The following is a 288358-nucleotide window of genomic DNA, read 5'->3' on the forward strand; positions in this document are numbered from 1 at the left end:
CCTCAAAATGCAGCACTGCTTCTGTCACTGAAAAATGGGGCCCTGTGTGGGACGGAGGGAGGGTCCATGAGTCCCTGGCCCACCTGACTGAGTATTTCCATGGTCTTAGCAAAGACATACTTACAACTTGAGAATGACAGTTAGCTGTGTTCATGGTGGCATGGCCACTTTTAATGGCCTTGAACTGTCTGAACATAACTGAAGAGGCTCAGGCTGATGCAAATCAGCTATTGAATGATAGTGTTGAAAAATTGGAAAGACAGGTGGCAGTTTTGATGGGAAAAAACCTAATTCAATCATTCTCCTATGGAAGATCAGTAACAACTGTCTGGAGGACCATGGGGGCCCTGTACAAGGGAATCTGTATAAAATGGACTCTGTAAATGAAGGCACTAAAAGGTCAGATTTTGAGGTTCCATTTGGACTAGATCTATTTGAGATCTGACTGATTGTAACCCAAAAATGAAAAAAAAAAAAAAAAAAAAAAATGCAGGATAGGCTGGTGGGAGTGCCCTGACCAGTGTCCACCCCCCAAACCCTGCTGCCCATAATACAGCAGCTGAACTGATGGATATAGTACAGTGGTTTAGACAGAAACCAAGAGAGCATGCCAGCATAGCTGCTCTGGTTATGGGACATGGAGGCAGAAAGTGCTATGGTGAATGGACTGGAAATTTCAAAACTGACATCCATTACTACTAACCCTGCCCTCAGGCAAAGACTTTATGCTCTTGTCTGGAGGGCTTATCGCAATAAAGATTGGCGGATTTGCTGCGTAGACCGGTCAGAACTCAGATCTGCGTTGTGCTTCCTGCGGCACCAAACGCCCAACAGTGGCAGTTCCGCTTATTGGCCAGCAGGTGGCAGCAGAGACCACGGAAAGAACGTCTGCGGGACAGACCCTGGGGATCCGTTCTTTTGATTATAGGGGAAGAACACAAAGATGGAAGAGGAGGGAAGGGGGAAAAAAAAAAGAAAAAAAAAAAATCAAACCACAGCAAACAAATAAAAACTTCTCCAAACGTAGCAAACGTGAATGTCTGTCAATAAATTAATGAGTAATTAAATTGATATCCCTTTCCCGCCCCCCCCCCCCCCCCAACTTCTGAGATGAAAAAAAAACACTTCTTTTAGAAGAAAACAGAGTAGTAACAACTTCTGTACCTACATTCACCACTCTGAGATCCTGTCTGGGTCTCCCAAGGCTTGTAAATAACCACTTGGTCGGTTCTGATGTCGCGTGATTTGTTGTCAGTTCTCTCATGGTTCTCCGGTCAGTTCTCCGGTGCCAGGATCTGCCACAGGGCATTCTGACCACGGGCATCATGTTTCTACGCTGCCGCCTGCATTTAACAGGCAATGGGACTGCCCAGCATGTGCAAGGCAGCACCTCTTTCACACCACCAGAATGTTTAAGGCTGTTGGGATTGTTGTTAGCGTCCCATTAACACTGAGGCTAGAGATACCCTTAGGATTGACATTACTATTAGCATTACTTTGATGGTGCCCTATCTGGGTCATTTCCAGGGGATGTCAGGAGTAAGGCACAGTGTCAGGAGAAAAAGAACAGACTCTGTTACTTTATAAACGTGATAATAGAGAGAGTTCATTGGAAAAAATACAACTCTTAAATAATGCAAAGCGTGCTTCTGATTGGATGCAGGCATCATCTGGGCTCTGATTAATATTACTCTTAAGGTAAAGATTATTGTTACCATAATGATTTTTTTTTTGGATTATGATCAGGGTTAAGGTTCCTTTTGCTACAAACTTCTAGCATCATTTTTGTTGTTGCATTTGGAGTTAGGGACGATTTTAGAATCAGGGTAAGGGTTAGGATTAGAGTTACATTGCTGGTTAATGCTGTTATCTTTACAGCTCCTGTGAGGGTTGGGGTCTGGGTCAGGTGTTTAAAAATGAAATGAAAAAAGAATTAAAAAAATATATTGAAAGCTTCAGATTTCCTTAATCTTTGTGGGAATCATATAATGTGCAACTCAGATCTACCTCTTCGTGCAGTGACTGCCTGTAAATTTGCTGGAGCCTAATATAATATGGCCTTGTGCTTTCCACTAACTCACCTTCATTTCATTTTCATTACATTTGCTTGGTAGTCAGATTTTGGTGTGTGGATATTTTAAAACAATCTAACTGACATTAGCAAAAAATTAAAAATAAAATTAAAAAAAATGCACAACAGCATCGTATCAATTTTTATAGATAAGATAAAGAAGAGCAGTTTCCCTTAGTTTTCTGTGCCTCTTTACTTTCTTACCCTCTCCCCTTGTGTGAGAAACTCTCAAAGTCAAAGATTTCTAGTTAGGCAAAGATGGCAGCGATAGCAGCAGTGCTTATTCATTATTGCAATACTGCGCGCACATCCCCTATTGGCAAGGGAGAAACTGCACACCAGTCAGTGAAATCAATTCTGTTCTGTGCCCTAAACCCACTGCAGGTGATGCTCTCATGGCTCTCATTGGTTGAGCATCTCAGGCTCACAGACTCCTCGAGACTGTGGCTAGGATTCATTTCCATAGAAGGTCAATTACCAACCTCTTGTTTTTAGGTCTGCCTTGTACTTTTCTGCGGACAGAGAAGGGCAATGTTTCCAAAAGTCAGTACATTCATTCTGTCCTGTGCTGGGCTCTACCCACCCTGTATTTATCTTGTGCTTGTCTCAATTCTCCCCATGTCAGAATGCCCCCAGTCTGAACTTAATTCTGTTCAGCAACTTTCTTGGTGGAAAAACTACTTATACAGCTGTTTTACAAGAGGGTTATACATTCAGTTAGGGCCTACACTATGTACTGAAAATACTGGAAACTTCCACTGCAAAAACACAATCTACCTCTCCCATCTGTGCAGCCTTGCAGACCCAGAGCATGCCAGGTTATTTCTGCTTTCATAGCATTTGCATGCTGTAGGGTGAGCACAAGGTTCTGCTGCTTGATTCTTCTGCAAGAGCTGCCTACCGGCAAATGGTTGCAGGGATGGAGGATGTGACAGAAAGCATTTGTCTCCACAAGAGCAGAGTTACATTCAGTGCAGAGTGTGAGAGTCAGGTTGGTGTGGAAAAGCACTGACACGCTGGGGATGATGCAGTGCTCACATGTCTAACACTCACAGACATTACTGTCAGAAGGATGGTGCTGTGTTGTGCTTCTACCTTTGGCAGCCCCTGGAGAAATGCTATGGCACACAGAACACCTTTGTATTGCACTGACTGCTGCCATGCAGCATGGATTTAACACACCAAATCCAGAGGAGCATGACTGCATCTAACTGCCCTGAGAAAAACTACTGTAGCTGAAGAGATGAGGAGGCAGCTGCTCATCTGCAGAACAAGCAGTACTGCCAGACATTGGGCCAGGTGAGCACCTCCTGCTGCAGCGTGATGATGACAGGGCTGGAGATGATCTGCAAAGCCAGCTTAAAAGTGGGAGACGTGAGTCAACATGGCAGGAGGACAGAGGTGTTAGGGAGCAGCCAAGGCATCAAAGAGTATCAGAAGGCTTTGAAAAGTATCACAAAGTGACAGCCAGGAAGACTGGGATATATCATGAGCAGCAACCTGGATGCTAGAGATTATTTGCTCCCATACAAAATGGTAGAGATCTTGCTGCAGACATCCCAAAGCCAGGCAAAATGGGAACCCAGAGCACTGCCTGCACGAACCCCACAGCCATAGCATTGCAAGCTGAGCTGCCTTGCTGTTTGTTGCATTCATCCCAATCCCTGTGATTGAAGACTCAGAATGCAGTCGAGGCGATGACTGAGCATGAGAGTGACTTTATTCAATAAAAGACAGGAGGGCTTGAGAGGTCAAGGGTGAAGATGGGATTCCTCTTGTCAAGATGAGAGTGGCTCAGAGCTGGTGCTGCTGCCTGGTGCCTGGGACTGGCAGCCTGACTCTAAGTCCCCATCTAAGATGCTCAGCTTCACCTCACTGATGCTGCCCTGCTCCTGCATGGTGGTGCTGCTGCTGGGACACTCGGGCTGTGCTTGGGATGGGCAGCACTGCAAAGGCGCTGGGTCACAATCCAGGCAGGTGACTGCTGTGTCTGGCAGGCTCAGGTCAGGAGCTTCAGCAGAGCCAGGAGATATGAGAGCATGAACGTGGATGAGCCCCTTGTGTCCATCACTGTTACCATGTGGAAGGCTGTCATCCGAATTGCAGCGATTCATGCTTAATAAGAACTCTCCATTGATGGAAAGACACTGCTTGGTTTGGATCTTTGGGGTTGACAAGGGCTCGAATCACCTAGGAAGGCATAGAAACACAAGGGTTAGTTTCAAACATTTGCAAGTTGAATCGTGAAAGGTTGTTGATACTTGGTAATAGAGTGGCGGCAGGAAGAAGCAAGTAGGCTTGAAGCAGCATAGCCACTGTCTTGAAAGTGATCCTCATTCAGGTCCAGCTCGTGTGTTGTTTCACTGTAATCTGCTTCTTTGGGTCTACCTAGTGGGCAGCAACACTCGAGCTGTTACTGATATCATTGAAAAGAACTGGAGACAATTGTTCTATTCCTAAGAGCTTCAAGGTGCCTAGAAGCACAAATAGAAACCAGCAGTATTTCATCACTTCACCAAAGGAAGGTCAAACACCTGAGCTGTGAAGAGCAGTTACAGAACCTATGCATAAGATCACACCAGACATACTTTGTTCTAACAACAGTTATGGCACATAGTCCATTTCCTTCAATATTCCCAAAATGAAATGATGTGGAGCATTACAGGGAAAGAAACACTGCACACAGACACTATGACCCTGATTAGACTCAAGCAGCAGACTTAAAACAAGTCAGAGTTTTTGATTCCAGGATATTTCAGGACCTATCGTGTGAAATTCAGTTACACAACAGTGCCTAGGGGCCTGCGTTTCAAGCAACTTTCAGATCACAGCCATGTAAAATAAAAACAAATTCAGTGCAGAAATAGCAAGCCTGTACCTTAATACTCATGAGATTATCCATTTTTTACAGCACTCTGACTAAGTTCTAAAACTTGCTCATCCCAGTTCACTTCAGCAAGTTCCACCAATTCAAGCAACGCAGTTCTGAGATCCTGTGTATGTTGTGCAGATAGAATTGAACAGTGCAGAAATAGTCTCTGACAGCTTTAAGAGCTCTGTTCTGCTTACAAACTCTCAGTCCAAAACTATTCTCAGTTTTAAGGAAATGAACACCTGAAGCATTTGGATCATCTGCCGCATTCTGCTTCTTGGCATCATGATTAGCACAAAGGGTTTTCTGCTGTCCTGCAGAGATGGAAAAAGTCCTGCTTACAAATGGACCAGGTTTCAGTGTACAGCAGAGTTTGTACCAGACTAACAAGCCACGTCATTCAATTCATGTGCTCAGGTTGTTATGCACTCCGAAAGGAAACAGAACTAACTGTTGGATTCTGAAGGCAATCTGTGGGGTCCTACATTACCTCCTGATTCTGGAAGAGGAAATTCTAATAGCAAATGCAGAACTTTGATCTTTGTAGACATGAGAAGAGCTGGCATTTAGGAACATTCATTTCAGGGAAATCAAATGATGTGTCTATATTTTTACTACAGATAGTATAGGGAGCAGCCAGTTGAAGAACCAGATACAGAAAAATCCAGCCCATTGGCAGGAAAATACTTCTCCTTAAATTCGGTATGCTATCATGGTACAGAATTAGGCTACAGTGCCACATAGGCCAACCAAGCGTAGAACCAAATCCACAAAATACTGGTAGACAAAGCAGCAAAAACAGGGACAATATTCAGCAGACTGTGCTGTGGCCTTTCTACTCACAGCTCAGCATGTTCTGCCATCCGAAAAGCAAGGCCTCTTGTCAAGCTCAGCTATTTCCCTTCTCAGTGTATTCTAGCACCACTGATACCCACTGGTATCCTCCTGTAGAGTGCCATCATATTGTCATCATCCAAAGGAAAAACCCACACAGCAGAGCATACAGCACTACACCCATGCTCCAAATATCCGCCTGAAAAACAAAAAGACAAGCTTACAAACCTGAAGCACCTCAAATGGCTTCCTGACAGACTGGATTGTCTGCCCTTGCCAAAGCCCACATATAGCCCATGAAAAGCTGGCTCTTTCCCTCAGGAAATAAAACCTTATCGTCCCAGAGAAAGCATATAACCCTCATTCAATTGCCCTTCCACTCAGCTTAGAGCACTACTAAAACCAGCATCTTCACCTTAGCTCATCACACTGCTGCAGTTCCTTTTACAAGGATTTCACTGGCAAAAATGAAATCAAAGCCGTCACAAGGGATTTAGCACAGTTACATGTTACTGGCTACGAGAGCTGTCAGCACAGTCACCTGTCAGGCTTTGCTGCTGTTCTGTTTATGTAGAGGCACAACAAGGTTCAGACACCTCACAGTGCAGTTCTCACTTTGACTGTAAAGAAAAAGGAGGCTTGAAAAGCAGCGTGTGGAAAACAAAGAAACAAGAATTAGAACAACAGTGGGGCCATGGCACTTGTAGGAATTGCTCCGCCTTTAACAGCGATTCAAGAAGGATGAGGGCATTCCAATCCAGACCAGTTTGGACAGATTAACAACTGCAAGTAGTGGGTTCCAAAATTCCAGACATGAAATCAAAGCTGGAAAAACTCTTCACATTTTCATCTCTCAATTTTTAGTACATTGTGCATTACAACGGAAACAATTCTTCACATACAACTTGGAAGCTAAAGACAAGTCTGACAAAACAGACTGCACAGAAATGATGGATAATTAACAGAGCAAATTGCTCTTTCAAACACTTAGTAATAGAAAGAGATCTCTGAAGTTGCTGTTCTGTAGAGCCCCAAAGCAGTCGCTTGAGGCAGTTCAGGATTAGCCTGAGACAAACCAGCCAGCTGTGAACTGAGACCAATTGCACTTCTTCTATTTTACTTTCATTCTATGTGACCTCACTAAGCAAATATTGTCTAAGACCATGAGTATCACATAAATGTGCAGATCTCAAGCTGCTCACTTATCTAGTACCCTTGGCATGATGCTTTATTTTCCTCAGCTATTCATCTAGATTGTGTCTGTTGATTGTGCAACAACAGCCTGTTGGTCTCGATTACCTGTGAGAGGCTCTAACTTTGGCCAGGAAAAATCATTTGAGGATAAGTAATTATCTGGGACTCAGTAAGGCAGTCTTCCCATGCTTTCATAACAGCAGAGATACACACACACACAAACTCATGGAACCCCACTGCTTTGCACAATCCTGTGCACACTCACATGTGTCATGCACTGATTTCCCAGCCAGTCCTCATGGGGTCTATTACTTAGGACAGGAGTGCAGGGGAGCAGCCAGAAGCTGTTTGCATTCCCTGCTGTCTGCTGGGCAGCTTTGCTGGAGATGCTTGGGTTGCTTTGCTTTTCCTTGGGAGGTGGGAAGGAGCTTTGGGTTGGAGGCACATCCCGTGCCAGAGCATCTCGATGGCACGTGTGTGGCACTGATCTGCAGCAGATGAAGGGGAGGAGGTCCCAGCACAGCCCTGCACCATGCTCTGCCACACTGGGCAGCTTGTTCCTGGCTCAGCAGCGCCATCAGACAAGGAGCAGGGAAGGAAATCAAGGATGGGGGGTACCATCAAACGCAGTTAGTGCATGCCTGTGCAAGACAAACAGACCCAGAGCTTGCGGGTTATTCCTGCTTTTGTAGCATTTGTGTGCTGTAGCTGAGCAAAAGGTTCTGCTGCTTGAATCTTCTTCTGCAAGAGCCACCTACCGGTAAATGTCTGCAGGGATGGAGGATGTGACAGAAGCATTTGTCTCCATGACAGCGTAGTTACACTTGGTCTAGAGAGTGAGAGAGGCAGGCAGCACTGCCTGATGTTGGTCAGGGCGAGTTCCTCCTGCCGCAGCACGATGATGGCAGGGCTGGAGATGATCTGCAGGGACAGCTCACAGGTGAGAGCCAGGAATGGACACGGCGGGAGGACAGAGGTGTTAGGGAGCAGCCACGGCATCAAAGAGCATCAAAAGGCCCTGAAAAGCATCACAGCCACAGCCAGGAAGCTTGGGGTTTTCATGAGCAGCATCCAGGATGCTAGAGACTATTTGCTGCCATACACAACGGCAGCAGAGCTCTCGCTGCAGGCATCCCAAAGTCAGGCAAAATGGGAACACACCCAGAGCTCGGCCGCACAAACCCCACAGCCAGAGTGTTGTAAGCTGAGCTGCCTTGCAGTTTCTTGCACTCATCCCAATCTCTGCGAATGAAAACTCGGAATTCAGTCAAGGCGTTGATTGAGCACGAGCGTGCCTTTATTCAATAGGAGAAAGGAGGGGGTGTGAGGTCTGGAGGAAAGATGGGACTCATCCTCTCTTGTAATCATGAGAGCTGCTCAGAGACCGTGCTGTTGCCCGGAGCCTGGGACTCGTGTCCTGATTCTGTGCCCCCCTGCGAGATGCTCAGCTTCTCCTCGGTGATGCTGACCTGAGCCTGCATGGTGGTGCTGCTGTCGGGGCACTCGGGCTGTGCTTGGGCTGGGCTGCACTGCAGAGACATTGAGTCCAGGCTGGTGCCTGAGGTGTCTGGTGGGCTCAGGTCAGCAGCTTCAGTAGGGATGGGATGAATGAAGGCTTCAACGATGATGACCTTCTTCTCTTGATAGCTGATGTTATACGGAAGGCTTTCATCTGAACTGCAGCATTCTGTGCTTAGTAACAACTCTTCATTGATGGAAGATGCGTCATCATAACATGCCCTGCGTCTTGGGGATATACAAGGGCTCGGGTCACCTAGGAAGGAGCAGATGTACAGCAGTTAGTGTCGAACGTTCACAAGATGAACCATGGAGATTCTTGACATTTGGCTATGTAGTGGTGGTGGGCAGAAGCAAATAGGCTTCTAGCAACAGTGTCACTGTCTTGAAAGTGATCCACGTGCAGGTCCAGCTCTTGTGTTGACAAGAGACTCATTTGGGAAAGACAGGGATCAAGACGGGCTTGAACGCCAGAAGGAGGTACAAGCCCACTGAAAGCATGAATTCTACCTGTGTTGCTGACAAGCAGTGTTTTGTAAGCTGGACTTGCACCCTTACCTGCCAGGACCAAGACTTCTGCTTCAGAGGGCTCCCTGGCACTGCTCTGCAGTTGGTGTTTGGCCACAGGGGATGGTTTGCCCAGGCAGAAGCAGGAACACCAACTGCCAGCTGCTGACTCTGCCCTCTTCCTGGGAGAACTCATTCTGCAGAGAAAACAGAGCATGCTGTCAGACGTGGTGCAGGGTGATGGAAGAGCTGCACCGAGCCCTGGCCAAAAGTTGCCTGTTCTGGGCACTGCCTGCTTTCTGCTGAAACACAGCTTAGAAACGCCCTCTGTTTCAAACAGCAGAGGATGCTTCCATTCCTACAGCTCAGCCCTCAAGTCCTGAAGGCTAAATACCTCTCAACGATGTCAAGCAAGGACATGGATCCGGAGAATGTCGGAGGCTCAGGCTGCTTTGCTCTCCCAGGGCTGACCTTCACCAGGGAACAAAGGCCGTTGATGAGCTTGCCCCATTTCTTTGGCTCTGCGCAACAAAACAAAGAAACCAGTTCATTTCAGGCCTGGCTCGGTTGGACGAAGCTGAGCGCAATGCATTCGACAGAGCATGTAACAACGGGAAGAACATTCCCAACAAGGACACGCAAGAATGGATTTTCCCCATCCCTGGAGGTGCCCAAGGAGATTACTGTAGTTCTCTTTCTAAGCTTGCTGAACTTGGGCATAAACAAACCCCCTGAAAGTAACGTTCTGACCCTATTTGACTAACTCGCATTGTCAAATGTAAATTACGCACCTGGCTTTGGCAATGAATTGAGGAGGGAATCGGGAACTTTTCCGCTGATGAGTTCCATGCACTCACCAGGGAAAAGCCCAACCTGTAATTAGAACAAAAAGACAGGTGAGCATTAGCCCGAGCCCAGAGCCAAAGGGAAGGTCCACTGACAGTGACACAGGGCAACTGTTTGCATCCAGCAGCCATCCGTTGCAGGCAGAGCAGCTCCAAGCTGAGATTCCCAACTCTACTGAAGTTGTGCTCTCTAGTCAAAAACGTGTGCCTACCTCAAAGCCACGCTTGCCTCTCCACCAGGGGCTCAGCCTGTTGATATGTCCTCATATCAACAATGCTCACCAGATCTCTGACCTGAAAGAGATTGAAACATCAATCCCAGATTCAGCAAATCTGGTAGGAAAACAAAGCAGAAAGGACTGCCCTCTTCTATGCACGACAACACGGAATGCCTGGAACTGCTTACCTCCAGAGAGAGCTCATCTGGCCCCTGGGTGACGTGGCTCTTAATAACATGGGCTGCCGCAAATGCTGGTACGTTTAAAGATGACATAGCACGCACCAGCTGCGGCTTCTGCATGTTATCAGCCTGCAAAACAGAGAACAGGCCGTGGTCAGGAGCTGAGGACAAACCAGGAGGATTTCAAGGTGAGGAGCACATCTGCAGAGAAAGCTGCAGCAAATGCGCTCCGTCCTTCTCAGGAGCACTTCAGAAGGAGCTGCACGTCTCATAGCTCTGGAGCAGCACTTCTTCCCCACCCTTCACTACTCCAAGCAGCTCCAACAAACTTCTCAGAAGAAATCCAGGCCAGCACAGACCTGGCAGACCAGAACCAAGTGCAGCTTGTGTGACGGCAGTGCCCACTCCTTGCTTCCACCCTGCTCCAGCAGGTTAAGGAGTCTGAGCATCACTGGCCTTTGACAACTCAAGACTTTCAGCACCTCATGCCAACATTTCTCACTAAGATACACCTAAGGCATTGAATTCTCTTCTCACTACCTCCTCTCAGTCCTCCCCTAGGAACAGAAACCATTTAGATTCTACAGCAAACTACAGCATCTACCCTGCAAGAGCACACTGAACCACCTGCAACAATGAAACATGGTTTTGGAGAGTGGGTCTGAAAACACACCTTTAGACAGCTGTCTCCCTGTAGCCAAAAGGAAACCAAGTAGCAAAAGAAGAGTCCAGCCTGAAACATGCCCATGCTACTAGCCCAAGTTTCTCACAGTGAATGCAGAATCCATCCTGTTCTTGAGGTAACAAATGACCAGTGGGTCTCCTCTTGCTCCACCCCTTCTCCTTCAAAGCCAGAAAAAGAAAAACAGGTAAAAGAAAACCCAGACGTACCTTTCCACACAAAGAGCAGAAAGTGGAACAGCAGTTGTCTCCTTCCTGAGACATGGTGGGGAGCATCCCAGAGGAAGCCCAAGTTCTTTGCTTCTCTCCACAGGGACTTCAAGCATTCTTGGCAAGAGCTGCTTTTGTTCTTTCTTCAATTGCTTCCATCACCAGAATCTCCTTTGGAAAAGGAACCCGAATGAAAGAATCAGCAAATGAAAAAGAATGAGCAATAGCCACTTTACCAGCTTTCTCCTAACATGCAATTTAGACCCCCAATTCGGGCAAGGTCTTAAAATCAGCTGGTTACAAGAACTGTCCCAAAATATATCCAGCTTCTGTACAGCTGCTGTTATTTCTGACAGCGAGTGTAATCACAGAATCATAGAATGGCCCGGGTTGGAAGGGACCTCAAGGATCATGAAGATCAATCACCTCCCTGTCCCTGCTGGCCATCCCCTCTTCTGATGGAGCCCAGGGGACCATTTGCTCTCTGAGCTGCAAGAGCACGCTGATGGCTCACGTTCTGTTTTTCATCCACCAGGACCCCCAGGTCCTTCTCTGCGGGGCTTCTCTTAAGGACTGCTCCTCCCAGTCTGTAGAAATGCCTGGGATTCCTCCAGCCCAAGTGCAAAACCTTGCACTTTGCTGTGTTCAACCTCATTAGATTCACGTAGGCCAACCTCTCGGTTGAGCTCCCTCTGAATGGCATCCCTTCCTTCCACTGCGTCAGCCGCACCACTCAGCAAACAGCAGAGGGTGCACTCCATTGCATCATTGGTGTCTCTGATAACCATGTAAAAAAGCACTGGTCCCAAGACAGACTCCTGGATGACACCACTTGTTATCGGCCTCCACCTGGACATCAAACCATGAATCACCACCCTCTGTCCTCTACAAAACCTCTTTGTCTTCTACTCCTGCTGCAGCTGCAATGGCTGCACCAGCATGACTCACGTTTGACAATCCTCCAGCTCTGGCCTAGCCATGCACAGCAGCAGTCCGTCTCCCTCCCAGCTCACTCACCAGTGTGCTGCTGTGCCCCAAATTCAGTGCAGTAGCACTGAGAGCAGGAAGCACCCATCACCCTCCTCTAACTCTCTCTGCCAGCTGCGATGAGGACTGACATAGCACGCCCACCCCAGCCCAGCTTTTCTGCTGAGACACCTCCCAGCAACCACCCAGCACCAATCCCAGTTGCTGCAAGCTGTCTGAGAGCCTGCTGGAGTGCACTGACAATAACTTTGTGGGTCAAGTATTAAGCACACCAAGCAGAAGGGAAGCATTACTGGACATGGTGCACAGCAGGGGTTAAGACTGGAGGTGGTCAGGGCTGTAGTGACCATGCCCTCCTAGAGTTCCTCATCTCAAGGAATGCAGGCCTGGCAAAAAGCAAAGTCAGGATCCTGAGCTTCAGGAGAGTCAACTGCAGGCTGTTCAAAGAATTCTTGCATGAGAGACACTGGAAAACTGTTTTTAGGGGTAAAGGAATGGAAAAGAGATGGTAACTTTCTCAGAAAACCTTTCTCAGAGCTGGAGCTCTGAGCTCCATCCCGACCACACGAAACACAGCAGAGGAGGCAGGAAAGCAGCATGGCTGAACCTGCTGGTTACAGGGAGCAACAAGAAGGAAATGGAGAAACAGCGGAAACGGAGACATGCAGCCTGGTCGCTTTGGTGGCCTTCTACAGTGGAGTGACAGCATCAGTAGGGAAAGGAAAAGCAACTGACATCACTCAGCCAGACTTTTGCAAGGCCTTCGATGTTGAGCAAGTTTCCTGTTAGAACTCAGTGTGAACAAATCTACCACTGAGCAACACCCTGAGCCCCCACTCACCTCAGCAGAGGTCAGCCTGCACCCCAGCCTTCCGCCTATTCTGCTCCATTGATGGAAGCACACCGGGCATCATTGCTACTCACCCGACCAATGATGATAGGGGCAGAAAAGGGAATTCCTCTTTACCTTTCAGATGAAAAATTGATGACTGTGTGGAATCTTCCCAGTACAGCTGTGGGGCCTTCCTTTACTTGTATCCTGCTGCTCCGTGTCACAGTGGGAGAGCTGCTCTGGCCTCTCCTCTCAGCCTGTGCCTCCTGCAGTGTGAGCAGCTTTGTGGATAGAGGAGACACCCACACAGACTTGGGCCTGGATAGAGAACTGTGCCCTACAACATAGGTACATTTACATCACACTCTTTTCCTTGTGTGTGAGCAATCCTTGCTCTTTTCAGATGGTACTATGAGCGTGTGACACCCCAAACACATATTTAGCATCTGTCCATATCATTAAGGCTCTCGTCAAGGCAGTTATTTCAGCCTTCTGAGGGGTAGTCCCCATGGCTGATGGTTGTGCTTCCATTCCCTGCTCAGTAGCAGTTACTGCATGTCCTGCCTTAAAGCCTCCTTGTCTCACAAAACTGCAGCTGCTGGTAAATCAGGCGTCTTCTGCATCTTCTAAGGGTTCGTCCTTCAGCTCTGACCGACTGGATGTAATGTGCAGCATCAGTTGTTTCAAAGCAGTGATGTCATCCTGGTTCTCCACCAGGGGAGTTCCGCTAAGGAAAGATACTGGGTTGGCAATAGTAGTTACAATTATTTCTATATCACCCTGCTCTACCAGGATGGCCTGGTATTTCGGGAATCTTTGGGGTGAACAGATGCCATTCAGAGGGACCTTGACAGGCTGGAAAGCTGGGCTCGGGTGAACCTAATGAGGTTCAACACAGCAAAGTGCAAGGTTTTGCACTTGGGCCGGAAGAACCCCAGGCACCTGTACAGGCTGGGAGGAGTTGTCCTTGAGAGCAGCTCGGCTGAAAAAGACCTAGGGGTCCTGATAAATGAGAAACTTAACATGAGCCAGCAGTGCGCTCTGGCAGCCCGGAAAGCAAATGGGATCCTGGGCTCCATCAGGAGAGGGGTGGTCAGCAGGGATAGGGAGGTGATCGTCCCTCTCTACTCTGCTCTTGTGAGGCCCCATCTGGAGTACTGTGTCCAGGTGCGGAGCCCTCAGTACAAAAAAGATATGGAGATTTTGGAAAGGGTCCAGAGGAGGGACAGGAAGATGATCAGGGGGCTGGAGCACCTCCCCTATGAGGACAGGCTGAGGGAGTTGGGTTTGTTCAGCCTGGAGAAGAGAAGGTTGCGGGGTGACCTCATTGCAGCCTTTCAGTACCTGAAGGGAACTTACTCCCAGGAGGGGAGTAAACTCTTCGAAAGGGCTGATAATAGCAGGACTAGGGGAAATGGTTTTAAGTTGAAGGAGGGAAGATTTAGGTTGGATGTTAGGGGAAAGTTCTTTACTAGAAGGGTGGTTAGGTCCTGGAACAGGCTGCCCAGTGAGGTTGTGGATGCCCCGTCCTTGGAGGTGTTCAAGACCAGGTTGGACGGGGCCCTGGGCAACCTGATCTAGTAAAGGCGTATGTTTGGTGGCCCTGCTAGGCAGGGGGGTTGGAACTACATGATCCTTGAGGTCCCTTCCAACCCGGGTAATTCTGTGATTCTGTGATTCTGTGGGGTGAAAGCCAATGTCCCCCTTTTGCCTCCAATACAGTAAACACTGCATGAGATATTAAAACTGGTATCCTTTGGCCCAGTGTAGATTGATGGGCTTCTTGAATATTGAGCACCAGTGCACCCTGGATATCCCTTACTCACTTCAAGCTGTTTCAAGTTTACCATCAGTCCGTAGCTGTGTATCCATGGTCGGCACCCTCCTGTCATTCCTGGCAACGTATGGAGTTCCTTGGCAGTTTGCAGCTCAGGGGTTGAGCAGATGGCTTCTTTCTTGGCAGTCCTTAAGGTTCAAAGTCCAGCTGTCATCTCCTATCCCAAATACGTCACTTGCTGCTGAGTTAGTTGTGCTTTCTGTAAACCAAGAAACTCAGCAAACTCTCAGTCTATTGTACACAGTCCTTTTGTTGCTGTGGCACCCACGTGCTCCAGTAAAGTTCCACCTTTTAGGGAGAACAGATACACGCAAGTACTCGTATGCTATCATGAGGAATTCAGTAGGTTACATTTAATTTAGAAGCATGATGCAATCAAAAGCTCGCTTAAATAAAAGCATACCCTTTTCTTTCACTCAAAATAATAGCCCAGAAAAAAATAAAAACAAAACAAAACTCTCATCATAATTGTTAAAGAAATTATCTACTAAATCTCGATGGAGAGTGGAGACACATGCTAGTTTTAGGAACACAGCACTTATCTCATTATCTGAATGCATCTCAAGGCATGCTCCTTGTGAAACTGTGAGAACTTCTATCATTAACAGACGTGTACCATGCCCTGATATATGGTTAAACCGCTTGCAGTGCACTGTCAGATGTACAGGATGGCAGCTGTATGTGCTGTGACCAAATAAACCCCACACTGAAACCTTTCAGAATTTTAGGACCTACAAGTACTGCATTCATATTAAAAGTAAAAAATTCCTAAGCTACACATGTTCTAGGTTTCCATTTGTTAGATACAACATACCTTTGGAAGTAGGCGCCTAAAAAGATATGCCTTCTACTTGCTTCTCTGTCTGGCTCTTCGAAAAGAAGGCCTTTGGAGCAGGAAATGCAAAAGGCAGCTCATTTCTTAACACTGACTCTGCATCAACATTCTCTGTGTTTGCACGCTTCTTAGATGCCACTTTTCTTGTCACTGGAGTTGACAGTGTGAATTCCATATCACCCAGTTGAGTATCATGCCTCGAATGGTGCCAGAGACGGAACAAAAGGTTTTCTGATCACAGCCGGAGAAGTTACTGTCAAAGAAATTCTAACAGCTGAGAAGGTCAGACACAATGCTTATAAAAATATCATACATTATTTGGCTATTGAACAAAACAGTTGAAAACTCTGATTCTCTCCTAGAATAAGTTCGTTTCTTATAGACTGTCAAACACCATTTTTTTATTTGTTCATCTCAATTCTCCATTGAGGATTAACCCTCACCAGCTTATCTAAACATAAATATGAATTATCACTTGGTTTAGTTAAAAATTTGAATAATATCACAGTGGATTTTGTTGTCCAACACAGTAAGATTGAATTTCTTTCGGTACCTTTCAACCTCTGCCTACCTCCAGCCTAACTCCAGAATCTTATTAACTGTGCCTTATCGCTTCCCATTGTGTTTTAAAATCCTCACTGACTCCTTTACTTGTTCCCTTGCTTGCTGTTTCTGTGCAAACCAAACACTGGAGTTAGGGATCACGTCAAACCAACCATGGCCTACAGGTAGAAGGCAACAAAATTTATGCTTAACATACTTCTTTGCTCTATCTTTATCTTCCTTTGGTCAAGGTCCACTAGATACTTAGATATGGAGTAAGCACTAGATACAATGAGAAGCAGATTTCTAGATTAGGAGCTGTATTTTTTCTGTAAGAAACTAGCTGTACATCTTCACACACCTGCTTTGTTTTCTGAGTATTTAGATCGAGTGGAGATTCTTCAAACACTGAAGCTACATCAGAAAATTCCATGGATCCAAACGCATCTGGCACATGGCTGCAGTCTGGCACATCTTCATATGCCAGAGCCTTTTCAGACAGAAATGTTCCACCGAGATTCTTTTGCAGAATTAGAAGGAAGATTTCATCAGAAGATTTCACCACTAAAGTCTAAATAAGATTGGTTTGCAAGTTCCAAACTATGGCTAACAGCTAATGGAAGTCCACAGGCCAGCAGCAACAACTTTTATATTATGTTCTTAATATTCTAATTGTTGATATGACGTTCATATAAAGAGCAGAAGGGAAATTACTCTTAGAGCTCAAGTCATCTTTCACAGCCTGCGTCAACAAGAGCAGCACCTCATAGCCTTTGGTTTCAAGACCTGGACCACAAGCTAGCTAATGATTTTACACAGAATTCCAGAGTTCAAGTCACTGTTTACATTAGGGCTGAAATTGTACTGAAAGCCTTCAAGTTCATCACACTTAATTATCACTGGCACCACACATAACTCCACGTTACATATGTGATCACACGCAACCTGGCAACTTCAGACAATTCCCAAAGCACTCCACTTGCACTTGGCTACTAAAGTACAGAAAAAGGAATTAACATCAGAAATAGCTGCAGTCAAAACCATCTAAGAATCCAAGTCTCCAGGAAACAAGGAAAGCAAATCCTCTCCAGGACTGTGTTCTAAAAGGAAACAGATCAGAAAGGTGAGTTCTTCCCCCCTTTGACCACCCACTCATGTAACGTCCATGTCATTTCTAAGTATGCTGCCCAGACCAAGACTGAGGATGCTTCAGAAGAAGACCTTCCCTGCTAAGCCAAACAGAACAAGTAAGGTACCAAAATATGTAGAGCCAAACGAGGAAAGGTGCTCTAAGAAGGTAAGCATCACAAGAGACCAACAGGAATACTTACACAATCCAAACAATGCACAGTTTCTGTTCCACAAGCTGCCAAGAGGAATGTGTGCAGTACTCACAGAGCACCATGTACACTGCTTACTGCAGTCATACTGCTTCGTAGGACCAGCCCAACTTACTAAAACACTTTAATGAGCAATCCGAACTGTCTGGATCAGCACGGTTCACTTGGAAGGGACCTTCACAGATAAACCTGAAGAGGTGAGGCGACTGCACTATCTAAACCTTAAAGCATATAGGACCTTAAAGCATAAGCTTAAAGCACAGAAGCATGACCAGCAGGTCGAGGGAGGTGGTGCTGCCCCTCCACACTCCTCTCACTGAAACCCCATCTGGAGCACTGCACGCAGTTCTGGAGCCCTCAACACAAGAAGGACTTGGAGATGTTCAGGCAGGTCCAGAGGAGGGCCATGAAGGTGATCAGAGAGGGCTGAAAGCACCTCTACTATGTGCACAGGCTGAGAGAGATGGGGCTCTTCAGCCTGGAGAAGACTCCAAGGAGACCTTAGAGTGGCCTTCCAGTATCTGAAGAGGGCCTACAGGGAAGGCTGGGGAGGGACTTTTCATAAGGGCAGGTAGCAACAGAATGAGGGGAAATGGCTTTACATGGGAAGAAGGTAGATTAGGATTGGATATTAGGAAGAAATGCTTTACTGTGGGTGTGGTGAGACACTGGAGCAGGTTGCCCAGCAAGGCTCCAATATGATTGCTTTGCAAGTTCCAAACTATGGCTAACAGCTAATGGAAGTCCTCAGTCCAGCAGCACAAAATTTTATATTATCTTCTTAATATTCTAATTGTGGATTTGACGTTCATATAAAGAGCAGAAGGGAAATTACTCTTAGAGCTCAAGTCATCTTTCACAGCCTGCGTCAACAAGAGCAGCACCTCACAGCCTTTGGTTTGAAGACCCGGACCACAAGCTAGCTAATGATTTTACACAGAATTCCAGAGTTCAAGTCATTGTTTATGTTAGGGCTGCAATTCTACTGAAAGCCTTCCAGTTCATCACACTTCATTGTCAATGGCACCACAGATACCTCACAAAGAAGCATTATGACACCACAAAGGGGCATTATGACGTCAGAAAGGGCATTATGACATCACAAAGGGCATTATGAATCACAAAGGAGCATTATGACATCACAAAGGAGCATTATGACGTCTCAAAGGGCATTATGACGTCACAAAGGGCGTTATGACACCACAAAGAAGCATTATGACATCACAAAGGGGAATCATGACGTCAAAAAGGGTCATTATGACGTCTGAAAGGGGCATTATGATGTCACAAAGGGGTGTTATGACATCACAAAGGGGCATTGTGACATCACAAAAGAGCATTAAGACATCACAAAGGGGAATTAAGACGTCACAAAGGGCATTATGACATCACAAAGAGGCATTATCACGTCACAAAGAGGCATTATGAAAACAAAGGAGCCTTATGACGTCTCAAATGGCATTATGACATCACAAAGGGCATTATGACGTCACAAAGGGGCATTAAGACATCACAATGGGTCATTATGACGTCAGAAAGGGGCATTATGGCATCAGAAAGGTGCGTTATGATGTCACAAAGGGTGTTATGATGTCACAAAGGGGCATTATGATGTCACAAAGGGGCGCTGGGAAAAGATCTCTGTGTGGAGATTGCTTCTACTAGAGGTAGTTCTATAAGACTGTTATATAGAGCTGTGCAGGGGCTGTAAATCTGTCTGCAGAGGGTGATGATCAGTTCCAAGTGTCTGCAGTCAATGCTCATGGACAGAGCCCATCCAACCTGGCCTTGAATGCCTGCAGGCCTTGAATGGGGCATCCACAGCCTCCTTGGGCAACCTGTTCCAGTGTGTCACCACCCTCTGAGCAAAAAACATCTACCTAAGATCCAACCTATACCTCCCCAGTCTCAGTTTTAAACCATTCCCCCTTGTCCTATCATTATCCACCCTCATAAACAGCCATTCCCCCTCCTGTTTATACGCTCCCTTCAAGTACTCAAAGGCCACAATGAGGTCTCCCCACAGCCTTCCATTCTCCAGGCTAAACAAGCCCAGATCCCTCCACCTTTCCTCATAGGAGAGCTGCTCCAGCCCTCTGATCATCACAGTGGCCCTCCTCTGGACCCCCCCCAACAGCTCCACATCCTTCCCAGGCCTGGACACAGTGCTGCAAATATGGCCTCACAAGAGCTGAGCAGGAGTGGACAATCACCTCCCTCTCCTGCTGGCCACCCCTTTTTCAGTGCAGCCCAGAACACACATGGATCTATCTTTTCCATACGGATATTCCCATCTGTGTACATATATATACCACACCTACACCCCCACAATCTGCTACAACTCCATAGAATTTTCAAGGTTGGAAAAGACCTGGATGATCTTATGATCTTATGATCTCAGATCTTATGATCTGGATGATCTTATGATCATCCAGTCCAACCATCACCAATACTTCCCAGTTAAATCACATCCCTCAACACAACACCCAAACTTTTTGTGAACTTCCCAGGGTTGGTGACTCTACATGAGAGAAAAGGGCACTCAGATAAGGGATTCTGCATTTGCTATTAGCAGAGGTGGGATGAGACCGAGCACTGCCCCAGCTCCTGGGATAATGCAGAAGGGCTGAGACCTTCCAGCTGCTTCCACCCAGGGTCACACAGCAAAGCCGACCCTGCAGGAGTCTGCATCATTCTTTGCATGGCATTGCTAAGAGGAAGATCCCCCCCCTACCCTTGGCTCTACACTCCAGCTGCTGTCTGCCATCTGTAAAGCCACCACAGCTCTCCTACTGGAGTTCCCATCTGCACAGTGACAGCTTGGTTTCTTCTTACTGTCAAAGCAGCCACAGCCTCAGTGCTTCTCAAATCTCCCCTTTTCAGCTGATTTCCTCTTTCTTGTGGCTGGGCAATTCCTCCCTCTCACAGTCACCCCTCTGCCCCACTCTGTGCCCACAGACCCAGAGAGGGCACACAGAGCCAGCCCTGTCCCAGCTGCTGCTGCTTCACATCTGACAGTCTCAGGAGCTGAGATCCAGGCCGAGACAGCAATGCCCAGACATGGTTTGTAGGACGTTTGTGAGAGGAAATAGGGAGGCTTGTGATTAAACCTGCCCCCTAAGGAGGAAGGCAATGCTGCCTGCAGCCCCAGCAGGCATTACAAAACATCCCCATTTACAGGAGGGTTTTAAATAGCACAATTCAGGAACTACAACTGCACAAATTCCCGCATGCCCTGGAATAAGTTTGGGAATGGACATGGTTCTACCACCTGTGCAATGCCATAGAAATAACAACCATCCACCTGTAAACCTCCATCCTCTCCCCTGCTGCACAAAGGGAAGCTCAACAGCAGTGCACAAATGTCCCAGCAATGTCTGAGCACTGCTCTGTGCATCCCAACCTGCTCATCCCATCCACTCCTGGCTGGGCAGCAGGATTGGGGTGGCACATTGCAATGGGCACAGAGGAACATGGAAGCCCCACACATGTGAGGAAGGGGCTGGCTGTGCTCCACACTCACGTTATCAGACGTGATTTGCCCTTCTGTGGGGAGCCTCTGCTCTTTCCCAGCTCATCCTCCAGCGTCTGGGACTCCAGGATCTCATTCAGGCTGTTGTTGGCTGCGGGGCAGCTCCATGAAGAGCCTCCCCTCCACCGACCGGCACACAACAGCCGCTCCCGCGCACTGCGGCTCAGCCAATCGGAGCCGGCGGAGCTGCCGCTGCCCGATGGGACCCCCCCCCCACATATTGACCCCCCAGACGAGGAAGAGGAGGAGGAGAGCGACGAGGAGCTGCCGCAGGAGCTGACGTTGGGGCGGGGGGGCAACGCGGGGGGGGGGTCGGCAGTGGGGGGTAGGGAAGGGGGTGGGGCAGCATTACCCCCGGACCCCGTGGACCCCCCCCCCCAGCCAAAGTGCTGCTCTCCGACCCCCGCGGGCTCTTTGTGCAGCCGCTGCCCTCCAGTTATAGGACCCCCCCCCCCATATTGTGCTTTGTTCACCCCCACTTCCGGAACCCCCCCCCCACTCACCACATCGCCCCCTCCCCCCCCGGGTGGGGTTATGGGGGGTGGGGTGGGGTCGACGATGTGCCGTAAGCCGCGCCGGGGTCGTGTGACAAACCCCCCCCCCCCATCAAGATGAATGGGGCGCTGTCGGGGGGGGGCTCAGCCGTAAGGATAAAGCGGGGGGGTTAGTGACGGGGGGGGCAGTGCTATAGGGAACGCAACTAATCTAAGCCCCCCCCCCCCACATTAACACCCCATTGTGTGTGGGGGTGGTGGGGGTGGGGCACACAATAACCCCCCCAAAGGCCAAACAGCCCCAACACCCCCCCTCAAAGCCGCTGACTTACGCTGTGCCCCCCCTGCATGAAGGGCCCCCCCCCATCGATTGAGCCCCCCCCAATCCCATCTATAGTTGAGAGCTATGCTTTTTGTAACCCCCCCCTTTTAAAGCCCCCCCCCCCCCACAATGTTGTGCACGATGTGCTGCCCCCCATGAGCCCCTGACCCCCCCCCTTAAAAGATGGGGTGGGGGGGGTGGTCTCGGACCCCCCCTCCTTTAAACGATGGGGTGGGGGGGCGGATTGTCACTGCCCCCCAACACCAAAATGGACACCCCCCTTTTAAAGGATGGGGTGGGGATGGGGGGGTGGGGGGTGAAGGTGATCTCGCCCCCCCCCCCATTAAAACGGACCCCCCACCCCTTTAAAGGATGGGTGGGGGTCGGTTACGGGCCCCCCCGGCGCTGTGTGTGTATGTGCCCCCCCCCGTTTTGCTCCCCCCGTGGCGCAGTGTGCTGGGAAAGGATCTCTGTGTGGAGATTGCTTCTACTAGAGGTAGTTCTATAAGACTGTTATATAGAGCTGTGCAGGGCCTGTAAAGAGAGTTGAGGGGGACTCTAGTGGGCATATGGGGCTGTGGTGGGCAATAGGAGGACTAGGGGCTCTAGGGGGCTCTGAGGGTGTGTAGGGGTTGTGGATCAGGTTGGATCTTAGGAAGATGTTTTTCACTCAGAGGGTGGTGACGCACTGGAACAGGTTGCCCAAGGAGGCTGTGGATGCCCCATCCCTGCAGGCATTCAAGGCCAGGCTGGATGTGGCTCTGGGCAGCCTGGTCTGGTGGATGGCGTCCCTGCACATAGCAGGGGGTTGGAACTGGATGATTTTTGGGATCCTTTTCAACCCAGGCCATTCTATGACTGTACAGTTCCATAGTGGAACAAATATAATATGCTAACTATGTAAAACATGGAGTCAGACCTGTGTGATTTGTCCACACCAGGAGGTGATTAGAAAACAATTTGTAAGCTACAAAGCTGCTTGCTGGAAAGGAAAAGAAAATAAAACTACAAGAAAAAGGGAAATCATTTCTTCCTGAAAATAGGAAGAATTATAGATCTGACATGAAATTTGAGTGAAGCTCCTGATTTTATGAAGCTATTCCCATTATTTTCTTGGTGCTGTGTTTCCCAAATGAGTGGTTTCTGGCTCTGCTGCAGCACCAGTCTGCATGTGAACATCAACTCTGTTCACCATCTGGGAAGATTAGGACTTCCCTTCTCCTACCAGCACCACTGAATTACAGTTACTCAGTGGTTAAACAAAGGAATCCTTAAAGAAGGGTTTACAGCTGTCCTGTTGTCTGAAGTGCTTGGGGCATTCTGATGCTATTAAGCTCTATGTATTAACAAGTTCAAAAAGAAAAGGTAGGCATCTGATTGTTGTGACAGTTTCTAAGTTATTTGGAAAGCTGTACCACCCAACCACTCCTTCTATTTGATGGAGGTGACAAAGCTCAGTTTAATTTCTGACTGCTGTTTAAATCCTGAAGCTGGAGCTGGTTCCTGGAGCAGAAAAAGCTCGGAAGCTGTCCCTCCTACAAGCAGGCACCTCTGAGCAAAATATGACATCTCAGTTTCTGATGGTAAGGTCAGGAGATCTGATTCCAGCATCTAGCTTTTGGCTTAATACTGTGTTAGTGGGACCTTTGGCATCTAGCACTTAATGATCTTGAAGGTTTCTTCCAACCCAAGCCCTCCCATGATCCTATGATTCTGTGATTTCATTCAGGTTTATTGAGATGAGTTCTCCTGAATGTGCTGTTCTCCATATGATTATAATTGGAGTCCAGATGGGTGACTGAAACCAGACACCAAACTTTCTGATGGCCAAAATTAAATGAAATCAATCCTTTACTGTGTCAGTAGTCTGTAACTAGAGCCCATCAGGTAATTCCCAGCCTCCTGCCTGTATCAGTGGCTGCACACAGTGAAAAAGTCTGATGGGATTTTAACCTCTAAAATGTTCCAAAGCAACCAGAGGGTGAATATATTCACTATGTAAATACCTGCAGGAATAAGCTTGTCATGTATGTCCTCAGGTACCACAGTAGTTAATGGTGGGACTCAGTAGGTCATGCTGAAAGTTGAGTCTGCTGATTTTGAAGGTCTTTTGAAGGTCTTTTCCAGCCTACATGACCTTATGCTAATATTTCTGAAATTTATTTCTGTTCAGCTCCCAGAAAACCTCCCACCCAGCCCCCAACTGACCCCGTGGTGAAAAATAAAACAGAAACCTCAGTGACGCTGGCATGGTCCCCTCCGAAGATGCACCGCCCCATTCCAGTCGATGGCTACATTGTGGAATGCAAGAAACTAACTGGCTTCACCTGGGTGAGGTGCCATGAGTCTCATGTCCCCGTCCCAGAGTTCACGGTGAGCAATCTGTCTGAAGAGGCTGATGATCAGTTCCGAGTGTCTGCAGTCAATGCGCATGGACAGAGCCCGTCTCTGGAATTCCCAGGGAGCGTGCACCTTGGTAAGCACAAAAACCCCAATGGAAATGGGTCAGTGTGTGCTGAGCAGCTGTGTTGGTTCCCTAAAGATGCTTCCTTTGACTTTAAGGTTAGCAGTGCATTAACACACCAAAGGCTTTCCTTTATTCCTAGTTCTCCTATCTCCTATCAACCTCCAGCTACCACTAAAGTGATACGAGTTGTTTCTGTGACAGAGACATGAATATCCTTATCTTTTGATATCTCACATGTGCAAGAGGCAGAACTTTCTGTAACAGATCTTAAGCACAGAAGTGCTTCTTCTAGCACTCATGCAAAGGGAGAAGTAGAAATGTACCTATGATTTAATCTTCCATCTCTAAATGAGATACCAGACTTGCATCTAAAGAGCATTAAGACATACATGTTCTTCCTCAGACCCAGTCCTGGCTGTGAAATCCCCCCTAACAACTGGTGAAGCTGTACCTGGAGGGGATGCCATGTTTACTATTGACCTTACAACAACGTGCAAGCATGCCAGCTGATGAATGTCTGCAGTTCACAGCTATTGGCCAGTGCATTCAGTCACCAGGTTTACCACTGCATGACCATAGAGCAGTACTTTCAGCTGCAGGTTCAGACAGCCTTTCTGATTGCACTGGAATAGTTTAGAAGTAGGGGAGCAATCATTCCAATAATATCTCTATCAATCAGCTTTGCATGACAAAGTAGAACAAATAAACATTCATGATGGGAGGACCTGTTTGTCATTGGGTGGAAACCTCTGCAGAAGCATGTTTAGAGCATTATTAATCAGTAGAAGGAGATGTTTGGTTGATTTTTACTTAGTAAATCCAGCAAGAAGACCAAATGAAATATCGTGAATTGCTCAGCACTGACACAATGATGAGTGCAGGAACAGAAGGTGATACTTTTTCAGAGATGTTGCAGCAAACATTGACCACGTTAGCCTGATATAAATTGAAATAACGAGGCCTTTGCTCCTGACAGGTGCTGCAGTGAGATTTACCAAGAAGAGCAAAGATGTAGAAAAGATCTGCGCTTGGCTGCGTGAGGAAGCCAAACTGCAGGCTGAGCTTTCAGACACAGGCGCTACTGTGGAGTGGATGAAGGATGGGAAGGAGCTCAAGGCCAGTGAAAATTATGAACTGCAAATTGTGGGGAAGAAACACACCCTGAAAATTCACAACAACTCAATGGATGATGCTGCAAGTTATCAGTGCATCTGTGAGGGGGATAAAATGCTCTATCAGCTTTCAGTGAAAGGTATGTGACAGTCTGGGCTGTCCTCTTCCTGCCCAGGGCCAGCAGACTGCATTCACCTGACTCCCCGACAGTCCAGCTGTTGTCAGACAGCATCTGGGGTGTTTTCAGTGGCTGTTTTGACTTGAACTGGCCAATCTGCTTTGTAGAGCCATTTGATTTCTGTGTTCTGTCCTGTGATTCGTCCCTAAGATATAGAGGAAATCAAGGGAAAGACAGGAAAAAGAGCATCCCAGCCTTCCTGCTCTTCTGTCAGGGTGGCCACAAGAGATGATGTCAACATCTCTTTTTGTAGCAGTGATCCCAAATGTAGAAAACACCTGTGAAGAGTCACAGGGACTAAATTGATGGAGAGCAGAACTTCCTGCCAAGGCTTGTCAGCTAGTCTTAATTTTGCTTTTCTTCTCTCTCTTTGTCATGTTAGCATAATATTTCATACTGGCAGGTCTGCCCATAGAATTAACTGGCACAGGCTGCCCAGGTAGGTGGTGGGATCCCTGGAGGTGTTCAGGAGCTGTCGAGATGAGGCCCTGATGGATGTTATCAGGGGGCATGGTGGGGTGGGTTGGGGTTGGAATCAAAGGAGGACCCCCATGTATTTCATCGGGAAGCACTACTGGTAATAAGACCTTTGGAGCAAATCCTGGTAGGGCCACGCTCAGCTGGTCCAGTCTGGAGGCTGTTTCTCCTTACTGCAGTATCTGCAGTGAAAACCAGCAGCTGCTTTTGTGTGGTTGGGCTCACATCCAGCAGTGGTGATGGGACTACAATGATAAGAGACAGTTCCTGAAAAAATGAATGAAATTTGACTGTATGATAGGATGGAGTTAAATGTATTGACAGGATCTCAGTCATCCCAGTGTCCATCAGCTGGCTCTCGAGCTCCTAAATACAGGCATTCTGTAGAACGTTGTTGAATTTGTATTATACATGCGTGTTCTTGGAACTGCAGAACAAATGCATGCATAATCCAGACTTTGATTTTAGCAGCTCTGACTGCGCTGTCTCAACAGACCCAACTCAGTTGTGTGCGCTGTTTTAAAATGATATGTTAACAAGAAGTTGGAAAACAAGCTCAATTACCCTCAGTAAAATAGGACCATGGCCTTAGGCTTAAACTTTTGGCTAAGACAGTGGTGAGATTTTGAATCTTTGAAGTCAATTATTCCACTGTGTGTTAATAGGGGCCAGTTTTATCATCTAACTTTTGCACTCCAATTAATTTCCATAAAGGAATTCTGTTTTTCTTTTCAGTCCTAAGTGATATCTCTATCTTTTAGGCTCGATTTGTTTGCCAGGGGGTTACAGTGCAGTAATAGATACCCCCTCCATTGATTTCCTTCTAGTTTGCTTGTTCCAATTCTTTCCTCAGTTTTCCTATTTTAGACATTTTCTTGAAGCCTTGGGCTTCTTCCTTTGGCTCTGTCCCCTGTCCAGTGTATGTCCTTCAACTTGTGGAGATAAGGTAATCTGGCACGTGGTTTATAAAAGCTGCCAATTTGCCAGCTTCTGAATTAGAATCTAGCAATTAGAACTAGGACTAAACGTGCACGTTTGATCTTATGATAAATGAATGCCTCATGGTCACCAATGTCCCTGCAGTTCTTTACCATCATATGTATTTTGTGTCTTCATATTTTGTTTCAGCACTGGCAAACTTCGTAATCAAAGAGACAAGTGGAGGAGTAATCAGGGCCGTTGCTGGAAAACAAGCTGAATTTGTTTCTGAGACCTCTGAAGCCAATGTCATGGTGAAGTGGTACAAAAATGGCAAAGAAATCAAGACCAGTAAGAAATTCACAATGGAAGATAAAGGGAAACTGCATAAGCTTGTGGCTTCAGCTGTAACGAAAGAAGACGAGGGAACATACATCTACACAATTGGAGATGACACTCTGATTTTTGATTGGAAAGTCTCAGGTAAGTTTGTGAGGCAAACATAGGATCACAATCCATGTAAAGCACTTCAGACTTAATTCATTTTATTTGTCCAACGCTGTGGGTTTCCAGTATTTAGGACAAAGATTGCATAGCTCTATTGAAGCAATTCTGACCTTCCTGTTGTCCCTATGCAAATCCACAGTATGAGCAAATAATGTAACTGTGTTGTGATGAATTCAAGACAGCCTTAGCTCCAGCTGGGGCTGGAGTCACGACTTGAGCCCTGACATCTGGGCTTCATTCATCTAGTTCATGTATTGCCTCAGCACTTACATCATCTTTAAACCTATGACTGAAATGGTCCTAAGTTATTAGCATGGGAATCCTGTCTCCTCTTTGGACAAATTAAACTCCACATTTGGAGAGTTGAGTGTCTCCTGCTGTACCCGAAGGACATTGTGATCTCTGAGGTGTCTCCCTGAGGTGCTGTAAGCACAGCCATTAGCTCATAGTGCAAGTAAAGCACTGTTAGGTCAAGCCTGGAGGAGTAATGCTTGTCACTGACATGTTCCTGTTCAGGGTGGAGCTGGAGGGTAAAATAACACAAGAAATTGTCATTGAAATTCAATATCTGTGAAATTCAGCTGGTTGCATTCACAGAACCTGGCGTTAAGATCTGTTTTCTGTTTTATATCTTGAGCCTATTTTCCATAACCCAGTCCTCATTTATGAACTGAAGCTCTACTGAAAGCCTTTCGCTGTGTATGCTCATGCTGCAGTGCAGCGCTTGTGACCTTTAACAGCACATTCACGTTCCTCTGATCACAGGATCCTTACAGTTGATTAAGACCCTCTAGTCTGACTGCTCACCCATCACCACCGTGATGCTCACCATCAGCTTAGCTAAAAACTCAGCAGAGATGATAGATCAAGCACAACACTGGATTTGGGGTGGCTAGAGATTCCTAAGATATTGAAGGATTGCTTGCAGGTGGTGTTGGTTCAGGTATTCACCCTGCATCCCACCTGCTGTTCTGTTTGGTTGAGAATCATGCATTCTGCAATTTCACTTTGTAATTCAAAGACCCTGGCTTTATCTGTTGAAAAACTGATCTAAAACAAGCCAAGAAGACTCCGTTGGAACTGGTTGATGCAGAACAAAGGCATCCCCAAAGGACAAGTTGCACTGTTTGATGAACATTATTGGATGAGAGCTAAGCTAAGATTTAAAAAGTTCTGGGGCTGTCTCTGAGCATCAAATACAGAGGAAGCCTGCATGATTCCCTGAGAATGGATACCTCCTACTTTGGTGTAGGGTTAAGGGAACACTAGCAGTAACTCCTATCACAAAATGTCGCATGGCTCAGACAAAATGCCATCAAGAGGGCTTAATTAGGAGCACCAAATGGTTGCAAGATGGTCTTAGGGCAGGGAAGTAATCTATCTATGTGATATTGATTGATGCTATTAGTTCTTAACAGCTTGACTCTAGAAGGACTGTTGTTCTTTGGTCACCTAGTTATAAAAGAATAAATGGCTCCTGTCTATTACAATTTTTAACGCATTTTTTGTTCACTGATGCCATAAATGTTCCTGGCATAGTAATTGGCCTTGGTATATTCAGTGACTGAAAGCAACAGTTGTTGCTCTAAGAAATGCAGTACAAAGCTAGGTCTGCCTGTAGCTGACAGCCATCAGCTTGCTCCTCAGGCAGGTTCTGTCTGTGTATGGGAGATCACAATGTGAACCACTGATTGATCAGCTGAGGCAAGTGTGGGGTCAGCTGTGGGAGCACAGGTGAAAGTTATGTAGCTGTGCTCCCTGGAGGGGTGGAGTTCGACTCCACCTCCTCTGAGACCTCATTTAAGGGCTGACCCTCACTGAGGCAGCATCTCTTGGAGATTGCTCACCAGGGAGGATCACCTCAGCTCTGGTGAGTTCCCTTTTCCTTATATCTTCTGTATTTCTACCATTTTACTTGTAATTGCTATCCTTGTTAATACCAGCATAGTTATTGCCAATACATTTGGCAAGCCAGGCAGGAGCCACTGACTTGGCATCTAGAAATATAAGGAAAAAAAAAAAATGTCCTTTGTGTGGAAAATCTTTAATTGGTACAAGGGGGAGAAGACCACCCCCTTAGGGACATGCCTTCCTGGACAAATTCCAGGTTTTGAGGCGTCCCCATATTACCAATTAGCAACAATTATTGAACAATGGGGCCCTTTAAGAGTACCAAATAACATGGACGCCTATTGTCTAACTGATTACTTTCTAGGACTACAAAAAGATATCTTAATTACAAAAGAAAAGCGAATGGCTGCTTCTATGGCAGCCTGGCCATTATTAAATGCTTTAAATCGGGCAGAGATAAAATCAAACAACATTGCACATGAAAATGAATTGTTAAAGGCCCGTATTGAAAAATTGGAGGGTGAGATCAATCTATTGACAGGAAAAAAACCGTCATTTTCTTCCTCCAACCCTCAAATTAGATACATTTCATTTAATGACGATCAAGATCCTGAAGAAATGAATCAAAATAAGATCACTAAATCTGATTTAGAAAAACCATCTGAGACGGACTCACTAGAAGTCCGTCCAGTAATAACTCAAAAAACAAAGAAAATTCAAGATCGACCAGCAGGAGTGCCTCCTGATCAATGGCCCCCTGCCGAATCTGTTTTACATGTAACAGCCCGTCCATATACGCCTACTGAACTCATGGACCTAGTGCAACGATTTAGGCAAAGGCCAAGGGAAAGTGTTCCGGCTTGGTTATTACGGTTATGGGATTCAGGGGCAGATAGCGTACTGGTTAGTGGCCCCGAAGTATCTAAGTTGGCCACAATAACAGTACATCCTGCCCTTCGGCAGAGACTGTATGCTGGGACTCAGTTCCCTGAAGAAAACCATTCAATTGTAGAATGGATAATGGCTGCTTGCCGCATGGTGTGGACAAATAAAACTGACATGCCAGTAAACACAGGGATGTGGTCTTCTATGGAAGACCTTCAAAATTATATACGCGAATTAGGTATATAATCTAATATAATAGAGAGAGGCTATCTACGAAGACACATTCGATAGCCCTGATATGGTTAAATTTTCTGCGGGAATGAGGGACCTAATTTTACAGTAAGCACCCTCTCATATGTATGGAACCTTGGTTTCCATACTTAATCCAGTAGTATCCGCAGAGGCAGTAGTCCAACAAGCCGCCCAATTGGTAGCAGACCTCGGAGAAACTGAGCGTTTACGAGCTAAGCGCAATATCAGGGTGATTGAGGATGCCGAGGCTTTTCCAATAGTGCGAGCCAGAAGATCGGCCCCGCGAACTTCTCGGGCAGGACCTGTTAGGGTATCCCGGAAACAAATGTTTAATGATCTGCTCCGGGCAGGCGTTCAGTTTTCAAAAATTGATGGGCAGCCCAATCAGGTTCTCCTTCAGTTGTGGAAGCAACTGAAGGATGAACAAAAATTTCAGAATAAACCCAAAAGGCCAGGGATAAGATTTATAGAGCGGCGACCAACAACAACATGGAATTTAGAAGATTTTATAGTTCCAAATAGGAAAAAGAAGCCACCTCAGGTGCCTCGGGTTATGACACCGGAGGTATCGGAGGTAAAAGACTTGAATCTGGCTCAGTTCATGGCTTGACGAGGGATGTCAGTCCTCCTAGGGCCTCTAGACGGGACCGGAGGCCCTATGTGGAACTGACGATATACTGGTCCCGAAAGAATATACAGAAGGTTATGGCCCTAGTTGATACCGGGGCAGAGACATCTATAATATATGGAGACCCAACTAAATTTAAAGGTAATAGAGTGATGATTGGAGGTTTTGGGGGACAAACCATTCCGGTCACCCAAACCTGGGTAAAACTGGGGGTCGGGCGTCTTCCACCACGGGAGTACAAGGTATCCATTGCCCCAATTCTAGAGTATATATTAGGAATTGATATCCTGTGGGGTCTGGCTCTCCATACAACAGTGGGAGAGTTCCGATTGCGGCAGAGATGCATTAGTATCCGGGCAATCCAGACAATATTGAGAGGCCATGCAAAACATGAGCCTATTTGTTTGCCGAAGCCACGCCGGATTACTAATGTGAAACAGTACAGACTCCCGGGTGGGCAGGATGAAATAACAAAGACGGTGCAGGAATTAGAAAGAGTGGGTATTATAAGGCCTGCACATAGCCCATATAACTCCCCAATATGGCCAGTGCGAAAACCGGATGGAACATGGAGGATGACAGTAGACTATAGGGAATTAAATAAGGTCACGCCACCTGTTCATGCGGCTGTACCCAATATTGCCTCCCTAATGGACACACTAAGCAGGGAAATCAAAACATATCACTGTGTCTTGGATTTGGCGAATGCATTCTTCAGTATTCCAATCAGTGAAGAATCGCAAGATCAGTTTGCATTTACATGGGAAGGGAGGCAATGGACTTTCCAGGTCCTACCCCAAGGGTACGTACATTCGCCCACTTTTTGTCATAATTTAGTGGCACGTGATCTGGCTAAGTGGGAAAAGCCAAATAATGTCAATTTATATCATTATATTGATGACCTCCTGTTAACATCCGATTTGTTAGAGGCGGTGAGACAAGCAGCAGATTTGTTGATAGCTTACCTGCAGAAAAGAGGGTGGGCTATAAACCCACAGAAGGTGCAAGGTCCGGGGCTATCTGTAAAATTCCTGGGAGTAATTTGGTCCGGGAAAACCAAAGTACTACCCAGTGCGGTAGTAGATAAAGTCCAAGCGTTTCCAGTCCCTACAACATCAAAACAATTGCAAGAATGTTTGGGTATATTGGGGTATTGGCGCTCCTTTATACCTCATTTAGCTCAGCTATTAAGGCCATTATACAAGCTTACAAAGAAGGGTCAATCATGGAATTGGGGAAAGATAGAACAGGATGCTTTCCAACAGGCAAAACTGGCAGTTAAACAAGCTCAGGCGTTGGGTATATTTGATCCGACCCTCCCAGCTGAACTAGATGTTCATGTTACTCAAGATGGTTTTGGCTGGGGCCTGTGGCAACGCCAGAGTTCTGTTCGAACCCCCATTGGATTCTGGTCTCAGGTTTGGCACGGAGCAGAAGAACGATATAGCATGATTGAGAAACAGTTATTGGCTGCCTATTCGGCATTACAAGCAGTAGAGCCGATAACGCAAACAGCAGAGGTCATAGTTAAGACTTCATTACCAATCCAGGGGTGGGTGAGAGATTTGACTCACCTTCCTAAGACGGGGGTGGCCCAAGCACAAACGGTGGCACGATGGGTCGCCTATCTAAGCCAAAGAAGCAGTCTGTCTTCATCTCCACTTAAAGAAGAACTACAGAAGATCCTAGGCCCAGTGACGTATCACAGTGATACATCAAAAGAACCGATGGTTGCTCCACCAGAGAAGAGTCCCGTTCAGGAAGGAAGATATCCTATTCCTGAAGATGCCTGGTATACGGATGGGTCCAGCAGAGGCAACCCGAGCAAGTGGCGAGCAATAGCATACCATCCCTCTACTGAGACCATCTGGTTTGATGAGGGGGATGGTCAAAGCAGCCAATGGGCAGAATTGCGAGCCGTGTGGATGGTTATAACTAAAGAACCTGGTGACGGCGTCCTGAACATCTGTACAGATAGTTGGGCTGTGTACCGGGGGCTCACTCTGTGGATTACGCAATGGGCTACCCAGGAATGGACTATCCACGCCCGACCGATTTGGGGTAAAGACATGTGGGTAGACATTTGGAATACGGTCAAACACAGGACAGTATGTGTCTACCATGTCTCTGGTCATCAACCCTTGCAGTCACCAGGAAATGATGAAGCTGACACACTGGCCCGAATCCGATGGATTGAGAATTCACAATCTGAAAATATTGCCCGTTGGTTACATCAGAAGCTACGGCATGCTGGACAGAAGATAATGTGGGCAGCTGCTAAAGCATGGGGGCTGCCTGTACAACTATCTGATATCGTTCAAGCATGTCAGGATTGCGATGCTTGCTCAAAGATGAGACCGAGACCGTTGCCTGAAACAACATCCCACATTGCTAGAGGATATAGTCCTCTTCAGAGATGGCAGGTCGACTACATTGGGCCCCTCCCTCGGTCTGAGGGGGCGAGATATGCCCTGACCTGCGTTGACACTGTAAGTGGACTGCTGCAAGCCTATCCTGTACCAAAGGCAAATCAAGCATACACAATTAAGGCACTTACTAAACTGATGTCTGCATACGGGACACCTCAAGTTATCGAGAGTGACCAAGGGACTCACTTCACTGGAGTGATGATACAGCGCTGGGCAGAAGAAAACAACATTGAATGGCGATTCCACCTGCCATATAACCCAACAGGGGCAGGCCTTATTGAACGTTATAATGGTATCCTTAAGGCTGCCCTGAAAACAGACTCTCAGTCCCTGCAGGGGTGGACAAAAAGATTATATGAAACCGTGCGGGACCTGAATGAAAGACCTCGGGATGGCAGACCCAGTGCCCTGAAAATGTTACAAACTATATGGGCCTCCCCTCTTAGGATCCAAATTACAGGCACCGATAATAAGGTAAAACCGCAGGTTGGTACTGAAAATAATCTTCTGCTCCCTGCCCCTGAGAATTTAGAACCGGGAATCCATAAGATAAATTGGCCTTGGAAGGTGCAGGTAGGACCCAAATGGTGTGGCCTACTTGCACCTTGGGGGAGATTATTGGAGGTGGGAGGTTCAGTCACCCCCTCGGTGATAGGTACATGGCCTACTGACATCGTGGTCAATACTCCGGCCTTTATTGCTAAAGGAACACCTATTATGTCCCTATGGCAGATCAAGACTCCTCCTCTGGTGCCAGATATAGTTATACAGCCACAGATATCTGGCCAGAGGGTATGGTATCGGAGGCCGGGACATAATCCAGTACAAGCAGAAGTATTGCCCCAAGATAAGAATACGGCCTGTATCTTGCCCTGGAGGGCGGATCTTCCCCTCCTAGTACCCTTGAAACATCTATATTACTCCCCTTAAGATTGATTCTAAGCCTCTAGGACCATTGATGGTCCTAGACTGATCCAGGACTGATGAAACGCAGACGGACCTGCACTTCAAGATGATTTGTCTCCGGTAACATCTATCAAGCACTGGCCCATGGAAGATCATAAACACCCATCCAATCATCATCATTTGAATAATATCAACATCTAATGCGACGGGAGATTGTATCAGCGTCGTGATTGGGTCTCTGTAATAAGGGGAACTCACCTAATCATTGGTTCACGTTGTGAAGGGGTGGAGTGTATGGGAGATCACAATGTGAACCACTGATTGATCAGCTGAGGCAAGTGTGGGGTCAGCTGTGGGAGCACAGGTGAAAGTTATGTAGCTGTGCTCCCTGGAGGGGTGGAGTTCGACTCCACCTCCTCTGAGACCTCATTTAAGGGCTGACCCTCACTGAGGCAGCATCTCTTGGAGATCGCTCACCAGGGAGGATCGCCTCAGCTCTGGTGAGTTCCCTTTTCCTTATATCTTCTGTATTTCTACCATTTTGCTTGTAATTGCTATCCTTGTTAATACCAGCATAGTTATTGCCAATACAGTCTGGATGGAATGAAGGGCATGAAATACTGATGTGCTCATCAAACGCTGCTTGTTAGCTTAGAGACAAGGTGTTGAATTGGTTTGTTCATGTATTGCAAACAGGTTACTTAGCTGCCTTCATTTTAGCTTCAGAAGAACATGTGCAGAATACAGAATTGATTAAAAGAAATAAGAACTGTCTGCATAGAACTTACTCTTTCCTTACACAGGAGAATCAAGCACACGTTTGTATGTGAGTACCTCCAGAGGTGAAACTTGATCCCCCAGATGTAATGAGCAGAGACATTACAATCAGTTCTAACTGTATCTTAATGCTGTGCTGAATAAGCCTGAGTCAGGATGTAAACCACTTTCTCTTTTTTTCTTCAGATGAAGCCATTAATTTTGTCAGCAAGTCCAAAACGACTCCAGAAATATCAGTCAGTCCTTCTGAAGACCTGGAGCTGGTGTGTGAGGTGTCAGCTGCAAGCGGAGCTGTCGTATAGAAGAAAGATCAAATAGAGGTGAAGCAGGACCAGAGGACAACCATCATCTCCCAGGGGACGCACCGCAAGCTCATGGTCAAAAATGTGACCCTGAAAGACCAAGGGAGCTACAGCTGTGAAACAAAAGATGACAAAGCAACATTCCAAGTGAAAGTCAGAGGTGAGAAAATGCTTGGAATCCCAGAGATAAAGGAACACTTCATTTTGTGTGTCTTGCATTTGGAGGATCAACTTACAGCCTCTCTGGTGCAAAACATTTTGGCTATAGGACTTTCTTTGTCATCTAGTGTCATAGCAACACTTTTCTACATGTGCTTTTCCATCCAGGAATGAATTACTGCAACAAACCATAGGCAAGGAGGGTAACTTGTGCAGCTCTTGTAGTCAGCTGGTGTCTGCAGGGTTACAGTGCAAGAGCACACCACGCATGCAAGGAGTGAGAAAAGGGGAGGTGTTTGATGAGATCTGGTTACAAAATTTGAATGACACAATGAGGTGGAAAATGCCACTAATCAGACTCATAAATGGCCTGGGTTGCAAAGGCCCACAGTGCTCATCCAGTTCCAACCCCCTTCTTCCTATGTGCAGGGTTGCCAACCAGCAGCCCAGGCTGCCCAGAACCACATCCAGCCTGGCCTTGAATGCCTGCAGGGATGGAGCATCCACAGTCTCCTTGGGCAACCTGTTCTAGAGGGCCATTCCCTTCTGATTTACTGGAAATGTAGAGAGACATCAGAAGAAACAAAGAGAAGGGAGGAGGTTCAGCAGTGCATGCAGGTGTTCTAAATCTCATGTCCAAATCTGCTATCAGACTGCGAAATGTTTAGATTTATGATATGATATGAAATGATATGCCTATTCATTTCCCAAGGCAAAATAGAGGGGAAAGTATTTTCCTGTCTTAATGAGGCATCATGATGGTCCCTGTGAAGGGCAAGTATAATGAAAATGGGGAACTGGAGTAAGCTCTGCAGCAGACTACAGCAAAATGGTGTGACTGTTGTGATGTCCCTGCAGAGAAAGAAGACGTGTTTACAAACAAGGACAAGGTAGAAAAGGAGGTGAAGGCTGCACTGACTCAAAATGCCACGCTGAGCTGCGAGGTGGCCCAGGAGAAGATGGAGGTGAAGTGGTACAAGGAGGGGAAACTGATCACCTCGAGCAAGAAGTTCAAGGTGGAGTCAGAGGGCAAACAGTCTGGCTCTCTACCTGGCAAACTCTACCTGGCTGGTGGTGATCCAGGTAGAGAAGAAAGATGCAGGGGAGTACAGCTGCGAGGCTGCTGGCCAGAAACTCACCTTCAAGATTCATGTCACAGGTGAGAGAGAACACATTTTGGCCTTTCATTCTAGAATGTTTTAGAAAACGGTCATTAGTTTGTAAGTTTTCCCTGCTATGCTTAAAATTTTTGGAGCTGAACTTTGGGGTGGTTAATTTCTGATGAGGAAATTGAACAAATTATTCTAAATACAGTTGTGAGGCAGCTCCATCTTTTAAAATCTTCAGGAATTTCCTTTTGCTGTGGGAATGAGGCCATAGACAAGAAAGTTCTGATTGCACTTCTCCATTCCCACGTGCCTGTACCACTAGAACAACTCTGCAATGCAGCTGCGTCTCAGGAAGTTTCAGAACAGGGGCTTTGTGTCAAGCACTAGGGGGTGTGCTCTATGTAACATGTTTTTGTCTTGGAAGGGCTCATTTAGCATGGGAGAGAATACTACAGGAATGTTTTGTATAAGTTGATGTTTTGAAGACATAAGTAAATGGCAGCTAGGAGACGAAAGAGTCATGAGAGTCATACAAGAAGCATCACAGAATGCCTTTTGTTGGAAGGGACCTGGAGGATCATCCAGTTCCAATCTCTGTCCTGGAAAGGAACACATTCTTTGAGACTAGGTTGCTCTAATACCCATCCAGCCTAGACTTGAATGTTTTCAGGGATGGGGCATCCATAAATTGCACAACTTCTCTCCACATCATTCTCTTGGGGCATCAGACTGGGAGAACTGATTCATTTTTCTGACTCCTTCCCCAAAACCTGCTCTTCTTTCAAGAGGCCAAACTAATGTATCTCTCTCTTTTCAGAGCCAGAATTTGTATTTACAAACAAGGAGAAGGTACAGAAGGTGGTGAAGGCTGCAACAACAGAAAATGCCACGCTGAGCTGCGAGGTGGCCCAGGAGAAGATGGAGGTTGTCATCAATTTATAAGCAATGAGCCAATAATGTTCCAATTATAAACTTTTATAATTGTAGCGGGTAAAACTAAAAGGCAATTCAGTGCTGGGCGACAGGGGGATTATTGTTCCTCCAACTGCCGCGCCGTCCCGTCCCTTGCAACTTCTTTTGTATTGTCCATCCCGAGCGTATTGTCCTTTAATTGGTCGGTTGTGATCGTGCGACTTGGTGTGTCGTTCCTTGGTTGGTCCTTCCGTGGAACTTTGTATCCATCGGGGCGCGCTTTGCCTGTAACTACGCAGAGTACACAATCTACCCATAAAATTAGAGTGTTCTGCAACCTTTGTGGCCTCCATATTCCACCATTATATCCCGGTCCTAATGAACAAGCACTCCACCACAATGCTACCACATCCCGGTCTTAATGAGCAAACATTTTATCACAGAGGTCAAGTGATAAAAGGAGGGGAAACTGATCACCTCGAGCAAGAAGTTCAAGGCAGAGTCAGAGGGCAAACAGCGTCGGCTGGTGGTGAGCCAGGTGGAGAAGAAAGATGCAGGGGAGTACAGCTGCGAGGCTGCTGGCCAGAAACTCACCTTCAAGATTCATGTCACAGGTAAGACAGGTGTTGTATGAAATACAGCAGAGAACAGTAAAGTAAAATCTAGTTTCTATTATACTGCACCTGGATCACTGTAGTCTGTGCTGAGGTTTTTTCCCTAGACTTGATTGCCTGGGTTTGTAGAAAGTATTTGGTTTCAGTATGACACAAAGACCTGTTTCAGTCTGTCTGTAGAGCAATAATTAGTAATATATGTACAGTGGAAGCAATATTCAAGATATTATTCAAATCTCTCCTGTGCCTGAGATCCCAAACTGTAATTCTTGTTCACCTAAACATTTGACTAAGATAAGTATGTGCAGTGAGGCTGGAGTGCATGTTCTACGTGCAGCCTTTCATGGCAGGAGAAGCAGGAACTTCTCCTAGTAGTACACTGCCTTTTTACTATGCCTTTATGTTGGAGGCTGCATCTGGATAGGTGAGTCTGCTACTCACAGTAAGAGACCTGGTAGAGCTGACTATTGCCAGAGCTCAAAGTAAGATAGATATCTGCAAATCACACACAAAGAACAAAGGACTGCGTTGGTGAGCATATTTCCTTTGTGCCTTTGACAGTCACAGTTGTGGCAATGGTAGAGGCCATGAGGAGTCTGTTCAGGAAGCCAGGAGTACTGTTCTGGGTCATGAAAAGGCAGCCAGTGGTTTGACTATCACATGTTTATGTGTTTTGATGTTTCACAGTGGGTCTTAAGTAAAAGGAACTCAGGTTTTGGTTGCCTGCAGGACAGATGTTCTTTTGGGTTCAATATGTTTGCATAGTGACTTGCAACCATGGGACTGGTGTTCAAGGACCCTCTTGGTTCCTTCAGTTCCTAGGTTCTTTCTTGCCTAGATTTGACACTTTGTTTCAACAGAAGAGCTGATATTCTCTAGTGAAGGCTATTAGTTTGGGCACAAGTGGTAACCTAAACCTGTTCCAACCTGTACATACAAACCTGCAAGTTGGTCTCATTTCGGTCCCTCAGTCAATACTTTTTCTTTTCTTCCCTCAGAGCCAAAACCTGTGTTTATAAACCAGGAGCAGGTGCAGAAAGAGGTGAGTGCTGCCCTGGCAGCAAGTGCCTCCCTCAGCTGTGAAGTAGCACAGGATCCAACCGAAGTAAAATGGTACAAGGATGGAAGACTGCTTGCCTCCTCCAGAAAGTTCAGAATGGAATCTGTGGGCAAAACACGGCGTCTGGTTGTGGAGCAGCTGGAGAAGAAAGATGCTGGAGAATACATCTGCGAGGCTGCTGGCCAGAAGATGACCTTCAAGTTGGAAACAACTGGTGAGCATTCGCTTTGGGAGCACTAAGCAGCTTTTTATGTGGCTTAGAGGAAGACTGGCTGTCTTCTACCCTGTGGGCATGGAACAGCCACAATTCCCCCCGGAACAACATCAATGACCCACACCACAAGTTGGATTCTCCTTTTTAATGTAGTGGTAGCGAGGTGAAAATCTGGCTGTGGAATATTTTTGACTAAGGAACTTCGTCTTGCGTGCAACACAAAAAGGGGTAAAATCTAGGAGGCCACCTGAAATGTTTTTTCCATCTGGAAGGATCCATTTAACAGCACCCATGGACCTGGTTATGAACAAAACTAAGTTCCCAACTAAATCCACATTCTTCTTTCTCCTTCTCAGAATTGCCTGTGAAAATCAGCAAACCATTGGCAGACAGTAGCGTCATTGAGAAGGACAAGGTCACATTTGAGTGTGAGCTGTCCAGGCCCAACATGGACGTCAAGTGGTTCAAGGTATGGCATGTAATGGTATTTTCCTTTCTGACTTCTCTGGAAATGAATGAGAGCCTTTAATTTCACTTCCAAGGGATGCGAGTCTGAGCTTTTCCTTGATAGCTTTTTCACTGCTCTCTTTTCTTTATGCTCTTTTATTTGCCCAGATCAGCACTCTTTGTTATTATGTCCTGAGTTCATTTATCAAGTTGAAATTGAAGTTTGTTTTGGTTTTATTGTGAACTTTTTAGGTCATGCTGCACAAAATATTGTTGGTTGAACTACAGTACAGTCTTGAGCTTCAAGTCTAACACAGAAATTCTCAGCCGGGATTTTGTAGCCTTGTTGTGAACTGGGTTTTTGGGGTGAAATCTCAGTTTTCTTTGCACCTGACAGTGTGAGAATTTGCTCTGGCACTTTGTGTACCTCCCCGGTGCTCAGCTGTTCCTTCCCTTACTTGGGGATAACGTCATTTATTCAAGGTGATGTCCAAACAGGCTTGTTAACAGTCCTCCGCAGTGCTTTAAGCTGTCATAGGTCAGCCAGAATTTATGCATGTTCTATAGCCATTCCTTCATGTTGAAAACACTGCACTGTGCTTAAGCTTCAGCATATGTTCCAGTAAGCACAGTTCCATTAATTCTAGGGGAGTGGGTGAATTAAGCATAGATCTGAAGGCTCCCTTTGCTGAGTGCAGAGATGGAAGGACTAATGGAGATCTGACTTGATATTTTCCCTTCTAGGATGGGAAGGAGCTCTGTCAAAGTAAAAAAGTGGGCATTACTTCCCAGGGAAATAAGAGAAGTCTCATTATTCACAAGTGTGAATATGAAGATCAGGGAACATCCACATGCTGAGCAGCCTAAGACAAGACATCAGCTACCCTAAAGGTTCATTTTATGTTTAACTGAAAGAGCAAATAAATCCTCTTGTGGTATTTTGCACCACGGGAAGAAATGCTTCATGGGCAGTTTGGGCATTTCTTGGTTAGTCCTTTTGGATACCTTTCTCTTTCTTCTTTATGCTCAAGACAGATTTTCCCTCCATGTGTTGCATTGGTTAAACCCCAGTTTGTAGCTCATCATTGGGCTCTGAAGCATCAGACTTGTTACTGAACACACGGGTCTGCTGTGCCCTGGTAGATGCCACCTTCCCAAGGGACATATGAAAGGATGCTTTTTTCTGATTTCCTACTAGATGCTGTCCTCATGTGGCCACTTGGGTTCAGTGTTAGCATGAACATGAACATGTGTCCTGTCCCATGACTTTGGTGAACTCTCATTTTCTCTCTCATTCTGCAACCAGGTTGGGTTGCTGTTTCAGTACTAGCTGTTTTATGTAGCCATTCCATTTGTTCTGGTTTACGTTCTTTTTTATTTTCTTTTTTTCAGGCATCATTTCTATACAGTAGACAAAGCCAGCCTATTACATTTGATTTACAGTTTTTAGCTTTTGCTGGTAAGCATTTCAGCTCTCAGGCAGTTTTACCAACAGCTTTGAAGAGCTGAAATGAACCAGCCTGGACACGATGGTCTGTTTTTGTTGGTGTAATGAATTTATGAAGTTAAACTGATTGACCCCATAAGGTTTTACAGTGTATGACTCACGTCTGGCAGAGTTATCACAGCAATGAGTTTATATACTTAGCATTTCAGGAGGCAAATGGTTGGGGATACTCTTTCATTTGCTTGCGTCTCAGAGTGAATCACTAGTATGTGAACCATCCTTCATCTCCTTTGTATTGCTTTTGTGTGTGTCTGTGTGTGGTTTCCCCTGTGAATTTCATTCTTTCCAGTTATATGGAAGTTCTCTTTTGAGCAGTGAAATTAGATGTTCCATCATCAGTCATAATGGTAAAGCTGAGTTGCCACGTTATCTGTGTCCTTTCTGTCTGGCGTCTCAATAACTGCTGCCCCACCACAATATCTGCCTAATACTTCAGCTCCATGGATGCCTCCTTGTGCAAACTGAGAGCCTGTATTTGGTGTGCATAGATCTGGGCTTACATCTGTGCTGGTAAATGCACTAGTGCATGGGCTAAGCAGTCCTGCCTCCTGTGCTGTGGGCATTGAGATGGGGCTCCTACAAGCTGCCCATTGCAAGATATTTAGAAACTAATTGCTGCGGAGGTTTCCATCCTCTTTTCAGACTAACTAAAATTTGGTTAGTGGGATCAAAACAGAAGGGGCAGGGAGGGAGAGCTGACCAAGGACTACTGATGGAACAACTATGAATCCTTGGTTCCTCAGGATTCCCTGCATCAGCAGTTGGCAACAGGAGTAAGGGGGCTCAGGAGGACACTGTGGAGTAGTGTGAAAAATGAGCGAAGAGAGTTACTAATTGATGCCTCTTGGAAAGTAGTCCAAGAGTAGTCCTCTTCATAAACTCTCCTCTTGTGTGTGGTTTTATCTTTATGAGGTGTTCATAACAAGTGATGTGTAGATCTCCCTTATCTCATAATGTCTTTTCCTGCCTGCAGTGAATATGCAGGATACTGGATCATATACCAGCTTCTTTGAATTACTGCTCATGTCAGGAGATAAAATCTGCCTATTCTTTGAACTAACACTGGCGAGGGTTAGTTATTCTGGCTACCGAGAGAATGACACAGCAGATTAAACTCTTTCATTTCCTTCTTTGTCAAATGCCTTTTCATCTAACTGTGTGTCCCATAGAAATTCAGAGCAGTGTTGGCTGAGGGAAGTGGAAATATTTATCTCCTGTGTGTATCTGCCACCCTATTTAGACATGCTGGCAGAGCGCAGAGATTGGAGGAGTTGGATTAGGCAGTAGTTTCCCTATTGCTCACAGAACCACTTTTTCTGTGGTCTCCCAGCTACCCTGTGCCCAGTGGCCTATGCAAGATGGAGCGGAAAAGGCTCATTTTATGAACAAACAGGAACCTTTCTGGTCAGATTAATACCTGTGCTCTTTTAGAGAGATTTAGATACTAGAGATTTTTTAGGTACTGGAATAGGCTCCCCAGAAAGGTGGTTGAATCACCATCCCTGGTTGTGTTTAAGAGCCTTTTGGATGTGGTACTCAGGGATATGATTTAGTGTAGGGTTTTTAGAGTTAGGGTACTGGTTAGGCTGCGGTTGGACTTGATGATCTTCAATGTCTTTTCCAACCTGGGTAAATCTATGATTCTATGCAGGAACTCTTCTCCTGAGGTTAATCCAAGTTGTATCCAGGCCCTTCAGAAGGAAAGGGATATAGCAGCACAGAAATATGGCCTGATTCTGACATAACTAAATGCAGACCTGGAGAGTTAAAAGGGATTGTGTGATGTTCAAAGGATTTTGAAGCAAAGATGTCCCCTAGGTAAGATTTGTGGCTGACATTCCCCATACATTGTTTGTAGGCACACAAGCTAAGGAGAGACTAGTGATGAGCATGCAGAGAAGCCAATGGTTCAGACAGGTTTGTAGTGACACAACACTGTAGAGTTCTGTCTAGTTCTCCTTGGCATAGTTTGGAAAATAAAGATGAGGTAATTGGTGGTAACCAATATGGCTTCATCAAGGTCAAGCCATGTCTGACAAACTTGGTGGCCTTTCATGATGGAGTAACAGCATCAGTGGATAATGGGAGAGCAACTGACATCATCTACTTGGACTTGTGCAGAGCATTTGATCCCGTCCTGCATGACATCCTGGTCACCAAACTGGAGAAAAATGGTTTTGATGGATGGACCAGTTGCAGGATAGGGAACTGTCTGGATGGTCACACTCAGAGAGCTGCAGTCAATAGCTCAGTGTCCAGGTGGAGGGTGGTGTTGGGACCAGTGTTATTTAACATTTTTGTAGGCAACATGGAGAGTGGAATCAAATGCAGCCTCAGCAAGTTTGCAGATGACACCAAGCTGAGCAGTGCTGTTGATGTGCTAGAGGGAAGGGATGCTACTCAGAGGGACCTGGACAGGCTGGAGAGGTGGGCCCTTGGCAGCCTCATGAACTTGAGTGTGGCCAAGTACAAGGCCCTGCACCTGGGTCAGGGCAATCCCAAGCACAGGCACAGGCTTAGAGGAGAATGATTTGAGAGAAGCCTTGACCCTGAGGAGAAGAGTTGGTGTGGAGGGAGGTGTCCCTGCCTATAGCAGGGGGACTGGAACTAAATGACCTTAAAGATTCAGTCAGTTCTATTGTTTTTCTACCCTTAATTTTGCTTGAAAGGTTTTAGAATAAATGAGATTCTGGTTTCCATGAAAACTGTTTGCAGGGAGCTCCATTGTAGCTAGTAGGTCTGTCTTTAAGTTCAAGGGCAATAATGCATTGACTGTGTTGAAGAGAGAAATGACTCAGGAATGGATGATGGTTTAGAATAAAACATAATCCTACTTATTTTCTATGCAAATATGTGTAAGGAAAAGATGCTGCACTCAGTTCTGGAAATACCCTGACAAATATATCTCTACTGTTTCACAGCTGGAGATATCAAGATTGTTAAAGCACTGGAAGATGTGGAAGTGAATGAATATGGGAGTGCATCTTTTGTCTGTGAGATTTCACACGATGAGGTTCAGACCCAGTGGTACAAAGAGGACAACAAGCTGAAGGCTGATGACAACATCAGAATGCAACAAGATGGTAGGGTGTAAGCGGGGGGTCTTTCTCCTGAGTGGGGGGTGGGTTGGAAATCAAGCATATAAGACATCTGAAATGAAGTGAAGAGGGTTCAGAAGCGAGTTCCCCTTTTGTTTTGGGACTGAGGTTTAGGTGGAACAAGTGACATGGTGGGATGCTTAGTGTGGGAAGTGTGATGCTATCCCACCATCCCACACTGCTGGGAGCAGGTAGGAAATGAGTGCAGTTATTTCCAAAGTGGGGGTGAACAGGGCAGTCAGTTCACCTCTCCAAAGAGGTTTTGTCTGACAGTGAGTGTGATCCTTCTGTATCAGATACTTTGAATTTGACGGTGGCCGCATTTGATCAGTCCTTGTAGAAGCCATGTTTAGATTCTGCTTTGGTCTGCTCCATTTCCAGTTCAAAGTCGTTGGACACTAAATGAGACAGCTGCATCTCAGTAAAAGATGTGTTTGAATAGCTGTGATGTGCTTACTATTCAGATTTACAGAGCTGAGGTTTTGTCCTTGGCTATAGCAAAGAAGTCAAATCAGGTGAAATTAATTGTATTTCTGAACTAGACAAGTTTAAGTTTGGTAGCACCTAAATTTGGTGCGGTTTGTCATTGATTTCATCTGAAAGAAACTTGCAGGCTTTTTATCTGCTGTTGTCCCCAGCGTAAGATTATCCATTCACATCCTAAAGTACTTGTTATATTTTCAACTCACTCTTATTTGAATAAAAGCCTCAACAATTGGGAGCAATTTAATAAGCACAGAACAAGAGCTGGACCTTGCATTTGGTAGATACTGTACAGTATTACTTCATAGAAATGTAGTCAATGGCATTCCCTATAGACAATCGTTTGTTTTATCTTTAGAGTCGTTCAAAGAACCATTGTGAACTTGACATTAATTGGAATGGAATACACGCAAGAGACTTTCCTCTTCTTCCAATTGTCCTCATCCTTTCTTCTCTTCCACCCCTGCTTTGCAGATTACCATATAGAAATCACCAGGAAGTTGGAGGACAAGACAGCTTTGGAACGTCATTCTGTCATCCTGTCCTGTGACTTCAGGCCTTCTCCAAAGGTTGTGAAATGGTTCAAGGGCCGCACACCCATCGAGCCCTCTGAGAAGTACAAGATCAAGAGGGATAAGCATTCAGTAGAGCTCAGAATTCTGAAGCTGAAGCCCGATGATGCTGGTGTGTACAAGTGCAAGGCAGGAATTGCAGAGACTGAGGCCACGCTGACAGCTGAAGGTATGAGCAGGGAGGGTGGCCTCTTCCATGTCCTATTTCACCTCAGATTTCTCTTCTTGAGGTTGACTTCTGCCGTTCTCTCCTGCTAACTTTATACATGTATTATCTTCACATAGATGATTACACAAAGATCATCTAGTCCAACCATTCTACCACATCCCAGTATGATTTATAGTAACAGTGGTAACAGTTCACCTTGTTTCCCCACAGCCCGCAATGTAGAAGTAACGAAGCACCTGCAGGATGTAGAAATTGAAGAAGAGAGCTCTGCTGTCTTCTCCTGCGAGCTGTCCCATAATGACGAGGACGTGGAATGGTTCCTGAATGGCAACCTCCTTTACACCAACAATTACAATGACATCAAGAACGTTGGCAATTGCTGCACACTGACAATGAAGCAGGTTAAGCCTGAGGATGCTGGCACAGTGACAGTGAAGTCAGACAAGGTGTCAGAAAGCGCACCTGAAGGTGATAGGTGGGTCTGATCACACCCCTCCTGGATGTAAGAGATGCTAAGGAGCTCCAGTTCATTCTATTGTGCAGCAGTCCTGCTTCTAAAGCTGACCTCTCTGGGGTGACAAGTCATCAGAGGCTTTCTTCCAGTGGAAGGTTCCATTGCAGCAGATATCAAGGAAGGAGGATGGTTTTGGTGTCCTGCCAAAGCATTCCATTGCTTTTTATCATCATTTTACTTAACACAAGGAGAGTTACAGGAGCAATTTCTTTTACAGCTTCAGTAACATGCAGTGTCAATGCTGTTGTCTCCAAGGATTTATGACTGAAGGAGAGATCATTCAGTGTGTGTTTTGCCTCTGGGATGACTAATGACCAGGCTGTGAGCAACCTGATCTAGCTGTGAATGTCCCTTTTTATTGCAGGGGAGCTGGGCTAGATGGCCTTTAAGGGTCTCTTCCAATTCTAAGGAACTTGTGCCTGAAGTGCAGAAGTGGATGAATTATACCACTTCTTCATATCCTCCCCATGATTACAGAGGAAATACAACAAAACAACATGCATGGTCTTACTGTTGTCATTTGCTTGAATACGAAGACGTCTCTTTTTTATGGTTGAGATTTTTGTTGATATGGGTCAGGAGGAACTCACACTTTTTAGCTTTCTCAATAGGCAAAAAGTTCCAGTTGCTGCAAGCCTCCGAGGTAACCAATAGAGGGGCCCTGATCCCCCTTGTGCCATCGGGATGCTCTGGCACGGGATGTGCCTCAAATTCAAAGCTCCTTCCCACCTCCCAAGGAAAAGCAAAGCAACTCAAGCATCTCCAGCAAAGCTGCCCAGCAGACAGCAGGGAATGCAAACAGCTTCTGGCTGCTCCCCTGCACTCCTGTCCTAAGTAAGTGACCCCTCGAGGACTGGATGGGAAATCAGTGCATGACACACGTGAGTGTGCACAGCATTGTGCAAAGCAGTGGGGATCCATGTGTGTGTGTGTATTTGTGCATGGATGGTGTTGTACACACATTTGTGTCCATGAGTGTACAAACCAGTGGTGTTGCTCAGGTGTGTGTAGGTCTGTGGGTATGTGTGCAAGGACGAGCATGCACATATATGTAAGTGCACAGGGGTGTGCAGAGTGTTGGAGCTGCACAAGGACATTGTGGTACCGGTGTGTGCGTGCACTTTGGGAGTGAAAGGAAGGGGTTACACATGTGTGAGTGTGTGTGCGCACAGGGCTGCACTAAGGGATGTGGTTGTGTGAGTGTGTGTGAGCACATAGTGCGTGGATGCGGTGGCACAAATGTGTGCTTGCACAGGGCTGTGCTGAGGAGTTGGGCTGCACACAGGTGCACACAAAGGGATGTTTGAACCCTTTGCCCCTAAGAACAGTTTTCCAGTGTCTCTCGTCCAAGAATTCTTTGAACAGCCTGCAGCTGACTCTCCTGAAGCTCAGGGTCCTGACTTTGCTTTTTGCCAGGCCCGCATTCCTTGAGATGAGGAACTCTAGGAGGGCATGGTCACTACAGCCCTGACCACCTCCAGTCTTAACCCCTGCTGTGCAGCATGTCCAGTAATGCTTCCCTTCACAGAATCACAGAATTACCCGGGTTGGAAGGGACCTCAAGGATCATGTAGTTCCAACCCCCCTGCCTAGCAGGGCCACCAAACATACACATTTACTAGATCAGGTTGCCCAGGGCCCTGTCCAACCTGGTCTTGAACACCTCCAAGGACGGGGCATCCACAACCTCACTGGGCAGCCTGTTCCAGGACCTAACCACCCTTCTAGTAAAGAACTTTCCCCTAACATCCAACCTAAATCTTCCCTCCTTCAACTTAAAACCATTTCCCCTAGTCCTGCTATTATCAGCCCTTTCAAAGAGTTTACTCCCCTCCTGGGAGTAAGTTCCCTTCAGGTATTGAAAGGCTGCAATGAGGTCACCTCGCAACCTTCTCTTCTCCAGGCTGAACAAACCCAACTCCCTCAGCCTGTCCTCATAGGGGAGGTGCTCCAGCCCCCTGATCATCTTTGTGGCCCTCCTCTGGACCCTTTCCAAAATTTCCATATCTTTTTTTGTACTGAGGGCTCCACACCTGGACACAGTACTCCAGATGGGGCCTCACAAGAGCAGAGTAGAGAGGGACGATCACCTCCCTATCCCTGCTGACCACCCCTCTCCTGATGGAGCCCAGGATCCCATTTGCTTTCCGGGCTGCCAGAGCGCACTGCTGGCTCATGTTAAGTTTCTCATCTATCAGGACCCCTAGGTCTTTTTCAGCCGAGCTGCTCTCAAGGACAACTCCTCCCAGCCTGTACAGGTGCCTGGGGTTCTTCCGGCCCAAGTGCAAAACCTTGCACTTTGCCATGTTGAACCTCATTAGGTTCACCCGAGCCCAGCTTTCCAGCCTGTCAAGGTCCCTCTGAATGGCATCTGTTCCCTCCACCGTATCGACTGCACCACTCAGCTTGGTGTCATCAGCAAACTTGCTGAGGGTGCACTCCATTCCCTCATCGATGTCATTAATAAAGATGTTAAAGAGCACCGGTCCCAAGACAGACCCTTGAGGGACGCCGCTCGTTACCGGCCTCCACCTGGACATAGAGCCATTGACCACCACCCTCTGTCTGCGGCCTTTCAACCAATTGCTTATCCATCTAGTTGTCCACCCATCAAATCCACCTCCCTCCAATTTGGAGATGAGGATGTGATGGGGGACCATGTCAAAGGCCTTGCTCAGGTCCAGGTAAATGACATCGGTCGCCTTCCCTTCATCCACCAACGCCGTCACTCCGTCATAGAAGGCCACAAGATTAGTTAAGCATGACCTTCCCCTGGTGAAGCCATGCTGGCTGTCTCGGATCACATGCTTGTTCTTTATGCGATCAAGCATGTTGTCCAGGAGGATCTGTTCCATAATCTTCCCAGGCACAGAGGTGAGACTCACCGGCCTGTAGTTACCCGGGTCGTCCCTGCTCCCCTTCTTGTAAATGGGAGTGACGTGACCCTTCCTCCAATCATCCGGGACCTCACCTGACAGCCACGACTTCTCAAATATGATGGAGAGCGGCTCAGCAACCACCTCAGCCAGCTCCTTCAGGACCCTGGGATGCACGCCATCTGGCCCCATAGACTTATACTCATTCAGTCTAAGGAGGCACTCTCGGACTTGCTCTACCCTTACAGTGGGGAGGGATTTACCTCCTTGGTCCCCACATGGAGGTATGGGGGTGCAAGACTTAGGGACGTGAAAAAGACTAGAATCCTGGCCACCAGTGAAGACCGAGGTGAAGAACTCATTCAGCACCTCAGCTTTCTCTTCATCTGTTGAAGCCATTTCTCCTTTTAAATTTACCAGAGTAGGCACGCCCATTTTGGCCTGTCTCTTCTGGCCAATGTACCTGTAGAAGGTTTTCTTGTTGTTTTTCACATCCCTCGCCAAGTTCAGTTCTGCCTGAGCCTTGGCTTTCCTGATCCCACATCTGCAAGTTCGGACGGCATCCCTGTATTCTTCCCGGGTGACACAGCCTTGTTTCCAGAGCTTGTACACCCCTTTCTTCACCCTCAGTTCTCTTAGCAGGTCCTTGCTGAGCCATGCCGGTTTTCTACCTCTCCTGCCCACTTTCTTAATCAGGGGAATGGAGACCTCTTGTGCTGCCAGGAGGGCATCCTTGAACAGTAGCCAGCTCTCCTCAACGTCCTTATCTTTGAGGGCAGCGCGCCAGGGGATCTTGGCCAGCATTCCATTGAGTAGCTTGAAGTCTGCTCTTCTAAAGTTGAGCATCCTGGTCCTGCTCTTTGCCAGGCCCACATCGCTTGAGATCACAAACTCAACCAGGGCATGATCGCTGGAGCCCAGGCAGCCTCCAACCTTGACGCCTTTGATGATCTCCTCAGCGTTGGTGAGCAGCAGGTCCAGCAACGCTTGACCTCTGGTCGGTCTGTCCAATACCTTCCCTTCTGCTTGGTGTGCTTAATGCTTGGCCCACAAAGTTATTCCCAGTGCAGTCCAGCAGTCTCTCAGACAGCTTGCAGCCAGCCATGCTGATTTCCCAGCCTGACTGGAATCCCCATCAAGTTGAGAGTCAGTGAGCGCGGTGCTTCTGGTAGCTGCAGTAAGCAGGGCCCATCAACAGGCTCCCTTGACCAGGCGGCCTGGAGCAGACCCTCACCTCCAGAAGCCCATTATTGGTTCAGTCCCGAATTTTACCCGCAAGTTCTCAACGTGATCGTGGCTGTTCTTAGTCCCAGCAGCAGCACCACCATGCAGGAGCAGGGCAGCATCAGTGAGGTGAAGCTGAGCATCTTAGATGGGGACTTAGAGTCAGGCTGCCAGTCCCAGGCACCAGGCAGCAGCACCAGCTCTGAGCCACTCTCATCTTGACAAGAGGAGTCCCATCTTCACCCTTGACCTCTCAAGCCCTCCTGTCTTTTATTGAATAAAGTCACTCTCATGCTCAGTCATCGCCTCGACTGCATTCTGAGTCTTCAATCACAGGGATTGGGATGAATGCAACAAACAGCAAGGCAGCTCAGCTTGCAATGCTATGGCTGTGGGGTTCGTGCAGGCAGAGCTCTGGGTTCCCATTTTGCCTGGCTTTGGGATGTCTGCAGCAAGATCTCTACCATTTTGTATGGGAGCAAATAATCTCTAGCATCCAGGTTGCTGCTCATGATATATCCCAGTCTTCCTGGCTGTCACTTTGTGATACTTTTCAAAGCCTTCTGATACTCTTTGATGCCTTGGCTGCTCCCTAACACCTCTGTCCTCCTGCCATGTTGACTCACGTCTCCCACTTTTAAGCTGGCTTTGCAGATCATCTCCAGCCCTGTCATCATCACGCTGCAGCAGGAGGTGCTCACCTGGCCCAATGTCTGGCAGTACTGCTTGTTCTGCAGATGAGCAGCTGCCTCCTCATCTCTTCAGCTACAGTAGTTTTTCTCAGGGCAGTTAGATGCAGTCATGCTCCTCTGGATTTGGTGTGTTAAATCCATGCTGCATGGCAGCAGTCAGTGCAATACAAAGGTGTTCTGTGTGCCATAGCATTTCTCCAGGGGCTGCCAAAGGTAGAAGCACAACACAGCACCATCCTTCTGACAGTAATGTCTGTGAGTGTTAGACATGTGAGCACTGCATCATCCCCAGCGTGTCAGTGCTTTTCCACACCAACCTGACTCTCACACTCTGCACTGAATGTAACTCTGCTCTTGTGGAGACAAATGCTTTCTGTCACATCCTCCATCCCTGCAACCATTTGCCAGTAGGCAGCTCTTGCAGAAGAATCAAGCAGCAGAACCTTGTGCTCACCCTACAGCATGCAAATGCTATGAAAGCAGAAATAACCTGGCATGCTCTGGGTCTGCAAGGCTGCACAGATGGGAGAGGTAGATTGTGTTTTTGCAGTGGAAGTTTCCAGTATTTTCAGTACATAGTGTAGGCCCTAACTGAATGTATAACCCTCTTGTAAAACAGCTGTATAAGTAGTTTTTCCACCAAGAAAGTTGCTGAACAGAATTAAGTTCAGTCTGGGGGCATTCTGACATGGGGAGAATTGAGACAAGCACAAGATAAATACAGGGTGGGTAGAGCCCAGCACAGGACAGAATGAATGTACTGACTTTTGGAAACATTGCCCTTCTCTGTCCGCAGAAAAGTACAAGGCAGACCTAAAAACAAGAGGTTGGTAATTGACCTTCTATGGAAATGAATCCTAGCCACAGTCTCGAGGAGTCTGTGAGCCTGAGATGCTCAACCAATGAGAGCCATGAGAGCATCACCTGCAGTGGGTTTAGGGCACAGAACAGAATTGATTTCACTGACTGGTGTGCAGTTTCTCCCTTGCCAATAGGGGATGTGCGCGCAGTATTGCAATAATGAATAAGCACTGCTGCTATCGCTGCCATCTTTGCCTAACTAGAAATCTTTGACTTTGAGAGTTTCTCACACAAGGGGAGAGGGTAAGAAAGTAAAGAGGCACAGAAAACTAAGGGAAACTGCTCTTCTTTATCTTATCTATAAAAATTGATACGATGCTGTTGTGCATTTTTTTTAATTTTATTTTTAATTTTTTGCTAATGTCAGTTAGATTGTTTTAAAATATCCACACACCAAAATCTGACTACCAAGCAAATGTAATGAAAATGAAATGAAGGTGAGTTAGTGGAAAGCACAAGGCCATATTATATTAGGCTCCAGCAAATTTACAGGCAGTCACTGCACGAAGAGGTAGATCTGAGTTGCACATTATATGATTCCCACAAAGATTAAGGAAATCTGAAGCTTTCAATATATTTTTTAAATTCTTTTTTCATTTCATTTTTAAACACCTGACCCAGACCCCAACCCTCACAGGAGCTGTAAAGATAACAGCATTAACCAGCAATGTAACTCTAATCCTAACCCTTACCCTGATTCTAAAATCGTCCCTAACTCCAAATGCAACAACAAAAATGATGCTAGAAGTTTGTAGCAAAAGGAACCTTAACCCTGATCATAATCCAAAAAAAAAATCATTATGGTAACAATAATCTTTACCTTAAGAGTAATATTAATCAGAGCCCAGATGATGCCTGCATCCAATCAGAAGCATGCTTTGCATTATTTAAGAGTTGTATTTTTTCCAATGAACTCTCTCTATTATCACGTTTATAAAGTAACAGAGTCTGTTCTTTTTCTCCTGACACTGTGCCTTACTCCTGACATCCCCTGGAAATGACCCAGATAGGGCACCATCAAAGTAATGCTAATAGTAATGTCAATCCTAAGGGTATCTCTAGCCTCAGTGTTAATGGGACGCTAACAACAATCCCAACAGCCTTAAACATTCTGGTGGTGTGAAAGAGGTGCTGCCTTGCACATGCTGGGCAGTCCCATTGCCTGTTCAATGCAGGCGGCAGCGTAGAAACATGATGCCCGTGGTCAGAATGCCCTGTGGCAGATCCTGGCACCGGAGAACTGACCGGAGAACCATGAGAGAACTGACAACAAATCACGCGACATCAGAACCGACCCAGTGGTTATTTACAAGCCTTGGGAGACCCAGACAGGATCTCAGAGTGGTGAATGTAGGTACAGAAGTTGTTACTACTCTGTTTTCTTCTAAAAGAAGTGTTTTTTTTTCATCTCAGAAGTTGGGGGGGGGGGGCGGGAAAGGGATATCAATTTAATTACTCATTAATTTATTGACAGACATTCACGTTTGCTACGTTTGGAGAAGTTTTTATTTGTTTGCTGTGGTTTGATTTTTTTTTTTTCTTTTTTTTTTCCCCCTTCCCTCCTCTTCCATCTTTGTGTTCTTCCCCTATAATCAAAAGAACGGATCCCCAGGGTCTGTCCCGCAGACGTTCTTTCCGTGGTCTCTGCTGCCACCTGCTGGCCAATAAGCGGAACTGCCACTGTTGGGCGTTTGGTGCCGCAGGAAGCACAACGCAGATCTGAGTTCTGACCGGTCTACGCAGCAAATCCGCCAATCTTTATTGCGATAAGCCCTCCAGACAAGAGCATAAAGTCTTTGCCTGAGGGCAGGGTTAGTAGTAATGGATGTCAGTTTTGAAATTTCCAGTCCATTCACCATAGCACTTTCTGCCTCCATGTCCCATAACCAGAGCAGCTATGCTGGCATGCTCTCTTGGTTTCTGTCTAAACCACTGTACTATATCCATCAGTTCAGCTGCTGTATTATGGGCAGCAGGGTTTGGGGGGTGGACACTGGTCAGGGCACTCCCACCAGCCTATCCTGCATTTTTTTTTTTTTTTTTTTTCATTTTTGGGTTACAATCAGTCAGATCTCAAATAGATCTAGTCCAAATGGAACCTCAAAATCTGACCTTTTAGTGCCTTCATTTACAGAGTCCATTTTATACAGATTCCCTTGTACAGGGCCCCCATGGTCCTCCAGACAGTTGTTACTGATCTTCCATAGGAGAATGATTGAATTAGGTTTTTTCCCATCAAAACTGCCACCTGTCTTTCCAATTTTTCAACACTATCATTCAATAGCTGATTTGCATCAGCCTGAGCCTCTTCAGTTATGTTCAGACAGTTCAAGGCCATTAAAAGTGGCCATGCCACCATGAACACAGCTAACTGTCATTCTCAAGTTGTAAGTATGTCTTTGCTAAGACCATGGAAATACTCAGTCAGGTGGGCCAGGGACTCATGGACCCTCCCTCCGTCCCACACAGGGCCCCATTTTTCAGTGACAGAAGCAGTGCTGCATTTTGAGGATCCTAGGAATCCCAGGACATGCCCTGACAAAAGGTCATTCAAAGGGGTAGTCTTTCCCCATCCAAACAACTCCATGATATTCACAGAATCACAGAATTGTAGGGGTTGGAAGGGACCTCCAGAGACCACTGAGTCCAGTCCCCCTGCCAAAGCAGGTTCCCTACACCACAAAAGAGGTACGAAGAGGTAGATCTGAGTTGCACATTATGTGATTCCCACAAAGATTAAGGAAATCTGAAGCTTTCAATATATTTTTTTAATTCTTTTTTCATTTCATTTTTTAAACACCTGACCCAGACCCCAACCCTCACAGGAGCTGTAAAGATAACAGCATTAACCTGCAATGTAACTCTAATCCTAACCCTTACCCTGATTCTACAGGGGACTGTCTGAAACGGACATCAATTCAATTACTCATTTATTTATTGACAGACATTCAAGTTTGCTACGTTTGGAGAAGTTTTTATTTGTTTGCTGTGGTTTGATTTTTTTTTTCTTTTTTTTTTCCCCCTTCCCTCCTCTTCCATCTTTGTGTTCTTCCCCTATAATCAAAAGAGAACGGATCCCCAGGGTCTGTCCCGCAGACGTTCTTTCCGTGGTCTCTGCTGCCACCTGCTGGCCAATACACGGAACTGCCACTGTTGGGCGTTTGGTGCCACAGGAAGCACAACGCAGATCTGAGTTCTGACCGGTCTACGCAGCAAATCCGCCAATCTTTATTGTGATAAGCCCTCCACATGGCATTGCGCATGCACTCGAACACGCAACAGGCATAGATTTCTCTTAACTCCTTGAGGAGCAGGCAAGCAGAACAACTGAGCGCACCACTGCTTGTGATTGGGCCACCCCCATCATAGAGATGTGTGTTAGATCTTTTACCCACCCCTGGACTGGCCTTGTTGTTTAACGATAACCTCTGAAATCTGAGCTACTGGTTCTACCACCTGTAGTGTAGAATAGGTAGCCAATAAATGCTTTTCAACTGTGATGTATCTTTATTCTGCTCCATGCCAAACCTGTGGCCAAAACCTCATAGGGGTTCACAAAGAACTCTGGCTCTGCCAGAGCCCCCATCCAGACCCTTCTTGAGTTACATTCACATCTAGTTTGGCTGAAAAGGTTGGACTATAAATACTCAGTGCTTGGGCCTGTTTAACAGATATTTTTTCCTGATTATGCTGTCCATCGATCTTTTTAAACTGAACTCCTGCTCTAATCTGGTCTTTAAACATTTGTTGTCTCAAGACCCTAATGGGTCCAGACTGGATTACCTTAGGGGCTGGACGCCTAAGTCATGGCAGCAGATGGTTCTCTGCCTTTCTCAGACCTTTCCACCACCATTCAGAGCCTGCATCTGGCCGTAGGCACTCTTGTCTCCCCATCAATTGGGCAGCCTGTTGTATTACAGCACCTGAGGGCCACTGGGGGGTTCAGTATGGATAACATAGACCCATACTGATGTAAAGGTGATGGCTGTAGGATGAGATCCCTCGTTCCTGATGAAAAATTTATTGACTGGGCTCTCAAAATCATCTTCATAGATTGCCTCTTTCATGCCTAATTCTCTAATATAATTTTGTTAGTCCTCCATAGAGGACCACAGGCTGATATTTAATGGTATGTCATTCTTATTTGGCCATGTTATATGACACACAGCCATAAATCATTCACTGATCAAATGGCTATCCTCATTATGTTGGACAGAGCATACAGTCTTTGCCTGAGGGCAGGGTGAGTAGTAATGGATGTCAGTTTTGAAATTTCCAGTCCATTCACCACAGCGCTTTCTGCCTCCATGTCCCATAACCAGAGCAGCTATGCTGGCATGCTCTCTTGGTTTCTGTCTAAACCACTGTACTATATCCATCAGTTCAGCTGCTGTATTATGGGCAGCAGGGTTTGGGGGGTTGGATACTGGTCAGGGCACTCCCACCAGCCTATCCTGCATTTTTTTTTTTTTTTTTTTTCATTTTTGGGTTACAATCAGTCAGATCTCAAATAGATCTAGTCCAAATGGAACCTCAAAATCTGACCTTTTAGTGCCTTCATTTACAGAGTCCATTTTATACAGATTCCCTTGTACAGGGTCCCCATGGTCTTCCAGAGAGATGTTCCTGATCTTCCATAGGAGAATGATTGAATTAGGTTTTTTCCCCATCAAAACTGCCACCTGTCTTTCCAGTTTTTCAACACTATCATTCAATAGCTGATTTGCATCAGCCTGAGCCTCTTCAGTTATGTTCAGACAGTTCAAGGCCATTAAAAGTGGCCATGCCACCATGAACACAGCTAACTGTCATTCTCAAGTTGTAAGTATGTCTTTGCTAAGACCATGGAAATACTCAGTCAGGTGGGCCAGGGACTCATGGACCCTCCCTCCGTCCCACACAGGGCCCCATTTTTCAGTGACAGAAGCAGTGCTGCATTTTGAGGATCCTAGGAATCCCAGGACATGCCCTGACAAAAGGTCATTCAAAGGGGTAGTCTTTCCCCATCCAAACAACTCCATGATATTCACAGAATCACAGAATTGTAGGGGTTGGAAGGGACCTCCAGAGACCACTGAGTCCAGTCCCCCTGCCAAAGCAGGTTCCCTACACCACGTTGCACAGCTCAGCATCCAGGCAGGTCTTGAATATCTCCAGAGAAGGAGATTCCACAACCACCCTAGGCAGCCTGTTCCAGTGCTCTGTCACTCTCACCGTAAAGAAGTTATTGCACACATTAGTGCAGAACTTCCTATGGTGCAGTTTCTGTCTGTTTCCCCTTGTCCCGTCTCCACACACTGCTGAAAAGAGTCTGGCCTGAACACTTTGCCCCCCACACCTCAAATATTTATAGAACCTGGATCCTGTCCCCTCTCAGCCTTCTTTTCTCAAGGCTAAACAGACCCAGTTCCCTCAGTCTCTCCTCATTGGGGAGATGCTCCAGGCCCTTCACCATCTTAGTGGCCCTCTGCTGGACTCTTTCTAAGAGATCCCTGTCTTTTTTTTACTGGGGAGCCCAGAACTGGACACAATATTCCAGATGAGGCCTCACCAGGGCAGAGTAGAGGGGGAGGATCACCTCCTTCGACCTGCTGGACACGCTCTTTTTAATGCACCCCAGGATGCCATTGGCTTTTTTGGCTACAAGGGCACACTGCTGGCTCATGGTTAATCTGTCGTCCACCAGGACGCCCAGGTCCCTCTCAGCAGAGCTCCTCCCCAGCAGCTCTTCCCCCAGCCTGTACCGGTGCATGCAATTATTTCTCCCTAGGTGCAAGACTCTACACTTGCTTTTGTTAAACCTCATCCGGTTTCTTACTGCCCGGCTCTCCAGCCTGTCCAGGTCTCGCTGAATGGCAGCACAGCCTTCAGGCGTGTCAGCCAATCCTCCCAACTTCGTGTCATCAGCAAACTTGCTGAGGGTGGTCATTGATGAAGATGTTGAACAAGACCGGACTGAGCACAGACCCCTGGGGGATGCCGCTCGTTACAGGCCCTCAGCCAGACACTGCACTGCCAATGACAACACTCTGCACTCTGCCAGTCAGCCAATTCTCGACCCACTTCACTGTCCAATCACCTATCCCATACTTCCTCAGCTTTGGTATAAGGATGTCATGGGAGACTGTATCAGTTATAGAGGTTATAGAGTTCAATTCCTGTAGTCAATTTGGCGGCCCAGGTGGGACCAGCTCTGTTCGCTGCAGGACCAGCTGAGAGGGAGACACTTTTGGCGCACCCTGAGATTTCTCTGAAGGACTCCCTCACCTGATCACTGCAGGGACAGACAAGGACCACCCATAGGTGGACCAGGTATGTGTATGGTAAGTGGAGCCCATATGTCTTGAGGAGACATCCTACACAGTTTACAGCCATACGTGCTGCTCCCAGGGAGGTGAGCTCATGGCTTTGGTTGCCAGCTGGGTAGGAAGACTCCTTGGGTGAGTTCCTATGAAAGGGAACTGTATGTCATATGAATGGAAACAAGAACAAGTACTCTCTCCCAGGTGGGTGACAATAGGAGGGACCTAGGTTGGTCTCTCCTACGGGTATGGGATATAGTGGATAGCCTGTCAAATGGTAGCCTGGGTTCTCCAAGTTGTAATCACGGGGGTTATAGGTTGTATGTTCAATATTATCATCTGCTTTAAGTGTTTGGTACCGTGTGTCAAGCCGACTCTGGGAAAAACATTAACGTTTGCAACTGGTCGACCAGAGTATGAGTGTTATTAAGATTCCAGCTAGAAAATGTTGTCAGCATTGTGTAGTATGAATAAACCATGGTTTTTGATCTAAATGTCAGAGTGAGTGTGGTGTGAGTGAGACACAGAACAGCTGCAGGGTGAGTGCCGAGTCCCGATCCATGTTTCCTTCCTCCTGTGAGGGAAATGGCCAGACACGGACAAAGTGAAAGACTGTGTTGTCTGTCCACTCATAAGTACTTTCTGCTTGTATGTAAGAAGACAGGAGTTTGTACTCTGTAGATTAGTAAGATTGTCCTGAGGAGAGGTGTACATTCCACCCGACCAATGAGTGTCAACCCATTTATGTAATACTATGTACTGCTTGCGAGGAAGTGTGTGAGGGAGGTGGTTCAATCAGTGCTGGTTCTGTGGCACAGTGTTTATAACTGAAGAATACAGACTGTATTAAGGGAGTTTATGTGAAATGAAGAACTGTACGTTTTGACAAACTGTTTTGATGGTATAAGAAAGTGTAATTGTTAATGATATATGAAAGTGTAGTTGAGGGAATGTGGAAGTGTATCTGAGCATAGAAATAGAGGAAGCATTTACAGAGGAAAAAGGATTAAAGTGAGTTTACCTGCATTGACATGAGAGCAACACCCTGCCAGACCGCTGCCCTGTGAGCTGAGCAGAGCAGAGCAGAGACACAGTCCCCATGTATCAGGTAGTGTTATTCTGCTTACCAAAAGAATGAGTTCACTACAGAAGAGGCAAATCTTCCCCTCTGCTCCATCTGTGGCATACTCTGGAGTTCAAGGCATTGCAAGGCTATGGCACATCTACTTTCAATGATGAAAACTTAGTGTGCTCTGGGCTCTCATTTCAATTGCATCTAAAGAAGTCTAGGGTCATGCCAGCTGACAGGAAGCTGGCAAATGTTGTCTCATTGTAAGGAAGAGCAAGAAAGATGACATGGGCAATTATGGACCTGTCAGTCCAGAGCCTGGTAAAATTATGGAGAAAATGATGGTGGGAGTTATGGAAAAACAGCTGAAGGACAATTCTGTCATTGGTCGCAGCCAACACAAGTTTGTGAGGCAAAGGTCCTGTTTAATTTAAGCTCATTTTGTGACACAGTTATCCGTTTAGTTGACCAAGGGAAGCCAGTTGATGTAATCCTTGAGGATTTCAGTGGAGATTTTGATACTGTTTCTCACAACAACCTTCTGGACAGAATGTTCTGCATATGGCTAGACAGAAACACAATGTGGTGGGTGAGCAGTTGGCCAGTAGGTCAGTCCCAAAGGATTATAGTCAGTTTTTTCCATCAGGCTGGTAGATGGTCACTGTCGGGGTCCCCAGGGTTCCATTTTGGGGCCACTTTCCTTTCATGTTTATGCAGATGACTTGAATGCAGGACTAGAAGACGTTCTGAGCAAGTTTGCTGATGAGACCAGATGAGGAGGTGCTGTTGCCTCCACTGAGGGTGGAGAGGACTTGCAGAGAGATGTGGACAAATCAGAGAAGTGGGTACCAGTTGGTACTAAGCACCAAGTGCATAAAGTATAACAAGAACAAGTGCCTGATTGTGCACCTGGGTAGGGGCAATGCTGGACATACACACTGACTGGATATGGGACACTGGAGAGGATTCTGACTGGAAAGGGTTGGGGTGCTGGTCAGCATCACACTGAATGTTAGTCAGCAATGTGCCAAGGCAGCCAGGAAAGACAACAGTCCCCTGGAGTGAATGAAGCAACTTATTGCCAGCTGGGTGAGGGAAAGGGTTGTCCCTCTGCTCTGCATTGCTACTGCCTCACTATGTTCTGGGCACCACAGAACATAAAGGACTTCAAACTCTGGGAGAATGTGCAAAGGAGGGCACTGAAACCGAGAGATCTGAAGTTCAGAGTTTCACAGGGATTGGCTGCTTGTTCAGACTGGGCCCTTCTCACATCCCTGCTCACATCCTGCAATGAAACATAGGTCTCATATGGGACATGAACCTCACAGCGTCCTTGCACCACATGTAGAGCCTGGGATCTTCTGTCCCCATGTCTTTCATTTAACATCATACAAAATTCCAACACATTGCCCCAGGAAATGCCCAGAGCCAACATGACATACAGGACCTCTCTACCACTGGTCTTGCAATCAGGGCTTGACCTGTCTGCTTTGTAAGGCAAAGGAGAGGTTTCTTAGCATGCCAGTGCCTTTGCCTGCCTGTAGTCATGGCTTCCAGTTATCTTCTCTAACAAGTCCCTTGGGAAGCTTACTTGGTAATGTTCCTCAGCGGGCCCATTAATACTCCAAGAAACTTCACTGTTACTTCTGACTTTGTCTTGTTGAGCACTTTGTGCAAACTTCTCTCTGCACTAGAGGCTGATGAACTCAGCATCAAATGCACCCTGGGGCCCATTATAACCTAAAGAATCTCCTGTGCCTTATGCCATCTTGTTATCTTCTTCAGGTTATCAGAACTTGTTCAGCAAAAAGGAGGGATATCTGGAGAGAGCTTAAAGAATCCAGTATAAATTTATTGTCTATTTATTTATAGTTGGGTTTAAAGAAGACATTAAAGCAGCACTGTGCAACTGATACCAATCCAGGATGTCCCAATGAGTTCTGTACTGTTACTGTGTTGACAAAGGTCCTTCTCAACCTCCCCACCCAATTTCTGCTCACAATGGACCTATGGGACTTGCATCACTTTTCTTCACATCACTCTTCTCCTCTGCATTCATCCGCTCAGTGTTAAAACTGCTTTGCACCAACTCCCACTGGCTTTCCTCAGAGAACCAGCTACACATGGAAAAGGAAAGATTTCTCTTTTTTATCTGGCCAGCAAATGGAAAGAAAGGTGATGCAATTGAATGAACAGTAAAACACAGTGATCAACTGCATGCCATGTTCAAGCTGCATCTATTGAAGCTTGTCTTTCATATGGAATACTTTTAAAAGAAATGATTTATTCTGAGGTAGGATAGGATAGATTGAATCACAGTGAAGTAGTTGACAACAGAGGCCATCAGACTCTGGTAGATAGAGCAAATTCCAGTAATCTCCCTGGGATAGATCAGCCAGGTAGTTGAGAGGTATCAACTTAAAATTGATCAGGACTTGTGAGTATTTCACACATTGAGACGGGTTAACACATTCTCACTGATTCTCAGACTTTGGGGAGATGGAACAAATTCCAGTAATCCCCCTGAAAGTCAGAAATCAGACAGATAATTGGGAGGTATCTGACTGAACAAAGAGCAAGGGATGGAGAAATCTGGAGGGCAGTGGGAGTAGTTTGTGCCCAAATGGCCTGCTGAAAACATGCCCTTAACCATGGCCATTTATTTAGGAGAGCTGAAAAAACTTGGAGGATGAGACACATCAAATAGGCAGCAGGGAAGAGTAGTGCTGGGCACCGGGCTATAGTCACAGGGCATTGGCACTGGCACCACTGTCTGTGTCTCTGAATCTGAAGACATTTGTGTCCAGCGAACACAGTTCTGGAAAACATTGTAGTTTCAGTAAAAGAAAAAAAAAGACATCAAATCACCTCAAAGATTCATATTTACAACTTAAAATGGAACAAGACTCATGAGAATTTTTCATGTTGAGAAGGGTTAACACAATTTCAATGATTTCCATCTTTGTCTTCAATTATTTGTTTCAGTTTTATTGACATTTATGATCAACTATTAAGCTTACAGCCTCAAAATAAATAAAAAGAGATACATTTGCATCTTGCACGTGGCCTGATGCCCCTTTCACCTTCGCAGTTCCCACAAGTCCTTCCATGCCGGAGAGTATGAGATCCAGCAGAGCACCTCTCCTCTTTGGTTCCTCCACTGCTTGGTCAAGAAGCTGCCATCTGTGCTCTCCATGGATCTGCTGGATGCCACATGCCCTGCTGTGCTGTCCCTGCTGCAGATAATGGAGTGACAAAGGCCACCAAATGGGACAAGGGACAGACAACATCAGATTCCCATCTGTCTGCAGAGGGCACCTTCCATTTACTCTCCCTGATCAGGAAGACAGGAAAAGACACTGATGGTCTCCTCTGTTTGCCATTTCCATTAGCTCTGACCTGTCTGCTCTTCCATCCCCAGGCAGAGCTCAGTGCACTCTCACAGAGGGCATTCACCCTTCTTTACCTCCTCGCCCATCCATCCTAAAGACTCGGTATCCCCCTTGTGCTACAGTGCAGTTGTGGAAGCCATTAAACTGTGTCCCCATGGTCCAAACAGGAGCTCAGGCCTGCAGCACTATCAAGATTTCTAGCTTCTTGTGTGTTGGTGTTTGCATTAGTGCAAAACCACAGAAGTAAACATCCTAATTGGAAAGCATCACTGGACATAGCCTGACTGGATAGCTAATCTATGGTATCAGTGTGCAGAAGGTGGCACACAAACATTAGACTGATCGTGGGCCTTGGAGTTGACACAGCAACATGGTCACACCATGGGCATGGCTTTCCTGAAGGCCCTGTGCTGCTCTTGCAGCTGTGAGTGAATTCACCAGACAGCCAGTGCTATCCCCTCTCTGGCCCTCGGCTGATGCCCAGGAAGGAGCTGTCTATCTCAGGGATTTCCCACACGGTTTACAAGCACTTGCAAACATCAGGAGCAGCCCAGGCACCTTGGGCATCACCCAGTGTCTGTGTGTGAGCAGCTGCCTCCCAGCTGAAGGTCCGAGGACTCAGAGCAGGAGCTCACATGCAGGCAACTCCTTGTGCTCTTCTGAACTGAACCAGAGGAATCCCAGCTCCTGTGGGTGTGTAGGGAGCTGAATCCCATTTCAGCTCCAGGATTTCTGTCAAGGGATGAGACTCCTGCACTGCCTCAGCTGGATCACTGCCCTGCACAGGGAAAGTCCAAACCTCGCCTTCCTTGTCTGGTTGCCCTTATTGTTTCATCAAACGATCTCTGGGAGCACTCCCCATATGTCTCCAATCAGTCACTGACCACTGGACATGTGGTGGTTAATTGAGCGAATTTCAAAGCACAGTCATGATGCTGTTGTCTTTCAGGAGCTGTTGGCCATGAGGACCCAGGGACATGTCAGGGGAGACAAGTCGGAAAGATAAAAATGACATAATCTGCTGCTTGCCTGTCCAGGCTCCTGGGACACAGGGAGCTCATAAAAGTGTGCAGGGCTGCAGAGAGACAGCTGTGCCCAGGAGCAGCTCTTGTGCACAGCACAGCCTGCAGGTGACAGAAGGAGAGGAGAGAAACTGAAGAGAGCTTGCAGGATGTGTGTGGTGTGAGCGGGCTGTGAGCTCACTGCAGGAGCATTGCTCACAGACCATGACAGGGTAAGTCTCACTGCAGACCATGAGCTGCTTTTCATAGAGGGTCAACTTAATTTGGGACATCCCATAGGAGATCTGGATGCAGGCACTGCATGTTTCTTTACTGTGGAAAAAGCCTTCTGCTCCAGCTGAGGGCTTCCATACTGCAGTATGAAATCACAGCCCTGAGGGCTGCATGTCCCAGCACGGCTGCAGGCTGTGCAGCCGGGGCTGCAGGCGGGTGCCCAGGGCTGTCCTGCAGAGCAGGGTCCCTGCTGTGCCCCAGGGGCTGTGTGCCGGGTATGGGACTCTGCCGCCTGCCAGGCTCAGCACTCAGCCTGCCCAGGGAGCTGCCCAGGGCGCTGCGGGGAGACGTGTGGGGGGAAGGAGCCCCCAGCAGGGCTTGTGCTGCCACAGCTGCTGCCTGGGGCAGGGGATCACAACTCCACTGCACAACGGAATGTTTCTGAGGGCACTTTGCAAGAGGAGAGCCAAGGCAGGGGGTTTCCATTTCCTGTTCTGAGGCAAAGAGGTTTGGAGTCAGAAATCTAAAAGGGGCAATAAGAGTTCTGAGAATTTTTCATCAATCAATTGCTTGTTTTGTGAACACTCACACATGATGTGCTTTCAGTCTCCCCTTTCTCGAAGGATGGAATTATCATCATTTTCTGTAGGCATGAATAATTCACTTATCCTACAAACAGGCAGCATTTTCTAACTGAAACTGAATGCCACAGAAGCTCGGGTAGGGGGCTCTAAGAGCACTTGGGGTAAAGATATGAGACATGAAACAGATGAAAATATCCAGGGAGTAGGCATAAGAAAATAAAAGGAAGGTTAGAGCTCCATATGCTGCTTCTGCTTAAGGAATGCTGAAATACATGAAATTAAATGCAAGTAATGGTGCTAAATGTACACTGTTGTAAGAGAATAAAAACATTTCATATTATAGCAGGAGGAGTGCCTCTGAGAATGGTCTGGACTTGTCATTATCTTCTGCACTCTGAGCAGGACTCCAAGCCCAACAACAGCAGATGTCCAACAGCAGCTCCATCAGCGAGTTCCTCCTGCTGCCGTTGGCAGACACGCGGCAGCTGCAGCTCCTGCACTTCTGGCTCTTCCTGGGCATCTACCTGGCTGCCCTCCTGGGCAACGGCCTCATCAGCACAGCCGTAGCCTGCGACCGCCGCCTGCACACCCCCATGTACTTCTTCCTCCTCAACCTGGCCCTCCTCGACCTGGGCAGCATCTCCACCACTCTCCCCAAAGCCATGCCCAACGCCCTCTGGGACAACAGGGCCATCTCCTACACAGGATGTGCTGCACAGCTCTTTTTCTTTACCTTCTTCATGTCAGCAGAGTATTCCCTTCTCACCATCATGTCCTATGACCGCTACGTTGCCATCTGCAAGCCCCTGCACTACGGGACCTTGATGGACAGCAGAGCTTGTGCCACCATGGCAGCAGCTGCCTGGGGCACTGGGGTTCTCAATTCCCTGCTGCACACTGCCAGTACGTTTTCACTGCCTCTCTGCCAAGGCAATGTTGTCAACCAGTTTTTCTGTGAAATCCCCAGATCCTCAAGCTCTCCTGCTCTGGCTCCTACCTCATGGAATTTGTATTTCTCTTTTTTGGTGTCAGTTTAGGCTTTGGTTGCTTTGTTTTCATAGTTGTGTCCTATGTGCACATCTTCATGGCTGTGCTGAGGATGCCCTCTGAGCAGGGACGGCATGTGCCTCCCTCACCTGGCTGTGGTCTCCCTGTTTCTCAGCACTGGTGCTTTTGCCTACCTGAAGCCCCCGTCCATTTCCTCCCCACTCCTGGATCTGACAGTGGCACTTCTGTATGCAGTGGTTCCTCCAACACTAAACCCTATTATCTACAGCATGAGGAACAGGGAGATCAAGCACGCTTTCAGGAAGGTGTTGCAATAAGCACTATTCCAGCTACAATAAAATGCACAACTTCCTCAATAGGATTCCCAGTGGTGGTTCTTTATGTTTTATGCATCTTTGTCTGTTTGATTATGTGAGATATAGGAATGTGCAAAAAAAAAATGTTATTGAACTTATAAATAAAAATGTATTTAAATTCTTTCCTACCTAATTTCCATTTTCTCACTCCAAGAACTCATGTAAACATGGAACCAGATTCCCTGAATATGTTATAAGATACCTAAAAAGCTTTCAAAATAGACTTACTTAGATTTTCTTTCTTCCTACTTTGCCTGGATTTGGGGAGGTACAGCCACAGACAGCAGCTCAACGTGCTCTTTTCATTCATGTGCTCTTACCAGTGCTGCAGTGCTCTTGAGTCCTCTCATTTGTGCAGTCCTGAAGGTCTTGTGTGTCTCACAACAGTCCTGTTGCCTCTACAGCAGCAATCCAGGGCTGCAGTCAGTAGCCGGCAATATGAACAGGTCTGTCAGAGCTGGTCTCCTTGCTGGCACTGCCATAACAAGAGGGCCCCTTTAGAGCAGGACCAGAGAACTGGAGGGAGGCCTCTTCCAAAGCTGGTGTAAGGAATATACCTCAGGAGCTGCTCCCTGAGAAAACCTTGAGATCTTCAGGTGCTCTTCACTGTGTGACCAGATCAGATTGAATAGTCCCAAGGAGATCCGTAAGCATCTCAAGGCAGTGCTGTGGTTTAAGGTTTATGGGTTGAGACAAAGAGAAAAAGAAAAGGATAATAATTATGACAAATGTATTTATACATATATAATATATTTAGTGTATTTTCACACATATACAACATATGCAGTTGCAAACATATATGAACTAATCCCTATGCGCATCTGTCTGCAAGTCCAGGATTAGTTGCAGGGGTTTTAACAGCCACAGGGTTCACTGTAGGAGCTGAAGTGGCTGTTGGGCTGTTGCAGGAGTTGAAGTGACCTCAGAGTTCATTGCCAGAGCTGGAACCACCACAGGACCTGTGACTATGTTGGAGCAGCCACTGGGCTCATTGGAGGGGTTGGAGCCACTGCAGGGCTGTACTTCCTCCCTTGGGAGGAATTTGTACCATTTTCTTATTACCATACTTGGAACAGCTACAGGACCCGTAGCAGGAGTAACTGCAGAGCTCATTATGAGGGGTGGAGTGACAGAGGGATCTGCCCAGAGCTTGGAGCAACTGCAGGACGTGTAGCAAAACCTTGGAGCTGCTGCATGGTCTGTGCCAGGAGTTGCAGAGGCTGCAGCACTGTCAGCAGATCCAGCTCTCTGGATCTGGCACACTGCAGTCATTTGTGCCTCTTGGGGGTTACCAGTGCCACAGCAGACCTGCCCCCAATATTCTACCCGTTTATCAGGATCCTGCAGTTGCTCGGAGATGAAGTTCCAAAGCCCTGGGGGTGCCCACCACTCCAGGCAGCTGCCCAGACCGTCCCACACCCTCTGCCATGCAGAGCCTTCTCACCTTGGGGCAGATCTCTCACTGATATTCCTGAATAATTGTTTAACCTCAATCATAGATTCATAGAATCACCAAGGTTGGAAAAGGCCTAAAAGATCATCCAGTCCAACCGTTCACCTATTACCTATAGCTCCCACTAAACCATGTCCCTCAACACAATATCCAGTACACCCCCGGACTCACAGAGGCGACAATGTAAATTGTGTAATTCCTAATCATATGGACAATATTACTTCCAAAACCCAAAGATGACCGCAGAGCTGAATGTGCACAAAACTTCACTTTGTCAGCTGCCAATTTTATCGTGGTACAAACTGAGGTCAAACAGCATAGCAAAATAAATACCCTAATGCAGCATCCAAGCACCAAGTAAGGAGCTGTGCAGTGAAGCTTCATGAGAAGACTCAACAAGCTCCACACATAGGGAGCACATCCACACATATCAGCACCATGGCCTGCACTTCTCCAGCTCCCACAAAGCCCTGTCCGCTCTGGACAGATGTGCTGCTATCTCAACCCTTGGAGCCTCACATCAGGCACCAAAATGACAGTGGTTGTTGAACCCAACATGTGGCTCAGCAGCACACAGTGCTTTGTGCACTGCCCAATTCCCAGTGGGATGGGGATGAGAACTGGGAAAAAGAGTACAACTTCTGGGATGTAACAAAGCAGTTTACTAAGAGAGATAAAAGAAGTGGAGTAATAGTTATCACTATATATCCGTTGATATGGAATTGTATGTAACAACTGATGCACAAGCACTTGCTCAGCACCACCAGACTGATGCTCAGCTGGACCCTGGGCAGTGAAGAGACTGAGATGAACTCCCACCCCTTTCAATACAATTTCTGCTTGCTGTCAGCTGATAGAGAACGTCCCTTTGGCCACTATCAGTCAGCTGTCCTCACTCTGTTCCCTCCCAGCTCCATGTGCCCTCCACTGACCATGGCCTTGGCTCTGTACAACACTGCTTAGCAGCAGCTGTAAACATCAGAGTGTTATCAATGGTTTTCTCCTAGAACCAAAACACTGCACCACAGCAGACAGTCTGAAGAAAACAATTCCATCCCAGCTGTAACTCAGATTCCTGCCTGTCCCCTCTTCTTGTTCTTCCTGATCAGGAAGCAAGGAACAGAATCTGCCGCTCTCCTCTCTGAGCCCTTTCCATCAGTTCTCAGCTGGCTCCTCTGCCATCCCCAGGCAGAGCTCAGTGCCCTCTCATGGATGGCAGCAGCCTTTTCTCTTCTTCCTTGCCCATCCGTCATGCAGAATCTGTACCCCATTTGCTACAGTACAGAGCTGAGAATCAACCCACCATGTCTCTGTGAACCAAACAAGACCCTAGGCCTGCAAAGGCACAGAGATTTGGAGTTCGCTGAGTGAATGTTTGTGGTCCTCTCATTAGTGTAACGACTCTTCAGAAAGGATCCCCTTCCAGAAGCATGTTTTGATTTTGCCTGGCTGGGCCTTGCATCTACACCGTGCTACTGGTGTTCAGAAGATGGCACACAGGTACGAGACCCATTGTGGGGCTCACAGTTGTCCAGTGAACATTGTCACTACCCAGGGCATGTCTTTCCTAAAGGTCCTCAGTGGCATTTGCCAGCTGGCTGGGGGTGTGCTGGAGACCCCAGGGAACTGCCATTCTGTTGTAATACAAGAAGAATTTTACAGAGCAGCAGCCATGGATCAAGATAAGCACTTTACAGAGCAGCAGCTGCAGAGCAGGATAAACAGCATGAGAACCAAGGACACCTCTAGCAAAAGAGTGAAAGGCTCGTGGCTTTGAAGCGGGGTTTTAGGGTTCTTATTGCAGAAGCTTTCTTCCAATTAGTGCGTGTGATTTTTGAACACCCTTGTTTGTTTGCTATAAAAGTACGGCTCTTCAGGCAATAGATGGACACAGCTATATTTAACTATATTGGTGTGTGGTTGTTTGTCCTAGAACGCTGACTTTTGCCTTCAGGTTCGCCAACACATGGGGGCCCGCACTGTCATGGGATTTAACTCTTGAACACCTGTGGGATCCCGAGAAACTAAGCCAGTATTTGAGTCAGGGATGGCGCAGCCTAGATAGATCTAAGGGGGTATGACTTATTTGGGGCTTGGCTTGTGCTTACCGTGCTCTATATAACACTGTTCCGAAAAGAGAGAATTTCCGAGCTGAGGTTCTAGCCAAAAAGGGAAATCCCCAAGTCAATTTTGATCAGTCACAGGAGGCACCAGTAACAATATCAGTTGCCCTTGTGGAAGGCAAGAAATGGAAATGGGTGTCCTCACGTCTAGAACGGAAAAAAGAAGTGGAGGAGGAGGCAACAGAAGATCCAGGTGACAGGTCTGGATAAGTACCGAGAAAGGAAAAAGGAAAAGTGTCATGAAGAAGAGAGTGATGAGGAGGAAATCTCTGTTACTGTTTGTCGATCCCTGAAGATGACTGAAATCGAAGGCGTAAGAAAGGAGTTCACACGGCACCAGAATGAATCTCTTGTTACCTGGTTGCTTCGCTGTTGGGACAGCTGGGACGGTAGCTTGTTGGGATGTGACAGGCCCTTCCCCATATTCTGGAAGAATCTTAGTGTAATACAGTGGGTGTAGACAAAAAGGCGTAGGTTATATAAGGATGTGTCTGTTTCAATAAATCGCCATTTTGCCACTTCATCTCCTTGGTGTCACTTGGTAATTGGCCTAGCTGCTGCTTCAGTTGAAGGCGAGAGATCGTAAAGAAATTAACGACCATAAAGCCTTCATGTGTATCATTAAAATTCTCAGCTATTAGACACAAGCGCTTTCCAGATTGAGCAAGGAACAACAGTAAATTGCACTGTGTGTTTCCTTGTGGTGTTACCTACGTGACCACAGAGAAGACACGAGGAAGTGGCATGACCAGCCTACTCCTGTACTATGAGCACGGGTGAGGGAACTACAAAACAGTCCAACCACCAGTACGGCTGCTCCAGTTATCACAGGTAACCAATAGAGGGGCCCTGCCCTCATTCAAGGGAGTGGAAGGGATAATAGAGTTTATTGGACTGTGTGGATTTGATGGCCTAGCACATCAGAACCACAGAAATATAAGGCACTGGTGGATACTGGTGCACAGTGCACCCTAATGCCCTCCAGTCATGAAGGGACAGAATCAATCCATATTTCTGGATATCTCTCAAGAATTGACTGTGTTGGAGGCTGAAATAAGCCTCACTGGTAAAGACTGGAAAAAACATCCTATGTGAGTGGTCCAGGGTTTCCGTTCATACTTGGTATTGAGGATACCTCAGAAGAGGGCATTTCAAGGATACTAAGGGGTATCACTGGGCCTTTGGAATCGCTGCTGTAGATATGGACAACATTAAGCAGCTGTCTGTTTTGCCTGGCCTGTCAGAGGACCCGTCTGTTGTGAGGCTGCTACGAGTAAAAATAAAAGAGCAGCAGGTACCGATTGCTACAAAGACAGTGCACAGACGGCAGTATCGCACCAACAGGGATTCCTTGCTCCCCATTCATGATTTGATTCGCCAGTTGGAGAATCAGGGAGTGATCAGTAAAACTCACTCACCTTTTAACAGCTCCATATGGCCAGTGCGTAAAGCCAGTGGAGAATGGAGGCTGACAGTAGACTACCGTGGCCTGAATGAGGTCACACCCCCACTGAGTGCTGCTGTGCTGGAGAGCAAATAATTCAAATTCTTCTATGAGCCAGTTTTGCTATTAAGTGAAGCAAAGTAAAAGGGCCTGCCCAGGAAATTCAGTTCTTAGGTATAAAGTGGCAGGATGGATGTCATCACATCCCAACAGTGATTGACAAAATCACTGCCATGTCTCCACCAACTAGCAAGAAAGAGACACAATCTTTCCTGGGTGCAGTGGGCTTTTGGAGGATGCACATTCCAAACTACAGCCTCATTGTAAGCCCCCTTTATCAGGTGATGCAGAAGAAGAATGATTTTGCATAGGGCCCAGAGCAGCAGCAGGCTTTTGAACAGATTAAACAGGAGATAGCCTGTGCCATGGACCTGGGGCCAGTACGGACTGGACAGGATGTAAAGAACATCCTCTATACTGCTGCTGGAGAGAAAGGTCCCACTTGGAGTTTGTGGCAAAGAGCCTCAGGAGGGACCCAAGGCCGACCCCTGGGATTCTGGAGCTGAGCGTACAAGGGGTCTGAAGAGTGCTACACTCCAACTGAGAAGGAGATCTTAGCCGCGTATGAGGGGGCTCGGGCTGCTTCCGAAGTAGCTGGTACTGAAATGCAGCTCTTTCTGGCACCTCGACTGTCAATGATGAACCGGATGTTGAAAGGGGAGGTTCTCTCCACCCATCATGCTACCGATGCCACCTGGAGCAAGTGGATTGCACTGATTAGACAACAAGCGCGGATGGGGAACCTCAATCGTCCAGGAATTTTAGAAGTGATCATGAACTGGACTGAAGATAAAAAGTTTGGAACATCACCAGGAGAAGAGGTGTCATGTGCTAAAGCGGCCCCACCATACATCGAACTACCAGAAAATGAAAAGAAATATGCTCTTTTCACTGATGGATCATTTCATATTGTAGGGAAGCATCGGAGATGGAAAGCTGCTGTTTGGAGCCCCACACGACAGGTCGCAGAGGCCACTGAAGGTAAAGGAGAATCAAGTCAGTTTGCAGAGGTAAAAGCTGTCCAGCTGACCTTAGATGTGGCTGAACGCGAGAGGTGGCCAATGCTTTATCTTTATACTGACTCATGGATGGTGGCAAATGCCTTATGGGGGTTGTTACAGCAGTGGGAACAAAATAACTGGCAACGGAGGTGTAAACCTATTTGGGCTGCTGAACTGTAGAAAAACATAACTGCTCAAAAAAAAAGATATGATTGTAAAGGTGTGTCACGTGGATGCACACTTGCCCAAGAGTCGGGCTATTGCAGAACAACAAAACAACCATCAGGTAGGTCGAGCTGCCAGAATTGAGGTGGCTCAAATAGACTTGGACTGGCAGAACAAGAGTGAATTATTTCAAGCTTGATGGTTCCATGAGACCTCAGGCCATCAAGGAATGGACATAACATATAATTGGGCTAGAGACTGAGGGGTGGACTTAACTATGGATGCTATTGCACTGGTTATTCATGACTGTGAATCATGTGCCATAATTAAACAAGCCAAGAATATGAAGCCTCTCTGGGGGGAAGGCCAAGGCAAAAGTATAAATATGGGGAGGAGTGACAGGTGAATGATGTCACCTTGCCAGGATCTCATAATGATAAGCGTTTTGTGCTTACCATGGTGGAAGCAACCACTGGGTGGCTTGAAACATACGCAGTACCCCATGCTACTGCCAGAAACACAATATTGGGTTGTTAGAAACAAGTCCTATAGAGACATGACACCTCAGAAAGAACTGAGTCTCATAATGGGACACATTTCAAAAATTCCCTTAATAAATACTTGGGCCAAAGTTCATGGCATTGAGTGGATTTATCATATCCCCTACCATGCACCAGCTTCTGGTAAAATTAAAAGATACAATGGGGTGTTGAAAACTATGTTGAAAGCAATGGGTGGTGGAACACTGAAGCACTGGGAAAAGCATTTGCATGTGGTGCAAGGATGCTGTTAAAGTTCATATCCCACATGTGCCCTGTGTCTCATCACAGGATGTGGGGTGTGAGAAGGGCCCAGTCTGAACAAGCAGTCAATCCCAGTGAAACTCTGAACTTCAGATCTCTCAGTTCCAGTGCCCTCCTGTGCACACTCTCCCATAGTTTGATGTTCTTTATGTTCTGCATTGCCCAGAAGTGCACCCAGTGCTCCAGGTGAGGCAGTAGCAATGCAGAGCAAAGAGGGACAAACCTTTCTCCCACCTAGCTGGCAATAAATTGCTTGATGCACTTTAGGGGACTGTTGGCCTTCTTGGCTGGCTGGGCACACTGCTGACTCACTTAAAATTTTATGTTGAGCAGGACCCCCAATCCTTTTCAGTCAGACGTCTCTCATGTGTCCAATATACAGACAGTGTTTATGTCCAGGGTTGCCCATACCCAGGTGCACAATCAGGCACTTGTTCTTGTTATACTTTATGCACTTGGTGCTTAGTACCAACTGGTACCCACTTCTCTGACTTGTCCACATCTCTCTGCAAGTCCTCTCCACCCTAAGTGGAGGCAACAACACCTCCTCATCTGGTCTCATCAGCAAACTTGCTCAGAACATCTTCTAGTCCTGCATGCAAGTCATCTGCATAAACATGAAAGGAAAGTGGCCCTGAAATGGAACCCTGGGGAGCTCTGACAGTGACCATCTACCAGCCCAATGGAACCCACTGACTATAATCCTTTGGGACAGAACTACTGGCCAACTGCTCACCCACCACTGCTGGTGAACCTGAAAGGCAAAATGTCAGCGTGCTGGGTCAAACAGAGAAACACCAATATAGTTACATATAGCTGCATCAATTTATTGCCCGAAAGCCAGACTTTTATAGGAGACAGACAAGGGTGTCCAAAAATCACACACGCTAATTGGAGGAAAGCTACTGCAATAACAACCCTATAACCCCCCTTCAAAGCCACGAGCCATTCATTCTTTTCCTAGAGATGTCCTTTGTTCTCATGCTGTTTATCCTGCTCCGCAGCTGCTGCTCTGTGAACTCCTTATCTCAATCCATGGCTGCTGCTCTGTAAAATTCTTCTTGTATTACAACACACCACGTTCTGTTTCTGTCTAGCTGTATGCAGGAATTTCTGTCCAGAAGGGTGCTGGAGAAATAGTATCAAAAGCTCTACTGAAATCCTCAAGGATTACATCAACTGCCTTCCCTTGTTCAGCTCAATGGATAAAGGTGTCATAAAAAGACCTGAAATTAAATAGGACCTTCCCCTCTGTATCTTGTGTTGTCTGTGACCTGTCCTTCAGTTGTTTTTCCATAACTCCCACCATCATTTTCTCCATAATTTTACCAAGCACTGTAGTGAGACTGACAGGTCCATAGTTGCCCGTGTCATCTTTCTTGCTCTTCCTTACAATGAGACAACATTTGCCAGCTTCCTGTCAACAGGTATGACCCTAGATTTATTAGATGCCATTGAAATGCGAGCCCAGAGCATGCTAAAGTGTCATCAGTGCAAGAACGTAGATGTGCCATAGCTTTGCAATGCCTTGAAATCCAGACTATGCCACAGATGGAGCAGAGAGGAAGATCTGCCTCTTCTGTTCTGAGCTCATCCTTTTGATAAGCTGAATATCACTACATACTCCATGGGGTCAGGTGCAAAAGACACAATGGGTGCCCTAAGCACGTGGCTGAGGTGGTATTTAGGATGGCCAAGAATACCTCCCTTCTGGCCCTCAGCTGATGCTCCAGAAGGAGGTGTCTATCTCATAGATTTTCCGTCACAGTTTACAAGCACTAGCACAAAACTAGGATCACCCAAGGCATCTTGGGCATCACTGAGAGACTGTGTATGAGTAGTGCAGTCCCTGTGGAATAAAAACCAAGGATTCAGATGAGGGACTCACACACAGACACCTCACTGTGCACATCTGAACTCAGCTAGGTGAACTTGTAGCTCCTGTGGTTCTTTGAAAAACTGATCCCAATTCAGCCCCAGGGTTTCCATCTGAGGATGAGATGCCTAACGCTAGAATAAGGATGGGATGGTCTGTTGATAACAGGACAAATGGAAACGGATTTAAATTAAAAAGGGGAGACATAGGTTAGATGTGAGGAACCTATATTTTTACACAGCAACACTGGAAAAAGTTGCCCTCAGAGGCTGTGCATGCCCAATGGATGGGATCCTGGGTTTACTCTGGGTTTACCCTCACGTCAGTCCATGTTTCTACTCATACTTTTGTCTAGGTGAACTCTCACTTTACTCAAGGTTTTACTCACAGTTTACCATCAGGGAGTGTGATCGGGAGATGGGCTGGTGGAGTGACTTGCTGGCATCCCCGAGGGAAGGCTGCCAGGCAGATACCCCCAGAAAAGTGGTTGACTCCCTGCCCTGTCACAGTCAGACAGACCTGACTGATGAGAAGGGTTGGAAGAGAGTCCCAACTCAACATCACAGGAGCCCCCCCATGCCTGCCTAGCCCTCGACCCCTGATCCATCTAAGCAACAGGTTTGACACTCTGAAATCTGAAGGAGATAAGAATGGGGAGGCAATGGAGGATCTGCCTAGGAGGAAACCTAATGCAAGGCAGTCACTACCAAGCCTTGTGACTTCCTCTGCCATGAAAGAAAGAAGGGTGGCCGTGGTGGGTGACTCCCTTCTCAGAGGAATAGAGGGCCCCATTTGCAGACTGGACCCCAGTTGTCAGTAAGTCTGCTGCCTTCTTGGTTTCAGGTCAGGGACATAATGAGGAAACTCCCAATGCTGGTTAGGTCCACTGATTATTTTCCACTACTCATAGTTTAGGTGGGCAGTGATGAAATTTCTTAGATAAGACTACAAACTATAAAAAGAGATTTCAGGAATTTAGGCCATTTAGTTCACAAAGTGGGAGATCAAGTGATTTTTTGTTCTATACCTTCAGTGGCAGTGAGGGACACAGAGCAGGCTTGGAAAGCAAAGCAATGAACAATTGTCTCAGAGGTTGGTACTGAGCCAGAAACTTTGAGTTCTTTGATCACAGGACAGTTTACTTGGCCCATGGTCTGTTATCCATGAATGGAACCCAACTGTCTCAAAGGGGGAAGTGAATCCTAGCATAGACGGTAGCGGGGCTTATCGAAAGAGCTTTAAACTAGCTACGATGGGGGAGGGGACAAAACAGGGCTTACCAGAGATAAGCCTAGGGAAATGCTGTTTGAGCTGGGAGAGAGGCAGATGCCTCAGCTGAAGTGCGTCTACACCAACGCACGCAGCTTGGTCAACAAGCAAGAGGAGCTGGAAGCAACTGTGCATCTGACAAACCATGACCTAGTTGCTATTACCGACCCATGGTGGGACCACTGCCATGACTGGAGTGCTGTGATGGATGGTTACAAGCTCTTCAGAAGGGATAGAGGAGGAAGGAAGGGTGGTGGTGTGGCCCTTTATATTAAAGAGAGTTTTGATGTTGAAGAGCTTGGGCTTCAGAATGAAGTGCATGTTTGTAAGGATCGGGGGAAAGGCCTGTAAGTGTGACATCTTGCTAAAGGTTTCTTATAGACCGCCTAATTGATGGGTGAGGCATTCTATGAGCAGCTTACTGAAGTCGCAAGATTGCCAGCACTCATTTTCTTGGGAGACTACAACTTCTCTGATATATGCTGGGAATATAATAAATAGCAGAGGAATCAGTCCAAGAGGTTTATAGATTGCATGCAAGACAGCTTCCTTACACAGCTGGTATGAAGTCCTACCAGGGGTGGTTCCTTGCTAGACCTGCTCTTCACTAACAGTGAAGGACTGGTAGGAGTTGAGAAGGTTGGGGACTGTCTTGGGCAGAGTGGCCATGAAATGGTAGAATTCTCTATTCTTGGAGATGTCAGAAGGGTGACTAGCAAAACTACTATCCTGAACTTCTAGAGGGCGGACTTTGACCTGTTCAGGACACTTGTAGCACAGGTCCCTTGGGAGTCGCTCCTTATGGGTAAAGGGGTCCAGGAAGCCTGGACACTCCTCAAGATGGAAATCTTAAAGGCACGAGATCAGGCTGTCCCTGAATGCCATAAGGTGAGCCATAGGGGAAGAAGACCAGTGCAGATGAACTGGGGAAAACTATTGAGACTCAGGAAGAAAAAGAGAATCTCCGTCCTCTGGAAGAAGGGGCTGGGTACTTGGGGAGATTACAAGGAAGTTGCTAAGGCATGCAGGGAGGAAGTTAGGAAGGCACATTAATTCCCTGTCCCTTAATCCATGCCCAGAGCTTCTCAGCCATGTCACTGCCAACTGTAAGCTCCATGCAGAGTTCAAGTGGGACACAGAGGGCACAGCCTTCTGCTGGGTGGATGCAAGTGTTGGTGGAACCAGATGGGACAAAGCCCTCCCACCATGCCCTCCTGGGAAAATGGCCACCCCAAGAATGGCAGTCTGCCTCCTCCATGACCCCATCTGAAATGCTCCTGCACTGATTGATTATAGGGCTTTAAACCAGGTCCAAATGGGGAAGGGTGGGGAATTGGATGTGACAGAGAAGGGCTGAGGGATATTGTTGCTGTTGGAGATTGAATGGAAAGCCTCTGAGTTGTTCTATAGGATTGTGTGAGGATTCCTCAGAGAAAGTCTTGTTGCCAATACCCCGTCCTAAATCTTACTGTGTACCCTCTGGGGGTAACCCTAACCTACTGCTGCCCTAAACTGCCTGTAGACCAGTGCGGGTAGCATGGGAAATAAACGGGACAAATCAAGAGAAAACCACAGAGCTTTTCCTTTCATGCAGGCTGCTGATTCTGAGCAAGGCCCTGAACATCAGTACCACAGTGTAGATGCAAGACCCAGACAGGCTAAATCAAAGCATGCTTCTGGAAGGGGATGCTTTCTGAAGAATCCTTACACTAATGAGAGGACCACAAACATTCACTCAGCGAACTCCAAATCTCTGTGCCTTTGCAGGCCTAGGGTCTTGTTTGGTTCACAGAGACACGGTGGGTTGATTCTCAGCTCTGTACTGTAGCAAATGGGGTACAGATTCTGCATGACGGATGGGCAAGGAAGAAGAGAAAAGGCTGCTGCCATCCATGAGAGGGCACTGAGCTCTGCCTGGGGATGGCAGAGGAGCCAGCTGAGAACTGATGGAAAGGGCTCAGAGAGGAGAGCGGCAGATTCTGTTCCTTGCTTCCTGATCAGGAAGAACAAGAAGAGGGGACAGGCAGGAATCTGAGTTACAGCTGGGATGGAATTGTTTTCTTCAGACTGTCTGCTGTGGTGCAGTGTTTTGGTTCTAGGAGAAAACCATTGATAACACTCTGATGTTTACAGCTGCTGCTAAGCAGTGTTGTACAGAGCCAAGGCCATGGTCAGTGGAGGGCACATGGAGCTGGGAGGGAACAGAGTGAGGACAGCTGACTGATAGTGGCCAAAGGGACGTTCTCTATCAGCTGACAGCAAGCAGAAATTGTATTGAAAGGGGTGGGAGTTCATCTCAGTCTCTTCACTGCTCAGGGCCCAGCTGAGCATCAGTCTGGTGGTGCTGAGCAAGTGCTTGTGCATCAGTTGTTACATACGGTTCTATATCAACGGATATATAGTGATTACTATTACTCCTCTCCTTTTATCTCTCTTAGTAAACTGCTTTGTTACAACCCAGAAGTTGTACTCTTTTTCCCAGTTCTCATCCCCATCCCACTGGGAATGGGGCAGTGCACAAAGCACTGTGAGCTGCTGAGCCACATGTTGGGTTCAACAACCACAGTCATTTTGGTGCCTGATGTGAGGCTCCAAGGGTTGTGGTAACAGCACATCTGTCCAGAGTGGACAGGGCTTTGTGGGAGTTGGAGATGTGCAGGCCATGGTGCTGATAGTTTCCCTATTTGTGAAGCTTGCTGAGTCTTCTCATGAAGCTGCATTTCACAGCTCCTTGCTTGCTGCTTGTTTTCCCTGCTGCATCATTTGTCAACTCTGGATGCTGGATTAGGGTATTTATTTTGCTATGCTGTTTGACCTTGGTTTGTACCACGATAAAATTGGCAAAGTGAAGTTTTGTGCACATTCAGCTCTTTGGACATCTTTGGGTTTTGGAAGTAATATTGTTGGTATGATTAGGAATTACACATTTTACACGGTTGTCTCTGGGAGACCAGGGGTATTCAAGGAGAGACTGGATATTGTGTTGAGGGACATGGTTAAGTGGGAGCTATTGGTAATAGGTGAACGGTTGGATTGGATGATCTTTCAGGCCTTTTCCAGCCTTGGTGATTCTATGATTCTAGGATTGAGGTTAAACAATTATTCAGGAATATCAGTGAGAGATCTGCCCCAAGGTGAGAAGGCTCTGCATGGCAGGGGGTGTGGGACAGTCTTGGCAGCTGCCTGGAGTGGTGGGCACCCCCAGGGCTTTGGAACTTCATCTCCGAGCAACTGCAGGATCCTGAGAAACTGGTAGAATATTGGAGACAGGTCTGCTGTGGCACTGGTAATCCTAAAAAGGCCCAAATGACTGCAGTGTGCCAGGGCCTGGCCCACACCTACTGAGCTGTGTTCAACACTATTCAGCATCTTCAAGGGGAAGAGAGCTGGATCTGCTGACATTGCTGCAGCCTCTGCAACTCCTGGCACAGTCCCTGCAATAGCTCCAAGTTTTTGCTACACATCCTGCAGTTGCTCCAAGCTCTGGACAGATCCCACTGTCACTCCACCCCTCATAAGGAGCTCTGCGGTCACTTATGCTACAGGTCCTGTAGCTGTTCCAAGTATTGAGATAAGAAAATTAAGCAAACCACTGAGTGCTGCTGTAGAGACGACGGGACTGCTGTGAGACACACAAGACCTTCAGGCCTGTAGAAATGAGAGGACTCGAATCCTCTGTGCACTGTATCAGTGTAAAGAGAGGAGGAATGAAAAGAACTAGTTGTGCTTCTATCTGTGGCTGTACCTTCCCCAAATCCAGACAAAGTTGGATAAGATAAGAGCTAAGGAAAAGCGTATTTTGAATGCTATTTATTTATCTCTTAACCTATTCGGGGAATCTGGTTCCATGTTTACATGAGCTCTTGGAGTGAGAAAATGGATAGTAGGTGTGAAAGAAGTGAAACAAATTTTTATTTATAAGTTCAATAACATTTTTTTGCACGTTGCTATATCTCACATAATCAATTAATCAAAGATGCATAAAAGATGAAGAACCATCACTGGGAATCATGCGATGAAGATGTGCACTTTATTGAAGCGGGAATAGTGAGTATTGCAACACCTTCCTGAGAGCGTGCTTGATCTCCCTGTTCCTCATGCTGTAGATAATAGGGTTCAGTGTTGGAGGAACCACTGAGTACAGAAGTGCCACTGTCAGATCCAGGAGTGGGGAGGAAATGGAGGGGGGCTTCAGGTAGGCAAAAGCACCAGTGCTGAGAAACAGGGAGACCACGGCCAGGTGAGGGAGGCACGTGGAGAAGGCTTTGCGCCGTCCCTGCTCAGAGGGCATCCTCAGCACAGCCACGAAGATCTGCACATGGGACACAACTATGAAAACATAGCAGCCTACGTCTAAACTGATAGTAAAAATGAGAAACACAACTTCCCTGAGATTTGATTCTGAGCAGGAGAGCTTGAGGATCTGGGGAATTTCACAGAAAAACTGGTTGACAACATTGCCTTGGCAGAGAGGCAGTGAAAACGTACTGGCAGTGTGCAGTAGGGAATTGAGAACCCCAGTGCCCCAGGCAGCTGCTGCCATGGTGGCACAAGCTCTGCTGTCCATCAAGGTCCCGTAGTGCAGGGGCTTGCAGATGGCAACATAGCGGTCATAGGACATGATGGTGAGAAGGGAATACTCTGCTGACATGAAGAAGGTAAAGAAAAAGAGCTGTGCAGCACATCCTGTGTAGGAGATGGCCCTGTTGTCCCAGAGGGCGTTGGGCATGGCTTTGGGGAGAGTGGTGGAGATGCTGCCCAGGTCGAGGAGGGCCAGGTTGAGGAGGAAGAAGTACATGGGGGTGTGCAGGCGGCGGTCGCAGGCTACGGCTGTGCTGATGAGGCCGTTGCCCAGGAGGGCAGCCAGGTAGATGCCCAGGAAGAGCCAGAAGTGCAGGAGCTGCAGCTGCCGCGTGTCTGCCAACGGCAGCAGGAGGAACTCACTGATGGAGCTGCTGTTGGGCATCTGCTGTTGTTGGGCTTGGAGTCCTGCTCAGAGTGCAGAAGATAATGACAAGTCCAGACCATTCTCAGAGGCACTACTCCTGCTATACTATGAAATGTTTTAATTCTCCTACAACAGTGTACATTTAGCACCATTACTTGCATTTAATTTCATGTAGATCAGCATTCCTTAAGCAGAAGCAGCATATGGAGCTCTAACCTTCCTCTTATTTTCTTATCCCTTCTCCCTGGATATTTTCATCTGTTTCATGTCTCATATCTTTACCCCAAGTGCTCTTAGAGCCCCCTACCCGAGCTTCTGTGGCATTCAGTTTCAGTTAGAAAATGCTGCCTGTTTGTAAAATAAGTGAATTATTCATGCCTACAGAAAATGAAGATAATTCCATCCTTCGAGAAAGGGGAGACTGAAAGCACATCATGTGTGAGTGTTCACAAAACAAGCAATTGATTGATGAAAAATTCTCAGAACTCTTATTGCCCCTTTTAGATTTCTGACTCCAAACCTCTTTGCCTCAGAACAGGAAATGGAAACCCCCTGCCTTGGCTCTCCTCTTGCAAAGTGCCCTCAGAAACATTCAGTTGTGCAGTGGAGCTGTGATCCCCTGCCCCAGGCAGCAGCTGTGGCAGCACAAACCCTGCCGGGGGCTCCTTACCCCACACGTCTCCCCGCAGCGCCCTGGGCAGCTCCCCGGGCAGGCTGAGTGCTGAGCCTGGCAGGCGGCAGAGTCCCATACCCGGCACACAGCCCCTGGGGCACAGCAGGGACCCTGCTCTGCAGGACAGCCCTGGGCACCCGTCTCACCTGGAGCAGAAAGCTTTTTCCACAGTAAAGAAACATGCAGTGCCTGCAGTCAGATCTCCTATGGGATGTCCCAGTTATAGTTACCCCTTAATAAAAAGCAGCTCATGGTCAGCTGTGAGACTTACCTTGTCATGGTCTGTGAGCAATGCTCCTGCAGTGAGTTCACAGCCCGCTCACACCACACACATCCTGCAAGCTCTCTCCAATTTCTCTCCTCTCCTTCTGTCACCTGCAGGCTGTGCTGTGCACGAGATCTGCTCCTGGGCACAGCTGTCTCTCTGCAGCTCTGCCCACTTTTATGAGCTCCCTGTGTCCCAGGAACCTGGACAAGCAAGCAGCAGATTATGTCATTTTTATCCTTCCCACTCATTTCCCCTGACATGTCCCTGGGTCCTCATGGCCAACAGCTCCTGAAAGACAACAGCATCATGACTGTGCTTTGAAATCCACTCAATTAACCACCACATGTCCAGTGGTCAGTGACTGATTGGAGACATATGGGGAGTGCTCCCAGAGATCGTTTGATGAAACAATAAGGGCAACCAGACAAGGAAGGCGAGGTTTGGACTTTCCCTGTGCAGGGCAGTGATCCAGCTGAGGCAGCGCAGGAGTCTCATCTGTTGACAGAAATCCTGGAGCTGAAATGGGATTCGGCTCCCCACAGAACCACAGGAGCTGGGATTTCTCTGGTTCAGTTCAGAAGTGCACAAGGAGTTGCCTGCATGTGAGCTCCTGCTCTGAGTCCTCGGTCCTTCAGCTGGGAGGCAGCAGCTCACACACAGACACTGGGTGATGCCCAAGGTGCCTGGGCTGCTCCTGATGTTTGCAAGTGCTGGTAAACCGTGTGGGAAATCCCTGAGATAGACAGCTCCTTCCTGGGCATCAGCCGAGGGCCAGAGAGGGGATAGCACCGGCTGTCCGGTGAATTCACTCACAGCTACAAGAGCAGAACAGGGCCTTCAGGAAAGCCATGCCCATGGTGTGTCCGTGCTGCTACGTCACCTCCAAGACCCACGATCGGTCTAATGTTTGTGTGCCACCTTCTGCACACTGATTCTATAGATGAGCTATCCAGTCAGGCAATGTCCAGTGATGCTTTTCAATTAGGATATTTACTTCTGTGCTTTTGCACTAATGCAAACACCAACACACAAGAAGCTAGAAATCTTGGTAGAGCTGCAGGCCTGAGCTCCTGTTTGGACCATGGGGACACAGTTTAATGGTTTCCACAACTGCACTGTAGCACAAGGGGGATACCGAGTCTTTAGGATGGATGGGCGAGGAGACAAAGAAGGGCGACTGCCCTCTGTGAGAGTGCACTGAGCTCTGCCTGGGGATGGAAGAGCAGACAGGTCAGAGCTAATGGAAATGGCAAACAGAGGAGACCATCAGTGTCTTTTCCTGTCTTCCTGATCAGGGAGAGTAAATGGAAGGTGCCCTCTGCAGACAGATGGGAATCTGATGTTGTCTGTCCCTTGTCCCATTTGGTGGCCTTTGTCACTCCATTATCTGCAGCAGGGACAGCACAGCAGGGCATGTGGCATCCAGCAGATCCCTGGAGAGCACAGATGGCAGCTTCTTGACCAAGCAGTGGAGGAACCAAAGAGGAGAGGTGCTCTGCTGGATCTCATACTCTCCGGCATGGAAGGACTTGTGGGAACTGTGAAGGTGAAAGGGGCATCAGGCCATGTGCAAGATGCAAATGTATCTCTTTTAATTTATTTATTTATTTTGAGGCTGTAAGCTTAATAGTTGATCATAAATGTCAATAAAACTGAAACAAATAATTGAAGACAAAGATGGAAATCAATGAAAATGTGTTAACCCTTCTCAACATGAAAAATTCTCATGAGTCTTGTTCCATTTTAAGTTGTAAATATGAATCTTTGAGGTGATTTGATGTCTTTTTTTTTCTTTTACTGAAACTACAATGTTTTCCAGAACTGTGTTCGCTGGACACAAATGCCTTCAGGTTCAGAGACACAGACAGCGGTGCCAGTGCCAATGCCCTGTGACTGTAGCCTGGTGCCCAGCACTACTCTTCCCTGCTGCCTATTTGATGTGCCTCATCCTCCAAGTTTTTTCAGCTCTCCTAAAGAAATGGCCATGGTTAAGGGCATGTTTTCAGCAGGCCATTTGGGCACACACTACTCCCACTGCCCTCCAGATTTCTCCATCCCTTGCTCTTTGTTCAGTCAGATACCTCCCAATTATCTGTCTGATTTCTGACTTTCAGGGGGATTACTGGAATTTGCTCCATCTCCCCAAAGTCTGATGGAATGTGTTGTCAACTCCTTCACTGTGATTTGATCTATCCCTTCCTATCTATTCTTTTTCTTTTTCTTCTTATACTTTTTCTTTTTCTCAATCACTGTCTCTTTTTTATTAAGGCACGAAGTCTGAAAGATGTTCATTAATGTCAGTAAAAGTGAAAAACAGAGTTGGAGACAAAGATATAAATCAATGAGAATGTGTTAACCCGTCTCAATGTGTGAAATACTCACAAGTCCTGATCAGTTTTAAGTTGATACCTCTCAACTACCTGGCTGATCTATCCCAGGAAGATTACTGGAATTTGCTCTATCTACCAGAGTCTGATGGCCTCTGTTGTCAACTACTTCACTGTGATTCAATCTATCCTATCCTACCTCAGAATAAATCATTTCTTTTAAAAGTATTCCATATGAAAGACAAGCTTCAATAGATGCAGCTTGAACATGGCATGCAGTTGATCACTGTGTTTTACTGTTCATTCAATTGCATCACCTTTCTTTCCATTTGCTGGCCAGATAAAAAAGAGAAATCTTTCCTTTTCCATGTGTAGCTGGTTCTCTGAGGAAAGCCAGTGGGAGTTGGTGCAAAGCAGTTTTAACACTGAGCGGATGAATGCAGAGGAGAAGAGTGATGTGAAGAAAAGTGATGCAAGTCCCATAGGTCCATTGTGAGCAGAAATTGGGTGGGGAGGTTGAGAAGGACCTTTGTCAACACAGTAACAGTACAGAACTCATTGGGACATCCTGGATTGGTATCAGTTGCACAGTGCTGCTTTAATGTCTTCTTTAAACCCAACTATAAATAAATAGACAATAAATTTATACTGGATTCTTTAAGCTCTCTCCAGATATCCCTCCTTTTTGCTGAACAAGTTCTGATAACCTGAAGAAGATAACAAGATGGCATAAGGCACAGGAGATTCTTTAGGTTATAATGGTCCCAGGGTGCATTTGATGCTGAGTTCATCAGCCTCTAGTGCAGAGAGAAGTTTGCACAAAGTGCTCAACAAGACAAAGTCAGAAGTAACAGTGAAGTTTCTTGGAGTATTAATGGGCCCGCTGAGGAACATTACCAAGTAAGCTTCCCAAGGGACTTGTTAGAGAAGATAACTGGAAGCCATGACTACAGGCAGGCAAAGGCACTGGCATGCTAAGAAACCTCTCCTTTGCCTTACGAAGCAGACAGGTCAAGCCCTGATTGCAAGACCAGTGGTAGAGAGATCCTGTCTCTCATGTTGGCTCCTGGCATTTCCTGGGGCAATGGGTTGGAGGTCCGTATGATGTTAAATGAAAGACATGGGGACAGAAGATCCCAGGCTCTACATGTGGTGCAAGGACGCTGTGAGGTTCATGTCCCATATGAGACCTATGTTTCATTGCAGGATGTGAGCAGGGATGTGAGAAGGGCCCAGTCTGAACAAGCAGCCAATCCCTGTGAAACTCTGAACTTCAGATCTCTCGGTTTCAGTGCCCTCCTTTGCACATTCTCCCAGAGTTTGAAGTCCTTTATGTTCTGTGGTGCCCAGAACATAGTGAGGCAGTAGCAATGCAGAGCAGAGGGACAACCCTTTCCCTCACCCAGCTGGCAATAAGTTGCTTCATGCACTCCAGGGGACTGTTGTCTTTCCTGGCTGCCTTGGCACACTGCTGACTCACATTCAGTGTGATGCTGACCAGCACCCCAACCCTTTCCAGTCAGAATCCTCTCCAGTGTCCCATATCCAGTCAGTGTGTATGTCCAGCATTGCCCCTACCCAGGTGCACAATCAGGCACTTGTTCTTGTTATACTTTATGCACTTGGTGCTTAGTACCAACTGGTACCCACTTCTCTGACTTGTCCACATCTCTCTGCAAGTCCTCTCCACCCTCAGTGGAGGGAACAGCACCTCCTCATCTGGTCTCATCAGCAAACTTGCTCAGAACGTCTTCTAGTCCTGCATTCAAGTCATCTGCATAAACATGAAAGGAAAGTGGCCCCAAAATGGAACCCTGGGGACCCCGACAGTGACCATCTACCAGCCTGATGGAAAAAACTGACTATAATCCTTTGGGACTGACCTACTGGCCAACTGCTCACCCACCACATTGTGTTTCTGTCTAGCCATATGCAGAACATTCTGTCCAGAAGGTTGTTGTGAGAAACAGTATCAAAATCTCCACTGAAATCCTCAAGGATTACATCAACTGGCTTCCCTTGGTCAACTAAACGGATAACTGTGTCACAGAATGAGCTTAAATTAAACAGGACCTTTGCCTCACAAACTTGTGTTGGCTGCGACCAATGACAGAATTGTCCTTCAGCTGTTTTTCCATAACTCCCACCATCATTTTCTCCATAATTTTACCAGGCTCTGGACTGACAGGTCCATAATTGCCCATGTCATCTTTCTTGCTCTTCCTTACAATGAGACAACATTTGCCAGCTTCCTGTCAGCTGGCATGACCCTAGACTTCTTTAGATGCAATTGAAATGAGAGCCCAGAGCACACTAAGGCGTCATCATTGAAAGAAAGTAGATGTGCCATAGCTTTGCAATGCCTTGAACTCCAGAGTATGCCACAGATGGAGCAGAGGGGAAGATTTGCCTCTTCTGTAGTGAACTCATTCTTTTGGTAAGCAGAATAACACTACCTGATACATGGGGACTGTGTCTCTGCTCTGCTCTGCTCAGCTCACAGGGCAGCGGTCTGGCAGGGTGTTGCTCTCATGTCAATGCAGGTAAACTCACTTTAATCCTTTTTCCTCTGTAAATGCTTCCTCTATTTCTATGCTCAGATACACTTCCACATTCCCTCAACTACACTTTCATATATCATTAACAATTACACTTTCTTATACCATCAAAACAGTTTGTCAAAACGTACAGTTCTTCAGTTCACATAAACTCCCTTAATACAGTCTGTATTCTTCAGTTATAAACACTGTGCCACAGAACCAGCACTGATTGAACCACCTCCCTCACACACTTCCTCCCAAGCAGTACATAGTATTACATAAATGGGTTGACACTCATTGGTCGGGTGGAATGTACACCTCTCCTCAGGACAATCTTACTAATCTACAGAGTACAAACTCCTGTCTTCTTACATACAAGCAGAAAGTACTTATGAGTGGACACACAACACAGTCTTTCACTTTGTCCGTGTCTGGCCATTTCCCTCACAGGAGGAAGGAAACATGGATCGGGACTCGGCACTCACCCTGCAGCTGTTCTGTGTCTCACTCACACCACACTCACTCTGACATTTAGATCAAAAACCATGGTTTATTCATACTACACAATGCTGACAACGTTTTCTAGCTGGAATCTTAATAACACTCATACTCTGGTCGACCAGTTGCAAACGTTAATGTTTTTCCCAGAGTCGGCTTGACACACGGTACCAAACACTTAAAGCAGATGATAATATTGAACATACAACCTATAACCCCCGTGATTACAACTTGGAGAACCCAGGCTACCATTTGACAGGCTATCCACTATATCCCATACCCGTAGGAGAGACCAACCTAGGTCCCTCCTATTGTCACCCACCTGGGAGAGAGTACTTGTTCTTGTTTCCATTCATATGACATACAGTTCCCTTTCATAGGAACTCACCCAAGGAGTCTTCCTACCCCAGCTGGCAACCAAAGCCATGAGCTCACCTCCCTGGGAGCAGCACGTATGGCTGTAAACTGTGTAGGATGTCTCCTCAAGACATATGGGCTCCACTTACCATACACATACCTGGTCCACCTATGGGTGGTCCTTGTCTGTCCCTGCAGTGATCAGGTGAGGAAGGGAGTCCTTCAGAGAAATCTCAGGGTGCGCCAAAAGTGTCTCCCTCTCAGCTGGTCCTGCAGCGAACAGAGCTGGTCCCACCTGGGCCGCCAAATTGACTACAGGAATTGAACTCTATAACCTCTATAACTGATACAGTCTCCCATGACATCCTTATAACAAAGCTGAGGAAGTATGGGATAGGTGATTGGACAGTGAAGTGGGTCGAGAATTGGCTGACTGGCAGAGTGCAGAGTGTTGTCGTTGGCGGTGCAGTGTCTGGCTGAGGGCCTGTAACGAGCGGCGTCCCCCAGGGGTCTGTGCTCAGTCCGGTCTTGTTCAACATCTTCATCAATGACCACCCTCAGCAAGTTTGCTGATGACACGAAGTTGGGAGGATTGGCTGACATGCCTGAAGGCTGTGCTGCCATTCAGCGAGACCTGGACAGGCTGGAGAGCCGGGCAGTAAGAAACCGGATGAGGTTTAACAAAAGCAAGTGTAGAGTCTTGCACCTGGGTAGAAATAATTGCATGCACCAGTACAGGCTGGGGGAAGAGCTGCTGGGGAGGAGCTCTGCTGAGAGGGACCTGGGCGTCCTGGTGGACGACAGATTGACCATGAGCCAGCAGTGTGCCCTTGTAGCCAAAAAAGCCAATGGCATCCTGGGGTGCATTAAAAAGAGCGTGTCCAGCAGGTCGAAGGAGGTGATCCTCCCCCTCTACTCTGCCCTGGTGAGGCCTCATCTGGAATATTGTGTCCAGTTCTGGGCTCCCCAGTACAAAAAAGACAGGGATCTCTTGGAAAGAGTCCAGTGGAGGACCACAAAGATGGTGAAGGGCCTGGAGCATCTCCCCAATGAGGAGAGACTGAGGGAACTGGGTCTGTTTAGCCTTGAGAAAAGAAGGCTGAGAGGGGACAGGATCCAGGTCTATAAATATTTGAGGTGTGGGGGGCAAAGTGTTGAGGCCAGACTCTTTTCAGCAGTGTGTGGAGACGGGACAAGGGGAAACAGACAGAAACTGCACCATAGGAAGTTCTGCACTAATGTGTGCAATAACTTCTTTACGGTGAGAGTGACAGAGCACTGGAACAGGCTGCCTAGGGTGGTTGTGGAATCTCCTTCTCTGGAGATATTCAAGACCTGCCTGGATGCTGAGCTGTGCAACGTGGTGTAGGGAACCTGCTTTGGCAGGGGGCTGGACTCAGTGGTCTCTGGAGGTCCCTTCCAACCCCTACAATTCTGTGATTCTGTGAATATCATGGAGTTGTTTGGATGAGGAAAGACGACCCCTTTGAATGACCTTTTGTCAGGGCATGTCCTGGGATTCCTAGGATCCTCAAAATGCAGCACTGCTTCTGTCACTGAAAAATGGGGCCCTATGTGGGACGGAGGGAGGGTCCATGAGTCCCTGGCCCACCTGACTGAGTATTTCCATGGTCTTAGCAAAGACATACTTACAACTTGAGAATGACAGTTAGCTGTGTTCATGGTGGCATGGCCACTTTTAATGGCCTTGAACTGTCTGAACATAACTGAAGAGGCTCAGGCTGATGCAAATCAGCTATTGAATGATAGTGTTGAAAAACTGGAAAGACAGGTGGCAGTTTTGATGGGGAAAAAACCTAATTCAATCATTCTCCTATGGAAGATCAGGAACATCTCTCTGGAAGACCATGGGGACCCTGTACAAGGGAATCTGTATAAAATGGACTCTGTAAATGAAGGCACTAAAAGGTCAGATTTTGAGGTTCCATTTGGACTAGATCTATTTGAGATCTGACTGATTGTAACCCTAAAATGAAAAAAAAAAAAAAAAAAATGCAGGATAGGCTGGTGGGAGTGCCCTGACCAGTATCCAACCCCCCAAACCCTGCTGCCCATAATACAGCAGCTGAACTGATGGATATAGTACAGTGGTTTAGACAGAAACCAAGAGAGCATGCCAGCATAGCTGCTCTGGTTATGGGACATGGAGGCAGAAAGCGCTGTGGTGAACGGACTGGAAATTTCAAAACTGACATCCATTACTACTCACCCTGCCCTCAGGCAAAGACTGTATGCTCTGTCCAACATAATGAGGATAGCCATTTGATCAGTGAATGATTTTTGGCTGTGTGTCATATAACATGGCCAAATAAGAATGACATACCATTAAATATCAGCCTGTGGTCCTCTATGGAGGACTAACAAAATTATATTAGAGAATTAGGCATGAAAGAGGCAATCTATGAAGATGATTTTGAGAGCCCAGTCAATAAATTTTTCATCAGGAACGAGGGATCTCATCCTACAGCCATCACCTTTACATCAGTATGGGTCTATGTTATCCATACTGAACCCCCCAGTGGCCCTCAGATGCTGTAATACAACAGGCTGCCCAATTGATGGGGAGACAAGAGTGCCTATGGCCAGATGCAGGCTCTGAATGGTGGTGGAAAGGTCAGAGAACCATCTGCTGCCATGACTTAGGCGTCCAGCCCCTAAGGTAATCCAGTCTGGACCCATTAGGGTCTTGAGACAACCAATGTTTAAAGACCAGATTAGAGCAGGAGTTCAGTTTAAAAAGATCGATGGACAGCATAATCAGGAAAAAATATCTGTTAAACAGGCCCAAGCACTGAGTATTTATAGTCCAACCTTTTCAGCCAAACTAGGTATGAATGTAACTCAAGAAGGGTCTGGATGGGGGCTCTGGCAGAGCCAGAGTTCTTTGTGAACCCCTATGAGGTTTTGGTCACAGGTTTGGCATGGAGCAGAATAAAGATACATCACAGTTGAAAAGCATTTATTGGCTACCTATTCTACACTACAGGTGGTAGAACCAGTAACTCAGATTTCAGAGGTTATCATTAAACAACAAGGCCAGTCCAGGGGTGGGTAAAAGATCTAACACACATCTCTATGATGGGGGTGGCCCAATCACAAGCAGTGGTGCGCTCAGTTGTTCTGCTTGCCTGCTCCTCACGGAGTTTGGAGAAATCTATGCCTGTTGCGTGTTCGAGTGCATGCGCAATGCCATGTGGAGGGCTTATTGCAATAAAGATTGGCGAATTTGCTGCGTAGACCGGTCAGAACTCAGATCTGCGTTGTGCTTCCTCCGGCACCAAACACCCAACGGTGGCAGTTCCGCGTATTGGCCAGCAGGTGGCAGCAGAGACCACGGAAAGAACGTCTGCGGGACAGACCCTGGGGATCCGTTCTCTTTTGATTATAGGGGAAGAACACAAAGATGGAAGAGGAGGGAAGGGGGAAAAAAAAAAGAAAAAAAGAAAAAAGCAAACCACAGCAAACAAATAAAAACTTCTCCAAACGTAGCAAACGTGAATGTCTGTCAATAAATAAATGAGTAATTGAATTGATTTCTGTTTCCACTCTCCCCCGCCCCCCTCAACTTCCGAGATGAAGAAACACCTGGTATCAATTGGACAGATGCACACAGTGAAGCCAGGGATGGTCTGAAACGCAAAGCAGCTGAGCAGCTTTTAGAAGAAAACAGAGTAGTAACAACTTCTGTACCTACATTCACCACTCTGAGATCCTGTCTGGGTCACCCAAGGCTTGTAAATAACCACTGGGTCGGTTCTGAAGTCGAGTGATTTGTTGTCAGTTCTCTCATGGTTCTCCGGTCAGTTCTCCGGTGCCAGGATCTGCCACAGGGCATTCTGACCACGGGCATCATGTTTCTACGCTGCCGCCTGCATTTAACAGGCAATGGGACTGCCCAGCATGTGCAAGGCAGCACCTCGGTCACACCACCAGAATGTTTAAGGCTGTTGGGATTGTTGTTAGCGTCCCATTAACGCTGAGGCTAGAGATACCCTTAGGATTGACATTACTATTAGCATTACTTTGATGGTGCCCTATCTGGGTCATTTCCAGGGGATGTCAGGAGTAAGGCACAGTGTCAGGAGAAAAAGAACAGACTCTGTTACTTTATAAAAGTGATAATAGAGAGAGTTCATTGGAAAAAATACAACTCTTAAATAATGCAAAGCATGCTTCTGATTGGATGCAGGCATCATCTGGGCTCTGATTAATATTACTTTTAAGGTAAAGATTATTGTTACCTTAATGATTGTTTTTTGGATTATGATCAGGTTAAAGGTTCCTTTTGCTACAAACTTCTAGCATCATTTTTGTTGTTACATTTGGAGTTAGAGACGATTTTAGAATCAGGGTAAGGGTTAGGATTAGAGTTACATTGCGGGTTATTGCTGTTATCTTTACAGCTCCTGTGAGGGTTGGGGTCTGGGTCAGGTGTTTAAAAAATGAAATGAGAAAAGAATAAAAAAAATATATTGAAAGCTTCAGATTTCCTTAATCTTTGTGGGAATCATATAATGTGCAACTCAGATCTACCTCTTTGTGCAGTGAGTGCCTGTAAATTTGCTAGAGCCTAATATAATATGGCCTTGTGCTTTCCGCTAACTCACCTTCATTTCATTTTCATTACATTTGCTTGGTAGTCAGATTTTGGTGTGTGGATATTTTAAAACAATCTAACTGACATTGGCAAAAAATTAAAAATAAATTAAAAAATGCACGACAGCATCGTATCAATTTTTATAGATAAGATACAGAAGAGCTGTTTCCCTTAGTTTTCTGTGCCTCTTTACTTTCTTACCCCCTCCCCTTGTGTGAGAAACTCTCAAAGTCAAAGATTTCTAGTTAGGCAAAGATGGCAGCGATAGCAGCAGTGCTTATTCATTATTGCAATACTGCGCGCACATCCCCTGTTGGCAAGGGAGAAACTGCACACCAGTCAGTGAAATCAATTCTGTTCTATGCCCTAAACCCAATACAGGTGATGCTCTCATGGCTCTCATTGGTTGAGCATCTCAGGCTCACAGACTCCTCCAGACTGTTGCTAGGATTCATTTCCATATAAGGTCAATTACCAACCTCTTGTTTTTAGGTCTGCCTTGTACTTTTCTGCGGACAGAGAAGGGCAATGTTTCCAAAAGTCAGTACATTCATTCTGTCCTGTGCTGGGCTCTACCCACCCTGTGTATTTATCTTGTGCTTGTCTCAGTTCTCCCCATGTCAGAATGCCCCCAGTCTGAACTTAACTCTGTTCAGCAACTTTCTTGGTGGAAAAACTACTTATACAGCTGTTTTACAAGAGGGTTATACATTCAGTTAGGGCCTACACTATGTACTGAAAATACTGGAAACTTCCACTGCAAAAACACAATCTACCTCTCCCATCTGTGCAGCCTTGCAGACCCAGAGCACGCCAGGTTATTTCTGCTTTCATAGCATTTGCATGCTGTAGGGTGAGCACAAGGTTCTGCTGCTTGATTCTTCTGCAAAAGCTGCCTACCGGCAAATGGTTGCAGGGATGGAGGATGTGACAGAAAGCATTTGTCTCCACAAGAGCAGAGTTACATTCAGTGCAGAGTGTGAGAGTCAGGTTGGTGTGGAAAAGCACTGACACGCTGGGGATGATGCAGTGCTCACATGTCTAACACTCACAGACATTACTGTCAGAAGGATGGTGCTGTGTTGTGCTTCTACCTTTGGCAGCCCCTGGAGAAATGCTGTGGCACACAGAACACCTTTGTATTGCACTGACTGCTGCCATGCAGCATGGATTTAACACACCAAATCCAGAGGAGCATGACTGCATCTAACTGCCCTGAGAAAAACTACTGTAGCTGAAGAGATGAGGAGGCAGCTGCTCATCTGCAGAACAAGCAGCACTGCCAGACACTGGGCCAGGTGGGCACCTCCTGCTGCAGCGTGATGATGACAGGGCTGGAGATGATCTGCAAAGCCAGCTTAAAAGTGGGAGACATGAGTCAACATGGCAGGAGGACAGAGGTGTTAGGGAGCAGCCAAGGCATCAAAGAGTATCAAAAGGCTTTGAAAGGTATCACAAAGTGACAGCCAGGAAGACTGGGATTATCATGAGCAGCAACCTGGATGCTAGAGATTATTTGCTCCCATACAAAATGGTAGAGATCTTGCTGCAGACATCCCAAAGCCAGGCAAAATGGGAACCCAGAGCTCTGCCTGCATGAACCCCACAGCCAGAGTGTTGCAAGCTGAGCTGCCTTGCTGTTTGTTGCATTCATCGCAATCACTGTGAATGAATACTCAGAATGCAGTCAAGGCGATAATTGAGCATGAGTGACTTTATTCAATAAAAGACAGGAGGGCTTGAGAGGTCAGGGGTGAAGATGGGACCCCTCTTGTCAAGATGAGAGTGGCTCAGAGCTGGTGCTGCTGCCTGGTGCCTGGGACTGGCAGCCTGACTCTAAGTCCCCATCTAAGATGCTCAGCTTCATCTCACTGATGCTGACCTGCTCCTGCATGGTGGTGCTGCTGCTGGGGCACTCGGGCTGTGCTTGGGATGGGCAGCACTGCAAAGGCGCTGGGTCACAATCCAGGCAGGTGACTGCTGTGTCTGGCAGGCTCAGGTCAGCATCTTCAGCAGAGCCAGGAGATATGAGAGCATGAACGTGGATGAGCCCCTTGTGTCCATCACTGTTACCATGTGGAAGGCTGTCATCCGAATTGCAGCGATTCGTGCTTAAGAAGAACTCTCCATTGATGGAAACACACTGCACATCACTACTTGGTTTGGATCTTTGGGGTTGACAAGGGCTCGAATCACCTAGGAAGGCATAGAAACACAAGGGTTAGTGTCAAACGTTTGCAAGTTGAATCATGAAAGGTTGTTGATACTTGGTAATAGAGTGGCGGCAGGAAGAAGCAAATAGGCTTCAAGCAACAGAGCCACTGTCTTGAAAGTGATCCTCGTGCAGGTCCAGCTCGTGTGTTGTTTCACTGTAATCTGCTTCTTTGGGTCTACCTAGTGGGCAGCAACACTCGAGCTGTTACTGATATCATTGAAAAGAACTGGAGACAATTGTTCTATTCCTAAGAGCTTCAAGGTGCCTAGAAGCACAAATAGAAACCAGCAGTATTTCATCACTTCACCAAAAGGAAGGTCAAACACCTGAGCTGTGAAGAGCAGTTACAGAACCTATGCATAAGATCACACCAGACATACTTTGTTCTAACAACAGTTATGGCACATAGTCCATTTCCTTCAATATTCCCAAAATGAAATGATGTGGAGCATTACAGGGAAAGAAACACTGCACACAGACACTATGACCCTGATTATACTCAAGCAGCAGACTTAAAACAAGTCAGAGTTTTAGATTCCAGGATATTTCAGGACCTATCATGTGTGAAATTCAGTTACACAACAGTGCCTAGGTGCCTGCGTTTCAAGCAACTTTCAGATCACAGCCATGTAAAATAAAAACAAATTCAGTGCAGAAATAGCAATCCTGTACCTTAATACTCATGAGATTATCCATTTTTTATAGCACTCTGACTAAGTTCTAAAACTTGCTCATCCCAGTTCACTTCAACAATTTCCACCAATTCAAGCAATGCAGTACTGAGATCCTGTGTATGTCAGGCAGATAGAATTGAACAGTGCAGGAATAATCTCTGACAGCTTTAAGAGCTCCGTTCTGCTTACAAACTCTCAGTCCAAAACTATTCACAGTTTTAAGGCAATGAACACCTGAAGCAGTTGGATCATCTGCCATTTGCCGCATTCTGCTTCTTGGCATCATGATTAGCACAAAGGGTTTTCTGCTGTCCTGCAGAGATGGACAAAGTCCTGCTTACAAATGGACCAAGTTTCAGTGTACAGCAGAGTTTGTACCAGACTAAAAAGCCACGTCATTCAATTCATGTGCTCAGGTTGTTATGCACTCAGAAAGGAAACAGAACTGACTGTTGAATTCTGAAGTCAATCTGTGGGGTCCTACATTACCTCCTGATTCTGGAAGAGGAAATTCTAATAGCAAATGCAGAACTTTGACCTTTGTAGACATGAGGAGAGCTGGCATTTAGGAACATTCGTTTCAGGGAAATCAAATGATGTGTCTATATTTTTACTACAGATAGTATAGGGAGCAGCCAGTTGAAGAACCAGATACAAAAAAATCCAGCCCATTGGCAAGAAAATACTTCTCCTTAAATTCTGTATGCTATCATGGTACAGAATTAGGCTACAGTGCCACATAGGCCAACCAAGTGTAGAACCAAATCCACAAAATACTGGTAGACAAAGCAGCAAAAACAGGGACAATATTCAGCAGACAGGCCTTTCTACCCACAGCTCAGCATGTTCTGCCATCCGAAAAGCAAGGCCTCTTGTCAAGCTCAGCTATTTCCCTTCTCAGTGTATTCTAGCACAACTGATACCCACTGGTATCCTCCTGTAGAGTGCCATCATATTGTCATCATCCAAAGGGAAAACCCACACAGCAGAGCATACAGCAGTACACCCATGCTCCAAATATCTGCCTGAAAAACAAAAAGACAAGCTTACAAACCTGAAGCACCTCAAATGGCTTCCTGACAGACTGGATTGTCTGTCCTTGCCAAAGCCCACATATAGCCCATGAAAAGCTGGCTCTTTCCCTCAGGAAAAAAAAACCTTATCGTCCCAGAGAAAGCATATAACCCTCATTCAATTGCCCTTCCACTCAGCTTAGAGCACTACTAAAACCAGCACCTTCACCTTAGCTCATCACACTGCTGCAGTTCCTTTTACAAGGATCTCACTGGCAAAAATGAAATCAAAGCAGTCACAAGGGATTTAGCACAGTTACGTGTTACTGGCTACGAGAGCTGTCAGCACAGTCACCTGTCAGGCTTTGCTGCTGTTCTCTTTATGTAGAGGCACAACAAGGTTCAGACACCTCACAGTGCAATTCTCACTTTGACTGTAAAGAAAAAGGAGGCTTGAAAAGCAGTGTGTGGAAAACAAAGAAATAAGAATTAGAACAACAGTGGGGCCATGGCACTTGTAGGAATTGCTCCGCCTTTAACAGCAGAGCGATTCAAGAAGGATGAGGGCATCCCAAACCAGACCAGTTTGGACAGATTAACAACTGCAAGTAGTGGGTTCCAAAATTCCAGACATGAAATCAAAGCTGGAAAAACTCTTCACATTTTCATCTCTCAATTTTTAGTACATTGTGCATTACAACGGAAACAATTCTTCACATACAACTTGGAAGCTAAAGACAAGTCTGACAAAACAGACTGCACAGAAATGATGGATAATTAACAGAGCAAATTGCTCTTTCAAACACTTAGTAATAGAAAGAGATCTCTGAAGTTGCTGTTCTGTAGAGCCCCAAAGCAGTCGCTTGAGGCAGTTCAGGATTAGCCTGAGACAAACCAGCCAGCTGTGTGAACTGAGACCAATTGCACTTCTTCTATTTTACTTTCATTCTATGTGACCTCACTAAGCAAATATTGTCTAAGACCATGAGTATCACATAAATGTGCAGATCTCAAGCTGCTCACTTATCTAGTACCCTTGGCATGATGCTTTATTTTCCTCAGCTATTCATCTAGATTGTGCCTGTTGATTGTGCAACAACAGCCTGTTGGTCTCGATTACCTGTAAGAGGCTTTAAATTTGGCCAGGAAAAATCATTTGAGGATAAGTAATTATCTGGGACTCAGTAAGGCAGTCTTCCCATGCTTTCATAACAGCCGAGATACACACACACACAAACTCATGGAACCCCACTGCTTTGCACAATCCTGTGCACACTCACGTGTGTCATGCACTGATTTCCCAGCCAGTCCTCATGGGGTCTATTACTTAGGACAGGAGTGCAGGGGAGCAGCCAGAAGCTGTTTGCATTCCCTGCTGTCTGCTGGGCAGCTTTGCTGGAGATGCTTGGGTTGCTTTGTTTTTCCTTGGGAGGTGGGAAGGAGCTTTGGGTTGGAGGCACATCCCGTGCCAGAGCATCCCAATGGCACGTGTGGGGCACTGATCTGCAGCAGATGAAGGGGAGGAGGTCCCAGCACAGCCCTGCACCATGCTCTGCCACACTGGGCAGCTTGTTCCTGGCTCAGCAGCGCCATCAGACAAGGAGCAGGGAAGGAAATCAAGGATGGGGGGTACCATCAAACGCAGTTAGTGCATGCCTGTGCAAGACAAACAGACCCAGAGCTTGCGGGTTGTTCCTGCTTTTGTAGCATTTGTGTGCTGTAGCTGAGCAAAAGGTTCTGCTGCTTGAATCTTCTTCTGCAAGAGCCACCTACCGGTAAATGTCTGCGGGGATGGAGGATGTGACAGAAAGCATTTGTCTCCATGACAGCGTAGTTACACTTAGTCTAGAGAGTGAGAGAGGCAGGCAGCACTGCCTGATGTTGGTCAGGGCGAGCTCGTCCTGCCGCATCACGATGATGGCAGGGCTGGAGATGATCTGCAGGGACAGCTCACAGGTGAGAGCCAGGAATGGACACGGCGGGAGGACAGAGGTGTTAGGGAGCAGCCACGGCAACAAAGAGCATCAAAAGTCCCTGAAAAGCATCACAGAGCTACAGCCGGGAAGCTTGGGGTTTTCATGAGCAGCATCCAGGATGCTAGAGACTATTTGCTGCCATACACAACGGCAGCAGAGCTCTCGCTGCAGGCATCCCAAAGTCAGGCAAAATGGGAACACACCCAGAGCTCGGCCGCACAAACCCCACAGCCAGAGTGTTGTAAGCTGAGCTGCCTTGATGTTTCTTGCACTCATCCCAATCTCTGCGAATGAAAACTCGGAATTCAGTCAAGGCGTTGATTGAGCACGAGTGTGCCTTTATTCAATAGGAGAAAGGAGGGGGTGTGAGGTCTGGAGGAAAGATGGGACTCATCCTCTCTTGTAATCATGAGAGCTGCTCAGAGCCTGTGCTGTTGCCCGGAGCCTGGGACTCGTGTCCTGATTCTGTGCCCCCCTGCGAGATGCTCAGCTTCTCCTCGGTGATGCTGACCTGAGCCTGCATGGTGGTGCTGCTGTCGGGGCACTCGGGCTGTGCTTGGGCTGGGCTGCACTGCAGAGACATTGAGTCCAGGCTGGTGCCTGAGGTGTCTGGTGGGCTCAGGTCAGCAGCTTCAGTAGGGATGGGATGAATGAAGGCTTCAACCTGGAATTTATCTCCAATCTACTTTTAATACCTTCATTCGATCAAAATCTACTGTCAATACCTTCAAAGGAAAATGATGCTTTGGGAAACAGAACTTGCAGGCTGAGAGATAAAGCCAAGGTCTTTAGATAAAAATGAGAAAAGATTTTGCTTGTCATTTCGTAACTGTGATGAAATTCGTAATTTTTGTTTGAGCTACATTTTGATAGAATAATGTGGTCGTAATGTGCTTGACTACAAGCATGATTTCCACGTAAAGCTGACTCTTAGCAGGAACTCTGTTTCCTTTAGAAGCAGTGAACCCTGGTAGCGAACAGCTTTTCTTACTTCTAAAGACCCTGTCAACCCAGCACAGGACATGCAGTTTGCTAGCATTAAAGAACAAGTTTGTATTTTCCTTGTAAGCAATGTCAGAAGAGAAAGACAACACACATTTCAGAACCATTTTGGCCCCAGTAAAAGTGATGCCACGGAAGAGCTCCATCAAAACTTATGCAAAAACATAAGTTCAAGTGGGCAAGGCCTTATGAAAATCTTCCACACAACTCAATGGAGATTGGGGTGGGTGGGTTTATGAATAAGAATCCTTAAGAATTTTCTTCTAAGAGACTTAAGAACTGTCAATATATATATATAAAGAATATAAACACTAATTCTGTTACTACAAATAAATATATCCAAAGGGTTAGGAGACCAACCCGATCATATCACAAGCTCTTTGATGACTGTAAACGCAGTCATCAATACGCAGAAAAAGATTTAAATAGATTAATATGAATGAGTACAAATGTACAGAAAGAACAACTAGGAATAAAGGTGGAGAAATGAAGGCACAAAGTGAGACGAGTCTGGCAAAAATATCACACAGAAAAGGATGCAATTCTTTCAATTTATTAGTAGCAAAAAGCTGCATAATAAGTCCTAGTTTGCTCCTCATCAGAGAAGCAAATCCTATTGATAAGGTTGTGAGGAGAGATTTTGCATCAGTTTTCATAAAAAGGTCAACTGTGATGAATTAAGGTTGTTAAGAACTAACAAAGAAGTAAAAAAAAAAAAAAAGGCCTAGAATACAAAAGTAATAGGGTAGAGAAGATACATAGCTTAGATCTCTCCGAATGAGCTGAATCTGCTATATTCCTACTGCATTTCTAAGGGACTGACTCAATCAATCTCAAAGCTGTTAACGATTATGTTTTTAGAACTTAGGAAAGCCTGGTGATGAACCAGATAACTGATACAATGTACAGACTTCTTTTGAAGAGAGGAAAAAAAAAAGGGGGGGAGATGATGAAAAATGATAGACCTGTCAGCTTAACTCCAGGTCCTCAGAAGAAAGAAACAGTTTAGAACAACTTAGAAGAGATAGGTATCATTCAACACACCTTTGTCAGGAACAAATTACTATTAATGATTCTAATTTACCCCTGTGAGAAGGTGTCAGAGCAACACAGAGTGGACGAGATGCCAAGAGAGTTTCCAAAACTTTACTAAATTCTCAGGCCAGATAAGCAGCATGGTTTAGATGAGCTATAGAAGGATGAACATCTGTAGGTTGCTCCAAAAATAATGCCTCCTATTTATTTCCACGGACATCACAGTAGATACAAAGAGCACAATAACACTGCTTGATAGAGTAAATTCTCAGCTACTAAACACTATTTCTCAACTCAGATGCTAGCATTAGCTATGCATTTTCACCAGCAGTGAACAAGAGCCTGCAGGTCGCACTTAAAAAATCTGCATGGCCATCTGGAACACAGCTTGTCTTTCACATCACTGTCACCAGTGCTGAAATGTACCATTCACTGCCTCACTGTACTCACATCCACTGATTGGTCACTGTACATGTCCAGCAAACGTCAATGGATGCCATTTTTTCTGCACAGAGAAATTCAGTTCCATTCCTTTGCTTCATGTGCACTTCCATGACAGACGCTATTTTGCCTCTGCTGCCACTTATCACACAGCAACAAAACAGAAGGGGATCCTGGTGGGAAGGTTCAAACTCTACTGCCATACCACCAACATCTGCCTCTGACATCCTCAACCAACATAATAAAATAGGAGGCTTTACTTTCAGAGCAGCTCTTATAAAAATTGCTTAGAAAAAGTACTCTGAAAGTAGCTCTCAGTCTCGCTGTCAAAATGCATAGCTGTTCTAAATGATCTTCTGCAGGACCTGGTCACAGAATTGGTACAATCCAATATTTTTATTAAAGATTTAGATGAAATAGAAAGTATGTTAATTTGATTTGTGGATGAAACCAATGTAAGACAAGTTTGCATTGGAATTCAAAATCATTTTGACAAACTGGAAAAGCAGCCTGAAGTAAACAACTGCAATTCAATAGGGTCAACTACAAGCTACTACAGTCAGGCAGGAATAATCAATGCTACAGACACATGAACGAGGAGCAATGACAAGGTAGCATTTCTACTGGAAAACGACAACATTCTGCACTGCTGAAGACTGCAAGCTGCATGTGAGCCAGCCACTCATGTACCAAAGTGCAGATACAATTCTGGCTGGGTATTAAAAAAAACCTGTACGCAGGCAGGACACACAAATTAATCTGTTCTCTCTGCACTGTTAATCTCTCTGTTAGAATTCTGTTTCCAGACTCAGGAAGCAATTCACAGGGAGACTTGGCACAACTGAAAAAGGTCCAGAGGACATCACTGAAAAGCAAATAAGCTTCTTCCTATGGCTAGTCTAGGTAAGACAAAGAATATATATGGCAAGGACTTCCTATGGCAAGATAGGACTTAAGACAGACAGACAGTTCTAAACATGAGAGTTGTATGAGCTGGAACAGATTACTTACAGAGTCTGGTAATCCCAATATTAGAGATCTCTACAGAAAACTTAGACTAACCTATCAGAAATGATGCAGCTAAGTTGAAGAAAAAAGATGGCTGGTGGAGGTCACCGCCAGCCATTAGCTTCATTAATTTTATGCAACCACAACTAATATGTAGGAACAATAATTCCAACATTAACTGGCAGAGAAAAGGCAAAGGAGTAACAGGACATTTAGAGGACACTTCTGCTAGAACAGCACAGGACAACTTTGATTGGGAATGAGATGTGTTGGTAAGATACCCAAGACTGGAAAATCAATCGCTATTGGACACAGCAGTATTTAAAACCAAATCACTGTAAGGTCAGAAAACAAAAAGATGAGAAAGTATAATCCTGTATCAATATGCACCAATGGAATCAGGCAGTATAAAATGAAAGCTTGAATAAAACTTGCCTATGGTACTGTTAAACCTAGGAGGATTACAGGTCACTCCTTGCAACCTCACTCCTCCTCACAGAAACTCCAGAGAAGATCAAAATGAACAGAATTAGAATGAGCTTTCATTGATGAGCCGTTAGGAACAAATAGATTACTGAAAGCTGTGTACATTTTATCAGCAGCAACCAGGTTTGGCAGGGCTGTTATCGCTGGGTCTTAGTTTATAGAGGTATAGATGAAGGGGAGAGGCCATCTGGGCAGAGCTGCCAAGTGAATCATAACAGATCAGGAGCACAGGGCTTCCCTTCAGAAGGCTGAGCTGGGAACATCGTATTGGGAATTCTTTCTCTTACCAATTTCATCTGATCTCTTCTCTCTAAATCCCTTTTCTATTCCAGGCTTTGTTTCTCTGGGGCCACTTATAACACTCCTTTGTTGTGACTGAAGGAAGGAAACAAAGGAAGCAGGAAAGCATTTTGCTGTATTAAAAGCACAAAGATGGAATGTTTTGTTGACTGAATGTGCACTCTGCATTCTTAACTGTTCTGATCCAAAGCACAGTAAAGTCTTCAGTTGCCTTGGGTCACATTCACAGTACAAGTCAATATTTCATCAGTCTGGTATGGATTACAGAGGACTGAATTATCTCAGCATAAATTCTGGATTGCATTTTATATAGTCCATGGACCTGATATCTCCTTTCACTTTCCTACCTGCATTTTAGCAAAGGCTGCAGGTAGGTGTCATTCAGTAGGGTTTCAATAGACACGTTTCCAGGTCTCATACTGATAGGAAGGTTAGACTCTACAATACAAAGAACAGATTACAGCCATAAACTATGCCTTCTCTTCCACCCTCATCTCCACTCCCCAGTATGATACCTTATTTAACTTATAATTGCAGTACGATTTTTCTTTTGGGGTTGGGATTCTTATCAACTCCACCATTAAGCAAGTGGAATAAACTATATCAGGGCAAACTACAGGCAGGTAAAAATAACGTCTGCAATCTCTTTTCTAGAAATGAATTAGCTCTGGTGCTATAAAATCTCTAACAAGTTGGATTAAAAGACAGACTCCTCTTACATCTTTATTCCCAACAGAAATAGCACTGCTACTGCTGGGAGATTTATTCATGTCACAACCAAAGCACTTCACATTCCCAAGAAGACCAAGTCCTTTGGCTTATACCTCTTGTGACATCCTCAATACATTACCCTTTCCATCCACAGACCAGGGTATATTAGAGATTAATACAGCTCAGCAACTCAAAACACACAGATTGTCAGTCTCAGTAATCAGCCTGAAGAATTTAGAGGACAGTTGTTATTTACTGAAAGTGATAAGAGACCCAGCAGAACACTTAACTCTAAATAAACAATGTGGAAACTTCACTACCCAGAAAGTCCTAAGTGGCAAATACACAGCTCAGATGTTCCTGAATATGGTTTGATTGCATCCATGCTGTGAGGCAGCAAAAGCAAAGGGAGGGAAAGCTTAAGTCAGAAGGCAGGGGGCCCTTCTCACATGGATCTGCTCTCGGTGTTTAGCACTGGTTTGTTAGTTCATTAAGAGTATGTTAGAAATCAGTCTCTCCATGCTTCTCACCAGCTCCATCGTGCAACAGTGTGGCATTTATTACAATGCACTACTCAGTAATGGGGCCTTCTGGCATGTGAGCAGCAAGGGGTCATACAGAGCCTGAAGGGAGCTGGCAGGGGCTTTGTGCAGCACAGAAGTAACTGCAGAGACAGTTCTTTGCTTCTCTCATAAGTTTCCCTGTAGAGAAGTGTCCCATTAGAACAGTAAGAAGACGGCAACCAAACCCCATCTCCTTAGAAACATGCAATGATTTACCTATTCTACCCTACCACAATGAAGTGCTTTAGCACTTTACCTATCTTAAGCTTGTATTGGTTTCTGCTCACCCTAACGCTGGAAATAAACCCATTCTCCAACAAGCTGTTGCTGCTCACACAAGGACTTGTGATGGAGCTCTAAAAATAGCCAAGTGGCACAACAGAGAGAGCTCCTGCATTCACGCCAACACCAGGATCCAGAGCCCAGGGAGCTGAAAGGGCTGATAATAGCCTCCATCGCTGGGCACTAAGTGGTTAGGCTTTGCCAGCTGCTGAATTCCTGCCAGCCATATGTCTGATATCCTATAATAACCAGCCAGATGTTGGGCTAAGGTAAAGCCTGACAGAGTTCAGAAGGAAAACGGTGTGCCTGCCTCTCATGATCAGCCCTTGCTGATCTTTGAACTCGGCTGTTATCTTGAAGGAAAGCCTCTTCTGAACTTCGGCATGAATCTAATTAATGAGTTAATTCCCTGCTAATCTATTCTCCTCTTTGTGTCCGTTTCATGATTAATTTAGTTCCAGTGAATTTCCTTTACTAACTGCAGAGTAGAAACACACTTCCTACCCTATTAATCTCCACTTCTGACCCATCAGTAGGGGACTAAACAAGGGTAAATGGCTCCATGCTTTTATTTTCTGAGCCAAGTGATTTCTAGCAACGTAAGGTGGAAGGAAGTAGGGAAATTCTGCAGGCACATCATGCCACTACTGTAAGAAAAGGTGGAATAAAGGCTGTCGATTAATTGAAAATTCTGCCCAGTTACATCAACCACACATCTAACAGAGAGGAAAGAACAGCAAGGCTACACACTGCATAGGAATGTCATTCGGATGTAAAGGATCAGATAAATAGCCAAGCCCAAACACCAAGAAGATAAAATCTGTTGAGGGAAACATAGCAGGGATCTGGGTTTTGTTATTCCTGAAGTTCCAAGGCTCCCTCATATATTTCCAAAGATATTTTACTGGTGTGGAAGAGAAGATCTTAACTGGAGAATGCACAGACTTCTCTGTCTACCTCTGCCTCCAGCACTCTTGGGAAATAGAAGGAAATTTGGCCTGTTTACCTGTCTGCTGAGGTAACAGTTACTCTTTCAGCATCTAAGTCTTAGAATGAAGTCCTCTTTGCTGAAAAACGAACATAATCTGCTGTTTAAACTAATAAAAGAACAACAAACCAAAATCAACCTGCATTACTGTTAGCAGCGTACAGACATGACAGAAAGCAGCAGTAAGGCTGACATTTTCTTAGTTAAGCTAAACGACTAATAACTACCTGGAATAACACGGGGAGTGAGCACAAGGCTGCAGCTTTATACCTCTGGATCCCATTCAGGGCCAGGCTGTTTATTTCCTTTAATGCTTTACATCTGTTAGCATTAAACCACACTATCAGCTCTGATGGATTTACATGTATCTTGCTGTTGCATGCATCTCTTGAGAGGCTGAGGGATGGGAAAGGTTACCTTCCCGCAATTGCGTTCCTACCCCCATAGCTCTCATGCAGCCTTCAGGGAAGCATTAAAAAAAGAAAAAGAAAAGTAAAGAGAAGCAAAACCCAAAGAGCTTCCTTCTCCCATGAATTAAACAAAATGTTCTGAGGCTGTATAACATCCATAGGAGAAGAAACGCTGCCGGTGATCAGCATCGCAAACCTTCCTTCTGATGGCACAACGTGTCAAGGACATTTTTAATGAGGGATCAAGGACACTGCTTCTTGAGAGTCATCTTGTTTAAGCTGTGCTAACTGTGGCTTTCTTAGCATGTGTCACGGTTTGAACTAAAAATCCACCTGCGCCCGTGACAGGGGGCCGTGGGCCCCGGAGGGGCCCTAGGCCGAAAGGAAAAAGTTAATTAGGAAAAGAAAACAGCGGCAACGATCTAAGGAGGCACACTTATTTACTAAATACTATATCGAAATACAGGATAACACAATATAATAAAATATAATTGAAAATTGAGCTAACGAATCAAGCAAAATAGGAGAGAGAATGAGTCCCGTAACCGAGAGGCCTACTGTAAATCTAGGCGAATGGCTGAAGGCTCCCACACACTGCCCTGAACGCCAGAACTCGAAAGACGTCAGTCTGTTCTGCGACAGAGTTAATATAGAGTCCAGGTCCCGTGACCTATCGTGTTGTTCCCTGGGAGATGTAGTCTTCTTCTGTAAGTTGCAGATTCAGTAAAATTATTCATGCTTTATATGATGTTATGATGTGGAATACTGATAGCAAAAAATACAAAATTATTAAACCATGACATTCCACCCCTTATTCTACATCATTACATTATGTTTATACATACATACACACTCATATGTATAATTGTGAATAATCAGCAACCTTATTTTTCTCAACAATTTATATTTATTCCATACAAATCCCTAAGTTGAGAACAAAACTCTATAACCTAACCTACTATTTATTAATTTTGAGAAAATGGCAAAACTGCCAGAAAAAGGAAAACATGTCAGCGGTAGAGGGGAAAGGCAGTGCTAGTAGGGCGTCCCCCACATCAAGGTGCACTCATCCTTTCCCAGCCACCACAGCAGATTTCCTTTTGACTTATACTTCTTTCCATGTGTGCTCTACACATGCATGGCCAGTGCAGGATATAGAGTCCAGATGGAAAACTTGCTTACAGAATGCCTAATTAAGGTATATAGAGAAAAAGTGTTTCCTTAACATTAATCCACTCTATCTTAAGTCCTATACCTAATTGAACTATTCTGTACCTAATTGAAATATTTTCTGAGACTCTACCTATATATTTACAGGAAAATCATTGGCTGCACTCCCCCAACATCAAATTCCCTTGTGGTACACATTGAACATTCCCATTTTTGTCCATCACCCACCATGTGCACCCAGGTCCCTGGGCAAAGACAGTACCCCGGAGAGGTTTGCCCTTTCCAGATGCTGGAAGGACCCAAACTGTTTTTCCCAACACACTCTTTATGTGTACTACAGGAACCTTATCTCCCTCCACGGTACGTAGGGAGCTGGATTGGTTAGGACCATTACGATTACTAGATCCTCGAGTGTTGACCAACCAGGTGGCTTCTGCTAAATGGTTCTCCCAGTTTTTATACGTTCCACCACCCATTGCTTTCAACATAGTTTTCAACAACCCATTGAATCGTTCAATCTTACCAGAAGCTGGTGCATGATAGGGAATATGGTAAATCCACTCAATGCCATGATTTTTAGCCCAAGTGGTTACAAGGGAATTTTTAAAATGGGTCCCATTATCTGATTCAATTCTTTCTGGAGTGCCATGCCGCCACAGGATTTGCTTTTCCAACCCTAATATGGTGTTTCGGGCGGTAGCATGGGGTACTGCGTATGTTTCGAGCCACCCAGTGGTTGCCTCCACCATGGTGAGTACATACCGCTTACCATTGCGAGATCGTGGCAAGGTGATATAATCAACCTGCCATGCCTCTCCATATTTATACTTTTGCCATCGCCCTTCCCCCCAAAGAGGTTTCATCCTCTTGGCTTGTTTAATTATGGCGCATGTTTCACAATCATGAATAACTTGAGCAATAGCGTCCATAGTTAAGTCCACCCCTCGGTCTCTGGCCCACTTATATGTTGCATCCCTTCCTTGATGACCTGAAGTCTCATGGGCCCACCGAGCTAGGAATAATTCACCCTTGTTCTGCCAGTCCAAGTCTATTTGAGCCACCTCAATTTTGGCAGCTCGATCAACCTGATGGTTATTTTTATGTTCTTCTGTAGCCTTACTTTTAGGCACATGAGCATCTACATGGCGCACCTTTACAACAATGTTCCTTATTCGGGCAGCAATGTCTTTCCACAGTTCAGCAGCCCAAACAGGTTTACCCTTTCGTTGCCAATTATCATCCTCCCACTGTTGCAACCACCCCCATAAGGCATTTGCCACCATCCATGAATCAGTATAAAGATGAAGCATTGGCCACCTCTCCCGTTCAGCCACATCTAAAGCCAGCTGAACAGCCTTTACCTCTGCAAATTGACTTGATTCTCCTTTACCTTCAGTGGCCTCTGCAACTTGTCGTGTGGGGCTCCATACAGCAGCTTTCCATCTGCGATGCTTCCCTACAATACGACATGATCCGTCTGTGAATAGGGCAAATTTCTTTTCGTTTTCTGGTAGCTCATTGTATGGTGGTGCCTCTTTAGCACGTGATACCTCTTCTGTAGGTGGTATTTCAATTTTTTTACTCTCAGGCCAGTCCATGATCACTTCTAGAATTCCAGGACGGCTGAGTTTTCCCATTCGAGCTCGTTGAGTAATTAATGAAATCCACTTACTCCAAGTGGCATCAGTAGCATGATGGGTGGAGGGAACCTGTCCTTTAAACATCCAGTTTATTACTGGCAAGCGAGGTGCTAGAAGAAGCTGAACCTCTGTCCCAACTACTTCAGAAGCAGCCCGAACCCCCTCATACACGGCTAAGATCTCCTTCTCAGTCGGAGTGTAGCGCTCCTCAGACCCTTTATATGCTCGACTCCAAAATCCTAGGGGTCGGCCTCGGGTCTCTCCTGAGGCTCTTTGCCACAAACTCCAGGTGGGACCTTTCTCTCCAGCAGCAGTGTAGAGGATGTTCTTCACATCCTGTCCCGTCCGTACTGGCCCCAAGGCCACGGCACGGGCTATTTCTTGTTTTATCTGCTCAAAAGCCTGCTGCTGCTCAGGACCCCATGAGAAATTATTCTTCTTCCGTGTTACCTGATAGAGGGGGCTCACTATGTGGCTGTAGTTTGGGACATGCATTCTCCAAAAGCCCACTACTCCCAGAAAAGATTGGGTCTCTGTTTTATTTGTGGGCGGAGACATAGCAGTGATTTTGTCAATCACATCTGCTGGGATGTGACGACGTCCATCTTGCCATTTTATGCCTAAGAACTGGATTTCCTGGGCAGGCCCCTTCACCTTGCTGCGCTTAATGGCAAAACCAGCTTGCAAAAGAATTTGGATTATCTGTTTCCCTTTCTTGGAAACCTCTGCTGCTGTATGGCCCCACACCACAATGTCATCAATATACTGCAAGTGCTCAGGAGCATTACCCTGTTCCAAAACAGCTTGGATCAATCCATGGCAAATTGTTGGGCTGTGCTTCCACCCCTGAGGTAAACGGTTCCAGGTATACTGAATACCTCTCCAGGTAAAAGCAAACTGTGGCCTACATTTTGCAGCCAATGGGATGGAAAAGAAGGCATTAGCAATATCAATGGTGGCATACCACCTAGCTTCTTTTGACTCCAGTTCATACTGGAGTTCTAGCATGTCTGGTACAGCAGCACTTAATGGAGGTGTGACTTCATTCAGGCCACGGTAATCTACCGTCAGCCTCCATTCCCCACTGGTTTTACGCACTGGCCATATGGGGCTGTTAAAAGGCGAGTGCGTTTTGCTAATCACTCCCTGATTTTCTAATTGGCGAATTAGCTTTTGAATGGGGAGCAATGAGTCCCTATTGGTGCGGTACTGCCGTCTGTGAACCACTTTGGTGGCAATTGGTACCTCTTGGTCTTTTACCTGGAGCAACCCCACAGCAGAAGGATCATCTGACAGACCAGGTAAAGTTGACAGCTGCTTAACACCATTTGTGTTTACAGCAGCTATCCCAAAGGCCCATCGATACCCCTTGGGATCCTTGAAATATCCCATCCTAAGGTAATCGATTCCCAGTATACATGGAGCCTCTGGACCAGTCACAATAGGGTGCCTTCGCCAGTTTTTACCAGTGAGGCTTATTTCGGCCTCCAACATAGTCAATTCTTGGGAACCCCCAGTCACTCCATGGATATATATTGGTTGTGTCCCTTGGTGACTTGAGGGCATTAGGGTGCATTGTGCACCAGTGTCCACCAAGGCTTTATATTTCTGTGGTTGAGATGTGCCAGGCCACTTAATCCACACAGTCCAGTATACTCTGTTGTCCCTTTCCCCCCCCTGGCTGGGGGCAGGGCCCCTCTATTGTTTACCTCGTTGACTTGCAGCAACTGGAACTCTCCCCTTCTTGGAAGAGTTCACCTTGGTAGTTGTTTCACCTTGTAATTCTTTCACTCGTGCCTGAAGTGCAGAAGTGGATGAATTACACCACTTCTTCATGTCCTCCCCATGACTACAGAGGAAAAGCAACAAGGCAAGACGTGTAGTCTCATTGTTGATTCGAGGTGACTTATCATCGTCATTTGCTTGAATACGAGGACGTCTCTTTTTAATGGTTGAGATTTTCGATGATACAGGTCGAGAGGAACTCATGTTGTTTAGCTTCCTCAATAGGCGATTGTGGAAATCCTGGTTTCCATCATCTTGTACCACCGTGGATTCATCTACATCAGGCACATTAGCCAATTTGTCAATAATATCATTTTGTGTTCCCTCCACTTCGTTTAACCTTTCCACAATTTTGACAATGGCTGAAGTATACAGATTAACTTCTGTGGCGCTTATAAATAATTCAAGTTCCTGAAGTCTGCCAATTAGTTCATTCACAAAGGGTTTCCTGTCCCCTTTGCCATATACTAATGCAAGTGCACTGGCATGCTTTTCTGGAGCTGCTTTTGTAAAGTCACGCCACATTTGTCGTGGAACGCGGACTGCTTCGGGATCATGTAATTGGTCTGGATCATTACGATTGAACTCGCGGCTGTATAGCATTTCCACCAGAGCATTTTCTCTCAAAAACTGGATACCTTTCTCAATATCAGTCCATTTCTTTCTCTCAGGCTCCAAGTCCCTTTTAAAGGGGAATCTATCTCTTACTGCTATCAACATCCGCTTCCAGAGGGTGTAGGACCGATTTTGGCATGTGCCAATACCTCTGTCCACACGTGGGTCCCTGGAAATGCTACCCAGTTGGCGAGCTTCACTGCCATCGAGCCATGCACTGTTGGCACCATTGTCCCAGCAGCGAAGTAACCAAGTGACCATATTTTCTTTTGGCTGACGTGTGTAATCCTTTCTTAGATCTCGAATTTCACTCAGTTTAAAAGATCGATCAATAATGGTCGTAATACTTTGCTCACCTTTTGCTCTATCAAGAGTCCCAGGTGTTGATGGTGGCAACTGTGTTGATGAGGCTGCCCCATCTACGAGTTTGGACTTGAGAAATTCTCGTAAAGAAAAAGGAGCTTTTGGCTCCTCTTCTGACTCTGACCCTGACCCTGATGCTTGTGTTATTTCCTCCAGGTAACCCTCCTTCTTTTTCCTCTCTCCTAACTTTCTCTGCTCCTCTAACTTCTTCTGCTCCTCTATCATCTTCTGCTCCTCTATCATCTTCTTATACCCCTCTAACATCCTCTGCTCCTCCAACTTCTTCTGGTCTTCTGACTCCCCCTGCTCCCCTGAGTCTCCTGAGTCCTGCTCTCCTAACTCCCTCCGCTCTTCTAACTCCTTCTGCATTTTCTCTAACTGAGTTGAAACTTGTTTTGTCTTTCGCCCTCTTACAGGGGCAACCAACATTGTATCTGGTGTCCCAGATGGTTGGTCCAATTGGACTACCTGTGCCCCCGGTGGCTGGTCAGATTGGACTACATATGCCCCCAATGGCTGGCCAAATTGGACTACATGTGCCCCTGGTAGTTGGTTAAATACATTCAACTCACCCTGGAGGGCACATAGCTGGTCTCGGAGAGTGTTCCGCTCAAACTGGACAGCACCAAGCTCAGTCTGGAGGCTGTTGTAGTTGGACTGGAGAGTGTTGTACCCGAGCCGGAGGACGTTATGCTCAGCCTGGAGGGCAGTGTGCTCAGTCTGAAGAGTGTTGAGCTTGGTCTGGAGGGCATTGTGCTCGGTCTGAAGAGCGTTATGCTCGGACTGGAGGGCATTATGCTCGGACTGAAGAGTGTTGTGCTCGGTCCGGAGGGCATTGTGCTCAGTCTGAAGAGCGTTATGCTCGGACAGGAGGGCATTATGCACAGACTGAAGAGTGTTGTGCTCGGACTGGAGGGTGTCGCAGTTGGATTGGAAGGCATCATGCTTGGCCTGGAGGGTGCCGCACTCAGACTGGACGGCGTCATACTTGGACTGGAGAGTGTTGTGCTCGGTCTGGAGGGCATTGTGCTCGGTCCGGAGGGCATCGCGCTCAGTCTGGAGAGTGTTGTACTCGGACCGGAGGGCGCTGTGCTCGGACTGGAGAGTGTCGTGCTCGGACCGGAGGGCGCTGTGCTCGGACTGGAGAGTGTCGTGCTCGGACCGGAGGGCATCGCGCTCAGTCTGGAGAGTGTCATGCTCGGACTGGAGGGCGCCGTGCTCGGACTGGAGAGTGTCGTGCTCGGACTGGAGGGCGCCGTGCTCGGACTGGAGAGTGTTGTGCTCGGACCGGAGGGCGCTGTGCTCGGACTGGAGAGTGTTGAGTTGGGATTGCAGGGAGCTTTTCTCATCCCAAAGTTTTTCTGCGTCAGCTCTAAGATTCTCTTTCTCGTACCAGATTGAGTCTCGTTGGTACAGGAGATCTTTTCTCTCAGCTTCAAAAACTTTTTCTCTCTCTACCTTCTCATCCCAAAGTTTTTCTGCGTCAGCTCTAAGACTCTCTTTCTCGTACCAGATTGAGTCTCGTTGGTACAGGAGATCTTTTCTCTCAGCTTCAAAAGCTTTTTCTCTCTCTACCTTCTCAGTCCAAAGTTTTTCTGCCTCAGCTCTAAGACTCTCCTTCTCGGCCCTGAGACTCTCTCTCTCAACTTCAAAAACTTCCCTCTCAGGAATGGTATTGACTAAGGCCCGATAAGCATTAGCTAGGCCCAAAATCATTTGTGCCTCCTGAGATCTGCCTGAGCCACAACATTCCTGCCTCAAATATGCAATCAAACTCTCAGGATTCTTCAAGTGTTCAGGAGTGAAGCTCCATGACACTGAAGATGTCTGTCCTTTGAGAATCTCTTCAATTCCCTGCCACTCAGTATTCTCTGGTTCTAGGGAAGACTTCCTCCGGATGTTATAAATCCAGATACTGAGTGAGATTATTACAATAATCAACAGTAAGATCAGGGAGATTAAGAGTGTGGCCCACTGATCATTCAAAAACTGCATAAAGGATTCATAGAAAGAAAGAGGAGCACGCTTAAAAATCACCATTTCTGTATAATTAGTTGCATTAGTTGCTCCCTCTGGAGCTGTATACAGATACGAAGTGAGCATTGCTAACCATGCTTTCAATCCATTATACAATTGTATAGCTCCATAAGAAAAAGTGGCTAGCTTAAACATGGCCCAATATGTTCGGAGCGTCTCAAAAAAGGAACCAATGGCACACAGTCCCTGGTAAAACAAATTTAGTAGAGAAAACATTTTTTTTTTTTTTTTTCCTCTAATAGAGAGAAAAAAGTAAAAGAAAACAAAGCTCAGCAGTGTTTATAAAATATACCGGAGTATTGGCAGTCCGCCTGGACTTTCAAGGTCAAGCTCGCAGGTGCAGAATCGCAAACACGAGATAGCTCCTTAACAGGGAAAAAAACTCGTAGCTCTGTTAAAAGCTAAAAGAGCAACAGAAGAAAACACAGAAAAAACAGCAACTCAATTTGCCCGCATTCTCCACCAAAATCTGTCACGGTTTGAACTAAAAATCCACCTGCGCCGGTGACAGGGGGCCGTGGGCCCCGGAGGGGCCCTAGGCCGAAAGGAAAAAGTTAATTAGGAAAAGAAAACAGCGGCAACGATCTAAGGAGGCACACTTATTTACTAAATACTATATCGAAATACAGGATAACACAATATAATAAAATATAATTGAAAATTGAGCTAACGAATCAAGCAAAATAGGAGAGAGAATGAGTCCCGTAACCGAGAGGCCTACTGTAAATCTAGGCGAACGGCTGAAGGCTCCCACACACTCCCCTGAACGCCAGAACTCGAAAGACGTCAGTCTGTTCTGCGACAGAGTTAATATAGAGTCCAGGTCCCGTGACCCATCGTGTTGTTCCCTGGGAGATGTAGTCTTCTTCTGTAAGTTGCAGATTCAGTAAAATTATTCATGCTTTATATGATGTTATGATGTGGAATACTGATAGCAAAAAATACAAAATTATTAAACCATGACAGCATGCAAACCCAGCACCTCACAAGAGAGGCAGGAAAGCACCACAAGGCAAAGAAGTATCCTGCTTGCAAGGCTGTTCCTGTCATACCTGCAGGGGAAATAATCTCAGATGTTGCAGAGAGCATCTTTCTATTGATCCTTCCCCAACAGCCGTTAACTTAGAGCCACTCAGTAAGGAGATGGAAATGCCAGAAATGAGGAAAAATACACCAAAATAAGCAGAGACCTGTAGTGAGCCTATCCATTATCCACTTTCTGATAAACCCCAGTCCATATGACAGAAACTACACTTCTGAGAAGCCTAAGGAATCAGTGGATGCTGCATTACAGAAGAGTCTTTCAGATATCTGACACTGCTGGGAATAAACTCCTGATGGACCACGACCAAAAGAAGGACATGAGCTAGCAAAGAGAACAAAGATCAGAAGTTATGCAGGGATGCTGAGTACACTGCTCCCAGTTTCTCTCTATCTCCAGGTGCTGGGTCATGCATGACTAGATTTCCCAAGCAGTACCTGGTGTATGGCCAGCAGCAGCAGTATTAGAGGCTTGGCTTTCAGGCCTTGCTCTCCAGGGACTTCCTCCACTTGGAGCAGAGGCTTTGATCCTGAGTAGTACATTTGCACAAAAAGAACCTGGGTATGATTTTAAAGAGAGAGAGAGAGAAAAGTGAACACAAGCTTTGCTTCTGCATCTTATGTCTCCAATCTGCTCCTTGAAAATGGCAAAGACATCTCAGACATATTGTCAAAGGACCCAACTAATTTTTCAGCCTAATCCATTCTTTGTATCTCCATGAAAAAATAATATATATATATATGTATATACAGAAAATTCTTGAAATTAAGGCAGTTTTTCACTTCCATGAAAGCAGGGAGGGATCTTAGGTCCCAGCTTCTTATGGGGACCCTCTATCTTATTCACTGCTCCTGTGCTGCCCACAAGCTGCCAGCATGACATCCTCATCCACTCAACTCTCTCTTTTCCATTTCATCCTTTCTGGACTAATTAGGTGAGAACCGTCTTCAAGTCAGACATAATGCTGAAATCTAAAAGATCTAAATATAAAAAGTGACATCATTTCTTACGGGCATGCATTCCCACCTGAGAGACTCTGGTTTCCTTCACAACCCCTCTTTGTGGCCAGCAATCTTCCAAGATTATTACTTAAAGATAAAATGGTTTCTCCAACACATTCATCAAATCAGGTGATGATAAGGCTGATTAATCCAGGAACCTCCATCCTTCCTGAAAACAATAAACTGCAAGGCCTACAGACAACAGGATGGAAAATATTACAAAACTTATTTTAAGAAATGCTCTGCTTTCTCTATCGAAGCCATCCTGAATTCCTGTCTTCCTACATGTTAAAGGATAACACATAGAATCACAGAACAACCCAATTTGGAAGAGACCCATAGAGATTACTGAGTCCATACTGGACCACCCAAAAATCAGATTGTATGTCTGAGTAGATAAATAAGGACGGTTCCAGAGAAGGTGATTAAAGTCATTAGAGCAATAGGAAGGCTAAAAAATATGAGTGTCTTTCGTGACCAGATGCACAAGAGAGACAATCATTGTTTACAAAATAACTGGCAATTTGGGCACTCCCAATTATTCTCTCTTACAGCAGAGGACAAAAATGCATTTGCAAAGGTGAAAGCGCAGCTGAAGAGAGGAAACATTTTCTGAGCAACACACAGCTGATCTATGAAACTCAACTGATAGACTCAAAAAGCATTAACCACTCGTACAGAAAATAAGAACATTGGAACATTTCATTAGAAAGGATTATTGTTATTATAATTACTTGGAAAGGCTATAATTTCTCACATTTCCAAGTATAAATAAATAACTGTCTGAAGATAGAAAGGCATTCCCCCATATGGTGGGAATAGTTTGTAATTGTCCACGATGGCAATTTCTTGCATCTCTCTGAAATCTCTAATGCTGGGCACTGTCAGGAAGGACTCCTGACTGGCTGAACATCGTACAATGGATCCTGTCTCATGATTCACATCTTCACAGATGAAAATACAGGTTGTGTGTTACAATGAAAAATAAGTATTAATGCGATGGAAAGCCTGACAAGACAAATCCAGGTAGCAATACCCAAATTCTTGGCTGCCCCCTGCAGTTCAAAGGAGATCAAACACTGTTTTGTTGTTTGATACTGGGAGTTTGCTTGCTATTTGAATACCTTGGACTTTTATCTTTTAATGAGATGCTGATGCTTTATGGAAGATACTGTAGAATGGCATCTTCAGAAACAATTCTGAAGTACACAGTGTAATGTAAAAACTTGTTGAGCAGCCCAGACAGAACAAACAGATTACACAGGAATAGACAGAATAGACAGGAATAGATGCTTTCTATTCCTCCCTTTATTCCTTATTTCTAATGATACTGCCCTGATAGCTCTTCTTGAATTTAGTTTCTTCCATTGCTTACTCTCCCTCCAAGCTCCAATTCCTCTAACTCTTTTTTGAAAGAGGGATTTAAGGTAGTAACTAATTGTTAATGCTTAATAGGAAGCCATTATAGTTTAACAGGTAATAAGATACCATAAATAACACTGCTGGTAATGCACTTTTAAATGGTTAAGGATGTACTTGAAAGCGTAACCACACAAAGCCTGCTTCTGTTACTTTAAAAATGAAACTCATCCTTCCAGAAATTAGCTTCACATCCATCCGAAAAACACAAGTTTTACCAAGAAGAAATGGATGCAGGATTGAGAGACATATTCAGCAAGGGACTCCGACTGCATCAGGGGAGAAACATGGAAAGAACACGCTCTAATAGCTGGAAACAGCTGTTTTTTCTTCTATCCTCTTACAGTGTACAGACCCTGCTTCTCCTTCCTGCTCTGGTGGTGGCCAGTGCTTGGCATGTTGTCTTTGCTCAGCCTGAACTACTGTTATCTACAGACTGGCCGTGGCCAAAATGGCACAGGTCTTCATCTTGTGAGTGAACTCCCCCAGTATTCATGGGAATTGGATTTGAGATTTTAGGCTTTATTTTTGTGTGTGTGTGTTCTTCAGATGTTAAGTATTCACAGAACCATACTCAGGTTGAAAGGGACCTCAAGGATCATCAAGTTCCAACCCTCTGTGAAGATCCGTATGAAGTATTAACATCACATGATCTTATCATCACATCTTTGCAGGCCCAGCTCCAGCCAAATTCTCACAAATTCTTCCTGCTAATATCTCATTTAGCTTATACATCTTAATAAACCCCCACTGTTTCTGAGACGATATAATGAATCGCCACAGGCTACAGCAGCTGGCTTACATGTTTATGCCTCTATGCATATATGTCCATGTACATGTGTGTGCTGGGTCTAAAAACACCAACCTGCACGTATTTACCTCAGTCTCACACAATACTCCTGCCATGTCTGTCTCTCTAATATCTCATATGGCAGCAAGCAGCAGGGGCTGCGCATGAGTCACAGCCACAATACACTGCACAGCCAGAGCCTCTGACAGAATATACAATAGAGCTGAGATGTCAGTGGAGGTGGCTTTGGAGTACTTTAAAAATGCTGTTCAAGTGCCAACTTTCACCTCCAAATACGACACTTTGTTCGCCCACCCACTTTCGTTCCAAGTTAAATGTTCCTTTTACTGCAACTCGACAGCTTTAATTATGAATTTATCTGTCTTTTTCTATCCCTATAACTGTTCAGTCTCTCATTTGTCTTGCTAAGATTTTTGATATGCTCCTAGATAGCAGCTGTATACTGTCACCACAGTACAAGTGGCCTGGTCAGACTCTCATTTGCAGGCTGGGCATCAGACCAAAACCTGCAATAAGCTGTTTGCCTCGAAAGCACAAATCTCATGTGTTCCCTCTGCAGAGAAAGAACAGAGAGATGGGGACACAGTGTGCTGATGAGCATCACTGTATCAGAACCACAATGCTTTCCTTTGCTCTTATTGCCTGAGAAACTTAAATACATATAAAATTCTCACCTGAGGAAAACGTGGATCCCACTGATGGTTTCACTGAGGATGCAGCTCCTTCTATCATATTTTGCCCACGACAGAAGACATCCATTTTAAACACTAATGTTTTAAACAGTAGCAGCACACGTAACCCTGCCGCCATCAATGCTGTGCAGGACTGATGTGTGGTAAAGCCTTCACCACCTAGCTCTGCAATAATGTTATATGGAGTGTCCTAACACTGCCTCTTAAACACCTGATCCATGGTCAACCCAAAATTGTCGCATCTGGCTGCATTCAAAATGACTGTAAGTCTAAACATATCAATCCTCTCATTATCCTTTGTGACTTCTAGGAAAGACTCTATCCCGTTCCAGTGTCAGCACTATCCTGGTCTATAAAGATCACCTCAGACGGAAGTGCATATCCCTCATAATCCAGTCTTTTGGGAGATATTTCATAACTTCATAAATTAATGTTGATTGCTTTAGAAGTAAATTTTTATCCCAGCATGTGAAGGGACCCAATGACTTCCACATTTCAAGTACGATTTTAAGGGAAAAGGACTGTACCACAGAAATACAGATGCTCCTAATCAATACGAAAATGTCTAATACCAGGCAGTAGCAATGTGCCTCACAGAAAGGGCAATGCAGAGCCCATTTGTTCTGCTGGATATATACAAGTTCATTATCGGTACTCCAGTCAGATCTGTACGTGTACAGTAATTTGAATAACCTTCGATATGATAGCATGCAGTCCTTCTGTGATTCCTTTTTCTGCCATTTGCTCTTTTCATCTCATCCCTTCCTACTGCTGTTTAAATTGCTATTATTAGCTATTAAATGATAAATGAATTACCTCTGAAGTAAGCATGAATAATTGTTCCCAGCCTGAGATAGGCTTGGACTGGTATTTGGTAACAGTCAACAAGATCTGTGTGGCTCCCAAGGTTATTTCATAATAATAATAAAAATCAATAGGAAGAAAACAGGGACAGCTCCAGAAAGTGTTAATGAAAAGTTGCTGAATTACAGTGGCTCACCTGTGCACAGCTACATAAAAGCCTTCTGAATACCAAATACATTAATTATAGACTGCATTGCTCGGCTGAACCTCCACAGAATTCATTGGGCTTGTATTCTCACACTAACAAAGGAGAGACGCTGAAGAGTGCTGGATGAGAAGGATGAAGGGAGGGAGGGATGGAAGAAAGTTCATGTTCTTATTTACAAAACACAATTATCAATATATATGTACTGAGAGTAAAATCTGAATCCAGTAATAGATCTAAATCCAAAGTTGGAGGTGTTTCCTCTCATGAGCAGGCACATCAAGGTTTTACGTCAGACCCTGGACAGAAAGAAGATACTCCCCTTTTGCAGCATCTGTATGAAAGAGCACTGTAGAGTATATATGTATTTAAGCAATACCTCCTGGTAGTCATAAACTGATTCTGACTCCTTACAGTAATGTGAGTCTACCCCAGAACTCTGCAGCTGCTCTCATAGCTGACACACTCCTTTACTGTTAAAAGTTAGGCGGTGCCCTTGAAGAGTTATATGAAATACATTAGCAGCTCCTTTTGCTCCATGTTCTACACCACTAACATGACACAGTATGGCAAACACGAAACTTGGATTTACCTAATAAGCTATCACCATCACCATGCCCTTTTTGCTCAGGCATCCAAACACAGGAATATCACATTCATAGATGTTCACAAAGCAGTAGAAACTTCAAATTCCTCTAACAGCTACATAACCTGTGACCAAGCTAAAAAATGGAATCAATAAATAACCTCTCCTTCTGAAAGCTGCCCCAAGATATTTAATGTCTACAGATGATCAAGGTTAAAAATGTTCCAAATCTTTACTTAAAGAAAAATGAACGTTCAATCAAACAGAAATCTGAATCAAAACTACCAGATGATTCCTGCTGATGTTTTCCAGGGAATTAGATTCACAAAATGATGAAAGAGCCCTTTCATCTCCATGCATGTGTCAGAGGACTCCCCAGAGTCCAACCGTACAGACTGCCCCAGTGGATCAGGTACTCAGCCTGTTGGAACCATGAGGAGATGGGGCATTTGGGAGGGTGAAGCACTGTCTTGCACTCAAACACTTCAGCCAAAATTAGTTCCAGTTCATATAATTTAAACGAACAAACAAAAAACTGTAACAACAAATGAAACCCACATTCACCTGTAAGCAGAGGAAGACACAAACCAGGAAGCAAGGGAGCCATTTGCCATCACTGCACAGAACTATCATGTCGTAATTCTGCTGTTTAAATATGTGTTAAAGATGCATGAATTGAAACCAACACGCCTCGTTCCTTCTTTGTTCTTTTGCTCTTTGAACTTCCCACCTTTGGGTCTGCTTCACTCTATTTTGATCTGAATGGCATTTTGGCCACATAGCTTAAAAGATGAGCAGAATTGCTTGCACAGCCATAATCAGGCGAGGATGCATTACAGAGAAGAGATGGGAAATCCAACAGTTCAATACTATCTAGGATTGTGATGGTGCATCAATGAAGTATAGGAGAAGAGCAAGCACAGTTCCAAATGATCTACAAATCCTTCTTGTATATTATTGGATTTGCCATCCACTCACTGACCATTTTAACTGCTCACTGTATGGAAGATGAATAGATTGCACCTGGACAAAGGGCCATGGTAGTGATTAAACATTCTGCTTCTGATTAATATCACAGTAAGGTATATTTACCATCTGGGGAGGAGAGAAATTTATCTCTGTTCAAGAAACATAAGAAATGATAAAGAAACACAAGAGATGAATAATATCTGAGTCAGCAGAAAACACTTAATGACTTTGCAAGGGTCTGCCTCAGTATGTAAGAAACACCTCCCAAACAAAGGGCTACAACTGCTGCAGTGTTTGCAAAACACTCAAAGGCACAAATGCAAAAAGAGAATGAACAGAAGTGCCATCCGTTCAAAACATGAGGAAAAAGGGGAAAACACCCTTAACAAGGTAATGCTTTCTGAAACCTGCTCTTAGTGAGCAGTCACTTCTCATCCTCTTTGTGGTCATGAAAAATGTGAAGTTACCTGGGCAGCACTGACTTAAAACCCAATTGTTTCATAGCAAATGAGGCATGAAACTTATTATCAAAAAACATGATGTCTGAAGTACATGCTGTCATTTTGTTTTCCCAGAAGACAGCTTCCGAATGCCTGAACTGACTGCAAGACATGGCTGGAAATACAAGAATTAGTGGCTCTTCTTGAGCAAAAGCAGAGTTGTGAGGCCAACATCTACAGCACTGTATCTTTGTGAGATAAGAGAGTAAAATGCCTCTACAATCAACTGATACATTACCTTGTTTTTCAGAAGATGGCTGCAAAATGCAGTTAACCCTCCACATATTTGACATTTGACTTGGCAGAATGGTCCTTAAAACTGGCCTGCTGGTAGAGGAATAGCCTTTTGATGCAGAAAAACACCTATAAAAAGTTTCTGAAAAGAAAAACCCACAAACTACTAAGTTCTTTAGTAGGTCTTGTGCAATATGAGGGTGACGGCACCTAAACAAGTGTGAGAGTTAAGGAGAAATGCCCCAGGGGCACAGGATGCTAACTAAAAGCTGGCTGATACCTTGAACAATTTAACCACTAGACAGGCAGTTATGAGAATTGTATTAGGATGATCAAGAGTTTGTTCCATCCCCAGATGCATCTATGCTTCTGAAGTTTGCAGGATGTTCTCTGGATGATATTCTTTTTGGAAACATTTAAAGAATCACTTGTTTTTGTCTTCAACTAATAATCATGGGAAGCAATATATTAGGTACCAACAACCTTTGGAGTACTGGTTCCAGGACTCTGCTAGCACATCATTTACATACCATTTAAACAGAGCTAAAACAAAAGTCCCCTTACTAGACTTTCCCCAGTTTTAGAAAGGTACAGCATTGAGTAGAGCATTGAGTAGGAAGTAAATAGGAGGTTTTTGTGGAGAGAGAATATCTGAGTAAGGAACTTGCAGTGTACTGTAGAGATTTCAGAGTTAAACTATTTCCACACAGTCAAGCACTTTCAGGTAATCCAGAATCCTATGATCTCACTGCATCTCATGGCAATAATCTCAGTAGTTACCTGTTGGTCTTTAAGACAGCTGCCCTTAGAGAACCAGAGATGAAGAGTTGTTATGTGAATTTCATGTTCTCCAAGGATTTCCAGGTTCTGGGGGAAATACTCTACTGTTCTATTAGTAATGTAGCCCCAGAGACAAAAATTCAACTCCCTTTTTGCTTATTTTCAGATATAGCTACTTTGTTACCCTGCCTCTGCTGGGAACTTACTACACAGTTAATGCTCCTGAATGACTTCATATACTGTATGTGCTAGACTGAGGTCAAGAAGGAATTCTTGCCTGTGTTCCAAAATACATTTTGTTAGGACCACTAAAGGTTTAGCACACCTTTCTTCGGCTCACTGGAGACTGTACACTGAACACTATGAAATCAGGTGGGAGAAATCCCCCATTCACACAAGATGCCTCCATTAGACCAGTCATTTCCCCAGTAGCTATTACCTTGCTTCGATCTACCGCTCACTGACTCTGACAGAGCAAATAGTTTATTCTAGAGAAGTAGCCAGTGTCCAGCCTGCTCCTTCATCCTCCTCACAGCAGTAGCGGAAAAGTAAGGCTGCAAAATGCCCTGAGCAGAGAGAGCTCTAAGAGGAAAATTAAAAGACACATCCAGTTATAAACGTTGACAGGTGAAAATGTTCGCTGTTGGAGGGAGATGCTGAGATGCCAAGTCAATGCCACGCACACCAGACACCATGACAAAAAAAAAGACACAAACGCAGAACATGAACCGTAGGAGTTTCATAACATAAAAGACCTCTGGCTTGTGATCTATGTACCTTTGCCATGAGACATATCACCTGGAAGTCAGATCTGTCCAGTACTGGATTAACTTCTCTTTCCATGGCTTGACCTGTCACCCGGAGTACTATAGAGACGGGCACTCAGAAATGCACATTTAGAAAATTAGATAGATGTATTGAACATAAGCACTGTGCAATTAATCTCACTGATCACAGCTGGAGTGGTCAGAGCAATTTCAGCATGTTTTCTGCAAAATAGAACCTTATCAACTAAATAAAGATCGTATTTTCATCAAGGTCGAGTGACAGTCATCGTTTTCTTCTGACACTGTTAATCCTGCTCTGATAGGAAACATCCATATGTGTATCTTTCTCTAGGTGAGAAAGTCAGTCAAGACAGTCTTCTGCAACACGCTCTACCAAAAACAAACTTAAGCTGCAGTCAGACCCATTGGCTCCCACTTAAACACCCACTATTCATTACACAGTACAGAGGTCTGGAAAAGGGATTGCCTGCAAGGTGTTTAAACCACCTCTGCTCACAGTGTAAAGCACACAAGAAAGACATCCCACAGTGTAACCATTTAGGTCGCTCCTGTGTAGCACCTGCAGGCCCCGAGTTCAACTCTGCTTTGGCAAAGGTACAAAAATAATTTGGGTTATTTCCATCCTCACAAGAGGAAAGCATAGAAAGTGTTCAAGTGTTTTTTGTGGTAACTACAGAAGACAACAGCACTGGTTCTAAGCTATAAACACTTCCTGCTCCTTAAACCATGAAAGACAGCTCTAGTCTTGGCAAAAGTAGACTATAATTACCATTGATGTAGTGACACACCACCAGTAAGCAGAAAGACTCTGCTGAGCTCCCTGTGCTACCTAAATGGAGAAAGACTGGATTTCATCTTTACAGAGTAAGATTAGACCGAGTGGAACCCCACACTGCAACCTCCAGTTCTGATGGATAATCAGTTTTTTATTTCATAGTCTATGCATTATTTTATTTCAAAGTCTGAGCTGGGGGAGAGGCCTGGATACAGCTGCTCTCCTGCCCATAGCAGTGTGCTCTCTTTATTCTGCATTCTTCCTTTGGTTGCTTTAGGCCTCTTATTCCCTCTAAAATCAAATTATGCAGTTCTCTTGGCGAGACTCAAAGAAACCCAGAAGCAAAATATTAATTTTCTGAATCAGAATCAATAAGCTGCACAATCCTTTTCAATGAATTATTTATCATAAAATAGAATACACTTACAAGCCAAGCCCCTTGGTCCCCACATCTCCCTTTTCCTGATCTTTTGCAAAAAGCTCCTGTAATATGGCAAATCTTTAGACAGGAGCAAACAATGTAATGTTTACTTGTACTACAAATGCCAACTAATTGCACCTAACCCATCAGAACTCCATAAATCTGCAATTCCACCCACTGGAGTGAAAATGAACAAGTAACCATCACACTGCCTTCAGCAGTGACATCCCATCCCCAGATGACACAGAACCTTGAAGGGACAGAGCGCTTTGCTTTTGACCACCACAAACAGATATGGAATGGCATGGGAGCTGTACAAGGTAAGGGATTTTTCTTTAATTCTTAACTTCTTTAAAAGTATTTGTCATTAGAGAGCTGCTATATTGGTAAAGGTTCATCGCCCACACAACATCAGGAAAAATGAAATGAATGCTCACTAACATGAAACCAACCAAAGAAAAAGGTAATGGAAAACCACACAAATGAGAGAAAGTGCTCATGGAGTTGGTATGACCAGATGGCTTATTTTCAGTGTCTGGGACAAGTCAGAGTTCAATATTTTCCTTCCCTGAAGTTACTTTCATGCAAAAACTCCTCCAGCTCTAATTCAGAATTGGAAAATCTGATTTATATCTCAAATTCATCCACCTGGCCAGGCTTCAGTAGCTCTCTCTAATGAGACACCAACGATTTCTCGGATGGCTGTCCCCAGTACTGAAACCATTTAGGATACATGTTAATTGCTTCATTTATGTGTTCATATGTACAAGTGAGCACAGCTATACAAAAGGAATGTCTCTATATTTTAGTTCTCTTTTTTTCATTGTTCCCCATAAACATTAAAAACCACGAACAAGCTTGTAAGAATGGTTTCAGGCATGAGGAACAGGTGGTGCGAATGTCAGTTAAGTATTCCTGCAGGGGGAAGACTGGAAGTTTGCTGTAAATTATGGGGGCATTTCTGCAACAGAAAAAATTGGCTTTTCATTGATGAAGCTGGAAGCACTCTTTGATAACAAACCCACTGGGAACTTCAAATCATATCACATCACTCAGTTATTTTTTCCTCCATTTGTCTTGGAAAAACAATATTGCAAGAGTAAGTGCTTGCATGTAGAACTAGGAATAGCATGGTTTAGAAAGAGCACATACATTTCTGCTTCATCACAGCTGAAGCATCCCATATTCTGACCTTTACCCAGGCCAAATTCCCCACATATGAGGCAACCTCACTTGCATACATCCCATTGAACACAGGAAGCTAAGAAATGAATTTTGCAATTAGGAAAAAACACCTCCCATATGGTTGTTTGGATAATGACTTCATCACACGCACCAAAAATCACAAACCTATGCTTCATATGTCTGTAGGATACAATGCTGTGAGGAAAAGAGGAATGACTGTGCGAATCCTTGCAGAATCAGGCATACTGTTTCTAAATCATACCATCAAAGTCCTTCACCTAGAGAACATCTTCCCTGTAGGAGATTGACTCCACAGAGGAGATCTGAGGTGGACAGAGTATCACCTGAAACTTCAGTTTCCTGTTGATGAATTCACTGAGACAGTGCCATCCATATGCTCAAGTAATATTTTGAGAGGAAAATGAAATTTGTAAGGAAACTGTCACTGACCTTTGTGCCCGGTCTGTTATTGTTATCTCTTCCTCCAGATCTAGGAGTAGCGCTGCCTGAGCCATCACCTTCTTGCTGCAGGGCAAGGATTTGAGGTGCAGAATGAGCAGAGCAAGGCAAAACTTGCTTCCCATCTCCTCCAGCTCTTGAGTTCCCAGCTGCAGGCCCTGGTGGAAAAAAGGAGGAAGTTTCATTGCTGAGTGTACAAAGCGCAGGTGTTGGGAGACTGTTTTTCAGAAGGACAGCTCTTAGTATTACAGTATCACCTCATTCAGGTTCCCATACAGTCAATCATGAATTCAATGATAGCATTTGTTCTACAGGATCTATTCTAAAATAGCTTCTATTTTACAGAGGCAACAGAGGCAAGTAGTGTAACTGCTCTGGTTACTTACACTGAAGTTGTCACTGTACAAATTAGACTCATACCCCAAGAGGATCTGACTAAATACACTCTTACAAATCATTAGGTCTCATCTTTTTTCTCTCTCTAGAAGCGTCATCTCCCTAAGCAATGGGAAACAAATAGGTTTTATGACTGTAAATACTGGACAGTGGCAGAGATTAGAGAAAAAACAGTGAAGAGGGGAAGGAGGGAACATCTTTAACAAGTTATGAATTGCTTTTTAAGAAAATCAATTACAAAGTAATTGCGAAATAACAAATAACTCTGAGGAATTTCTCAGTGTATTAAAAGCCTATGTCTCTAGTAGGGATGTGCAGGCAAAGAAATGCAAAAACAGGACTGGGATTATCAACATCACCTTTCCAAGAGGACTCCTTCAAGCTGTGGATCCTCACATGGAAGAGCCCTGACTTTGAATTGTCTGTGCATGCTTTTTCACTACTTAAAAAAATAAAGACCCAACAAAAAAGTAACACATCAAGGGCCTACATAGGAGTAATCCGGTGTAATTACTGGTAGTTTCTCACAAGCAGTGAGATGGCAAGAGACCAAAAAAAACCTCCAAAACCACAAAAGAGTCACCGAAAATAACCCAAAGAAACTGCAAAATCCCTCATCTTTGGCATTTAATGATCACATCATGTGTTACTCCTTAATGCTATCACACCAGGGGTTGAATCAATTGCTGAACAATTGCAGCCTTTGTCAGTATCAGCCCCATGTGCTTTTGAAGCACAAACCATTTCTGCAGCCAACCTTCTGACAAGAACTCCAATCCCATTTCCAAGACTGTTTCCTTAGCAACTGCCATAAGTCCGTGCTCACAGCCCTGGCACCAGCCACAAGCACAGTGTGTGCTCCACACCAGCATGGCCTGCTCTTGACCCTTCACTCGGTGTTTGTTACTGCACATCTTACAGGTAACAGAGCCCATATATTATATATATTATATATTATATATATATAATATACCAGTAACTGATAACAGGGGGCTGAGCTCCAGTCTCCTGTTTCTTAGTAGTTAGTTTTGTTTTGCCTTCTTTAATTTGTTTATGTTTCCTATGTAAGGTTGCACTTATAATTTCTCTAGGATCTTCTGCACAGCTGAGAGAAATTGGGAGCCAACAGCATGGAGGTGGATGGAAAAAAGAGGCTTCCCAAGTGACCATCTACAGCTCCCTTGTAATGCTTTTTTTTGGTTCATGTTTGTTAGAGGCCACAAAATGTCTTACAAGGCGAATGCCTTCACTTCAACTCCAGCAAGTCCAGCATGTACAAATAAAATCTAACATTAAAGCAGCCCTATCTGATAACAAACACATTTTCCTATAGTAACCACATTGAAATTCTGCTTGTTTTCTCAAACTATATGAATAAATATGAATAGGTAATTATAATAATGAATAATGAACAAATAATGCATTATTTTGAGCTTGTACATATACTGAGTGGTTGGACAGCTAGATAAGCAGAGGACGTGCCTAGAAGAGCACACAAACAATATGAGAAAACAGAGCCTCCCTGCCAGGCGTAGACAAAGGACTCTGGAGATCTGACTTCTGCTCTCAGAAAGTCTCTTAAATATCTTTAAAGCAGTCAGCAAATCTCTAACACCATTTCTTCTCCCATCCTAATCACTGCAAGCTTTGCTAAGTAAGAGCCAGGTGCAATGAACTATAGTAATTATTAATAATGGGAAGAAAATAGATGAAGAGGCTTAGAGGAACCAATGGTCATTAATACAAAACAACGAGGGCCTAGCAGCTCTACATAGATTCCTCACTTCCATTATTTTACTTCAGAAGACATTTTAGTGTGGCAGTTACAATTGGCAGGTGGAAATGCTGACATTTCTGAGCAAAAATAAGTCACTTCCACAGCAAAGGAATTATTCTCTCAGGGGTAAAAAATACAAGGAACATCTTGGGGCTTTCCCTGGGGTGTATCTTAGGGTCCTGTTTCCAGGATCCAGGCAGCACACTAAATACCTATCAATCCAGGAGATGCGAATAGTGACAGTGCTAAAACTCAGCCTGTGGGCTTACAATTCCCCAGGGTTTTATTCAGGATATGAAGAGGCCTTAGGAAACTATGAACAGAGAAATAATAATAATAAAAGTATAATACACCTGAGAAGCCTCAGACAGTAAGTGCTCATGCTCTGAAGTTAGCTGCTTTATGATGGACCCATATTGCTTCGAGAACAGACAGCTCGGGAATAACAGCTGGAAACCTCAGCTAGAACATTACAAGTTAACACATTTAATTCACTTCAAACACAGGCAGTCTTTTATTTTCCAACTCAGACAATGCTCTCCCTCTTCTTCCTCAGCTCTCAGCAGAGGCAGGAGCTGGAGCTGCATTGGTGACTACCATTAAAGTGAAGATGCTGACAGAACTGATGCATCAAACTAACAGCATTAATGATATCTGCCAGCAGTGCCAAGAGCTGGTGCTCTGGGTAGAAACCAGCCCCTCCTGCCTTGCTTGAAATTCTTGAAATTCTACAAGAGATAAAGAAAGAGAAGTGGTGAACTTTTGATTTTGGTTAAGAAGCTCCACAGCAGTCAAGCTGGATTGTTTCTACTCACAGTGACAATATATAACCCGTTTGCCACTACCATGCAGGAGGAAGCTGTTCTACCTGCCATCAGGTCCTCTGCAATGTCCTGAACTCTCAGAGACCCTATCTTTCCCCATCACAATCCTACATGGCTCCATCCTCCTCTGGAGGCATCTGTATGAGAAGCGGAGTGCAGTGCAGTCTTCCAAGCCAGCAAAATCTAAGCAAAGTCTGAATCAGAAAACTGTACCAGAAAGCTGCAGACAAGATCATCAGTCTTAATTAGTTTAGCCTCATGGATATGCTAACAAAGGTATTCTTCTTTGATGATCAGCTCATATCTTTGCATAGTTTCTGCTCTTCATAACATGAAAGTGCCAGTCTGGATCAGCATTGGCTCAATACACACATTGCTGCGCAATACAAATATGCCCACTGGTCCCCTGGGCCCCCTCATGCATGTCTTTTGAAGACATAATGTTAAAGGATAACAGGTTTATAGTTTCCTGGCTGTTATAAAGAATAATGGAACTAGACATTATTTGCTAATCTCTTCTCATTTTTTCATACCACAGCAGACAGTATGGTAAGAGACATCACCATGCTCTAATATCTGGATGTATCTGTATATATGATTTGGTGGGAAGAAACATTCCAGAGGAACTCAACATGGCTAATCAGATGAATTAAATGAACACAACCTATTAGCTCTTGGTCTAGTTAAACCAGTACATTTGTTCTCTGCCCAAACTGTTTTTATCATAACAGGGCAGTGAGGTGTTCATCTGCATCTCCTAAATGACACTGTGTCACAGTAATAGGAAACACGGAAGGAGGGGGAAAAATAAGAAAGCTATTCCGTGATTTATCATTTGGCCAAGATAATGGCAATAAAAATTCTCCTAATGAAAGTTGATGAAATTATACCGGAAAAAGAGTTCATTCGCATTCAGCACTGATGCATCAACTATATATTCACAACTAAATGCTTCCAACGTCTCTCAATTTACCTAAAAACACATCACAGGCTAAGAGACAATGTAATGGGAAAACTTCGTTATTCATTACTCATATGCTTTAAACAACCCCACAAGCCAAAGGCAGCGATAGTTTCATAACACAGATATTGTTGAAGGTGGAAGGACTCCAGAAGTTAAATTAGAATTTTCTCTCTCCACCAGGGTAACAAGAGCTGCAGTTAAACTGGAGTTGAAAGATATTAATAAACACAAGTAGACAACAGATTTCAGAGCCATCATTTTTCTCTTGCGTTCAGAGAAAAGGGATCTTTGGCACACAGTACGGTCACTTTTGGGCACTGTTCAATCCTTGAGGCAATATTTTTCCCTGCAAACTTACTTCCAGTCAACACATACACACACACATGCAGAGTATACTCTGCATCTCAACAGCTTTACACATGCACAATGGTTATGCCCTAAGGCTGGGTATAAATAAATTGGCAGTCTGGTTTCCCACTAATTCCATCAGTGAGCTCTCCATTGGAATACTAATAGAAACTACTTCGAGGCTGCACAGGACAAACCACACAGCTGAATGAAACATTTGGTGCCTGCAGATGAAATTTTAGCCTGGGCCAGCCCCAAAAGATAGTGTCCTTTAAACCCCTGTGAAAGAAAACATGCTGATGCACAATGGGGAACCAGCTATTGAGATGAGGACAGTAGGGAACAAGCCAGTTTTTCTCATGGCCCAGAGATCCCTAAGCAGTAGGTATGACATTCTAAACAGACAAAGTTTAGGGGATAGAAATTTGGGCCAAAAGATTTCAAAGGGATTAAGCAAGCAGAAAAGGCTGAAGATGGAGAAAAAAAATTGGGTAGCTTGAATTTCTAGAAAGATGAGAGGGGTTGAGTTAAAGACAGAAGATAAAAGGACTGGAGAGATAAAAGGATGAGAAAGAGGGAGGGGTGGTTGAGGTCAGTGGATGCTGATGTGGAGGAATGATAACAAGAGGAAAACTAATGGAAACCTCAATCCCCATCTCACTGTTGGAGAGGTGTGCTTCGTTATGAATGCCCATCCTCGCTTTCCTCAGTACTTTGGCTACTAGGTGAGGAAACAAGGCCCAGCTTGCTGTCAACCCTCCCTGAAAATCTGCTGAATTTAGCTGATGCTCTGATTCAGCTGGGACTGAGCAAACTTCTTTGTTTCGTCACAAGATGGGTTATTGATTTGTCATTCAAACGGACTCTTTCCCTGGCTAAAGATGCTACAGGCTAGATTGTTCAAGGGATGGAGGAAAGCAGATCAGAGAGCAGAAAGAGGCCTGAAAGGCCTGTTTGTAAGAGAACTGAGGATTTAGCAAATGGTAAAACTGGTTGTCAAGTTCTACTTATTCAGATAGCATAGATAGTCAACCAAAGTAAGCATAAAGATGGGGATATATTCTCATCACCCTCCCCCAGAGACTGCACACTCACACAGAGCAGTAGTGGTTGGGTATGGAATGCTTCCATACTTGCTGGATGCTGGTGCACCTCTTTCGCATTGCTTCCTGAGATGGAAGGTAGTACATGGTACCAGAAGGTCCAGTTTTGCCAGATCACTTCTTGGGTATCACTGGGACCAATGCATACATTTATGTGGGGCATAACTGTGAAAAGTGGCTGAATCAGGAATAAAAGATGGACAAAAATAGAAAGCAAAACCAACGTAGATGAGCCATAAAGAAGGTCCAGAGGGCAAAGAACAAAAGTAGTGGGAATTGTCAGTATGTTTTTGTTGTTGTCATTGTTTGTTTGTCAGGAAAAACAACAACAACAAAACAGAAAATAAATAGAAAAAATAAGTGCTAATTCTTGAAAGAAAACAAATAGTGCTCCAGATAATTAACTCTCCTACTTGGCAGACAAGAAGAAGAAATGGGGAAACTGTTCAAGGTCATACAGTGATTCTGGGGCAGTGTAAGAAAAGAAAACTACTTTACACTGGTGACAACCAAGTGCTTTGTTCAAGAACATTTCTGTCTTTAATGCAGGTTCCAGTACTGGCAACAGGTTAACTGCTGTTACCCCATCTGACTGTGCCTTCAACATTCATCTGTAGTCTACCCACGGCTTTCTCTCACTCGTACACCTTCTGCTGTGTGAACTCTATGGAACCTGGAACAAGTCACAGCCAGGTTATAGCCTGAGGTGCCTGAAGATTAAATGTGAGGTGGAGCTCTAAGTACATCTGAGAGTCTGTGTCAAATGAATTAGCTCATAAAAGCAGTCTGGGAAAGCAAGAAGTTGAATTTTTGCAAGTCCTAAATTGGCAGTTTAATCCCTGGATCACTTTTCCTCCCTCTCTACTTCCACTTCTCTGCTTGTATGAATAACTTCAGCATACAGAAAAGTGAGCAGACTCCAGGCCCACCCAAGCATTTTCAGCTATGAGTTTAACTCATTTGGCCATATTTCACCGTGGGAGTTAAATAACTTCCTAATCCTGGCTGGTGATCACCACATGCTTGGCAACAAAAGGATTTATGATGTTTATTCTGGCTAACGTAAATACAGATGCTATTCAGAAAGCGTCTAACCTGTTTTGAACATTCTTAGTACAGTATTTGTCTCCATAATGTCATTCACTATCAGGTTCTCCTGGTTAATTATGTGTTATATAAAGAACCAATTGTATCTTTTCATGAAATGCCCTCCATATTGTTCTATGTTACACAACACCTTGTTATTTTTCTGTGTGGCTTTAAAGCAGAGCAAGTATTTATAGTTACTGGGAAATTACAAAGTAGATTTTATTTTGAAATTCACTATACTATAATCTGCAATATAGAAAGCTTTGAAGCCTTTCCCTCTTACTCTGATAAAACATATGCCATTCTGCCCATCCCAGAGGTGATGAAAATATGTATTGACCAAAATGACACAGCAACACTAGTACGCTTTTCTTCCCCATACAAAATAAGACCCCATGATGGATCATGGTATCACTTTTGCACCAACATAATGATTTAGGCACTAGAGTGCATTTAGAAAGAAGCCAGCACAGCATGACCCAGACATCACAGCATGCTCCAGCCTGATAGCTGTCTGCCCCACAGGATCTCTGGTGCTCTGTTCCCATGCTAGCACATTACAGACACAAGCAGACCGGCAAAGCTGCATGTTGGCCTGATAGCAACGTTACATGGAGTGGAATTTAATGGGGTGGCGAGTTTGCTTCCTGCTATGCTGCCACCAAATATCCACATCACTGTGAAGCCTCTCCCCAGCACAGTGCTGAGTGTTACTGCTGAGCTCTCTGCACTCTTTCCCTTTCTCTCTCAATAGCTCAAGTATCACTAATACTCTCCCATATCGAATCTGCCTTCCAGGCCACTGTGTGCTTCCTCTAGCCCCCCCTTTCATTATCTCTTTTGCCTTACAAAGAAAATAACTCATAACAGACAAAGCAGTCCAAAGGAGGTACTACCATTCACGTCTATAGGGATATTATAGCATCTTCCAAGCCTACATTTTCTCACATACACAAGCATCTTACTCACTTTCTTCTTTATTGTTGCTGCTGCACATGGCACAGATATCTTTATTGAGCTGTCTTTCTAATCGCTACTTATGTTTTCCTGAACAGTCAGAGCTAATTCAGAACCCAACCATGTGTTTGAATGCTTTAAACTATTCCTTCAAACATGCTTTACCCCGCCACCGTCTGTATTTTATCTTCCATTCCCGTAACCACAGTCTTGCTGTCCTCCTTCCTACTGTATAATTCATATCAGCTGCAAACAGTAAATCTTAGCATTTTACTGTTCTCCTCATTTCTCAGTCATTAAAGAAATACAGACCAAAACAGAGTGGTAGCTGGAGTCACCTTACTATCCATTTCTTCCCACCCCAGTGATGATTAATACATCCCACCTATTTTTCCAGACTTTTAAGTAGATTTTCACTATACAAATGACCCTTTTGTGCCTCACCCCAAAACTCCAATCCCTTTGGGATTTCTTTTGGGTGAGGGAAACTCTCTTCTCCTTAGTTCTGACTTAACTAGGATGTCCACCAATGCTGCTCACTTAAATATGAGTCTTAACAAATGACAAACTTTGTATACTGCATCTCCCTTCACTCATGCCATCAAGGCAATTAACTCAGTCACTGTGCTTCCCTGCCCTTGTGTTTCTCGTAGGTTTTTTCTTTTTTTTGTGGTTCTCAACCTCTGGAGTAAATTTTAAAACATAAGGAATCAGAATGAGCACATTGTTTAGCATGTTTGAGATGTCTGCTATCTACCCCACTGGCCATTATTAATGATTTTACCAGTTTGAATCTTCAGTTCCTTTGTTCCCTTATAACTCTTACAGCAATAATACCTGAGGTTTACCTGATTCTGTGTGTTGTAGCCTTGGTTGAATATAAAATAACACCGACAGATAACGTGCAGACATTGTCTTCCTGCATAAAACAGCCAGAGTGGTCCCACAGCATTCTGCTCTGTGCCTGTCCTGGCTGCCTACCAGCTCTGCCAACATGCCTGTGGCCCCAGGACAGCATAAATAGCTCCAGCATGCATCCAAATCTCAGCCTTCACAATTCCTTATTATTCCAGTCCTGAGGGTCCACTGTTTCCTTCCAGAGCCTTTTGATTATGCCTTGGAGCATGCTTCTTTTTTCCAGATCTAAGTCTGTTCTATACTAAATCCCTCATTTCCTCTGACTCCTGCTTCCATTGGCACCAGAGCAAAACTTCTACCCGATGGCAGTCCCCTTGCCTGGGCCACGCCACACGCCAGCTCCTGCAGTTAAATTGCCATGCACATATTCACAGATCAGCCCAAGACCTTCTCTTTGTTGGTCTCCTTAAACATTTACTTTAAACACGTCTTCATAAAGAGACTCATGAGTGAGAGGTAAGGGCACAGAGCCATCTGCAGCTCTGAGCCTTCCTTTCTCGTTTCTCAAATTTCACATATATTGTATGGCTGTCCCCTTACACTGCGCCTTTTCCCCTATATTATGAAGGATTCCTCATGTCAATTTTCTATCTTTTTTCATTTCACAAGTTCTCTTTGGTTATCTTCAGCCAGCTGCCAAAGCTGGTTTCCCCACCTAACACACTTCCAAGTGATCAGTGACAGTAAGCAACTACAATTCCAGAATTCATTGTATTAGCACTTCTAAAGCAACAAAGGAACCATTGATTTCCCAAGCCAAGGATACACAGGAAAGCACAAAAGGCATACGTGCCCAGTTCAGATCAGAGAGGAAAGAGACACACTGTTTGGTGAGGAATCCAGCCTGGTAACTGCTCCCTTTGAAGGTGAAGGATGGGAGTACAAAGAAGGGGCTTGTTGGCTGTGTTCTAATGGGTGTTAGCATAATTATTCTGATACAGGATGCTTCTTGCAGCTTGAATATGTCAGAAAGTTACCTTAACAGACGTATTTTACCAAAAGGCCCAGGGAGAAAGAATGATCTTTTTACAAGAAGGTTGGGTTAGGAGGGGCATCCTGTGAAGGGTCTTGGGAATACAGACCACACAACCAGATGCCAGACATCAAGATAAGTTCCTCCAGGTGAAACAGTTGCCACCAGCTGCTAACCAGGATTTATAGGTCTGCGGAGTCCAAAGGCTCACTTTATTGCCAACCCAGATGTCCGCTGGTACAAGTAGTCTGATGGCTGATGGGGTTTTTTTAAACCACTCTTTTGGCTGAGAATACGATTAGTATCAAAAGAAAGGAACCAGCAAACAAAAACAACAGAGATCAAAACTGAATATTCTACATTATTACAGCAGATATGAGCCCCTGTTGCTTGCCCACAAGGAACCTACCAGCAGCATGAGCTCAGACGTTTGGACTTGTTTACCAAGGATGAGTGTCAATTAGACACAAACTTCTTCAAACCACCTATAAGCCTTTACTGCTCTTATAATCCCACCAGCAAAGGCTTACTTTAACTTCTCCACTTACTGTGCTTTTGGAAAGAAAGAGAAAAAGAAATCAGGTGTTTGAAGGCTGTAAGGAACAGACTGAAGAAAGGGAAACAAGATCAGAGAGACAGAAGTAGGGTGAGGGGGAGGCAACTATCTCTATCAAGTGGGATAACTGATGTGACTCACACAAAAGCAGCTTATATTTCCTCTTGTTCTGCAATGAATATTTCCACTTTGTCTTTTTCAGAGGAGACCAGCCAGAAGCAAATGCACAGCAGCTGAGTAATGCCTCAACCTCCAGAGCATCATGCAAAAAGAGAAAGACATGTAGGCCTCAGAAGAATAAACTAAGTTTCTCTGAGTCTTTGGAGACCTACTGACCGTTCACAGTGTGACGCAGGCAAACCTGTATTAACAGAGAAGATGCTGACTCCAGATTATAGGCTTTCAAGACTTCTTATCTTGCAGCTGTACTACCTGAGAAAATTTGCATAAGAACAAGCTGCCTCTTTCTTAGAAGTCTTTTTCAACCTGTTTTTATGATTTCCACTTAAAACGATAATCCTCTGTTTGTGACACTGCAATCATTTCTACTACAATCAAGTGTTCCATCCAGAAGGAGGATTACTGTCTCGGTTTGGGGAAGTAATATGGACCTCAGAAAGAACAAAGCAGCCAGTTTACAAGCAAATGACCTTGATAATAAAGAAAAAAAGAAAACAAGAGCGTGTATGATCAGATCTGTCTCTTCCAAGAGACATCTGATGCACTTCAGGCTCACAAGAACTGGTATTTCCTCAATATGTTCATACAATGGAGCTGGAAAAATTGGCAATGCCTACCTTCACTGTGCCAACCCAACATACACTCAGATTTTTCCTTAGACAACCTACCAACGTTTTAAATGTGAACACTGGAGACACGTATACAATAAACCTAGCACAGTACACAACGCCATGCATTTAGCACCATGTCTTTTGAGGAGGAGCATCGCCTCACATGGTGCCGAGTGTCAAACAACTGTTCTAAATCATTGCCACTGGCAGCTGCTCTGAAATCCAAAGAACAAACGGTTAAAATAAATGAAAGCAAAAGCCTTTTTCTTTCTCCCCCCAAGAAGATAATTTAGCATGACTTTCCACAGAACAATTTGCATGGGATTACCCACAATACACTGCATTATGGTAATACTCGACAATCTCTGATGCATATTAGACTGGCAGTGTTAAAAATCTGTCAAAGGAAAAATAAACGATACGGGAAAATGATGATGTAAGACAGGACAGTAAACACTCTGCACTTGTGTAATCTGCCAAAATTCACTCCAAAATTGGCCTGGGAAAGAGAATGAGAGAGTATTGCGCACTCGGAACAGCTTTAGGGAACATTCCCAACTCAAGCAGAAAACAATACCTGACTGAGACACGGACGTAATCACAGAGGAGTGGAAAATACAACAGATCCGAATGAGGAGCTGAATAGGAAACACGGAGTGATTTTCTTCATTTCTTTGATTTCCCACTGGGCAGTAACCTGGAGGGAATCTTCCCTCTTGTTCATCCAAAGCAGGTTCGGTTCACTACCCTTCACTACACACGTTCACTCAGTCTGCCTTCTGCTCCTCTCCAAGCCCCTCTGTATCTTCTTCTGATGCTGCTGGTGATCCTTAATGGACTCTGCACAGTCTCTGTGTTCAAAAGTGTTTGTCCCAAAACAATGAGCCCCAGAGCTGTATTAGTCGCAGAATCCAAACTACCAGCACCTCCTGCCCTCAGCCATGGTTGGCTGCTCAGCCCTTCAATACACTTCACCCAGAGAACAGGGACGCTAAGGATTTCTTGCACCGACCTCGTACTTTCCTACATAAAAAAAGCTGCAGGAAAATAGTATCAAATGAACTGATTTTGCCAGTTCCATGCATCATGTTCCTAGTAATTCAAGTAATTGTCTATCACTCCTCAAATCCCTAAGAATCGTGGAATTATAGATTCTTAGCTTAGGTTGGAAGGGTCCTTAAAGATCACAGAGTTCCAACTGTCTGCCATGGGCTGGTTGCCCCCACCAGCTAAGGCTGCCCAGGACACTAAGACACATTCCCCCAGGACACTAAGGGGGAATGAGGCATAGGTTTGGCCAAGAGGTGGGAAAGAGAGAAGTAGCATTTTCCATGTGGGTTTATTCAGTAATTCTCTCACCACTAAGTTGCAGAAAATGGAAGGAAAAAAAACCACAACAACCAACAAACAAGCAAGGGATGAGGCCAAATTATATTGCTGAAGAGGAGTTATAGAGATTAGTGTAGTAATTAATCAAGACAACCATGTCAGCAAGGGTCTGACCTTTATTCCTGCCCTAGTAACAGCTTTGTCCCCGATGACTTTTGGCTTGCATGCTAAAGCGATTTAGATACATCCCTCAATTAATCGCAGGATATCCTCTGGGAGATAGGAGAGCAGTACTGCAAGCTGCCAACAGGGATGCTGAATCAGAGGAGGAGTGACCTAGTGAAGGGCACCTAGTGAAGGACATCAGCAGAGATGGGGAGGTAACCCACAGTTCTCTTTACCTCCTACACTTCACCCCTCACTGCTGGAAGCAAAATTGTTTGAAGCATCTAATTCGAGATCCTGCCATATTTTAAAAGATTAAGATTTCCAAAAAATAAGAAAAATAATAAGAGTGTCTTAAAATAACTTGCGTCTTTTTCTGTAAAGAAGCAACAGCACCACATCAAACTCACTCAGGCAGGATGACAGGCAGCTGCAGAGATCACGGCAGCAGTTGCTTCCCTCTTCTCTCTTTTCTTGTGAGATAAAGACCTTCTATCAGGCAGATGTGCTGCCAATCCCACACTCGTAGAGAGTGTGGAGTCCCTTGCTCAGTGTTTTGGGTCACCTGCAGCTTCTAGAGTAACTAGCAAGCACTACTCTCTGACAAAGAACCTCAAAGCTCTGCAGATGCAGTTGTGCCCCTGAACATATGGGAGGGGAGTACCTTCTATCCTGCCCACTAGGGACAGACAAGTGGAATCTGAGCTCTCTCAGAAAGGCAGTGTACAACTACAGACCTTCAGTAAATAGAAGGACTAAAAAGCTACACATTCAGGAGAGTGGTGAAGCTCAAGATTGGCAAGAGATAGAAACAACACTAGGAGACGTCTGCTTCTATTAGAATAGCTATTATCACAGCAACTGAATACCTGAATCAGTTTTTGTCTCCTAAGAAAAATAACAAACGCATTTGCCCATCAAGTTTGTCCATTATGGCAGTTAGAAGCAGAGACTGTCAGAGCTTTATGCCTGTGAATTAAAGTCCCTGTCAGGATCTTAGCTAGTCAGAGTGAACAGAAGCCTTAAATTAATAGCTTAAGTTACAAAACTCAGAACAGCTAACACACATGTTGAGTACACCCAGCTGGTTGTGAGGTTTTCAGATACTTGTCTGAATGAACCCCAGATCTCCTGCTCAACACAGACAGGGTCTCGTATAAAGTCTGGAATAGATTTTCTAAGGTTTATTTTTAGCAGCTGTTCCACAGTTCTGATACAGAACAGAGACAACCCAGACATGATACTCTGATGGTGAAATGAATCATTCTTTCAGAGCTCTGAAAGCACTAACAGGCCATAAAGGTCCTCAGCCAGACCCGCCTGGGGCCTTTACCCATACCCTCTACCTATTCTAAGAGCCCCACTTCAGCTTAGGGCTCTGCTGTAAAACTGCAGGTCTGTAGCTCCTGTAGCAACGCTTACATGCTTTTACCTGAGCACACCCTATGGTGTGTATATGGTGTACCCTATGGTGAGACTCTGACTCACAGAACTGACTTCCCAGCATCACCTTGTCACTGTGGACCTGCCAAGTGGTTTCTGAGCTGTTTGATCCCACAAACATCACCCTGAATTACTAACGTGTGTTTTCACTTTGGATCTGCTACACTACCATGGACTTGCCTAATAATGTGGACTCGTGGCTGAATCCAAGTACTCTTCAGAAGCCTGGTCTGCTTACCTTGCTTGGAGACAGTGAGACTTGGCCTTGGCTGCCAAACAGAGACTATCTGGTATTATCTCAATTTCTCCTACTGCTAGCACTGACCCTAATTCTTTTCTCAGAAGAGGCACACATACTATTTTTCTCCCATATACCTCAATACAGAGATTACAACATCCTAAACCACAATTAGATTAGGCCACCAGAACTATCTCACACTACAATCCAGATACAAAAATAGATTCCCTTTCCTTAGCTATTGTTGGCAAACACGGGTTCTAGTGAGAGAAGTTATTTCTGGACTTTTACTGGCAAGCCTTCTTTTCAGAGACTAAAAGGAAGAGCTGGTGCTGGTGGAAAAATTGTTAGACATGACTTTGAAGAAATGGCAGTTTCTGCCAAGCTCTTATGTGTGTTTCTCTGTGGGGGGAAAAAGGCTTTATTAGCTTTTCTTTCCAGAGGTCACATCTGTGAGGGTAAGTGAAAGAAAAAGGCACGTATGGAAAGTCCTCCGTCTCAGATTGACAATCAGCTGCACAGTCAGTGCCACAAAAGCCCTTTTGCACTTGTGCCTCTTCTTTCATGAAGGAAAATCCCCATTTTCTTAGAACAAAATGATGGCTGAATGTGAATGCACTGGAGTTTCCCGCTGATTTTGGTACACTGTGTTATCTCCTACTTGGAAACCCTGAGCACTTCTCATCAGGCATTTATATAGATCTGTGCATACACACACATTTACATGATCACAGATGTACAGGGACACATTTCTAAGACTCTAGCATTACAACAAACAACAACCATCCATAAAGACACAATTAAAGTTACACGTTCATCAGACACACTGGTGCACACTTGAACATGCATTGGACTGTCTTCCACACCCACGTGTATCCACATTCATGTTTATATTGTAGTCTTCCACAGTCTGTAGTTTGCACCCACGAATACTAACTGCACAAACCCAGCCCAGTGGAACAAACACTCATTTAATGTGTAATTCAAAAACCATAGGCATGTACTCTCCATGCACTCTGCTGCTGGCTTTCCCCTCTAAACAGGATGCAAATCCTACACAGTCCTATAGGCTGAGTTCTCTCTATACAACAAGTAGCTGAGCTGTGGCACACAAAAGTGCCAACGTGCCATTGCAAGAATTAAAGGTTTTATGAGTCTTTTCTCCACTTCCACAGTCTCCCCCTTCCAGTTAATGTCAAGCGTGTATATATAAATGAGATGTATTTGGGGCTTGTGCCAAGTCTCTGTAACACGGACACAGAAATAATATGGGTAAAACATGATTTGTATTGGGACTGCTCTGGTTGTCTTAAAAAGAAGGTCTTCAGTGACTGATTTGGCCTTTCTGGAAGCTTCTTACTGTTTAAATTGTAGAGTTATGAGACCTCACATTCAGTTCAGCTTATCACAGCTGTACATCCTCATGTGAAATCAGGGGAACTGACTGAGAAGAGTAGGGTACTTGATGAAGCACCTTGGGGATTGAAATGTGTGTTATTAAATGTACATGAAATAAACAAAATTTCACTCCCATTTATTCCAACCAGTCAGAATCTCAAGCAAAGGCAACCTGGCCTTAAGTGGACTGCATTTATATATCTGGAGTGAGCCCAGAAGTGTCAGGTGCTACTCATTCTTATGATGCATGTCAGCATGTAACACACCAGATCTTATCAGTATGAAACCAACACCTCTTTGGGCTGTCCCTCATCTCTGAATGTTTTCACACAGACTCAGAAATCTAAGGTTTTCTCTTCCAGAGAGCATCACTAAAGATTATTCCAAAAAGACACAGAAAATTCTGCTAATATTCCTCCTCCTCTCTACCAATGAATTCACAGAAGACATCATTCATGCTACACCAACTAAGGGCAGACACTAAAACGTTACCTGAATACCCTGAGATCAAATGTCTGTCCAGAAGCAGTGAGTATCAAAAACATGACAAACAATTCACCATTTACACACTGTATCTCTGAATCAAGAGGTTGAAGGTATTTAAATGGAAGCTGACTTGACTTCTGTCTGTTATCTTTTCTGCTTTCTGTCAGCAGCTTCTCTAACACCCACTGCTGTGGCAAACCTTGCTTATCCTGTCTTCCTATGCCACAAAACGTAACCAGATTGGTTTAATTTCTGCAACACCTACGCTGAGAAAGATATTACTAAAAAGCTGTAGAAGAGTCAAGGAACATGTGCTGCGTTCCTTCCAACACCTTGATGAACACTGGATGAACAGAAGTGAAAATACTTTACAAGGAATAAGGCACTTCCCCTCACTTTACGATGCAGTAGGTCACACCAGCTTAGACAGCCTGTACTGACAGCAATTGCCTGCTTTGTTTTGCTTTCCACCACCTTAGCACCCTTTGTGTCAATACATATAAGAACTGAGCTGCGCAGTGTGAGGAGCCCACCTTACCCTTCTGCTCCAATCTCAGCTAGAAGAGGAGATGCGAAACAGCCTTAGAAGACATCCATCTCCTCTGCACGTGGAAGCCCACAGGACAGCAAGGCACACATCCATAGACCCCAGCACTGCGAGTGTGCTGCCTGACATCAGGCTTCATTGCAATCCTATACACCACACTCCACACCTTTAATTAGTTACAAATGCAAAGGAACTGAAGGACAGATTTCCCACCTAGCTTTGCATTTATTAAAAGGTCACCAAGGAAACATGATTTTTTTCCTGTGAACAGACATCAAAAGCTAATGAAACCTGAACTTCATCATTGCTGTGTACCTTTTCTTTTCAGTTTTCATTTAGAAATGAACTTCCTTTCCCTTTCACGAGATAATCCAGGCTCCCACAAGTGCTTTGCAAGAATGGTTTGGCCAAAAGGGTGAGTTATGCATCCCTTCCTTTTTCTCTTTCCACTGACAGCCATGAAACAGTGTCATACGACAGAGGAATGACACACAGCACAACATAATTCTAGCTGTACGTAGAAAATATAGACCTTAAGGTAGCCACATGTGCTATGCATAGATGCACAAAATACAGACATGTATTTAAAGCAATAAATATGCATGTCAGTTGCACACCTTTTGTGTTCTGCCTAAAACCAGAAATAAATGCATGCATACAAACATCTTTGGGCACAACTTCTTCCAAGTGCAGCACACAAACACATCCTCTAGTGTGCATACAGATGTTCCCCTAGCTACTGCATTGAAAAGAACAATTATGCACATCCCATAACTCAGTGGCAGTAACATGCCATTGCCACTTGTGTGCTCGTGTCTGTATTCTAACACATACCCTACCTCTATGCATGCGAGAAGGCTGGGAATCAATAACCACTTACAGCCCTTCAATCCAACACTGTCAACTTTGTTCCCCTCTGTTTATAGTGACAGACAAGAAGAGTGAAGACAGGGGACACATCAGTATGCAGCGTAGGAGAAGTGGACACTATCAGCATAAGCAACAGACAGGAGCTACTGAATTCAGTAGTGGCTGCTCTTGCCTCCTGCAACAAGCAGAGCTGCCGCTGTCCCAGAAATCTGGTTTATTCCCAGGAAATTGATGCAACCAGATAGAAGAAACCAGAGCAATAACCGAGGGCCATTTTCCTAAAACAACATAATTGTACAAAAAAAAAGATTCGGAAAAAAAATTCAATTCTTATTTGTTTCCTAGGTCTGAGCAATGATCTTGTCTACATAACGATGCACAACATGCTCGGTATAACACCAGAACAACTCGATATCATATCCTGCAGAGAAGACAGCATGAAACTAAATATACTTCAGACACAGCAGGCTACCTTTAAAAATTGTCAAGTTGCTTCGTTGACCTTTTAAAGGGAATGAACATACAAATGCATTACATTTAAGAGCAAGTCAATACCTCAATGAATTTCAACCAATCCTGCAGCATGTGGAATAACCAAAAAGCTGTTGGTCTGACACGAGCTCTAATCATGTACCTCCATCAAAGCTCACAGCCTCACCCACCCAAAATGCTGTCCAAGCATCTCAGAGCTACTCGGTCTCAGCCTACAACATGGCCTTGGTTTTACAGTCCTGAGTTTCTCACTGTATCTATATTCAGAGATCTTCTGCATTATGAACACGTCCCATTACGCCAGGCCTGAATCTCTCCTGGGCAGAGATTGGCATTAATATAAATATAATTATGGTCATTTAATAAATGTATGATGCATGTCACTCTATCTCATTAAATTAACAACAGGAGTGAATTTCGTATTAGTCGTGACAAGGCCCATTTTCAAAGCTGACATTTAATATCACTCCCCAGCATAATCATACATCAGGCTTCACAAATTAAAGGATTTGATGTGAGCGAGGGATGATCAAATACATGAAACCACAGAACCAGTGCTGTAGCTTGCTGCAGATATTCAGCCTATGTAATACATTTACCTACAACTGATGAACCAGCAGAAATTCCAGCCATTTCAGTGCACACGGGGGCTCATGAAAGCATTCCTGATTTAGAAAAACTTCAGCACTTTGACCTCTGGAAGCCCTTCCAATCACCAAAGACAATGGCTTGATCAGAAAAGCGACCTTTCGGTCACTATTTCAGAGCCAGTCTGAGCTGTTTTCAGACTCCATTTACTTCATTCTCCCTCACTAGAAAAGACAAGAGGGCTGCTCGCAAAAGGTCACTGGGAAAATGGTGTCCAGCTGCCTGCTGCAAACTTCCTATGCGCCATCAGACTGCAGGGAACATAAAGCCCATCACATAGCTCATCCAGTGCTTTCATCTTTGGTGGAAAGCAGTAGTATTGGCCACGGTGTTGACTTTAGGTGCCTGTTCACCCAGGTGCAGGACATCTGAAGGTTGTGAGCAAGGTATTGTGTTGCTCAAGCGTGTTTATGCTGCGTTACAGAGCTGTCTCCCTTTTTCCCATCACTGCCAATTGGCGATGCATGCATGCATGCCCTGGGCCATCACAACATGGCTGTACAGCCCATTCTCCCCAACCCAGATGACAAGTCAGATCCAACTCTATTACTTCTCAATGCTGGGAAAAAGAACACAAGACAGACAATAATACAATGGAATTGAAGGCATAATATAACAGAAAAAGAAAGCGGCAGAGGAAATATCTTAACAAGTGCTGGTCCTCCATTGTTTTCACACAGAATTAGCATTTCAAATCAAATAAACTACTTAATTCAATTCTCAGCTCCCTCACAAGCTAACAGCATTTTATATTTATCTCCAAGTCAGAACAAGTCTTTCCACTTGTAGCCTGCTGGCCATCAGCTTTTAAAGGAATACTTCCCACTGAGATGCTAACCGTCCTTCTGATCATGTGGCAAAAACATACACATACTTAAAACCCTACTTAGTAAAAGAAGTCATCTCTACCAGGAATAAGCTACTGCAAAATGGACAGTGTTTCAGGGCTTTTTATTCCCATTGTATGTAGCTGTACTCCTCTCACAGACTCATTTGCAATATCGTTTTCAAACTCATTGAAAATCGCCTTTCTCATTTTGTTTCTGAGTGAATCTCTGATTCAATATTCTTGTGTAAGTTCACCTGCTACTTCCAGCACCACCAAAGGAAACTTTTCGCAATAGCCAAGAAGAGGTGGCACGCAGTAAGAGATTTGGTTAGGAATACTTTGGGAAAAACTTATTTAATCCAAGGCAGAACTTAATTGTGAAGTACACCAGGCTTCAGGCGGCTCTTCTCAGAAAGAACTCCTTGGGTTTTAGGTTACATTTCTGATCAGACGTCATAAGAAGAATAGCTTTTTCTTTTCCAGTCATTGCATTGAATTCTTTTTTACTGTCTTTAGTAGCAATTGCCATGAATTTTCAGTTACTTTCTTAGCTTCCCACATCTAATTCCTACATTACTTTGGCTGATACCCTTTTTCCCCTTTTTCTTTTGTTCACAGAGAATTAACCTATGCATTTTTCACCTCAGAATATCTTGATCATGATTAGGTAAATGGCCTCTACCACTGTTTACTCGTATCTGTCAGAATCTCTAGTAAACAATTAGTACTGGCAAAAAGGAAACAGACTAAAAGAAGTGAAATTCACCTCTTGACAATCCATCTATTACATAGATTCTTCATCAGTGTTATGATTCACTGTCCTCTATGCTCTAATTATCACCTTCTCTTTACTATTATACCAAGATGGGTTTTAACTAAATGTGTTCTCAATTCTTGATTAAGCTTTTTTTGGGATATGTAACAGAATCTATTTTAAAAACATTGGTTTTAAAATTTATAATACCTCCGTAATCTTTTTTTTCTTCCTCTTGTGGTCTGCTTTATTTATAATACATCCTCAGTCCTGGACTATTATCCCATATTAAGGGAAAAACATACATGAACACATGTTAATAGAAATGATGCGCTCTGCCCTTATTAAACGTAATTGGGTCATGATCACTGGTGTCTAGGTAACCACCAACTCTCACACCGAAGATTATTTCACCCTTTCCTATCATAGTGTGTTCCAGAATAGAGCTATATTGGATACAACATCTTTTGTACTAGAAAATAATCATCTGTAATGTTCGGAATCTGTAATAGAATTTACTGCTGCCTACACAAAATCTCAGGTACATAACACCTAGACAGAAGTCTCTATGACCACTCTCCTCTATGACCACTGGAAAGCAGTTCGGTTTATCCATCATTTACACAACCATTACCTTTCCATCTTTTCTTCCTTCTCTCAATTTCAGCTCTAAAAAGTTGTTAGATAATAACAATAATACATCTTTCCTTTTCACCAAGAACCGTACGTATCCCATGACACACAACTGCACTCATTTCCACATGCATCATCTAAGCTCCTCTTGGTATCATATTTGTTTGCTTTAAGAAGAAAGTGTGACGCCAAATCACACTTACACTTGTTTATTCCTTTGTCCATTTTTCTAAGTGGAACTCGCTTATGATAATTACTTGGTTGAAAATATTTTAACGATTCCTTGTCTCACTTCAGCAGCTATTCATCAAAGATTAATATTCTATACTCCAGAAGCTGCCTGTCTTGAGTGTCTGAGAGTAAAAGAAATACTGCAAAACATCAGCACTTGGATGTCTCCAAATTCTCCTTCTCTCACAACTATGAGTAGCCAACAACTTCTTTGATCTCTACTGTCTTCAGCTCGTTCACCTCTCATCTGTCCCCACTTATAGTATGTATGTGAATCACTTTTTAATTGTCCCTAATGTCTGCATTTCCATAGGCTGTGTGCTGTAATTTCTCTTTTCTGACCATGCATCTTCACTTGCAGATAGCCACCATCTGGCATCACATGCATCAAAAATTTCTTCCTTGGACAAAAATTAGAATATAGCAGGTTTCTCTTTGTCATCCATATGTGGTATACAACAGAGCCTCTTACCTAAAGATAAGCCATGAAGCTCCAGAAATATCATGTCTAAACATATTGCCTTCTCTGCCTCATAGATTACCCAGCACAAGCAACCTCTTTCATCTGTAAGTTTATCACATTCAGAAACACATATTTCTCCTCCGTTATTCAGAATTAAAGTGTTTGCAATTCAGTTTGGTTTAATTTACTTTGGAAATGAGTTAAGCCAAATTTAATTAAGGCCACCTTAATTCTGCTTCAGAGTGTTGACATGTGGCTTAATGTGGTTTAGCACAGGACTTTCCACTTGCTCCTTTAGCTAATTCAGAGGTACTTACCTGCACATTCTCATACAAACTATTATAGAATTCAGCCTGTTTTAATTAATTATCAAAACAGAAAGGTAACTTGGTTGCATTGCAAGTATTTTTAAGAGAAGAACCTGCAAGTTACTAAATCTCTCTTTAAACCAACAGAGAAAAAAACTAGAGAACATCTGAAAATAGCAGGCAGACGAATTCAAATTCGTACAAGGAAATAATATTTAGCACTTTCTGATCCCTGGAACAAAATATCAGGGGACCAGATGGATTTCCAATCATGTGATGCTCTCAAATCCAGTCTGAATTCTTTCTTCTATGAAAAATCTTACACAAACACGAGGGTTTGGTACAAAGCTGCCTATGTAGTATAGGAGGTCAAAACCAGAAGAGCTGATGGTTCTTTCTGGGACCATAAGCTGAAATAAGTGTTGTGGAAGAAGGGAAAGAGGAAAGACAATGCTATCAGTACAGGAGCTTAGCACATATGAAAAAAAAATATAAATCTCAATTGGGAACATAAAAAAGGAAAGACCAAAGAGACAAGAACTGGATGAGAAAAAAAAAGAAGAAGAAAGGATGCACCTACAGATTTCAAAGTTGGCAAGAATGAATAGAGTTAGTTTGATTTCTTTTTGACAAGACCAAGGGACCTACGATTGGATCATCCATGAATAAAGACAACAGTGGATGTGGCAGAGAACAGCAGATTAAAGAACCTGGGAGCTACAGCAGCTGTGAGAAGTACAGTGCAGAAATCAGTGGAGGGACAGAATGGAGGAGGAAGTGAGATTAAATTTCAATATATAGTTTACATTCAATATTGGACAGCATATCCAATACCACTAATATCACTAGTATGAACTAGTGGAGTTCACTGCTGCAGGAAATCCCGTGTGGGAAAATATTACGAAAGGGGACAGAAAAGTGCCATAATTATCAACAGAGAAAGTTGCTCATTATCATTACCACACCCTCGAAATAATCAGGCCTCATGCTGCAGCATATGAAGCAGAAAGGAGGCAGGTCAGGTGGGCCGGTAGGATTATTTCTTCTTTTCCATGTCTTAGTGTAATTGAATCAGTTGCACTACAGCCTGGTTTTGTTCTCTTAGGAGCCACGAGGAACCAAACACTGTATGAGACAGGATACCTGATCATATGGACCAATGGTCTGATCCAGCATGGCAAATGTTATGATGCTAAGAGGGGTAAAAATCAATCTTCGCAGAAAATCCTGTGTATAAAAGACTTTGAAATTTAGATGCTTCTAAAATCCATGCAGAGTAAAAGACAAACGTGGCTCCTCTAGCCTGTGCTTTTGCAACCTCCCATTCTTATTTGCCATGCCTGAGGAGTTCATGATTAGACTATGAGCTTCATCAAAGGGCAATTTTCAGCTGCCAAATAGATTTGTACAATAAATCCACATGGGACCAGATTAACAAGCAAGAGAGACATCAGAAATCAAAAACCTAGCCGCTGTAATTCCACTGAAAACTTGAAAGGATGATGTGCAATGATATTTAGACTTTTAAAGAGACACTGCCAGAATACTACAGCTAGTTTTCATTAGGAATTTTGCTTTTCTGTCTCACATCCTTCCCAAGAGTTCTTTTCATTAGCAGACTTAAATCCCACTTATATTCAAGGCTGCACCGTTCAGAACTGTTCAGTGGGCTTCAGAAAGAGTAACATTTCATCCAAAGTGCAGCATCTTTTCCATGCAACCATAAATTAATTAATTGCAAATGAATTTTTTGATTCTAACATCTAAGTTGTCTGGGTTTGCAATGTCAGCACCTGGGAATCTTCGATCTAATCCCATCCACAACTCCCAGAAAATGGGTATGACTGAATACTTGCATTTCTGATTCCATGTAGTCTGGCTTTTTATTTCCTAGGGAAATAAAAAAAAAAGCTTCTAGGGAAGCAGCTCGATAACTCTTTCCAATCTGTACCTACTACCACCTTTCTTCCCAAGAGTATGGGAAGACTGGGCTGCAACCAAGCATCTAGAAAGGTTTAGAAGTAGTTGAGGGAGAAAACAAACAAACAAAACAGGTATCAGCTGTTTATGGTATATTGGAAGGGGAAAAAAGAGAAATATCAGCATTCAGAAATGTACAGAATCAAGGTAACATCTGTTTTCCTTTCCTGGGTCCCACAGAATCTGCTGTGTTCCTTGGTTTAACAAATAAACCAGCTGCTAACTAGGAGATGCTCACATCATTTGCAAGTAAAAGGAAAGAAACGCAGGGATTTGTTGGAACAAGCCCTTTAAGACTAAGCCCCAAACAGAAGTGGTAAACATCAGAGCTACAGCAACTGATCGATTATATACAGTAGTGGAAAAGAGTTGAGAGAAAGAGGGGAGCACATGATGGCTCTGCTTTGCTGTTCCAAATACATCCATGTCTAGTGTACCTCCACAGAACTAGATGCTTCCAACTCTGCAAAGTCAGATCTACAATGACCTCATCCCATCATTACTTTCTGTTGTGCTGAAGAAAAAAAAAAAAAAAACAAAACCTAAAAAACACCACTAACAACAAAACACAAAGCAATTACAAACCACAACAAGGGAGGGAACCTGTTCTCCAGTTACACTGACAGACAGCCCTCGATAATCTATCAACAACAGAGACAAAGGAACTGATTTAAGATGCTATTACTTCCAAAGGGCTCAGATTGTGCTACTCTGTTTATTTAGGAGTTGGAGAAGTCGAGATCCTATTTGATCAGCTTTGAAATTGGTTCCAAAAGGCTGAGAAGTCAGCTGATTTTTCATTTCTCTGTAGTTCAAGGCCATATACATTTCTCCTTTTGTTTATATCAACAAAATCCGAGTTAGGATATAACACTCATTTTTTCTGCCAAGTCCGTGGAGAGTTCTCATCCAAGACTTTGCTCATCTGACTCAATCCAGCCTAAGAGGACCAGAAAATACAGGTTTGTGGCTGCAAGCCACAAGCCCTGGTGCTGTGCTTGCAGACTAATCATTATGTTGCTCTGGCCATCCAAGGAAGATGAATGCTCACCGTCTCCTGGTTGGTTTGCTCTTTCCCATGTGCCTTTGCTCATTTCCTAAATGCCATTAACCTTTATATCGTTGCATTAAGTGAAATCGTCAAGACTAAAAGGTACCATTAGAATATCTTGAAAACTGAATCACAATTTACTGAAAAGGATTGGTGGGCACAAAAGGAGCATGAAAATACGGAAAACAGGATGCAAACGTTTGCAATGGGCAACAACTAAAGAAAACACAATGAGCAGAAAACCTTAATTTAATCCTTCACTCCTTAGATTACTACAAGATAACTATTTGTTTTTCTCTTATACTTCTCTTACAATTACAGCTGCTTCCAATTTGAATCACTTTGGACCAGAACTGGAAGCAGAACTATTTAGAAAAAAAAAAACAAAAAAACATTCTTCTATATTTCTTAGCATCTGCTTTTGAATGACGTGCCCAGGCCTCAGAGGGTTCACTAGATGCACGTTTTAGAGATGATTTTTTGGATAGAAACTTCTGGATGCTTGTGAAACTTACTCATACTTAGGAAAAGTGTAAAACGTGGGAGACAATGGAAACCAGAAATAGGAAAAGCCTCAGATTTCAAAGATGATGTAAACAATTTACTGGAATGCTCATCAGAAAGCCCAGAATAAACTCCATCTCTTTTCATTTCCCTTCTGCAAGTACTTATCAAATACGCTCTGTGGCAAGAACATTGCTGCAACCATTTCTGTTGGTGCCTGAATACTGGCATGAGTCCAAATTAAAATTATTTGCAAGTTTGTGCACTAGGCATCCAATTACAAGAATGATATACAAGAATATCATTGCTTCTGTATGCCAGTAAGACAACGTTATGCGACTGCAAACTCCCTCAAAACAACCCAATTTCTGACTATCGACTGTAATAAACTGCTTATGAATAAGGCATACATAAAAATTCCACAGAAATATAATATGTGATACGCAATAATAAGGAAGATAAAGAAAATCTTTCATTGCCTATAGATAACTATAAAGAAACAGAACTGCAATTTCAGGGACAAATGATGTATTAGTAACAATTTGGTTATTTTGGACAGAAATGGGTCAAACCAGAGCAGTCCACCTCTGAAAGAGTAGCAAGAGGAAAGGCTTTCATCTTGGCATACTGCTTTATTTCTGCCACACTTTCACGGCAATTCACTGGTTCATTACTTGTATAAAATAATTCAGTAAATGCTAGCCAGGTTACAGGGGATGGATAATGGCAGCTCTTCCCATTTATTAGACTCTCATCTCTGCAGTTACTGTATAAGGGGCCAGGATGCAGAGCTTTTCATCCAGTTCTGCTACCCGTTTATCAGCAGCTCCGTCCTTTTATCCCTCAGCATTTAAGTACTTCCATCTCCGAAATACAAACTATTGGCTCTTATCTAACAAGAAAGTTATCTTGGTTTTATGCCAGTATAGCATAGGAAAAACAAAAAGATGCAATTTATTAACCTTCTAAACAGAACGAGACAGACTTCAGCAAGATGGCACATGATTTGTGGAACACACGTTACATGACTAATGTCACATCCTCGCTCACACGAAGATGGCTCACAGAACCTTCAGGGACATTCACTCTCACAATTTATCTGGGGTGAGTTTTGTAGAGATGGGGGCTTCTAATTGTTAGACAGGCCATGACTTTTGACAGTTACTCTGGCCAGGCTCCACCTGCCAATTGCTGCCGTTACATCAGGCACAATTTTACCTCTAATTTCTCCTACTGTAAATGACTGGAGAGAATGCAAGCAAAATCAAATCAAACCAACCAACCAACCAACAAAACAACATCAGTTTTTCCTCACCTCTAGCTTGCTTTACCAGTTCAGTGAATTGAGTAGTTGGACTCAAAAGAAGAAAAACTTTTCCAACATGAAGATGGGTTCTATGGAAGAGCGTTCCTGAAATTCCCCAAATCCTCCTTTCAAAGGTGTTTTGAACAACTATCAACAATTTCTTATGAACGTATGGCCACTCTGCTCGGTGCTGCTCTCCCTGATTCCATCATCTCTGCAAATGGATGGCTTTTCCCTCTCATCAAGTCGGATAATAAAAGTTGGGGCATTCAATTCCCCTCATTCAGAAGCATTAGACTGGACAGAATTAATTTTTTCTCTTGACTCTCCCAAAGACTTTCTTCAAAAAGGGATCCACGTCACCAGTAAAATCTCCTTCAAAGGGTACTGTCAAAATATCTGGAATAATTTAAAAACTCATTTGTTACTCCTTGTTGCGTGTATCCCTTTGAAGCAAGAAGCTGAAGTCTATTTACATCAGTACTTCATCTCCTCTACCAGGCACAACATGTCAAGGAAAATGCCTTTCCAACACCACATGTACTGAGAGAGCACGGAGCTGAGTTTTGAGATTTGCCATGTTCCTACTATATCTGTTTTGGAACGCAAATGTATACATGGCTCAAAATACATCAAACTCGTAGGATGGTGAATACAGTTAGTAATCTGAACATCCCAGTGCAGTACGTTACTACAGGCGTCTTAACTAGTCAGCCAAGAATCAAGAAGAATAAAGTGTAGTACAATAGGATATGGTAAAACAAAGAGCTATGCCAGTTTAAAAATGAATCACACTGAAGAAACTTAGGAGAATATCCATATGCGTCAGTGCAGATTTGATTCTTTTGGGCCAATATTTGCTCCCGATTGTACTGAATAGAGCTTTCTATGGCACAGCCTTATATTCAGTATTCTGCAAACCAAATAAGACAAGATGGCTCAACAAAATCCTGCAAAAGGAGGACAGTAATACAAACCTGGAGGGCAATAGGTCCAGTGAGGGAGTTAATACAGACTGCATTCACACTGGGAGAGAAATGATAGGCAGTTTCTGATTACTTTTTGATTGTGAGATTGTAAACTGGTAGAAGTAGGAAGGAGAATTCCTTGTTGAAATGGACTGCTTTGTTTTAGGCAGCTTTCAAATGGAGACACTGCTGTTCTAAGACTCAATTGGACAATCCAGACAAAATCAAAGAGAGTCTGGATTTTTTTTCCCCTTCTTTTCTTCTTCTTTATGTTGAATAAAACCTTAGATAAGATCAATAGTTTCTTTAGTTTTATGTTTCTCTTCCTTAAGGGTAGATGGCTTATTGCATTTCCATTGATCACACAGACAGGGAGATTCAACAGAGACAAGTCATCTTTTCTTTTGCTCTCATTTCTGCCCTCCCCCCATACCCATTTGAAATCAAATGACTTTTAATCGAGGCTGGGGTCACAACTGTTTCTCATTTACATATCACTAGTAACAAATTCATGCCTTATTTTTCACTCACTAAACTGCTTTAGAATTGAAAGTCACATTTCTATACATGATATGCCACACACCGTGCAATCGAAAAACTTTAGGAACTTCTTTTCTGGGCCTCTCTATCAGACAGGTTACCTCAGCCCTCCTACAACATTGCTCTGTGGTGAGAGGGGGCTTACCTGACAGCCCTGTGTATTTAATATTTAAGCTTCTTACAGTCTCTACAAAGCCTTCCTCTGTTTTTTCCTAAATCCTTTGCAAACTCCCTATCAGATATGTGCAACTTCAAGCACAAGAAGTTTGTATCTCAGTTTACAGTCAGCAAAGCAGCTACATTCACCATTATTTTCACCATTTTCAAGAAGGAAGAAAGTCAAAGATCAGGATCCAGAACTGCTACCAACACCATTAGAAGCCTGACCACCAGCTTACTGAGTGGTGGTGCACTTGGGAGAACGTTGCATAAAACATTTTAGATCTGCTGGCACAACTTATGCAAACTTGGGTTGAAAATACTGAAGGAAGTAGAGAACAAATCATTAGACACTGATATAACCTGATGTCCAACTGCTTTTAGATGTTACTCAGATTATCTAGGAAATGAGTTAAATTCTCCATGGAGATCACTAGGAGTTTTGCCACTGACATTAGTCAAGGTAGAATTTCTCCCCACTGTCTGAAGGAAATTTAAAACCCCACCACAACCTGTGGTACCTATTGCACCCCATCAGCACTTCTCAGAGTAGGGAGCACTAGGTGTAATGCTCAGGGCAGTTATATTCTCTTTCTTTAAACCATCTTCAGATATTTCTTCTGCCTTTTCTATCTAAGAAATGATGTGAGTATAGTAGAGCACTGTTAAAACAGTAGCTGAGTACTTGCTGGCCACATTCTATGGAATGTAAAAGGATTAACATAGAACTTGCAAAGAATAATTTGAACGTCTTATTAATTGTTATTTGTAACAATGGCTTTTTCCTTAAGGGTCTTTTCGGATCCTTAACCACATATTAATGCTGTATAGATAAGGATTGCTCCCTAGTGGGAGAAATAAGGTGGAGCACAGAATCCCTTCCATGGAAAGCAACAGGTTTGGGAAAGGAACAAAAAGAATTCACCAACTGAGCAAGTGGAGAATTATGTACAGCTAAATACAATTACCAGAGCTCAAACCATGTACTTAAAAAGTGCCAAGAGGCTCCTGTCTCTGATGCACTCAGCACAAGTACAGCCCTTCCCACAGTATCTGGAACATCATTTGGTAAGAAATTTAGCTCCATTTAGTTCACAGTTAAAGCTGTGGCTTCAGCTCATAGATGAGCTACCTTTGGCTGTCAGTAACAAACTCCAAGTGCAGAATTCTCAGTGCAGGCTCTTAAGTTTAGCCAAGCAAATGCCCAGATAGACTGCAACAGGAAGTGTACGACTCCTAATATTCATGTTAATTACCTCAGATCTACTGTGAATACCATTATAAAGACACAGTCTGTATCATCTCAAAAACACTCCTTCATTCAGCTCAATATTTTTGGCATTAGACTGGAATTTCTTTTTATTTCACTGTCAAATGAAACCTCGTAGCAAGGAACCTACTTCCCTGGCATGGAAGATTAAAAGTGAAGGATCGTGGAAGGATTTAACTGAGAAGAAACTCAGTAGAATGGCTACACTTATATTATAGAAGGAAGCTGGCAATACCAAACAGCATAAAAACAGCACTCTCTATTCTCCCAAGCTCATTAGACACACATTAGAAGGAGTGTGCCATGTAGTTCTTTGGAAGAGGTACTTACTTTGTAGAGACCATGGCTGCAGCCGCAGTACGTGCTCTCCATGGTGTAGCTCCTCAGCACACCCATTTCTTGCCATACCACCACCCGGGCTGTTGACTCGCGGGACTTTTCTACAAGGAAGCTGCAGCTGTTCATGACAAATGCAGGGGCCACTTTGTCCAGGATTTTAGGAAGAGTCTCTAAGAAATTATCAGCAATGAGAAAATGAATCAAACAGATGTACATGCATTTATATCACAAATACATCTACAAGAGGCCTATGCTGTTTAAAGCGCGTATCACCAAAGCTACCTGTAGAAACTGTCACTGTGATAGTTCCAGTTAGTGCCAAACTGGACTCATCTTCATCCCAAGTGAAATCTTCATATTCTAATGTTTTGTTGTGTTTGTTTGTTTTTTTGTCCCCAGTCACAGACAAAAATGCTGTAAGTACATTTGGTACATCCCATCCAAAATGATGTCTTTGCACATCCTATAGTTTTGGACTGCTGAAGTCACTTATGAAGCTTTATTTTTTAAGCTGCTTCAACATTAACTACATTTTCCTGTTCTGCCTAGAGGGCTGCAGTCATAGCTCAGCACACAATGTTTCCATTCTTTCCTTTCCAGCTCCTCCTCACAATTTGACAAGGGATTCAGCTATAGGAGGAATTTTGTTTGAACACAGCACACAGCAAAGAAGGGGAATGCATAATCCCACTGAAGGTCACAGATAATTATAGGAAAATAGAGCTTAGCATTTAACTATCTTGCATTGTGAAATAAACCAAACTATTCTCATCTGGGATCAAATGGTACATTGAATGCACTCTGTATAGAAAGCGGCAATAAAGAGTAAATATGAAAATTCAGTAAAATTACCTCTTAGCTCTGAGTGATTTTCTTATTCTAGAAATCATTTTTCTCAACAGCAGCCTATAAACACTGCTAATACACAGCGCTATCAAATATTTCTATCAGTGTGGATGCAACACTTCTTCATGCTAACTGTAAAAGTATATACTAGATACCTTAACACTAGGTGTACTCGGTGTAGAAATTGGGCATTTACATACAAAAGCACATATGTGCATATAAACCTTTGTGCTTGCATCCCAGTACATGCCCAAAGACCATCCAGTGAAGAGCTTGTAAAATAAGAACGTTCATTATTTCTTTGATGACAGCTTTCTTAAACTTCTGAATGGAATGGAATCATACAGAAGGAGTTTCTGCTCATTGCTAATGGCATTGACCCTCAAATTTCATTCAGTTTGGGCAGTGAAAGCCAACCAGCTAATTTCACTTTCCAATAACAATCAGTGAAACTGATTGATTCTAAGCAATTCTAGTTCCACTCTGTTGAGCTTTACATCACAGTTCTGTACAGGACTGCTTGGTTTCATCAAAATTGAGAAAATAACATTTAATAGCTGGTCTTCTCTTAAAGGATGACTGACGCAGAAGATAAAATCTTTGGCCTAAACTGTTCTGCAATATCCACTGCAAACATCATAATCATACATACCTCTGTAATAAGAAAGTAAATGTTATTTTCAGCATATCCAATCTATAGCTATGAATGGACCCTACCAGTTCTGTAAGGTACAGACATAAAGATCTATAAGGTCCATTCATCAGCAGAAAAAAACCTTGTGAACAGATAACTGGAACAAAGTGAGAGATTACATTTCAAACCTGAGACCAGCATGAGCCTAACTCTTAAGTCAAGATCTACAGTGTGCTATTAAGAACTACAGCATTCCTTTTCCTGGGAGAATACCGAACAGAGGAATCTTTAAAATTGATTACTTGCTCTGAACTAAACATCCACTGCTTCTGAATTGCCCTCAAAGTACAATTTGCTGCAAAATATTATGATTCCGAGCAACACATCCAGGTTTTCCTGGAGCTGGGTTAAAAATAAAGCACAGTCACCCAAACAATTATAATCCTGAACACAATCATGAGATCCAGCTAAACTGCGTGTGAAGGTTCAGATAGTTTTCATTCTGTCCTTATCTGAAACAGCACACAGATTTTTGTAAATATATGCTATGAAGTACCATAATCAGATCTCTAATCCAGTTTAGTTTTTAAAACAATTGAAATTATATGCATAATCAGTCTTCTATATTTGATTAAATAAAAACGCTGGCAGGTAACAGTAATGTTTCTGTAGTCAGGACTCATTTAGAAGCATTATCAAATCTGAATTTAATATTCCTTTCATTTTACCAGCTTTCACTGGATTTCACACTAATAGTTCTTTCCCCTCTGCTTTTCTCATTAATTACCTTTCAATTGTATTTCTGGGAGGGTGAAAACGCATCTTTTCAAAGGATTCTTTTATGACAACACATTACTTTAACCATGCTCCCTGTCTCTCATACAGCTGGATTTAGCATGCACAAAAACGGGGGTGCTGCCCATGTCCATAAACCTCCATTCCCATTTGGTCAGAATGGAATTAGGATTCTTTACTGAGGTCCCTTCAGAGATTACTGTCAAAGGGGCCTGGAATGGTGATTAAAAGGAGAAATCCTGAAGTTGGGTTTTCCAATGTCAATGCTACGCATGTCATCTGAGGCCAAGTATTAGGAAGTAACAATGCCTCTTTCTCCCACGAATCAAGGGCTACAGCAAAGGCTGTTCAAAAATCACAATTTTCTTGAGGTATTTTGCTCATGTTTTTGGGAAGTAAATACATGGAGAGCAGGATCGTCCCCAATTACTCATGGGAGGAAGGAGAGAAACTTCCCATATTTTGCAATCACAAAGCCTTTCATCTAGGCCACTGCAGATTCTTGGACACCCTTGGAGGCTTGCTCTTGGTTTCTTCATTGCAGATTCAAGACAGGCACCAGATGCTGAAAGCAGCATTTGAATTCTGTTTGTGTAACAGTGAACTATCCTCAGCCTTTTCAAGCCCACTGATTTCAAATACAACAAGCGATGTTCTGACTGTAAGCACCCTTCCTGCTTTTCCTTGTGAAACAAGTGTTTCCACGGGGACTTCTCGTGAGTTGAGGGTGAGAGAAGCACATGTATACTTGGAACTTATAAAACACAAAAATACAACATTTCTATTAGTCAGCGGCAGTGACAACAAAACAGCATCTTAATGAAATGAATTAGAGATCCACCTATTGACAATCTTCTCGCAGATATCTGGTGCATGAAGATAGTAGGAATCATTTAAACTTTTCTGGATCTCTACTCCTCTGCTGCAAGACAAGTTTGCACCTACCAACAGAACTTGTGATCTGACCTCATCTTAAAGAGGGATGTAGGTGCACATATATGCCAACAACTGTAGAAAGGAACAAAGCAGACCTACCCTGTAGCCAACATCTTCTGTGATAACTGCTGTGTCGACCACGCAACCTGCTTGCCACAAGGTCTCTTTGATACTGCAACCATAGAGGAACACATTCTTTTTCTGGGAGTGTCCATGGTAGTCACAGAACACCTAGGGAGGAAAGAAAGGCAAAATCTGTAATACTGAAGTAAGCTTTGTGGTTCTTCACAACAGACACTATAAATACTAGAGGATTGTATGTGAGGAATTACACCTTTGTCAGTGCTCTTCAGACAAACTCAGAGCAGAGCTCTGGGCCAAGCCTATAATCAGTGTCAAACTTTGTTAGTCAGCCGTACCTCGTTTTACCTATTGGAACTGACATGATCTCATGAATCCAGTGTCAACACCGGTGCATTTCTGTCCACAGCAGAAATAAACATGACATCTGTGCAAGATTCCATGCCAACCGAGGAACCTGAGAGTTCATGGTAACTTATGATACAACGGAGCAATTTGTTGGGCTCCTCTGACTTCTCAACTCTAGCATTAGCCTCAGGAGATTTTAAAACTGCACCTTTTGCCAGCAATTAATCACCTTGGCTTCTTTAAACACAAAAACTGTGCTACACAATGTTTAGGAAAATGTAATTGTGCAGTTGTGTAAAAATGTATTGTATGTGGTCAGATACTTACATGAATTCCTGGACATAAAGCACGGGACATTATCTTTGTCAGACAAATAATCTGATTCCACACAACGCAATGTATCTATTTAATCCATCTCTCATGTCAGCTATCATATAAACTAGGTACAAGGTACATTCCAGGTTTTAATGGAAGTTTTGATTGCCTTCATAGGCACATATCAACTTTGATAAAAATGAAAATCACGATTTAATGACCCAAGAGGAAAATATTGACCCAAGTGTTAAATAATAATCAATCTCATTGCCCTCCGGAATATGAAGTCAATATAGACACTGCTGTTACATATATTCTCCATGTCTTTATCAGAAACATTCAGAAATCCAGCAGTGAAAAGACAAGGATTTCTAAAGAGAAGAAATTGGTTTGTTTTAAGGCAATATTCATTGCCGATTAGAAAGGAACATCGTGATATCATTTAAATAGTTTTCTGAGGCATCTATCAGAGACAAAGGGACAGGTGTCATAAGGTAGGGAAGCACTGTGGATCAATTAAAAAGATGAGGAAGAAAGATACATATTCTTATATAAACATAGACAGGAGGAGAGAAACAGATGGAATAGATCAACTTCTTCCACCAACTGTTAAGGCAAGTTTTACCCTAGTATGCTTGTTTAGTAGTTATACAGTAACTCAGTTTAGCTGCAGCCAGTCAGGAAGTTTAATTACCTAAGGAACTGAGCATTTAAATTCCTCCAGCTGCTCTGACAAGCTGCGCGTTGATTGGAGATGCTAAGACACTCACACGCAGATTCATCCCACAAGTCCTAGTTAACAGGACTGCTATAGCCACAGAACATCCTGAGTTGGACAGGACCTGTAAAAGGATCACCCAGTCCAACACATGGGGCTTATGCAGTCCTACACTTCAAGCAACTGCCTGAAAAACAGGGAATTATCCCATAAAGCCCCCTTCTAAACAGCTGCATTTATTGGTTCTTTTAATGACAGGCATTTTTCCAGTTAGCGTTCCATCTATGCTTCCAGCAATACAGTCATAGATTAGTTTAACCACAGGTACCAACTAGAATTTACTCCTATGAATATCAAAGAAGGTTTTATAGCTGTGGTTCTATTTTGAGGCAGAGATCCCAGCTCAACCAGGTATCAATTACCTGCCAATTTACAGAATTACTAACATGCAAGATGCATATATTATTACCTAAAAGATTACTTATCAGAAACCACACAGGGATGATCAGCTGCTCAGATAGCTGTGCTGCCTGATAAGCAGGAGGTCCATAATTCTGCATCTCAAGAGTGAATCCTTAAGTGACAAGTCTGGAACAAGCCTTCCATATTAGTAAAGCATTGTAAAAGCCAGGCTCTGTAACACCACTATTTCATGCCATGGGATGAATCCATGACTGCCACCCACCTCCACAGCAGAGAAGTCAACACTACTGGAAATGTTTCCATTCCATTTGTGTATCATATATACCTACATTTTAATTAATTTTACTGAGCACTGCAGTTATTCTCAATGTTTATGACAAATCGTTTTGTTTTTGTTTTTACAATGCATTCTTCTGCTCTATTTTTATTCTACAGAGTAGCTCAAGCCTCACCACTCAGCCAAGACAAAACTGTATTTTATAGTTGCAGCACCCAATGAAGAACTTTCCTTGGGTTAAGCCTGGGCAACCACAAGGTAAACTTGAGACCTACCCACCCCTTTTTTCTCTCTATCCTTCTTGTACAGCTGTGACACCAACACACAGTCAAATTCCAAGTCTGGTGTTCACTGGGCTATGACTCAAGACACACATGCAAATTTTTATCTATTTAAAGTAATGTGCCAGCACTGAGCACCACAAAGGTAAGGACTGCTTTCAAACTCAAAAACAATCCCCCTCATGACTCACAGAATCAGGAAGCTTTTAAAACAAAGGAAAAGCAAGACAGAAAATGGATGCAAATACTCTTTTTTTTCCTTAGTAGCTTCGTGAGAGGACCCAATCTCAGACTGCTGAGGTAGACACGTTTAGGATGCTTTGCTCACAAAAAGCTATGTACTTGCAGTCAGATTCTGTTTCCAACCTTGATAGAATATCTCAAAAAGCAAACACCGCTTTGTGTCTCCTGGTCCCTAACAGCATCTTCCTGTCCCCTCCAAAAGTAACTTGCTCTTTGCTGCAGCTTGATCCCTCTGTAAGAGCTACACTTTTCCTGTTGCATCCTGCAAGTGCACTGTCAACTGTAATTCACAAACTGCACATTTCCTCACCACGAATGCTCAAGGGGAAAAAGCAACATCTCTTTCCCCTTCAGTCCTAGCTGCTCCCAAGCTTAGCTCTCTGATACTCCCGCTGCTCTCAGTTGAAAAGAAACCACCCTCAGTGGAGAGTTGCAATACTACAGCGTATCCAGCCCCTTCTTTTACTAGGGTTTCCAAAACCAACAAGAGAAGCAAAAATAAATAAACAAATAAAGCACTTAGATGGCTGTTTTCTATGGCTGAAGTTACCAATTAAAATGGGTTTGGTTTGAAAGGCCGCTAACTTTAAAGTTATTTCCTTTTCACTTTCAAGAAGCTTTCCTTTCCTTTGAAGAAACTGCTTGCGCATCCCCAAGATAAATTAAACTAATTCACTCCACAGAAATCATTTGGCTATCAGTGAAATTGCCTTCATGGCATCTTGGCAGTGAATGCAGGGCAGAAGAAATCCAGCTTCTTCTGGAGTTGGGAAAAGACATTTGCGAGCATGTATAAACCAAAATCAATGTACTCTTCAAAGGCAAAGAAAAAATCAGTTTACCACGTCTGACATACTGCCTGTGAGTGAGAGACATGATACGATCAATAGTCTTACTTCACTCAGCAAGATGAAAACTTCCACTGGGCGCATGTTCAACTTCATGCATCTGGATGTGACAGGGATGGTTATGATAAATTTAAATTAAAAAGGCCCAATACGATTAGCACAATAAAACAAAACTGATCAGATGTAGCTCAAAACCCAAAGAAAATGTAGGTGGAATAAACTCTCAGATACAAGCTGAACTTCCAGTAGATTCCTTGGAGTGCAGAGCTCGATGTCAGGGCTGTCATTTAGGCCAAAAATAGCATATTTCCACAAATATTCACTTAAAGAAACTCACAGACATTTTCACCTTGTCTGAGGATTTTCTCATCAAGACCAGAGTGAACAGGGCATCTTAGGACATTTCCTGCCTAACTGGGGCTATAAGAAGCCAACTTGCTGTTCCATCCACTTCCATTCTGTTCATCAACATTTGAAACCATCAGTGTTTTTTTTTTATCCTGAGGTCTCAGAACTATTCATTCTGTTGGGCATCAAGACCGAACAGATGGGGACAGATCCCAGACATATGCCAGTAGTATCACCCCTCATGAACTTCCGGTAGTTCCCCCAAAAAGTCATTTTCTTCTCACTGAAGCAGCAGAAAAGTTCAACCATTTTGAAAGCTAACTTGTGTTTCTCTGATTGCACAGATTGCTCCAGTTTGGGCTTTTGCATGATCCATTCAGACTATGTCTTCACAGAATTTCTCCTGTCATTGCCAGAAAGATAACAATAACTTACTAACAATATCTAGTTTAGCTGAAGTACTTTGAGGATACTAAGGAGCTGTAAGGAATTTGTATTCACTCTGCAGGTGCACGAAGACTCTGAAGTTTGGAGTTGGTTAGAAGATTCAGTAGATAACCCAAGACTTTCAAAAACACCCCACAATGATGAAAGTATAGCGGTATAGTATGCTTTCCACATCTCTAACCATAAAACAGGGCTGTTGACACAACTGCAATAATCCATCTGCGTGCAATAACCCATAGAAGATACAGGGAGTTACTCACCACAGGGGCCCGGTTGATGCTGCGCAGATAATACAGAAGACCTTTGGTGTGGTAAATTGTTGGATGGAGCTGAGAACTGGGAGTCAGCCACTGCCTGTTCAGATCATCTCCACTCAAGGAACAACGGTGGCTGAAATCACAAAGCAACACATCACAAACAAAAGTTGATTCCAAAGAGTTCCTGATTCTGGCAAGACCTGGCACAAAGATGGGGAATGCCAATTAAAACACAGATCAAAGACTTTTAACACTGGGTTGGAATGAATCAACAGTCGGTACATTTCAGAGGTGCGTACCACCATGCAGATTTTATCATCCCCTTTCCTTCCAGAATTCAGACAGTTACAGCCCTGAAAATAAATGCAGATTTTCCTTTACTTAAGTACATACACAATCAGGACCACTTACAAACAAAATTACCTTCGGAAACGCTCTAAATTCTGCGCTATCTACAAAATTCACCCAGCTTACGTGCACAGCAAAGGCTTCTCAAAACCTCCACAGCAAATAAGTACATCCAACTCCTACTCATTCTAATTGAAGACAGGTGCTTGAATCTCTTCGACCAGCCTGAAATATGTATGCACTTAAATGAGATGAGCTGGATATCTCATTTAAGCTCCTCCGCTCATGAGAAATGTAGCTATCTGAAGCACATCAAGAAGATCTTGATGCATGCTACATCATTATGTGGAACAATTACCTAGATTCACTGCAAAGACTGGATAAAAAGCTAAACAAGGATCCTAGATTTGCACTGAGAAAGTGTTTTCATTAGTTGGATTGAAAATATTCTGCTCCTGACTCAGTGATCAGTGAAAAAATCTGCAGAATATTTGATTGTAAGGAGCAGCACATCATTGTACAATTTTGCAGAATCTGACTAATTTCCCTCATTAGTGATTGTGTGCACTGCAGAGCCTAATTATTGTAAGTACTGGACAAATTTCTAGCTACAGAGTTACATCCAGCTTTGCTGTTCCAGCCTCCTAGTCACAGAATAAGTACAGATGTATTCCTGGGGACACAATCTGGCGGTCTGAAGATAGAATCTCGCATTGCAACTGGGGTGCATTGCATCCAGCGTTATCAGTGAGCCTTGCAAATAATGCTTGCAGAAAAAAGGTCTTAAGGCTGGAATACTTCAAAAAATACTAGATACAATGGAGAACTGGTTAAGAAAGGAAAACAAAGAAACAATAAAATCCACTAAAAATGTCATACGTTTCTAATGGAGAAAAACAAGGTCTCTGATGCCATCTTGGGGTTTCTGGCAACATCACAAGACTCATTCTGACTTTACTCTAGTTTCAGTGTTACCTGAATTCCCTTTTTTCCTCATAACCCACAGCTGCTACATTGCTCATTCTGAAAGCTGAAAAATATTGCCAGTAACAAAAGCATGAGAAGTCACTGAATGCTTCTACCAAATATTCTATGTAAAAACATGACCGTTTCTGTTATGTTTCTTAATAGCCCTTCAGGCAAAGTTACCTGCAGGCTCACCTTTCCTGACCTGCAAGAGAACAGATGCTCAGCTGAGATTTACAAGTGCATTTCTGCCAAGAACTTGTGTGCATACACAGTTTCCTTCCAGCAGGCGTAACTCCATTCTAAAAGTCACTAAACAAAAAGCCAGTTTGTAAATATATATATAAATTATTCTTCTTTCTGAACACAAGAAGAAATTAGATGTTCTCTTAGAAAAGGAGGCAAGAAAAACTAATCGATCCTGTTGCATTGCAGTGTTTCTCATTGCAGCATTAGATTCTGCTATGGACTGTGGTCTGGAATGTAGGGCTGGTTCACAAGCACATCTTGTACACAGCATGCTGACATGTTCATAGGTCACAGTACCCTCACTCTTCAGTCTTTACTCTGCCCATGTTGCAATTTACCAATTCCATCATTCTGATACAAAAGGAGGTTCTTCCTAGAGGAGACTCTATGACAGTTCAATTGCCCCATGACATTCACAGGCTAATTTATAATGGAAGGAAGGTAAAATCTCACCAAGAAGGCAAGAACTGGGAGGCAGAGTTCAGTTTTGTCCTCCAGTGATTAGTATCTTCGCTCATTCGAATGACCTTTAGATATTAGCCCTCTGCCTGGCAGCCTGTAGCCATAGCTCTGAAGGAGATGCAGAACTTTAATTAAATTATGAGACACTGATTTTTCCAACCTCGCTCACTCCCTCTGACCATACTGTTATAGGCTGTTTATTTTTGGAGATCCCCACCAGCTCTGTTCCCTTGCTCCTTTCCTCCTTCTCTTCCTCTCCTAATAGCGATGACATTCGCAGATAATGGTTTTGTCCGTTATGCTCTGCATCCAAGGGTGAAGGTAAAATATTAAGCTGATCTCAAGTGCTGATAGCAAATAAAGAGACTGGAAAGCTGAGACTGGCTTTCTACATTTGGCAAGATTTAATGAAATTCACTTCTCAAACCAAAGGCATTTCTCACAACGTAGTTCCAAGCTACTGTATTTGCTTTAAGTGCTTTATGTCTTCTCTCCTTTGCAGCATTAGTGAGACTACGTGACAGCCTGGATGGGACTCCCAGCAGCTCAAACCAAGTGATGAAAATGTTTGCCACAAGGAATTCCAATAGAGTAAAGGAAACCCCACCTCTACCTCTAAACAGATTACCCGTAATTAAATTGTATTTCTCTTGCTCACAAGTCTGATGCTTTGGATTGAACTTCTGTTATAGCTCTACCTCCTTTTCTACCTTTAAACAGTTCTTTGACGGGGGTCAGCATGTGGGACAGCTGTTAGCTGCCTCCCGGGGTACTGCTTGACTACCAGAGCACAGAAAAAAGGAAACTATTTGCTCCTTTGTTCTACATAAGAACTGAAGTGGCTCCATTAAACGTTCGGCCACAACCTTTGAGATACACGATCCATTAGTGCTACTGTAGAAAGGATCAGTTCCACAATTTGAAGTAGTTTGTGCAAATATCACACATCTCTCCCACCAATCAAGACCAAACACTTTTGACCTTCTCCTCCAAGCAGACTCTGGGGCTGTAACGTTTCTGTAAGTAGTTCTAGAATAACTCAGGAAAAGCCACAGAGCTGGTAGAAGATGGGACCCTCAAAGCATAACTAAGGTGTTCTAAAAACGTACGTAGCCAGAAAACACTGCCACAGTGATCCACAGCAAAGCACCCAGCACTCACAACTGTCTGAGGAAAGAAACGCTTGGGTTGTCTGCCTTTCAGATATACTAGTGCCATGCAGCCCTGGAAAATGAACAGAAAGTAGTCAAGCCCACACCCTGAAGCAAAGATTTGATGGAACACGCTCAGCTCTCCTGTGACTGGCTGTGAGCAAAGAAAACTCAACCACAGGTGAATTTGTTGATGACTGTTGGTTTCAAATATCAGTACACATCATCAGTAATACTCCTGCACCTCTGCAAGCCGCACCTCTAAAGATGTATAAAGGCAGGTAGTCATTCTGAACTGCAAATGGGAGAACTACTCTAAAAAAGCCAGATCCTTAACATCTCAAATTGATACACCACAGTCATAAAGATGAGGTTGAGTTTTCTCTTCTGAATACACAGGCAGTAAATGCACTTCTAAGAGAAGCATTAGACCTTGCTCTGAAGGCAGGGACACCTCACAGAGAGTTAATGAGAAAGAGGTTAAGTTGCTAAAGCACGGACCTATTCAGTTAAAAACAGAATGATATTTTAAGTCTGTTTGCAATTTTAAGACCTTGCTTTTAATCTTGTACCTCGAAGTCTGACATCAAGTTTTAATGAAGATTCATCCTCCTTTTTTCTCTCACCCTTAGGTCTGCTTGGTTTAAGAGCAAAGCAAAAGATCCCTGAGCGCCTCAGCTTCCAACTGTACTGAATTCTGAAATGTCTTTGGACTGGGAGACATGAACTAGTCCTAACCCAAGGCTGATACTGTCAACAGAACCCTTCAGTTGGCTGCTGTAAGACTGGTTCGATGCCCTGCATGGAAAGAAAAATGAGAGGGGAAAAAGAGAGAAGGGAACACATGGGGAGGAGAGGGGAAAAAAGAAAACAAACACCAAAAAACAAAACAAACCAAAACAAAAAAAAAACACTAAAACAAAAGGGAAAAGGAAATATGAAATAAAGACATGGGGGGGATAAATGTAATGCACAAGATATTAGACCAGGAAGAAAGCGAGAAGTGGAAAGAGAGGAAAGTCACTTTTTAAAGAAAAGATGTTGCTGTGCTTGGAAGATAAAATGATTCAAAATCTCCTGTCCATTACAGATAAATGGAAAGACAGGGCCCATCATATCAAATGAATGATGTCAGGACTGATAATAACAGCACCTGGGGCACAGTGAACTATGAAATCTAAAGGGATGCATTGTGTTTGATATGTAGAGAGCAACATCACCATTCACTGTGCATCTTAAAAGCAGACAGCAGTACCAGCACAGGATAAGAATATCTATAAAGGAAAGTAGGCACAAGTAAACATCAGGATGCCGTTGAACAGTGTGTGGCAGCCTCAGACAGACACAGCATGCTGGACTTATAAATAACTACTGCTTACCCAGGATGGAAGCAAGAGGAATATTTGCATTAAGGTGTTTTGGTCTTGCAATTAAGAAAGCTCAGATCAACCTGAGATGTGAGTACATGTGGAGAGGGCAGGTGGAATCATGAATTTTCTTGATTGTTAACCTTTTCAGAGAACAAGGCAGTGATGTTGGAAAGCAGCAGAACCAGTAAAGCCCTCCCTCATAATTAAAAGGAAGATGTGACAGAAATAGAATTATTTTTTTACAGCCTGAAGTCCATGCGCTGGAACTGACTACATTCACCATACATTTATTCCATGGAGATGCTCATCCAATGCCATCTAGTCGTTGCATTACAGCATTGCCCTGCGATGTCTATGGTCATTCTAGAAACAGGAAGCCCCCACAACAACAGCAATATTGGAGGCTTTAAACTGTGTGCAATCCAATGAAACACCAGCTTATGGCAACTAACAGTCTTCCATTTTCTGAAATATCTGCCTTAATTGCATTAGAGAAATGTTGAAGTACTGAGTACTGCTTCGTAGAGCTCTTCATATAATCCATTTCATTTTATAGCAGATAAATATACAGATAAGCACTACAGGACTCTACAGCTGGAATCAAAGATGGGGAAAAAGAGGGCAAGGTGTTTTCCTACTGTGCTCTGGGCTGCATCATTAATTTCATAGTGAAACTTCTTTCCCATCATTTAAGTGAGCTGCTTAAAGTTCCCTCTGGGATACCTCACTTGGGCATCTTGGCAAGCCACGGGGTTTCACTGAAGAAATGTGATCCCTTCCCCATTTACTTCAAGAAACAAAGGGGGCAATGTTCTTTCTTTGTTCAGGGATTGAAGTTACCAGATTTTCATTTGTTCACAGTGAAATATAGGTGAATATCTGCAAGGCATATATACAGGCACCAATGACCAAAGCAGTTTCCATCCACATTACTGCAGCTAACAATTCACTACTGATCATAGCTTATCTCTTAGATGACACTCGTACTATCTGGCTGCCAACCAACTGAACAAGGCCACTGGAAAGATCCTGACCACTTTAGACCACTGCTGCTCAAAGACTTTTCCATTTCAGCACAGATTAATGAATCCATGATGCGTTGTACTTCCTCTTGAGCAAATGGTGTTCTAAAGCACCACTCCATCAGCTTCTTCTTGCCTACCCACATCAGAGCATTGATGCTAATTAGCATAACGAGCCTTCAGAGTTTCACCTTCTACATCTGACTGATTTTTTTTACAGTGGACAATTCTTCCTTCCCAAGATAAATGATTTAGTCTGTGCTTTCTCCTTTTGGTCCGTGTAACTGTGTCTCTGTCCTTGTTCTGATAGGAGAGTTCCTTTTCTCTCAGCGGACACATTTCATTAAGCCGCACTTTGTCACAAACCAGTTAGACACAGAATGAGATCTGCATCATTCCCAGCTAACACTGTCAATGTCATAATCAAATGAGACAAGAAGTTCACATGACCTACTGAAAAGGTGAGTTAACAGCCTTATCACAGCTAAACTACCTCCTCAGTTCCACATGAAAGGACGCTCATCAGATTTCTACTATTTTAGCTGCAACAACAGTAACTATCAAATATGAGAACAAATTCACCTGCAGTTGGTGACACTTTGCACTGTCATTTATGAGGAAAATGCAAGTTATGATGATCTGTACTGTTTTGTGGAGGAGTAAATAAGGATTCAGGAAGCACCTAAAAACTGAAAGTTTCTTGACACCTACCATGAGATTGAGTCATCTTTAGACCCTTTTTGCAACAACTTCAAATACTTTCTCACTGGTAAGAAAGCCCAAAACAGAATTTTTAGTCACTAGTTCTGACTGGAAAAAGTAATTTTCAACTCAAGATTTTTCTTTTAACAAGTACCTGCTTCCTGCTGGAAATCATAGCTTTTCCTCAGCTCATTCTCTTCAAAACTTGGAGTTTTCCATCAAAACTTCAAATTGGCCAGTTCAGAATGTTAAACTGTTTAAGAGATGCCCTCAGCATATGGCAGAATATGTGCACTTAAGGATTCTAAGGTACTCATTCTTCTCTGCCAAAGCGCCTCTTTGTCTGGGCCACGTGTCCTACAACACAACTTAAAGCGCTGACAACACTAATTCAGTAAGATGCACAAATTAAGATGCAGCAGGGGAGGCAGGTGAAGCCAGGACAACGGGACAGCCAAGCAACTCCCAGATGGCACTGCAATGACATTTCCAAATGGAAATGATGTTTTTAAATGGGAAGATTTGGCTCCAATTTTGACTATTACTCATTGAAAAGCTTAAGTTTACCATGGGGAGAAAACAGTTCTTTAAGACAGCCTCATCCTCCTACAAACTCTTTCAGCAGATCCTAATTTTGCAGGCACAAATATTGAAAAGTGAAGACACTCATGCAACAAGGTAGCAAATCAGTGAAAAATTAAGACCAGAACCAGAGGTTTCAAGACAAAGGACTGTATAACTAACATTTTACTTTTGAAGTAATGTCCTTCAGCCTGCTTCTAAGTCTTGCATTGTTCACTTTCTTAATTTAAATATGGTTTACATTCATATACCTGAAGAAAGGTTCTTAACTGACTTAAGCTAATTGCTCACATATGGATTGCATTAATTGAGTTGATTTAAATATCGGGTAGTTATATCAGTGCAATCTCCATATACAAATGAACACTAAGAAATACATTTTCCAGATGACTGTTCTAAAATTTAAACCCAACTAAGTGACACATAAGAGCAAAGTGTGGCATCATAGATCAATAATAAGAACTACAAGCAGAGCCTTGCGTAGAGGCCAAGAATAAAAAATAAATAGAATGTGCAGAGATACCTTCAGATCTGTTCAATTTTCCTAGGATCCTTATGCAGCCCCATAGTCCAGTAGGTAGCACTCATTCCTACAGGCAAGAGCGAACTGAAGATGTTAATTAGAATGGGAGGAAAAGACCTCAGAACAGATGCTACGAATCAGAAATATTCTGCTAATAAGTTATAGAATAATTGGAGTAATCCAAAAACATTGTCAGTGAGTGCTGAAGAACCGTTGCACTTTTGTTTTAGTAATGAGAGTAATGAAACAAACACTGCACAAGGACTGTGGTCCAAGATATTATGATACAGTTCCCTTCTGGACCATCACTAACATCATCCTGGTCTAATCATGTTCAGCATCATCTAAAAGGTTTTGTCCAGCTTGTAACATCCCGCTTCCTGCTAGTCATTGATCAGGACATTGTGCGCCTACCTCAGAAGACAAACCAATTTTGGAAACCTAGAGTCCCTTTTCAGTTTGGGGCCTGCAAAGATCTGTGTATCAGACTTGTTTCAGCAAACTGACAGCAGCACGAGCAGAGATCTCAGTACATGAGACTGTGATGTGATTTATGCTGGAACTGACTGCAGGTTGACATATATGAAGACATACTATACTTCCTCCGTCAGTAAATTAGAGTACTGACAAAGCACCATTACCAGAAATATGCTGAGCGGTAGCTTATGAAATAACACAAACCCAAGAACACAGTTTGTCAACCACCCTCTCCATGGCAGGCACAGTTAAAGAAAGTAACACTAGACTTTGCTAATCACTCACATTGGAGGAGCTTTCCCTTCTTTCTTCCTACTTTTCTCCCTTTCTTTTTACAGTCACGCCTTAAAACCAATATGATTGTGATCATATTGCTACTGATGCCTACAGCTCCACTGGAAATGCCCGCTATAACAGGATATATACACTGTTGTGTGACGATGCCTACTAACTTCACAGGCTACTTGCATGACAAATACAATCTCCCCGCAATGAAGTAATAATTCCTCACAGGTTACTCAGCAATCATATACATGAATGCAAGCTTTTCCCCTTTCTGAACACAGAATTTCCAGCTCTGCCTGCCTAGTCCACTGAACAGTCACGAATTCCTATGAAACAATTTGATTTCTTTGCAATAAGTGTTCCTTTCTGTAGAGATAAGCAATAGTTACAGATCAGGTCTGTTTGCAATACAGTTTCCATGTCAAAATAGGAAAAAAAGCCAGAGCAAAACACTGAAAAAACAACAAAAGACTTATTTTCAAGTTATGCATTCCACCTGACTCTGAAGGGAAATGCATGTCTTCTATTGAACTAGACACGCATTCCATGCATCCTCAGAGATCAGGCAACCGCTGCTCTACCATCACTAGAAAAGCATCTGAGGGACTGATCTGTCACTGAGCAGAGTGAGCAGGCACAGATAAGTAAATCAGTTTGGGGTTATATCTGCAGATGCACTAAGTTGTTTTATTTACTTTCCCCCTATGCTTATGCACTACATGACTTCAAAGCTCAACTGAATGCTAATTCTGATACGAAAAGATGCACTAAAACAAATTGCACTTACGTAACTGCTCATCCAAGCACAGTGTCTCTGGGCACTGCACAATAGTAAAGTTAAACGAAGCATTCAATACCCACTTATTAAAATAAAGTATTCACTGGAGAAACCTGATGGGCTTGTAAATGTCTGCAAAACATTCAGGAAAAAAAAAAAAAAAATTAAAATATCCATATAAAATGCAGTAACTGATAAAATCGCTATAAAACAAAACAAAACAGACCCAATTCTCCAGGGAAACTCACATAATGGTGAGATTGGGCCAAGTGTTTAAGAGATGCCACGCAAGTGGTAAGTAAAGCTGGCACAGAAAAGTGAGGGCGCATAGAGAAAAATGAAGACTCCTAAGAAAAAGGATTTGAATTTGAGGGGAGATCTGCCTTAGAAACCAGGGCAAACACATTAAGTGCAGCAGTTTTGCTGGAAGATTCTAGTGGAAAAAAACAAAAGTCAAAGAAAAACTAGGACAGTAGATAGGAACAAATGTAAGCGGTTCTTATATACTTATGTGAGCAGAAATCTAAGCTGTTGTTTTTTTTTCCATAGCAATTGGCAAATTTTAATTGGGGGCTCGTACGATCAAAAAAAAAATCCCTCTTGAAACAGATTTGTAAAGTGAAGTTACTTGAATTCTGAAATAAATGACCTGATTTTTCAAAATATGGAGCTACTCATCACTGCCTATTGAAGTTCAATAGAATTGCAAGCACTCAGCATCTTCCAAAGTCAGGAAATTCTTAACTAGCTTCCTAAAACATATTGGATCAGGGCAACTAATTTATGGTCCTTACTATTCGTTTTTATCTCTGTTCTTCAATTGAATCAGGAAGCTTTACGTATCAGAATATATCAGCAATATTCTAGAATGGAGGACACAGAACTTTTCCAAGTATTTTGGTGAGTTTCTGCATAGCTCTTCCTTCCCTTCCCTTGTTTTTAATGTATTGAAGTAGAGGAAAAATCTCTTGAAGGGTAATGAATTAAGGATATTTGGGCATCAATGGGTTTGAAGACACTTATGAAGAAAATCAATGATCGGCATCCAATTCTGGTAATAAAGCACTTAAAAAACTTTCAGATTAGAAGCACTGTCCTGCGTCAGTGAGTCAAAACCTCAGGTTCTGATCAAAAGCTGAAATAACTCACGACATAGCAAAGGGCAGCACAGTAAGCTCTCTCATTTAGACATGGAGAAAAGGGTACAAGATAAGAACACTAATAGGACCACTGGATCATTATAGCTCTTCTACTTCAAAGGTCCATGTTTAAAAGCTGATACAGTGCCACTAAACAACATGTGTCTGCTGGCTGCTCTACATGCTCAGTCACTAAACAAGGAGTAGGACCATACTGTCTACCTTTACTTAAGTTAACGACCGAGCACTACAGTTTTCTTCTCTCTAATACGAGAAACAGTTTTCATCACCTCATGGGTAAAGCAGGGTTTGCCCATGATTCTATGTTTTAATTCTTGATGGACCTTCCAGACCTAACAGGTGAATAACAGTACTGATTTATTGCTAAGTGCATCATACAGGGCAATACTACTTATGCCACGAAGGAGAAATTGTGCTAAGCACCAACTTTAAACCAAAAGAGCTTCAAAACTGCCTTCTAAAGACCAATATTTCATCACTGCAAAGAAACAACCTTAGACGCAACTTCCAACCATATTTTTCAGTGGAGGGCATCCATAGCATTTCTATCCACAGAATGACATGGAAGGGAAGTACAGGGGAATAAAATTCTCTGTTTGAAGATGGATTTGAAACAGAAACACGCCATGTTCTTAGAATCATAAATAGAGGCAGGAAGGCTAACGAGGCTCTGGAATATTTCTGATGTTATCTGATAGTGTTTTTCTTTTCTGAATTTCTCCAGGACTCCTTGTACTTTGAGCTATCCCGCCCCTCTCAGACCCAGGAGAGATTAAAGACTCAGCTGCATAACATTTAATCAATACCGATAAGCTCATAGAAATATCCTCTACAAAAATCAATGTGCAAATTCAAGTAGGCCATTCTGATCAACTGGAATAAATGTTGCAAATTATTTTGACCGTGGCTGTAAAAACACTGAGGAATAAACACCAACAAAGGAAAGACCTTAAGATCTAAGTTATCTTTCTCCTATATATATAAACAACGTAGTTCAGCTGTTACTGTTTGAATTTAGGTAAATTAGTGCTTTCTCAGCTTCTTATCTTTATAGTGTATTTGTAAGCAAAGTCATTGATTGCCTGAAGCAGAAGACCTAGAAAAAAACTTCAGCCTTCCACCTTTCTTGAACAACTTAATTCCAAATATATATAATTAATAGTGCTATATAGTGCTGTGAAATGCTAAATATCTTTAATTCTTCTTAAGGTGTAACACTTTTTTAACCTCCTCACAGTCTGAGCAGCAGTTCCTTAGTGGTGGATAGCGTGATAGACGCTTATCTCTAGCCCTGAGTGCTGCAAAATACCAGGAACAGAAAGCTAACAGAGATAGCAACAAGGTAAAAAGAAAGAGGAAGAACTAGGCCTTATAGAGCTCGTTTCTCACACAGCAAATCTGTTGGCCCCAAAATTATGCTCATTGAATGGCAGCACTGAATGTATTTCTCATGGTATGACTCCACAGCTGCAAAATCCCAGCTGCAATTAAGGAACTGCGGGGCTGGATGTTCCATCATTTTTATATGTGCAGGCACTCCAGCGGTGGCTGTGGCAGGCTGCAGCTGCCTGCTCTCAGCCCCCAGCTGCTGCCTCGCAAAAAAGGCAGTAACTGCAAACGTTAGGAAAACACAAATTTTGTGGGTGTTGGAATGGTTCAAAATTGCTGAGCATTATTTCATTCTAGCGCTTCCCAGCTCAGTCAGGTGAATAGGACTTGCTTGGAAGATATCACAAGAACGTGGTTTTACGCCACTGGAAGAGGTGATGAGGTGACCTCCTAAGCATAATGGTTTCAAACAGAAAGATAATAGCTGAATTTCAGAGTAGACACATCTCAGAGGAAATCCTCATGACTCCAACTTTGAGCAAGTTTCCAATGATTACAGAACAAGCAGGTGCCTTTTTCTCTTGTTTATCTGTTAGGGTTTTCCTGTCTATGTGGCATTGAGTACTGATTGCTGTCTAAAAGAGTAGCTGTGTGGATGGTTCACAGATACTAGGGACAAATTAACAGCCTGACAGTTACATGCAAAAGTACAGACTTATGTCTTCTTCCTCAATATTATGTCATACTTGATGAGAAATACTTCTGAATATACCCTTTAGGGTGCATGCACCTCCTTCATCTAGCTTACGTCTAAGATAATTCCATCTGAAGATGCTGGCAAAGGTGGAAGAAGCTAAGATACTTTTGCATGATCACATATTCAATAGCTTTGCTTCACTGTGGCATCTGGCTGAGCCCTTCCCAACTCTCCCATACTTTCCCTTCACTAAGTCCATCGGTGGTTCAGATGCATTGCCATTTTGAGTTCAGGGAAATGATTTAGCAGAGGGTTGTTAGAAGAACTGAAGCACTGCCATTGCTTCAAATAACATTCCTGCTGAGGTCATAGATGTGACTGAAAGTTGGCAAAGGGAAGAGCAAGGAGAAGAACCCTTGAGGCACTCGAAGCAATGATACCACTGACAAGCTCTCTGAAGAGAGAGCTTTGCTGCAGCAGTAATATGGGAGATGCCATTTGAACAAAGGAATAATAGAAATCAGTACAGTCAAATCATGTGTCTTTTAAGTTGTAGTTTAGTCAACTACGTTTTCAAAGTATTATTTACACGCACATCCCAGGATTTCATCAAATGCAAAGTATATCCACTGATTGAATGGCCACAATCCCTTAATGGCAATCAAAGAAGAGAGATGTTTGAATTTTAGTTTCTTACTGATTTATTATTATTATCTAGCTCTCTGCTTGCAACTGCAAATATCCCTTTGCTGCTCCATTAACCTGATCACTTATCTATGTTTCAAACTACACTCAGAATGTCCACACAGAAAATATCCACACTACATTTGGAGAAGATGTGCCTTGCATTTATGCATGAGATCATGGGCTACATTTTAATGGATACTTAACCTGGGCTAAAAATCAGCTAGCACTGTAAGGAAGGACTCTGGTCACATCCCACCAAGTACTGAATACCAGTAGATGACTCATGCACAACCAAAACCATAGTGCCATAGAGTGGAAGGGTCAGTTCATCTGCCATTTACCCTGAGTCAAAAAAGCATCAGCACAAACAAAAAATGGAGCAGGGAAACTCACCCCAGGCTTGGGCTAAGCCAGATTATCAGAGAAGGTTTCCTGAACAGCAAATATATATCCTCTAATATCCTCTAACAGAGCACACTTGTGTACACATCAGGTCCTAGCAAAAGTTGGAATGGCAAGAAAGCATCGGTACATCCCTCATTTCTGTTGTTCCCAAAGGAAATGGTCCCTTATCATCACTATCCTCACATACACAACATTTGCTACTTGTTTTTAGCAGTGATGAAGTTTTTGTTTTATCTGCTAGCAGTTGTTTCAGCCAGATGTTTCACTGAGAGATTCTGACTGGTTGACAAATAAAGTTTACAGTTTCTTAAGGAAGATAAAAAAGGAAATGGGGGAATTTACACACCACAATTGGGTTACACTACCAGTAACGCTACCAGCCTGCAAACTAATTTCACTTACTACAGCAGAGCAATGGTAGATCTACAGCAGAATGCAGGGGAAGCAGAATGCAACCATAAGCCACTGCCCCTTTATTGACCAATTTCCCCATCATGCTGATGGCACTAGAGATGCTTCACAGAATGCGACTCAAAAGGCCATCAGTTGGTTTTCCTTAATCATTTCCTGTAACAACGCAAACAAGAAAGTTCACCAACTCAGTATCTTCCTATTTTGTCTGATTTTCCAGCAGAACACGCATTTCCAGTACATTTGTAGGCTCAGAATCTGCCAAAGATATCACTGTTGTCATTCAATGCATTATGGTGCATGTTAAAAGAAGTGATTTCTATTAATAAGAGGAGCAAATGAAAATAAATTACTTAGAGCCAAGTCGTAGAGATTCTTATTCCTTCAGTTTCTGGATATAAGATGATCTCAGTAAACAGATCAAAAATGTCATTCTCCCTTACCACTCATAGCCATTATAACGACTGCCCAGAGCTCCATATTGACACTCAGTGTCGCCTATTGAATATGACTGTAGCAAATGTCAACTTTTGTCCTGTTAGAGTACAACTGTCATGTGATAGATAGAGCTGCCTGTCAATTCCTCACTGTGCTTTTCTACCTTCCTTTCAACTTCCATTACATTGTACGTTTTTAAAGAAAAGATGCCTTCTTTCCAACAACAATAACCATCTTCAGTACACTTCAAAGCCACAGTGAAGAAACGCTTATGGACTGTGAAAAGTATTGCTCAAAGAGAAGCCTCACATTTAGGGGGTTGATCCATCAATGACCTTCAAACACCTGGATGTACCACAGATAGGACACACATCATTCTACATAAACACAATCATCTCTTTCTTAAATGTGCCCCATTAAGAAATATAACCGAAAAATATATGGAAACAATTCATCTTCCCTACCAGACGTTTATCTTTTTAACCACCAGATAGGACTGTATATGAAAAGCAACTTCCTTCTCAAATCCCTACTGGAAGCAATAGGAACACTGCGTTACAATCAGCTCCACACAGGCAAATGTTTTATTCATATCGCACGACTGGAAGAAAAAATAGAAAGAAAGAGGGGAAAAAAAAAAGGCATATACTGGTTAATTTTATCTAAATAAACCCCACAGTGTGGCTTTTAAATGATATCAAGATCTTTTCCTACCCCACTGAGGTACGTTTTACCTATTTGGGATGAGTGGCATCAAATGCAGTTGCCAAGAGTGAAACCCCACAGCTCTTTACAGTAAGTCATGGAATCCAGAGGCCTTTCCACACATCCCGCAGATAAATGGATTATTTAACGTGATTTTTCAAACAAGCGATCAAACCCAATCCCACTTCACTTAACCAAATGAGTTTCAAGGAGGAGAAACAAAGAAATCTACTGCCGTTTTCAAGACTGACAGTTTCTCTTCTCTTCTAGTTCTTCCTCCCACCACCACCTGTTTTGCACAACATGTTACTAATATCGTAATCACTGAATTATTAGACAGAGAATTTACAAGCACCACTTGTTTTTTCCTTGCTGATGAAGGGAAACTGCCACAGCAATGAAAACTACAGATTATATCTTCTAAACTCGGGTCTGAGGAGAGCATAAGCTACACTAACGATTTCTGAACACTAATAACAAAACCACTTAACGCTCTCTATTATTTAATATAAAACAGTCCTACATAAGTAATAGGGAAAATATTGTAACAGAATAGGCCAATGGGGAACAAAGCTACTCAAGAAATACAATACAGTCCATTGCATTGAATAGGAATGAAGATGAATTATTTTCCAAATATTAAAGAACTACTAGGACAGAGATTCTATAGTTGACAGCATGGATGGATTCCATAGAGATAAAACTGTGACCATAGGCCAATATCGAGCTATATTTGGCAAAGAACAAAGTAAAGGGTTGGAAAGAGTTCTGGACAGTACCTACCAGTAACGACATGTGATGCTTCAATAATCTCAGTGGATTAGCAAAACAAAAAATGAGTAAAAAAGGAAGAGCAGGAAAGCAGCACACAAAGGGCAGAAGCTGAAGTGCAAACAGAAAGAAAGACTTCTGCTAAGAAATAAAAGACAAAAATAAAAGAGACTCTGAACTGCAAAGAAATTGGGATTTCACTCCCTTTGGGGGCACCTCAAGGAAAGAAAATGTATGCTGAGATAGTGAAGAAAACAATCAAAGATAGGGTAAATATTTACGTTTCTATTCACATAACTGAGAAGGTATAAATCATAAGAAAAACCAACAGCTTGGACCTTGGGGGATTTCTCAGTGCTGTTTTGTTTACACATAGAGAGCCAGCACTTTGCTTAGAGCTTCTTCCATCAGCTTCACTGCAGGGTTACAAACAAGGAATCGGGTCTTTCAGTGGAAAAGATATTCACACTGCACTCCTATGGCTGTGAAGTTTCTGCAGCATGGTGGTTCTGGCTTAAAGTTCATGCTGTAAATCCAAGTAGTGCCACATGCTTATCCGAGTACAATCCAAGAGAAAATGCCAGACAAACTCTCGTTCACCTCAAAGCCCCAGAAAGATAAGAAAAACAGCACACACTTGTCCTTTGACAATACTTCTTTCTCTGTCTTCTGCAAAGTGACACAAATATTGAAAAGAATCTCATTTTCAGTATGCTCCTTGCTACCAAGTATTCTAACACAATTTATGGACTATAATTATAACTCAGGCAGTGAAACATCCAACTACTGAAGACAACAGCTGGTCTCAAATTCATGGCTAACAATACAACCTTATCAGCCCAAAAAAAGCAATTACAGACTACAGGACCTTTAAACCAGAAAAAAAAAAATGAAAATCAAAGACCATGGCAGATAAAGGCAGTGTCAGTTTCCAGCCTGGGCTGCCAGCCAATCATTTCTGATTGTAAACCATTGACAACCTGCTCTGCCAGGTTATAACATACTGGGATCACTCGCCTATTACTGAAGTGCAGTTAAAACATTCAAACGTGACAACAGTAACAGCTCTACATCATGGTGAAAAGGAACTGAGTTTCAAATGATTGAACCAATGCTAATACTGCAAGGAAGGGAACAGCAGCAATGCCTGATACATTATCAAGCATCACTGCCCTTTCTAACAAGGTTTACCTGGTTACAGGTAATAACCGTAAACAGTGATTGCCAGTAGTAGCACGGACCGTAAGTTCTGAAACAGAAGATGCTAAGTGACAGTCCTGCCATCTCCTCTTCTGTGAACCCAATGCATTGGGGCTCAGAACTCTGTGCATCTGAGATGTCAAAGAATTCAATGCCTGGGTCAGAAGAGCACAGTATGTGTTTCACCTGGACTAAGCCCTCTCAGATCCGCTCTGGATTTCATTTTTTTAACCTGCTTTATCTTAAATATATAAACTGAAAATCTAATACAACGCTTGCGTGCTGCTGACACCTCAGTGAGTATGAAAGCTAAAGGAACATGGATGGACAGGTGCATGGAGGGTGATGCTCTGCCTCACTCCACGAACTGATTGCCATGGCTGTACATTCTATATGAAACTGAATTTAACATTTCTCCCTGCTTTGCTTGTTCATCTTTTCTCCCAGCTTGATTTTTCTTACTCTTAGGATTTCTTACCCCTTGCTCTACCGTTCCAAGCACTTCTTTTCACTGTACTCAGCCAGGTCTTCCTCACTGTGACTTCAGCTGTATGCATTAGCAAAATCGGCTGCTTTGATTAGAAACACAGGAGTGGAAGGTAGATAATAGCCCGGTTCTCTACACCTGATCTCCCAGTGAGGGGTCACTGATAGGGGTCAACAGCTGAAATAAGCGTCTCATCACATGAAGAGTTGGTGAAGAAAAAGCTGTACTGTCAAATAAAACAGAGCACAGCAGTGCTAGGAGTTGGAGGGGGTGAAGTTATCTATATATTTAGGCTGGTTTGTGTTTTGCAGATTTTGTTCTGAAGAAGCAGAGCTTTCAGCTCAACAGCAACAGAGCCTGAAGTCCTGTATTTAACTACAGGGCAGAGTCAACTGAGGAAGTTGCAACTCCATCCTCTCAGGAAACAGGCTTGTTAGAGGAGCTATGGAAGGAGCCACTCTGCTACCAAGCCTGCTCCCAAGGAAGCACCGCTCTCATCTTCTAAACAATACGGCTGTGACAATAATCCTGAAGGATTGTTTTTTAAGGCCAGTTCACTGATGGGCTCTGATTAAATTATCTCCAGAGTGATCCATCTGTTGATTGACACTTTTAAAATACCGACCGTCCCAGATCATTTGACACTGGCTACTGATGAATCATCAAGTTAAAGCCTTTACTTTAAATACTACTGTTACGAATGAAATGTCAAATAGTGACATTTGATATTCTGCACCAATTACTACCGCTCATGTGGGCACATAAACACCACTTAAGCGGAGTCAAAATCAGGCTATTAGGGTGCAGGGATCAAAAGAGACAGGCTACTTGTCTTGTCTGGGTTTATAGACTACATAGCTATTGAGGGTCCATTAATCAAGCAGGGAAAAAAACAGCTATTATGGGTACTGCAAAAAGAGATGGTGTCATGGTTTAATAATTTTGTAATTTTTGCTATCAGTATTCCACATCATAACATCATTTAAAGCATGAATAATTTTACTGAATCTGCAACTTACAGAAGAAGACTACATCTCCCAGGGAACAACACGATGGGTCACGGGACCTGGACTCTATATTAACTCTGTCGCAGAACAGACTGTTCTCTTTCGAGTTCTGGCGTTCAGGGGAGTGTGTGGGAGCCTTCACCGTCTCGCCTAAATTTCACAGTAGGCCTCTCGGTTACGGGACTCATTCTCTCTCTTATTTTGTCTGATTCGTTAGCTCAATTTTCAATTATATTATATTATATTTTATTATCCTGTATTTCGATATAGTATTTAGTAAATAAGTGTGCCTCCTTAGATCGTTGCCGCTGTTTTCTTTTCCTAATTAACTTTTTCCTTTCGGCCCAGGGCCCCTCCGGGGCCCACGGCCCCCTGTCACGGACGCAGGTGGATTTTTAGTTTAAACCGTGACAGATTTCCTGAGTCCCCCTGCTCTCCTGAGTCCTGCTCTCCTAACTCCCTCCGCTCTTCTAACTCCTTCTGCATTTTCTCTAACTGAGTTGAAAATTGTTTTACTTTTCGCCCTCTTACAGGGGCAACCAACATTGTATCTGGTGCCCCTGGTAGTTGGTCAAGGTGTGGTACATACGGTTCAGACTTGGGGATGTTCCCCTTGGACTGGAGGGTGCATAGCTTGGATCGGAGGAGATCGCGCTCGAACTCCAGGGTGTCGAACTCAGCCCTGAGGGCGTTGTACTTGGACTGAATTGTGTCGAACCCGGACTCGAGCGCGTCGTGTTTGAACTGGAGAGTGTTGCGCTCAGATTGGACGGCATCGTACATGGTCTGGAGGTTGTTACGATCGATCTTGATAGCATCGAACTGAACCTTGAGGTCGCTGTACATGGACCGGAGGACATCTCGCTCAGATCGGAGGGTGTTACATTCGGACTGAAGGATGTTGTGCTCAGACTGGAGGGTGTTGTAATCAGTCTGGAGGGTGTCACGCTCCGACGGGAGAATGTCGCGCTCAGACTGGGGGCAGCTATTCTCAGTCTGGAGGGCGTTGTGCTCGGACTGGAGAGTGCCGTGCTCGGACTGGAGAGCATTGTGCTCGGACCGGAGAGCGTTGTGCTCGGACTGGAGAGCATTGTGCTCGGACTGGAGAGCGTTGTGCTTGGACCGGAGAGCGTTGTGCTCGGACCGGAGAGCGTTGTGCTCGGACTGGAGAGCGTTGTGCTTGGACCGGAGAGCGTTGTGCTCGGACTGGAGAGCGTTGTGCTCGGACTGGAGAGTGTCGTGCTTGGACCGGAGAGCGTTGTGCTCGGACTGGAGAGTGTCGTGCTCGGACCGGAGAGCGTTGTGCTCGGACTGGAGAGCATTGTGCTCGGACTGGAGAGCGTTGTGCTCGGACTGGAGAGTGTCGTGCTCGGACCGGAGAGCATTGTGCTCGGACTGGAGGGTGCCGTGCCCGGACTGGAGAGCGTTGTGCTCGGACTGAAGAGTGTTGAGTTTGGATTGCAGGGATTCTTTCTCATACCAATATGTGTCTCGTTGATGTAGGAGGTCTTCTCTCTCAGCTCTGAGACTCTCTTTCTCATACCAGAATGAGTCTCGTTGTTGTAGGAAGTTATTTCTCTCATCAAGGAGACTCTCATTCTCAGCCCTGAGACTCCCTCTCTCAGCATCAAAAACTTCCCTCTCAGAAATGGTATTAAATAAGGCCCGATAAGCATTAGCTAGGCCCCAAGTCATTTGTGCCTCCTGAGATCTGCCTGAGCCACAACATTCCTGTCTCAAATATGCGGTCAAACTCTTGGGATTCTTTAAGTGTTCAGGAGTAAAGCTCCATGACACTAAAGATGTCTGTCTTCTAAAAGTCTCTCCAAAGTCTCTCCACACTCCCTGCCACTCAGTATTCTCTAATTCTAGGGAAGACTTCCTCCTGAGGTTATAAATCCAGATACTGAGTGAGATCACTACAATAACCAACAGTAAATTCAGGGAGATTAATAAGATTGACAGTGTGGTCCACTGGGACAACTGGTCAGTCGAAGACTGCTTAAAGGATGCAAAGAAAAAAGGAAGAGCACGCTCAAAAACCACCATTTCCGTACTATTAGTTGCATTAGTTGCATTAGTTGCATTAGTTGCATTAGTTGCTCCCTCTGGAGCTGCATGCAGATACCAAGTAAGCGTTGATAACCATGCTTTCAAATCATTATACATGTTTACAATTCCATAGGAAAAAGTGGCTAGCTTAAACATGCTCCAATATGTTTGGAGCATCACAAAAGAGGAACTAATGAAATGCAGTCCCTGGTAGAACAAACTTACTAGAGGGAACATTTTTTTTCTTTTTTTTTTTTTTTTTTTTTTCTTCAATAGAGAGAAAAAAACTAAAAGAAAACAAAGCTCAGCAGTGTTTATAAAATATACCGGAGTATTGGCAGTCCGCCTGGACTTTCAAGGTCAAGCTCGCAGGCGCAGAATCGCAAACCTAAGATAGCTCCTTAACAAAGAAAAACAACTTTGTAGCCCTGTTAAAAGCAACAGAAGAAAACACAGAAAAACAGCAACTCAAATTGCCAGCATTCTCCACCAAAATCTGTCACGGTTTAAACTAAAAATCCACCTGCGTCCGTGACAAGGGGCCGTGGGCCCCGGAGGGGCCCTGGGCCGAAAGGAAAAAGTTAATTAGGAAAAGAAAACAGCGGCAACGATCTAAGGAGGCACACTTATTTACTAAATACTATATCGAAATACAGGATAATAAAATATAATATAATATAATTGAAAATTGAGCTAACGAATCAGACAAAATAAGAGAGAGAATGAGTCCCGTAACCGAGAGGCCTACTGTGAAATTTAGGCGAGACGGTGAAGGCTCCCACACACTCCCCTGAACGCCAGAACTCGAAAGAGAACAGTCTGTTCTGCGACAGAGTTAATATAGAGTCCAGGTCCCGTGACCCATCGTGTTGTTCCCTGGGAGATGTAGTCTTCTTCTGTAAGTTGCAGATTCAGTAAAATTATTCATGCTTTAAATGATGTTATGATGTGGAATACTGATAGCAAAAATTACAAAATTATTAAACCATGACAGATGGTCTAAAGGAGGTTGAAAAGGATGAGTGCCTGTGCCGTGCCATACATTCCTCGCTTCTCTTGAACAGCCCCCAGTTCGTGCGTCATTCTGACATAGATTATACAAACAAGGAGGCACTGTTGGGTTAAGGGTGATGAGAGAGAGGAAAATGTTGACAGACTCTCCACCAGTGTGAGGCACAGAGCTGTGAAAGCCTGCTCTGATTCTTAACTTGTATGGTCAAGAAGGGTGGAAGGCGCCTTACAGAGGATATTTCTGTATCAGGTCACGAGAGACAAAGTCTTGTTCCGTCAGCAGTACTTTTTATCCCTTGTATTTATAAGGGCAACAGTACTTACATGTCTCCTGCATATAGGAAAGCGCAGATCACAACTTTTACTCCACTGCATTTCAGAGTCAAAGCAGTCAACAGAGGTTAAAAAAACGCAATAAGAGAACTCTGGGGATTTATTAGCAGCCAGAATCATGCCATCAGTCCAGAACTTGATAATAAATAGCTTTCTTTTTTTTTCCTAAGAAAGCTTAGCTTCTCAACACTGAAAACTTGGTGGGTTTTTGAAGCCTTCTGAATACGTGAGCGAGCTTTGAGAAAGCTTCTTTTGAAGGTAGGGCTCATCCTTGACACAAATGTACAGTGGGGATACCTCAGATATTTGAATTAAATTTGACTTGAAAATTCTGAACTCAAAGCTCCAGAGTCATCAATTCCCACGCAAACATGTACTTGCCAGCTTTCTTATTTTCTCTGGAGCATACCACTGACCCTATTACAGCATCCCCCAGTTGTACGTGCAGCTACTTCTCTTTTCAATGAGACCGTGTTCAGAGGAAGCCAGCATGATGGATAATAGAAGTCCTTTGACATACTGTGTCATTTATCACATAACAGCCTCAATCCTCCTAACAGGGCCTTCTCCATATGTCACTGTCAGCTCTTGTGCCACCCCAATGCATCAAAAAGAAAAGTTTGAATATGAAGCATTGTAATTCCTAAGTCACAGCTCATTGCAGCTTTCCAGACATGAAGAACCATTCTATCTATCTGCCAGCTTGTTTGTTTAATTTTCACTCTGTCTCACACATGTGAGAAATTAAGCCTTCAGTGTAGAAGAAAACCAGAAAAATGTCAGGTCTGGCAGAAAAGAGGAAGATAAAAATCTCCAGTTCCATCAGGAATCCAATGTGACATTTTAAAGTGTAAAAAGAGCAGCCTATGAGCATCAGGTATTAGAAAAATACTGGCAGATCTAAAGAATTCCTTCTCCTTTCCAACCCAGGAAAGAGGTTCTCTAATGGGCTGATGCGAAACTAGAAAGCTTAAAGCAATGCAGATAAGCTCCTGAACTCGGCTGCTTAATGGAGGCATATCTCAGCTCTTCAAGGGCAAGGAATGGAGTTAAAACACCCAGGAAAGCCTCTAGAGATTACCCAGTAGGCCCTGTTTTGGGCTACCTACAGTAATCAGAAATCACTCTATAATGAAAAATTTCACTGAGTCAGTTCCCAGGTGATTTGTGAAAACATAAGAGGAGACTGGAGCCACTGCTGGGGCCTCAGCTCTGCTCTCTGTAACACTCACATACATTCATCACTCTTTGCGCTCCCTCTCAAGTGTTAAGAGATGACAATCAGACCATGATCCATCCAGGCTCTTTTGCCATTAGTCTGTAGGAATGCAGCCCCATCTCGGTACTGGCTGCATTCACTGACAGTATCATGTTTGTGCTACCCAAGCACAGACTCTCCATAGCATTCATTCAAGAAGATGAGGGCTTCCTTTCAGATCTTCTCTATTTCATTTTCTTTCAGCAACACACAGAACTGGTCCAAGCTTGCATGAACCATTTCACAGACTCATTTTGTACTCGTTAGCATTTCCTGGGTTAGAAAAAGCTCCATCTTACTTTCAGTGATTCAGAACCTCTCAGTGTGAATGGTCTTCAATTCCAAGAATTAAGATGCCATTTGGAATCGCAAGTGATTTTAAAATATGATTTGCCACTTCATTAGGTTATTGTTGTGCAGTCTATGTAAATTTCCATTTCATTAAAAAATTTTCAAAAGAATCACAGGCAAATTACAGCTCGAAAATTAGTCAGTAAAACTTCATTAAGCCAACCCTTAATAGGATTATTAATGTGAAAGAACCAAAGATTAATTTCTTCCTCAATGAACATTAACTGACAAAATTCATACCCTTTGTGGCACTCACAATGCTGCTCTCATGTCTTGATGCCTACTCTAACAGTAGAATCATGGAAGGTATATTAAACAACAGTGTATATTATTATGCTACAATGGATCATAAGTCAGCTGACTCAAAGGTTCCAAATTTCATTGCAAATTTCAGTATCCTCAAGGTTTTGGGGCAGCAACTTAGCATCAGCTCGAACTGTTCTTTTCATCAACTGATCTGATCTTTTCATCCCCCTTATTAAGTATTCACAGTAGATAACTTTATGTGGAGACATTAAAGTTGTGATACAGCAGAGTCTAGCAAGCCCCCAGGAAGCCCATAGGCCAAGTCACTAATAAGCCCTTCAAAGGCCTTCATCCCCCTGTAAGCAGTTTTTTCTCTGAAGCTTCCAGGATGGAGCTCTGAACCAACAATATCAATTCTGTATTCCCATGTATTTCATAGTTCGGTACACAGACAGACTTTTTTTGTGTGGGTATGAAGGGAAAGAAGATAAAAGAAGGATAAATCAGCTAGGGGCAAGTCTTGGTCACTACTCAACCACAAGGCAAAGCAGGGATGAATTCCAACTCACCATGAGAGTATCCTAAATAAGAGTTAGATGGAAATACGAGCTTATGCTACAGGAACAATTAAAGGAGTCAGTCACTAGGAAAAGGAAAACACTGCTGTACTGCTGCTTTGTAGCCACCAGCTCACATTCTTCAGATTACAGCAGAAATATCAAGAGAGGGAAAAAAAAACCTGATAAATCAATACGAGTTTATTACCAAATACAGCAAAATGCTGACAGTACAGCACACAAAACGTATGCTTATTTTCATGCCTAATTTGCACAAGCTCATTCCCAAAGGATGAGCATAATATTCAAAAGTGAGAGCACAAATGGCCATTTAAATGCCTAAACCCCAACTTAACTAATTGCATATAAAAACGTATACGTAACCTCCAAGCAAAACTGCAGCCTTTCAATCCTGATAGCCTGTGTCAAAATGGTCTCCATTACTCTATGGCTGCATACACATTTACACACAAAGAACGCTTCTTGGCAAACCTCAAAGCAAACTCCTTATTTAAGCTCACATCAGGCTTAAGCAAGAAACCATGCCCTGCAGGTAGTTTGTGGAGACATAGTGCTTGGTAGACACATGCTGTTTAGGGACCAGCCATTCCACTTGAGATCATGCAAGTACAATTGTGGTTTCAGAGCTGCCAGGTGTTTCTCAAAGATGGATAAAATGCTGGGGGAAAACAAAAACAGAATACGGACACTGTCTGATTGCATCTAAGGGATTTCTTTCAGTCACTCTGTAGCTCACAATAACTGCTGCACACCCAGTTGCTGTGACTTTTGCCCGATGGCTTAAATCCAGCAACGTCCTGTATTCATAGGCAACAGGTTCAGAGGTTATAAAGAACTACTCTGTAGCAGCCCAAAGGTAGCACACTAAGCAATGCCTGACATTAAAGTACATACAGTTTTGTTATGGCTCTTTGACACCCTTTGGGACAAAAGATATAAGAAATAAATTGCTGTCATAGCAGTACACACAGTCAGAATTGACACATGGCAACAAAAAAAAGGGAAAGGCACGAACACTGGCCAAACCAGTTCATTATAAGTAACAGCCCCGAGCTGGGCTTTTGTTTCTGTAAGAAACCACATAATGGAAAGATAGACTTGATTCTGATTATTTCTGCTTACAGCAACAGAGACTTTTTCTTAACATTCTCCTTTTTATTTAGATTCCCAGTTGTATTAGTATTATGAGTTGGGAGGCTCAAAGCCACTGCCTCTGAACAGACTACATGCTTGATGAGATCCTGTGCTGCTCGAATCAGTCTAAAGATAGACAGAGAACTAGAACAGTTCAAGGGTGCCCTCACCTGCACATCACAGAAAGAGACAAATTACAGCTAATTCAGTTAGTGCAGTTCTTTGGTGCTCTTCACTTGAAAACTAGCACACACACAAAAACATGCAATGCATCACCCAGGCATGGAGGTCTTCCAAAGCAAGCTTTCTTCCCTGACATGTTTTGGAGGGGGTGGGGAACAGTCACCCCTCTGCTGCCTTCAGCAGTGAGCTTTCTACACTGAATGTTAATATATGTTTATAGTGAGACACTAAACAGGTCAACTAGAAAGAGGTTTGGGTATTCCTTGCAAATGGTTTAACCCACAGAGTATGGCCTGTCTTTCCAGCCTTGACTCCCCAGATATCTCAGCCTAAATCCAAGGAGCTTACCTTGAATCACCTAAAAAAGTTCAAATAAAATGTAACAGCCATAATCTCCTATAACTCTTGACTTCACTTTCAGGCTCTGCTTTACAGCTCTGCTACCACAAATATAATCCAGAACTGCTTTGCTTAACATTACATCCACTGGAGCATAGAATTCACCGTGAGCTCAAATGTGGTACTAGAGATTTCTGTGACAGAATAACATCTATAAGGGACTTGGATGAAAGACCACCACGTTTTTTTCCACGTCACTGGAGCAAGGATTTAAAACCCCAGTCATGCTCTGTAGAAGTGACAGACGAGTGCAATAAACTTCATTAATACCCAAACCTCTTTTCCTGCTTCTTCTCATTTTTAAGTGGTATTAAAATAGTTTATGATTGTTCAGCTGCTCTGCACTTTACATCCTCTTATGTGTCATAACCATTTGGGGGATGACAGAAAAATAGACACTTTTTTTTAAATCTTTTTTTTTTTTTTTAATATAATTTAAAATTTTAATGTATATTTTAAATTACATTAAAAAAAAATACAAAAGCCTTTAAACTACCAGACAATGAATATGCAAAATGTTCCTCAAAGTTTACATTACTGTTATCATTGTTATCTACTGGTAGAAACGTCACAGACCAGAGATAGACCTGGGAAGCAAGTTTTGCTTTAGATGGTGCTCAGTGGGACCAGGTGCCCCTTAAATGGAGGATAGATTTTTTTTAATCAAAAGCTGAGCTTCTGAACATGTAGGGGAGAAAAATTAGAGATATGGGAGATAAAGAAACATTACCATCTGAGATGCCATGTGATATACATAGAAAGAACCCCTGTACTCACCCAGAACGTTGTCACTGCATAATAACTTCACAGGAGTAGGAGTAATAGGACTTCTTCAACTATAATAACTATACCTTAAGTACTTATCATTTTTGGAGACAAATCAAAGCGACCCAAAAGGTGGTTTAGGATCTAGACTGTATTGTCCACTACCACTTCCTCACTGTGCTCTACTTCCTCAAGCAAACAACGCAGAAGAGGCTCTATCGAATGTAATGGAATATTTAAGCACCTCGTACAGGGACACATCCACCTGTGGAATTTACAAGCCAGTTCTAACAGTACAAGGAAGAGTGGCTGAGCTCTGAACACAGCAAGATCTCTACAGCAACTTAATGCCAAAATAATCACTATTCCCATGCAATGAAGTATCACCGTGCTAATCTGAAGGTTCCTAACAGGATCACAACATCACCGAGCTGGGGTGTGTTCAAATACCAACTTCGTAGTTCTACAGTGCATACAGACACAAGGTCATCATTACTGAAGCCCCCTTTGCTGCCCATCTCACCCTCTTCTTTTTGTTTCATATTGTTTCCTCCAGCTCAAATTCTGGGCCAGATGACTTCAAAAAGCTCTTCATTTTTCTATCCCTTTAAGACTCCAACGCTTTACAGCATTAGAAGTGTGGCTGACTTTTTTTTCCCTGACTCCCAGCAGTGCTGTCTTTCAGGTCACAGGAGAGGTTTTGATTTCCCACTCTTTGTCATTCCAGCATCAACTTAATTTTCTGTTTTTTATTCTCTTGCTGCTTCCCTGGGACATGCAGCTGGTTTCAGAAATTAAGGTGACAATTTGCTCAAACTACTGGGGTAAAATTTGCCCGTGTAATTACCCTAATTGCATGTGCAATCATATGAACCATGTACACAGGTGAACTATTCAACCTCAGCTGGTCCTCTGTGGGTGCATTTTTGAACAAGCAATTTTGAAAATACAGGCTTCCAGATGAAGCTTATTTTTGTTGTTATGCCTCTTTGTCCCATTTTTTAAAACACCATTTTCCAATTGCCAGCCCATTTCTCCAACCCAAGGCAGTCACATATCTGCTCTCCTACCACTGTACTTTGCCAGCTGTTATTCAATTGAATCTGTTATTCAAATGAAACAGAGGGCAGGGAAGAGCGGAAAAGAAACACAGAAACAGAGATGTTAAAGAACAGTAGTAGCTAAAATACCGAGCTAACTAAACAGAGACATTTAAAAGCCAACACGCAGTAAGGCAGCTCTACCTTTGCATAACTAAGCTCCAAGTTTTTTTATTCATATGCTTTTAGAAAGAACTTCTGTGCATATATCACAAAAAATGATGTGTTTTAATACTTAAAAGGGACTGAATGGTCGTATAAAATTTGAAATGTCACTTGGAACTCCAGGGATGTCCAGTTTGCAGGGTGAAAGAAATACTGCTCGATTTATTACACAGTAATATATGAAGGTATATTATGAGAGACAATAATCTTCATTCCCAGGCAATTTCAGCTTTCCAGGTAGTGTGGATATTGCAGTAAAGTATTGGACATTCTTCATTGCATCTATAAAAGTGAAGTTTTTACAATTTCATTTTGTGGACTTTTTTCCCATCCCATGAATAACAACTCCAAGTCTGAATCTGTAGCTTCCAAAAGGCATTAACTTGGGTAAGATGAGTTGGTCTTGAGATAAGTGATCAAAACTAGCCCTTGCACTCATGACATGAGCTTCTACCCAGTACATTCAGCATTTATGTCGGTACTCCATGCCTACCACAACCAGGAATCAGATGCAAAATCCAAGTTCGTTAGTATCTGTGTGACATCTCATTGTAGTGTTTAACTATGGGGTGAACTGGGTTCAGGGTTTGCAGGTGCATCCTGACAATTTCAAGAAAGCATAAAGAAATCCCTCATCTTACAGCGTTCTCCAGTCCCTTCACTGATGATACTGAACCTCACAAATCTTCCCTGGGTGGCTGAAGAAGTCACGGCAGTGAGATTCTCCCCCCCATCCTAAGAAGAAACAGTGAAGGAAAGCAGTAACTACAAAAGCTTCCACCTCCATAAAGTACATCATGAGAAAATGGATTAGCCTTCACAACAGATCCATTAGCCAGCACCCCAGTATCCTCTTTGTTCTTGCCAATTCTAAAGCACGCTGTGCCAGTATTGGATCAGCTCCTAACAAGAGACAAGCTGGTCCTTGCCTGTCTGCACAGAGCCTAGCACAGGCACAATTGCTATGGGAATAATATATTACCAAATGGACTTAAATGAGCATAATAACAAACAAAAGATAATCATACACACTCAAACTAATGCAAATAAGAATATAATTCAATCAACTCATTAACTTTACTAAAAGCTAGCTTTGTACATCAGCCTCCTGGCTCTTAGAACTGTCAAAGGAGCGCAGACATCTGATTATGAACTCCCGTTGTCAGTCAGGAGACTAGACATGAATGCTGAACAAAAATAATTCCTTTCTGAGTCCACGGAACATCGTGTTCATATCTAATATTCATGCTACCTTGAAAATACAAGGTAGTAGCCATATAAAATGGAATAATTTCTGAGGCTTAAAGCTGAATTGTTTAGTAGTCCAAGACATTAATATCACTGAGCTCATATCAAGTAATCTTCAAGTGCAGTGAAATTCCCAAGTGACCTTGACTAATCTGAACAGATTGGGTATGAAAGCATCGAGGGAGCTGCAGGCACCTCATGGGGGGAACCTTTACTGTTTTAGAGCAAACACTGTGCGTGCTTTTGGGACTGGAAGACCAAAGAAACAAGAGACAATGCATTTGGTCCCCCCTGTTCTTAAAATGACCATTAACTAATTCGTTTTTGTGGATGTTTAGACATGATACTGTTTTCTCCAAAGGCAAACAATAGTACAGCACTTCCATAGGATATTGACAAGCAAGAGAACAAGATCATAGACATTACATATTAAGAAACCCTTGGCCCTATCTATGCCAGACCTCCTCTGTGAGGTCTTTTTTGGTCTCTACCAAGGCATACAAACAGTGGCACAGCCCTCTGGGCAATTTACCAGAATCTAGCATTGTGTTGGCCTGTTATAATAACAGGCCTCTGGACTCTGGGACAAGCTCTTATAATTCAAGAGACTGAGCGTATTCTCCTGCCCGACCTCCTGAAAGCGCATGGAAAGTGCTGGAAAATAAAAGGAAAGGCAGCAAAGCACCCAAAGTCTCAGCTACTCAGCTTTCAGAAAACAGAAGCACCAAGCAATAAAACCAACTGCTGACATGAGACTGGTGCCGAGTCCCACAGACAACGATAGCAGACAGACTCCTATTTTAGAGACTTGACGAAACAATAAATTAGGTGAGGGTGTGTTAGAACAACAGCTGGTTGCTAATTAGTCGCAGCCCCCTCAGCAGGGTATCAATAAAGCAGCAAAGAACATCTCGAGTAAATTAAATTTTAAAAACCCCTACTGCAATCACTCCCCTGACAGACCCTTCCTTCATCTCCCTTCTCAGCTTTTTATTTATTGTAATTACTTTAGTAATAAGATTTGTTTCCTTGTTATTATATGTACTGTATTACTATGCAGGGCGGCAACAACAACAATAACAACAATAGCTAGGAAGAGTTATGTTGCTTATTTATCTCTGTGGCTGTTATTGGGCCACTGGGTGGATAGAGCAATGAGGAGGTGGGTGCCTGGGAAAAGCAGTAAATAGAAAAGAAAGCATATTCCTCAGGAGCAGAGACATATGGGGACATATTTACAAAGGAGGAAACACTGACAATGAGCGAATAGATCTAATAACTCAGGGGAGCCCAACAGCTCCAGCTGATAAAGGAAGGAATAAACAATACTGCATTAGAAGTGCTGTCAGGAGTCCTGGGGTGTAGCTGCGTGCCAACAGAGGTTTACCATAGGAGAGCCAAGGATGGACTGCCATGTTAGCACAGGGCAAAGGCTTTGTCTGAAATAGGGTCATCTCCCACAGCATACTGATGTACTGAGAAGAGTTTGGTGGAGGATCAGACTCTGGTTCTGGGTCCACCAAGGGAGAAGCTGCAAAGACTTAAAGAATCACATACCCATATTTTATCTTATGTTGTTCATGTACTAGCCAGATTTCATAGCATCATAGACTCATTAAGGTTGGAAAGACCATTTAGCCAAGCTATCAGCCCATCCCCACCATGCCCAGTGACATCCCTCAGCGCCACATCTCCACGGTTCCTGCACACCTCAAGGGACAGTGACTCCACCACCTCCCTGGGCAGCTGTTCCAACACACCACCATTCCTTCTAAAAAGAAATTTTGCCTAATATCCCACCTGAACCTACCCTGGTGCAAATTGAGGCCATTACCTCACATCCTATAGATCTAACCTTCCAAATCATGGGCTTCTGCTATAGGGAATCTGCTGAGACTATCAGGAACAATAAGGCTGCTTGCCTTGAAGAAGTATAAGTGGTCTTAGACCCTCTTCACTAGAACTAAAGAACAAGCACCCAAAATTCTCAGGACGGCCTGCTGAGAAGACCGTGATGGCCAACAAGAAGCACATTTTCACCAGTTATGCCTCACCACCAGTGCAAGATCACTGTCCTCTTTATGGGGACAGCTGAGGCAACACCAGAGGCAAGAGAGCAGCACTTAGATAAGAACCATCTACTGCACTCAAAGAAAGTTCACCCACAGTTCATAGCACTTCCCTGAGCCACATTCCAGATGCAGTACAAGCATTCCTCAGACATGGCATTTTCATCTGCTCTGAGGTCCCGAGTCAGCGCTTGCAAATAGACCACCTTATAACACAGAGCTCAGAGCACAGCCATTCTAAATGAGTAAGGACTGAATCTTATGCAAAAATGTTCTTCCACACGCATCTACCCAACTACCGTTGGCACTATCCTTAAAGAAATGCACGCATCACACATCAGCTAGTCTGGAGAGACCCCTTAAATTGTGCTTGCAAAGTGCATGGCATCCATTTAGATATGCAAGACTAGATTCTGAGAATTCAACTCCTCTTTAACCCTCTGATCAGAGAGAAGCAAACAAGAGAAGGGAAGGGAGAGTAGGAGGGATGTCTACAGCCACATGGCTTTGTGTGCCTCTACTTCAAGATTTAATCCTCAAGGATGCAGTTCTGGGTCATCAAGTGAGTCCTCAAGTGCGGCCCTTAGCTTGTTTGCTGTCTATGTCCAGCTCTGCCTCTGACTACGTGGAGAACAAAATGTCTCAGTGCAGGAGAGTGCACAATAATATAGGAGGAAATAGAAGTTATATACACAGATAATGCTTTTGGGTAGAAGAACTAGCTTGCTTCTGTTCTTCCTACAAGTATCCTTCAAAAAAAAAAGAAAAGAAAAAAAAAAAGGCCCTTGTTTCAAAAAGTAAGTGGGAAACATTAATAGTTAATAGTTTCCCTTCTGAGAGCATGCAATAGAAATGTGTTCTGAAAGGGCTTTCAGAGGACGTTTCTATCTCTCCATTTCTGTAATTGTCAGAGTTAAAGCTTTTCTCTGCTGGATTCCAGGGCGCAATAAACAAAGCCCTGTAAGTAAAACAGGATGGAACAAACAGCCTGACTAAAGTGAGAGTGAATATCAATAAAGAGAAACAAACAAAAAGCCCAGCTCACCTGCCTTACCTATAAGCAGCAGCAAAGCTTACTCAGCCTGTGTTGTGGGAAGGCAGGTGCATAAGGGAACAGGGTGTTTTTAAACCAGATAAAGAATAGTCCATGGCTATAATCCAAAATGCAAATCAGGATTTCCTCTTCCTAACAGCTACTATGGTTACCCCATGCCTTCGAAGAAGTCACACTGCTTCCAAAAAAATTAATCTTCCTTTACCAAAATAGACTCACCGGCTCCCATCTCCACTGATTGGTTCAATTCATTTACAAAAACACATCAAGTTCCTCTCATTGAAAAGCTTCTTTGATTCAACAGTAGGGAAAGGAAAGCGAGAAAAGGGCAGACAGAAGGGAAGAAAGAGGAAACATGAAAGGGAGTAAAGAAAAAGGAAGAAGGTGGCAATGGAGGAGAGAGACATGAACTTGGAAGAGAGAGATTGGGCAGTTCAAGACCTGTGGATGCTCATAATAGACAGTGCATGGGCAGTCTGAAGATGAAATATTCTTTAAAACAAAAGCACTTATCTAGGAGTTCCACCTCTTGTTTGATCAATCATATCGCAAGGCCGAATCATTTTTAATTTAATACTTCTGGGAAGTGGGGGGGAAGCACTCATTAAACACGGGCACGGTTGGCAAGCACTGCGCGTTAGCATTTGGCACTATTTATTATTGCTGTTTATGGTGATATAAATTAGGTTATACTGATATAATTAATAACCCTAAATTCAGGGGTAATAAATAGCAATATTTATATGAAACTGCAGACTCTGAAGAAGTCCAGCCAAAAAAATCCCCACAAAATGCTGACTACCACGTTGTGACTGCTAACATACACATGGGAGCACCAGGTACGTGGGTGCAGAAGATATGCAGGTGTGAGCAGACACTGAGGAATGGCTGCATACACAAGCTGTTGACAGAAGGGTATGTAGCATGTGCACAGAGAAGACAGCCTAAAAGCAGGTCACAAGATGGTACACAACTGCATGGAGAAGTGTTGGTGCACAGGCAACTTGTTGCTCCACTGTGTGATAATGAGCTTATGTGGAACAGTGTGAACAGCCAACAGTGCTGGGTATTTCTTTGTAACAGAACTGTTTGTGCTGTCATAAGCTTTTACAAGTTCCTTTCCTGACCCTGGTTTTAGTGGATGAATCAGAAGAACTAGATTGAAGAGAAAATGCTCCTGGTACACATATTTCACTCATTTCAAGCTGTGTGAAGGTTGTGGTGTGTCATTATTTCATCCTCCCAGGAAGAAAACTCAGGGGAAAGAAAAAAAAGGAGGGGGAAATGCTCAAGGTCACATACTTCATCAACAGCAGAGCCAGGAACAAAGCACGGGTCTCTCAGTCACCCAGTATAACTCAGCAGTTTCCTAATCAAAGTGCTGTGCTCCTTCATGGATTCTCCACCGCTGTGTAGAATGGAATTCCTTCTCTAGCTTTCCTGTTAATCCGTGATTTAATTTAAAAAGACGATAAAGGGATGAGAGAAAACAGTCAGCTGAACACCAACCAATACCTTGGGTTTTCACAGAACAGCCTTCGCAAGATAATCAGCCTACAAGGACACTTTCCCTTTAGTAATTTAATGCCTGTCACTTTGGACCATCTTATAGCACCGTTCTTGGAGATTAAGACTACTTTTACTTGTAAAGAAGAAAAAAAACACACAAATAACTATATCAGGTCAGACCATACATCTATCAGAGGCAGCATCCCATTTCCAGCAGTGGTCAAACACTACTGTGTGACAACACACAGGATGCACTTAATAAAAAGTAGTGTCTAACATTAAAATATATAGCCACTACCAGATCAGCTGAAATTTATTTGACAAACCCTACATCTGACTGCTATTCAGGACAGAGCAAAGGCTGCCCAGGGAGGTGGAGTCACCATCCATTGGAGACCTTAAAGAAACATGGAGATGTGGTACTTCAGGACACGGTTTACTGGGCAATACTGGTTGTAGGCGGACGGTTGGACCAGATGACAGACTTCTTTTCCAACCTTAATGATTCCATGAGAACAGTCGCACAGAACACAACTGCTCATCAGTACTCTCTGGATTGAACAAACTCAAATTATATGTGATATTGGGTAGTGATTTTTATTTTTATGTGATGACAGCCTTACTCATACAGACATGCTTGCATCACCACTACCTTCATTTAGCATCAGCAACAGGACTCAACTCTCTCCATCACTGACAGACAGGAATAAATCCTCATAGTACTGACTGATGTGAAAGGGAGTGAAAGGGAAGGCTGTTTCCTAGCTCAGCCACACACAGTCAGAGCATAATCACATTACTGCCATCATATCTGTGACAGAGGAACATTCTCTGCATGCAACTTTCAGATCACATTAACCAAAGCAAATACCAAGGCCCTGATCGTCTTGTTGCTGCACAAGGCTCTCGAAGTGTGATTGCACGGTATCCTGCTGGGATGAGCACTCTTCCACTGAGCTGTGCCTGCAGCAGGGAGTCAGCTGGGGAAGGGGCACAGCTGGGCTGCTGGAAGAAATCCTTTGTAACCGTGCGATGGCATTCATCTTTGTGACGGGCAGGGAAGCATTATGCACACCCCAGCACACAGGACTGGGGAGGAGGGAGAGAGTGAGGAGCTTCAAAAGAACTGCCAACAGAAAAGAATTCAACCCTTTTTTAAATATAAAGATACCGAGGTAACGAGACTAGAGCAGGATTAATACCAGATAACAGAAGGATGGATGGGTAGTACAGAAGATGCACTTTCAAAGCATGAAGATTCGAAATGAGTGATGATTCAAAATAAACAGTGGATTTGACACATTCAGTCGTGATTGTAAATCTCAAGGCAAATAAGTGGCTTCCTGAAATGTGCTACAGAGACCTAAAAGTAAGTAGTATGGACCTGTTTACAGCTACTCAGTCAATAATGGCCTACAGACCCTTTTCCTGGAAAAAGAGCTTCCCTTTGTGGCAGTGATTTGAATGACAACAGAGTTTAATACAGCACTTAAACCTAGATGAAGTAGAACATTAATGGACAAAGAAACCTGCATGTGCTTCCACATGCAGCAAGGGACTAAAAGTCATCTCCAAAAAGCTGCCAATAAACTCTAGGCCAAGAAAAGAAGCTTTTCTTTCTGTGCAGGAACACCTCAGTCCACTGAAAAAGCACATGGGAAGAAGCAAGAGCAACAGAGCCATGGGAGGCCCCACAGCACAGCATTTAAATTGGAGCATGATGGAATGGTTCTCTCCCTTCCCCAGGCTTCATGCTTAGCTACAGAGCCATAGCCAAGTCCTTGGACCTCTGCTCCTATCCCACACCAAACTTTCCTACTCATCACCAGGTTGAACTACAGTGGAAGCTCCACACGTTCCTGTGTGATATGAGCTCAGACAGTACCCTTCATTCCAGGTGTCACCAAAAGCCACACTGTCCCTCCTGAGGACCCTTCCTCTGCTATGCTCACTCCTGACAGCTGGAGAAAAAAGGTCAGACATTCCCTCCAGCCCTCCATCTGCTGGAAACTTTAATTAAGCAGAGTGAAAGGAAAAACAGAAAGCCACAATCTTTCATTTTTGCTTCTGCTGTCTGGAAGAATCAAGGAAACATTTGGTGCCAGCAGAAGCTTCCAATACTCGGGGGCAGCATCCAGCTCCCCTGAACAGCCTAAACTACAACACACTCATGTCCTGGGGAGAACAGGAACACAAAAAACTATGCTCATAGTCGCAGACCAGAGGCTAAGAACACTCCAAGCTGCCCTCTGCTGAAGCCCAGACCACAACAGAAAGGAATTAGATTAGGACCAAATAAGCTCAAGATTTGCTTAAGGTCTTTACCCTGTTTCTTCAGCACCGGATCAGCACAACCTGACCTGAAACCAGATGAATGGTTGTAGTGATGATGTGGGTAGGAGCAATGTAAAGGCAGCTCTGAAGAATGCAAAAAGAAACTGGTATATTCATAAGCTCAGAAAGACTTGGAATCTCTTCAGAAGCATGTGGGAGGAAACAGAGTAAAGGAGATAGGAGAAGGAGGGAGTTTCATTATACGGAAACATTTCCATAAAGATACGAGCATTTAATAGATCCTTACATCTTTCCCCCATTCAGGTTATATAAAGCATTAATTAAAGCCAGTTATTCCCAGATATATCAGCTTGCAGATAAAGTTTGCCCTGCTGATTTGGCAGAATAGATAACTTTCCATTCAGCAAGTAAGATTCAGTTTGTCTGCTATCGCTAATACTTCACCCAGTCAGTTGGGACACCTTACGGCCCCACACAGTACAGAACCATGAATATCTGATGCACACGAGACAGCACACTGGGCTGTATCCAGGACTTACATTCTCCTTACAGGACTGATCACAGGATGAATAAAACACAAGGCAAAAGGCAACAGGAATTCTGGCCCAAAACACTGAAGACTAGGCCTGCTAAGTATACAGCAGTAAAGCCTGCAGGTAAACCCAGTGAAAATTCACAATAAGTATGTTACTACAACGCACTTGCCATTGATGACTCCATCAGGGTTGAGCATGGGGACAATCTTGAAAATGAAACATTTCCTCAGGAGATCAGCAATGGGATCACTGCTCACAAGGAACTCCAGGGTCCCCTTCATCACCCAGCTGGCGTTGCTTTCACCAGGATGAACACGGGCCATCAGAAAGACATAAGGACGACTGTCTGTAAAACAAAGCAAAGGCATGGAGATGTTATGCACAGAAGCTGCAGAGATACGATGCCAACTTTTTTTTTTAAGAGAGAATCTTACTAAACAGTTCATGGACAGAGCCTAATGAACCCCTGTTGCAAAGCAGACTAGCAATTTGGCAGAGAAAATTGTCTTGCTATCAGATACGTTATTTGCCATTCCCATGAAAAAGCACCCTCATTTGGCCTAGTTACACGTCTCCAAAAGCTCTCTGTATACACATGCTCAGAAGAGACCAAATTTGACAGCAGATTGTTTGAAAATCCCATCTGTGTTGAGCAAAATCCACAGATGGGCCAAGGGAAGAAGACAGAGGTAGACACCTGCCAAGCATAGAGAATAAAAGAAAAGGACAAAGCAATGATGTGTCTTAAAATTATCCTTCTGTGAATGTTCACAATCTCAGGCTGCTGTCACAAATCAACCTGACACATTTGCTTTAGTGGAAGCCACTATCTGACAGGGAATCACAACGATGCCATGATGTTTTTTGCAGCTCTGTCAGAGCACAGGCTCTCTAGTAAAGGGACAGAAAACAATCAAAGGTATCATCTGAGCATCCTTGTAAGCAAACGCTGATTTAGCAAGTTATGCTTCTATGTCCTCAGCTCCCAAAGCTGTACTAAAGTCCTTCAGTTTTCTAACAGCTTTACAAATCATTACTCAATTAATGTGAAACACAGAGGTGGAATCACAGAACCTTTTGAGTTGGAAAGGATCCTTAAAGGTCACTTGGTCCAACTCCTCTGCAAGGATGTAGACAGGTCTGGAAACAATCCCACATTCACCCCTTCCCATTCATAGGCATTTGATGGGCATGACCAGAGTCTCCACTCGAATTCATACAGAGCAATCATACTGTGGTCCAGTAAAGCAACCAGAACTCTGCTATTCAATAGCCGTGTACTAATCTTTATTTTTCCTTTATCATTCTTGCACCTTACCCTGAGATTAGTATATTTTCACTGCTGTGTATACATTAGTGCCCAAGGCGCTAATGGACTGTAAAAGATCCCTTCAGCCAATAGAGACATACTAGGAGTTCTGCTTACTTTTTATTACAAAAACATATATATATTAGAAAACAACCTCTATTCAGCTCCAGCTAGATGCTGTGCATTACAGTCTACCTTAGTAATGCTTTAAAACAGCAACAAGCAAAAACTACTTTTCACAAAGGCATCAGTTGCATTTTGCTATTTCCAAACATTTTCTTCTTTCTCCCATCATCATGATTTAGTGCTGTTTTGCAGGCTCATTGCTGAGCTAAACTTATGGGACTGTGTTGTTGTAGTTGAGAATGAGGCTCTTGAGGACTCCTAATGGACAACAGCTGTAAATAGCACAAAGCAAAATAAAACATGCTCCCTTGCAACTGATGAAAACGGCTTTAACTCCTGTCTCTTCTATACATTGGGAAAGCATGCAGCATGTTAATTGAGCGATTCTTTCTTCAGTTACTCTATGAGAAAACGAAACCACAAGAAAGGGTCTTCACATCTCAGAAATGGAAGGTTTGCCACAATTCAGCTAATTGAGGATACTGTGAGACTGGCAGAGATGTGAATTCTGCTCTCCTCAAGACTGATAAACCTCTGTCTAACATTCATCGTGACAAAAGCTTCTAGAGAGTCCTGATTTTAAACCCCAGGAAATAGTGGATCCATAGGATCCAGGTGGGGAAACATCTCTATTCCACTTAAAACTCCCTTTCTAAGCTTCACTCCCCTCCTGACAGGTATATTTGCAATGCCAAAATCACATCTCCGGGCACCAACTGGCCGGCAATAGTCAAGATTTCTGCACTTAGCTGAGCTGCTACACTTCATTCTTGATTCACTATGCCCCATAACAGCAGTGCTGATGAAGCCACCCCAGTGCTGCTGATCTGCTCTGGGACACACCTACTGTTCTGAAGTGTAATTTTGGTCCAGAGCCCCTTGATACCACCTTGTGCTACACTGCACCTCCTCAGGACACCGAGACACATGTTCTTCTATGTTTCCTTCAGGGCCCAGAACTGAGTTTGATGCTTCAAAATCCCCAAGTCAGTCCTTACACTGAATCCTCCCCAAGTCCTGGGGAAGCTGCCAGAAAGCTCAGGTTACCCATTTATCTCTGCAAAGCCCACATGACACGTAACCTTCACTGGGAATGTAAATAATAAAAAGAGTGAGCAGAGGAACCTTTTCGTGTTACATAAAGCCCCATCCAACAGATCTTGTCTCATTACTCTGTGCTACATTCTGACATGGCCAGGATATAACGTGCCACTAACAAAACCAGAGATGAGAGATTAAAGGCACTGATGCCTCTTGCAAAACATGGAGCAAAAACCCTTTGAGTAATAAATCTAACGTATCAACCACCTCCCACCTTCCCTTCTCTTTATTCATTTTAACTGTGGATATATGCATGAAAATAAGAGCTTTGTTCCTACAGTACTGCTAACTTGTTGCTTAATCTCCTGCCTATTGCAGGGATCTTCCTCTTGATTTTATCTGATTTGGAAGTTAGAAATCATGACATCAGTTGGGGAAAGATCAATCTGAAATAAAAGAATGAAACCCCGTTAACAAATCAATGTCTCGCCTCATAAAAAGAGGCACAGAAGGGAAATGAAGTGCACTTCCAGATGCCCTGACATGGGTTAAAATTCTATGCATTGTCAAGCTGCTATTTGGGCCACAGCGTTTGAAAGGGAACAAGGTTTTGAAATGACACAAGACTGGGATTTCATTAGGAGTCAAAGGGAATCATAAAGAGCGTGTGACAAATTCAACCTAGATCCAGGTCTTGACTGGAATGATTCTGGCTGTGCCTCTGCATACCTCTCATCCTATCAGCCCCAAGCCAGAGCCCACAAAACATAGGCCTTCCCTCCACTCCCCCTTATTCCTAAATACAACATGACTTTATCATGAGAGCTGCACAGATCAAAGGTTCAAGTTTACCCCCTGGACATAAGAGATAAACAAAGAAAGCCAACATTCCCACCCAACTTCATTATGTGTGACCTCTACAGCATATTCTGAGAGTCAAATGATGTGTAAAAAAGAGCATCAAACGCAGTTCTGCTGCGTGTATCACGGCTGCATCCTGCCTTGGATACATCTGAACTGCCCAAGGCTGCCTAGTTAAACAAAGTCTGACAAAGACAGGATATGGTGTGATGTACATCAAATATATTCAAGGAGAAGGAAAAAAAAAAACAACTTCAAATACTGAGATCACAGAAAACTTGAGACTGCTCTGAGGCAGAACCTGTGTTGGTCACTTTCCTCCGCTCCCCACCCAAAATCTTTCCCCAAGTTGTCACATTTTCAGTTACTCCACGATGTAATACTATGCTCCTCCATTTACCCCACCTCCTCCTTATTTCCTGACCCTGCATTTGGCAAAATCCTACTCAAAGAGACACATCTTAATGCAGAGGCAGCTTACCTAGTCTGACAGGGCCCACTGCTGTTTTCCAGAATTATCAGAGAGATAACCCTCCCTTAAATACACTTACACGATATGCGTTATCAATGGTCCTCATGGCAAAGAAGTGAATGTTACAAATCACCTTGGTTAACTGCTTTCTACCATCAAAGCTGGGTGAAGGTATTCCAGGCTCCAGGTTGCTTGGAAACATCCCTTAGTGGATGAGTTTTATGAATTCACTCACCAATGAATCAGAATGATTAGAAATGACTGCAGAGACCAATACATGTACAAAGCATCCAGACATAGTACAGTTTAACATCCTACTAAAGATGGATATTCTCGTTATTCTTTTTCTGGGTTATTCCCCCAGCCCCTTAACTCCAAGAAATTAGAATGTCAGGTTCTATAAATCATTTTGGGGCAGATCCCAAAATCCCAAATTCTGAAGGCAGATGGAAATTCTACACACATTTGACTAATATTCCATATGATGCAACTAAAAAACGACCAAGTGAACTAATACCTGATGAAACAAAAGCATACCTATAGCGAAGGATAGGGAAAAAAGTCTGCAAAGAATCCTCAATGATGAGAAGCCTCAATGCTTTACTTAGAATCCTCAATGCTTAGAACACTCAATGTTTAGATCCCTCAATGGCTTAGAACAATCAATGCATAGAATCCTCAATGCTTAGAATTCCAATGCTTAACAGAGAATCCTCAATGCTTAGAAACCTCAATGCTTAGAAACCTCAATGCTTAGAAACATCAATGCTTAGCATCCTCAATGCACAGCTTAGAATCCTCTATGCTTAGAAAACTCTATGCATAGAGTCCTTAATGCTTAGACACCCCAATGCTTAGCTTACTCAATGTTAAGCAACCTCAATGCTTAGCTTAGAATTCTCATTGCTTAGAATTCTCATTGCTTAGAAACCTCAATGCTTAGTTTAGAATCTTCAATGCTTAGAATCCACAGTGCTTAGAATCGTCAATGCTTAGAATCCTCAATGCTTAGAGAGCTCATTGCTTTGCATTCTCAAAGCATAAAATCCTCAATGCTTAGCATCATCAATGCTTAAAAATCTCAATGCATAGAGTCCTTAATGCATAGAAACCTCAATGCTTATCACCCTCACTGCGTAGCTTCGTATCCCCAATGCTTAGAATCCTCAGTGCCTAGAATCCTCAATGCTTAGCATCCTCAATGCTTAGCTTAGCATCCTCAATGATTAGAATCCTCAATGCTTAGAAACCTAAATGCTTAGAAACCTCAAAGCATAGAGTCCTTAATGCTTAGAATCCTCAATGCTTAGAAACCTCGAAGCTTAGAAACCTCAAAGCATAGAGTCCTCAGTGCTTAGAAACTTCAATGCTTAGAATCCTCAATGCTTTGCATCCTCAATGCTCAGCATCCTAAATGTTTAGCTTAGAAACCTCAATGCGCAGAATCCTCAATGCTTAGAATCCTCATTGCTTAGAATCCTCAATGCTGAGAAACCTTATTGCTTTGAAACCTCAATGCTTAGCACCCTTAAAGCTTAGAAACCTCAATGCATAGAGTCCTTAATGCTTAGAATGATCAATGCTTAGAATCCTCAATGCTTAAAGTTCTTAATGCTTAGAAACCTCAATGCTGAGAATCCTCAATGATGAGAATCCTCAGTGCTTAGCATCCTCAATGCTGAGAATCCTCATTGCTTAGCACCCTCAATGCTTAGCTTAGAATCCTCAATGCTCAGAATCTGAAATACTCAGAAACCTCAATGCATAGCATCCTCAATGCTAAGAATCCTCATAGCATAGAATCCTCAATGCCTAGAAACCTCAATGCTTACCAACCGCAATGCTTAGCTTAAAGTCCTCAAAGCTTAGAACACTCAATGCTTAGAAACCTCAATCCTTAGCATCCTCAATGCATAAAATACTCAATGCATAGAGTCCTTAATGCGTAGAAACCTCAATGCTTAGTATCCTCAATGATTAGAAACCTCATAGCTTAGAGACATTAATTTTTAGTAACCTAAATGCTTAGAAACCTCAGTGCTTTGCACTCTCAATGCTCAGCATCCTCAGTGCTTAGTTTAGAACCCTCAATGCATAAAATCCTCAAGGCATAGAATCCTCATTGCTTAGAATCCTCAACACTGAGAAACCTCAATACTTAGAATCCTACATGCTTAGCTTAGAATCCTCAATGCTGGGAATCCTCAATGATTAGCATCCTCAATGCTTAGAATCCTCAATGCCAAGCTTAGAATCCTCAATGCTTAGAATCCTCAATGCTTAGAATCCTCAATGCGTAACATCCTCAATGCTAAGAATCCTCAATGCCTAGAAACCTCAATGCTTATCAACCGCAATGCTTAGCTTGAAATCCTCAAACCTTAGAACACTCAATGCTTAGAAACCTCAATCCTTAGCATCCTCAATGCTTAGCTTAGATTCCTCGATGCTTAGAATCCACAATGCTTATAATACTCAAAGCTTAGAATCCTCAATGCTTAGCATCCACAATGCATAAAAAACTCAATGCATAGAGTCCTTAATTTTTAGTAACCTCAATGCTTAGTATCCTCAATGATTAGAAACCATATAGCTTAGAGACCTTAATTTTTAGTAACCTCAATGCTTAGAAACCTCAACGCTTTGCACCCTCAATGCTAAGAATCCTCAGTGCTTAGTTTAGAACCCCAAATGCATAAAATCCTCAATGCATACAATCCTCATTGCTTAGAATCCTCAACACTGAGAAATCTCAATACTTAGAATACTCAATGCCAAGCTTAGAAACCTCAATGCTTGGAATCCTCGATGCTTAGAAACCTCAACGCTTATAATCCTCAGTGCTTAGCATCCTCAATGCGTAGAATCCCCAATGCTTAGAAACCTCAATGCTTAGCATCCTCAATCCTTAGTATGCTCTATGCTTAGCTTAGAATCCTCAATGCTTAGAATCCTCAATGCTTAGCATCCTCCATGCACTGCTTAGAAACCTCAATGCCTAGAATCCTCATAGCTTAGAATCCTCAACGCTGAGAAATTTTATTGCTTGGAAACCTCAATACTTAGCATCCCTAATGCTTAGAAACCTCAATGCATAGAGGCCTTAATGCTTAGAAACCTCAAAGATTAGAAAACTCAATGCTTGGCTTAGAATCCTCAATGCTTAGAAACCTCAATGCATAGAGACCTTAAAGCTTAGAAACCTCAATGCTTAGAGTCCTTAATGCATAGAATCCTCAATACATAGAATCCACAATGCTTAGCATCCTCATTGCTTAGCATCCTCAATGCATACCTTAGAATCCTCAATGCTTAGAAACCTAAACGCGTAAAATCTTCAATGTGTAGAATGCTCATTTCTTAGAATCCTCAATGCTGAGAAACCTTATTGCTTAGAAACCTCAATGCTTAAAGTACTAAATGCTAAGAATCCTCAATGCATACCTTAGAATCCTCAATGCTAAGACTCCTCAATGCTTAGAATCCTCAATGCATAGCTTAGAATCCTCAATGCTTAGAATCCTCAATGCTTAAAATAGAATCCTCAATAGTTGGAATCCTCAATGCTTCACATCCTCAATGCTTAGCTTAGATACCTCAACGCGTAAAATCTTCAATGTGTAGAATGGTCATTTCTTAGAATCCTCAATGCTGAGAAACCTTATTGCATAGAAACTTCAATGCTTAAAGTCCTAAATGCTTAGAATCCTCAATGCATAGCTTAGAATCCTCAATGCTTAGAATCCTCAATGCTTAGCTTAGAATCCTCAATGCTTAGAAACCTCAATGCTTAGAAACCTCAATGCACAGAGTCCTTAATGCTTAGAAACCTCAATACTTAGCATCCTCAGTGCTTAACGTAGAATCCTCAATTCTTAGAAACCTCAATGCTTAAAATCCTCAGTGCATAGCATCCTCAACGCGTAGAATCCCCAATGCTTAGAAACCTCAATGCTTAGCATCCACAATCCTTAATATGCTCTATGCTTAGCTTAGAATCCTCAATGCTTAGAATCCACAATGCTTAGCATCATCCATGCATTTCTTAGAAACCTCAATGCCTAGAATCCTCATTCCTTAGAATCCTCAACGCTGAGAAATTTCATTGCTTTGAAACCTCAATGCTTAGCATCCCAAATGCTTACAAACCTCAATGCATAGAGGCCTTAATGCTTAGAAACCTCAAAGATTAGAAAACTCAATGCTTGGCTTAGAATCCTCAATGCTTAGAATCCTCAATGCTTAGAATCTTCAATGCTTAGAATCCACCATGCATAGCTTAGAATCCTCAATGCTTAGAATCCTCATTACATAGCTTAGAATCCTCAATGCTTAGAATCGTCAATGCTTAGCATCCTCAATGCTTAGCATCCTCAATGCTTAGCATCCTCAATGCATAGAATCCTCAATGCTTAGAATCCTCAATGCTTAGAATCCTCAATGCTTAGAATCCTCAATGCTTAGCATCCTCAATGCTTAGAATCCTCAATGCTTAGCTTAGAAACCTCAATGCTTCGAATCCTCAATGCTTAGAATCCTCAATGCTTAGAATCCTCAATGCTTAGAATCCTCAATGCCTAGCTTAGAATCCTCGATGCTTAGAATCCTCAATGCTTAGAATCCTCATTGCTTAGAATCCTCAATGCTTAGAATCCTCAATGCTTAGAATCCTCAATGCCTAGATTAGGATCCTCGATGCTTAGAATCCTCGATGCTTAGAATCCTCAATGCTTAGAATCCTCAGTGCTTAGAATCCTCAATGCTTAGAATCCTCAATGCTTAGCATCCTCAATGCTTAGCTTAGAATCCTCAAAGCTCAGGATCCTCAATGCTTAGAAACCTCAATGCACAGAGTCCTTAATGCTTAGAAACCTCAATACTTAGCATCCTCAGTGCTTAGCTTAGAATCCTCACTGCTTAGAAACCTCAGTGCTTAGAATCCTCAGTGCTTAGCATCCTCAACGCGTAGAATCCACAATGCTTAGAAACCTCAATGCTTAGCATCCTCAATCCTTAGTATGCTCTATGCTTAGCTTAGAATCCCCAATGCTTAGAATCCTCAATGCTTACAAACCTCAATGCTGAGAAATTTTATTATTTGAAACCTCATTGCTTAGCATCCCAAATGCTTACAAACCTCAATGCATAGAGGCCTAAATTCTTAGAAACATCAAAGATTAGAAAACTCAATGCTTGGCTTAGAATCCTCAATGCTTAGAATCCTCAATGCTTAGAATCCTCAATGCTTAGAATCCACCATGCATAGCTTAGAATCCTCAATGCTTAGAATCCTCAATGCTTAGCATCCTCATTACATAGCTTAGAATCCTCAATGCTTAGAATCCTCAATGCTTAGCATCCTCATTGCTTAGCATCCTCATTGCTTAGCTTAGAATCCTCAAAGCTCAGAATCCTCACTGCTTAGGAACCTCAATGCTTAGCATCCTTCATGCATTGCTTAGAAACATCAATGCGTAGAATCCTCATTGATCAGAAATTTTATTGACCTGAAACCTCAATGCTTAGCATCCCTAATGCTTACAAACCTCAATGCATAGAGGCCTTAATGTTTAGAAACCTCAAACATTAGAAAACTCAATGCTTGGCTTATAATCCTCAATGCTTAGAATCCTCAATGCTTAGCATCCTCAATGCTTAGCATCCTCAATGCTTAGCATCCTCAATGCTTAGAATCCTCGATGCTTAGAATCCTCAATGCTTAGAATCCTCAATGCTTAGCATTCTCAATGCTTAGAATCCTCAAAGCTCAGGATCCTCAATGCTTAGAAACCTCAATGCACAGAGTCCATAATGCTTAGAAACCTCAATACTTAGCATCCTCAGTGCTTAGCTTAGAATCCTCACTGCTTAGAAACCTCAATGCTTAGAATCCTCAATGCATAGCTTAGAAACCTCAATGCTTAGAATCCTCAATTCTTAACATCCTCAATGTTTAGAATCCTCAATGCATAGCATAGAATCCTCAATGCTTACAATCCTCAATGCTTAGCATCCTCAATGATTAGCATCCTCAATGCAAAGCTTAGAATCCTCAATGCTTAGAATCCTAAATGCTTAGAATCCTCAATGCTTAGCATCCTCAATGCTTAGCTTAGAATCCTCAAAGCTCATGATCCTCAATGCTTAGAATCCTCAATGCTTAGAATCCTCATTGCTTAGAATCCTCAATGCTTAGCATCCTCAATGCTTAGCTTAGAATCCTCAAAGCTCATGATCCTCGATGCTTAGAAACCTCAATGCACAGAGTCCTTATTGCTTAGAAACCTCAACACTTAGCATCCTCAGTGCTTAACTTAGAATCCTAACTGGTTAGAAACCTCAATGCTTAGAATCCTCAATGCTTAGAATCCTCAATGCTTAGCATCCTCAACACTTAGCATCCTCAGTGCTTAACTTAGAATCCTCACTGGTTAGAAACCTCAATGCTTAGAATCCTCAAAGCTCAGAATCCTCACTGCTTAGGAACCTCAATGCTTAGCATCCTCCATGCATTGCTTAGAAATCTCAATGCGCAGAATCCTCATTGCTTAGAAATTTTATTGCTCTGAAACCTCAATGCTTAGCATCTCCAATGCTTAGAATCCTCAGTGCATAGAGGCCTTAATGTTTAGAAACCTCAAAAATTAGAATACTCAATGCTTGGCATAGAATCCTCAATACTTAGAATCCTCAATGCTTAGAATCGTCAATGCTTAGAATCCTCAATGCTTAGAATCCTCACTGCTTAGAATCCTCACTGCTTAGAAACCTGAATGCTTAGAATCCTCAATGCTTAGAATCTGCAATGCTTAGCTTAGAAACCACAATGCTTAGAATCCTCAATGCTTAACATCCTCAATGCTTAGAATCCTCACTGCTTAGCTTAGAATCCTCAAAACTCAGAATCCTCACTGCTTAGGAACCTCAATGCTTAGCATCCTCCATGCATTGCTTAGAAACCTCAATGCGCAGAATCCTCATTGCTTAGAAATTTTATTGCTCTGAAACCTCAATGCTTAGCATCCCAAATGCTTACAAATCTCAAGGCATAGAGTCCTTAATGTTTAGAAACATCAAAGATTAGAAAACTCAATGCTTGGCTTAGAATCCACAATGCTTAGCATCCTCAATGCTTAGCATCCTCAATGCTTAGCATCCTCACTGCTTAGAAACCTGAATGCTTAGAATCCTCAATGCTTAGAATCCTCAATGCTAAGAATCATAAATGCTTACAATCCTCAATGCTTAGAATCCTCAATGCCTAGCTTAGAATCCTCAATACATAGAATCCTCAATGCTTAGAATCCTCAATGCTTAGCATCCTCAATGCTTAGAATCCTCAATGCTTAGCTTAGAATCCTCACTGCTTAGAATCCTCAATGCTTAGAATCCTCAATGCTTAGAATCCTCCATGCATAGCTTAGAATCCTCAATGCTTAGAATCCTCAATGCTTAGCATCCTCCATGCATTGCTTAGAATCCTCAATAGTTAGAATCCTCAATGCTTCGCATCCTCAATGCTTAGCTTAGAAACCTCAATGCTTAGAATCCTCAATGCTTAGCATCCTCAATGCTTAGCATCCTCAATGCTTAGCATCCTCAATGCTTAGCATCCTCAATGCTTAGAATCCTCAATGCATAGAGACCTTAAGGCTTAGAAACCTCAATGCTTAGAGTCCTCAATGCTTAGCATCCTCAATACATAGAATTCTCAATGATTAGAATCCTCAATAGTTAGAATCCTCAATGCCTAGAATCCTCAATGCTTAGAATCCTTAATGCTTAGCATCCTCAATGCTTAGCATCCTCAAAGCTAAGCTTAGAATCCTCAAAGCTCAGGATCCTCAATGCTTAGAAACCTCAATGCACAGAGTCCTTAATGCTTAGAAACCTCAATACTTAGCATCCTCAGTGCTTAGCTTAGAATCCTCACTGCTTAGAAACCTGAATGCTTAGAATCCTCAATGCTTAGAATCCTCAATGCTGAGCTTAGAATCCTCAATGCTTCGCATCCTCAATGCTTAGCATCCTCGATGCATAGCTTAGAATCCTCAATGCTTAGAATCCTCAATGCTTAGAATCCTCAATGCTTAGCATCCTCAATGCTTAGCTTAGAATCCTCAAAGCTCAGGATCCTCAAATGCTTAGGAACCTCAATGCACAGAGTCCTTAATGCTTAGAAACCTCAATACTTATCATCCTAATTGCTTAGCTTAGAATCCTCACTGCTTAGAAACCTCAATGCTTAGAATCCTATATGCTTAACATCCTCAATGTTTAGAATCCTAAATGCATAGCTTAGAATCCTCAATGCTTAGCATCCTCAATGCTTAGCATCCTCAATGCTTAGCATCCTCAATGCTTAGAATCCTCAGTGCTTAGAATCCTCAATGCTCAGAATGCTCAATGCTTAGAATCCAAAATGCTTAGCTTAGAAACCTCAATGCTTAGAATCCTCAATGCTTAGAATCCTCAATGCCTAGCTTAGAATCCTCAATGCTTAGAATCCTCAATGCTTAGAATCCTCATTGCTTAGAATCCTCAACGCTGAGAAATTTTATTGCATTGAAACCTCATTGCTTAGCATCCCTAATGCTTACAAACCTCAATGCATAAAGGCCTTAATGCTTAGAAACCTCAAAGATTAGAAAACTCAATACTTGGCTTAGAATCCTCAATTCTTAGAAACTTCAATGCATAGAGTCCTTAAGGCTTAAAAACCTCAATGCTTAGAGTCCTTAATGCTTAGAATCCTCAATACACAGAATCCACAATGCTTAGAATCCTCAATAGTTAGAATCCTCAATGCTTAGAATCCTCAATGCATAGCATAGAATCATCAATGCTTAGAATCCTCAATCCTTAGTATGCCCTATGCTTAGCTTAGAATCCTCAATGCATAGAATCCTCAATGCTTAGAAACCTCAATGCTTAGAATCCTCAATGCTTAGAATCCTCAATGCTTAGAATCCTCAATGCTTAGCTTAGAAACCTCAATGCTTAGAATCCTCAATGCTTAACATCCTCAATGTTTAGAATCCTCAATGCATAGCTTAGAATCCTCAATGCTTAGCATCCTCAATGCTTAGCATCCTCAATGCATATCTTAGAGTCCTCAAAGCTCAGGATCCTCAATGCTTAGAAACCTCAATGCATAGAGACCTTAAGGCTTAGAACCCTCAATGCTGAGACTCCTTAATGCTTAGAATCCTCAATACATAGAATCCTCAATGCTTAAAATCGTCAATGCTTAGCATCCTCAATGCTTAGCATTCTCATTGCTTAGCTTAGAATCCTCACTGCTTAGGAACCTCAATGCTTAGCATCCACCATGCATTGCTTAGAAACCTCAATGCGCAGAATCCTCATTGCTAAAAAATTTTATTGCTCTGAAACCTCAATGCTTAACATCCCTAATGCTTACAAACCTCATTGCATAGAGGCCTTAATGTTTAGAAACCTCAAAGATTAGAAAACTCAATGCTTGGCTTAGAATCCTCAATGCTTAGAATCCTCAATGCTTAGAATCCTCAATGCTTAGAATCCTCAATGCTTAGCTTAGAAACCTCAATGCTTAGAATCCTCAATGCTTAGAATCCTCAATGCTTAGAATCCGCAATGCTTAGCATCCTCAATGCCTAGCTTAGAATCCTCAATGCTTCGAATCCTCAATGCTTAGAATCCTCAATGCTTAGAAACCTCAATGCACAGAGTCCTTAATGCTTAGAAACCTCAATACTTAGTATCCTCATTGCTTAGCTTAGAATCCTCACTGCTTGGAAACCTCAATGATTAGAATCCTCAGTGCTTTGCATCCTCAATGCATAGAATCCCCAATGCCTAGAAACCTCAATGCTTAGCATCCTCAATCCTTAGTATGCACTAGGCTTAGCTTAGAATCCTCATTGCTTAGAATACTCAACGCTGAGAAATTTTATTGCATTGAAACCTCATTGCTTAGCATCCCTAATGCTTACAAACCTCAATGCATAAAGGCCTTAATGCTTAGAAACCTCAAAGATTAGAAAACTCAATGCTTGGCTTAGAATCCTCAATTCCTAGAAACCTCAATGCATAGAGACCTTAAGGCTTAGAAACCTCAATGCTTAGAGTCCTTAATGCATAGAATCCTCAATACACAGAATCCTCAATGCTTAGAATCCTCAATAGTTAGAATCCTCAATGTTTAGAATCCTCAATCCTTAGTATGCCCTATGCTTAGCTTAGAATCCTCAATGCATAGAATCCTCAATGCTTAGAAACCTCAATGCTTAGAATCCTCAATGCACAGAGTCCTTAATGCTTAGAAACCTCAATACTTAGCATCCTCAGTGCATAGCTTAGAATCCTCAATGCTTAGAATCCTCAATGCTTAGAATCCTAAATGCTTAGCTTAGAATCCTCAATGCTTCGAATCCTCAATGCTTAGAATCCTCAATGCTTAGCATCCTCAATGCTTAGGATCCTCAATGCTTAGCTTAGAATCCTCAAAGCTCAGGATTCTCAATGCTTAGAAACCTCAATGCACAGAGTCCTTAATGCTTAGAAACCTCAATACTTAGCATCCTCAGTGCTTAGCTTAGAATCCTCACTGTTTAGAAACCTCAGTGCTTAGCATCCTCAATGCGTAAATTCCCCAATCCTTAGAAACCTCAATGCTTAGCATCCTCAATCCTTAGTATGCTCTATGCTTAGCTTAGAATCCTCAATGCTTAGTATCCTCAATGCTTAGCATCCTCATTGCTTAGCATCCTCATTGCTTAGCATCCTCATTGCTTAGCTTCGAATCCTGAAAGCTCAGTATCCTCACTGCTTAGGAACCTCAATGCTTAGCATCCTCCATGCATTGCTTAGAAACCTCAATGCGTAGAATCCTCATTGCTTAGAAATTTTATTTCTCTGAAACCTCAATGCTTAGCATCCCTAATGCTTACAAGCCTCAGTCCATAGAAGCATTAATGTTTAGATACCTCAAAGATTAGAAAACTCAATGCTTAGCTTAGAATCCTCAATGCTTAGAATCCTCAATGCTTAGAATCCTCAATGCTTAGAATCCTCAATGCTTAGCATCCTCAATGCTTGGCATCCTCAATGCTTGGCATCCTCAATGCTTAGAACCCTGAATGTTTAGAAACCTCAATACTTAGAATCCTCAATGCTTAGAATCCTCAATGCTTAGAATCCTCAATGCTTAGAATCCTCAATACTTAGCATCCTCAGTGCTTAGCTTAGAATCCTCACTGCTTAGAAATCTCAATGCTTAGAATCCTCAATGCTTAGAATCCTCCATGCATAGCTTAGAATCCTCAATGCTTAGAATCCTCCGTGCATTGCTTAGAATCCTCAATAGTTAGAATCCTCAATGCTTAGCATCCTCAATGCTTAGCATCCTCATTACATAGCTTAGAATCCTCAGTGCTTAGAATCGTCAATGCTTAGCATCCTCCATGCATTGCTTAGAAACCTCAATGCGCAGAATCCTCATAGCTTATAAATATTATTGCTCTGAAACCTCAATGCTTAGCATCCCTAATGCTTACAAACCTCAATGCATAGAGGCCTTAATGTTTAGAAACCTCAAAGATTAGAAAACTCAATGCTTGGCTTAGAATCCTCAATGCTTAGAATCCTCAATGCTTAGAATCCTCAATGCTTAGCATCCTCAATGCTTAGCATCCTCATTGCTTAGCATCCTCATTGCTTAGCTTCGAATCCTCAAAGCTCAGAATCCTCACTGCATAGGAACCTCAATGCTTAGCATCCTCCATGCATGCATAGAAACCTCAATGCGTAGAATCCTCATTGCTTAGAAATTTTATTGCTCTGAAACTTCAATGCTTAGCAACCCTAATGCTTACAAACCTCAGTGCATAGAGGCCTTAATGTTTAGAAACCTCAAAGATTAGAAAACTCAATGCTTGGCTTAGAATCCTCAATGCTTAGAATCCTCAATGCTTAGAATCCTCAATGCTTAGCTTAGAAACCTCAATGCTTAGAATCCTCAATGCTTAGAATCCTCAATGCTTAGAATCCTCAATGCTTAGAATCCTCAATGCACAGAGTCCTTAATGCTTAGAAATCTCAATGCTTAGCATCCTCAGTGCTTAGCATCCTCAAAGCGTAAAATCCCCAATGCTTAGAAACCTCAATGCTTAGCATCCTCAATCCTTAGTATGCTCTATGCTTAGCTTAGAATCCTCAATGCTTAGAATCCTCAATGCTTAGAATCCTCAATGCTTAGCATCCTCAATGCTTAGCATCCTCAATGCTTAGAATCCTCAATGCTTAGAAACCTCAATGCTTAGAAACCTCAATGCTTAGAATCCTCAATGCTTAGAATCCTCAATACTTAGAATCCTCAATGCTTAGAATCCTCAATGCTTAGAATCCTCAATGCTTAGAATCTTCAATACTTAAAATCCTCAATGCTTAGCATCCTCAATATTTAGTATGCTCTATGCTTAGCTTAGAATCCTCAATGCTTACAATCCTCAACGCTTACAAACCTCAATGCTGAGAAATTTTATTGTTTGAAACCTCATTGCTTAGCATCCCAAATGCTAAAAAACCTCAATGCATAGAGGCCTTAATGCTTAGAAACCTCAAAGATTAGAAAACTCAATGCTTGGCTTAGAATCCTCAATGCTTAGAATCCTCAATGCTTAGAATCCTCCATGCATAGCTTAGATTCCTCAGTGCTTAGAATCCTCAATGCTTAGCATCCTCCATGCATTGCTTAGAATCCTCAATGCTTAGAATCCTCAATGCTTAGCATCCTCAATGCTTAGCATCCTCATTACATAGCTTAGAATCCTCAATGCTTAGCATCCTCAATGCTTAGCATTCTCAAGGCTTAGCATCCTCAATGCTTAGCATCCTCAATGCTTAGAATCCTCAATGCTTAGAATCCTCAATGCTAAAGCATCCTCAATGCTTAGCATCCTCAATGCTTAGCATCCTCAATGCTTAGAATCCTCATTGCTTAGAATCCTCAATGCCTAGAATCCTCAATGCTTAGAATCCTCAATGCTTAGAATCCTCAATGCTTAGCTTAGAAAACTCAATGCTTAGAATCCTCGATGCTTAGCATCCTCAATGCTTAGAATCCTCAATGCCTAGCTTAGAATCCTCAATGCTTAGAATCCTCAATGCTTAGAATCCTCAATGCTTAGAATCCTCAATGCTAAGAATCCTCAATGCTTAGAATCCTCAATGCTTAGAATCCTCAATGCTTAGAAACCTCAATGCTTAGAATCCTCAATGCTTAGAAACCTCAATGCTTAGAAACCTCAATGCCTAGCTTAGAATCCTCAATGCCTTGCTTAGAATCCTCAATGCTTAGCTTCCTCAATGCTTAGAATCCTCAATGCTTAGCTTAGAATCCTCAATGCTTAGAATCCTCAATGCTTGGAATCCTCAATGCTTAGAATCCTCAATGCTTAGAATCCTCAATGCTTAGAAACCTCAATGCTTAGAATCATCAATGCTTAGAATCCTCAATGCTTAGAACCCTCAATGCTTAGAATCCTCAATGCATAGAATCCTCAATGCTTAGCATCCTCAATGCTTATCATCCTCATTACATAGCTTAGAATCCTCAATGCTTAGCATCCTCAATGTTTAGCATCCTCAATGCTTAGCATCCTCAATGCTTAGAAACCTCAATGCTTAGAATCCTCAATGCTTAGAAGCCGCAATGCTTAGAATCCTCAATGCTTAGCATCCTCAATGCTTAGCATCCTCAATGGTTAGAATCCTCAATGCTTAGAATCCTCAATGCTTAGAATCCGCAATGCTTAGAATCCGCAATGCTTAGAATCCTCAATGCTTAGAATCCTCAATGCTTAGCATCCTCAAAGCTTAGCTTAGAAACCTCAATGCTTAGAATCCTCATTGCTTAGAATCCTCAATGCTTAGAATCCTCAATGCTTAGCATCCTCAATGCTTAGAATCGTCAATGCTTAGCATCCTCAATGCTTAGCATCCTCAATGCTTAGCTTAGAAACCTCAATGCTTAGAATCCTCAATGCTTAGAATCCTCAATGCTTAGCATCCTCAATGCTTAGAATCCTCAATGCCTAGCTTAGAATCCTCAATGCTTAGAATCCTCAATGCTAAGAATCCTCAATGCTTAGAATCCTTAATGCACAGAGTCCTTAATGCTTAGAAACCTCAATACATAGCATCCTCAGTGCTTAGCTTAGAATCCTCACTGCTTAGAAATCTCAATGCTTAGAATCCTCAGTGCTTAGCATCCTCAACGCGTAGAATCCTCAATGCTTACCATCCTCAATCCTTAGTATGCTCTATGCTTAGCTTAGAATCCTCAAGGCTTAGAATCCTCAATGCTTACAAACCTCAATGCTGAGAAAATTTATTGTTTGAAACCTCATTGCTTAGCATCCCAAATGCTTACAAACCTCAATGCATAGAGGCCTTAATGCATAGAAACCTCAAAGATTAGAAAACTCAATGCTTGGCTTAGAATCCTCAATGCTTAGAATCCTCAATGCTTAGAATCCTCCATGCATAGCTTAGAATCCTCAATGCTTCGAATCCTCCATGCATTGCTTAGAATCCTCAATAATTAGAATCCTCAATGCTTAGCATCCTCAATGCTTAGCATCCTCAATGCTAAGAATCCTCAATGCTTAGAATCCTCAATGCTTAGCATCCTCATTGCTTAGCATCCTCATTGCTTAGCATCCTCATTGCTTAGCTTCGAATCCTCAAAGCTCAGAATCCTCACTGCATAGGAACCTCAATGCTTAGCATCCTCCATGCATTGCCTAGAAACCTCAATGCGTAGAATCCTCATTGCTTAGAAATTTTATTGCTCTGAAACCTCAATGCTTAGCATCCCTAATGCTTACAAACCTCAGTGCATAGAGGCCTTAATGTTTAGAAACCTCAAAGATTAGAAAACTCAACGCTTGGCTTAGAATCCTCAATGCTTAGAATCCTCAATGCTTAGCATCCTCAATGCTTAGCATCCTCAATGCTTAGCATCCTCATTGCTTGGAATCCTCAATGCTTAGAATCCTAAATGCTTAGCATCCTCAATGCTTAGCATCCTCAATGCTTAGCATCCTCAATGCTTAGCATCCACAATCCTTAGCATCCTCAATGCATATCTTAGAATCCTCAACGCTCAGGATCCTCAATGCTTAGAAACCTCAATGCACAGAGTCCTTAATGCTTAGAAACCTCAATACTTAGCATCCTCAGTGCTTAGCTTAGAATCCTCACTGCTTAGAAACCAGAATGCTTAGAATCGTCAATGCTTAGAATCCTCAATGCTGAGCATAGAAACCTCAATGCTTAGCATCCTCAATGCTTGGCACCCTCATTGCTTAGCATCCTCATTGCTTAGCATCCTCATTGCTTAGCTTAGAATCCTCAAAGCTCAGAATCCTCACTGCTTTGGAACCTCAATGCTTAGCATCCTCCATTCATTGCTTAGAAACCTCAATGCGCAGAATCCTCATTGCTTAGAATCCTCAACGCTAAAGCATCCTCAATGCTTAGAATCCTCAATGCTTAGAATCCTCAGTGCTTAGAATCCTCAGTGCTTAGCTTAGAAACCTCAATGCTTAGAATCCTCAATGCTTAGAATCCTCAATGCTTAGCATCCTCAATGCTTTGCATCCTCAATGCTTAGAATCTTCAATGCTTAGAATCCTCAATGCTTAGAATCCTCAATTCTTAGAATCCTCAATGCTAACAATCCTCAATGCTTAGAATCCTCAATGCCTAGAATCCTCAATGCTTAGAATCCTCAATGCTTAGAATCCTCAATGCTTAGAATCCTCAATGCCTAGCTTAGAATCCTCAATGCTTAGAATCCTCAATGCTTAGAATCCTCAATGCTTAGCCTAGAAACCTCAATGCTTAGAATCCTCAATGCTTAGAATCCTCAATGATTAGAATCCTCAATGCTTAGAATCCTCAATGCTTAGAATCCTCAATGCTTAGAAACCTCAATGCACAGAGTCCTTAATGCTTAGATACCTCAATACTTCGCATCCTCAGTGCTTAGCTTAGAATCCTCACTGCTTAGAAACCTCAATGCTTAGCATCCTCAATCCTTAGTATGCTCTATGCTTAGCTTAGAATCCTCAATGCTTACAATCCTCAATGCTTATAAACCTCAATGCTGAGAAATTTTATTGTTTGAAACCTCATTGCTTAGCATCCCAAATGCTTACAAATCTCAATGCATAGAGGCCTTAATGCTTAGAAACCTCAAAGATTAGAAAACTCAATGCTTGGCTTAGAATCCTCAATGCTTACAATGCTCAATGCTTAGAATCCTCCATGCATAGCTTAGAATCCTCAATGCTTAGCATCCTCAACGCTTAGCATCCTCAATGCTTAGCATCCTCAATGCATAGCTTAGAATCCTCAAAGCTCAGGATCCTCAATGCTTAGAAACCTCAACGCTTATAATCCTCAGTGCTAAGCATCCTCAATGCGTAGAATCCCCAATGCTTAGAAACCTCAATGCTTAGCATCCTCAATCCTTAGTATGCACTATGCTTAGCTTAGAATCCTCAATGCATAAAATCCTGAATGCTTAGCATCCTCCATGCACTGCTTAGAAACCTCAATGCCTAGAATCCTCATTCCCTAGAATCCTCAACGCTGAGAAATTTTATTCCTTGGAAACCTCAATGCTTAGCATCCCAAATGCTTAAAAACCTCAATACATAGAGGCCTTAATGCTTAGAAACCTCAAAGATTAGAAAACTCAATGCTTGGCTTAGAATCCTCAATGCTTACAAACCTCAATGCATAGAGACCTTAAAGCTTAGAGACCTCAATGCTTAGAGTCCTTAATGCTTAGAATCCTCAATACATAGAATCCACAATGCTTAGCATCCTCCTTTCTTAGCATCCTCAATGCATACCTTAGAATCCTCAATGCTTAGAAACCTCAACGTGTAAAATCTTCAATGTGTAGAATGCTCATTTCTTAGAATCCTCAATGCTGAGAAACCTTATTGCTTAGAAACCTCAATGCTTAATGTCTTAAATGCTTAGAATCCTCAATGCTTAGAATCCTCAATGCTTAGAATCCTCAATGCTTAGCATCCTCAATGCTTAGCTTAGAATCCTCAAAGCTTAGGATCCTCAATGCTTAGAAACCTCAATGCACAGAGTCCTTAATGCTTAGAAACCTCAATACTTAGCATCCTCAGTGCTTATCTTAGAATCCTCACTGCTTAGAAACCTCAATGCTTAGAATCCTCAGTGCTTAGCAACCTCAATGCGTAGAATCCCCAATGCTTAGAAACCTCAATGCTTAGCATCCTCAATCCTTAGTATGCTCTATGCTTAGCTTAGAATCCTCAATGCTTAGAATCCTCAATGCTTAGAATCCTCAATGCTTACAAACCTCAATGCTGAGAAATTTTATTGTTTGAAACCTCATTGCTTAGAATCCTCAATGCTTACAAACCTCAATGCATACAGGCCTTAATGCTTGGAAACCTCAAAGATTAGAAAATTCAATGCTTGGCTTAGAATCCTCATAGCTTAGAATCCTCAATGCTTAGAATCCTCCATGCATTGCTTAGAATCCTCAATAGTTAGAATCCTCAATGCTTCGCATCCTCAATGCTTAGCTTAGAAACCTCAATACTTAGAATCCTCAATGCTTAGCATCCTCATTACATAGCTTAGAATCCTCAATGCTTAGCATCCTCAATGCTTAGCATCCTCAATGCTTAGCATCCTCATTGCTTAGCACCCTCATTGCTTAGCTTAGAATCCTCAATGCTTAGCATCCTCAATGCTTAGAATCCTCAATGCTTAGCATCCTCAATGCTTAGCATCCTCAATGCTTAGCGTCCTCAATGCTCAGCGTCCTCAATGCTTAGCGTCCTCAAAGCTTAGCGTCCTCAATGCTTAGCGTCCTCAATGCTTAGCGTCCTCAATGCTTAGAATCCTCAATGCTTAGAATCCTCAATGCTTAGCATCCTCAATGCTTAGCATCCTCAATGCTTAGCATCCTCAATGCTTAGCATCCTCAATGCTTTGCTTAGAATCCTCAATGCTTAGAATCCTCAATGCTTAGAATCCTCAATGCTTAGAATCCTCAATGCATAGCATACTCATTGCTTAGCATCCTCATTACTTAGCTTAGAATCCTCAAGGCTCAGAATCCTCACTGCTTAGGAACCTCAATGCTTAGCATCCTCGATGCATTGCTTAGAAACCTCAATGCGTAGAATCCCCATTGCTTAGAAATTTTATTGCTCTGAAACCTCAATGCTTAGCATCCCTAAAGCTTACAAACCTCAGTGCATAGAGGCCTTAATGTTTAGAAACCTCAAAGATTAGAAAACTCAATGCTTGGCTTAGAATCCTCAATGCTTAGAATCCTCAATGCTTAGAATCCTCAATTCTTAGAAACCTCAATGCACAGAGTCCTTAATGCTTAGAAACCTCAATAATTAGCATCATCAGTGCTTAGCTTAGAATCCTCACTGCTTATGAACCTGAATGCTTAGAATCCTCAATGCTTAGAATCCTCAATGCTTAGCTTAGAAACCTCAATGCTTAGAATTTTCAATGCTTAACATCCTCAATGTTTAGAATCCTCAATGCATAGCTTAGAATCCTCAATTCTTAGAATCCTCAATGCTTAGAATCCTCAATGCTTAGAATCCTCAATGCTTAGCATCCTCAATACTTAGAATCCTCAATGCTTAGCATCCTCAATGCTTAGCTTAGAATCCTCAAAGCTCAGGATCCTCAATGCTTAGAAACGTCAATGCACAGAGTCCTTAATGCTTAGAAATCTCAATACTTAGCATCCTCAATGGTTAGCATCCTCATTACATTGCTTAGAATCCTCAATGCTTAGAATCCTCAATGCTTACCATCCTCAATGCTTAGCATCCTCATTGCTTAGAATCCTCATTGCTTAGCTTAGAACCCTCAATGCTCAGCATCCTCGGTGCATAGAAACATCAATGCTTAGCATCCTCAATGATTAGAATCCTCAATGCTTAGAATCCTCAATGCCTAGCTAAGAATCGTCAATGCTTAGAATCCTCAATGCTTAGAATCCTCAATGCTTAGAAACCTCAATGCACACAGTCCCTAATGCTTAGAATCCTCAATACTTAGCATCCTCAGTGCTTAGCTTAGAATCCTCACTGCATAGAAACCTGAATGCATAGAATCCTCAATGCTTAGAATCCTCAATGCTTAGCTTAGAAACCTCAATGCTTAGAATCCTCAATGCTTAACATCCTCAATGTTTAGAATCCTCAATGCATAGCTTAGAATCCTCAATGCTTAGAATCCTCAATGCTTAGAATCCTCAATGCTTAGCATCCTCAATGCTTAGCTTAGAATCCTCAAAGCTCACGATCCTCAATGCTTACAAACCTGAATGCATAGAGGCCTTAATGCTTAGAAACCTCAAAGATTAGAAAACTGAATGCTTGGCTTAGAATCCTCAATGCTTAGAATCCTCAATGCTTCGCATCCTCATTGCTTAGCTTAGACTCCTCAAAGCTCAGAATCCTCGGTGCATAGAAACCTCAATGCTTAGCATCTTCAATGCTTAGAATCCTCAAAGCTTAGAATCCTCAATGCTTAGCTTCCTCAATGCTTAGAATCCTCAATGCTTAGCATCCTCAATGCTTAGCATCCTCAATGCTTAGCATCCTCAATGCTTAGCATCTTCAATGCTTAGCATCCTCAATGCTTAGAATCGTCAATGCCTAGCTTAGAATCCTCAATGCTTAGAATCCTCAATGCTTAGAATTTTCAATGCTTAGAATCCTCGATGCTTAGGAACCTCAATGCACAGAGTCCTTAATGCTTAGAAACCTCATTACTTAGCATCCTCAGTGCTTAGCTTAAAATCCTCACTGCTTAGAAACCTCAGTGCTTAGAATCCTCAGTGCTTAGCATACTCAACGCGTAGAATCCCCAATGCTTAGAAACCTCACTGCTTAGCATCCTCAATCCTTAGTATGCTCTATGCTTAGCTTAGAATCCTCAATGCTTAGAATCCTCAATGCTTACAAACCTCAATGCTGAGAAATTTTATTGTTTGAAACCTCATTGCTTAGAATCCTCAATGCTTACAAACCTCAATGCATAGAGGCCTGAAGGCTTAGAAACCTCAAAGATTAGAAAATTCAATGCTTGGCTTAGAATCCTCATAGCTTAGAATCCTCAATGCTTAAAATCCTCCATGCATTGCCTAGAATCCTCAATAGTTAGAATCCTCAATGCTTCGCATCCTCAATGCTTAGCTTAGAAACCTCAATGCTTAGAATTCTCAATGCTTAGCATCCCCATTACATAGCTTAGAATCCTCAATGCTTCGCATCCACAGTGCTTAGCTTAGAAACCTCAATAGTTAGAATCCTCAATGCTTAGCATCCTCATTACATAGCTTAGAATCCTCAATGCTTAGCATCCTCAATGCTTAGCATCCTCAATGCTTAGCATCCTCAATGCTTAGCATCCTCAATGCTTAGCTTAGAATCCTCGGTGCTTAGAAACCTCAATGCTTAGCATCCTCAATGCTTAGCATCCTCAATGCTTAGAATCCTCAATGCTTAGCATCATCAATGCTTAGCATCCTCAATGCTTAGAATCCTCAATGCTTAGAATCCTCCATGCATTGCTTAGAATCTTCAATAGTTAGAGTCCTCAATGCTTAGCATCCTCATTACATAGCTTAGAATCCTCAATGCTTAGAATCATCAATGCTTAGCATCCTCAATGCTTAGCATCCTCAATGCTTAGCATCCACATTGCTTAGCTTAGAATCCTCGGTGCTTAGAAACCTCAATGCTTAGCATCCTCAATGCTTAGCATCCTCAATGCTTAGAATCCTCAATGCTTAGCATCCTCAATGCTTAGCATCCTCAATGCTTAGAATCCTCAATGCTTAGCATCCTCAAAGCTTATAATCCTCAATGCTTATAATCCTCACTGCTTAGCATCCTCAATGCTTAGCATCCTCAATGCTTAGAATCCTTAATGGTTAGCATCCTCAATGCTTAGCATGCTCAATGCTTAGCATCCTGAATGCTTTGCTTAGAATCCTCAATGCTTAGAATCCTCAATGCTTAGCATCCTCCATGCCTCTCTTAGAATCCTCAATGCTTAGAATCCTCAATGCTTAGAATCCTCAATGCTTAGCATCCTCAATGCTTAGCATACTCATTGCTTAGCATCCTCATTGCTTAGCTTAGAATCCTCAAAGCGATGAATCCTCACTGCTTAGGAACCTCAATGCTAAGCATCCTCCATGCATTGCTTAGAAACCTCAATGCGTAGAATCCCCGTTGCTTAGAAATTTTATTGCTCTGAAACCTCAATGCTTAGCAACCCTAATGCTTACAAACCTCATTGCATAGAGGCCTTAATGTTTAGAAACCTCAAAGATTAGAAAACTCAATGCTTGGCTTAGAATCCTCAATGCTTAGAATCCTCAATGCCTAGATAAGAATCCTCAATGCTTAGAATCCTCAATGCTTAGAAACGTCAATGCACAGAGTCCTTAATGCTTAGAAACCTCAATACTTAGCATCCTCAGTGCTTAGCTTAGAATCCTCACTGCATAGAAACCTGAATGCTTAGAATCCTCAATGCTTAGAATCCTCAATGCTTAGCTTAGAATCCTCAATGCTTAGAATCCTCAATGCTTAGCTTAGAAACCTCATTGCTTAGAATCCTCAATGCTTACAAACCTCAATGCATAGAGGCCTTAATGCTTAGAAACCTCAAAGATTAGAAAACTAAATGCTTGGCTTAGAAACCTCAATACTTAGAATCCTCAATGGTTAGCATCCTCATTACATAGCTTAGAATCCTCAATGCTTAGAATCCTCAATGCTTAGCATCCTCAATGCTTAGCATCCTCAATGCTTAGCATCCTCATTGCTTAGAATCCTCATTGCTTAGCTTAGAATCCTCAAAGCTCAGAATCCTCGGTGCATAGAAACCTCAATGCTTAGCATCCCCAATGCTTAGCATCCTCAGGGCTTAGAATCCTCAATGCTTAGCATCCTCAATGCGTAGAAACCTCTGTGCTTAGCATCCTCAAATCTTAGAATCCTCAATGCTTAGCATCCTCAAAGCTTAGCATCCTCAATGCTTAGAATCCTCAATGCTTAGAAACCTCAATGCTTAGCTTAGAAACCTCAATGCTTAGAATCCTCAATGCTTAGAATCCTCAATGCCTAGATTAGAATCCTCAATGCTTAGAATCCTCCATGCTTAGAATCCTCAATGCTTAGCATCCTCAATGCCTAGAATCCTCAATGCTTAGCATCCTCAATGCTTCGCTTAGAATCCTCAAAGCTCAGGATCCTCAATGCATAGAAACCTCAATGCACAGAGTCCTTAATGCTTAGAAACCTCAATACTTAGCATCCTCAGTGCTTAGCTTAGAATCCTCACTGCTTAGAAACCTCAATGCTTAGAATCCTCAGTTCTTAGCATCCTCAACGCGTAGAATCCCCAAAGCTTAGAAACCTCAATGCTTAGCATCCTCAATCCTTAGTATGCTCTACGCTTAGCTTAGAATCCTCAATGCTTACAAACCTCAATGCTGAGAAATTTTATTGTTTGAAACCTCATTGCTTAGAATCCTCAATGCTTACAAACCTAAATGCATAGAGGCCTTAATGCTTAGAAACCACAAAGATTAGAAAATTCATTGCTTGGCTTAGAATCCTCATAGCTTAGAATTTTCAATGCTTAGAATCCTCAATGCTTAGCATCCTCAATGCTTAGAATCCTCAATGCTTAGTATCCTCAATGCTTAGCATCCTCAATGCTTAGAATCCTCGGTGCTTAGCATCCTCAATGCTTAGCATCCTCAATGCTTAGAATCCTCAATGCTTAGCATCCTCAATGCTTAGCATACTCAATGCTTAGCATCCTCAATGATTAGCATCCTCAATGCTTAGAATCCTCAATGCTTAGCATCCTCAATGTTTAGAATCCTTAATGCTTAGAATCCTCAATGCTTAGCATCCTCAATGCTTAGAATCATCAATGCTTAGAATCCTCACTGCTTAGCATCCTCAATGCTTAGAATCCTTAATGCTTAGAATCCTCAATGCTTAGCATCCTGAATGCTTTGCTTAGAATCCTCAATGCTTAGAATCCTCAATGCTTAGCATCCTCCATGCCTAGCTTAGAATCCTCAATGCTTCGATTCCTCAATGCTTAGAATCCTCAATGCTTAGAATCCTCCATGCATTGCTTAGAATCCTCAATAGTTAGAATCCTCAATGCTTAGCATCCTCATTACATAGCTTAGAATCCTCAATGCTTAGAATCCTCAATGCTTATCATCCTCAATGCTTAGCATCCTCAATGCTTAGCATCCTCAATGCTTAGCATCCTCATTGCTTAGCTTAGAATCTTCGGTGCTTAGAAACCTCAATGCTTAGCATCCTCAATGCTTAGAATCCTCAATGCTTAGAATCCTCAATGCTTAGCATCCTCAATGCTTAGCATCCTCAATGCTTAGAATCCTCAATGCTTAGAATCCTCAATGCTTAGCATCCTCCATGCCTAGCTTAGAATCCTCAATGCTTAGAATCCTCAATGCTTAGAATCCTCAATGCTTAGCATCCTCAATGCTTAGCATCCTCATTGCGTAGCTTAGAATCCTCAAAGCTCAGAATCCTCACTGCTTAGGAACCTCAATGCTTAGCATCCTCCATGCATTGCTTAGAAACCTCAATGCGTAGAATCCCCATTGCTTAGAAATTTTATTGCTCTGAAACCTCAATGCTTAGCATCCCTAATGCTTACAAACCTCATTGCATTGAGGCCTTAATGTTTAGAAACCTCAAAGATTAGAAAACTCAATGCTTGGCTTAGAATCCTCAGTGCTTAGAATCCTCAATGCCTAGCTAAGAATTCTCAATGCTTAGAATCCTCAATGCTTAGAAACCTCAATACATAGCATCCTCAGTGCTTAGCTTAGAATCCTCACTGCATAGAAACCTGAATGCTTAGAATCCTCAATGCTTAGAATCCTCAATGCTTAGAATCCTCAATGCTTAGCAACCTCAATGCTTAGCATCCTCAATGCCTAGAATCCTCAATGCTTAGCTTAGAAACCTCAATACTTAGAATTCTCAATGGTTAGCAACCTCATTACATAGCGTAGAATCCTCAATGCTTAGAATCCTCAATGCTTAGCATCCTCAATGCTTAGAATCCTCAATGCTTAGAATCCTCAATGCCTAGCTTAGAATCCTCAATGCTTAGAATCCTCAATGCTTAGAATCCTCAATGCTTAGCATCCTCCATGCCTAGCTTAGAATCCTCAATGCTTAGAATCCTCAATGCTTAGAATCCTCAATGCTTAGAATCCTCAATGCTTAGCATCCTCAATGCTTAGCATCCTCATTGCTTAGCTTAGAATCCTCAAAGCTCAGAATCCTCACTGCTTAGGAACCTCAATGCTTACCATCCTCCATGCATTGCTTAGAAACCTCAATGCGTAGAATCCCCATTGCTTAGAAATTTTATTGCTCTGAAACCTCAATGCTTAGCATCCCTAATGCTTTCAAACCTCAGTGCATAGAGGCCTTAATGTTTAGAAACCTCAAAGATTAGAAAACTCAATGCTTGGCTTAGAATCCTCAATGCTTAGAATCCTCAATGCCTAGCTAAGAATCCTCAATGCTTAGAATCCTCAATGCTTAGTATCCTCAATGCTTAGCTTAGAAACCTCAATGCACAGAGTCCTTGATGCTTAGAAACCTCAATACTTAGCATCCTCAGTGCTTAGCATAGAATCCTCACTGCTTAGAAACCTGAATGCTTAGAATCCTCAATGCTTATAATCCTCAATGCTTTGCTTAGAAACCTCAATGCTTTGAATTCTCAATGCTTAACATCCTCAATGTTTAGAATCCTCAGTGCATAGCTTAGAATCCTCATTGCTTAGAATCCTCAATGCTTAGCATCCTCAATGCTTAGCTAAGAAACCTCAATACTTAGAATCCTCAGTGGTTAGCATCCTCATTACATAGCTTAGAATCCTCAATGCTTAGAATCCTCAATGCTTAGAATCCTCAATGCTTAGCATCCTCATTGCTTAGCATCCTCATTGCTTAGCTTAGAATCCTCAAAGCTCAGAATCCTCGGTGCATAGAAACCTCAATGCTTATCATCCTCAATGCTTAGCATCCTCAATGCTTAGAATCTTCAATGCTTAGCATCCTCAATGCTTAGCATCCTCAATGCTTAGAATCCTCAAAGCTTAGATTCCTCAATGCTTAGAATCCTCAATGCTTAGCATCCTCAATGCTTAGCTTAGAAAACTCAATGCTTAGAATCCTCAATGCTTAGAAACCTCAATGCACAGAGTCCTTAATGCTTAGAAACCTCAATACTTAGCATCCTCAATGCTTAGCTTAGAATCCTCACTGCTTAGAAACCTGAATGCTTAGAATCCTCAATGCTTAGAATCCTCAATGCTTAGAATCCTCAATGCTTAGCAACCTCAATGCTTAGCATCCTCAATGCCTAGAATCCTCAATGCTTAGCTTAGAAACCTCAATGCTTAGAATCCTCAATGCTTAGAATCCTCAATGCTTAGAATCCTCAATGCTTAGCATCCTCAATTCTTAGCTTAGAATACTCAATGCTTAGCATCCTCAATGCTTAACAGCCTCAATGCTTAGCATCCTCAATGCTTAGCATACTCAATGCTTAGCATCCTCATTGCTTAGAAACCTCAATGCACAGAGTCCTTAATGCTTAGAAACCTCAATAAATAGCATCCTCAGTGCTTATCTTAGAATCCTCACTGCTTAGAAACCTCAATGCTTAGAATCCTCAGTGCTTAGCATCCTCAACGCGTAGAATCCCCAATGCTTCGAAACCTCAATGCTTAGCATCCTCAATCCTCAGTATGCTCTATGCTTAGCTTAGAATCCTCAATGCTTAGAATCCTCAATGCTTAGCATCCTCAATGCTTAGCATCCTCAATGCTTTGCTTAGAAACCTCAATGCTTAGAATCCTCAATGCTTAGAATCGTCAATGCCTACCTTAGAATCCTCAATATTAGAATCCTCAATGCTTAGCATACTCAATGCTTAGCATCCTCAATACTTAGCATCCTCAATGCTTAGCATCCTCAATGCTTAGAATCCTCCATGCTTAGCTTAGAAACCTCAATGCTTAGAATCCTCAATGCTAAGAATCCTCAATGCTTAGCATCCTCAATGCTTAGAATCCTCAGTGCCTAGATTAGAATCCTCAATGCTTAGAATCCTCAATGCTTAGAATCCTCAGTGCTTAGAATCCTCAATGCTTAGAATCCTCAATGCATAGCATCCTCAATGCATACCATCCTCAATGCATAGCTTAGAAAACTCAAGGCTTAGAATCCTCAATGCTTAACATCCTCAATGTTTAGAATCCTCAATGCATAGCTTAGAATCCTCAATGCTTAGAATCCTCAATGCTTAGCATCCTCAATCCTTAGTATGCTCTTTGCTTAGCTTAGAATCCTCAATGCTTAGAATCCTCAATGCTTACAAACCTCAATGCTGAGAAATTTTATTTTTGAAAACTCATTGTTTAGCATCCCAAATGCTTACAAACCTCAATGCATAGAGGCCTTAATGCTTAGAAACCTCAAAGATTAGAAAACTCAATGCTTGGCTTAGAATCCTCAATGCTTAGAATCCTCAGTGCTTAGAATCCTCCATGCATAGCTTAGAATCCTCAATGCTTAGAATCCTCAATGCTTAGCATCCTCCATGCATTGCTTAGAATCCTCAATAGTTAGAATCCTCAATGCTTCGCATCCTCAATCCTTAGCTTAGAAACCTCAATGCTTAGAATCCTCAATGCTTAGCATCCTCAATGCTTAGCATCCTCAATGCTTAGCATCCTCATTGCTTAGCATCCTCATTGCTTAGCTTAGAATCCTCAAAGCTCAGAATCCTCACTGCTTAGGAACCTCAATGCTTAGCATCCTCCATGCATTGCTTAGAAACCTCAATGCGCAGAATCCTCATTGCTTAGAAATTTTTTTGCTCGGAAACCTCAATGCTTAGCAACCCTAATGCTTACAAACCTCATTGCATAGAGGGCTTAATGTTTAGAAACAACAAAGATTAGAAAACTCAATGCTTGGCTTAGCATCCTCAATGCTTAGAATCCTCAATGCTTAGCATCCTCAATGCTTAGCATCCTCAATGCCTAGAATCCTCAATGCTTAGCATCCTCAATGCGTAGAATCCTCAATGCTAAGAATCCTCAATGCTTTGCTTAGAAACCTCAATGCTTAAAATCCTCAATGCTTAGAATCCTCAATGCTTAGAATCCTCAATACTTAGCATCCCCAATGCTTAGAATCCTCAATGCTTAGAATCCTCAGTGCTTAGCATCCTCAATGCTTAGCATCCTCAATGCGTAGAATCCTCAATGCTTAGAATCCTCAATGCTTAGCATCCTCAATGCTTAGCATAGAAAACTCAATGCTTAGAATCCTCAATGCTTAACAGCCTCAATGCTTAGCATCCTCAATGCATATCTTAGAATCCTCAAAGCTCAGGATCCTCAATGCTTAGAAACCTCAATACGTAGCATCCTCAGTGCTTAGATTAGAAACCTCACTGCTTAGAAACCTCAATGCTTAGAATCCTCAGTGCTTAGCATCCTCAACGCGTGGAATCCCCAATGCTTAGAAACCTCAGTGCTTAGCATCCTCAATCCTTAGTATGCTCTATGCTTAGCTTAGAATCCTCAATGCTTAGAATCCTCAATGCTTACAAACCTCAATGCTGAGAAATTTTATTGTTTGAAACCTCATTGCTTAGCATCCCAAATGCTTACAAACCTCAATGCATAGAGACCTTAATGCTTAGAAACCTCAATGATTAGAAAACTCAATGCTTGGCTTAGAATCCGCAATGCTTAGAATCCTCAATGCTTAGAATCCTCCATGCATAGTTTAGAATCCTCAATGCTTAGAATCCTCAATGCTTAGCATCCTCCATGCATTGCTTAGAATCCTCACTAGTTAGAATCCTCAATGCTTCGCATCCTCAATGCTTAGCTTAGAAACCTCAATGCTTAGAATCCTCAATGCTTAGAATCCTCAATGCTTAGAATCCTCAATGCTTAGCATCCTCAATTCTTAGCATACTCATTGCTTAGCATCCTCATTACTTAGCTTAGAATCCTCAAAGCTCAGAATCCTCACTGCTTAGGAACCTCAATGCTTAGAATCCTCCATGCATTGCTTAGAAACCTCAATGCGCAGAATCCTCATTGCTTAGAAATTTTATTGCTCTGAAACCTCAATGCTTAGCAACCCTAATGCTTACAAACCTCATTGCATAGAGGCCTTAATGTTTAGAAACAACAAAGATTAGAAAACTCAATGCTTGGCTTAGAATCCTCAATGCTTAGAATCCTCAATGCTTAAAATCCTCAATGCTTAGAATCCTCAATGCTTAGAATACTCAATGCTTAGCATCCTCAATGCTTAGAATCCTCAATGCTTAGAATCCTCAATGCTTAGCATTTTCAATGCTTAGCATCCTCAATGCTTAGAATCCTCAATGCTTAGCATCCTCAAATCTTAGAATCCTCAATGCTAAGCATCCTCAATGCTTAGCATCCTCAATGCTTAGAATCCTCAATGCTTCGCGTCCTCAATGCTTAGCTTAGAAACCTCAATACTTAGAATCCTCAAAGCTTAGCATCCTCATTACATAGCTTAGAATCCTCACTGCTTAGAAACCTGAATGCTTAGAATCCTCAATGCTTAGAATCCTCAATGCTTAGAATCCTCAATGCTTAGCAACCTCAATGCTTAGCATCCTCAATGCCTAGAATCCTCAATGCTTAGCTTAGAAACCTCAATGCTTAGAATCCTCAATGCTTAGAATCCTCAATGCTTAGAATCCTCAATGCTTAGAATCCTCAATTCTTAGAAACCTCAATGCACAGAGTCCTTAATGCTTAGAAACCTCAATAATTAGCATCATCAGTGCTTAGCTTAGAATCCTCACTGCTTATGAACCTGAATGCTTAGAATCCTCAATGCTTAGAATCCTCAATGCTTAGCTTAGAAACCTCAATGCTTAGAATTTTCAATGCTTAACATCCTCAATGTTTAGAATCCTCAATGCATAGCTTAGAATCCTCAATTCTTAGAATCCTCAATGCTTAGAATCCTCAATGCTTAGAATCCTCAATGCTTAGCATCCTCAATACTTAGAATCCTCAATGCTTAGCATCCTCAATGCTTAGCTTAGAATCCTCAAAGCTCAGGATCCTCAATGCTTAGAAACGTCAATGCACAGAGTCCTTAATGCTTAGAAATCTCAATACTTAGCATCCTCAATGGTTAGCATCCTCATTACATTGCTTAGAATCCTCAATGCTTAGAATCCTCAATGCTTACCATCCTCAATGCTTAGCATCCTCATTGCTTAGAATCCTCATTGCTTAGCTTAGAACCCTCAATGCTCAGCATCCTCGGTGCATAGAAACATCAATGCTTAGCATCCTCAATGATTAGAATCCTCAATGCTTAGAATCCTCAATGCCTAGCTAAGAATCGTCAATGCTTAGAATCCTCAATGCTTAGAATCCTCAATGCTTAGAAACCTCAATGCACACAGTCCCTAATGCTTAGAATCCTCAATACTTAGCATCCTCAGTGCTTAGCTTAGAATCCTCACTGCATAGAAACCTGAATGCATAGAATCCTCAATGCTTAGAATCCTCAATGCTTAGCTTAGAAACCTCAATGCTTAGAATCCTCAATGCTTAACATCCTCAATGTTTAGAATCCTCAATGCATAGCTTAGAATCCTCAATGCTTAGAATCCTCAATGCTTAGAATCCTCAATGCTTAGCATCCTCAATGCTTAGCTTAGAATCCTCAAAGCTCACGATCCTCAATGCTTACAAACCTGAATGCATAGAGGCCTTAATGCTTAGAAACCTCAAAGATTAGAAAACTGAATGCTTGGCTTAGAATCCTCAATGCTTAGAATCCTCAATGCTTCGCATCCTCATTGCTTAGCTTAGACTCCTCAAAGCTCAGAATCCTCGGTGCATAGAAACCTCAATGCTTAGCATCTTCAATGCTTAGAATCCTCAAAGCTTAGAATCCTCAATGCTTAGCTTCCTCAATGCTTAGAATCCTCAATGCTTAGCATCCTCAATGCTTAGCATCCTCAATGCTTAGCATCCTCAATGCTTAGCATCTTCAATGCTTAGCATCCTCAATGCTTAGAATCGTCAATGCCTAGCTTAGAATCCTCAATGCTTAGAATCCTCAATGCTTAGAATTTTCAATGCTTAGAATCCTCGATGCTTAGGAACCTCAATGCACAGAGTCCTTAATGCTTAGAAACCTCATTACTTAGCATCCTCAGTGCTTAGCTTAAAATCCTCACTGCTTAGAAACCTCAGTGCTTAGAATCCTCAGTGCTTAGCATACTCAACGCGTAGAATCCCCAATGCTTAGAAACCTCACTGCTTAGCATCCTCAATCCTTAGTATGCTCTATGCTTAGCTTAGAATCCTCAATGCTTAGAATCCTCAATGCTTACAAACCTCAATGCTGAGAAATTTTATTGTTTGAAACCTCATTGCTTAGAATCCTCAATGCTTACAAACCTCAATGCATAGAGGCCTGAAGGCTTAGAAACCTCAAAGATTAGAAAATTCAATGCTTGGCTTAGAATCCTCATAGCTTAGAATCCTCAATGCTTAAAATCCTCCATGCATTGCCTAGAATCCTCAATAGTTAGAATCCTCAATGCTTCGCATCCTCAATGCTTAGCTTAGAAACCTCAATGCTTAGAATTCTCAATGCTTAGCATCCCCATTACATAGCTTAGAATCCTCAATGCTTCGCATCCACAGTGCTTAGCTTAGAAACCTCAATAGTTAGAATCCTCAATGCTTAGCATCCTCATTACATAGCTTAGAATCCTCAATGCTTAGCATCCTCAATGCTTAGCATCCTCAATGCTTAGCATCCTCAATGCTTAGCTTAGAATCCTCGGTGCTTAGAAACCTCAATGCTTAGCATCCTCAATGCTTAGCATCCTCAATGCTTAGAATCCTCAATGCTTAGCATCATCAATGCTTAGCATCCTCAATGCTTAGAATCCTCAATGCTTAGAATCCTCCATGCATTGCTTAGAATCTTCAATAGTTAGAGTCCTCAATGCTTAGCATCCTCATTACATAGCTTAGAATCCTCAATGCTTAGAATCATCAATGCTTAGCATCCTCAATGCTTAGCATCCTCAATGCTTAGCATCCACATTGCTTTGCTTAGAATCCTCGGTGCTTAGAAACCTCAATGCTTAGCATCCTCAATGCTTAGCATCCTCAATGCTTAGAATCCTCAATGCTTAGCATCCTCAATGCTTAGCATCCTCAATGCTTAGAATCCTCAATGCTTAGCATCCTCAAAGCTTATAATCCTCAATGCTTATAATCCTCACTGCTTAGCATCCTCAATGCTTAGCATCCTCAATGCTTAGCATCCTCAATGCTTAGAATCCTTAATGGTTAGCATCCTCAATGCTTAGCATGCTCAATGCTTAGCATCCTGAATGCTTTGCTTAGAATCCTCAATGCTTAGAATCCTCAATGCTTAGCATCCTCCATGCCTCTCTTAGAATCCTCAATGCTTAGAATCCTCAATGCTTAGAATCCTCAATGCTTAGCATCCTCAATGCTTAGCATACTCATTGCTTAGCATCCTCATTGCTTAGCTTAGAATCCTCAAAGCGATGAATCCTCACTGCTTAGGAACCTCAATGCTAAGCATCCTCCATGCATTGCTTAGAAACCTCAATGCGTAGAATCCCCGTTGCTTAGAAATTTTATTGCTCTGAAACCTCAATGCTTAGCAACCCTAATGCTTACAAACCTCATTGCATAGAGGCCTTAATGTTTAGAAACCTCAAAGATTAGAAAACTCAATGCTTGGCTTAGAATCCTCAATGCTTAGAATCCTCAATGCCTAGATAAGAATCCTCAATGCTTAGAATCCTCAATGCTTAGAAACGTCAATGCACAGAGTCCTTAATGCTTAGAAACCTCAATACTTAGCATCCTCAGTGCTTAGCTTAGAATCCTCACTGCATAGAAACCTGAATGCTTAGAATCCTCAATGCTTAGAATCCTCAATGCTTAGCTTAGAATCCTCAATGCTTAGAATCCTCAATGCTTAGCTTAGAAACCTCATTGCTTAGAATCCTCAATGCTTACAAACCTCAATGCATAGAGGCCTTAATGCTTAGAAACCTCAAAGATTAGAAAACTAAATGCTTGGCTTAGAAACCTCAATACTTAGAATCCTCAATGGTTAGCATCCTCATTACATAGCTTAGAATCCTCAATGCTTAGAATCCTCAATGCTTAGCATCCTCAATGCTTAGCATCCTCAATGCTTAGCATCCTCATTGCTTAGAATCCTCATTGCTTAGCTTAGAATCCTCAAAGCTCAGAATCCTCGGTGCATAGAAACCTCAATGCTTAGCATCCCCAATGCTTAGCATCCTCAGGGCTTAGAATCCTCAATGCTTAGCATCCTCAATGCGTAGAAACCTCTGTGCTTAGCATCCTCAAATCTTAGAATCCTCAATGCTTAGCATCCTCAAAGCTTAGCATCCTCAATGCTTAGAATCCTCAATGCTTAGAAACCTCAATGCTTAGCTTAGAAACCTCAATGCTTAGAATCCTCAATGCTTAGAATCCTCAATGCCTAGATTAGAATCCTCAATGCTTAGAATCCTCCATGCTTAGAATCCTCAATGCTTAGCATCCTCAATGCCTAGAATCCTCAATGCTTAGCATCCTCAATGCTTCGCTTAGAATCCTCAAAGCTCAGGATCCTCAATGCATAGAAACCTCAATGCACAGAGTCCTTAATGCTTAGAAACCTCAATACTTAGCATCCTCAGTGCTTAGCTTAGAATCCTCACTGCTTAGAAACCTCAATGCTTAGAATCCTCAGTTCTTAGCATCCTCAACGCGTAGAATCCCCAAAGCTTAGAAACCTCAATGCTTAGCATCCTCAATCCTTAGTATGCTCTACGCTTAGCTTAGAATCCTCAATGCTTACAAACCTCAATGCTGAGAAATTTTATTGTTTGAAACCTCATTGCTTAGAATCCTCAATGCTTACAAACCTAAATGCATAGAGGCCTTAATGCTTAGAAACCACAAAGATTAGAAAATTCATTGCTTGGCTTAGAATCCTCATAGCTTAGAATTTTCAATGCTTAGAATCCTCAATGCTTAGCATCCTCAATGCTTAGAATCCTCAATGCTTAGTATCCTCAATGCTTAGCATCCTCAATGCTTAGAATCCTCGGTGCTTAGCATCCTCAATGCTTAGCATCCTCAATGCTTAGAATCCTCAATGCTTAGCATCCTCAATGCTTAGCATACTCAATGCTTAGCATCCTCAATGATTAGCATCCTCAATGCTTAGAATCCTCAATGCTTAGCATCCTCAATGTTTAGAATCCTTAATGCTTAGAATCCTCAATGCTTAGCATCCTCAATGCTTAGAATCATCAATGCTTAGAATCCTCACTGCTTAGCATCCTCAATGCTTAGAATCCTTAATGCTTAGAATCCTCAATGCTTAGCATCCTGAATGCTTTGCTTAGAATCCTCAATGCTTAGAATCCTCAATGCTTAGCATCCTCCATGCCTAGCTTAGAATCCTCAATGCTTCGATTCCTCAATGCTTAGAATCCTCAATGCTTAGAATCCTCCATGCATTGCTTAGAATCCTCAATAGTTAGAATCCTCAATGCTTAGCATCCTCATTACATAGCTTAGAATCCTCAATGCTTAGAATCCTCAATGCTTATCATCCTCAATGCTTAGCATCCTCAATGCTTAGCATCCTCAATGCTTAGCATCCTCATTGCTTAGCTTAGAATCTTCGGTGCTTAGAAACCTCAATGCTTAGCATCCTCAATGCTTAGAATCCTCAATGCTTAGAATCCTCAATGCTTAGCATCCTCAATGCTTAGCATCCTCAATGCTTAGAATCCTCAATGCTTAGAATCCTCAATGCTTAGCATCCTCCATGCCTAGCTTAGAATCCTCAATGCTTAGAATCCTCAATGCTTAGAATCCTCAATGCTTAGCATCCTCAATGCTTAGCATCCTCATTGCGTAGCTTAGAATCCTCAAAGCTCAGAATCCTCACTGCTTAGGAACCTCAATGCTTAGCATCCTCCATGCATTGCTTAGAAACCTCAATGCGTAGAATCCCCATTGCTTAGAAATTTTATTGCTCTGAAACCTCAATGCTTAGCATCCCTAATGCTTACAAACCTCATTGCATTGAGGCCTTAATGTTTAGAAACCTCAAAGATTAGAAAACTCAATGCTTGGCTTAGAATCCTCAGTGCTTAGAATCCTCAATGCCTAGCTAAGAATTCTCAATGCTTAGAATCCTCAATGCTTAGAAACCTCAATACATAGCATCCTCAGTGCTTAGCTTAGAATCCTCACTGCATAGAAACCTGAATGCTTAGAATCCTCAATGCTTAGAATCCTCAATGCTTAGAATCCTCAATGCTTAGCAACCTCAATGCTTAGCATCCTCAATGCCTAGAATCCTCAATGCTTAGCTTAGAAACCTCAATACTTAGAATTCTCAATGGTTAGCAACCTCATTACATAGCGTAGAATCCTCAATGCTTAGAATCCTCAATGCTTAGCATCCTCAATGCTTAGAATCCTCAATGCTTAGAATCCTCAATGCCTAGCTTAGAATCCTCAATGCTTAGAATCCTCAATGCTTAGAATCCTCAATGCTTAGCATCCTCCATGCCTAGCTTAGAATCCTCAATGCTTAGAATCCTCAATGCTTAGAATCCTCAATGCTTAGAATCCTCAATGCTTAGCATCCTCAATGCTTAGCATCCTCATTGCTTAGCTTAGAATCCTCAAAGCTCAGAATCCTCACTGCTTAGGAACCTCAATGCTTACCATCCTCCATGCATTGCTTAGAAACCTCAATGCGTAGAATCCCCATTGCTTAGAAATTTTATTGCTCTGAAACCTCAATGCTTAGCATCCCTAATGCTTTCAAACCTCAGTGCATAGAGGCCTTAATGTTTAGAAACCTCAAAGATTAGAAAACTCAATGCTTGGCTTAGAATCCTCAATGCTTAGAATCCTCAATGCCTAGCTAAGAATCCTCAATGCTTAGAATCCTCAATGCTTAGTATCCTCAATGCTTAGCTTAGAAACCTCAATGCACAGAGTCCTTGATGCTTAGAAACCTCAATACTTAGCATCCTCAGTGCTTAGCATAGAATCCTCACTGCTTAGAAACCTGAATGCTTAGAATCCTCAATGCTTATAATCCTCAATGCTTTGCTTAGAAACCTCAATGCTTTGAATTCTCAATGCTTAACATCCTCAATGTTTAGAATCCTCAGTGCATAGCTTAGAATCCTCATTGCTTAGAATCCTCAATGCTTAGCATCCTCAATGCTTAGCTAAGAAACCTCAATACTTAGAATCCTCAGTGGTTAGCATCCTCATTACATAGCTTAGAATCCTCAATGCTTAGAATCCTCAATGCTTAGAATCCTCAATGCTTAGCATCCTCATTGCTTAGCATCCTCATTGCTTAGCTTAGAATCCTCAAAGCTCAGAATCCTCGGTGCATAGAAACCTCAATGCTTATCATCCTCAATGCTTAGCATCCTCAATGCTTAGAATCTTCAATGCTTAGCATCCTCAATGCTTAGCATCCTCAATGCTTAGAATCCTCAAAGCTTAGATTCCTCAATGCTTAGAATCCTCAATGCTTAGCATCCTCAATGCTTAGCTTAGAAAATTCAATGCTTAGAATCCTCAATGCTTAGAAACCTCAATGCACAGAGTCCTTAATGCTTAGAAACCTCAATACTTAGCATCCTCAATGCTTAGCTTAGAATCCTCACTGCTTAGAAACCTGAATGCTTAGAATCCTCAATGCTTAGAATCCTCAATGCTTAGAATCCTCAATGCTTAGCAACCTCAATGCTTAGCATCCTCAATGCCTAGAATCCTCAATGCTTAGCTTAGAAACCTCAATGCTTAGAATCCTCAATGCTTAGAATCCTCAATGCTTAGAATCCTCAATGCTTAGCATCCTCAATTCTTAGCTTAGAATACTCAATGCTTAGCATCCTCAATGCTTAACAGCCTCAATGCTTAGCATCCTCAATGCTTAGCATACTCAATGCTTAGCATCCTCATTGCTTAGAAACCTCAATGCACAGAGTCCTTAATGCTTAGAAACCTCAATAAATAGCATCCTCAGTGCTTATCTTAGAATCCTCACTGCTTAGAAACCTCAATGCTTAGAATCCTCAGTGCTTAGCATCCTCAACGCGTAGAATCCCCAATGCTTCGAAACCTCAATGCTTAGCATCCTCAATCCTCAGTATGCTCTATGCTTAGCTTAGAATCCTCAATGCTTAGAATCCTCAATGCTTAGCATCCTCAATGCTTAGCATCCTCAATGCTTTGCTTAGAAACCTCAATGCTTAGAATCCTCAATGCTTAGAATCGTCAATGCCTACCTTAGAATCCTCAATATTAGAATCCTCAATGCTTAGCATACTCAATGCTTAGCATCCTCAATACTTAGCATCCTCAATGCTTAGCATCCTCAATGCTTAGAATCCTCCATGCTTAGCTTAGAAACCTCAATGCTTAGAATCCTCAATGCTAAGAATCCTCAATGCTTAGCATCCTCAATGCTTAGAATCCTCAGTGCCTAGATTAGAATCCTCAATGCTTAGAATCCTCAATGCTTAGAATCCTCAGTGCTTAGAATCCTCAATGCTTAGAATCCTCAATGCATAGCATCCTCAATGCATACCATCCTCAATGCATAGCTTAGAAAACTCAAGGCTTAGAATCCTCAATGCTTAACATCCTCAATGTTTAGAATCCTCAATGCATAGCTTAGAATCCTCAATGCTTAGAATCCTCAATGCTTAGCATCCTCAATCCTTAGTATGCTCTTTGCTTAGCTTAGAATCCTCAATGCTTAGAATCCTCAATGCTTACAAACCTCAATGCTGAGAAATTTTATTTTTGAAAACTCATTGTTTAGCATCCCAAATGCTTACAAACCTCAATGCATAGAGGCCTTAATGCTTAGAAACCTCAAAGATTAGAAAACTCAATGCTTGGCTTAGAATCCTCAATGCTTAGAATCCTCAGTGCTTAGAATCCTCCATGCATAGCTTAGAATCCTCAATGCTTAGAATCCTCAATGCTTAGCATCCTCCATGCATTGCTTAGAATCCTCAATAGTTAGAATCCTCAATGCTTCGCATCCTCAATCCTTAGCTTAGAAACCTCAATGCTTAGAATCCTCAATGCTTAGCATCCTCAATGCTTAGCATCCTCAATGCTTAGCATCCTCATTGCTTAGCATCCTCATTGCTTAGCTTAGAATCCTCAAAGCTCAGAATCCTCACTGCTTAGGAACCTCAATGCTTAGCATCCTCCATGCATTGCTTAGAAACCTCAATGCGCAGAATCCTCATTGCTTAGAAATTTTTTTGCTCGGAAACCTCAATGCTTAGCAACCCTAATGCTTACAAACCTCATTGCATAGAGGGCTTAATGTTTAGAAACAACAAAGATTAGAAAACTCAATGCTTGGCTTAGCATCCTCAATGCTTAGAATCCTCAATGCTTAGCATCCTCAATGCTTAGCATCCTCAATGCCTAGAATCCTCAATGCTTAGCATCCTCAATGCGTAGAATCCTCAATGCTAAGAATCCTCAATGCTTTGCTTAGAAACCTCAATGCTTAAAATCCTCAATGCTTAGAATCCTCAATGCTTAGAATCCTCAATACTTAGCATCCCCAATGCTTAGAATCCTCAATGCTTAGAATCCTCAGTGCTTAGCATCCTCAATGCTTAGCATCCTCAATGCGTAGAATCCTCAATGCTTAGAATCCTCAATGCTTAGCATCCTCAATGCTTAGCATAGAAAACTCAATGCTTAGAATCCTCAATGCTTAACAGCCTCAATGCTTAGCATCCTCAATGCATATCTTAGAATCCTCAAAGCTCAGGATCCTCAATGCTTAGAAACCTCAATACGTAGCATCCTCAGTGCTTAGATTAGAAACCTCACTGCTTAGAAACCTCAATGCTTAGAATCCTCAGTGCTTAGCATCCTCAACGCGTGGAATCCCCAATGCTTAGAAACCTCAGTGCTTAGCATCCTCAATCCTTAGTATGCTCTATGCTTAGCTTAGAATCCTCAATGCTTAGAATCCTCAATGCTTACAAACCTCAATGCTGAGAAATTTTATTGTTTGAAACCTCATTGCTTAGCATCCCAAATGCTTACAAACCTCAATGCATAGAGACCTTAATGCTTAGAAACCTCAATGATTAGAAAACTCAATGCTTGGCTTAGAATCCGCAATGCTTAGAATCCTCAATGCTTAGAATCCTCCATGCATAGTTTAGAATCCTCAATGCTTAGAATCCTCAATGCTTAGCATCCTCCATGCATTGCTTAGAATCCTCACTAGTTAGAATCCTCAATGCTTCGCATCCTCAATGCTTAGCTTAGAAACCTCAATGCTTAGAATCCTCAATGCTTAGAATCCTCAATGCTTAGAATCCTCAATGCTTAGCATCCTCAATTCTTAGCATACTCATTGCTTAGCATCCTCATTACTTAGCTTAGAATCCTCAAAGCTCAGAATCCTCACTGCTTAGGAACCTCAATGCTTAGAATCCTCCATGCATTGCTTAGAAACCTCAATGCGCAGAATCCTCATTGCTTAGAAATTTTATTGCTCTGAAACCTCAATGCTTAGCAACCCTAATGCTTACAAACCTCATTGCATAGAGGCCTTAATGTTTAGAAACAACAAAGATTAGAAAACTCAATGCTTGGCTTAGAATCCTCAATGCTTAGAATCCTCAATGCTTAAAATCCTCAATGCTTAGAATCCTCAATGCTTAGAATACTCAATGCTTAGCATCCTCAATGCTTAGAATCCTCAATGCTTAGAATCCTCAATGCTTAGCATTTTCAATGCTTAGCATCCTCAATGCTTAGAATCCTCAATGCTTAGCATCCTCAAATCTTAGAATCCTCAATGCTAAGCATCCTCAATGCTTAGCATCCTCAATGCTTAGAATCCTCAATGCTTCGCGTCCTCAATGCTTAGCTTAGAAACCTCAATACTTAGAATCCTCAAAGCTTAGCATCCTCATTACATAGCTTAGAATCCTCACTGCTTAGAAACCTGAATGCTTAGAATCCTCAATGCTTAGAATCCTCAATGCTTAGAATCCTCAATGCTTAGCAACCTCAATGCTTAGCATCCTCAATGCCTAGAATCCTCAATGCTTAGCTTAGAAACCTCAATGCTTAGAATCCTCAATGCTTAGAATCCTCAATGCTTAGAATCCTCAATGCTTAGCATCCTCAATGCTTAGCTTTGAATACTCAATGCTTAGCATCCTCAATGCTTAACAGCCTCAATGCTTAGCATCCTCAATGCTTAGCATCCTCAATGCTTAGCATCCTCATTGCTTAGAAACCTCAATGCACAGAGTCCTTAATGCTTAGAGACCTCAATAAATAGCATCCTCAGTGCTTATCTTAGAATCCTCACTGCTTAGAAACCTCAATGCTTAGAATCCTCAGTGCTTAGCATCCTCAACGCGTAGAATCCCCAATGCTTCGAAACCTCAATGCTTAGCATCCTCAATCCTCAGTATGCTCTATGCTTAGCTTAGAATCCTCAGTGCTTAGAATCCTCAATGCTTAGCATCCTCAATGCTTAGCATCCTCAATGCTTTGCTTAGAAACCTCAATGCTTAGAATCCTCAATGCTTAGAATCGTCAATGCCTAGCTTAGAATCCTCAATATTAGAATCCTCAATGCTTAGCATCCTCAATGCTTAGCATCCTCAATACTTAGCATCCTCAATGCTTAGCATCCTCAATGCTTAGAATCCTCCATGCTTAGCTTAGAAACCTCAATGCTTAGAATCCTCAATGCTAAGAATCCTCAATGCTTAGCATCCTCAATGCTTAGAATCCTCAGTGCCTAGATTAGAATCCTCAATGCTTAGAATCCTCAATGCTTATAATCCTCAATGCTTTGCTTAGAAACCTCAATGCTTTGAATTCTCAATGCTTAACATCCTCAATGTTTAGAATCCTCAGTGCATAGCTTAGAATCCTCATTGCTTAGAATCCTCAATGCTTAGCATCCTCAATGCTTAGCTAAGAAACCTCAATACTTAGAATCCTCAGTGGTTAGCATCCTCATTACATAGCTTAGAATCCTCAATGCTTAGAATCCTCAATGCTTAGAATCCTCAATGCTTAGCATCCTCATTGCTTAGCATCCTCATTGCTTAGCTTAGAATCCTCAAAGCTCAGAATCCTCGGTGCATAGAAACCTCAATGCTTATCATCCTCAATGCTTAGCATCCTCAATGCTTAGAATCTTCAATGCTTAGCATCCTCAATGCTTAGCATCCTCAATGCTTAGAATCCTCAAAGCTTAGATTCCTCAATGCTTAGAATCCTCAATGCTTAGCATCCTCAATGCTTAGCTTAGAAAACTCAATGCTTAGAATCCTCAATGCTTAGAAACCTCAATGCACAGAGTCCTTAATGCTTAGAAACCTCAATACTTAGCATCCTCAATGCTTAGCTTAGAATCCTCACTGCTTAGAAACCTGAATGCTTAGAATCCTCAATGCTTAGAATCCTCAATGCTTAGAATCCTCAATGCTTAGCAACCTCAATGCTTAGCATCCTCAATGCCTAGAATCCTCAATGCTTAGCTTAGAAACCTCAATGCTTAGAATCCTCAATGCTTAGAATCCTCAATGCTTAGAATCCTCAATGCTTAGCATCCTCAATTCTTAGCTTAGAATACTCAATGCTTAGCATCCTCAATGCTTAACAGCCTCAATGCTTAGCATCCTCAATGCTTAGCATACTCAATGCTTAGCATCCTCATTGCTTAGAAACCTCAATGCACAGAGTCCTTAATGCTTAGAAACCTCAATAAATAGCATCCTCAGTGCTTATCTTAGAATCCTCACTGCTTAGAAACCTCAATGCTTAGAATCCTCAGTGCTTAGCATCCTCAACGCGTAGAATCCCCAATGCTTCGAAACCTCAATGCTTAGCATCCTCAATCCTCAGTATGCTCTATGCTTAGCTTAGAATCCTCAATGCTTAGAATCCTCAATGCTTAGCATCCTCAATGCTTAGCATCCTCAATGCTTTGCTTAGAAACCTCAATGCTTAGAATCCTCAATGCTTAGAATCGTCAATGCCTACCTTAGAATCCTCAATATTAGAATCCTCAATGCTTAGCATACTCAATGCTTAGCATCCTCAATACTTAGCATCCTCAATGCTTAGCATCCTCAATGCTTAGAATCCTCCATGCTTAGCTTAGAAACCTCAATGCTTAGAATCCTCAATGCTAAGAATCCTCAATGCTTAGCATCCTCAATGCTTAGAATCCTCAGTGCCTAGATTAGAATCCTCAATGCTTAGAATCCTCAATGCTTAGAATCCTCAGTGCTTAGAATCCTCAATGCTTAGAATCCTCAATGCATAGCATCCTCAATGCATACCATCCTCAATGCATAGCTTAGAAAACTCAAGGCTTAGAATCCTCAATGCTTAACATCCTCAATGTTTAGAATCCTCAATGCATAGCTTAGAATCCTCAATGCTTAGAATCCTCAATGCTTAGCATCCTCAATCCTTAGTATGCTCTTTGCTTAGCTTAGAATCCTCAATGCTTAGAATCCTCAATGCTTACAAACCTCAATGCTGAGAAATTTTATTTTTGAAAACTCATTGTTTAGCATCCCAAATGCTTACAAACCTCAATGCATAGAGGCCTTAATGCTTAGAAACCTCAAAGATTAGAAAACTCAATGCTTGGCTTAGAATCCTCAATGCTTAGAATCCTCAGTGCTTAGAATCCTCCATGCATAGCTTAGAATCCTCAATGCTTAGAATCCTCAATGCTTAGCATCCTCCATGCATTGCTTAGAATCCTCAATAGTTAGAATCCTCAATGCTTCGCATCCTCAATCCTTAGCTTAGAAACCTCAATGCTTAGAATCCTCAATGCTTAGCATCCTCAATGCTTAGCATCCTCAATGCTTAGCATCCTCATTGCTTAGCATCCTCATTGCTTAGCTTAGAATCCTCAAAGCTCAGAATCCTCACTGCTTAGGAACCTCAATGCTTAGCATCCTCCATGCATTGCTTAGAAACCTCAATGCGCAGAATCCTCATTGCTTAGAAATTTTTTTGCTCGGAAACCTCAATGCTTAGCAACCCTAATGCTTACAAACCTCATTGCATAGAGGGCTTAATGTTTAGAAACAACAAAGATTAGAAAACTCAATGCTTGGCTTAGCATCCTCAATGCTTAGAATCCTCAATGCTTAGCATCCTCAATGCTTAGCATCCTCAATGCCTAGAATCCTCAATGCTTAGCATCCTCAATGCGTAGAATCCTCAATGCTAAGAATCCTCAATGCTTTGCTTAGAAACCTCAATGCTTAAAATCCTCAATGCTTAGAATCCTCAATGCTTAGAATCCTCAATACTTAGCATCCCCAATGCTTAGAATCCTCAATGCTTAGAATCCTCAGTGCTTAGCATCCTCAATGCTTAGCATCCTCAATGCGTAGAATCCTCAATGCTTAGAATCCTCAATGCTTAGCATCCTCAATGCTTAGCATAGAAAACTCAATGCTTAGAATCCTCAATGCTTAACAGCCTCAATGCTTAGCATCCTCAATGCATATCTTAGAATCCTCAAAGCTCAGGATCCTCAATGCTTAGAAACCTCAATACGTAGCATCCTCAGTGCTTAGATTAGAAACCTCACTGCTTAGAAACCTCAATGCTTAGAATCCTCAGTGCTTAGCATCCTCAACGCGTGGAATCCCCAATGCTTAGAAACCTCAGTGCTTAGCATCCTCAATCCTTAGTATGCTCTATGCTTAGCTTAGAATCCTCAATGCTTAGAATCCTCAATGCTTACAAACCTCAATGCTGAGAAATTTTATTGTTTGAAACCTCATTGCTTAGCATCCCAAATGCTTACAAACCTCAATGCATAGAGACCTTAATGCTTAGAAACCTCAATGATTAGAAAACTCAATGCTTGGCTTAGAATCCGCAATGCTTAGAATCCTCAATGCTTAGAATCCTCCATGCATAGTTTAGAATCCTCAATGCTTAGAATCCTCAATGCTTAGCATCCTCCATGCATTGCTTAGAATCCTCACTAGTTAGAATCCTCAATGCTTCGCATCCTCAATGCTTAGCTTAGAAACCTCAATGCTTAGAATCCTCAATGCTTAGAATCCTCAATGCTTAGAATCCTCAATGCTTAGCATCCTCAATTCTTAGCATACTCATTGCTTAGCATCCTCATTACTTAGCTTAGAATCCTCAAAGCTCAGAATCCTCACTGCTTAGGAACCTCAATGCTTAGAATCCTCCATGCATTGCTTAGAAACCTCAATGCGCAGAATCCTCATTGCTTAGAAATTTTATTGCTCTGAAACCTCAATGCTTAGCAACCCTAATGCTTACAAACCTCATTGCATAGAGGCCTTAATGTTTAGAAACAACAAAGATTAGAAAACTCAATGCTTGGCTTAGAATCCTCAATGCTTAGAATCCTCAATGCTTAAAATCCTCAATGCTTAGAATCCTCAATGCTTAGAATACTCAATGCTTAGCATCCTCAATGCTTAGAATCCTCAATGCTTAGAATCCTCAATGCTTAGCATTTTCAATGCTTAGCATCCTCAATGCTTAGAATCCTCAATGCTTAGCATCCTCAAATCTTAGAATCCTCAATGCTAAGCATCCTCAATGCTTAGCATCCTCAATGCTTAGAATCCTCAATGCTTCGCGTCCTCAATGCTTAGCTTAGAAACCTCAATACTTAGAATCCTCAAAGCTTAGCATCCTCATTACATAGCTTAGAATCCTCACTGCTTAGAAACCTGAATGCTTAGAATCCTCAATGCTTAGAATCCTCAATGCTTAGAATCCTCAATGCTTAGCAACCTCAATGCTTAGCATCCTCAATGCCTAGAATCCTCAATGCTTAGCTTAGAAACCTCAATGCTTAGAATCCTCAATGCTTAGAATCCTCAATGCTTAGAATCCTCAATGCTTAGCATCCTCAATGCTTAGCTTTGAATACTCAATGCTTAGCATCCTCAATGCTTAACAGCCTCAATGCTTAGCATCCTCAATGCTTAGCATCCTCAATGCTTAGCATCCTCATTGCTTAGAAACCTCAATGCACAGAGTCCTTAATGCTTAGAGACCTCAATAAATAGCATCCTCAGTGCTTATCTTAGAATCCTCACTGCTTAGAAACCTCAATGCTTAGAATCCTCAGTGCTTAGCATCCTCAACGCGTAGAATCCCCAATGCTTCGAAACCTCAATGCTTAGCATCCTCAATCCTCAGTATGCTCTATGCTTAGCTTAGAATCCTCAGTGCTTAGAATCCTCAATGCTTAGCATCCTCAATGCTTAGCATCCTCAATGCTTTGCTTAGAAACCTCAATGCTTAGAATCCTCAATGCTTAGAATCGTCAATGCCTAGCTTAGAATCCTCAATATTAGAATCCTCAATGCTTAGCATCCTCAATGCTTAGCATCCTCAATACTTAGCATCCTCAATGCTTAGCATCCTCAATGCTTAGAATCCTCCATGCTTAGCTTAGAAACCTCAATGCTTAGAATCCTCAATGCTAAGAATCCTCAATGCTTAGCATCCTCAATGCTTAGAATCCTCAGTGCCTAGATTAGAATCCTCAATGCTTAGAATCCTCAATGCTTATAATCCTCAATGCTTTGCTTAGAAACCTCAATGCTTTGAATTCTCAATGCTTAACATCCTCAATGTTTAGAATCCTCAGTGCATAGCTTAGAATCCTCATTGCTTAGAATCCTCAATGCTTAGCATCCTCAATGCTTAGCTAAGAAACCTCAATACTTAGAATCCTCAGTGGTTAGCATCCTCATTACATAGCTTAGAATCCTCAATGCTTAGAATCCTCAATGCTTAGAATCCTCAATGCTTAGCATCCTCATTGCTTAGCATCCTCATTGCTTAGCTTAGAATCCTCAAAGCTCAGAATCCTCGGTGCATAGAAACCTCAATGCTTATCATCCTCAATGCTTAGCATCCTCAATGCTTAGAATCTTCAATGCTTAGCATCCTCAATGCTTAGCATCCTCAATGCTTAGAATCCTCAAAGCTTAGATTCCTCAATGCTTAGAATCCTCAATGCTTAGCATCCTCAATGCTTAGCTTAGAAAACTCAATGCTTAGAATCCTCAATGCTTAGAAACCTCAATGCACAGAGTCCTTAATGCTTAGAAACCTCAATACTTAGCATCCTCAATGCTTAGCTTAGAATCCTCACTGCTTAGAAACCTGAATGCTTAGAATCCTCAATGCTTAGAATCCTCAATGCTTAGAATCCTCAATGCTTAGCAACCTCAATGCTTAGCATCCTCAATGCCTAGAATCCTCAATGCTTAGCTTAGAAACCTCAATGCTTAGAATCCTCAATGCTTAGAATCCTCAATGCTTAGAATCCTCAATGCTTAGCATCCTCAATTCTTAGCTTAGAATACTCAATGCTTAGCATCCTCAATGCTTAACAGCCTCAATGCTTAGCATCCTCAATGCTTAGCATACTCAATGCTTAGCATCCTCATTGCTTAGAAACCTCAATGCACAGAGTCCTTAATGCTTAGAAACCTCAATAAATAGCATCCTCAGTGCTTATCTTAGAATCCTCACTGCTTAGAAACCTCAATGCTTAGAATCCTCAGTGCTTAGCATCCTCAACGCGTAGAATCCCCAATGCTTCGAAACCTCAATGCTTAGCATCCTCAATCCTCAGTATGCTCTATGCTTAGCTTAGAATCCTCAATGCTTAGAATCCTCAATGCTTAGCATCCTCAATGCTTAGCATCCTCAATGCTTTGCTTAGAAACCTCAATGCTTAGAATCCTCAATGCTTAGAATCGTCAATGCCTACCTTAGAATCCTCAATATTAGAATCCTCAATGCTTAGCATACTCAATGCTTAGCATCCTCAATACTTAGCATCCTCAATGCTTAGCATCCTCAATGCTTAGAATCCTCCATGCTTAGCTTAGAAACCTCAATGCTTAGAATCCTCAATGCTAAGAATCCTCAATGCTTAGCATCCTCAATGCTTAGAATCCTCAGTGCCTAGATTAGAATCCTCAATGCTTAGAATCCTCAATGCTTAGAATCCTCAGTGCTTAGAATCCTCAATGCTTAGAATCCTCAATGCATAGCATCCTCAATGCATACCATCCTCAATGCATAGCTTAGAAAACTCAAGGCTTAGAATCCTCAATGCTTAACATCCTCAATGTTTAGAATCCTCAATGCATAGCTTAGAATCCTCAATGCTTAGAATCCTCAATGCTTAGCATCCTCAATCCTTAGTATGCTCTTTGCTTAGCTTAGAATCCTCAATGCTTAGAATCCTCAATGCTTACAAACCTCAATGCTGAGAAATTTTATTTTTGAAAACTCATTGTTTAGCATCCCAAATGCTTACAAACCTCAATGCATAGAGGCCTTAATGCTTAGAAACCTCAAAGATTAGAAAACTCAATGCTTGGCTTAGAATCCTCAATGCTTAGAATCCTCAGTGCTTAGAATCCTCCATGCATAGCTTAGAATCCTCAATGCTTAGAATCCTCAATGCTTAGCATCCTCCATGCATTGCTTAGAATCCTCAATAGTTAGAATCCTCAATGCTTCGCATCCTCAATCCTTAGCTTAGAAACCTCAATGCTTAGAATCCTCAATGCTTAGCATCCTCAATGCTTAGCATCCTCAATGCTTAGCATCCTCATTGCTTAGCATCCTCATTGCTTAGCTTAGAATCCTCAAAGCTCAGAATCCTCACTGCTTAGGAACCTCAATGCTTAGCATCCTCCATGCATTGCTTAGAAACCTCAATGCGCAGAATCCTCATTGCTTAGAAATTTTTTTGCTCGGAAACCTCAATGCTTAGCAACCCTAATGCTTACAAACCTCATTGCATAGAGGGCTTAATGTTTAGAAACAACAAAGATTAGAAAACTCAATGCTTGGCTTAGCATCCTCAATGCTTAGAATCCTCAATGCTTAGCATCCTCAATGCTTAGCATCCTCAATGCCTAGAATCCTCAATGCTTAGCATCCTCAATGCGTAGAATCCTCAATGCTAAGAATCCTCAATGCTTTGCTTAGAAACCTCAATGCTTAAAATCCTCAATGCTTAGAATCCTCAATGCTTAGAATCCTCAATACTTAGCATCCCCAATGCTTAGAATCCTCAATGCTTAGAATCCTCAGTGCTTAGCATCCTCAATGCTTAGCATCCTCAATGCGTAGAATCCTCAATGCTTAGAATCCTCAATGCTTAGCATCCTCAATGCTTAGCATAGAAAACTCAATGCTTAGAATCCTCAATGCTTAACAGCCTCAATGCTTAGCATCCTCAATGCATATCTTAGAATCCTCAAAGCTCAGGATCCTCAATGCTTAGAAACCTCAATACGTAGCATCCTCAGTGCTTAGATTAGAAACCTCACTGCTTAGAAACCTCAATGCTTAGAATCCTCAGTGCTTAGCATCCTCAACGCGTGGAATCCCCAATGCTTAGAAACCTCAGTGCTTAGCATCCTCAATCCTTAGTATGCTCTATGCTTAGCTTAGAATCCTCAATGCTTAGAATCCTCAATGCTTACAAACCTCAATGCTGAGAAATTTTATTGTTTGAAACCTCATTGCTTAGCATCCCAAATGCTTACAAACCTCAATGCATAGAGACCTTAATGCTTAGAAACCTCAATGATTAGAAAACTCAATGCTTGGCTTAGAATCCGCAATGCTTAGAATCCTCAATGCTTAGAATCCTCCATGCATAGTTTAGAATCCTCAATGCTTAGAATCCTCAATGCTTAGCATCCTCCATGCATTGCTTAGAATCCTCACTAGTTAGAATCCTCAATGCTTCGCATCCTCAATGCTTAGCTTAGAAACCTCAATGCTTAGAATCCTCAATGCTTAGAATCCTCAATGCTTAGAATCCTCAATGCTTAGCATCCTCAATTCTTAGCATACTCATTGCTTAGCATCCTCATTACTTAGCTTAGAATCCTCAAAGCTCAGAATCCTCACTGCTTAGGAACCTCAATGCTTAGAATCCTCCATGCATTGCTTAGAAACCTCAATGCGCAGAATCCTCATTGCTTAGAAATTTTATTGCTCTGAAACCTCAATGCTTAGCAACCCTAATGCTTACAAACCTCATTGCATAGAGGCCTTAATGTTTAGAAACAACAAAGATTAGAAAACTCAATGCTTGGCTTAGCATCCTCAATGCTTAGAATCCTCAATGCTTAAAATCCTCAATGCTTAGAATCCTCAATGCTTAGAATACTCAATGCTTAGCATCCTCAATGCTTAGAATCCTCAATGCTTAGAATCCTCAATGCTTAGCATTTTCAATGCTTAGCATCCTCAATGCTTAGAATCCTCAATGCTTAGCATCCTCAAATCTTAGAATCCTCAATGCTAAGCATCCTCAATGCTTAGCATCCTCAATGCTTAGAATCCTCAATGCTTCGCGTCCTCAATGCTTAGCTTAGAAACCTCAATACTTAGAATCCTCAAAGCTTAGCATCCTCATTACATAGCTTAGAATCCTCACTGCTTAGAAACCTGAATGCTTAGAATCCTCAATGCTTAGAATCCTCAATGCTTAGAATCCTCAATGCTTAGCAACCTCAATGCTTAGCATCCTCAATGCCTAGAATCCTCAATGCTTAGCTTAGAAACCTCAATGCTTAGAATCCTCAATGCTTAGAATCCTCAATGCTTAGAATCCTCAATGCTTAGCATCCTCAATGCTTAGCTTAGAATACTCAATGCTTAGCATCCTCAATGCTTAACAGCCTCAATGCTTAGCATCCTCAATGCTTAGCATCCTCAATGCTTAGCATCCTCATTGCTTAGAAACCTCAATGCACAGAGTCCTTAATGCTTAGAGACCTCAATAAATAGCATCCTCAGTGCTTATCTTAGAATCCTCACTGCTTAGAAACCTCAATGCTTAGAATCCTCAGTGCTTAGCATCCTCAACGCGTAGAATCCCCAATGCTTCGAAACCTCAATGCTTAGCATCCTCAATCCTCAGTATGCTCTATGCTTAGCTTAGAATCCTCAGTGCTTAGAATCCTCAATGCTTAGCATCCTCAATGCTTAGCATCCTCAATGCTTTGCTTAGAAACCTCAATGCTTAGAATCCTCAATGCTTAGAATCGTCAATGCCTAGCTTAGAATCCTCAATATTAGAATCCTCAATGCTTAGCATCCTCAATGCTTAGCATCCTCAATACTTAGCATCCTCAATGCTTAGCATCCTCAATGCTTAGAATCCTCCATGCTTAGCTTAGAAACCTCAATGCTTAGAATCCTCAATGCTAAGAATCCTCAATGCTTAGCATCCTCAATGCTTAGAATCCTCAGTGCCTAGATTAGAATCCTCAATGCTTAGAATCCTCAATGCTTAGAATCCTCAGTGCTTAGAATCCTCAATGCTTAGAATCCTCAATGCATAGCATCCTCAATGCATACCATCCTCAATGCATAGCTTAGAAAACTCAATGCTTAGAATCCTCAATGCTTAACATCCTCATTGTTTAGAATCCTCAATGCATAGCTTAGAATCCTCAATGCTTAGAATCCTCAATGCTTAGCATCCTCAATCCTTAGTATGCTCTTTGCTTAGCTTAGAATCCTCAATGCTTAGAATCCTCAATGCTTACAAACCTCAATGCTGAGAAATTTTATTTTTGAAAACTCATTGTTTAGCATCCCAAATGCTTACAAACCTCAATGCATAGAGGCCTTAATGCTTAGAAACCTCAAAGATTAGAAAACTCAATGCTTGGCTTAGAATCCTCAATGCTTAGAATCCCCAATGCTTAGAATCCTCCATGCATAGCTTAGAATCCTCAATGCTTAGAATCCTCAATGCTTAGCATCCTCCATGCATTGCTTAGAATCCTCAATGCTTAGAATCCTCAATGCTTCGCATCCTCAATCCTTAGCTTAGAATCCTCAATGCTTAGCATCCTCAATGCTTAGCATCCTCAATGCTTAGCATCCTCAATGCTTAGCATCCTCATTGCTTAGCATCCTCATTGCTTAGCTTAGAATCCTCAAAGCTCAGAATCCTCACTGCTTAGGAACCTCAATGCTTAGCATCCTCCATGCATTGCTTAGAAACCTCAATGCGCAGAATCCTCATTGCTTAGAAATTTTTTTGCTCGGAAACCTCAATGCTTAGCAACCCTAATGCTTACAAACCTCATTGCATAGAGGGCTTAATGTTTAGAAACAACAAAGATTAGAAAACTCAATGCTTGGCTTAGCATCCTCAATGCTTAGAATCCTCAATGCTTAGCATCCTCAATGCTTAGCATCCTCAATGCCTAGAATCCTCAATGCTTAGCATCCTCAATGCGTAGAATCCTCAATGCTTAGAATCCTCAATGCTTTGCTTAGAAACCTCAATGCTTAAAATCCTCAATGCTTAGAATCCTCAATGCTTAGAATCCTCAATACTTAGCATCCCCAATGCTTAGAATCCTCAATGCTTAGAATCCTCAGTGCTTAGCATCCTCAATGCTTAGCATCCTCAATGCGTAGAATCCTCAATGCTTAGAATCCTCAATGCTTAGCATCCTCAATGCTTAGCATAGAAAACTCAATGCTTAGAATCCTCAATGCTTAACAGCCTCAATGCTTAGCATCCTCAATGCATATCTTAGAATCCTCAAAGCTCAGGATCCTCAATGTTTAGAAACCTCAATGCACAGAGTCCTTAATGCTTAGAAACCTCAATACGTAGCATCCTCAGTGCTTAGATTAGAAACCTCACTGCTTAGAAACCTCAATGCTTAGAATCCTCAGTGCTTAGCATCCTCAACGCGTGGAATCCGCAATGCTTAGAAACCTCAGTGCTTAGCATCCTCAATCCTTAGTATGCTCTCTGCTTAGCTTAGAATCCTCAATGCATAGAATCCTCAATGCTTTGCATCCTCAATGCTTAACATCCTCAATGCTTAGAATCCTCAATGCTTAGCATCCTCAATGCTTAGAATCCTCAATGCTTAGCATCCTCAAAGCTTAGCATCCTCAATGCTTAGCAACCTCAATGCTTAGCATCCTCAATGCTTAGCATCCTCAATGCTTAGCATCCACAATGCTTAGCATCCTCAATGCTTAGAAACCTCAATGCTTTGCTTAGAAACCTCAATGCTTAGAATCCTCAATGCTTAGAATCCTCAATGCTTAGCATCCTCAATGCTTAGCATCCTCAATGCTTAGCATCCTCAATGCTTAGAATCCTCAATGCTTAGCTTAGAAACCTCAATGCTTAGAATCCTCAATGCTTAGAATCCTCAATGCCTAGATTAGAATCCTCAATGCTTAGAATCCTCAATGCTTAGAATCCTCAATGCTTAGAATCCTCAATGCTTAGAATCCTCAATGCTTAGAAACCTCAATGCACAGAGTCCTTAATGCTTAGAAACCTCAATACTTAGCATCCTCAATGCTTAGCTTAGAATCCTCACTGCTTAGAAACCTGAATGCTTAGAATCCTCAATGCTTAGCTTAGAATCCTCAATGCTTAGAAACCTCAATGCACAGAGTCCTTAATGCTTAGAAACCTCAATACTTAGCATCCTCAATGCTTAGCTTAGAATCCTCAATGCTTAGAATCCTCAATGCTTAGCATCCTCAATGCTTAGCATCCTCAATGCCTAGAATCCTCAATGCTTAGCTTAGAAACCTCAATGCTTAGAATCCTCAATGCGTAGAATCTTCAATGCTTAGCATCCTCCATGCCTAGCTTAGAATCCTCAATGCTTAGAATCCTCAATGCTTAGCATCCTCAATGCTTAGAATCCTCAATGCTTAGAATCCACAATGCCTAGCTTAGAATTCTCAATGCTGAGAATCCTCAATTCTTAGAATCCTCAATGCTTAGAATCCCCAATGCTTAGAAACCTCAATGCTTAGCATCCTCAATCCTTAGTATGCTCTATGCTTAGCTTAGAATCCTCAATGCTTAGAATCCTCAATGCTTAGAATCCTCAATGCTTAGCATCCTCAATGCTTAGCATCCTCAATGCTTAGCATCCTCAATGGTTAGAATTCTCAACGCTTAGCATCCTCAACGCTTAGCATCCTCAATGCTTAGAATCCTCAATGCTTAGAATCCTCAATGCTTAGCATCCTCCATACTTAGCATCCTCAATGCTTGGCATCCTCAATGCTTAGAATCCTCAACGCTTAGCATCCTCAACGCTTAGAATCCTCAATGCTTAGAATCCACAATGCCTAGCTTAGAATCCTCAATGCTGAGAATCCTCAATGCTTAGAATCCTCAATGCTTAGAAACCTCAATGCACAGAGTCCTTAATGCTTAGAAACCTCAATACTTAGCATCCTCAGTTCTTAGCGTAGAATCCTCACTGCTTAGAAACCTGAATGCTTAGAATCCTCAATGCTTAGATTCCTCGATGCTTAGAATCCTCAATGCTTAGCTTTGAAACCTCAATGCTTAGAATCCTCAATGCTTAACATCCTCAATGCATAGAATGCTCAATGCTTAGAATCCTCAATGCTTAGAATCCTCAATGCACAGAGTCCTTAATGCTTAGAAACCTCAATACTTAGCATCCTCAGTGCTTAGCTTAGAATCTTCACTGCTTAGAAACCTGAATGCTTAGAATCCTCAATGCTTAGAATCCTCAATGCACAGAGTCCTTAATGCTTAGCATCCTCAATGCTTTGCTTAGAATCCTCAAAGCTCAGGATCCTCAGTGCTTAGAATCCTCAATGCACAGAGTCCTTAATGCTTAGAAAACTCAATACTTAGCATCCTCAATGCTTAGCTTAGAATACTCACTACTTAGAAAACTCAATGCTTAGAATCCTCAGTGCTTAGCATCCTCAATGCGTAGAATCCCCAATACTTAGAAACCTCAATCCTTAGTATGCTCTATGCTTAGCTAAGAATCCTCAATGCTTAGAATCCTCAATGCTTAGCATCCTCAATGCTTAGCATCCTCAATGCTTAGCATCCACAATGCCTAGCTTAGAATCCTCAATGCTTAGAATCCTCAATGCTTAGAATCCTCAATGCTTAGGAACCTCAATGCACAGAGTCCTTAATGCTTAGAAACCTCAATACTTAGAATCCTCATTGCTTAGCTTAGAATCCTCACTGCTTAGAAACTTCAGTGCTTAGAATCCTCACTGCTTCGAAACCTCAATGCTTATAGTCCTCAGTGCTTAGCATCCGCAATGCGTAGAATCCCCAATGCTCAGAAACCTCAATGCTTAGCTTCCTCAATCCTTAGTATGCTCTATGCTTAGCTTCGAATCCTCAATGCTTAGCATCCTCAATGCTTTGCATCCTCATTGCTTAGCTTCGAATCCTCAAAGCTCAGAATCCTCAATGCTTAGGAACCTCAATGCTTAGCATCCTCAATGCATTGCTTAGAAACCTCAATGCGTAGAATCCTCATTGCTTAGAAATTTTATTGCTCTGTAACCTCAATGCTTAGCATCCCTAATGCTTACAAACCTCAGTGCATAGAGGCCTTAATGTTTAGAAATCTCAAAGATAAGAAAACTCAATCCTTGGCTTAGAATCCTCAATGCTTAGAATCCTCAATGCTTAGAATCCTCAATGCTTAGCATCCTCAATGCTTAGAATCCTCATTGCTTAGAATCCTCAATGCTTAGAATCCTCAATGCTTACAAACCTCAATGCTGAGAAATTTTATTGTTTGCAACCTCATTGCTTAGTATCCCAAATGCTTACAAACCTCAATGCATAGAGGCCTTAATGCTTAGAAACCTCAAAGATTAGAAAACACAATGCTTGGCTTAGAATCCTCAATGCTTAGAATCCTCAATTCTTAGAATCCTCAATGCTTAGAATCCTCAATGCTTAGAATCCCCAATGCTTAGAAACCTCAATGCTTAGCATCCTCAATCCTTAGTATGCTCTATGCTTAGCTTAGAATCCTCAATGCTTAGAATCCTCAATGCTTAGAATCCTCAATGCTTAGCATCCTCAATGCTTAGCATCCTCAATGCTTAGAATCCTCAATGCTTAGAATTCTCAACGCTTAGCATCCTCAACGCTTAGCATCCTCAATGCTTAGAATCCTCAATGCTTAGAATCCTCAATGCTTAGCATCCTCCATACTTAGCATCCTCAATGCTTAGCATCCTCAATGCTTAGAATCCTCAACGCTTAGCATCCTCAACGCTTAGAATCCTCAATGCTTAGAATCCACAATGCCTAGCTTAGAATCCTCAATGCTGAGAATCTTCAATGCTTAGAATCCTCAATGCTTAGAAACCTCAATGCACAGAGTCCTTAATGCTTAGAAACCTCAATACTTAGCATCCTCAGTGCTTAGCGTAGAATCCTCACTGCTTAGAAACCTGAATGCTTAGAATCCTCAATGCTTAGATTCCTCGATGCTTAGAATCCTCAATGCTTAGCTTTGAAACCTCAATGCTTAGAATCCTCAATGCTTAACATCCTCAATGCATAGAATGCTCAATGCTTAGAATCCTCAATGCTTAGAATCCTCAATGCACAGAGTCCTTAATGCTTAGAAACCTCAATACTTAGCATCCTCAGTGCTTAGCTTAGAATCTTCACTGCTTAGAAACCTGAATGCTTAGAATCCTCAATGCTTAGAATCCTCAATGCACAGAGTCCTTAATGCTTAGCATCCTCAATGCTTTGCTTAGAATCCTCAAAGCTCAGGATCCTCAGTGCTTAGAATCCTCAATGCACAGAGTCCTTAATGCTTAGAAAACTCAATACTTAGCATCCTCAATGCTTAGCTTAGAATACTCACTACTTAGAAAACTCAATGCTTAGAATCCTCAGTGCTTAGCATCCTCAATGCGTAGAATCCCCAATACTTAGAAACCTCAATCCTTAGTATGCTCTATGCTTAGCTTAGAATCCTCAATGCTTAGAATCCTCAATGCTTAGCATCCTCAATGCTTAGCATCCTCAATGCTTAGCATCCACAATGCCTAGCTTAGAATCCTCAATGCTTAGAATCCTCAATGCTTAGAATCCTCAATGCTTAGGAACCTCAATGCACAGAGTCCTTAATGCTTAGAAACCTCAATACTTAGAATCCTCATTGCTTAGCTTAGAATCCTCACTGCTTAGAAACTTCAGTGCTTAGAATCCTCACTGCTTCGAAACCTCAATGCTTATAGTCCTCAGTGCTTAGCATCCTCAATGCGTAGAATCCCCACTGCTTAGAAACCTCAATGCTTAGCATCCTCAATCCTTAGTATGCTCTATGCTTAGCTTAGAATCCTCAATGCTTAGCATCCTCAATGCTTTGCATCCTCATTGCTTAGCTTCGAATCCTCAAAGCTCAGAAACCTCAATGCTTAGGAACCTCAATGCTTAGCATCCTCAATGCATTGCTTAGAAACCTCAATGCGTAGAATCCTCATTGCTTAGAAATTTTATTGCTCTGTAACCTCAATGCTTAGCATCCCTAATGCTTACAAACCTCAGTGCATAGAGGCCTTAACGTTTAGAAATCTCAAAGATAAGAAAACTCAATCCTTGGCTTAGAATCCTCAATGCTTAGAATCCTCAATGCTTAGAATCCTCAATGCTTAGCATCCTCAATGCTTAGAATCCTCAATGCTTAGAATCCTCAATGCTTAGAATCCTCAATGCTTACAAACCTCAATGCTGAGAAATTTTATTGTTTGCAACCTCATTGCTTAGTATCCCAAATGCTTACAAACCTCAATGCATAGAGGCCTTAATGCTTAGAAACCTCAAAGATTAGAAAACACAATGCTTGGCTTAGAATCCTCAATGCTTAGAATCCTCAATGCTTAGAATCCTCAATGCTTAGCATCCTCAATGCTTAGCATCCTCAATGCTTAGCATCCTCATTGCTTAGCATCCTCATTGCTTAGCTTAGAATCCTCAAAGCGATGAATCCTCACTGCTTAGGAACCTCAATGCTTAGCATCCTCCATGCATTGCTTAGAAACCTCAATGCGCAGAATCCTCATTGCTTAGAAATTTTATTGCTCTGAAACCTCACTGCTTAGCAAACCTAATGCTTACAAACCTCATTGCATAGAGGCCTTAATGTTTAGAAACAACAAAGATTAGAAAACTCAATGCTTGTCTTAGAACCCTCAATGCTTAGAATCCTCAATGCTTAGAATCCTCAATGCTTAGCATCCTCAATGCTTAGCATCCTCAATGCTTAGAATCCTCAATGCTTAGAATCCTCAATGCTTAGAAACCTCAATGCTTAGAATCCTCAATGCTTAGCATCCTCAATGCTTAGCATCCTCAATGCTTAGAATCCTTAATGCTTAGCTTAGAAACCTCAATGCTTAGAATCCTCAATGCTTAGAATCCTCAATGCTTAGAATCCTCAATGCCTAGCTTAGAATCCTCAATGCTTAGAATCCTCAATGCTTAGAATGCTCAATGCACAGAATCTTTAATGCTTAGAAACCTCAATACTTAGCATCCTCAGTGCTTAGCTAAGAATCCTCACTGCTTAGAATCCTCAATGCTTAGACTCCTCAATGCTTAGAATCCTCAAAGCTTAGCATCCTAAATGCTTAGCATCCTCAATGCTTAGAAACCTCAATGCTTAGCATCCTCAATGCTTAGAAACCTAAATGCTTAGAATCCTCAATGCTTAGAATCCTCAATGCTTAGAATCCTCAATGCCTAGCTTAGAATCCTCAATGCTTAGAATCCTCAATGCTTAGAAAGCTCAATGCACAGAGTCCTTAATGCTTAGAAACCTCAATACTTAGCATCCTCAGTGCTTAGCTTAGAATCCTCACTGCTTAGAAACCTGAATGCTTAGAATCCTCAATGCTACGCTTAGAAACCTCAATGCTTAGCATCCTCAATGCTTAGCATCCTCAATCCTTAGCAATCTCAATGCATATCTTAGAATCCTCAAAGCTCAGGATCCTCAATGCTTAGAAAACTCAATGCACAGAGTCCATAATGCTTAGAAACCTCAATACTTAGAATCCTCAGTGCTTAGCATCCTCAACGCGTAGAATCCCCAATGCTTAGAAACCTCAATGCTTAGCATCCTCAATCCTTAGTATGCTCTATGCTTAGCTTAGAATCCTCAATGCTTAGAATCCTCAATGCTTACAAACCTCAAAGCTGACAAATTTTATTGTTTGAAACCTCATTGCTTAGCATCCCAAATGCTTACAAACCTCAATGCATAGAGGCCTTAATGCTTAGAAACCTCAAAGATTAGAAAACTCAATGCTTGGCTTAGAATCCTCAATGCTTAGAATCCTCAATGCTTAGAATCTTCAATGCTTAGCATCCTCCATGCATTGCTTAGAATCCTCAATAGTTAGAATCCTCAATGCTTCGCATCCTCAATGCTTAGCTCAGAAACCTCAATGCTTAGCATCCTCATTGCTTAGCATCCTCATTGCTTAGCTTAGAATCCTCAAAGCTCAGAATCCTCACTGCTTAGGAACCTCAATGCTTAGCATCCTCCATGCATTGCTTAGAAACCTCAATGCGCAGAATCCTCATTGCTTAGAAATTTTACTGCTCTGAAACCTCAATGCTTAGCAACCCTAATGCTTACAAACCTCAGTGCATAGAGGGCTTAATGTCTAGAAACAACAAAGATTAGAAAACTCAATGCTTGTCTTAGAATCCTCAAAGCTTAGCATCCTCAATGCCTAGAATCCTCAATGCTTAGCATCCTCAATGCATAGCATCCTCAATGCTTAGCATCCTCAATGCCTAGCTTTGAATCCTCAATACTTAGAATCCTCAATGCTTAGATTCCTCAATGCTTAGAATCCTCAATGCTTAGCATCCTCAATGCTTTCCATCCTCAATGCTTACCATCCTCAATGCTTAGCATCCTCCATGCTTAGCTTAGAAACCTCAATGCTTAGAATCCTCAATGCTTAGAATCCTCAATGCTTAGAATCTTCAATGCCTAGATTAGAATCCTCAATGCTTAGAATCCTCAATGCTTAGAATCGTCAGTGCTTAGAATCCTCAATGCTTAGAATCCTCAATGCTTAGCATCCTCAATGCATAGCATCCTCAATGCATAGCATCTTCAATGCATAGCTTAGAAAACTCAATGCTTAGAATCCTCAATGCTTAACACCCTCATTACATAGCTTAGAATCCTCAATGATTAGAGTCCTCAATGCTTAGCATCCTCAATGCTTAGAATCCTCAATGCTTAGCATCCTCAATGCTTAGCATCCTCAATGCTTACCATCCTCAATGCTTAGCATCCTCAATGCTTAGCATCCTCAATGCTTAGCATTCTCAATGCTTTGCTTAGAAACCTCAATGCTTAGAATCCTCAATGCTTATCATCCTCCATGCCTAGCTTAGAATCCTCAATGCTTAGAATCCTCAATGCTTAGAATACTCAATGTTTAGCATCCTCATTGCTTAGCATCCTCATTGCTTAGCTTAGAATCCTCAAAGCTCAGAATCCTCACTGCTTAGGAACATCAATGCTTAGCATCCTCCATGCTTTGCTTAGAAACCTCAATGCACAGAATCCTCATTGCTTAGAAATTTTATTGCTCTGAAACCTCAATGCTTAGCAACCCTAATGCTTACAAACCTCATTGCATAGAGGGCTTAATGTTTAGAAACAACAAAGATTAGAAAACTCAATGCTTGGCTTAGCATCCTCAATGCTTAGCATCCTCAATGCCTAGCTTTGAATCCTCAATACTTAGAATCCTCAATGCTTAGATTCCTCAATGCTTAGAATCCTCAATGCTTAGCATCCTCAATGCTTAGCATCCTCAATGCTTTCCATCCTCAATGCTTACCATCCTCAATGCTTAGCATCCTCCATGCTTAGCTTAGAAACATCAATGCTTAGAATCCTCAATGCTTAGAATCCTCAATGCTTAGAATCTTCAATGCCTAGATTAGAATCCTCAATGCTTAGAATCCTCAATGCTTAGAATCGTCAGTGCTTAGAATCCTCAATGCTTAGAATCCTCAATGCTTAGCATCCTCAATGCATAGCATCTTCAATGCATAGCTTAGAAAACTCAATGCTTAGAATCCTCAATGCTTAACACCCTCATTACATAGCTTAGAATCCTCAATGATTAGAGTCCTCAATGCTTACCATCCTCAATGCTTAGCATCCTCAATGCTTAGCATCCTCAATGCTTTGCTTAGAAAACTCAATGCTTAGAATCCTCAATGCTTATCATCCTCCATGCCTAGCTTAGAATCCTCAATGCTTAGAATCCTCAATGCTTAGAATCCTCAATGTTTAGCATCCTCATTGCTTAGCATCCTCATTGCTTAGCTTAGAATCCTCAAAGCTCAGAATCCTCACTGCTTAGGAACATCAATGCTTAGCATCCTCCATGCTTTGCTTAGAAACCTCAATGCACAGAATCCTCATTGCTTAGAAATTTTATTGCTCTGAAACCTCAATGCTTAGCAACCCTAATGCTTACAAACCTCATTGCATAGAGGGCTTAATGTTTAGAAACCACAAAGATTAGAAAACTCAATGCTTGGCTTAGCATCCTCGATGCTTAGCATCCTCAATGCTTAGCATCCTCAATGCTTAGAATCCTCAATGCCTAGAATCCTCAATGCTTAGCATCCTCAATGTGTAGAATCCTCAATGCTTAGAATCCTCAGTGCTTTGCTTAGAAACCTCAATGCTTAAAATCCTCAATGCTTAGAATCCTCAATGCCTAGATTAGAATCCTCAATGCTTAGATTCCTCAATGCTTAGAATCCTCAATGCTTAGCATCCCCAATGCTTAGAATCCTCAATGCTTAGAATCCTCAATGCCTAGCTTTGAATCCTCAATACTTAGAATCCTCAATGCTTAGAATCCTCAATGCTTAGCATCCTCAATGCTTAGCATCCTCAATGCTTAGCATCCTCAATGCTTAGAATCCTCTATGCTTAGCTTAGAAACCTCAATGCTTAGAATCCTCAATGCTTAGAATCCTCAATGCTTAGAATCCTCAATGCCTAGATTAGAATCCTCAATGCTTAGAATCCTCAATGCTTAGAATCCTCAGTGCTTAGAATCCTCAATGCTTAGAATCCTCAATGCTTAGCATCCTCAATGCATAGCATCCTGAATGCATAGCATCTTCAATGCATAGCTTAGAAAACTCAATGCTTAGAATCCTCAATGCTTAACATCCTCAATGTTTAGAATCCTCAATGCATAGCTTAGAATCCTCAATGCTTAGAATCCTCAATGCTTAGCATTTTCAATCCTTAGTATGCTTTTTGCTTAGCTTAGAATCCTCAATGCTTAGAATCCTCAATGCTTACAAACCTCAATGCTGAGAAATTTTATTGTTTGAAACCTCATTGTTTAGCATCCCAAATGCTTACAAACCTAAATGCATAGAGGCCTTAATGCTTAGAAACCTCAAAGATTAGAAAACTCAATGCTTGGCTTAGAATCCTCAATGCTTAGAATCCTCAATGCTTAGAATCCTCCATGCATAGCTTAGAATCCTCAATGCTTAGAATCCTCAATGCTTAGCATCCTCCATGCATGGCTTAGAATCCTCTATAGTTAGAATCCTCAATGCTTCGCATCCTCAATGCTTAGTTTAGAAACCTCAATGCTTAGAATCCTCAATGCTTAGCATCCTCAATGCTTAGCATCCTCATTGCTTAGCATCCTCATTGCATAGCTTAGAATCCTCAAAGCTCAGAATCCTCACTGCTTAGGAACCTCAATGCTTAGCATCACCCATGCATTGCTTAGAAACCTCAATGCGCAGAATCCTCATTGCTTAGAAATTTTATTGCTCTGAAACCTCAATGCTTAGTAACCCTAATGCTTACAAACCTCATTGCATAGAGGGCTTAATGTTTAGAAACAACAAAGATTAGAAAACTCAATGCTTGGCTTAGAATCCTCAATGCTTAGCATCCTCAATGCTTAGCATCCTCAATGCGTAGAATCCTCAATGCTTAGAATCCTCAGTGCTTTGCTTAGAAACCTCAATGCTTAAAATCCTCAATGCTTAGAATCCTCAATGCCTAGATTAGAATCCTCAATGCTTAGATTCCTCAATGCTTAGAATCCTCAATGCTTATCAACCCCAATGCTTAGAATCCTCAATGCTTAGAATCCTCAATGCTTAGCATCCACAATGCTTAGCATCCTCAATCCTTAGCAACCTCAATGCATATCTTAGAATCCTCAAAGCTCAGGATCCTCAATGCTTAGAATCCTCAATGCACAGAGTCCATAATGCTTAGAAACCTCAATACTTAGAATCCTCAGTGCTTAGCATCCTCAACGGGTAGAATCCCCAATGCTTAGAAACCTCAATGCTTAGCATCCTCAATCATTAGTATGCTCTATGCTTAGCTTAGAATCCTCAATGCTTAGAATCCTCAATGCTTAGAATCCTCAATGCTTACAAACCTCAATGCTGAGAAATTTTATTGTTTGAAACCTCATTGCTTAGCATCCCAAATGCTTACAAACCCCAATGCATAGAGGCCTTAATGCTTAGAAACCTCAAAGATTAGAAAACTCAATGCTTGGCTTAGAATCCTCAATGCTTAGAATCCTCAATGCTTAGTATCTTCAATGCTTAGCATCCTCCATGCTTTGCTTAGAATCCTCAATAGTTAGAATCCTCAATGCTTCGCATCCTCAATGCTTAGCTTAGAATCCTCAATGCCTGGCATCCTCAATTCTTAGTATCCTCAATGCTTTGTATCCTCATTGCTTAGCATCCTCATTGCTTAGCTTAGAATCCTCAAAGCTCAGAATCCTCACTGCTTAGGAACCTCAATGCTTAGCATCCTCCATGCATTGCTTAGAAACCTCAATGCGCAGAATCCTCATTGCTTAAAAATTTTACTGCTCTGAAACCTCAATGCTTAGCAACCCTAATGCTTACAAACCTCAGTGCATAGAGGGCTTAATGTCTAGAAACAACAAAGATTAGAAAACTCAATGCTTGGCTTAGAATCCTCAATGCTTAGCATCCTCAATGCTTAGCATCCTCAATGCCTAGAATCCTCAATGCTTAGCATCCTCAATGCATAGAATCTTCAATGTTTAGAATCCCCAATGCCTAGCTTAGAATCCTCAATAGTTAGAATACTCAATGCTTCGCATCCTCAATGCTTAGCATCCTCAATGCTTAGAATCCTCAATGCTTAGAATCCTAAATGCTTAGCATGCTCAATGCTTAGCATCCTCAATGCTTAGCATCCTCAATGCTTACCATCCTCAATGCTTACCATCCTCAATGCTTAGCATCCTCAATGCTTAGCATCCTCAATGCTTAGCATACTCAATGCTTTGCTTAGAAACCTCAATGCTTAGAATCCTCAATGCTTAGAATCCTCAATGCCTAGCTTAGAATCCTCAATACTTAGAATCCTCAATGCTTAGAATCCTCAATGCTTAGCATCCTCAATGCTTAGCATCCTCAATGCTTAGAATCCTCCATGCTTAGCTTAGAAACCTCAATGCTTAGAATCCTCAATGCTTAGAATCGTCAATGCTTAGAATCCTCAATGCCTAGATTAGAATCCTCAATGCTTAGAATCCTCAATGCTTAGAATCCTCAGTGCTTAGAATCCTCAATGCTTAGAATCCTCAAACTTAGCATCCTCAATGCATGGCATCCTCAATGCATAGCATCTTCAATGCATTGCTTAGAAAACTCAATGCTTAGAATCCTCAATAATTAGCATCCTCAATGTTTAGAATCCTCAATGCATAGCTTAGAATCCTCAATGCTTAGAATCCTCAGTGCTTCGCATCCTCAATGCGTAGAATCCTCAATGTTTAGAATCCTCAATGCCTAGCTTAGAATCCTCAATAGTTAGAATACTCAATGCTTCGCATCCTCAATGCTTAGCTTAGAAACCTCAATACTTAGAATCCTCAATGCTTAGCATCCTCAATGCTTATAATCCCCAATGCTTAGAATCCTCAATGCTTAGCATCCTCAATGCATAGCATCCTCAATGCTTAGCATCCTCAATGCTTAGCATCCTCAATGCTTAGCATCCTCAATGCTTACCATCCTCAATACTTAGCATCCTCAATGCTTAGCATCCTCAATGCTTAGCATCCTCAAGGCTTTGCTTAGAAACCTCAATGCTTAGAATCCTCAATGCTTAGAATCCTCAATGCTTAGCATCCTCAATGCTTAGCATCCTCAATGCTTAGAATCCTCCATGCTTAGCTTAGAAACCTCATGTCTTAGAATCCTCAATGCTTAGAATCCTCAATGCTTAGAATCCTCAATACCTAGATTAGAATCCTCAATGCTTAGAATCCTCAATGCTTAGAATCCTCAGTGCTTAGAATCCTCAATGCTTAGAATCCTCAATGCTTAGCATCCTCAATGCATAGCATCCTCAATGCATAGCATCTTCAATGCATAGCTTAGAAAACTCAATGCTTAGAATCCTCAATGCTTAACATCCTCTATGTTTAGAATCCTCAGTGCATGGCTTAGAATCCTCAATGCTTAGAATCCTCAATGCTTAGCATCCTCAATCCTTAGTATGCTCTTTGCTTAGCTTAGAATCCTCAATGCTTAGAATCCTCAATGCTTACAAACCTCAATGCTGAGAAATTTTATTGTTTGAAACCTCATTGTTTAGCATCCCAAATGCTTACAAACCTCAATGCATAGAGGCCTTAATGCTTAGAAACCTCAAAGATTAGAACACTCAATCCTTGGCTTAGAATCCTCAATGCTTAGAATCCTCAATGCTTAGAATCCTCCATGCATAGCTTAGAATCCTCAATGCTTAGAATCCTCAATGCTTAGCATCCTCCATGCATTGCTTAGAATCCTCAATAGTTAGAATCCTCAATGCTTCGCATCCTCAATGCTTTGTTTCGAAACCTCAATGCTTAGAATCCTCAATGCTTAGCATCCTCAATGCTTAGCATCCTCAATGCTTAGCATCCTCATTGCATAGCATCCTCATTGCTTAGCTTAGAATCCTCAAAGATCAGAATCCTCACTTCTTAGGATCCTCAATGCTTTGCATCCTCCATGCATTGTTTAGAAACCTCAATGCGCAGAATCCTCATTGCTTAGAAATTTTATTGCTCTGAAACCTCAATGCTTAGCAACCCTACTGCTTACAAACCTCATTGCATAGAGGGCTTAATGTTTAGAAACAACAAAGATCAGAAAACTCAATGCTTGGCTTAGAATCCTCAATGCTTAGCATCCTCAATGCTTAGCATCCTCAATGCTTAGCATCCTCAATGCCTAGAATCCTCAATGCTTAGCATCCTCAATGCGTAGAATCCTCAATGCTTAGAATCCTCAATGCTTTGCTTAGAAACCTCAATGCTTAAAATCCTCAATGCTTAGAATCCTCAATGCCTAGATTAGAATCCTCAATGCTTAGATTCCTCAATGCTTAGAATCCTCAATGCTTAGCATCCCCAATGCTTAGAATCCTCAATGCTTAGCATCCTCAATGCTTAGCATCCTCAATGCTTAGAATCCTCAATGCTTAGAATCCTCAATGCTTAGCTCAGAAAACTCAATACTTAGAATGCTCAATGCTTAACAGCCTCAATGCTTATCATCCTCAATGCATATCTTAGAATCCTTAAAGCTCAGGATCCTCAATGCTTAGAAACCTCAATGCACAGAGTCCTTAATGCTTAGAAACCTCAATACGTAGCATCCTCAGTGCTTAGCTTAGAATCCTCACTGCTTAGAAACCTCAATGCTTAGAATCCTCAGTGCTTAGCATCCTCAACGCGTAGAATCCTCAATGCTTAGCATCCTCCATGCATAGCTTAGAATCATCAATGCTTAGAATCCTCAATGCTTAGCATCCTCAATGCTGAGAATCCTCAATGCTTAGCATCCTCCATGCATAGCTTAGAATCCTCAATGCTTAGAGTCCTCATTGCTTAGCATCCTCATTGCTTAGCATCCTCATTGCTTAGCATCATCATTGATGAGCTTCGAATCCTCAAAGCTCAGAATCCTCACTGCTTAGGAACCTCAATGCTTAGCATCCTCCATGCATTGTTTAGAAACCTCAATGCTTAGAATCCTCAATGCTTAGAATCCTCAATGCTTAGAATCCTCAGTGCTTAGCATCCTCAACGCGTAGAATCCCCAATGCTTAGAAACCTCAATGCTTAGCATCCTCAATCCTTAGTATGCTCTATGCTTAGCTTAGAATCCTCAATGCTTAGAATCCTCAATGCTTACAAACCTCAATGCTGAGAAATTTTATTGCTTGAAACCTCATTGCTTAGCATCCCAAATGCTTACAAACCTCAATGCATAGAGACCTTAATGCTTAGAAACCTCAAAGATTAGAAAACTCAACGCTTGGCTTAGAATCCTCAATGCTTAGAATCCTCAATGCTTAGAATCCTCCATGCATATTTTAGAATCCTCAATGCTTAGCATCCTCCATGCATTGCTTAGAATCCTCACTAGTTAGAATCCTCAATGCTTCGCCTCCTCAATGCTTAGCTTAGAAACCTCAATGCTTAGAATCCTCAATGCCTGGCATCCTCAATGCTTAGCATCCTCAATGCTTAGCATCCTCATTGCTTAGCATCCTCATTGCTTAGCTTAGAATCCTCAAAGCTCAGAATCCTCACTGCTTAGGAACCTCAATGCTTAGCATCCTCCATGCATTGCTTAGAAACCTCAATGCGCAGAATCCTCATTGCTTAGAAATTTTATTGCTCTGAAACCTCAATGCTTAGCAACCCTAATGCTTACAAACCTCATTGCATAGAGGCCTTAATGTTTAGAAACAACAAAGATAAGAAAACTCAATGCTTGGCTTAGAATCCTCAATGCTTAGAATCCTCAATGCTTAGAATCTTCAATGCTTAGAATCCTCAATGCTTAGAATCCTCAATGCTTAGCATCCTCAATGCTTAGAATCCTCAATGCTTAGAATCCTCAATGCTTAGCATCCTCAATGCTTAGCATCCTCAATGCTTAGAATCCTCAATGCTTAGCGTCCTCAAATCTTGGAATCCTCAATGCTTAGCATCCTCAATGCTTAGCATCCTCAATGCTTAGAATCCTCAATGCTTAGAATCCTCAATGCTTTGCTTAGAAACCTCAATGCTTAGAATCCTCAACGCTTAGAATCCTCAATGCTTAGAATCCTCCATGCATTGCTTAGAATCCTCAATGATTAGAATCCTCAATGCTTCGCGTCCTCAATGCTTAGCTTAGAAACCTCAATACTTAGAATCCTCAATGCTTAGCATCCTCATTACATAGCTTAGAATCCTCAATGCTTAGCATCCTCAATGCTTAGAATCCTCAATGCTTAGCATCCTCAAAGCTTAGCATCCTCAATGCTTAGCATCCTCAATGCTTAGCTTAGAAACCTCAATGCTTAGAATCCTCAATGCTTAGAATCCTCAATGCTTAGAATCCTCAATGCCTAGATTAGAATCCTCAATGCTTAGAATCCTCAATGCTTAGAATCCTCAATGCTTAGCATCCTCAATGCTTAGCTTAGAAAACTCAATGCTTAGAATCCTCAATGCTTAGAAACCTCAATGCACAGAGTCCTTAATGCTTAGAAACCTCAATACTTAGCATCCTCAATGCTTAGCTTAGAATCCTCACTGCTTAGAATCCTGAATGCTTAGAATCCTCAATGCTTAGAATCCTCAATGCTTAGCTTAGAAACCTCAATGCTTAGAATTCTCAATGCTTAACATCCTCAATGTTTAGAATCCTCAATGCATAGCTTAGAATCCTCAATGCTTAGAATCCTCAATGCTTAGCATCCCCAATGCCTAGAATCCTCAATGCTTAGCTTAGAAACCTCAATGCTTAGAATCCTCAATGCTTAGAATCCTCAATGCTTAGAATCCTCAATGGTTAGAATCCTCAATGCTTAGAATCCTCAATGTTTAGCATCCTCATTGCTTAGAAACCTCAATGCACAGAGTCCTTAATGCTTAGAAACCTCAATACTTAGCATCCTCAGTGCTTATCTTAGAATCCTCACTGCTTAGAAACCTCAATGCTTAGAATCCTCAGTGCTTAGCATCCTCAACGCGTAGAATCCCCAATGCTTCGAAACCTCAATGCTTAGCATCCTCAATCCTTAGTATGCTCTATGCTTAGCTTAGAATCCTCAATGCTTAGAATCCTCAATGCTTACAAACCTCAATGCTGAGAAATTTTATTGCTTGAAACCTCATTGCTTAGCATCCCAAATGCTTACAAACCTCAATGCATAGAGACCTTAATGCTTAGAAACCTCAAAGATTAGAAAACTCAACGCTTGGCTTAGAATCCTCAATGCTTAGAATCCTCAATGCTTAGAATCCTCCATGCATAGTTTAGAATCCTCAATGCTTAGCATCCTCCATGCATTGCTTAGAATCCTCACTAGTTAGAATCCTCAATGCATCGCATCCTCAATGCTTAGCTTAGAAACCTCAATGCTTAGAATCCTCAATGCCTGGCATCCTCAATGCTTAGCATCCTCAATGCTTAGCATCCTCATTGCTTAGCATCCTCATTGCTTAGCTTAGAATCCTCAAAGCTCAGAATCCTCACTGCTTAGGAACCTCAATGCTTAGCATCCTCCATGCATTGCTTAGAAACCTCAATGCGCAGAATCCTAATTGCTTAGAAATTTTATTGCTCTGAAACCTCAATGCTTAGCAACCCTAATGCTTACAAACCTCATTGCATAGAGGCCTTAATGTTTAGAAACAACAAAGATAAGAAAACTCAATGCTTGGCTTAGAATCCTCAATGCTTAGAATCCTCAATGCTTAGAATCCTCAATGCTTAGCATCCTCAATGCTTAGAATCCTCAATGCTTAGCATCCTCAATGCTTAGAATCCTCAATGCTTAGAATCCTCAATGCTTAGCATCCTCAATGCTCAGCATCCTCAATGCTTAGAATCCTCAATGCTTAGCGTCCTCAAATCTTGGAATCCTCAATGCTTAGCATCCTCAATGCTTAGAATCCTCAATGCTTAGAATCCTCAATGCTTAGCATCCTCAATGCTCAGCATCCTCAATGCTTAGAATCCTCAATGCTTAGAATCCTCAATGCTTTGCTTAGAAACCTCAATGCTTAGAATCCTCAACGCTTAGAATCCTCAATGCTTAGAATCCTCCATGCATTGCTTAGAATCCTCAATGATTAGAATCCTCAATGCTTCGCGTCCTCAATGCTTAGCTTAGAAACCTCAATACTTAGAATCCTCAATGCTTAGCATCCTCATTACATAGCTTAGAATCCTCAATGCTTAGCATCCTCAATGCTTAGAATCCTCAATGCTTAGCATCCTCAAAGCTTAGCATCCTCAATGCTTAACATCCTCAATGCTTAGCATCCTCAATGCTTAGCATCCTCAATGCTTTGCTTAGAAACCTCAATGCTTAGAATCCTCAATGCTTAGAATCCTCAATGCTTAGAATCTTCAATGCTTAGCATCCTCAATGCTTAGCATCCTCAATGCTTAGCATCCTCAATGTTTAGAATCCTCAATGCTTAGCTTAGAAACCTCAATGCTTAGAATCCTCAATGCTTAGAATCCTCAATTCTTAGAATCCTCAATGCCTAGATTAGAATCCTCAATGCTTAGAATCCTCAATGCTTAGAATCCTCAATGCTTAGCATCCTCAATGCTTAGCTTAGAAAACTCAATGCTTAGAATCCTCAATGCTTAGAAACCTCAATGCACAGAGATCTTAATGCTTAGAAACCTCAATACTTAGCATCCTCAATGCTTAGCTTAGAATCCTCACTGCTTAGAAACCTGAATGCTTAGAATCCTCAATGCTTAGAATCATCAATGCTTAGCTTAGAAACCTCAATGCTTAGAATTCTCAATGCTTAACATCCTCAATGTTTAGAATCCTCAATGCATAGCTTAGAATCCTCAATGCTTAGAATCCTCAATGCTTAGCATCCTCAATGCCTAGAATCCTCAATGCTTAGCTTAGAAACCTCAATGCTTAGAATCCTCAATGCTTAGAATCCTCAATGCTTAGAATCCTCAATGGTTAGAATCCTCAATGCTTAGAATCCTCAATGCTTAGCATCCTCAATGCATAGCTTAGAAAACTCAATGCTTAACATCCTCAATGCTTAACAGCCTCAATGCTTAGCATCCTCAATGCTCAGAATCCTCAATGCTTAGCATCCTCATTGCTTAGAAACCTCAATGCACAGAGTCCTTAATGCTTAGAAACCTCAATACTTAGCATCCTCAGTGCTTATCTTAGAATCCTCACTGCTTAGAAACCTCAATGCTTAGAATCCTCAATGCTTAGAATCCTCAATGCTTAGAATCCTCAATGCTTAGCATCCTCAATGCTTAGCATCCTCAATGCTTAGAATCCTCAATGCTTAGAAACATCAATGCTTAGAATCCTCAATGCTTAGAATCCTCAAAGCTTAGCATCCTCAATGCTTAGCATCCTCAATGCTTAGCATCCTCAATGCTTAGAATCCTTAATGCTTAGCTTAGAAACCTCAATGCTTAGAATCCTCAATGCTTAGAATCCTCAATGCTTAGAATCCTCAATGCCTAGCTTAGAATCCTCAATGCTTAGAATCCTCAATGCTTAGAATGCTCAATGCACAGAATCCTTAATGCTTAGAAACCTCAATACTTAGCATCCTCAGTGCTTAGCTAAGAATCCTCACTGCTTAGAATCCTCAATGCTTAGAATCCTCAATGCTTAGAATCCTCAAAGCTTAGCATCCTAAATGCTTAGCATCCTCAATGCTTAGAAACCTCAATGCTTAGCATCCTCAATGCTTAGAAACCTAAATGCTTAGAATCCTCAATGCTTAGAATCCTCAATGCTTAGAATCCTCAATGCCTAGCTTAGAATCCTCAATGCTTAGAATCCTCAATGCTTAGAAAGCTCAATGCACAGAGTCCTTAATGCTTAGAAACCTCAATACTTAGCATCCTCAGTGCTTAGCTTAGAATCCTCACTGCTTAGAAACCTGAATGCTTAGAATCCTCAATGCTACGCTTAGAAACCTCAATGCTTAGCATCCTCAATGCTTAGCATCCTCAATCCTTAGCAACCTCAATGCATATCTTAGAATCCTCAAAGCTCAGGATCCTCAATGCTTAGAAAACTCAATGCACAGAGTCCATAATGCTTAGAAACCTCAATACTTAGAATCCTCAGTGCTTAGCATCCTCAACGCGTAGAATCCCCAATGCTTAGAAACCTCAATGCTTAGCATCCTCAATCCTTAGTATGCTCTATGCTTAGCTTAGAATCCTCAATGCTTAGAATCCTCAATGCTTACAAACCTCAAAGCTGACAAATTTTATTGTTTGAAACCTCATTGCTTAGCATCCCAAATGCTTACAAACCTCAATGCATAGAGGCCTTAATGCTTAGAAACCTCAAAGATTAGAAAACTCAATGCTTGGCTTAGAATCCTCAATGCTTAGAATCCTCAATGCTTAGAATCTTCAATGCTTAGCATCCTCCATGCATTGCTTAGAATCCTCAATAGTTAGAATCCTCAATGCTTCGCATCCTCAATGCTTAGCTCAGAAACCTCAATGCTTAGCATCCTCATTGCTTAGCATCCTCATTGCTTAGCTTAGAATCCTCAAAGCTCAGAATCCTCACTGCTTAGGAACCTCAATGCTTAGCATCCTCCATGCATTGCTTAGAAACCTCAATGCGCAGAATCCTCATTGCTTAGAAATTTTACTGCTCTGAAACCTCAATGCTTAGCAACCCTAATGCTTACAAACCTCAGTGCATAGAGGGCTTAATGTCTAGAAACAACAAAGATTAGAAAACTCAATGCTTGGCTTAGAATCCTCAATGCTTAGCATCCTCAATGCTTAGCATCCTCAAAGCTTAGCATCCTCAATGCCTAGAATCCACAATGCTTAGCATCCTCAATGCATAGCATCCTCAATGCTTAGCATCCTCAATGCCTAGCTTTGAATCCTCAATACTTAGAATCCTCAATGCTTAGATTCCTCAATGCTTAGAATCCTCAATGCTTAGCATCCTCAATGCTTAGCATCCTCAATGCTTTCCATCCTCAATGCTTACCATCCTCAATGCTTAGCATCCTCCATGCTTAGCTTAGAAACCTCAATGCTTAGAATCCTCAATGCTTAGAATCCTCAATGCTTAGAATCTTCAATGCCTAGATTAGAATCCTCAATGCTTAGAATCCTCAATGCTTAGAATCGTCAGTGCTTAGAATCCTCAATGCTTAGAATCCTCAATGCTTAGCATCCTCAATGCATAGCATCTTCAATGCATAGCTTAAAAAACTCAATGCTTAGAATCCTCAATGCTTAACACCCTCATTACATAGCTTAGAATCCTCAATGATTAGAGTCCTCAATGCTTAGCATCCTCAATGCTTAGAATCCTCAATGCTTAGCATCCTCAAGGCTTAGCATCCTCAATGCTTACCATCCTCAATGCTTAGCATCCTCAATGCTTAGCATCCTCAATGCTTAGCATCCTCAATGCTTTGCTTAGAAACCTCAATGCTTAGAATCCTCAATGCTTAGAATCCTCAATGTTTAGCATCCTCATTGCTTAGCATCCTCATTGCTTAGCTTAGAATCCTCAAAGCTCAGAATCCTCACTGCTTAGGAACATCAATGCTTAGCATCCTCCATGCTTTGCTTAGAAACCTCAATGCACAGAATCCTCATTGCTTAGAAATTTTATTGCTCTGAAACCTCAATGCTTAGCAACCCTAATGCTTACAAACCTCATTGCATACAGGGCTTAATGTTTAGAAACAACAAAGATTAGAAAACTCAATGCTTGGCTTAGCATCCTCGATGCTTAGCATCCTCAATGCTTAGCATCCTCAATGCTTAGAATCCTCAGTGCCTAGAATCCTCAATGCTTAGCATCCTCAATGTGTAGAATCCTCAATGCTTAGAATCCTCAGTGCTTTGCTTAGAAACCTCAATGCTTAAAATCCTCAATGCTTAGAATCCTCAATTCCTAGATTAGAATCCTCAATGCTTAGATTCCTCAATGCTTAGAATCCTCAATGCTTAGCATCCCCAATGCTTAGAATCCTCAATGCTTACCATCCTCAATGCCTAGCTTTGAATCCTCAATACTTAGAATCCTCAATGCTTAGCATCCTCAATGCTTAGCATCCTCAATGCTTAGCATCCTCAATGCTTAGAATCCTCTATGCTTAGCTTAGAAACCTCAATGCTTAGAATCCTCAATGCTTAGAATCCTCAATGCTTAGAATCCTCAATGCTTAGAATCCTCAGTGCTTAGAATCCTCAATGCTTAGAATCCTCAATGCTTAGCATCCTCAATGCATAGCATCCTCAATGCATAGCATCTTCAATGCATAGCTTAGAAAACTCAATGCTTAGAATCCTCAATGCTTAACATCCTCAATGTTTAGAATCCTCAATGCATAGCTTAGAATCCTCAATGCTTAGAATCCTCAATGCTTAGCATTTTCAATCCTTAGTATGCTTTTTGCTTAGCTTAGAATCCTCAATGCTTAGAATCCTCAATGCTTACAAACCTCAATGCTGAGAAATTTTATTGTTTGACACCTCATTGTTTAGCATCCCAAATGCTTACAAACCTAAATGCATAGAGGCCTTAATGCTTAGAAACCTCAAAGATTAGAAAACTCAATGCTTGGCTTAGAATCCTCAATGCTTAGAATCCTCAATGCTTAGAATCCTCCATGCATAGCTTAGAATCCTCAATGCTTAGAATCCTCAATGCTTAGCATCCTCCATGCATGGCTTAGAATCCTCTATAGTTAGAATCCTCAATGCTTCGCATCCTCAATGCTTAGTTTAGAAACCTCAATGCTTAGAATCCTCAATGCTTAGCATCCTCAATGCTTAGCATCCTCATTGCTTAGCATCCTCATTGCTTAGCTTAGAATCCTCAAAGCTCAGAATCCTCACTGCTTAGGAACCTCAATGCTTAGCATCACCCATGCATTGCTTAGAAACCTCAATGCGCAGAATCCTCATTGCTTAGAAATTTTATTGCTCTGAAACCTCAATGCTTAGCAACCCTAATGCTTACAAACCTCATTGCATAGAGGGCTTAATGTTTAGAAACAACAAAGATTAGAAAACTCAATGCTTGGCTTAGAATCCTCAATGCTTAGCATCCTCAATGCTTAGCATCCTCAATGCGTAGAATCCTCAATGCTTAGAATCCTCAGTGCTTTGCTTAGAAACCTCAATGCTTAAAATCCTCAATGCTTAGAATCCTCAATGCCTAGATTAGAATCCTCAATGCTTAGATTCCTCAATGCTTAGAATCCTCAATGCTTATCAACCCCAATGCTTAGAATCCTCAATGCTTAGAATCCTCAATGCTTAGCATCCACAATGCTTAGCATCCTCAATCCTTAGCAACCTCAATGCATATCTTAGAATCCTCAAAGCTCAGGATCCTCAATGCTTAGAATCCTCAATGCACAGAGTCCATAATGCTTAGAAACCTCAATACTTAGAATCCTCAGTGCTTAGCATCCTCAACGGGTAGAATCCCCAATGCTTAGAAACCTCAATGCTTAGCATCCTCAATCATTAGTATGCTCTATGCTTAGCTTAGAATCCTCAATGCTTAGAATCCTCAATGCTTAGAATCCTCAATGCTTACAAACCTCAATGCTGAGAAATTTTATTGTTTGAAACCTCAAGCTTAGCATCCCAAATGCTTACAAACCCCAATGCATAGAGGCCTTAATGCTTATAAACCTCAAAGATTAGAAAACTCAATGCTTGGCTTAGAATCCTCAATGCTTAGAATCCTCAATGCTTAGAATCTTCAATGCTTAGCATCCTCCATGCTTTGCTTAGAATCCTCAATAGTTAGAATCCTCAATGCTTCGCATCCTCAATGCTTAGCTTAGAATCCTCAATGCCTTACATCCTCAATTCTTAGTATCCTCAATGCTTTGTATCCTCATTGCTTAGCATCCTCATTGCTTAGCTTAGAATCCTCAAAGCTCAGAATCCTCACTGCTTAGGAACCTCAATGCTTAGCATCCTCCATGCATTGCTTAGAAACCTCAATGCGCAGAATCCTCATTGCTTAGAAATTTTACTGCTCTGAAACGTCAATGCTTAGCAACCCTAATGCTTACAAACCTCAGTGCATAGAGGGCTTAATGTCTAGAAACAACAAAGATTAGAAAACTCAATGCTTGGCTTAGAATCCTCAATGCTTAGCATCCTCTATGCATAGAATCTTCAATGTTTAGAATCCTCAATGCCTAGCTTAGAATCCTCAATAGTTAGAATACTCAATGCTTCGCATCCTCAATGCTTAGCATCCTCAATGCTTAGAATCCTCAATGCTTAGAATCCTAAATGCTTAGCATGCTCAATGCATAGCATCCTCAATGCTTAGCATCCTCAATGCTTAGCATCCTCAATGCTTACCATCCTCAATGCTTACCATCCTCAATGCTTAGCATCCTCAATGCTTAGCATCCTCAATGCTTAGCATACTCAATGCTTTGCTTAGAAACCTCAATGCTTAGAATCCTCAATGCTTAGAATCCTCAATGCCTAGCTTAGAATCCTCAATACTTAGAATCATCAATGCTTAGAATCCTCAATGCTTAGCATCCTCAATGCTTAGCATCCTCAATGCTTAGAATCCTCCATGCTTAGCTTAGAAACCTCAATGCTTAGAATCGTCAATGCTTAGAATCGTCAATGCTTAGAATCCTCAATGCCTAGATTAGAATCCTCAATGCTTAGAATCCTCAATGCTTAGAATCCTCAGTGCTTAGAATCCTCAATGCTTAGAATCCTCAAACTTAGCATCCTCAATGCATGGCATCCTCAATGCATAGCATCTTCAATGCATTGCTTAGAAAACTCAATGCTTAGAATCCTCAATGCATAACATCCTCAATGTTTAGAATCCTCAATGCATAGCTTAGAATCCTCAATGCTTAGAATCCTCAGTGCTTCGCATCCTCAATGCGTAGAATCCTCAATGTTTAGAATCCTCAATGCCTAGCTTAGAATCCTCAATAGATAGAATACTCAATGCTTCGCATCCTCAATGCTTAGCTTAGAAACCTCAATACTTAGAATCCTCAATGCTTAGCATCCTCAATGCTTATAATCCTCAATGCTTAGAATCCTCAATGCTTAGCATCCTCAATGCATAGCATCCTCAATGCTTAGCATCCTCAATGCTTAGCATCCTCAATGCTTAGCATCCTCAATGCTTACCATCCTCAATACTTAGCATCCTCAATGCTTAGCATCCTCAAGGCTTTGCTTAGAAACCTCAATGCTTAGAATCCTCAATGCTTAGAATCCTCAATGCTTAGCATCCTCAATGCTTAGCATCCTCAATGCTTAGAATCCTCCATGCTTAGCTTAGAAACCTCATGTCTTAGAATCCTCAATGCTTAGAATCCTCAATGCTTAGAATCCTCAATACCTAGATTAGAATCCTCAATGCTTAGAATCCTCAATGCTTAGAATCCTCAGTGCTTAGAATCCTCAATGCTTAGAATCCTCAATGCTTAGCATCCTCAATGCATAGCATCCTCAATGCATAGCATCTTCAATGCATAGCTTAGAAAACTCAATGCTTAGAATCCTCAATGCTTAACATCCTCTATGTTTAGAATCCTCAGTGCATGGCTTAGAATCCTCAATGCTTAGAATCCTCAATGCTTAGCATCCTCAATCCTTAGTATGCTCTTTGCTTAGCTTAGAATCCTCAATGCTTAGAATCCTCAATGCATACAAACCTCAATGCTGAGAAATTTTATTGTTTGAAACCTCATTGTTTAGCATCCCAAATGCTTACAAACCTCAATGCATAGAGGCCTTAATGCTTAGAAACCTCAAAGATTAGAACACTCAATCCATGGCTTAGAATCCTCAATGCTTAGAATCCTCAATTCTTAGAATCCTCCATGCATAGCTTAGAATCCTCAATGCTTAGAATCCTCAATGCTTAGCATCCTCAATGCATTGCTTAGAATCCTCAATAGTTAGAATCCTCAATGCTTCGCATCCTCAATGCTTTGTTTAGAAACCTCAATGCTTAGAATCCTCAATGCTTAGCATCCTCAATGCTTAGCATCCTCAATGCTTAGCATCCTCATTGCATAGCATCCTCATTGCTTAGCTTAGAATCCTCAAAGCTCAGAATCCTCACTGCATAGGAACCTCAATGCTTAGCATCCTCCATGCATTGCTTAGAAACCTCAATGCGCAGAATCCTCATTGCTTAGAAATTTTATTGCTCTGAAACCTCAATGCTTAGCAACCATAATGCTTACAAACCTCATTGCATAGAGGGCTTAATGTTTAGAAACAACAAAGATCAGAAAACTCAATGCTTGGCTTAGAATCCTCAATGCTTAGCATCCTCAATGCTTAGCATCCTCAATGCTTAGCATCGTCAATGCCTAGAATCCTCAATGCTTAGCATCCTCAATGCGTAGAATCCTCAATGCTTAGAATCCTCAATGCTTTGCTTAGAAACCTCAATGCTTAAAATCCTCAATGCTTAGAATCCTCAATGCCTAGATTAGAATCCTCAATGCTTAGATTCCTCAATGCTTAGAATCCTCAATGCTTAGCATCCCCAATGCTTAGAATCCTCAATGCTTAGCATCCTCAATGCTTAGCATCCTCAATGCTTAGAATCCTCAATGCTTAGAATCCTCAATGCTTAGCTCAGAAAACTCAATACTTAGAATGCTCAATGCTTAACAGCCTCAATGCTTAGCATCCTCAATGCATATCTTAGAATCCTCAAAGCTCAGGATCCTCAATGCTTAGAAACCTCAATGCACAGAGTCCTTAATGCTTAGAAACCTCAATACGTAGCATCCTCAGTGCTTAGCTTAGAATCCTCACTGCTTAGAAACCTCAATGCTTAGAATCCTCAGTGCTTAGCATCCTCAACGCGTAGAATCCTCAATGCTTAGCATCCTCCATGCATAGCTTAGAATCCTCAATGCTTAGAATCCTCAATGCTTAGCATCCTCAATGCTTAGAATCCTCAATGCTTAGCATCCTCCATGCATAGCTTAGAATCCTCAATGCTTAGAGTCCTCATTGCTTAGCATCCTCATTGCTTAGCATCCTCATTGCTGAGCTTCGAATCCTCAAAGCTCAGAATCCTCACTGCTTAGGAACCTCAATGCTTAGCATCCTCCATGCATTGTTTAGAAACCTCAATGCTTAGAATCCTCAATGCTTAGAATCCTCAATGCTTAGAATCCTCAGTGCTTAGCATCCTCAACGCGTAGAATCCCCAATGCTTAGAAACCTCAATGCTTAGCATCCTCAATCCTTAGTATGCTCTATGCTTAGCTTAGAATCCTCAATGCTTAGAATCCTCAATGCTTACAAACCTCAATGCTGAGAAATTTTATTGCTTGAAACCTCATTGCTTAGCATCCCAAATGCTTACAAACCTCAATGCATAGAGACCTTAATGCTTAGAAACCTCAAAGATTAGAAAACTCAACGCTTGGCTTAGAATCCTCAATGCTTAGAATCCTCAATGCTTAGAATCCTCCATGCATAGTTTAGAATCCTCAATGCTTAGCATCCTCAATGCTTAGAATCCTCAATGCTTAGCATCCTCAATGCTTAGAATCCTCAATGCTTAGAATCCTCAATGCTTAGCATCCTCAATGCTTAGCATCCTCAATGCTTAGAATCCTCAATGCTTAGAATCCTCAATGCTTTGCTTAGAAACCTCAATGCTTAGAATCCTCAACGCTTAGAATCCTCAATGCTTAGAATCCTCCATGAATTGCTTAGAATCATCAATGATTAGAGTCCTCAATGCTTCGCGTCCTCAATGCTTAGCTTAGAAACCTCAATACTTAGAATCCTCAATGCTTAGCATCCTCATTACATAGCTTAGAATCCTCAATGCTTAGCATCCTCAATGCTTAGAATCCTCAATGCTTAGCATCCTCAAAGCTTAGCATCCTCAATGCTTAGCATCCTCAATGCTTAGCTTAGAAACCTCAATGCTTAGAATCCTCAATGCTTAGAATCCTCAATGCTTAGAATCCTCAATGCCTAGATTAGAATCCTCAATGCTTAGAATCCTCAATGCTTAGAATCCTCAATGCTTAGCATCCTCAATGCTTAGCTTAGAAAACTCAATGCTTAGAATCCTCAATGCTTAGAAACCTCAATGCACAGAGTCCTTAATGCTTAGAAACCTCAATACTTAGCATCCTCAATGCTTAGCTTAGAATCCTCACTGCTTAGAATCCTGAATGCTTAGAATCCTCAATGCTTAGAATCCTCAATGCTTAGCTTAGAAACCTCAATGCTTAGAATTCTCAATGCTTAACATCCTCAATGTTTAGAATCCTCAATGCATAGCTTAGAATCCTCAATGCTTAGAATCCTCAATGCTTAGCATCCTCAATGCCTAGAATCCTCAATGCTTAGCTTAGAAACCTCAATGCTTAGAATCCTCAATGCTTAGAATCCTCAATGCTTAGAATCCTCAATGGTTAGAATCCTCAATGCTTAGAATCCTCAATGCTTAGCATCCTCATTGCTTAGAAACCTCAATGCACAGAGTCCTTAATGCTTAGAAACCTCAATACTTAGCATCCTCAGTGCTTATCTTAGAATCCTCACTGCTTAGAAACCTCAATGCTTAGAATCCTCAGTGCTTAGCATCCTCAACGCGTAGAATCCCCAATGCTTCGAAACCTCAATGCTTAGCATCCTCAATCCTTAGTATGCTCTATGCTTAGCTTAGAATCCTCAATGCTTAGAATCCTCAATGCTTACAAACCTCAATGCTGAGAAATTTTATTGCTTGAAACCTCATTGCTTAGCATCCCAAATGCTTACAAACCTCAATGCATAGAGACCTTAATGCTTAGAAACCTCAAAGATTAGAAAACTCAACGCTTGGCTTAGAATCCTCAATGCTTAGAATCCTCAATGCTTAGAATCCTCCATGCATAGTTTAGAATCCTCAATGCTTAGCATCCTCCATGCATTGCTTAGAATCCTCACTAGTTAGAATCCTCAATGCTTCGCATCCTCAATGCTTAGCTTAGAAACATCAATGCTTAGAATCCTCAATGCCTGGCATCCTCAATGCTTAGCATCCTCAATGCTTAGCATCCTCATTGCTTAGCATCCTCATTGCTTAGCTTAGAATCCTCAAAGCTCAGAATCCTCACTGCTTAGGAACCTCAATGCTTAGCATCCTCCATGCATTGCTTAGAAACCTCAATGCGCAGAATCCTAATTGCTTAGAAATTTTATTGCTCTGAAACCTCAATGCTTAGCAACCCTAATGCTTACAAACCTCATTGCATAGAGGCCTTAATGTTTAGAAACAACAAAGATAAGAAAACTCAGTGCTTGGCTTAGAATCCTCAATGCTTAGAATCCTCAATGCTTAGAATCCTCAATGCTTAGCATCCTCAATGCTTAGAATCCTCAATGCTTAGCATCCTCAATGCTTAGAATCCTCAATGCTTAGAATCCTCAATGCTTAGCATCCTCAATGCTTAGCATCCTCAATGCTTAGAATCCTCAATGCTTAGCGTCCTCAAATCTTGGAATCCTCAATGCTTAGCATCCTCAATGCTTAGCATCCTCAATGCTTAGAATCCTCAATGCTTAGAATCCTCAATGCTTTGCTTAGAAACCTCAATGCTTAGAATCCTCAACGCTTAGAATCCTCAATGCTTAGAATCCTCCATGCATTGCTTAGAATCCTCAATGATTAGAATCCTCAATGCTTCGCGTCCTCAATGCTTAGCTTAGAAACCTCAATACTTAGAATCCTCAATGCTTAGCATCCTCATTACATAGCTTAGAATCCTCAATGCTTAGCATCCTCAATGCTTAGAATCCTCAATGCTTAGCATCCTCAAAGCTTAGCATCCTCAATGCTTAACATCCTCAATGCTTAGCATCCTCAATGCTTAGCATCCTCAATGCTTTGCTTAGAAACCTCAATGCTTAGAATCCTCAATGCTTAGAATCCTCAATGCTTAGAATCTTCAATGCTTAGCATCCTCAATGCTTAGCATCCTCAATGCTTAGCATCCTCAATGTTTAGAATCCTCAATGCTTAGCTTAGAAACCTCAATGCTTAGAATCCTCAATGCTTAGAATCCTCAATTCTTAGAATCCTCAATGCCTAGATTAGAATCCTCAATGCTTAGAATCCTCAATGCTTAGAATCCTCAATGCTTAGAATCCTCAATGCTTAGCTTAGAAAACTCAATGCTTAGAATCCTCAATGCTTAGAAACCTCAATGCACAGAGATCTTAATGCTTAGAAACCTCAATACTTAGCATCCTCAATGCTTAGCTTAGAATCCTCACTGCTTAGAAACCTGAATGCTTAGAATCCTCAATGCTTAGAATCATCAATGCTTAGCTTAGAAACCTCAATGCTTAGAATTCTCAATGCTTAACATCCTCAATGTTTAGAATCCTCAATGCATAGCTTAGAATCCTCAATGCTTAGAATCCTCAATGGTTAGAATCCTCAATGGTTAGAATCCTCAATGCTTAGAATCCTCAATGCTTAGCATCCTCAATGCTTAGCTTAGAAAACTCAATGCTTAACATCCTCAATGCTTAACAGCCTCAATGCTTAGCATCCTCAATGCTCAGAATCCTCAATGCTTAGCATCCTCATTGCTTAGAAACCTCAATGCACAGAGTCCTTAATGCTTAGAAACCTCAATAATTAGCATCCTCAGTGCTTAGCTTAGAATCCTCACTGCTTAGAAACCTCAATGCTTAGAATCCTCAGTGCTTAGCATCCTCAACGCGTAGAATCCCCAATGCTTCGAAACCTCAATGCTTAGCATCCTCAATCCTTAGTATGCTCTATGCTTAGCTTAGAATCCTCAATGCTTAGAATCCTCAATGCTTACAAACCTCAATGCTGAGAAATTTTATTGTTTGAAACCTCATTGCTTAGCATCCCTAATCCTTACAAACCTCAATGCATAGAGGCCTTAATGCTTAGAAACCTCAAAGATTAGAAAACTCAATGCTTGGCTTAGAATCCTCAATGCTTTGAAACCTCAATGCTTAGAATCCTCAATGCTTAGAATCCTCAATGCTTAGAATCCTCAATGCTTAGAATCCTCAATGCTTAGCATCCTCAATGCTTGGCATCCTCAATACTTAGCATCCTCAATGCTTAGAATCCTCAATGCTTAGAATCCTCAATGCTGAGAATCCTCAATGCTTAGAATCCTCAATGATTAGAATCCTCAATGCTAAGCTCAGAAACCTCAATCCTTAGCATCCTCAATGCATATCTTAGAATCCTCAAAGCTCAGGATCCTCAATGCTTAGAAACCTCAATGCACAGAGTCCTTAATGCTTAGAAACCTCAATACTTAGCATCCTCAGTGCTTTGCTTAGAATCCTCACTGCTTAGAAACCTGAATGCTTAGAATCCGCAATGCTTAGAATCCTCAATGCTTAGCTTAGAAGCCTCAATGCTTAGAATCCTCAATGCTTAGAATCCTCAATGCTTAGAATCCTCAATGCTTAGAATCCTCAATGCTTAGCATCCTCAATGCTTAGCATCCTCAATGCTTGGCATCCTCAATGCTTTGTATCCTCCATGCTTAGAATCCTCAATGCTTAGAATCCTCAATGCTTAGAATCCTCAATGCTTAGCATCCTCAATGCTTAGCTTAGAAACCTCAATGCACAGAGTCCTTAATGCTTAGAAACCTCAATGCACAGAGTCATTAATGCTCAGAAACCTCAATACTTAGCATCCTCAGTGCTTAGCTTAGAATCCTCACTGCTTAGAAACCTCAATGCTTAGAATCCTCAATGCTTAGAATCCTCAATGCTTAGAATCCTCAATGCTTAGCATCCTCAATGCATAGCTTAGAATCCTCAAAGCTCAGGATCCTCAATGCTTAGAAACCTCAATGCACAGAGTCCTTAATGCTTAGAAACCTCAATACTTAGCATCCACAGTGCTTAGCATAGAATCCTTTGCTTAGAAACCTCAATGCTTAGAATCCTCAGTGCACAGCATTCTCAATGCTTAGAATCCTCAATGCTTAGCATCCTCAATGCTTAGAATCCTCAATGCTTAGAAACCTCAATGCTTAGAATCCTCAATGCTTAGAATCCTCAATGCTTAGAATCCTCAATGCTTAGAATCCTCAATGCATAGCATCCTCAATGCTTAGAAACCTCAATGCTTAGAATCCACAATGCCTAGCTTAGAATCCTCAATGCTGAGAATCCTCAATGCTTAGAATCCTCAATGCTTAGAAACCTCAATGCACAGAGTCCTTAATGCTTAGAAACCTCAATACTTAGCATCCTCAGTGCTTAGCGTAGAATCCTCACTGCTTAGAAACCTGAATGCTTAGAATCCTCAATGCTTAGATTCCTCGATGCTTAGAATCCTCAATGCTTACAAACCTCAATGCATAGAGTCCTTAATGCTTAGAAACCTCAATACTTAGCATTCTCAGTGCTTAGCATAGAATCCTCACTGCTTAGAAACCTCAATGCTTATAATCCTCAGTGCTTAGCATCCTCAACGCTTAGAATCCACAATGCTTAGAAACCTCAATGCTTAGCATCCTCAATCCTTAGTATGCTCTATGCTTAGCTTAGCATCCTCATTGCTTAGAATCCTCAATGCTTAGAATCCTCAATGCTTAGCATCCTCAATGCTTATCATCCTCAATGCTTAGAATCCTCAATGCTTAGAATCCTCAACGCTTAGCATCCTCAACGCTTAGCATCCTCAATGCTTAGAATCCTCAATGCATAGAATCCACAATGCTTAGCATCCTCAATACTTAGCATCCCCAATGCTTAGCATCCTCAATGCTTAGAATCCTCAACGCTTAGCATCCTCAACGCTTAGAATCCTCAATGCTTAGAATCCACAATGCCTAGCTTAGAATCCTCAATGCTGAGAATCCTCAATGCTTAGAATCCTCAATGCTTAGAAACCTCAATGCACACAGTCCTTAATGCTTAGAAACCTCAATACTTAGCATCCTCAGTGCTTAGCGTAGAATCCTCACTGCTTAGAAACCTGAATGCTTAGAATCCTCAATGCTTAGCTTAGAAACCTCAATGCTTAGAATCCTCAATGCTTAACATCCTCAATGCATAGAATGCTCAATGCTTAGAATCCTCAATGCTTAGAATGTTCAATGCACAGAATCCTTAATGCTTAGAAACCTCAATACTTAGCATCCTCAGTGATTAGCTTAGAATCTTCACTGCTTAGAAACCTGAATGCTTAGAATCCTCAATGCACAGAGTCCTTAATGCTTAGCATCCTCAATGCTTCGCTTAGAATCCTCAAAGCTCAGGATCCTCAATGCTTAGAAACCTCAATGCACAGAGTCCTTAATGCTTAGAAAACTCAATACTTAGCATCCTCAGTGCTTAGCTTAGAATCCTCACTACTTAGAAACCTCAATGCTTAGAATCCTCAATGCTTAGCATCCTCAATGCGTAGAATCCCCAATACTTAGAAACCTCAATCCTTAGTATGCTCTATGCTTAGCTTAGAATCCTCAATGCTTAGAATCCTCAATGCTTAGCATCCTCAATGCTTAGCATCCTCAATGCTTAGCATCCACAATGCCTAGCTTAGAATCCTCAATGCTTAGAATCCTCAATGCTTAGAATCCTCAATGCTTTGAATCCTCAATGCTTAGAATCCTCAATGCACAGAGTCCTTAATTCTTAGAAACCTTAATACTTAGCATCCTCAGTGCTTAGCTTAGAATCCTCTCTGCTTAGAAACTTCAATGCTTAGAATCCTCACTGCTTAGAAACCTCAATGCTTATAATCCTCAGTGCTTAGCATCCTCAATGCGTAGAATCCCCAATGCTTAGAAACCTCAATGCTTAGCATCCTCAATCCTTAGTATGCTCTATGCTTAGCTTAGAATCCTCAATGCTTAGAATCCTCAATGCTTAGCATCCTCAATGCTTAGCTTCCCAATTACATAGCTTAGAATCCTCAATGCTTAGCATCCTCATTGCTTAGCATCCTCATTGCTTAGCTTCGAATCCTCAAAGCTCAGAATCCTCACTGCTTAGGATCCTCAATGCTTAGCATCCTCAATGCATTGGTTAGAAACCTCAATGCGTAGAATCCTCATTGCTTAGAAATTTTATTGCTCTGTAACCTCAATGCTTAGCATCCCTAATGCTTACAAACCTCAGTGCATAGAGGCCTTAATGTTTAGAAACCTCAAAGATAAGAAAACTCAATGCTTGGCTTAGAATCCTCAATGCTTAGAATCCTCAATGTTTAGAATCCTCAATGCTTAGAATCCTCAATGCTTAGCATCCTCAATGCTTAGCATCCTCAATGCTTAGAATCCTCAATGCTTAGAATCCTCAATGCTTAGAATCCTCAATGCTTAGAAACCTCAATGCACAGAGTCCTTAATGCTTAGAAACCTCAATACTTAGCATCCTCAGTGCTTAGCTT

General features: G+C 42.7%; 1 protein-coding gene and 1 long non-coding RNA gene across 3 annotated transcripts; one reads left to right on the forward strand and one right to left on the reverse strand.

Annotated features, from left to right (window-relative positions):
- Positions 1 to 4023: 4023 nt before the first annotated feature.
- Positions 4024 to 200818, reverse strand: LOC146755614 (cytosolic carboxypeptidase 4-like). Of its 2 annotated transcripts, none has more exons than XM_085525310.1 (6): positions 199917 to 200818; positions 163257 to 163386; positions 158767 to 158898; positions 155448 to 155624; positions 125801 to 125967; positions 4024 to 4261 (listed from the first exon to the last, which is right to left on the reverse strand). In XM_085525310.1, exons 1-6 carry the CDS (start codon positions 200195 to 200197, stop codon positions 4258 to 4260), a joined length of 891 nt encoding a protein of 296 aa, XP_085381436.1. In that variant the 5' UTR covers positions 200198 to 200818; the 3' UTR covers positions 4024 to 4257. The 2 variants fall into 2 exon arrangements, with proteins under 2 accessions (XP_085381436.1, XP_085381435.1); XM_085525309.1 differs by lacking the exon at positions 4024 to 4261 and adding an exon at positions 94124 to 94620.
- LOC146755615 (uncharacterized) lies at positions 126937 to 131111 on the forward strand. The gene is made up of 3 exons (XR_014937964.1): positions 126937 to 127126; positions 127297 to 127388; positions 128539 to 131111. It is a non-coding gene; the product is annotated as an uncharacterized LOC146755615 (long non-coding RNA).
- Positions 200819 to 288358: the final 87540 nt, after the last annotated feature.

This window comes from Coturnix japonica, chromosome 31, assembly GCF_054131305.1.
Source record: "Coturnix japonica strain WE chromosome 31, WE-NBRP24, whole genome shotgun sequence".
Lineage (NCBI taxonomy): Eukaryota > Metazoa > Chordata > Aves > Galliformes > Phasianidae > Coturnix > Coturnix japonica.

Bases quoted from the DNA above. Each gene is read 5' to 3' on its own strand.
- LOC146755614 (XM_085525310.1), bottom strand. From the start codon at position 200,197: ATGAACTGTTTAGTAAGATTCTCTCTTAAAAAAAAAAGTTGGCATCGT. The intron at 155,625-158,766 runs GTAGGTCTGCTT...AATTTCTTAGAG, and splicing joins CAGAAGATGTTGGCTACAGG to ACTCTTCCTAAAATCCTGGA. The intron at 125,968-155,447 runs GTAAGTACCTCT...TTTTTCCACCAG, and splicing joins GCAGCCATGGTCTCTACAAA to GGCCTGCAGCTGGGAACTCA.